This window comes from Medicago truncatula, chromosome 3, assembly GCF_003473485.1.
Source record: "Medicago truncatula cultivar Jemalong A17 chromosome 3, MtrunA17r5.0-ANR, whole genome shotgun sequence".
NCBI classification, from domain to species: domain Eukaryota; kingdom Viridiplantae; phylum Streptophyta; class Magnoliopsida; order Fabales; family Fabaceae; genus Medicago; species Medicago truncatula.
Genome location: NC_053044.1, coordinates 58,425,540 through 58,629,539, shown reverse-complemented (window position 1 = coordinate 58,629,539; position 204,000 = coordinate 58,425,540). Strand labels below are relative to the sequence as shown.

At 32.9% G+C, this 204,000-nt stretch overlaps 24 protein-coding genes, 4 long non-coding RNA genes, 2 other non-coding genes and 1 pseudogene across 60 annotated transcripts; 15 read left to right on the top strand and 16 right to left on the bottom strand.

The window, feature by feature from the left end:
• Positions 1 to 3,592: 3,592 nt before the first annotated feature.
• Positions 3,593 to 4,877, bottom strand: LOC11418227 (E3 ubiquitin-protein ligase BOI). 4 transcript variants are annotated; one of them, XM_039832221.1, is made up of 3 exons: positions 4,485 to 4,877; positions 4,279 to 4,383; positions 3,593 to 4,177 (listed from the first exon to the last, which is right to left on the bottom strand). In XM_039832221.1, the coding sequence occupies exons 2-3, from the start codon at positions 4,369 to 4,371 to the stop codon at positions 3,719 to 3,721; spliced, it is 552 nt and encodes a 183-aa protein (XP_039688155.1). In that variant the 5' UTR covers positions 4,372 to 4,383; positions 4,485 to 4,877; the 3' UTR covers positions 3,593 to 3,718. The 4 variants fall into 4 exon arrangements, with proteins under 4 accessions (XP_039688155.1, XP_039688154.1, XP_024635951.1 ...); XM_039832220.1 differs by having other exon boundaries at positions 4,504 to 4,877; XM_024780183.2 differs by having other exon boundaries at positions 4,547 to 4,877.
• A 10,054-nt stretch (positions 4,878 to 14,931) lies between these two features.
• LOC11421536 (serine/threonine-protein kinase BRI1-like 2) lies at positions 14,932 to 15,885 on the bottom strand. Its single transcript, XM_024779110.2, is given in 1 exon segment — positions 14,932 to 15,885. A coding segment is annotated over 1 exon segment (954 nt).
• A 5,739-nt stretch (positions 15,886 to 21,624) lies between these two features.
• On the top strand, positions 21,625 to 22,425 carry LOC11418456 (heavy metal-associated isoprenylated plant protein 26). Its single transcript, XM_003603995.4, has 2 exons — positions 21,625 to 21,789; positions 21,865 to 22,425. Exons 1-2 carry the CDS (start codon positions 21,712 to 21,714, stop codon positions 22,255 to 22,257), a joined length of 471 nt encoding a protein of 156 aa, XP_003604043.1. The 5' UTR covers positions 21,625 to 21,711; the 3' UTR covers positions 22,258 to 22,425.
• Positions 22,426 to 24,171: 1,746 nt separating this feature from the next.
• Positions 24,172 to 27,141, top strand: LOC11420445 (protein MCM10 homolog). 2 transcript variants are annotated; one of them, XM_024777806.2, is made up of 9 exons: positions 24,172 to 24,628; positions 24,719 to 24,956; positions 25,043 to 25,167; positions 25,675 to 25,708; positions 25,795 to 25,841; positions 25,940 to 26,086; positions 26,166 to 26,230; positions 26,327 to 26,399; positions 26,500 to 27,141. In XM_024777806.2, exons 1-9 carry the CDS (start codon positions 24,279 to 24,281, stop codon positions 26,660 to 26,662), a joined length of 1,242 nt encoding a protein of 413 aa, XP_024633574.1. In that variant the 5' UTR covers positions 24,172 to 24,278; the 3' UTR covers positions 26,663 to 27,141. The 2 variants fall into 2 exon arrangements, with proteins under 2 accessions (XP_024633574.1, XP_003604042.1); XM_003603994.4 differs by having other exon boundaries at positions 24,174 to 24,628; positions 25,943 to 26,086.
• A 5,647-nt stretch (positions 27,142 to 32,788) lies between these two features.
• Positions 32,789 to 35,955, top strand: LOC11434860 (probable serine/threonine-protein kinase PBL21). 12 transcript variants are annotated; one of them, XM_039832213.1, is made up of 9 exons: positions 32,789 to 33,106; positions 33,188 to 33,266; positions 33,359 to 33,453; positions 33,524 to 33,642; positions 33,812 to 34,219; positions 34,331 to 34,579; positions 34,773 to 34,942; positions 35,067 to 35,447; positions 35,534 to 35,955. In XM_039832213.1, exons 1-9 carry the CDS (start codon positions 32,973 to 32,975, stop codon positions 35,768 to 35,770), a joined length of 1,872 nt encoding a protein of 623 aa, XP_039688147.1. In that variant the 5' UTR covers positions 32,789 to 32,972; the 3' UTR covers positions 35,771 to 35,955. The 12 variants fall into 12 exon arrangements, with proteins under 12 accessions (XP_039688147.1, XP_039688148.1, XP_003604039.1 ...); XM_039832214.1 differs by having other exon boundaries at positions 32,789 to 33,111; positions 33,193 to 33,266; positions 33,824 to 34,219; XM_003603991.3 differs by having other exon boundaries at positions 32,789 to 33,111; positions 33,193 to 33,266.
• Positions 35,956 to 38,202: 2,247 nt separating this feature from the next.
• Positions 38,203 to 42,128, top strand: LOC11434372 (beta-galactosidase 13). The gene is made up of 12 exons (XM_003603990.4): positions 38,203 to 38,608; positions 38,719 to 38,814; positions 38,908 to 39,020; positions 39,104 to 39,407; positions 39,487 to 39,687; positions 39,763 to 39,966; positions 40,057 to 40,224; positions 40,327 to 40,505; positions 40,599 to 40,699; positions 40,794 to 40,903; positions 40,998 to 41,105; positions 41,188 to 42,128. The coding sequence occupies exons 1-12, from the start codon at positions 38,417 to 38,419 to the stop codon at positions 41,896 to 41,898; spliced, it is 2,487 nt and encodes an 828-aa protein (XP_003604038.2). The 5' UTR covers positions 38,203 to 38,416; the 3' UTR covers positions 41,899 to 42,128.
• A 996-nt stretch (positions 42,129 to 43,124) lies between these two features.
• LOC25490340 (myb-related protein Zm38-like) lies at positions 43,125 to 47,034 on the top strand. Its single transcript, XM_013606897.3, is given in 3 exon segments — positions 43,125 to 43,550; positions 43,553 to 43,733; positions 46,711 to 47,034. Coding segments are annotated over 3 exon segments (510 nt in total). The 5' UTR covers positions 43,125 to 43,486; the 3' UTR covers positions 46,976 to 47,034.
• A 2,095-nt stretch (positions 47,035 to 49,129) lies between these two features.
• Positions 49,130 to 51,765, bottom strand: LOC11417255 (endo-1,4-beta-xylanase 5). Of its 5 annotated transcripts, none has more exons than XM_013606895.3 (6): positions 51,666 to 51,765; positions 51,432 to 51,466; positions 51,157 to 51,304; positions 50,791 to 51,065; positions 49,869 to 50,654; positions 49,130 to 49,629 (listed from the first exon to the last, which is right to left on the bottom strand). In XM_013606895.3, exons 3-6 carry the CDS (start codon positions 51,212 to 51,214, stop codon positions 49,294 to 49,296), a joined length of 1,455 nt encoding a protein of 484 aa, XP_013462349.1. In that variant the 5' UTR covers positions 51,215 to 51,304; positions 51,432 to 51,466; positions 51,666 to 51,765; the 3' UTR covers positions 49,130 to 49,293. The 5 variants fall into 5 exon arrangements, with proteins under 5 accessions (XP_013462349.1, XP_039688146.1, XP_039688145.1 ...); XM_039832212.1 differs by having other exon boundaries at positions 51,680 to 51,748; XM_039832211.1 differs by having other exon boundaries at positions 51,429 to 51,466; positions 51,680 to 51,734.
• Positions 51,766 to 55,539: 3,774 nt separating this feature from the next.
• LOC11418225 (uncharacterized) lies at positions 55,540 to 58,114 on the bottom strand. Of its 2 annotated transcripts, none has more exons than XM_003603985.4 (5): positions 57,394 to 58,114; positions 56,627 to 57,024; positions 56,290 to 56,477; positions 55,879 to 55,939; positions 55,540 to 55,796 (listed from the first exon to the last, which is right to left on the bottom strand). In XM_003603985.4, the coding sequence occupies exons 1-5, from the start codon at positions 58,007 to 58,009 to the stop codon at positions 55,746 to 55,748; spliced, it is 1,314 nt and encodes a 437-aa protein (XP_003604033.1). In that variant the 5' UTR covers positions 58,010 to 58,114; the 3' UTR covers positions 55,540 to 55,745. The 2 variants fall into 2 exon arrangements, with proteins under 2 accessions (XP_003604033.1, XP_013462348.1); XM_013606894.3 differs by having other exon boundaries at positions 56,290 to 56,450.
• Positions 58,115 to 66,899: 8,785 nt separating this feature from the next.
• Positions 66,900 to 69,518, bottom strand: LOC11428118 (uncharacterized). The gene is made up of 3 exons (XM_003603983.3): positions 69,265 to 69,518; positions 67,689 to 68,082; positions 66,900 to 67,401 (listed from the first exon to the last, which is right to left on the bottom strand). The coding sequence occupies exons 1-3, from the start codon at positions 69,413 to 69,415 to the stop codon at positions 67,050 to 67,052; spliced, it is 897 nt and encodes a 298-aa protein (XP_003604031.1). The 5' UTR covers positions 69,416 to 69,518; the 3' UTR covers positions 66,900 to 67,049.
• On the top strand, positions 67,481 to 67,553 carry TRNAR-CCU (transfer RNA arginine (anticodon CCU)). The gene has a single exon. It is a non-coding gene; the product is annotated as a tRNA-Arg (tRNA).
• Positions 69,519 to 73,882: 4,364 nt separating the features above from the next.
• On the bottom strand, positions 73,883 to 74,669 carry LOC11422523 (peptidyl-prolyl cis-trans isomerase 1). The gene has a single exon (XM_003603982.4). It carries the CDS (start codon positions 74,593 to 74,595, stop codon positions 74,020 to 74,022), a length of 576 nt encoding a protein of 191 aa, XP_003604030.1. The 5' UTR covers positions 74,596 to 74,669; the 3' UTR covers positions 73,883 to 74,019.
• A 3,979-nt stretch (positions 74,670 to 78,648) lies between these two features.
• Positions 78,649 to 82,367, bottom strand: LOC11421535 (translocon-associated protein subunit alpha). The gene is made up of 8 exons (XM_003603981.3): positions 82,119 to 82,367; positions 81,215 to 81,379; positions 81,069 to 81,119; positions 80,877 to 80,965; positions 79,678 to 79,755; positions 79,368 to 79,571; positions 79,196 to 79,267; positions 78,649 to 78,990 (listed from the first exon to the last, which is right to left on the bottom strand). The coding sequence occupies exons 1-8, from the start codon at positions 82,186 to 82,188 to the stop codon at positions 78,943 to 78,945; spliced, it is 777 nt and encodes a 258-aa protein (XP_003604029.1). The 5' UTR covers positions 82,189 to 82,367; the 3' UTR covers positions 78,649 to 78,942.
• Positions 82,368 to 88,920: 6,553 nt separating this feature from the next.
• LOC11415347 (uncharacterized) lies at positions 88,921 to 89,896 on the top strand. Its single transcript, XR_003010229.2, has 2 exons — positions 88,921 to 89,268; positions 89,633 to 89,896. It is a non-coding gene; the product is annotated as an uncharacterized lncRNA (long non-coding RNA).
• An 8,636-nt stretch (positions 89,897 to 98,532) lies between these two features.
• Positions 98,533 to 102,528, top strand: LOC11411611 (probable alkaline/neutral invertase B). Of its 2 annotated transcripts, none has more exons than XM_003603978.4 (5): positions 98,533 to 98,624; positions 99,389 to 99,867; positions 100,063 to 100,494; positions 100,815 to 101,373; positions 101,796 to 102,528. In XM_003603978.4, the coding sequence occupies exons 2-5, from the start codon at positions 99,433 to 99,435 to the stop codon at positions 102,092 to 102,094; spliced, it is 1,725 nt and encodes a 574-aa protein (XP_003604026.1). In that variant the 5' UTR covers positions 98,533 to 98,624; positions 99,389 to 99,432; the 3' UTR covers positions 102,095 to 102,528. The 2 variants fall into 2 exon arrangements, with proteins under 2 accessions (XP_003604026.1, XP_024635541.1); XM_024779773.2 differs by lacking the exon at positions 98,533 to 98,624 and adding an exon at positions 98,650 to 98,768.
• Positions 102,529 to 103,711: 1,183 nt separating this feature from the next.
• Positions 103,712 to 107,836, bottom strand: LOC11418454 (5'-methylthioadenosine/S-adenosylhomocysteine nucleosidase). Its single transcript, XM_003603976.4, has 6 exons — positions 107,662 to 107,836; positions 107,515 to 107,578; positions 107,168 to 107,441; positions 105,699 to 105,773; positions 104,312 to 104,404; positions 103,712 to 104,118 (listed from the first exon to the last, which is right to left on the bottom strand). The coding sequence occupies exons 1-6, from the start codon at positions 107,741 to 107,743 to the stop codon at positions 103,921 to 103,923; spliced, it is 786 nt and encodes a 261-aa protein (XP_003604024.1). The 5' UTR covers positions 107,744 to 107,836; the 3' UTR covers positions 103,712 to 103,920.
• Positions 107,837 to 108,815: 979 nt separating this feature from the next.
• LOC11411610 (COBRA-like protein 1) lies at positions 108,816 to 111,422 on the bottom strand. The gene is made up of 6 exons (XM_003603975.3): positions 111,256 to 111,422; positions 111,073 to 111,152; positions 110,434 to 110,893; positions 109,788 to 109,950; positions 109,433 to 109,689; positions 108,816 to 109,298 (listed from the first exon to the last, which is right to left on the bottom strand). The coding sequence occupies exons 1-6, from the start codon at positions 111,335 to 111,337 to the stop codon at positions 109,000 to 109,002; spliced, it is 1,341 nt and encodes a 446-aa protein (XP_003604023.1). The 5' UTR covers positions 111,338 to 111,422; the 3' UTR covers positions 108,816 to 108,999.
• A 1,961-nt stretch (positions 111,423 to 113,383) lies between these two features.
• On the bottom strand, positions 113,384 to 117,985 carry LOC11421543 (uncharacterized). Of its 2 annotated transcripts, none has more exons than XM_003603974.4 (5): positions 117,624 to 117,982; positions 114,714 to 115,010; positions 114,335 to 114,547; positions 114,117 to 114,245; positions 113,384 to 113,747 (listed from the first exon to the last, which is right to left on the bottom strand). In XM_003603974.4, the coding sequence occupies exons 1-5, from the start codon at positions 117,861 to 117,863 to the stop codon at positions 113,538 to 113,540; spliced, it is 1,089 nt and encodes a 362-aa protein (XP_003604022.1). In that variant the 5' UTR covers positions 117,864 to 117,982; the 3' UTR covers positions 113,384 to 113,537. The 2 variants fall into 2 exon arrangements, with proteins under 2 accessions (XP_003604022.1, XP_013462346.1); XM_013606892.3 differs by lacking the exon at positions 113,384 to 113,747 and adding an exon at positions 113,791 to 113,961 and having other exon boundaries at positions 117,624 to 117,985.
• Positions 117,986 to 120,923: 2,938 nt separating this feature from the next.
• On the top strand, positions 120,924 to 121,005 carry TRNAS-UGA (transfer RNA serine (anticodon UGA)). Its single transcript has one exon. It is a non-coding gene; the product is annotated as a tRNA-Ser (tRNA).
• Positions 121,006 to 124,564: 3,559 nt separating this feature from the next.
• On the top strand, positions 124,565 to 124,879 carry LOC11413106 (auxin-responsive protein SAUR23). The gene has a single exon (XM_003603971.3). It carries the CDS (start codon positions 124,565 to 124,567, stop codon positions 124,877 to 124,879), a length of 315 nt encoding a protein of 104 aa, XP_003604019.1.
• A 2,864-nt stretch (positions 124,880 to 127,743) lies between these two features.
• On the bottom strand, positions 127,744 to 131,035 carry LOC11422795 (auxin-induced protein 15A). The gene is made up of 2 exons (XM_024779253.2): positions 129,673 to 131,035; positions 127,744 to 128,163 (listed from the first exon to the last, which is right to left on the bottom strand). The coding sequence occupies exons 1-2, from the start codon at positions 129,749 to 129,751 to the stop codon at positions 127,904 to 127,906; spliced, it is 339 nt and encodes a 112-aa protein (XP_024635021.1). The 5' UTR covers positions 129,752 to 131,035; the 3' UTR covers positions 127,744 to 127,903.
• A 609-nt stretch (positions 131,036 to 131,644) lies between these two features.
• LOC11428165 (auxin-responsive protein SAUR50) lies at positions 131,645 to 141,028 on the top strand. 5 transcript variants are annotated; one of them, XM_024778023.2, is made up of 4 exons: positions 131,645 to 131,772; positions 131,923 to 133,558; positions 134,998 to 135,079; positions 136,179 to 136,483. In XM_024778023.2, the coding sequence occupies exon 2, from the start codon at positions 132,085 to 132,087 to the stop codon at positions 133,294 to 133,296; it is 1,212 nt and encodes a 403-aa protein (XP_024633791.1). In that variant the 5' UTR covers positions 131,645 to 131,772; positions 131,923 to 132,084; the 3' UTR covers positions 133,297 to 133,558; positions 134,998 to 135,079; positions 136,179 to 136,483. The 5 variants fall into 5 exon arrangements, with proteins under 5 accessions (XP_024633791.1, XP_024633789.1, XP_024633793.1 ...); XM_024778021.2 differs by lacking the exon at positions 131,645 to 131,772 and adding an exon at positions 140,002 to 140,358 and having other exon boundaries at positions 131,821 to 133,558; positions 136,179 to 136,270; XM_024778025.2 differs by lacking the exon at positions 131,645 to 131,772 and having other exon boundaries at positions 131,821 to 132,295; positions 132,631 to 133,558; positions 136,179 to 136,484.
• Positions 141,029 to 144,667: 3,639 nt separating this feature from the next.
• LOC11428164 (probable ribosome-binding factor A, chloroplastic) lies at positions 144,668 to 146,945 on the top strand. Its single transcript, XM_003603967.4, has 3 exons — positions 144,668 to 145,095; positions 145,269 to 145,442; positions 146,534 to 146,945. The coding sequence occupies exons 1-3, from the start codon at positions 144,757 to 144,759 to the stop codon at positions 146,708 to 146,710; spliced, it is 690 nt and encodes a 229-aa protein (XP_003604015.1). The 5' UTR covers positions 144,668 to 144,756; the 3' UTR covers positions 146,711 to 146,945.
• Positions 146,946 to 151,498: 4,553 nt separating this feature from the next.
• Positions 151,499 to 153,167, top strand: LOC11417254 (amidophosphoribosyltransferase 1, chloroplastic-like; annotated as a pseudogene).
• A 1,893-nt stretch (positions 153,168 to 155,060) lies between these two features.
• LOC11418223 (tRNA-dihydrouridine(47) synthase [NAD(P)(+)]-like) lies at positions 155,061 to 159,999 on the bottom strand. Its single transcript, XM_003603965.4, has 10 exons — positions 159,727 to 159,999; positions 159,511 to 159,627; positions 159,188 to 159,421; positions 158,381 to 158,687; positions 158,009 to 158,265; positions 157,324 to 157,596; positions 156,822 to 157,103; positions 156,547 to 156,667; positions 155,940 to 156,109; positions 155,061 to 155,461 (listed from the first exon to the last, which is right to left on the bottom strand). The coding sequence occupies exons 1-10, from the start codon at positions 159,940 to 159,942 to the stop codon at positions 155,363 to 155,365; spliced, it is 2,076 nt and encodes a 691-aa protein (XP_003604013.1). The 5' UTR covers positions 159,943 to 159,999; the 3' UTR covers positions 155,061 to 155,362.
• A 1,650-nt stretch (positions 160,000 to 161,649) lies between these two features.
• LOC11413105 (30S ribosomal protein S31, mitochondrial) lies at positions 161,650 to 162,243 on the top strand. Its single transcript, XM_003603964.4, has one exon. The coding sequence runs from the start codon at positions 161,710 to 161,712 to the stop codon at positions 161,983 to 161,985; it is 276 nt and encodes a 91-aa protein (XP_003604012.1). The 5' UTR covers positions 161,650 to 161,709; the 3' UTR covers positions 161,986 to 162,243.
• A 3,562-nt stretch (positions 162,244 to 165,805) lies between these two features.
• Positions 165,806 to 170,201, bottom strand: LOC11415346 (NADH dehydrogenase [ubiquinone] 1 beta subcomplex subunit 9). Its single transcript, XM_003603962.4, has 5 exons — positions 169,988 to 170,201; positions 169,859 to 169,900; positions 169,681 to 169,762; positions 169,169 to 169,224; positions 165,806 to 166,095 (listed from the first exon to the last, which is right to left on the bottom strand). The coding sequence occupies exons 1-5, from the start codon at positions 170,117 to 170,119 to the stop codon at positions 166,054 to 166,056; spliced, it is 354 nt and encodes a 117-aa protein (XP_003604010.1). The 5' UTR covers positions 170,120 to 170,201; the 3' UTR covers positions 165,806 to 166,053.
• A 5,456-nt stretch (positions 170,202 to 175,657) lies between these two features.
• LOC120579762 (uncharacterized) lies at positions 175,658 to 176,703 on the bottom strand. Of its 2 annotated transcripts, XR_005645505.1 has the most exons (3): positions 176,607 to 176,703; positions 176,360 to 176,500; positions 175,658 to 175,901 (listed from the first exon to the last, which is right to left on the bottom strand). It is a non-coding gene; the product is annotated as an uncharacterized lncRNA (long non-coding RNA). The 2 variants fall into 2 exon arrangements; XR_005645504.1 differs by lacking the exon at positions 175,658 to 175,901 and having other exon boundaries at positions 176,238 to 176,500.
• A 4,460-nt stretch (positions 176,704 to 181,163) lies between these two features.
• On the top strand, positions 181,164 to 185,075 carry LOC112420431 (uncharacterized). 3 transcript variants are annotated; one of them, XR_005645383.1, is made up of 3 exons: positions 181,164 to 181,690; positions 182,839 to 183,004; positions 184,043 to 185,075. It is a non-coding gene; the product is annotated as an uncharacterized lncRNA (long non-coding RNA). The 3 variants fall into 3 exon arrangements; XR_003010500.2 differs by having other exon boundaries at positions 181,176 to 181,690; positions 182,873 to 183,004; XR_005645382.1 differs by having other exon boundaries at positions 181,424 to 181,690; positions 182,893 to 183,004.
• On the bottom strand, positions 183,804 to 185,151 carry LOC11418453 (uncharacterized). 2 transcript variants are annotated; one of them, XR_003010499.2, is made up of 3 exons: positions 185,077 to 185,151; positions 184,939 to 184,977; positions 183,804 to 184,838 (listed from the first exon to the last, which is right to left on the bottom strand). It is a non-coding gene; the product is annotated as an uncharacterized lncRNA (long non-coding RNA). The 2 variants fall into 2 exon arrangements; XR_005645381.1 differs by having other exon boundaries at positions 183,804 to 184,977.
• A 12,438-nt stretch (positions 185,152 to 197,589) lies between these two features.
• LOC11422526 (endoglucanase 24) lies at positions 197,590 to 201,873 on the bottom strand. The gene is made up of 4 exons (XM_003603959.4): positions 201,196 to 201,873; positions 200,261 to 200,560; positions 198,777 to 198,938; positions 197,590 to 198,550 (listed from the first exon to the last, which is right to left on the bottom strand). The coding sequence occupies exons 1-4, from the start codon at positions 201,598 to 201,600 to the stop codon at positions 197,954 to 197,956; spliced, it is 1,464 nt and encodes a 487-aa protein (XP_003604007.1). The 5' UTR covers positions 201,601 to 201,873; the 3' UTR covers positions 197,590 to 197,953.
• Positions 201,874 to 204,000: the final 2,127 nt, after the last annotated feature.

Sequence of the window (204,000 nt, the reverse complement as noted above, 5' to 3'; positions counted from 1 at the left end):
GCAAACCATTGCATGCTATTTTATATACAAAACACTCTTATTTTATATGCAAAACACTCTTATATATTTTACAAGTCCAAAAACTCTGTCAAAATACATGGTTTACAAACACTTGGAGAAATTCCTATAAACTTTCATATTTCTTAGAATTTCTTAAGTACCAGAAGTCATCTAAACTTTAAGTTAGTTTACCACTTTTTGAGTACAAAGTTTAAACAATCGAACTTTATTTGTAAACTCTGATTGTTGAAGTCACCTTGTGTGAGACAAGAAAATCTTAAACTTGTGTGTTAAGTAATTGTAATCTCGTGTGATTATAGTGGAAAATCACTTGATAGTGCAAGGGGACTAAACTAACCTTGAATTGTGGAATGAACCAGGGAATTTGCTTGTGTTGTCTCTCTATGATTATCTTACTTGCTCTATTTTATTAAACCCTTAAAAAAATTCAGAAAAATTCAACATAACCTGACCCTTTCTTGTGTTTTTCTCATCTTCAACACTTATATATACACAAATCGAAAACTTATAATTAATCATGGTTACTTGACTACCAAGTAAACCATATGATTTGCTAATCTCTAACTAACTCATCCTTATCAAACCAACTTCTATCTAGTAACAAATTACAAAATTGTACCAATCCAAAGTATGTACAACATAAATGGTATACACTAGCATTCTCTGTGATGATTCTCTATAATTGATCCTCTAGACCTCCAGAACCTCTGTACCTCTAGATTCTATGTACCTTCATAACTTTTGTACCTCTAAAATAAATTATTTCAAGTTCAAACAGATGAATCATTCGACGAAGTCAGAGTAGTCTTCTCAACGTTTGTCTAAGAAAGCCTATAAGTGTTCATAAAGGCAATCATATATTGTTGCCATGTAAATTTGGATTTCTTGCGCAACTGATAGGATATTTAGAATAAGGAGCACTAATGTGGCGACTCGGCTAGTTCTAAAAGTTATCACGACTCATCTTAATCTAAAAGGATCCATAAGGTATATTGGTAGGGGATAATATTGAGTATGTTAGGGTGCACTTATCTTATTATGAATATGCACAAGTCTATATTTGTATGCCTTATTATGAGAATCAATGAAAAATATAATGAATTTATTTCTCTCTTATCTCTAGTTTTTCTCTAATTTATGGAATGTGCTTCCTACTTAAATTGGATAGTATCAATATCAGCAACACTTGTTGTGCATCTTCTGCTACTGTTTGGTTTGGCAGTGGGAGAACACTTCTCGCCTAACAATAAAACATATTGCCATGATTTTGTTGAAGCAATGAATTGTAGCTTCGGTGAAATGTGTGGTAAGGTAATGTGGCAGTCCACAGTTGGCATGGAAATAAATAGAATCTTTGGATATCGGGTTGTTGTAGCATTACTTGCTTAAAAAACATCTCGTCAGAATTTCGTCATTCAAATGGAGAAGATGAATATCGTTTTGTATAAATTTATCCATCTGGAGAAAAGATTATATTTTCCACCATCTGGGTTGCTAAATTCAAACAAGTGTAATTTTTAACAAATCAATGGAACAAAAGTATCTCTCATATCTTGTACTATTGTTAATATCACAAGTGAAACAATTATATCGCGAGGAATCAAATTTAGAATCTAAAATGATGCGTAAAACTCATTAATAATTTGAGTCCAATGACTTATATTAATCATCACAAATAGGTGTAAGAGAAAATGCTCATCTTTACAAAAGGTTTAAGAGACGAAACCAAAGAATAAATTTGGTCCGTTAATTTACACTCGCGTAATTGCCTTTCAAAGCGGAACTAACAAATTGTAGCTTTTTTTTAAATGATTCATGTACATTTCTTGCGTTTCGTATACCATCTTGCGTTTCATTTACACTCTCCACCCTGTCACTTGATTATGTATTATTTTAAGGTTTAATTATTTGTCGATTCCTTAACTTATTTCTTTTATTAAATTTGGATCAATTTTGATAATTTTAATCCACTAAAAAAAGATACTGTTGAATTACGGAGATCTATCAGATTTTATAATGTATCACCAACACATAATTTATTTACTTTCTTCTTCTTCTCTCATAATTTTATTTATTTTTCGTAAAAAACTGTTTTTTTTTTCATTTCAAAAATTCATCTTCACTAAATTCATATCGTTGCTTCCCTTTCCCATACACAGTGGCTGCCTCTACCACACTAAATTCTGTACTATACGCTGAGATAACACAAACGACAACATTAGGACCGAATCATTGGACCTAAACATCTATACTCTCTGATTGACCCTTAATCTCAAAATTAATTTCTTAATCTCAATTTCTTAAATAAGAAAAGCGAGGCATAAACGCTTGCAATAATAATAATACAGATACAAAAAAACACTTGAATCAAATGGATAACCATCGAAACATGACAAAAAATACAGATACAAAAAAACACTTGAATCCATCATTCCATTCAAGGGATGATTACGAGAGATAGGAAACCGAATTCGGTTAGTTATTATCGTTTGATTAGTGGGTTTTGTAGGGAAGGGAATCTAGAAGAGGCGAAGGGGTTGTTTGCTGATATGAAGAAAAGGGAATTTAGGGTTGATTCGGCTTTGGAGATTGCATCTGGAAAGGTAGGGTTTTGAATATTACCACGATGAAGAAGGTTGTGAATGGAAGTTTTGGTGTTTTGAAGGTTGATGATGCTGACGAGCTTATTGAGGAAATCAAGGAGGTTAGTGATGAACTTTTGAAAGGAAAAAAAAATTATGAAGATGATGAAGGTTATATGAAGATGACAAAGATGGTGGTGTAGTGATTAAATAGTAGGTTTATTTTTTTTCCTGAATTTTATTGATGAAGGATGAATGTAGATGAAGATGAGGGAAGAAGAAGAAGAATAAAGTAAATAAATTAGGTGTTGGTAATACACTATAAATTCTGATAGACCTCCGTAATCCAATGGTCTCTTTTTTCGTGGATTAAAATTATCAAAATTGGACCAAATTAAATAAAAGAAATAAATTAAGGGACGTGTTTGAGAAAGTTAAAACTTATGGAACCAAATTGAATAAAAGAAATAAGTTAAGGGACCGGTAGATCAATTAAATCTTATTTTAATGAGTGTTGTAATTCTTTCTTCTTTGATAGAAGGTGTTGTACTTCTTTTGATAGGAGTTGTTTCATTCCCAAAGTCGTGGATTCAATTTTCATTGTCGGTGCAAAAAAGTTTTTGATGGATGATCTAATTTAAGTGCATCGTTTAACGTTTGCCGAACCTTGAGGCCTTCCTTGATCATGGCGAGTCACCGAAACGCGCTTGTTTGGTAGAGGAAGAGATTATTCGATACATCCAAACTTTGTTGGGCCATTCTATGTATATATAATTGAGATATCTTAGAAAATCAAAAGAATCGAACTATATATATAAAACTCAATTTCAACTCATAGTTCCAGGACTCAAAATTAAAGAGCTAAAACACAAATTAAAAATGATTTTTTTTTTAAATTAGTTTAAAAAACACTAATGCATTAACCAAAATTATTAACTAGCTAGTAAAATATAACTAGGCTGTCAAATAAATTAAAATACAATATAAAAAAAAAAAAAGGTTAAAATTGCTCATTCTCTATAGTAGCCGAAGTTGAAGAGAGAAACTCTCAATCAAGTTGAAATTGATCATTGTCCTTGTCATTAAGTAAGTAAATTTACTAGAACTACATGATCCTAGAGAAAGAGAGTCTCTATAGTAGATCTCTTTGGCATGAGGCACACAGGACATGCTTGGAGAGAAGGTTCACACGCTTTACACGAACAAAGATGCCTGCAAGGAAGGAACATAAAAGACGACATCCTTGAATGACAACATTTGCAAATCATGTTCAGCCCGGTAGTTTCTTGATCACAACATGACTCTACATCTTCTACTACCAATGCTCTAATTTCTTTGATAGATTCTAAGGCGTTATTGAGCGATAACACCATAGCTTCATTTTCATGTGCAGCTCTCCGCCATGATTGATTCTCTGTCTCTAGTCTTGTCAAAAATTGTTCCAACTCCATCCTTTTCTTCGTCGCTTGTGCAATTTGTTCATCCTTTTGTCTTAGTATATGAAACACATCATATTCTACCTTCTTCAATATTGTCCTTCGCTGCTCTTGCAACAATAGTCTCAATTTCTCGTTCTGTCACCATAAAAAACGACCAATTAATTATAGTAACATATAAAACATGATGATTACATATGTATATTAAAATTGAAAAGGGAAAACTAATAACTAATAACCTGTGATATTAAAAAGCGATCAACCTCGTCGCTCTGTTGATTGTTGTTATACTTAGTGTTGGCATAGACATGATCAGAATGAAGAGTTGGCATGTTTTGGTTCACCTGAAGGAAATGAGCATCAATTGACATATTCATTCAGATCCAAAATTCAATAATAACAACAAATTGAAAACCAAAACAAAACAAAGCGTTTCTCAACCCACATATATTATAACGTACAATAATAATAATAATAAAAGGAGTTTAATTAGTTTGAGGGTCTAACGGCGGGTCATGAGCAAGAATCAGAGAGTTTTGTTTGTTTGTGGCTGGCAATGACTTGAAAGAACATGATTTTGAATGAAGAAAAATAGGAGTAACTGAAATGGAAATATGATTTTGTTCCTAATTTATAGTGTAGTGTGAGCTTTAAAGAGGAGTGTGTGGAACGCGGTAAACACCAAACAATAAACCACTGCAGATTTTGTGACTCAAAAATCGGTCAGAGGCATTTGTTTGTTTGGTTATACTATGATGAATGAATGAATCAATTCAATGAATTTAGATTTCCAAGTGCATGATCTGTGTGTGATTCATATATAGTAAAAGAAAGAAAATAATCACTCAGATATTATTATTTTTATTTTCATTTTTCATTTTAAAAGGAAATTAATTCAAAGCGCCTCATCTCATGTCCAAAACTGAAGCATACGTACACGTAGTATAGTACCCTTCCTTTTGTTTTTCTAGGATTTCCATTCCACCGACATATTTTTTCATTCTTTTACTTACCTTACCTCGGAAGCTATCTATTCAAGATAGAGAATTGATGTTGACACATTTCATATGGCTGAGAAACACGAGTAAAATACTCTTTTGCCCCATCGGCAGTTAACTGCCGAAGAATTCAAAAACCGGTTGCAGTTAACTGCCTAGGACAACCTTGGTAGTTAACTGCCGAGGATCTTCTGCTACAAATCTGGCAGAAGCTCTCTCATCCATTATTCATCTTATCTTCAAAAATAATTTACCAAATCTCTCTCACAAATCTCTCTAAAAAACCCAACCAAATCCAACCAAATTTATCCAACAAAATCACAAGTAAGTAATTATAATGCTATTAACTTACATTTCACTTGTAATAAATGTTTTTATTTGTTAGTTTTTGAGTAGATTTATTATTTTTTAGTTTTTCAGTAGATTTACATGTTATAATTAATTTTTAGAGTAGATGTTAGTTAATTAACGTTGTTAAAATATTTGCATGATGTTTATGTTATAACTTAGAATTTTAGGGTTATTTATTATTTTGGTGTTTTATATTTATTTTTTTATTTTAGTTTTTAATTAGATTTACATGTTATAAATCATTTTTACATGTTATAAATCATTTTTAGATTCAACGGCCGGATGGATCGACGTTCATGCACAATTCAACGGTGGAGAACCTCATAGGTTGAAGGTTCGGTGCCTTAGTGTGACGTTAAAAGGTCTCAAGGATGAACTGACTGAATTCAACCAACCCAGAGACAGAAGGAGGGTGAAACACGTTCGGTATAAACGTCCAATGCTCGACGAGGTGAGAGTATCATTCACTTGGGTGGAATTAACGAACGACGAAAATGTGACGAGCATGTTTTGGGAGCACAACATGTTCCAGTGGATCGATATGCGGGTGACGTTGCTGAGATCAACTGAAGATATCATCAAAAGTTTGATTCCGCCAGAAGATCGTCATTAGGTACGGAATGAATGCACCTTTTAGCTACAACAATTGTCTTCCTTTGAATGGGGTAATACAAACTTGTCAAACGGCAGGTCTCTAATATTCGACCGGCATTCTCATTGTTCCTGTCAAAAGATTAAATTCTTGTTAGGCTGGTTTAAATGAAGGTATTGAAGTGTCAACGAATGGACCTCATTCTTTTGACATTTGAATACCGTCATTTAATCCCAACCTAACAAGAATTTAATCATTTGAATGGAACATTGGGAATGGCAGTCGAATATTGGAGTTCTGCTGCTTGGCAAGTTTGAATTTACCCCATTAAAAGGTAACACAATTGTTGTAGTTGGGAGGTACAAACATCCAACTGCAGCAATTGTCTTCCTCTGAATGGGGCAATTCAAACTTGTTAAACGGCAGGAATCCAGCATGTGATGTGCATATTGAACAATGATATTCAAGTGACAAGGAATGCATCTCATTCTTTTGACACTTGAATACCATCGTTGCAGATGCTCATCGGATGCAGGAGTCCTGCTGTTTAGCAAGTTTGAATTTTCCCCATTCAGTGGTAAGATAATTGTTGCAGTTGGAATGTACATTCCGGAATGTAATGTGATAACATATATTTTGTTTTGAATGGAACAATAATTATTTTATTTATTCACTTTTCGAATTTATTTATTCATTACGTAATTTTAATTAGTTTTTATTCGAATACGCAATTATTCAAAACGCGACTTTAATCGAAATTATTTCAATTGCGATCTTATTCTAAGTACCATAATCTCAAACAAAATGTAGGCGACATAAAAATAAAACATAAAAAAATCCAAAAGAATTAGGCATTAAAAACCATTACATTCATCTTCCTCGTCACACAAGTCAATCAGGTTGCCCACTACAGTCCCTGGGGCACCTTGTTTTGGTTGAGGACCGAAATAGCATGTCCTCCCGCTCCTCCTCAACCTCGAATGATTGTACATCGGCACTTCGAACCTTTCTTTTTTATGGAACCATCACAAACAATTTTGTGCCACGTCATAGGTGATTTTTCTTTGTTCTTCTCATCACCCTGAACATTACCTTGATTCTGAGACATATCTACATTAAAAAAATGGCGATCAAAACCTAACTAAACAACAATGCCATAAAATCGTAAAGTCAAAAACTAAACCTAAACCTAAATCTAAACTATCATCAAAACCTACACTTAAACCTAAACAATTCTAACAATTCTACAACGATTCATCAAAACCTAAACTTAACAATTCTAACCATTCTAACCTAAACTATCCTAACATATCATTAAATCATAAAATCAATAAAACCTATATAATCGAACCTATGTAATTGAAATTTAACAAAAAAAAAAAAAAACAAACAATTTGACCACAAAACAACAATGCAATAGGATTCAAAAAACTTACTTGTTTTTGTGATTAAAATTGGCTTGGAATGACTTCAAATTGCTCAAAATCGCACCAAGGAGAATAAAAAACGCAACAATGGAGTTATGGAAACTCCTATGTCTGTTTTAAATTATTTGGCAGTTAACTGCCGAGGGGACAAAAACGTAAATTACTCATATGCCTCAGCCTTATGCAATGTGTCAACATCAATTCTCTTCAAGTTATGCTAAGCCTATTACAAAATGTATATCTTACTCATGTTTAGTATTTAAATAAATCATCGCGGACCTATCCCTAACGGTACTTTTTCCGATTCTTTTTATAAAAACAAAAATATGCGATTAATCAATAAATATAGATGTACTTATTAACTACTATGTAAAAATAATCGGAGGAGGGAGTAGTTACTACTCTTTATTATGATATATTCTTATAAATCTAACATTATAGTTTTTTTTGAGTAAATTCACTATCAAGTTTGAATTACACTCACATCCTCTTTTATGTTAAAATATACATTTCTTTCATTTGAAAAGTAGTATTTTTTAAGGTTAAATATGTTTTTGGTCCATATAAATATGTCAATTATTCATTTTTAGTCTCTATAAAAAATTTCTTCAATTTTTAGTCCCAAAAAATTTTCATCTACACTTTTGGTCCCTCTTTTAAAGTAAACTCATATGTATAATTCATATATTTGACTAAAATTTTGCAGAAAAATTTATAATATTATAATAATCTCTCCATAAAAAAATAGAATTTTTTATCAAAGCATGAATTAAATATGAATTTTTATATTTTTGGTGGTTAAAAAGTCATATTTAATTTATATTTTGTTAAAAAATTCTTTTTTTTTTTGGAGAGATTTTTACAATATTCTACATATTTCAATAAAAAATACAAAATTTTACTTAAAAATACGGACCAAACGTAGTGATTGAAAATTTTATAGGGACTAAAAATTGAAGGAAAATTTTAGAGGGACCAAAACAAAAAGTTGGTATATTTCTAGGACCAAAAACAAATTTAACCCTATTTTTTAATATGAATTAATTATAAACTATTGTGTGTGTGTGTGTGTGTGTGAGTGATTATCTGAAAAGTTGTTCCTTTTGGAATTCGAAATACCTTGAAACTACTAACGTCGAAGAGATTACGAGGTTGAGTCACGAGCACGTCGCTATTTGATAATTACACCATCAAATATCATTCAGAACTGAAGGGACAAACAAATTGAGATGAATAAAAGAACAACTTCTTAACAATTTACTATTGTGCTAAAGAAAACTGTTCGAGAATTACACTTTCAAATACCACTCAAAATCGAAGGAAGGACAAATTGCGATGAATAAAATAACAACTTGTTAACACAACAAACCAAAGAGAGAAGAGATGAAAAAATGATTGATAACTCAAAAGCCTTTGTGTAATGAACCATGTGTGTTTTCTATTTATAGATCTAAACCTATGTGTGAGAAACTTTGAGAACAATTAATCCACATGTAGATCTAGTATTAAAATATCTCATATTGAGTACTAAAATATCTCATATTGAGTACCAAAATATTTTGGATGTACAAAAATATTTTAAATTTTATACTAAAGTATTTCAGATTGCGTTCCAAAATATTCCAGCAAAATTGGGGATTAAGAAAATACTCTCATATAATGTTTAAATTAATTATTTGATGTAACATTTTTGAATAGTGTGTGCGTGTAGAGAGAGAAGAATGGATCTATTGACTCTAAGAATAAGTATAAAGAGTTACTCCAAATTTTAACCATTAATTGTGATATTAATTGACGGTTGTGATTAATCACTACTAATGCCTAACATAAGGTTTTAATACCCCTTCTTCCTAAATAACAGCTACACAGCAATCTTGATTCTCAAATTAATGGCTTACTCTTTGGAATGTGTCGCTGTATGCCTCTACCTCAATAAAAAAACAATGAATGAATCACGAAGACTTGCGTAGCTAAATCAAGATGAAAACTATATATTTTATTTGCTGGAAATTGGAATTGTATATTCACTTGTATCTTAGATTTGACTTAAAAAATCATGCAATTAAATATGTTACCGATGTGGGACAAAATATAGTGTGTGTGTATGTGTGGTTAAAAGCCTAAGCTTGCACTAGTTTATCATTAGCTTTTTTTTCTTTTCTCTCTTTTCTTATTTTTTTAAGGATCTCTTTTCTTATAATTAGTATATATATAATTTTAGTATTAGAGGAGGCTTGTAATAAATTAAATAAGCTCATGAACCAACTGAGTCGAACTATATACAACTCAAGTTCAAACTTAATTTTTAACTTAAGTTCAGCTCATTTGTTTCAAGAATCAAATTCAACGAATTAATTGTCGAATCGAGTTCTGAATTATATTGTCGAATTAGTTCGGTTCATTGTCAGCCCTTGATGATTTACTTTTTATTTAATTTAACAACAAAAGATTAAAATTGCATTAGCCATTATTTAGATTGTTTTCACTAGTGTATTCATGTGGGCTGTTTAGGAAGAAGGAGTAATAAAACCTTATGCTAGGGATTAGTGGTGATTAATCACAACCATTAACTAGCATTAAAATCAATGACTTAGATTTGAAGTAACTCTTTGTACACACTCTTAAAGTCAATGAATCTCTCTCTATATATATATATAGAGAGAGAGAATGATGAGAATGTTTTTCAGCCTTTGGATTAAAATAGATGGCTGAGATTATAAGCCCATAAGTTAGACACACGCATCCTTTTTCACTCCCAATTCAATTTTCACACTTTCTTCTCTGGCATTCCACTCCCAAAATTCAACCACCAACACCAATAATGTTTATAACCAGATCTCTTATTTTCATTATGTTTGATTGTTATGTTTTTTAGTTTTAATTATTGAAAATCAAAATCTATTCTTTTCACATAACATCAGTTAATTTCTTCATCCACCATGAGATTAAAACAAGAAGGCAGAATCGAATAACAAGAGGATGTAAACCCCCTCTACCGTCGTGCCGTCGTTAATGGCCATTGTGCTCGGGTTAACAACCTTTATGGGCGGTGGTTGCCGGAGGAAGAGGTGGATTCGAGAGCGTCAGCGGTCGGCGGCTCCCGGAGGCAGTGATGGCTTCAACGGCGTTGGCGGTCGTCAGCTGCTGGAGGAAAAGGTGGATTTGACGGTGAAATAGGCAGGCGCGATGGAGAGGACACAAATGGCAAGGACTGTATTAAAATGAGATCTGGAAAAAAAAATGAATTACTGCAGAAGGAGAAGAAGATGGATTGAAGAAGGTGAACGGTTTGGATGAGATGTGGAGAGGCGCATGTGCCATCTAAAATAAAGTTTTTAATCTGAACCATCTATTTTAATCCAAAGGCTGAAAAACATTCTCATCATTCTCACATAAGATGGTCATTATATATATATATATATATATATATATATATATATATATATATATATATATATATATATAGAGAGAGAGAGAGAGAGAGAGAACATATCTAGTGAGAATGAGTTTGTTATGTGAGAATGGTTTATCAACCATTAGATTAAAAAGTAAAGACTGAGATTAAAAGTGACTAATGTGTAACCAAACTCACTCAATTCCTTGTACGCCTTTCATTCTGCGTGTTAACTTTTCTTCTTCCCCCTCAACATCGATGTTCTTCTCCGGCAACCTCAACCTTCACCGGCGCAAAGTCCGCCGCCGCAACCTTCCACCACCGGGCCGCCACCTTCCTACACCCATTCAAGGTCGGCAACCCATTCACGGTCATTCCAAAAAAGACTTTCTTCTTCCACGGTCGGTAACCGATACAGCAGTACATTTGATGCAAAGCCTTTGAATTCAATTATGTTTGTTTGTTTTGGATCTATATAAACACAATTTCCTTGGAAAAAAATGGAAATTGGGAATCACGTTGAGTTTTGAAATGGGTCAGTTATTAATGTTGAGATTTGAAAATCCAAGTCTTGCATTTAGAGGAAACTGGTTGCAGATACGGTGAAGAAGAAAGGTAAATGTGAGAGAAGAAATATGGTCATTTCATTTCCGATCCAATTTACTCACTATTTCTGAATTTGGTAAAAAACTTATTTTGCTTTTGAATTCCCCTCACTGTTTCTGGTTTATTGTAAATTGAACATTTCCTATAATCCAATTAATTTACGGAAAAAAAAAAAGAAGCATTATTTTTTATTTATCTTCAATTAAAATACTATGATTTTGATATGACTATGGTGATGAAGAGGGACGTGAACAATCTGGAAAGCAACAACAAAGGATTGAAATTAGAGAAGATGAGAAGTTGAATGGATTGAGGATAGCATGTGGAAAGACATATCTGTTAACTAAAATAAGTTTTTTAATCTAGACCATTTATTTTGATCTTGATGGCTAAGATTCATTCTCACATAAACAAGTCATTCTCATGTGATACATCCTCTAAATATATATATATATATATATATATTAATTTTAATTTTTATGAAAAGCGCGACTTAAATAGACATGCATGTGAAATAATATTTATACAAAGTGGTATGATTTTGACTCAGTCTGGGAGGAGAAGGAGTGGGGGGCTCCATAACCCTATAATCGCTGCACTATTATTGTCGACCCACAAATAAACTCACCCATCACCTTCATTGGCTGAATTCTATAAATAGGAGGATTCATGCCTCCACAACTAGGCAACTTCCTTCCTTCTCTAATTTCCATGTCGAGCTATAATCAAAATACTTTTGCTTATGAAGAAAAAATAGTAGAAAAAATAATAATTAAATAATTACTAATTTTCAAATGATCATAGCATGTGAACTTTATTGTGTGTGACCAAAAAAAAAGTGACTAAGGGCCTGTTTGGTTCAGTTTTGCTTTTTAGTTTTTTAAAACTGTTTTATAAATCTGTTTTTGAAAACTGGTTTTCAGAAGTAAATAAAAAAATTCTGTTTGATAGTTCTACTTTTAAAAACTATTTTTGAGAAGAAAAAATTAAAAAACTTGTTTGGTGGGTTTTTACAATAGTGAAGGAAAGGTTTCAAATATTTACAATAGTACCATTAATAAAAGGTCTTGCTTTTCCGTGTGTTTTTTAAAACAGAAAATCCAGAAGCAAAACATCTTTTAGATGTTTTCGTTTTCAGCTATTTAAAAACTGAATTCTGAAACAGTTTTTCAAAGCCGGTGACAAAAAAAATCCTTATCAAACAGATTTTTAATTTTATAATTTTTGAAAACTAAAATAGAGTTTTTAAAAAGCAAATCAAACAGGCCCTAAATGTTTGTGTCCACTCAATAATTTTATTTTTTTTGAGAATAATTATTCAATATAGAATTGACTTGTGCACATATAGGAGCTAGCTTACTGATTTATTTTTTGGAAGGAAGCTTACTGATGTTATTCATATTTCATTTGCCATTAATCATATAGACAACAAAATAGTAAAAACGCATTTTCTCTTCCTATTTAATTTTTATTTTGGATCAAACGATGGATCACTGTTCTAAGTTGAAACCACAATTCTTCAATAAATTATAAAAGTGAATTTTTCAAATTCACATACCACGAGAACATGTGGGGAAATTGATATATTTTTTTTTTTTTTACCAAAGCAAAGTTAACGATTATCATTAATCAACTAGTGATCAGTACAAGAAGGATAAGAATAAAAAATATGGTCACTAGCGCAAGAACAGGCCGCCGTAGCTAAGCTATGAGCAACCATGTTCGCTTGTCTCCTAACAAACTTCACCTCGAAGTTGGAATGTAAAGATGACTGAAAAATAATACTAGAAACAATAGCATAAAATTCCGAATCACCATGACCCGTAGACGATAGCGCTTGCACCAGAGTAGCTGAGTCGGACTTGAAGACAACCCGGTCCCATCTGTTTCCAACAACAAAGTGAATGGCATCGAGTAAGGCAACTGCCTCCCCCTCCAAAACTGTCATATTTATCAGCTGTCATTTCGTTTGAGCCCGAATGAATTGCCCACGGGAGTCTCTAACACAACACGCGAAAGATGTAATATATTGACGGTCATGAAACGTGGCATCCACATTGCACGTCAACCACATCTCACGCGGTTTCTCCCAAACTGAGTTGTTAGCTTGCACTTTATTCTGCATGTGTTGCACAATCGATGATGAGGGCTGTTTATGAACCTCCTGCCATGCATCTAGTGTTGTCCTCCCGATGCTTGTTGAAGTGTGATGAGTGTCATTCCAAATGACATCATTACGTGCAGCCCAAATTTGTCAAAGAAGTAAAGCCACCCGACCAGCAGTGTCTCGATTATCGGAACAACATATGTCAAAAACAAAATCTGCCAAACTACTTGCAGTGCCAACTCGTGATTGCAGCACAGTCGAAAGCCCTACCCGATACCAACTCTCACGTGCCACCATACAACCCACAAAAGCATGTCAATCATCCTCAACAACTGTATCACACCACGAACATAGCATCTCACATTGTACATGTCGTGATTGTAGTCGGAGACGCGTCGTATTGGGTATAACTAATGTAATGTGAGTTAAAAAAAAAAAAATTGACGCGTCGTATTATGCATTGTCCTTACCAACTGAGCTAAACTCACAGGGACATTATAGTAATACATCTGATATATGAATTACTTATTCATAAAATTTCTCACATGCTGTTTTTAATTTTATATATAAATAACTCGCATTGTTCTTTCTACACACCAGAATAAACTTTAAACAAAAGCATATGATACTCCCTCCGTTTTTAAATATAAGTAAAATTGACTTTATATTAATGATGTATGTGGTCCATATTATTAACAACATACATCATTAAATGAATGAATCTAAAAAGTCAATTTTACTTATATTTAAAAACGGAGGGAGAGAGTATGACTCTAACCGGCATATATCGACATGAATTTGATGGTAAGTGGAAACACTTTTTTGTTTTGGCATTGAAATTGTATAGATTAAGTTCTAGTACATAATTATGATAATTTTGAATTGGAGACATGGATGGGGCCAAGCTGAGACAGAGCTACACCGCAGGTCCGCACCCATATATTGGGCTCCATTGTTATTATTTTTAGAAATGATATTTGTATAATCATTTTAGACTTAAATAAGTAAAAGGTCCTTGTAAATTGGCGCATTTTTTGTTTTAATTCCTGTAAGTTTTTTGTTGCGAGACAAACCCTGTATTTATCAAACGTTTTGGATCTAGTCCCTGCCATCCAATTCTGTGAAAAAAACGATGAACTGGCTAACAGAGCAATATGTGGCACTTCGTGAGTTGACACTAGTTGATGACTGGGGTTGGTATAAGGACTAAAACCAAAAACGCAATTTAACATAGGGACTAATTTAAAAAAACGTAATCATCAATTTTTTAATTTTAAAAACCAGTTTTTCCTTCTTCTTCCTCTCTCTGTTCTTTCCTTCTTCTTCCTCTATTTGTTCTTTCTTTAATTGCTTGCGCCCAAAAACTCAAACCCCATTTCCTTCAACAATGTCTTCTCATTCCATTTCTCATTCATCATCAAATGAGTTGCCTATAAGTGCCAATTACTTCTTTCAGTTCTGCTTCATTTGTTCCTCCTTGAATCTCCAAAAGCAAATCAGCGTTAATTACTTCCATTTGTTTCCCTTCGCGCACCTTAATCTTAGCCCATCCAACCAAGTTTGTGTCACCAAAATCCTCCTTATCACCAGGCCTTTTCCCATTAAGAAGTTCCAACATTACAACACCAAATGAATAAACATCACCCTTTGCAGTGCACCTGAAACTTTGGTAATACTCTGGTGGAACATATCCAGGTGTTCCTACTAGTGTGCTTACACTGAGATGTGTATCAAGTGCACTTATTAGTCTTGCCATTCTGAAATCCAAGACTCTTGACTCCATTTCATTGTCAAGTAATACATTGCTTGACTTCATGTCTTTGTGTATGATGTGAGGGATGCAATTATGATGCAGAAAACAAAGTCCTTTAGCAAAACCTCTTGCAATCTTCTTCCTTTCTTCCCATGTTAAAATTCGTCGTTTACATGTCTTTATTCTTCTGTGGAGCATCTCTTCTAGGCTTTCATATTTCATGTATTCATAAACAAGTAGCCTCTCTTCTCCTACTTTGCAGTATCCCAATAAAGGGACAAGGTTTTTATGCTTGATTTTTTCTAAGGTTTCCATCTCAGCCATGAATTCTCTATCACCTTGGCAACTCAGTCGAATGAGCTTCTTTATCGCGACACATGTCCCGTCTTTGAGTGTGGCCTTAAACACTTCACCAAAACCACCACAACCAATGAGGCTTGCTGCTGAGAAGCCATTGGTTGCTTCAATCAACTGTGAGAATTTAAGCTTTCTTAATTACCTCTAAAATGTTGCAATATTAATGCTTAATGGCTCTTTCTCTTTATCAATTTTCCATGTTGTAGCAGCATGGCATGCGAATTGGAGATGAACATCCTCATAATTTTTCTGCAACCACATATTGGCAATCAAATTGACAAATGGAATGAGAAGACATTGTTCAATGAAATGGGTTTTTGGTGTTAGGGCACAAAGCTATGGAAGGGTGGGAATGGCATAAATGAAGAAGAGAGGAATAACATAGTGAGGAATAAGGTGGAAATAATATGTTTTAAAATTCAAATTTTGATGATTATATTTTTTATTTTCGTCCCGGTGTACATTTGCATTTTTGGTTTTAGTCCCTCTAATAACCAATTGCCAACTCATCATATGCGACGTATTAGTCCGTTAGCCAGCGAAGCGTTTTTTTTTACGGAAACGGACGGCAGGGACGAATGTCAAAGTGTTAAGTAAATACAGGGGTTGTTTCGCAACAAAAAAAAGATACATGGACTAAAACCAAAAATGCGCGAACTTACAAGGACCTTTTTCTTATTTAAGCCATCATTTTATGACAACTTTTTAACAATTTTATCTCTCATATTCAAATTCTACTTTTATTCTTTCTCTTTCTTTTTCTCTATGTATTATTTTGGACTAATAAAAAGAGAGAAAATGAAAGTTATCATCAAAGTTATCCCATATGGACAGTTGTACATATATCACAACTCTATTATTTTAGGAATGTTAGCAACATTGGCAAAAAAAAAAAAAATGCTAGCTGATACACACTTTTCAACGTATTCTTTTTTATTAATTAAAATTCATATAGATTCCATTAAATTATGTGAATCTCATATGAATTTTAATCAATTAAAAAGAATGTGTTGAAAAATAGGTCATAAAATTTGTGTTGCCAACATTTATCTTTTTTAAGGGCTGTTGGGTTCCATTTTTGAAGATGCGTGACACGACCTCATATTCATATGGGGTATGGCTCGAGGATACTCCATGAACATGATTTTTTTTTATGTAAACTATATATTCTATATGCATGTAATATTTATATGGATTATTTTTTTGAGCTAAGGAGAATTTAATGAATAACAAAATTCTGTTTAAAAAAATTTAACACTACTATTTATAACTACTACTATATGGCTAGTATTAAATATGAAAAAAGGACGTCCCTCAGTTGATAGGACAATGCATTATCATATGTAGGGGTTGGAGTTCGAACTCCGAACACCTCATTTATTCATCTTATAAGGTGAATTATAACCATTAGACTATTTAACAAAAAAAAATAAAAAAAGGACCGTGTTTTATCAAAATGAAAAAAGAATTTAATAAACCACAGTCATGTTTTTTCTTGTAAGGTAACCACCATCACGTTAAAAGGCCGTCATTCCTAGTACATCTAACATGGTCGTAGCTCACTCAAATGACTAGCATGTGAAAGCTATATCACCAGTTTAATTAACCCATATATTACGAGCAATTCAATTTTGGTGCCCTAAATTTCTCACTTGTTGAAATATGTGAAAAGGCGGTGAGTCTCATAGACAAAGATGTTGTGATAAGGTATGCAGCTTCGCAATAATAATAAAGTAGTGTTATTTGAACAATCAAATGAGACAATTTATGTGACAATTTTTTTTCCTCTCTTTTCATCGGTTAAAAACAATGGAGAGAGAAAAAGGAAGAGGGAGAATATGTGACAATTTTTTTTCCTCTCTTTTCATCGCTTGTAGGTACCACATTGTGAAATATTCTTGATAAGCTTTGTCGCGAGATTAAGCATTTCTCTTTAGAATAATGGTTCAAATTTACAATTCTCCACTTCTCAATATTTTGTGGGAGTCGCCGATAAACTATTTAGAACAAAAAAAATACAAGTATATTGTTACGGACAAAACTTAGGTAAAGTTCCATCTATATTGTTCTTACTGTTCTCCAATAATATCATAACACATGTATTGCATATTCCGCGTCACCCAAAATAAACTAAACGTGAGGATTTTACCGTTGCTGAAACATGAAATAGCCGAGACTTGCTGATAATCATGTTGCCACGTTGGTGAACGTTTGTAAAACACGTTTTGGATGGTGGTACAAAACTCAATCCTGACTGCCACGCACCATGGTTGTCGCTGGTGTTCTTAAACAAATGATGTCGTTAATATATATTTGGTGCACCCGCTATTGTTGAAGATCCACAAATTAGAAGTTAAAATCTGATTTATTATGCCCTGTTGTAGAAGTGATTGTAAGTTTTTTTAGGTATGAACTGATTGTAAGTTGTAACTTGATATTATGTAATTTTGTCCAATAAGCTATTATGAACAGTGATTCAAATTTTGTTACCGTGAATTAAATAAGCAATGAAGTATATATAGATTTTGATTTATGTGGGTATTGAGTATTTCCGTGAGTATTAAGCATTGGTTTGGGTGAATGGTATAATAGTTCATAGTTAGGGAGAATTATTCTAGTTAAGTCACTTCAAGAATTTATTCTAAAAATTGATTATAGTAATCAATTTCAAATTCCAATGATATTGATTATAATATTTTATTATATTGATTAAACTAATTTTAGTGGTAATTTTATGAATTATTCATTTTTAAAATTTATAGTAGAATAGAAAATATATAAAATAAAATAAAACAATGTTAAGTTTTAGTGCAGTCGCAACCGTAGGTAGAAGTCCATAATATTTTTAAAATGGTCTCCTTATAGTTACCTATGTTTTGTCCGTAGGTAAAAGTGGAAAACATGTGGTGGCAACCATTTGACAATGACAGACGAATTTAGCTGCAGAAATTTGCTTTATAATGATGGATTTTGGTTAGTGTGTCGAATAAACCATTTGGCAAGGAATCCACTTTATTCAACAGATCTAACCAATCAACCATTAAGTTGATTAATGAAATGGCAGTACCGCTGTTTTGTTTCCATTATCTTCAACATCCATAACCTGTTATGAACATCATAGTCATGCCACCGGATTTGAACCTGCCTTTTTTCTTTTTTACCATTTTTACATAGAAATTATCAAAACTCATAAAGCTTACAATTAGCAACTTAAATAAATCCATATTCCAATTTTAATTAGAATTAAAATCGATTGAATCACAATACAAGTTTCTTTTGCTTCTTCTTTACCTTGAAAAGTAATGTAATACACCATATCAACAGTACCACCAGCATGAGTACACTTGACAACTTTATGAAACACAAAAGTTGGAAGATCCGAAAATTATAATAAAAATTGAATCAACAAAGGCATGGTAGTGGGAGAGCATAATAACCATGATTCAAGTAAGGGTAATGATGTTTAGTTGTAATAAAGTTGAGCTTCTTCGGTTGTTGATGGTTGTAAGTGAACGCGTTGGAGGCATGGAGAAGAGTGGTGGAAAAGAGGGTGGGTGGTTAGATATGGTGTTGAGAGTCCATGATAAGAATGTGTTCATTGCTTAATCTAATGGTCAGATTTAACTTCCCCATGGTGGGAAACTATTCCCTTTTCTTATGTTAAATGCCACATTCCTTGTACCCACTATAACAGCCCGATTTTCGCAAGATTTATTTTTAATCGTTTTATTATGTGTTTATATGTGTGCTAGTGTGTGACCATTCATCATTGGATGCATATTCATGGGTTTTCGTGTTAGAGGGGAAATTTAGTCATTTTGGACTTAGGGGTATTTTGTGAGTAAGTGTAAATTAAAAATTTTGGTGAGGATTATTTTTAGTAGGGCTGGACAAGATTTGTGTAACCGGCCCAAACCAGCCGACCCAACAGGCCCGTAGACAAGCGGGTGGGTCCATTCGGGTGTACGGGTCATTCGGGTTGAAGAAAACGGTTATGGACAGGTTATATCGGTCGATCTCGGATGGGTTAAATCCACCCATCGAAACCCATAAGCAACCGACAAAATAGCTTTATTTATTATTTTCCTAGTGTTTGGCAGGTTAGGTAACATAAATAACATAAAAAAAAAATAGGTAACATAAATCCCTTTTTTATCTCATTTCTCAAGATCCCCTTCTCTCTCTAGAAACATCATCGCTTCCACTTCTATCTACCCAAATCATCTCTCTTCCTCTCTTCTTCTCTCATCCTCTCTTCTTAATCTTCCTCTTTTCTCTTGTACTTTGATCAGACTTCCTTCATCTTCATAGTTGCATAACCAACACATAAAGATACATGCAATTGATTTGTTATTCATTCATAGCTAACATCTCTGATCTTCTTTTGAAGCTCCAGATCTTGAAGCACTGATTTGTTTTCATAACTTCATCCCCATTGATTTATTATTTTGTTATGTAAATAGTTAATTGTTTTTTGTATCTAAGATTTGTATTGGTTTATTAAGGCTGTAATTGTGAAGTTATGAAAAAGTTGTTCTTTGCTAAGTTACTATCATAGTGATTAATTACTAAAATTTTACCGTTAAGTGACCGTTATTAGTGATTTACCGTTATGTGTGTAGAAACATTTTAGATTTAAGTTGGAATGGGTTAAATCCATTAAATTTTAGGGTTATGCACATTAAGGGGACATACTATATAAACCTTGTCTTAGAGGAAATTTCCTCACACCTTTATTACAAGATATTTTTGAGATAGCTAGAGAGAGAAAGTGGGAGAAAGAGGAAAAAAAGGTTAGAGAGAAGAGGAACTTGAAGATTCTTGTATGCATGCTTGTTGAATTTGAATTTTGTATGATGACGTAGCATTTGTTTCTTGAATAAATGCATTATTCGCATGTTTTATTGCTTTAATAGAAATAAGGTGTTACACCCACATGCTTTATTCCTTGTTTATTTCATGGTTGAGCATAGGGGGTAGGTCTAAAACTGTCATTTCTCTGCGTTTCTGGAGTTGAAAATAGGAGGTAGGACTAAAACTACAAAAAACATATAGTTTATGGACGGTTTTGTTTGATTTGAAAGAGGCGAGACCATTTTCGTGAGCTGGTCAAAATGCGGGGACTAAAAGTGTAATTAAGCCAAACAAAAAAGAGGTCACTTAAGGCTAAAGTGTATTTTCCCCCCTTAACTTTCAAAAACTTGCAATTTTGGCCCTCTAAGTACAAAAACTACAATTTTGGCCCCTCAAGAATTAACCCCTTTGCAATTTTGATCATTTTTGTCAATTTTGATCGGTTAATGTCTACATGGCACACCACATGTGTAATTATTGAATTAAAAAAATCATATAATTATTTTTTAAATTAAATTAAAAAATAAAATAAATCAGGAAATTCAGATGGCGTCAAGCATAAAATCCAAACATCAAAGTAGCACCATTTTTTTTTTTTGATTGGATTTGGAATGATATGATGAAAGAAGATGAAGATTATGATTTGAGTTTTATTTTTAATTTTTTTCTGATTTTTTTTTATTTAATTTAAAAAATAATTATATGCTTTTTTAATTTTTTAAATTTAATAATTACACACGTGGCGTACCGCATAGGCTTTGACTGATCAAAAGTGATAAAAAGGATCAAAATTGCAAAGGGGCTAAATCTTGAGAGGGAAAATTATAGTTTTTGTATTTAGGGTGTCAAAATTGCAAGTTTTGAAAGTTGGAAGTGGAAAAGTGAACTTAAAAAAAAAAAAAAAAAAGAGGTGATTTAAGAGGTGTATTGCAACATGTCAGAATTTTGTGTGAGTGTAAGAGGTGTATTGCCACGTAAGGGTGCCCATGTACTCAAAACTATACGCTCCACATTGGGAATGGGAGGGAGGTGCATCATCGAGGACTTTTGTAACAGTGAGCATCCATTAGAAATGAGACACGTGGGCGTTACGAATGAAGATTTGAAGGTGTAATTACTTAGCTAGCTGTGTTTGTTTATTTGCATATAAAAGTCGTGAAACCAAGCAATTAGTGGTAAGTAGCAAGTTCTAAATACTCACTCATTCACTTGGAGTAAGAAAGAGATAATAATATGGGTGCCATGGATCACATTTCTGAGCTATTTGACTGCTCCGGTGGAAGTTCGCACAAACACCGCAAACAATTACAGGTAAGTAATAATAGATCCATTCATATGTTATTATTATTAAAGTAGTAATAGAAATGAATAATATACTGTATACAGACGGTGGAAGTGAAAGTGAAGATGGACTGCGAAGGATGCGAGAGAAAAGTGAGAAGGTCGGTGGAAGGAATGAAAGGTGTGAACCAAGTTGATATTGATAGGAAAGCACACAAGGTCACTGTTCAGGGGTATGTTGAACCTAACAAAGTGGTGGCGCGTATAGCTCACCGCACTGGTAAGAGGGCTGAGATATGGCCATATGTTCCATACGACGTCGTTGCACACCCATATGCACAAGGTACGTACGACAAGAAAGCACCCTCCGGTTATGTCAGAAACAACTACGACAACAATCAGTATTCTGGATCCCATCTAGCGCGTGCTAGTTCCACCGAAGTTCGCTACACCACCGCTTTCAGCGACGAAAATCCCACCGCCTGTTCTGTCATGTGATGTCATGTCATATCTTGTTTGTTTTGTTTATTATTATTATTAGTTGGGTTGTGGTTGCTGCCAACTTCAATTTGTTCTATCTTTGTAAATTATTATGCCTTTTCGGAATTTATCTATGTTATGTTGTTGATTCGTAGTAGTAGGTTACTACCTTTTATTGCTTCACAATTTCATACTTCTACTCAATTTTTAAATGATTTTCCATTACAATCGCCTTATCGTCATTAATGGGAAGGAAGAAGACCAAATAATTTATTTTTAATTTTTTAATAATCAAATGATATTGATATAATGTGTAGTGTGTACTGGCCTTTTCGTAATTCTACTTATATATAATTGTGGCATGATAATTGCTAGCTGGAACTAGTTCGGTGGTGGTGTGTGAAAACAAAAGGTCAAGCATCCTTTTTCCTTTTTCTAATTACTAAAAGATGAACCATGTGCCACAAATATCTGTCTTCCGACCACACCGATGTGATGTATGGATTACCCGCATTATACCAGGATGCAGGATATTCATCGCCGATAAGTGTTGCATAACACTCTATTCATCACACTTTCTTAACACACTTTTATTTTTTATTGTTATTGTTATTGAATAAAACCAATATAGAGCTAATCAATTTACATGAGAATCATTTTTAAAATATGAAACTCTTAGATTCTTACATCACATCATTCAAACATCTTATGTATGGAATCAGTGAGTCTCTTGACTGCGAGAAGAGACTCAGAAAATAATAAAAATTAAGTTCTATTCTTAAAGAATTTGTTGAAGATTTACTCAGTCTCTTGATTTATCGGAAGATTTTGAAGTGAACTATTATGATGGAAATAATTTTTTTTTTTTTTTTTAAGAGTTTGGAAGAATTTTTTTTTATTTTTTTATCTTCTGTTTTGTAAGAGTTGGGCCATACGATTTTATATATAAACCCCCTATAAAAAATTGTTTGACCCCCATACGAACCTAGGCCCTAGGTCGTCACACCCCCGACTTATGCTCAGGGATGACCTTGGTTGTCCTCATTCATGGACTCCTTATATAGATTTTGTTTGGATAATAAATGAAAGAGAAATTAAAATTTGATTGTGTAACTTATTTATTGATTTCATTATGTTCACACAATTAATTGTTGTTACAACTTGGTCCCTCAACTAAACTCTCGTCATCAATTTAGTCATTTAAGTTTGTTTTGTAAAAAAAACATTAGTTTTGTCCTAGTACCAAATTTACCTTGTGATTTGTCATTTGTCTTCAAAATTAGGGTTTAGATCTAAGAGAAAGAAAATGAAAAAGAGGGAAAATAGTGTGGTAGATGTGCCTTACAATATGTCATTTGTCTTTCAAATTAGGGTTTAGAATACAAAGAAAGAAAAGGAAAGAGAGTGCGAAAATGAAAGGTTTGGTGGTGAATGGTCGAAGAGGATTAAGCGAAAAAACAAAATAAAGAAGGCAATTTTGCTTGTCCGATCCACAATCCAATAAAGATGTGCGGCTTCTAGTTAAGGTTGGAAATCGGGATGCCACTCTCACCAATTTTCACGCGCTCTTATTATATTTACAAAAAGATTATTATCATTAATTGTTGAAATGCATTTACATTGTTAGAGCACTAGAATTAAACTCTATATAAAATGAGTTAAAATCCTCTCTATTTATTAGTCTCTTCATTTGAAGAGATAAAGACACAAAGAAACTAAAAATAATTAATAGTGGTGAGATCCATTGTGTATTTTTGTTGCATCTATCTTTCACTCTCACCAAATAACATTGTTGATTTATTTTAATCAAATAAAGAGGATGTTAACTTACGTACAAATTTTTAAAAGATTAAAATGAATAGTTGAAATATTTATTATCTTATTATTATTATTATTATTATTATTACGGCTATGAATTGAATTTCCTCCCTCCAAAATATTTTGGAGCAATAGTTTTCCCTCCGTTGTTGTCCGTCGAAAATCAGGTTTAAAACCAAAACCCTAAACTAACCTAAGTCATTGTGTATCAAAGAAAAAGGATGTCGTCAAACCACGAACACGAAGATCTGGATCTCCTGCTTTCTCTTGACGACAGAGTTCCTGAAACCCCTCCCGCTTCTCCTTCTCCGCTTGATGTGGATGATGATGCTGTGTCTTACAAGCACAGGGAGAAACCTGATATGTCCGTCTTCAGAGACGCCGTTCAAGATTGTCTTCATTCCCAACCCTCTAACCCTAACCCTAACCCTAAATCCATTACCAAACCCCTCACCGACGATCCCCAACTTGACAAATTCTCTGGTCTTCGCATTACCAACCAATGTTTAACCCCTGCTGAGCTTAGGGAATCTGTTCAAGACATTCGTTTTGTTCGCTTACCCGTCATTAAGTAATTCTTCTTCTTCTTCTTCTTCTTCTTCTTCTTCTTTTCTACTTTTTCTTTTTAGATCTAAAATTCATACTGACTCTGCATATTCAGGAATTTGGTGAATGGAGATTCTTTCTCTGGAAGTTGGGTCACTGTTGGAGTGTTGACTGAGAAGGGGATTCAGAAAACAAGTTCAAATGGGAAGAGCTATTGCATATGGAAAATTGGTTCTTTAGATGAAAATACTATTTCTCTTTTCTTGTTTGGTAATGCTTATCAGAGGAACTGTCAAGAGAAGGAAGGAACCGTCTTTGCACTCTTCAATTCTACTGTCCGCAAGGATGCCAAGGTATTCATTATCATCTGCTTCCATTTTTTCAACCAAAGTTTACAATCGCCTCTGAAATCTCTTTTTTATTTGTATTGTTTTTGAAGGGTAATGGTTTTTCTTTGAGTATATACTCCCCTAATCAAATTATGAAGATGGGCACCTCTGTTGATTATGGAGTTTGCAAAGGGAAAAGAGCGGATGGGATGTCTTGTACACTGGCAATAAATAAGTAAGCAAATTAATCACATATCTTGTTATTTTCATTATTTAACTGTGGAATTGCAATAGCTTGGTCGCAATCTATGAATCAGAATTCACTTTGCATAATTCACATCTGTTAATCATGAGCACTATCAGCTCTAACATGCTTGCCATGCTGGGTTTCTCACTTTCTTGTTATGCCATTTTTACAGAGCACGCCATGTTTATTACTAGAAGTAAAACTGTCTGCCAATCTATAAGTCTTACATTGGTCTTTTTTTATACAAAACTTTGAAATGGAAAGCTCAATCTTGTTTTTAGGTGCCAGTTTAAGGGAATATACAAAGATTAATATTGTTTTATTACTTTTGTAAAGTTTCCTTTATTTCCCAGGATTGTTATTCTGTTTCTGTTTCTCCAGACTCCGATTAATACTTTTCCTTGTAAACCATGTTTCTTTTTCTTCTTACAATATGATAATATTTGTCAAACTCTGAATGATTCACTACATAACCATTAATCTTTGTTATTTCAGGCGTCAGGGGACTTATTGTAAATATCATAAATCAGTAAGTACCATTTAATTATTTCATATTTTCTATCAGTATTCTATTGTAGCAAGGATATCAATTCACCAACCTATAACTTATGGCAGAAATCATCAGAGAAATATTCCACAGTACGAACTGAACTCAAGGGAGGGTGAGTGTTTACCTATTTCAAGTTCTTATAAAAGTGCGCTCATTTTTTTTGATTTCGTATGACATGTGGATGTAACATATAAATGTGGTTCTTATTAGCAGGAACTTAAGAACAGCATTTCGGCCAAGAGATTATCTCAAGTCAGAAGGAATATACTTAGTTGACCCCCTTGCCGACAAAACAAACTTGAAAAAATCTAAGCCAGTGAAATTGTTATCTGTGGATGGTATCAGAAAGGCTTTGAGGTTTGTCAAGTTTGAGTTAATTGTTTTCTCCACTTGAGTTCTTTCTCCGCAAGTATTAATATTTTAATTTTGATACCAGTAATGCAGGAAAAGTAACAACAGCTTCACACTCGCAAGGGATTAGATTTCTTTCCGAGGTTGCAGGTGATCAGACTAACTGTTTATTTTAATGGCATTAACATGTGTGTTCGTGTATAATGTATTTGTAGCTGACTTTTAGCCCTTTACGGCTGTTTACAGGAAAATTTGATCCAAAAATGATGAAAAAAGAACCAAAGACTCCAAATGATCAAAGCAAATGCACAACGAAGAGGTGAGATGCTAAAGAGGATTTAGGTTAATAGTACTTACGTCTTATGCATGTGTCCATTAGAGGCTTAACACACCTGTTACATGTTATTTATTATCTTCAGGAAATCATCTTCTGTTAATATGGGGTACTCTTCTGTCATAAGAAACCAGCAGTTGGATGTAAAAAAAGCAAAGACAGAGAGGCAAGTTTTTGTTGATAAAGCCACAAAGAGTACAGGCAAGATGATTGAATTAGATCTTATTAGTTCGGATGAGGACTTCTGAAAATCATGTGTTGCTCTGCTCTATTTTGTTGTTGAGTGTCAAGAATGTGGTGTGAGAAGAAAATAAATACTACCGCTGGGTGGTGGTAAAAACTAAAATAGTGCACATTAGTGCCCATATAGTTTCGAAGGTTCACTTGAAAGATTAGTCTCTTGTGCAAATACGCCAAAGTCCTGCATAATAAAGAATTTATTTCTTAGTTATATTGGTAGTAGGGATACCAAATTTTACTAGGTTATCTACATTTTTATCAGTTGGGGGTAAACTAAATGAGTTTAGCTCATCTGAATTCAGAAACTCCCTTCAAAAGATAAGTTAAGTATTTGTCAATGAATATATCATTCAAGGGTTGGTGGTCAACAGCTTATTATTTGAAACAGTTGGATGTAATCTTTTTTCTTCAATTTGATAGCTGAGATGTGCTATTGATAACCTGTGATCCAAGTCATGTTAAATTGCACTTTCTTACTTGCTGTCCATCAATGTTCTTCCTTGTTGTTAATTTTCTTCACGGGCAGAGGCTCCAAGAAGTAGAACTGGGCTGGGTGGTCTGTCATAATATTCACCAATCACGACCAAAACATAGTTGATGTTGTGTGGAAATAATCTGAACATAATCGTGAAATCAGTGAATTTCTGAGCTTTTAATTGATTTGAACTGGAGAGTTTCATTTCAATGTATAATTACTGTTTTTTTTTTTTAATCTTGTTTCTGTATAATTACTGGTTGAATAAGTTGAAAACATTCCACATCAATTTTGTCAGCAGAATTAAAAACAAAATGTGACTAAAGATCCTATCAACTGTAAAAAGAACGAATCCAAAGAAAGTAATTAGTTGTCAACAAAATTACTGTTGGAGCATGCACCAAATCTGTATTTGATCTCACACTATATTATTGAATGAGATATACCTTACTGTTTACTAGCCCACTTGCTGTATTTATTCACTTGCACATAAAAAACTAACTACTTACAACTTGAATCACTATCAAAATACATGTCCACTTGATTTATATTATCTAAGTACATAACTCCCAGTTTCACTCAACAAATCGAATCAACCACTTGATTTAGATTGTAGGCGATCAACGTCAATTTCACCTCTCGATCTTTTAACAAAATGAATTTGTTTCTCAATATGTTCACTCATTTCATCTGCTACATTTATAGTTGATTTGTTATCAACCATGAGCTGCATTTGATCTTTACTCTTAATGTACATCTCATCTAAAAGTGTTTTAACTTTGAAGCCATGATGCTTGACAACATGACTCTAGCCTTTCCTAGGATGAAAACATATCCTGTTATGATTCTTTTAGCAGATTGGTCTCCACACCAAAGAGAATCTTAACGCCCTTTCACTTTTGCATGATTTCAATTCCTTGGAAACAATAAACCATGGTCAAGTGGTCCATTTATCTACCTCGTAATCTTCTTTGCTTTGATATTCAGTTTGACCCCAAAAGGAATATTTGTCTTGATATTCAGTTTTAGGTATCCTAGTGAGCCGACAATTTATTTGAAAAGATTTCTGATCATAATTTTTTTCAAGCATCAAGTTGATCTCTATATATGTTGGAGCTAGGTTATAGTCATGCATATCAAACCCCTTCAATAGGAGGTTAGTTTGTATTCTGGTGTTGATTTAGTTTTTCTCTTGTTTTACTGTGGGAGGGTTCCTTTTGTTTTGTTTTGACTTGGCTTGAGTATTTCTTGTACACATTATTTATATCTGTCTGGTTTTGTATCTATTTGTACTCTTTTGGGAGATTTCTCCTATTTGTACTCTGAGAAAGATGAATTTTCAAAATATTGAGAAATAAACCGGCACAATTTCCAATACATAATTTCTATTTTTTTCCTTGATGATGGATTGATCATCTGTATGCATACACCCATTAACAAATCTATAATTTTGAATGCCTTCACATAGACTCTATGTTCCACATTGCATTTGGTAAATCATACAGTAACAGAAATCTGTCAACCCCTTCATTCCAAGAAGATTGAGGGGTATGTTCAAATTCCTTCCACTTGAGACCGGTGGTTAATACTAATACCACCATTATGAGCTTCTTCTGCTTCGGCAGTGTCACAACACCAAGAGTGAAGTGATAACAGAAGCTGTCTCTGTACATAGAGTCCATCCCAACACCAAGAGCATCGAGACTTGAACGAATGATTTAGGTTTTTGAGGCTAGAAGCAGAGCACGAAAATGGTCAAGGTTCATGAACTGCGTCAAGATTCATTTAGGGTTTGCGAGACAATTTTAGCGCAACTGTGGTTGTGCGTCAACCTCGGCTTATGGGATACTGGTTGCTGGTAAGTGGTTACTAATTTCATTCTATTTCTTGTATTTTCAATTGCATGAAACCTCTGTGCAAACGACCATTATGCTATGCACCCATATCAAAAGGAATCAATCATTATTTCAAGGTGTTACCTACACATTATATAGTGTAAGAGCATTATTTCTAAATTCTCAACTCACTTTTAGTGGGCACTCAATACCAAATAGGATTTAACAACCCCAACAACTTTTGATTCTAACAGTAGAGTCCTTAAGAACTTAAAAAGCAGATTCTACAATTTACCTCTTAAGATTTAAGAGCCGATTTTATTGGTGGTATCCATGCCAGTGATCTCAAATGGTGCAATGACTTAAAACCAGTTCTTCCATATAAGAACATGCATTGGAGGCGCTCTTAATCACAATCTATCAGACTCTATTTGTGTCACTTTCTTGGCAAAATGAATTGTACCATTTAATGTTTTAAGTTGGGGGCGGTTACTTATTTATTGAACCCATTTCTAATTAGATATCTTTTCCTAAATTCTAAAATTGGATCTCTGAAGCCACTGGAGTAATAATAATAAATTAAGACTTGCCTTTTATGGCTTACGTAGAAATCGAGTTCAATCAACAGTTGGTAAATATAACATATCACTTGTGTTAATTGCTTTTTACACGGTCGTTTGAGAATCTGTTTCCTCCAACATGCAGAGCTAACCGGATGGTTCTCAAACTGAATGTCAAGATTAGTATCAGGGCATGTTAAACACATTTTTTGAGACCAACCTGTATTTAATGTTCATAAACATGGTTTCGACTTGTTTAATAGGTTAGTGGTCTGATTTTCTGTATTTTATGAAGGGTGGGGAACTGAGAAAACTTATTGATGCATCTTTAAAAGTTCCGCAGATGATAAAATATTTTGACCTAAGCAGTTCCCTGTTGAATACAGAATGTGAAGGCTGTTTCGATGCAGCTATCAGAGTAGTTCTTCAGTCCCCAAAGAGGAAGAAAAAGAAGAGAAAGGGACAAAATGCCTGTTCCATGGCAGTAGCCACTTCCTGGTGGTCTTCATCATACCATATAACCATTTTCAATCAGGTTGAGCACATTGAGGTTCCGTCATAAGCTTCAAGCTAATTTTTTAGCTGTATGGTCGTAATTTGTTGTGGTTGGTGTGCACACCTCTTGCACTTATACAGGCTTGTATTAACTATTAAAACCATTTCCTGCTGTGGACATGAATTTGTAAATGTGTTATTTTATTATCATCATGTGCTTGCATTTGTAGTTTGTTACATTAAGGTTCACTCATATATTTTTGTGACGCATGTTATAAAGATGTTTACAAGCAAATATCATGTGAATGAAACCAAATTTTGAAACGGTTAGTCAGCTGCAAATAGCTTTATGCCTGGCCTGCAGGTGGAATAAAAACATAGTAATTTACTTCATCCGTCACTTAAAAACTTAATTAGATGCTCAATGTTGGACATGTTTCTAAGTTACACGCTAAGTGAGGATCTCTTTCTTAGTTTTGGAGTGGTTATTAGCTGTTACAGCTTAAAAGGCTACAAAAACTTGGTCTCTTGCAGTGCTCATTGATTGATTAATTGATTTATGAGCTTGCTTTACTAGTTGTCATGAATTCTCCTGACCTGACAGTCATAGAAACTTGGGGTCTTGACTAGCTACAACAATGGGGCGGAGCGGGGCACGCAAAGCTTTCCTCGCATGTCTTCCTGTTTAGATTAACGAATATGAATGCAGGTAACGTGTGTATTCATAGATATTTTTGCATGTATTTAAGAATTAAATATAAAAAAGGAAAAACAATATCATACAATGATATATAATATTATGATCTCCCCTGTCATCTAATAGATATTCATTTACTATCCATTGTAAATAATCCACCAGTAAAGAATTGTTAGGTTTTTGTTTCTTTTATATATTCTCTTTCATATTTTCCCCTCGGAAAAGAAATTAGTATATAACTATCAGCAAAAGAAATACGCATTCAAAATTATTGGTGTGCTCAAGCACCTACCGGAGTACAGTGGTTAGAGGTAGCAGTTATTGCATGATACTATTACTATCAATATTTAAATAAACATGCATTAAACTCCCATTTTTATTTTATAATTGCGGAATGCATTAATATATATATGATCAACTTGGAAATGATAATTTGTGGATTATGGAATCTGTGATTCCATTTTGTACTAGTAAGTCCATCCATTATTGCAGAAAGAAGATGGCAAAACTCATTTAAGATTCTTTTAACTTAATTCCAAGAATGTAGTTGAGTAGGGCATAGCACCAATCTAATTTCACAGTTTATGCTTTATATAAACAAAGGCATGTGGGGACGAGATTACCACTTAAGATCGTGATACTTGAACTACTGCTTATTTTTATTCGTCTTACCTAATAATAATAATTGAATTATCGCTTTTGATTATGGAATAATGTATTTTTTGAGCTTGTGTCAATTTAAATTGTATTTACTTTTTTCCTTTTCAATAGCATAGCATAATAGATTGAGGGAAAATGGAAAGATGTCAAATAAAATAAAATTACTATTCAATTGTTTGAATTATTTTACAATAAAATAAAATAGAGGAAAAGACTTGGTCTTTCTCATTCTCATGATATACAAAATGAAAGGAAGAAAAAAAGTTTAGTATTAGACGGAATCAAATGCAATTCCTTTTTTTTTTTTTTTTTTTTACCATGAGTTAAGAATTGAACCCTTAACCAGATGCTTAAAGGACACAAGTCTTTTGCTATTAACTTGGATTAATCTATTGTTGGTCAATTGCTTATCAAATTCAACTTAAACAATATAATCTTTAATTCCACTTTATTTTATTAAAAAAAAAAAGATGAAATGGTTTTTGACTCAAAATTCATTGTTGGAAAGGTGTTAAATAAAATTGGAGGAAAGGAAAACGAAGAACAATCAAAGTTTGATTTTAAGACGCATAGAGAGGGCTGCTTCTAATATTATAGATGATTATTATGTCATGGTTCTCAGTCAGCAATAGTATGTTTTAAAATAAAAATGATGGCGCGACTTGAGAAATAAATAACAATATCTCTTCTCTTGAACCTACATTGTTTAAAGTTGTTGATTTGGATGCAACAACTTAGACTTTCGCCTTTTACTGCCCTGCCCTGCCCTGAAATGATATATGTTTGTTTCTACATGCTTTTTTTCTTTTCTTAAAAATAATATATTTGTGATAGAATGTATTTTTGGAGTAACGGACAAGGTAAAATTCAAACTAGTACAACAAAATATATGGTACCTAACGTGATAGTAACTTGATACGATACAACATAATATTAGTTGTTCCCATCTCGACCAAACATCAAAACGAACCATATGGTCGCATACATGATGATGAAAGCTGAAACATACAAAAGATTTTGAATGTGTTAAATTAAATAAACGAAATTTTGAAGATTTGAAAAAATTTCATTTATTGACATTTGGTCACACATTGACGCATTCGAGACATTATATTGATAGTTTTTTGGACATGAGTTTGATCTTGATGTCTTGTATGTGTGACTGTCAAGATATAACGGAAACACATTGTCTTACTTCAATCAAAGTTTGGGAATGTAATGTAACGTTGATTCTTCTTCCAAGTCGTTAATTTGGAAATAACTTATATTTTTTACCCTCAAACCATATGATTGCTTACCAAATTTAGGTTCATACTTCTCCCTGTCTTCTCTTGTTTGTCGTTTATTCCTTTTGCATTTTCCCCCCTTATAATATCATGACCGATTGACCATCCTATTCTTTTCTTTTTATTATCCCTTCTTGTCTTTGTCACCTTTTTTTACATATCCAATCCAATGGATCATACCATTTTCAACTGGATTCTTTTTTTATCATATCTCATAGTTAATTTATATAACAGACAGAAACAATATTCTTATGTCTCTCAACCATGGTAGTTCTGCTCTGAGATTGAAATATAGCAGAAAAAGACAATAATGACAGTGAAAGAGAGATGTGTTTTGGTGGGAATTAGAATTGATAGGCATGGCAGCAGACAGCTCCTCAACTGGGCTATAGCCAAAGTTGCTCAACCTCGTGATTATGTTATTGCAATCCATGTTGTTACCACTCCAGGTAACCAACCAACTTTAATCTACTACAATACATATTATCATATCTTATTTTTTTTCTGATTTTTTGAAAATATTTATATAGATCATGTTTCTGAAAGCAAGGCCTTGGTAGATGATTATTTAGAGGTTTATCAAGGGCTTTGCGATGCAAAAAAGGTATAAGCACACATTTATTATGCACCTAACTGTCCTTTTCTTATTCATTCATTACTAACATCAATTATTTATTTGGCCTCATTAAATTTCAGGTAAGTCTCTCGGGTCATATCTTGACAGGAACAACTTTTAGAAATATTCTCATCAGAGAAGCAAAAAACCGTGCTGCTATTGCTCTAGTGGTAGGGTATGTGGATTTAATTTACCTTCATTCTTTTCTTTTCTTCTCATTAATCTATAACATGTTTCATTTTCAGGGGTGGAGCTTCCACGGCTAAATATTGCGCCAAACGACTACCAGGCAGCACTAATGTTATCGGTATTCAGGGTGCAAGAATTGTGTTCCAAAGGTGCACAGATAATAAACAACTAATAGGTTTGGTTAATTTGGTAGTATATAATATTATATTATATTATATTGTATCACATTCATGCACGTGTGTCTTGTTTTTATATTATAGGGAACGTGTTTTAGTTTTCTTTTTGCTCTCAAAGAAAATCTACTATAGCAAATTTGTTTCCAACTATGAATATGATTATGCTAGGTGGCATTATAGAGGATCCTAGACCGAGTCTTATCAGCACGGTGGTCCAGTCTGCATCTGGCACAGACCACTCAGAGAATGAGGATGAGAAATCGAAAAGCCAAGAAGGTAACAGAAAATGGGAGGAAGAAACATTTAAAGGAGAAATGAAAGTGTCATCAAGATTATCAACATCACAGAAGCTTGGTTGGCCACTTCTCCGCAGGATGCATACAGAAATTTCAAGGGACATGTCTGTTGTACAATGGGTAATGAACTTACCGGATCGCTCAACACACAAATATAATAACAATCGACACAGTTCATCTCAAATTGAGGGCCAGAGCTATAAAAATGTTATTAGTTTCAGTAGCTGCAAGTGGTTTATCTTTGAGGTTCTCAACTCTTGCACTTGTCAATTCTCTTCAGGTCGGACTCATAACATCACTGCTGCTAATTAGTACTAGTTTACCATACATGAAGAAAGTTCTTATTTATGAATTCTCAATTTTACTGTTTTTAATTGTATTATTATTACAGAAAATGTGATTGGAATTGGAGGGAGCAATCGCGTGTACAGAGGAACCCTCCCCGATGGGAAGCCGGTGGCAATCAAAGTTATGCAGTCATCAAAAGAAGCTTTCAAAGATTTTGCACTTGAAGTTGAAATAATGTCCTCGTTGAACCACCCACGCATCGCTCCTCTGCTAGGGATTTGCATTAGAGATGAGACTTTGATATCTGTTTATGATTATTTCCCCCAAGGAACCTTAGACCAAAATCTACGCGGTTAGTCCTACTAATATTTCTTCTCTTTTCACTTATCATTGTAACTACTAGCCTGTACACACTAAATGCTTTTCTGATAAAAATGGAAGTTACAAAATTGAATGTAATTAATTAAAAATAGAATTAGTATATATACACTAGAAAGTGGATATGATATATTATTTACTGATGAAATTGGAAATAATGGATATAGGTAAGAACAAGGATGAATCTATGTTGACATGGGAAGACAGATTTAAGGTAGCTGTTGGGATTGGTGAAGCACTGAATTACCTGCACAAGCACAACCAAACCTCCAAGCCTATTATACATAGAGACGTCAAGTCTTCCAACATTCTTCTTTCTGAAGGGTTTGAGCCACATGTAATCATAACTTTGATACTATTAACTAGAATTGATAATTAATATCATTTTATGTTTGAAATTTTTGATTGTGATGTGACATGTACACATTCGTTATTATTTTCTTCATGCGTGCGAAATACAGTTATCTGATTTTGGACTTGCGATGTGGGGACCAACAACTTCATCTTTTGTGATACAAGACGATGTAGTTGGAACTTTTGGTTATCTTGCACCTGAATACTTCATGTATGGAAAGGTTAGTGACAAGATAGATGTTTATGCCTTTGGTGTGGTGCTACTTGAACTTATATCAGGAAGGGAACCAATTGACTCCGAAACTTGTGAAGGACACGAAATCAGTTTGGTCACATGGGCAAAACCAATTTTAGAGAGTGGGGATGTTAAAAGCTTATTGGATCCAAAGTTGCAAGGAAAATTTGATGTAGCACAAATGCACAGAATGGTTCTTGCAGCATCTCTGTGCATTACACGAGCTGCGCGACTTCGTCCTAATATGAATCAGGTGATAATACCAATGGCAATGACTCTCTCAAGTTATTAAAAATGCTCAGTTTCTGAGGTATATGATATAATTTCCATTATGTGCAGATACTGAAGATCTTAAACGGATGTGATGAGAAAGTCGAAAACATGTTTAAATCTGAGGAGAGTGATCATGATCATTCTGAAAATCTTGATGATGAAGTCTATCCAAATTCAAGTGCAGAATTGCACCTTAGCCTTGCATTACTTGATGTAGACAATGATACTGCATCATCGTATAGTAGTATCAGCATTAATGAATATTTGAAAGAACATTGGAGCCGATCATCTAGTTTCAATTAGCTTCTTCCAATTTTTTGATCCTATCGTTTGTAAATTCTACCCCTATTAGCTTCATATAGTTAAATAAAAAATCTACCCCTATAGTCCATTAAGAATGTTTGGAAGATTTAGAGAGACATTGTTTCCATTTGAAGTTTCTTTTCAATATTATATATACTAATAAAGGTTTTACCTTTTTTTGTGGAGTGGGATGAACCAATAACTCAAAGTGTGTGACTTGGAAAATTCATACAAATGGCCAGCATCAGCAATCTTTGCAGCCGATCTAAATCAATTATTGAGATCGTTTAAAACCGACTTAGTAAATGTGTAATTTAAATCATTTGATTTCAAATCAATGGATGAGATTGTTTAATTTGTATAAATATGTGTTATTATTATGGCAGAGAATCAAAATCCTAAAATTAAACAATTAAAATTTCGAGTTTTCGATTTGTCCAAGTCACAATTTTATCATGAACTCTGATGTCAAATTACTAGGCCAACACTTTTTTGTTTTAAAAATAAGTCTTAAAACAACCATATGCAAAATAAGATCGCCTTGTAAATTGATGGTTTGTTTATTAGGCGTGTAAAGTTATAATAAAGATCGATGTATTGAACTAAATTATGGTCGCTATATCAACATATAAGGAGAATTGTTGTTGACGCATAAGGCTGTGTCACACTAGTAATTTACCGAAATGCCCTTCGACAGTTAACTGTCGAATTATGGAACCGGATGCAGTTAACTATCGAGGAAAACTTCGGCAGTTAACTGCCGAGGAAACCTCAAATCTTTTTTTTTTTACAAAAACTATAAATTGTCATTAATAATATTTATTGATTTTGAATGTTTCAATGATTATTTTGATACGTTTCAAACAATTGCAGTATTATACTTATGCATATATAGCTTAATAAGAATAACATTTAAATCAGTGTAAAAATTAAATATTTGAATATTGTTTTGCACATTACTTAAATACAAATAATTATAAAAAATCGTTAAAATAATTGTGCACAACGATTTCTTTTTAAGGTATAATATGTTGTTATATTTTCTATATTAAAATGATTGTGCACAAAGATTTTTTTTTATTTAAGTAATTTGCAAAACAATATTCAAATGCTTAATTTTTACACTTATTGAAATATTTTTTGAGGATTTAAATGCTCTTTATTTTTTTGTCAAGATTTAAATGATATTCTTATTAATATATATATATATATATATATATAAAAGTATAATACTACAATTGTTTGAAACGTCTAAAATAATGATTGAAACATTCAAAATCAATAAATATTATTAATGACAATTTATGGTTTTTGTCAAAAAAAAAATACAGGTTTGAGGTTTCCTCGGCAGTTAACTGCCGAAGTTTTCAATTTTCCTCGGTAGTTTACTGCCGAAGTTTTCCTCGATAGTTAACTGCAGCCGATTCCATAATTCGACAGTTTTGATAAATTACTAGTGTGACACAACCAATGCATATGTGTGAACAGCAATTCTCACATATAATGGACCGTGCTTGTGGTGAAATTTTGAGTTGAAATTATCATATGTCAACGCTCTTTAATTTTTACTTTATTTATTATTTATGAAAGATGTATGCATGTCACCATCATAAAAAGAGTTAAACTAAAAGAATTAAACTTTGTGACACTGAAATATAATGAACTTGATAGCTAGCACAGTACATGTTCCTGGTGAGAGTGCTGATTTTGATCCATTTACTTTTACAAATACAATTACTGCTAAAAAAAAAAAAAAAAACTCTTCTGGATTTTTTTTGTGATTGTGTTCCTTTATTTTTCTTTATGCCGGTTTTTCGCAACAGTTTGAAACTCTTTGTTCAAATTCACTAATCAGTATTCAGTCCTCACAAGTTGAGTGCTTACAAAATTATTGTCACAATTTTTTTTATAATTACAAAATTCATTTAAAATAAATTAAAAATATTAGGATTCATTAGTCTTTTGTTGTGAATTGTTTTGGATATTTAAACTTTTTGGTAGACACTAATGTGTTAATCGTTCTAAGGGACTATATGTGAATTTGTTTTGAAATGACTAAAATAGCTTTTACATTTTGTTGGTACAATTAATTTTTTTAATTTTCTTCCATATGGTTTAATTGATTGAAGTAATTGAACAATTGTAATTCACTCAACCATGAGACAACTTTTCAAAAGATTGGATGTTCTAGTAAAAAATAATAAGTGATGTTGAAGGTCAAGTTCCTGCCATGAAGTTGTAGTCAAGGTAAGAGTATTGTATTGCCGAAATCTCACTAGGTAACTACTAGAAAATGCAATTGGATTAAATAATTGTAGCATATAGTTGGATGTTACGATGCATGTTTAATTTGATGTTAATGTTAAAGCCAAAAATAGTTAATGGGATAATTCAAATGATAGAAAGAAAAACAAAACACTCTCCACCAATAGTTTTCAATGGAAATCCGAGGTTTTCTCCAAGCCTCTATTCTATCTATGTTTGGGGTTCCTTTCACACCCATATAAGATTGTCCTCATTCAACGTTGTGAACCAGCTTCTGGGCACCTCCTCAAACTGAGAAGGTTGATCCAGGTGAAGGCTCGTTTATTCTGACCACCTCTCTCATCATATTGTTTGAGCCGTGTATGTTTGCGTCAAACAAACATGACTCCCACTCACAATCTCGCCTTCCTTTCCATATTATTAGTTCTCTTACCAGCCATTGTCGCAGCACATGATCATGGTCGTGTTGCAGGCATTAACAATGTTACTTATGATGGTAAATCACTCTTTGTCAATGGAAGACGCGAGCTCCTCTTCTCCGGTTCCATCCATTACACTCGCAGCACCCCTGATGTATAATTCATTCATGGTTTTTTATTTAATCACTACATCCATGATCATTACAATAATATAATAACAACAGATGATGGATTCATAAGATTGATTGATGTTGTACTTTTCAGGCGTGGCCAGACATTCTTGATAAGGCAAGACATGGAGGTTTGAACGTTATTCAAACTTACGTGTTTTGGAACGCTCATGAGCCAGAGCAAGGCAAGGTATATGATTAATTAAATGACAAAATTAATCTCTTGACTCAATGTATGGAACATTTGATTGTAAACTTAATTTGTTTATCAAACGTTATGCAGTTCAATTTTGAAGGCAACAATGATTTGGTGAAGTTCATTAGGCTTGTTCAATCAAAAGGAATGTACGTGACCCTCAGGGTTGGACCGTTCATCCAAGCCGAATGGAACCACGGGTATGTATGTGTGGGAGGCTTCTTCTAACCTAGTTTTATACATCACTATTCTTTCTAACCCTCTCAATACTTTCATAAATCAGAGGACTTCCATATTGGCTAAGAGAGGTTCCAGGGATCATATTCCGCTCTGACAATGAACCCTACAAGAAATACATGAAAGCATACGTGTCAAAAATTATCCAAATGATGAAAGATGAGAAGCTCTTTGCTCCCCAAGGAGGCCCCATCATCTTGGCACAAATTGAAAATGAGTACAACCATATTCAACTTGCTTATGAAGAGAAGGGAGATAGTTATGTTCAGTGGGCCGCAAATATGGCAGTGGCCTTGGACATCGGAGTTCCGTGGATCATGTGCAAGCAGAAGGATGCTCCCGATCCCGTCGTAAGTAATTAATTTTAGGCATAAAACAAAGTGAGGACAGTCATGATGTGATCATGAGTTTAATAATTTTATTTGGCAGATCAATGCATGCAATGGAAGACATTGTGGTGATACCTTCTCAGGACCAAACAAACCATACAAGCCTTCCCTATGGACTGAAAATTGGACCGCTCAGTACAGAGTATTTGGTGATCCAGTATCACAGAGATCTGCTGAAGATATTGCCTTCTCAGTTGCCCGATTCTTCTCCAAAAATGGAAATCTGGTCAACTACTATATGGTAATTGCTAATATTATGTACTAATGTAGCAAACTAACTCAATTGAATGTGAAATTAACTATGAATGAATTGCAGTACCATGGTGGAACAAACTTTGGAAGAACAACCTCTGCCTTTACAACAACCCGTTATTACGATGAGGCACCTCTTGATGAATACGGTATGGAGAGGCAGCCAAAATGGAGCCACCTTAGGGACGCCCACAAGGCTTTGCTCCTTTGCAGAAAGGCTATTCTCGGTGGTGTTCCCACTGTCCAAAAGCTCAACGACTACCACGAGGTACATATAATAATCATTGTTAAGCTATATATGCAACATGCGTGTATCTCTATCATGATAACTTTGAGAAATATATAATGCATCGTGCAGGTTAGAATCTTTGAGAAGCCTGGAACAAGCACATGTTCTGCTTTTATCACCAATAACCACACTAATCAAGCAGCCACAATTAGTTTCAGAGGTTCTAACTACTTTTTGCCAGCACATTCCATTAGCGTCCTCCCAGATTGCAAGACTGTCGTCTACAACACACAAAATGTAATGAACCAACTTGTTTATTATAAACTAATCTCATCTCATCTCATCATCAAGCTAGCTGGCAAATAATTAATTCATTTATTGATTATAATGAATGAACAGATTGTTTCACAACATAATAAAAGGAACTTCGTGAAGTCTGCTGTCGCAAACAACCTCAAATGGGAGCTGTTTCTTGAGGCAATTCCATCATCTAAGAAACTTGAATCAAATCAAAAAATTCCATTAGAGCTTTACACATTGCTTAAAGACACCACAGATTATGGATGGTACACCACCAGGTGAGGATTCATTCATTCAACCTTAATTAAATTTGAAATATGCAACTCATTCCCCACATCTATCATAAATTATTTATGGTTTTTCTAATGCAGCTTTGAGTTGGGTCCAGAAGACTTGCCAAAGAAGAGTGCAATTCTTCGTATTATGAGTCTTGGACACACACTATCCGCATTTGTTAATGGACAATACATTGGTAAGAACATAATTTCAATAATAAACGACAATGGTGAGTGATAGGAGAGGAAATGGCAAGAGTTTTATATGATTCTAACTTTGATTTGTAATAGGTACTGATCATGGTACCCATGAAGAAAAATCTTTTGAATTTGAGCAACCAGCTAACTTCAAGGTTGGAACCAACTACATTTCCATCTTGGCTACCACTGTTGGACTACCTGTAAGACTCTTCATGATCCAACCAAACATTAATCATGAGTGAGTGAGGACAAAACATACAACAACTAATGTTTTTTGTACACCAAACAATACAGGACAGTGGAGCTTATATGGAGCATAGGTACGCCGGACCCAAGTCCATATCCATCCTTGGTCTCAATAAAGGAAAACTTGAACTCACTAAGAACGGTTGGGGTCATCGGGTAATAATCAATTTATGCCATCCATTGTTACTATATATTCAAGTGAAGGCAATGAGAGACTATAATTCAATTTAATTTGCAGGTTGGTCTCAGAGGTGAGCAACTTAAAGTTTTCACCGAGGAAGGATCAAAGAAGGTTCAATGGGATCCAGTCACAGGAGAAACACGTGCACTCTCCTGGTTGAAGACAAGATTTGCCACACCAGAGGGAAGAGGTCCAGTTGCCATCAGGATGACTGGTATGGGAAAAGGAATGATTTGGGTGAACGGAAAAAGCATCGGTCGTCACTGGATGTCATTCCTCTCCCCTCTTGGACAACCTAGTCAAGAAGAGTACCACATCCCAAGAGATTACCTGAATGCAAAGGACAATTTGCTTGTTGTATTAGAAGAGGAGAAGGGAAGTCCAGAAAAAATAGAGATAATGATTGTTGACAGAGATACAATCTGCAGTTACATTACAGAGAACAGTCCTGCCAATGTCAATTCTTGGGGATCTAAGAACGGAGAATTTCGTTCTGTTGGCAAAAATTCTGGACCACAAGCTTCACTGAAATGTCCCAGCGGCAAAAAGATTGTTGCTGTCGAGTTTGCAAGCTTTGGTAATCCTAGTGGTTACTGTGGAGATTTTGCTCTTGGAAATTGTAACGGTGGTGCTGCTAAGGGTGTTGTTGAGAAGGCATGCTTGGGGAAAGAAGAATGTTTGGTTGAAGTGAACCGTGCAAACTTCAACGGTCAGGGCTGCGCAGGTTCAGTGAATACACTTGCTATCCAAGCTAAGTGTTCCTACTAGAGTGAGTGAGTTAGGTGGATTGATTTGGCCAACTATAGCCCAGAAGCTCAAAAATGTCATTGCAACAATTCAATGCTTGTATTATCTGTTTATCTACATCCAATTACATATATATCAAAAGATTGCAGTGATCCAATTCAAAATGATCTTGACAACTACATCATCTCAGTACATAGTATATATCAATAGTTCCATTCATAATTAGAAGGAAAAAGCGAAAATAAGGAGCATTAGCAGTTCCCACGACATTAAAATATTATCATTTAAGAAGCAAATGCATTTTATTGAAAACAAATGACTAATATAAACTAAAGCATGAGTTGTGCTAAAGAAAGATTAGAAGAATAATACAATAGAAATGTGGTGTAGAAAATCATAATGGACCGTGCTTGAATATTTAGGCAGACAAATGATTTAATTAAACACCTTATGCAAGCAAGATTTAGGAGTGGAGTGTAGTAGTACACAATTTGGCATATTATTCTGAAATGAAAGAAAATCAAGTGCATAAGAAGAAAAAAACTGGATTCGAATCACAATGTAAACACGGCAATCATAGATTGTCCCAGTTGTAACCTTTTTGTACTTAAAAAAAATACTATCCAAAATTCTGAATATTTGTTTGTAAGGACCATTAACTCATAAAATGGGATTATGTGAGTCACAAAACTGGTATATTGACTATTGTAATTGGCAACAGGTTGGTAGTTAACAGACAATCTGTCATAATTAGAATTAGAAATTAGGAAACAAAAGGAAAAGGTAGTAAGTATAACTGTGAGACAGGTTGATATAGATCTGTACGTATCTAAAGTTGGTGTTTGTCAATGACAAAACAATAATGTTACCAAACTCCATCAAATGATAGCCTTCATTATTCATCAACTTTTAACCAAATATTTTGGAAACGGTTCAGGACAAACCAAACTCGACCTCTATTGATTTTGATTTTGATTTCGATATCATTTCAAAACATTTAAAATTGATCATCTGAAACTAGACCAGGGAAAGGAATAAATAGACTGAGTTAGTATTTACAAAGTTCAAGTCTAGCTTGTTCAAAATATCAAGATCTAAGCATGAACACCTGCTACGTATGATAATTAAACTTATAAATAGACTAACTAACTAATTTCTAAATAGTGAAATGATAGGTGCTATTTTTACTACATCTAACACAATAACATTAGAAGGGTGTAAAAGCTTTAAGTGTAGCATGATTTGCTCCAAGAATGAGAAAGGTACCACTACCAGCCACATAAGTCTAACCTGCCTCACCAACTCACATCTAGAAGCAATGAGATTTGATTGTCACTTCCTTAATTCTCTCACTTCCTTTGGATCACAACTCAAATTAATCCTATGAAAAAATTCACAGCAGATAGAATAAATATTGCTATATAGTATTATTATGCTGCTGCACTAGAATATTAGCATCTATAGAGTCGTTATTAATTACGAACCAACCAACACCAATACCATATATAAATACAATACATACATCAATCGATGTTTTTTATATTCATTCACTCTGAATCAATGAAGCAAAGAAGTGAGTGATCATCAAATATAGATAGAATTGATCGATATGGGAAGGTCCCCTTGCTGTGAGAAAGGTCACATAAACAAAGGAGCATGGAGCAAAGAAGAAGATGAGCGGCTGCTCACGGTGAGGGATGCTGGCGCTCTCTCCCAAAAGCCGCTGGTCTTCTCCGTTGCGGTAAGAGTTGCCGTCTCCGGTGGATCAACTACCTACGCCCCGACCTCAAACGTGGAAATTTCACCCAACAAGAAGATCAACTCATCATAAAACTCCACACTCTCCTCGGTAACAAGTAAGCTACACTATCGTTCTTGAGTATTTTTAGACTTTACCCAATTTGATCTTTCGTAATTTCCTTGCAACTAGTCTTATATAAAAAAATTATATCCAAACTAGTCACTTAGATTTTTATATAGGGTCGCATTAATCCTTTGTTACTTTTAACTCATATTTAACTTATTAGTCGCCGCTCTCAGCTACCTCTGTCAATAGAAAAGAAAATGATTTTTTTTTTCTTCTGCCCTCCATATGAAAAAAAATTGATGGGACTGCCCCTTTTGAAAAATAATGATGCTAGTGCCCTTGTTCTACCTATCAATTGGCGGGCACTATCTTTTTTTATGTTTGATATTTGATTTGGTGAAATATGGTCATATATTTTTTTTATTTTATTTTATTTTTTTTTATTTTTGCTGTTGCTTTTGGCTAATAGCATTTTTCCTTTTTATTTTTTGATTTTTTTCTTTGTTTATATTTTTTATAATTTTTTTTAGGATTAATAGTGTTTTACCCTTGTAATATAGTTCACTTCCGGGTTTTTTCTGATGACGTGGCACACAGACTGTATAATTAATTTTGTTTTTTATTTTTTATGGGTACACGTGGCATTTGTGTCATCTTTAATTCCATTTTAAAGATTTTTTTTTATCAAATAATCTAGTGACTAAAGTTTCACCTTTTAAGATGAATAAGTGAGAATACAATGTCATATGATTTTGTACTGTACAAAAGCTTATTATAGTTAAAAAAATTGCTAGATCGGACGCTGTGACCGAGATTCAAACGTCAACTTCTCAACTTGTGTGAATTTTTAACAACTTTTGTCATTTTTGTTTATCAACCAAAAAATAAAAAAAATTACATAAAAAAACCAATAAAACAGAAAAAAAAAATACAATAAAAAGGTTGTTTGCCAAAAGCAACAGCAAACATAAAAAAAAATATAAAAATATGACCATGTTCGCCAAATCAAAGATCAAACATGAGAAAAAAATAAAAATAAAAACAGTGCTCGCCAAATGATAGGTAGAACAAGGGCACTAGCATCATTATTTTTCAACAAGGGGTAGTCCTATCAATTTTTTTCACATGGAGGGCAGAAGAAAAAAAAATTCAAAGAAAATCGCAAGCACAATTTTTTTGGATCAAATTAGTCACCACTCCTACTTTGATTTTTTGAATTTCAAATTGATCTAGTAAAAAGACCCAAATTAGTCCTCACTAATTTGGAACAAATCATAAGTTATATTCCCATTCATTTCTCCTTCACGAGACCTTAAGTTCTAAGTATAATCTATTTTAGTTGAGATAGTTAGATAGAGAAGGATGGGAGAGTGGAAGGAATTCATTCGGAGATGGAGAAGTATGTGTTAGGTAATATTTGGAAGGCCGGGGTTCCGTCTAAGGTAACCGTTTTTGTTTGGAAGGCTCTCTTAGACCGAATTCCAACTAGATTAAATTTAGAGATTCGCCATTGTTTACCTCCGGATATTGGAACAAATTGTGTTTGGTGTGGGGTGGGGGTCGAAACAACTTCTCATATTTTCCTTCATTGCGATCTGGTAAGGAATGTTTGGATGAAGTTAATGGAATGGCTAGATTTCAATTTTATAATGCCTCCAAATTTATTTATCCATTGGGAGTGTTGGAGTGGAGGAGCGTGGAACAATAGAATCCGAAAAGGTTTGAGGATGATTTGGCAAGCGGCGATTTGGGTTATGTGGAAAGCGCGGAACAATTGTATATTCAATAACGAAGTCACTAGGTGGGAAGAGGTTGTGGATGAGATTAAAGTAGTGTCTTGGAGGTGGCTGTTGGGTCGTTTCCAGGATCCGACTTGTCTATTTTATGAGTGGGAATGGGACCCCCGACAATGTTTGCTGCGTTGACAGGTTGTAGGTTACTGTTAGCAGGTCCGGTGCTGGTTTTTGGGTTGTCTGGACTGTTATTTTTTGTGTGCAGCGGCTGTGTTGCCTTGTGCAGGGTTCGGTTCTGCTACTGTTGGAAGGGAGTGCACTGCCTGGGGTATGTTTTTGCTGTCAGGTGCTGTTCTTGTGAGTTATGGAGGTTATGCCTTAGCTGTTTCAGTTGTGGGGTTGGTTTTTATTAGTAAGGGTGGCCTTGTGGTGTTGTCGCACGAGTATGCATGTGGTTTGTCATATGTATATGCCTGCGACATTACTCTTTTGTTCCATTTTGTGTAGGGGTGGTTTTTAAGGGGTTTTTGTTCGAGCCAAAGTTTGTGCGGCAACCGATTTCCCCTTGCTTGTTTTTTTTTTTCTTCCACCCGAGCTTAATAATATTTTGGTTAATAATATTTTGTCGATTCAAAAAAAAAAAAAGTTAGATAGAGCATATTTAACAACATCGAGAATTAGAGAAGAAGGCTACATGTTTACATGTCCTTTTGGATTTCACTACTTTAGAGCCTCATCATCTCTCAGCGGGTGAGCTTGTAACGGTTGCTCCTTTCAAAAGTTTTTTTTTTTTTTTGTTGAATAAGCTAAATTGGTCCATTTAAATTGACACCGAAGAGAATCGAACATGAAGCACACTCTCAAGTTCTAAACCAAAACCACCAGGTCAACGTAAGTGGGTTTCAAAAAATTCAAAATCAAAACAATCATTAAGTTAAATATAAGATTTTTTAAAGAAATCAATCATTTTTGTTTTGAAGTAAATCATATATAGGTTAGAATGGATAATGTGTCCGTCGTATAAAAATGTTAGATTATTTTGATATTATTTTTTGTATTAAATTAGGCTAAAAAAAAATTGTGAAGAATCAAATTGGATCTTTAATCTTATTTTTATATATGTAAAATTGACAAAGTAAAAATTATCATAAATTAAAGTGACACGAATGATAGTTTTAGAAATTTCTCAAAAAGATTTAAACTCTTAATATCAAATAAACTAACATCTCACAATTTCTTTCTTGTTAATTTAATTATTGTTACTATTTATTTATTTATTAATTACTATAATAGGTGGTCTATGATAGCCGGAAGATTGGCCGGAAGAACAGATAATGAGATAAAAAATTATTGGAATACACATTTAAGAAAGAAGCTTTTGAGCAGAGGAATTGACCCAGCAACTCACATGCCTCTCGACCAACCTAATTCTTCTGCTTCTGCCACCACAGCTCAAGTGGAAAGCTGCCCTAATTTGAATCTTGAACTAACCATTAGTCCTCCACATGATCACCCTCACCACCCATTCATTTGTAGCACAAGCACTGCTACTGCTTAACAGTGTTTTGTTTTGGATTACATAATTATTATAAGCATGGATTTTCAAAGATATTCATTGATTTTATTTTGTTTTCATTTTTAGAAGTCTCTTTATTTCTTTTTGCTACTTTATATATATAACTACTTACTTGTTTTCATCTACTTACTATCCTTAATGTAGAAAAGTTCATTCATTATATTTGTTTCTCTACAAGTTAATAGTCACGTGATAAAAATATCATTTTTACTATAACGATTGCTGGTAAAAAGTTATTTCTTGCTAGTATTTTTGGTTCCATCGTGTTTGCTTGTCTATTCTAATCTGTCAAAAATATTTGCGTGTTGAAGATATATAAGGAAATAAAAAAAAAAAACATTGGTTAAGTTAGTTTTAAGCACATGTTTCACACATGCAATGTAGCAAGTAGTTCACATACTTTCCTATAAAATGGGGGATTCTTTCTCCAAATTAAGGAGTTCATTTTCATTATGTTAACCAACTAATAGAGAATAGAAGTTTTGTTTTTTTTTGTTGTTAAGTAGTTTAATGGCTAGATTCACACACATTATCTCTGATAGTTATCAACTAAACTACATTTACGGACAGAGAATAAAAGTTATATTATTAGAGTTAGAAAATCACTCATATCATAGATTAAAAGATATCTTGGCGTGGTGATTGAGGCGCAAATATTAAAAAAAAAATCAAGTAGTTGTATGATTTCATATAACATAATTATACTTACCTTCGATGACACCCTTAATGTGTACACTCCTTTGTTTTCCAGAATTTATTTGAATAACTAAGTGGAAAAATAGTAGTCACGCGACCATATTTTTTTTTGAAAGAACGCCGCCACATTTTTTAACTTCTAAATAGTGAAATGTCTCTAATGGATCAATCACCGCTTGGAAAACATCATCTATATGCAAGGTCTGGGTTCGAATCTCGACCACCACAAAAAAACATAATCTCCTTCCAAATTATTATTATTCGCCATGTAAGAAGATCCACTCTCCTCCTCAGACACACCATTATCCATGATCACAAAACTTGAAGAAATTATAAAACCCTAGTTTTGGCAACAAGAAAAATAATAAGAAGGAATTGTGACGATTATCTATTATTAGGGTTTATCTAATAAATAAATAAATGAGAATAGCGAGCGAAAAGGCAAACCTGTTTATGGGGGATCTTCTGGTGCTGCTGCTTATGGTTGAAATTGAAATGAAAGAGATGATTTTTATTGTCAGAACATGCATAATTTTTATTGTTAGATTTAAGACTGTTTACACTAGGCTATTCAATGTTCAGTGCTTTGCTAAGGAATTTTGTTGATGCATGTGTTGGACTCACTCATGCAAGGGTTGAAGGAAAAGCCTTAATTATACTTTATGTTTGTATCCATTCCAATTAGTTTATTGTCTGTTCCATGATTTGATTTGATCTCCTGCTGCTACTGCCTACTGTTCTTCAATTAATTAAGGTCAAATACATCTAAAGGTCCTTTAAGTTTTTCGTTTTTCTCAAAATCGTCTTTTAAGTTTCAAAAGTCCCAAACAAGTCCTTTAAGTTTCAAAAGTCTCAAACAAGTCATTTTAGTTTTTGAATCGTTTCAAACGAGTCATTTTAAAGGATGATGGTGATGATTTAGATAATAGCAACAAAGAGCATTATCCACTATTTATCATGCCTAAAAAGATGACTAATTTTAAGTAGGTGTTAGGAGCCAGATTTGATATCAAAGATGAGTTCAAGGAAGCAATTAGCAACTATGCTATCTACAATATGACTTATTTGAAACAATTCAAAAATTAAAATGACTTGTTTGAGACTTTTGAAACTTAAAGGACGGCTTTGGGAAAAATGAAAAACTTAAAAGGACATTTAGATGCATTTGACCATTAATTAATTAGTATTTGTTTGTAGATCATATATTAATTATGTTATATATGTTTTATTTTGTTGGTTTGTAAATGTGCATTATTGACTTAATTGTATATTCCAAACTACACCATGTTCTGTTATGTTCGTTATACATGCTTTATTCTTCCTCCTGTTGCCTCAAATTGATTCTCATTCCCCTTGTTATATTAGTCATTAGAAACATTTCACATATAATCACTTTTAAAGACGTCATACAAATGATTAATTGTGATTGTACAAACAACATACAAAAAAATTAAACTCTTTGTTCATTTGAATGATTTACCTTTATTTAACTGCTCATGTAAATCCAATCAGAGTGGTTACAATTCTCCCTGAGAACTCGGACTGGTAGGGTTTACAAAGAAAGGTTCTAGTGAAGTTAAGGAGGTTCATAAATAAAAATTAAGTCACAGTGTCACAGGGACATGTTTAGTTTCTTCACCTCTACATAGAGAGAAAGTTGAATTTATAGTCTTGTTGCGATACTCGACCCTAATTCTATATTCTCCTAAGAATCCATAAAAGCTATGTGAACCATGCTCATCTGTGATACCTTGTACAGAACTAGTTTGCCACTCTTGAAGAAGTTTATCCACCACATCACCTGATGGTAAGTTGTTGAAATCATTGTCTGTGAGGCACATTTGGTAGCACCCATATGGATGAAGTGCTGTCCAAAGCATTATCCCATTCACTGAAGGGTGTGAGAATCCTTCCCTCAATACCTGTTCCAAATAAATTGCCTACAAATACAGAATGAAGGCAATCAGATTCATTTTAACAAAAAGATAATAACACATTTTGATGTTAGTCCTCTAGTATTGATTATATAAAAACGAAAAATGAATACTACAAACATTACAAGAAATATGTATAGCTGGAAGGCTTAAAAACAAATATATAATTGTGGTAAAAAAAACATATTAAAACATTTATTTATTCATTTTTGTAGAACTTGAATTCCTCTAGCTAGCTACCTCACCTGAGTATCATGATCAAGTGTGTTGCTTATATCAATCTCAGTAAGCCAAACGGGAAGATCTAGTGTTGCCAATTTGTCTAGGATAGCTCTTATAAGTGGAAGATTTGGTATTGTGAAGTGACCCTCGAGACCAATTCCATCCATAAAAACACCATATTGTCTTAGTTCTCTTATTCGCGAGATATAAGCGTCAACGCTAGAATTTACATCACTGCACGTTTCTACAACATTGAAGTCATTCATAAACAGAGTTGCTAGAGGATCTGATTCATGTGCTGCCTCAAAGAAATGAAATGTAGCATTGGGTCCAAGCCTTTGTTCGTAGAAATCAAAATGAAGCATTTCGTTACTGATATCCCAATGTATGAATTCTGTTTTGTATTGGTTCATGAGACTTTGAATTCGTGAATTCACAGCAGATCTTAACTGTGTACCTGTAAGGTTAAGAACCCATGCAGGATTGTATTTAGGGTCTTCCCAGAATATATTGTGCCCTCTAGCTATGATTTTGTTGGCTCTAACAAATTGCATCATTTGGTCTGAAATTGTGTAGTTGACGCTGCCTTCATGAGGCTCTGTGGCATACCATTTAAGCTCGTTTTCAAACACTGCAGCATTGAACCGTTTCAAAAACCAATTCTGATATGGTATGTTGCCAAGAATGGTCTTTGCTATCGCAGAGCCAATAGGAAAGTCTTTTGATATTTGCTCTACAAACACAGAAGCTCCTTGTAATTTCCTTCCATTAGGGTCTGATACATGAACGGTGACGGCACGCTTTCTTTTCTGTCAAATCAGAGAGACAAAACTATAATTAGATTCTTCTATATATCTTTTAATATATACCTATGAGACACCAAATTAAATTGTTTTTAATTTGAAGTGTGAGTGCTGAAGTGAAGATTAGCTTGGACTGACTCACAGTGTTGATGATATATTGTTGGTTGATTCTCCATTGGTGCTGAGTAAATGGCTGCAATGATTGACTTGCTATATCTATATCCACATCTTTTCCATCTGAGTTATGAAAGAAGATGGTAGATGAATTTGAAGGAGAATTGAGAAGAAATCCACCTTTGAGAAATGACCAACATCCACGTTTGGCCAAAACTGTCCCAATACAGTTATATGTCTCATTTTCTGTTTCTAGCTTTGCCTTTATCATAACTGAATCTGAATATTCAACCTTCACCCATACTGTAGTAGTAGTAGTAACTTTACTAACAAAAAACAAAAGGGTGCATGCGTAGAGTTTAATGGAAGAAGGAAGGAAGGAGCGTAAACGTACCAGAAAAAGAATAGATAGTGTCGTAAGTAAGATTATAGAGGACAAGTGAAGAAGGCATGTTGATGTTGGTGTTGTTAACAGCATTACCCTTGTCCTTGATATTGAAAACTCCTCCTCCGTAAAGTGGCTTCTCTGGATGCTCTTTGCACTGTCAAAAGTCTCAACTATGCATGTCAGTTCTATATATGACATTTGTCTGTCATATAGAAGAATACTACAAGTTATAAGTTACAAAACAACAACAACATGAATTGAATTGAATTGAATATTACCACCTGAGTGTAAGCAGTAAAGTCATATAGGGGTCCATCTGCAACAAAACAATCAATCAAATACTAGTAATTTTAAAATGAATGGGAAAGGAATAATTAATTAATTAAGAACCATAGAAAGAAGAAACCCCCATCATCAGTATCACTAGAAGTAGAAGAAGGAAGAAAAATATATGAATGGTAGTATGGAATGAAATAGGTTGCATCATCATCCTTGGGAATTTGAAAGGTACTTACTAGTTACTTACTACTACTACTGCCTGTGTTAAGTAGCATATGAAACAAAAATAGATGGGATTGGATTGGAGAAGGTGAGGTGATATCACAAGTGAACAGAACAGTTGAGGATGCCCGTGCTCTTCTTCACATGCTACAATATTGTGTAACCAAATCTCACGTGACTGTTATTAATAATAATAATAAAACAAAGGTTTGCAGTAAACTCTTTGTCTCCTCCACATCATACCCTCTTCAAAATATGTTAATTTAATTTAATTAATTCTAAAAACCATCTTTAATTCTTGCCCCATTGTTATCCAATAATAATAAGACACATTTATAAAATTTTCACATTAAAAGTCACAGTAAACTCAACTTAGTAATTGCAACGTTAACGTTAATCTCCCGTTAACCTTTTTCCTTCTCCCTCATCAACTGAACTCCTATTTTTCATGGTTGTTTGACTTTTTTTGTGTACGTAGAAATTCGACGCCAATCGTGTTTTATTTACATGAGAACGTGCTCCAAGATTTAAAATAGGTTTAAAAATTATGCAACAAATAAACTAGAAATTGAACAAAAAAACATTGTCAAGGAAGAACAAACATGGCGATGCCGTTAAATTGGAAGTTTTTTATGTAACAGGAGTCAAAGTGAATTAGTGACATGAAAGTAGATCCACCTGGCATTTTATAATTGGAAGTTTATAAGATTGCAATGCCACGACGGTTGTGGTGAAAAAGGATGGTTTGCATTTTATTTTTTTACAGCCCAACTTGTATGTATTATGTATTGGCTCACAGGGACAATCGCAGTTAGCATAATCTGCATAATTTTCTCGTTTCTAAAATTAATTTTTAATTCAATTAAAGAGATAAGACATGGCTGAATTCTATTGGATGACAATGTAAGCATTATAATTAAAATATTATTATATTATTTTGTCATTTTTTCTCTCATTTATTAATCAAATTCCAAGCAATTTTTGTGTAGACACAAAGATTTGAACTTTATTTGATCGCACAAACATATAAATAAAAAAGTAAAAAAAATTAATTAAATAGGTCATTTACGTTTTTTTAAGTTTTAAATTGGTCATTCAAGTTGTTAATTTAATGCATCTATTTAAAGTTTTTAAAAATTTTAAGTTTCAAATAGGTTCTTAAAAATGTAATAAGGACTTATTTGAAACTTAAAAAACTAATCTAATATTTTTGTCAAACTTAAATAACCAAAAAAAGTATTTAACCTACTTTTAATATATTTGTTATCTTAATTAACGTTCATGACATTTGTTGACATTTCTCTTTCTCTGTGAATCACTCACACGAGACAAAATAGGACTAAAGTAGGTCCTCAACTTATGGATTTGGATCAGATTGTAGCAGCTTTGCTTATGCTTGAAGCTTAAACCTTCCCATAATGGTATTTGATGATGGTGGATTGGAGAGTGGAAATGTCATCATCACCATCTCCTTAGTGATCAATGTAGCTTCCACTTCGAGGGACCATTGAATTGAATACCGGTCAAGCAATAGCGAAACCATGCGACTAGCACACACGTGCTCTACTTTTCGGGATCATATGATTAGAGAAATATTTGGTTCGGCACAAACCCAAATCAAAAGTATTTAAATACACTCAGGTGAACGATAAAATTTAAAAGAAAAATAATTTAATCATATTACTTAAATTATTTCTCTTTTAAATTTTATCAATCATGCGTGTGTACCTAAATAAATTTTATTTAGATTTATGTCCAACGAGACTGCTCGAATGAATATGGTATGATGCGGCTGACACCTTGGGTGTTTGTAAGTTTACTAGATTTAATTTTTGGGTATGTAGAAAAAGTGGCAAGTAGAACATGAAATTGTTCAGCCTAATAATATCAACCTTATTAGTTGAATTAAATTTCTATAAATAATATTTATACAACTATTTTTTAACAATTTTTGAATTATCTTCTCTCTCATACTCGCATGTTTTTTAATTCTCTTTTTTTCTTTTTCTCTCTGTTATTTTTGTCTAATTAAAATAGAAAAAAAGTGATTATCACAAAAGTTGTACAAAATTGATTGTATCAATATCACTCCTCTTAGATTTTATATATAAAGTGTACTAGATTTATTCCTACAATTGAATAACTATTCATGGAAATACATGAATGGAAGTTTTAATCTTATGTACTTTAAAAATAATAGGTTTGGTTGACATTTTTTTTTATAAAAAAGAAAAAGAAAAAAACTTGGGATCCAACTTAAAGACAGTTCATTTTATGGATTTAATTTCAATTTTCACTTATAGAAGATCCATTTAAAAACAGGACAAAATTCTGAATGATTTACCCATCAAAATTGACAGTAAATGAATCAAACTTAAGACCTTAATATGATTACATTTCAAGGCCTTTCACTAAAACAACTGAACAAACCAAAATGAACTAGTTGACTTATATATTATTCCCATAAATTATTTTAGGAAAGGGATCTATGGATATTTAAACTTTGGTTCCACTCTTTTCTGTAAGGATAAATGAACTTTTCCAAAATTCTTTTGCGTCCAACAATAAAATTTATAAACTTGTAGCAGATATATGAATGTATATTTTTGTTTAAAGGATATGAATGTATATTTTTAGGCAAATGTTAACTTGTGCCCTCAATAGCACATGTTAAGAAATTTATTATAGAAATATACATATTAAATCGTGCAATCAACTTCTTAAAAGTTAAATCATCATATTTTCCGATACAAAGTTACTCATTTACGGTTCCTTAACACATACCTTTAAGACGCAAGTTAAAATGACCCATACTTTTAATATCCTTTTATTTTCAGGATCTCAAGATTCTACAAGATAACTTCAAATAAACACACCCAATAATTATGATCACATAAACCAACATAAAATCGTCATTCTACTTATGATTAATACATTTATAGATTACTTCATTTATCTAGTAACGAGCATAATTATTGATCACTCCATTTATTTGGATACAACTTAAAATTCGTACTTATCTGAATTTTCTTTTCCTTACCGTAACAAAAATCACTTAAAAAAATAGTTTATTTGGATACAACAATATAAAATGAATTATTTGTTATAAAATTAGTTCAATCTTTTGATTCTTATTTTCTCCATCCTCTAAAAAAATAATATATTTTTTTTAGAAGCCACTCTTAGCATTTTCTCATTATGAAGTTATTTTTGAAAAAATTTCAGATTCTAATTTTTTTTTTTTTTTTTTTAAGTTGTAACAATTGGATGCACTACTCTTAAAATGATTTTTTTTCTTAAAAAAGTTATAATAAGGGGATCATAAACTACTAGGTACGTATTTTTTCTTCGTAATAATCTTAGTTTGTTTTCCCCTAATTTTCCTATTTTGTTGGCACTATAAACACCAACCCTCAACTATTTTTTGTTTTTATTAATTAACTTTTCTTAGATGTAATCATCTCCCACTCCTTAAAAAAAAAAAAAAAAAAACTAATCTTCTCCCTCTCTCTACTTAAGCAACGTCAAATAACAATTATATGTCATACTTCATCTTCCGATTAAATCATCTTAATTCAAATTAAAGTACGTCATATGTTTTGGGTTCGTAAATGGCTCAAGTTTACTAATTTACTGTATTTAATAGAATAACGAAAATATCTAATAAAGCTGCATGATTGCAGTCAGTACTAACTCTAATTTGTGCCGTCTTTCAACCTTTCAGGCACAAACATAATAAGTTAAAAACTGTAATGGCTCGCTGCTTTATCAAGAATAATGATATAAAAGTGCACCTAAAATAAGTTAGATACATCTTTGAGGGGAGCTAAAACTAGTTTGCTCAAGTTTTGATCCTTTAAAACAAAAGTTACTTGGAATACTCCTCCCTGCTAACACAATTGGACTTCCTTTCATGATTGTGAAGTAAAATTCTAGGGACATATACAAAATACACCTGAACATACCTTCCAAATTCAAAAAGTAATACTATCTCAATTTGAGTTCACCATTTGGACTATGTTAATAAATACAGGCCTTTTTGTTTGGCATGAACTAATCAGCAAAAAACAAAAAAAAATACATGCATAAATTTTTCATTGGCTTTCATACCGCTTCAAATTTCTCCACTTATCTTTTAAATCAACCTGATAAACAAAATTTAATTCACGTTAAAAGCATAAGCAGAAAAAAGAAAAGAAAAAACCAATACCTTTTAACTAGACTTACTTCAGTTCTTTCGTCAAATGCATAAGAACGAAGAATTGATTTCCAGTTTCCTTCTCCAATTCTAAAAAAAAGAAAGATAAATGAGAATATGAATTTGTAGTGAAAGTGAATTTAATTCTATTTATTATATTCTCAAATGAAGCAAAAATAGTTGGGATAAAATAATTTGAATGATAAAATGGTGAGATATGTGACTGTTGAGAGATGAAACATATTCTCTTATGCATAGAAACTAAAAATACCAGAATTTCACACACTATCAAGTATTAAAAAATGTATGACAAAGTAAAAGTAAAAGTAAAGTAAAACGCAAAAAGAGATGAGGAACTGACCAAAAACGAAAAAACATTGTATCAATGAAATACAGAACAAAATATAATAGTAACTTGATTGGTTAAAACAAGTACATACAGTTTAATTCCGGTCCTTAGATTATCCTCTTCCCATTGACTCCATTTTTTTTTCTTTCTCCTTTTCGTAATTTTTTTTGGTTCATACTCCTTCAATGGAGAAAGCTTCTTCGTCTCTGGACTGCGCAAACGAATTCTACTTGTGCCCCTTGATGTTCCTGCCTGCAATCCATCGATCGAATCATCCCACTACATAAAATAAGCAATAAAATCAAGGCATCGGAAGAACAAAAAATTACAAGCATGGTTGTTCATGAGATATTTTGTTGCAACAAACTAGTATTTTTAGAGTAAAAAGGAATCAACCAGAAATACAAAAAATTACAAAACACATTTACCTCATGAGTACGAGCAGAACTATTTGGGTTCATCAAGCTAGGATGATGGGAAGTTGCCTTCGTAAGATTTGCCTCATCATTGTTAATATTTAGGCAAGTTTGTGGGTTGGGTACATTTGCATCTTTACTCTGGTTTTCCATTTGTGGCTCCTGGTTCGTTTCTTCAATTGCCACATCAGACCTTACAATGTCTGTCATACAAATTGAATCGGGCACAGGATCGTTTGCAAATGTTTCGAACTCCACAGAATTGCATTTATTCTTTGGGGCCTCGTTAACAGGCAAAGGGTCAATTTTGCTAAAGCTGGTTGATGTAGCCATTTCCTCAACAACAACAATAGTAGTAGAAGCCTTGCCTTTAAGCCTTCCATTATCTTTGTCGACTTCCATGGGAGACTCTAATATGAGAAGAAGAAAAACAAAATTTGATTAAAAGTTGTAAAAAGCAAACAAGTATTTTTGATAACTGAGAAAGTGTGAATGGAGGATTCATGGAGGAATGAAAATCAATGATATAGATTTGTCAGTCCTAACCAATGATTCATGGAGACCCTATGCATTTTGCAATGAAATTCTATCCCAAAGTATATAAGGCTCTTACTCACTTAATTGCAATTATTTACTCTTAAAAAGTGAATTAACTACCTATGAAGCACAAGCACATATAAGAATAGAACACAACACCGATAATAATTAGAGAAAATGACAAGTATGAGATATAAAGCGGTAATAAATAACAAGAAAAAGTGGGGAAAAGAAGAAATAACCATTATGGGATTGATTTTGAGCAGGAGCAGCAACAGAGTGGAGAAAGGAAGGGCCAACAAGGTTATTCCGAGCATCCACCAAAAAGCGTTGAACCTCTTTAATGGCTTTCTTTCTGGTATTAGACAATGAAGCAAGTCTGAGCATGGTTTGTGAATCAACAAGGGAATCATTGATAAGCGTTTTCCAGAGTCTCCATTTTGGAGTTAACAAATAACTTCCCTCCTCCAATTTTTGAAACCTACGGTTCCATATTCTGTCAACTGCTGCTTGGAGGTAGTTAGATGTACCACCTGCTTCAAGGTACTTAACTGTACATTCCACAGCAATGTAGAAATAAGCAGATTTCATGGCATGGCTAATAGGGTTAGGGTTTGAAGGGTCATTGCAATCAATTAGAAGTAGTTTTTCTAATACCTCGAGAAGTTCAAGCATCCATTCATCTATAGATGCTTTCGACAACAACTCATCTTCAAGGAACTTCAGCATAATCATTCTCATGTTCCTATTATTGATTTCGGTAACTGAGTAGTTTACTTTAATCAGTTCCTTAATACACTCACTATCTATACTTGATTCTCCAAGAACGAATTCCAAACACCACCCTAACCTTTCCATTTTCAAATTCCTTTCTCTTCTCTTCTAACGCTGCTGCTGTATCGATTGGAATTTCGAGAGACTGCTTTTTTAAAGCTGCACGGTTTCAATTTTCAAATACAGAGATATTATTGTGTCAGATACATTTTTTTATAATTACATTTATTATAATTACACTTTAAATAACCTATTCGTTCATTCTTTCACCAAACAAATAAAATTAATATTGATTCAAAAACTAATAAGTGTGTGTTTGGTATGGCAGTGGCGAGAATTGATTTTGATAGAATTGAGTTTGAGAGAATTGATTTTAGTTAAAAGTGAGTTGAATGTGAATTGATTATGTTTAGATACACTAAATTGATTTTGAGTGTGTAATGGCCAAATTATCCTTTTAATTATATTTAAAACAAAATATCTAATTTTTGTTTTTGATAATTATTATTTCAACTTATGTCATAAATAAGTTTTTATTGGTTCACAAATTCATTTTAAAATAATATTTATTTATAAGAGTTATTTTGAAATTATTTTGATCAATTGAGGTATTATTTCTAATACAATACAAGAACAAAAGGGTTGCGTAAGCTCACCTAGACCAGTTTGAAGGAAAACGTTATTTTTTTTATCAAAAATAAAATCAGTTGGTCACTTAAATTAAGACTAAATAGTCAATTTCCCCTCTAAAATTGTAAGTTTCATCAATTATCCCCCTGAAATTAACAAAACTTCAATTACCCCCTGAAATTTCACAACGTTAGTCAATTTACCCCCTCCGTCAAATTTTTCTGTTAGTGAACATGACGTTTTGCAAATACCCCCCTGAAGTTTTGCACTTATGTGCAAAATACCCCCCAAACTTAAAAATTTATATTATTTTTTTCTTAAAAACAAACAATTAATAGTTAAATATTAAAACTAACTATTAATTTTGGAATTTGGGAAAACTACATGCATATATACATCAAAATAGGTTCCAAAATGGGAAAAAAATATGTATTTTTTAAAGTGACAATAATGGGATGATTGTGGATTAATATTGGGGGTTGTGTAGTTTAAATGGTTTGAGCAAATTGTTGAAGGAGTTGGAGGAGTTAAAAGACTAAGATGGTGAAGGAGAAAATATAAATTTAAATCTGATTATTAATTTTTTTATAAACCTCTAAAAATAATAATTTGTCTATTAGAAATAACCATTATTGTCACTTTAAAAATACACATTTTTCCCTATTTTGATGTATATATGTATGTAGTTTTTCCAAACTCCAAAATTAATAATTAGCTTCAATATTTAACTATTAATTGTTTGTTTTTAAGAAAAAAATAATATAAATTTTTAAGTTTGGGGGGCATTTTGCACATAAGTGCAAAACTTTAGGGGGGTATTTGCAAAACGTCATGTTCACTAACAGAAAAATTTGACGGAGGGAGTAGATTGACTAACGTTGTGAAATTTCAGGAGGGTAATTGAAGTTTTGTTAATTTCAGGGGGATAATTGATGAAACTTACAATTTCATGGGGGAAATTGACTATTTATTCCTTAAATTAATGGGTCGGGTTGTGTTGGAAAATATAATAGAGCCCAGTTAATGTTTCATCTCTAACCTAAAAACCAATTGAAAACGGCTGTGAAACATGAAACTGGATAGCTGCAGATGAAAGGGGCAAAGCTGGTAAATAAAGTTTAGTTGTTGCAGAATTGATTCCAGGAAATGCAGAAGCTTGGAATTGCAGCTTCTGCAAAACTCACGTTTAACTCAGAAACGTGGTTTGCCTGAATTGCTTTTTGTTTTGTCCAAACATCATTGCAAAGGGTAAAATCCCGTTTGGCAAATTAAACTCGGGTTTGGATGGCACAAACGCCATACCAAACACACACTAAGTTCATCTTTTTACTTTGTTGAGAGTGTTTTACCATGTGGCCTACGATATTTTAAAAAAATAAAAAAAATAAAAGAGTTGAAACACTTTAATTTTTTTTATAATTGGTTCAATCAAATATGCTCTTAGATTGTGTTTAGGTGGAGCTATCGAATTTTTGGGAGAAGCTAGAATTATATGTGATAGAAATCCTAGAAATGTTTTTTTTTTTAACATGATCTATTACATTCACTTTTTTATTAGATGAAATTTAAATAACTCTCATTGCTTTTTAAACGGTGTGATCCAAATGAATTCTATCCAACAAAAATGTAGATGTGAGATAGACTTTTAGAAATAAATATCTATAACACTCATCGTCACTTCACTTTTACATGTGTGAACTACATGAATTTTATATAATAAAAGAGTGGATATTATATAGACTTTTATTTTTAAAACGTTTCAATTCAACTCTATTTATTTGTATTTTATTTTTTGATGGAGTAACTAAATTATCCACTCTTAAAATTTAAGTGACCAACCTACAAATTTTGAAAATTTATTAGAGGTAGTTTGTAATTTAATGATAATTTCTTCAGACTAATTTGCAATTTTATGATAATTTATATGTATCAATTTGCAATTTTTGGAAATTTAAAAGGACCAATTAGCCGTTTTTTAAACATTGTTAATGATTAGTTTGCAATTATTTTTTTTAAAATAATAGGAAACAGCGAAATTGGCAAATTATAGGAAAAAAAAATTTGACAAAACTACGGAGGTCAAAGCAATATTGGTGTATAAGAACAACCGAGATATCAAAATTGTGCGAATTATCGGAAAATTAAACTTTTAATCATACCACAAAGTTATGGAAATTAGTGTTTAAACGAAGATTAAAAAAATTGTCTTGGGTTACTGTTAACAAATTTGATTATATATTTCTACTATAAGAATGAAAGTTGGAGAGATCATACCAGACTACAAGTTAAAATGTTTTAAAAAAATGAAGAAGAGATCATATAAAACCACAAGTTATATATAAAAGGTATTATTTCTACCTTAGGATGATTAAAAATTAATAAATTTACATGTTTAAATAATATATTATTCCAAAGATGAATTTTTCTGAAAAATTTAAATTAAATACTTCAATTTTTAACACATTAAATTCATAAATTTTTCAAAAAAAAATTTACATCCCATTAATCGATGAAGACTCTCGAAGGTATTAAAAATTAGAAATGATATTTGAACAACCATTTTTGACAACTTTTATGATAATTTTATCTCTCATACTCTCATTATCTTTTACTTTCTCTCTCTAGTGCTTTGGTTTTTGTGTCAATACTTCATTTCCTTTGTAAAATTTTAATTGTAACAAAAGTTGTCACATATATAAATGTTCAAATAACACAACTCTATAAACTAATCCAACTTTTCATGTACAATTTCCATCCAAAAAAGCATACATCATGTCATTCATGACAATTTTTCAATCAAAACAAAGATCAGTAAAGCCCTAGTTGGATGGGATGGATGGAAATGTTTGTCTATGTCAAAAGATAAAACAATTGTAAATAAAATTATAATTACTTGGTGATGAGCTAACAAACATTGAAAATTGCTTTTCTGACATTGAAAAGTTCCAATTGACACAGGTAAAATACCTAAATGCTCCCAGCGGCAGTTAACAACCGTTAGACCTTGCGTCAGCAGTTAATTGCCGTTGTAGTCCAACGATTGTTAACTGCCGCTACGTGTCTGAATCATTTTCTAGAACCTCATTTTTCAATTTCCAGTGTCTTTCCTAACCAAACCAAATCCTTTGGTATCTAAACAAATTCATCTAAGATTTTCATCCAATAACCAATTGAAAATTCATCTAAAATGTTCATCTAATAACCAATTGATACCTAAACATATTCATCCAATATTTAATAGGAAAATGGTAAAACTAAAACGCAAGAAATAATATAAAACGTACGTACGTAAATGACATAGAAATACGAAAATGTCATAATAATACATCATCATCATCATAGTCAGAAAATACATAAAAAAAAAGCCTAATAATAATCAGTCATGCTGCCTACCCTGCCTCTGCCCCCTGCGCCGCCTGGCAATCTGATAAGTAAGGGCAGGGCGACTAGTACTAGTTATCCGCATCACCTCCTAGACGATCTCCTCTTTAGTCCTCTCGGCTTGCCTGACCATAATATCGTCAGCAATATGCACCACATCTCGGATGATCATCAGTGTGTCAGCATCTCCCTGACATGCTCCTCCTCTATGATCTGATCCACATTCGCCGGCCTGGGAGGAGATCCTTCATCAGGTGGGAGAATACGAGGGTGGGAGAATTTGGCATACCAAGCCATGTAACCAGGCGCATGATATCATGGTCTCTCACACGCATCTCCTCAAGCAGTGAATAACCACGTCTGAGCGTCCATCAACACAGTGGTCAGCAATTGCCTAGGCACTTGAGGGACATCTGACGGATGTCTGGGAACGTCATGTACAAAGGATAACTGTCTCTTTACCCGCTCATGTAAATAACGATACACCCTCTCCTTCCCGCACATGAGCCATCCCGAGTAAGTGCACAGAAGCTGAAATGGGTGCATGTCTCTATGATCACCATAAGTAGAAAACCTGACGTCATCCACCTTTAAGCGATCAAGCATTAAGCGGTAATGGTGCACATCAGTATGCCCTCTGCTAGTAAGCCATCTCCCAGTGTAACGCCCACTTTCATTTAATTGTTTAATTAATTGAGTTTAGGCGATTATATTATATTTATATAATATATGCATGATTTTGGTATGTTTTGATGATTTGCGATGATTTAGATGATTTGATTGATAATGTGATAAGTTATGAGTTGAAGGTTTTGATAAGGATATGAGACTTATTTTATTGTTAAATAAAATAAAGATTTGAAAAATATATATAAAATATTTAGTTAAGGGTTGTTTTGAGATTTTAGAGAGTTTTGGGGGAGAAAGTGAGATAAGATAAGATATTAGGAAGAGATATAAATAGGGAAGACCTAATTGTTAGAAAAACCATTGTACGTGAAAACTTTTGGAAAAGGGAGAAAAAGCTTAAAAGGGAGAAGATCAAAGAGAGAGCTGCAATTTCTTCATAACTAGGTAAGGGTGAGACTAATAACTCAGTAATGTTAATTGATTGTAATTCTGATGATTAGTTAGCAAGCTTTAGGATTGAATTGGAGAAAACGAAAACTAGGTCAAATCCCTAGAATTGATGATCAAACGGTAGGAATTGGTTAAATTGATGTAGAAAGTGCTCCTAGACCTTAGATAATGTTTAGGACGAACTTTGGAATCAATGTTAGGCTTAGAATCATGTGAATCGCTGAGTTTTTGTGAAAATAGCAGGTATGGCCGTAGCGACATTCATCGCTCGCCACAACGAGCTATGAGTCTCGCCTCGCGAGTGATGAACATTCATCACTCGCCTCGCGAACCCTTTTCCCTCGCCTCGCGAGTTGCACAATGCAGCTCGCCACAGCGAGCAACCTTACTCGCCATAGCGAGCTAGGGCAGAGAGCATGTAAGATTTTGCAATTTCGACTTTTTAGTTGGACCTTGAGTGCCTTTGAGTGCCTGAACATACCTAGTAATGATTAGGAATGAATGTAGGACAAGATTGAACCTAGAACAACATTAGTTGGGAAGTTGGATTGTACTCGCCATGGCGAGTAGATACTCTCGCCTCGCGAGCACTTCCAGATTTGAGTGCTTTGAGTGTTTGTGCGATCTGTGTCGCACGTTTTGATCAAGAGTGAACCCCTAATTGGTAATGAAACCTAATGATGACGTGTAATGCAATCTGTAAGGCCGTTTAAGATATGTTGTTATTAATTGAGTATGAGTTAATGTATTATGCATTATGTAAGATATGAATGAATAATTATGATGCTAATGAATTGCAATTGATACATTGATATCATCCGTTATTGTGACTTGACTATGTTGCTGCTGTTATTTAACTAAGTGCATAATGTCTATATATGATGAATAAGATGACGTTTAGCTCCAAATTATTGGATGCATATTGATATGATGATTACGATGTTTTGTTGATAGAGTCCATGCATTAGCATTCATTGAGCTTAGTCCTCACCATGATAGGAGCTTTGTCCTCCGCACGATTATTAGGAGCTTTGTCCTCCGCACGTTTAAAGTATATTAATACTTATGATGACGATTGGTACCATATGCATATAAGGAGTCTAAGAGCATTGTCGCATTGTCGTGTCTAAGATGCTATGTTGTTGATGATGATTGAATATGTGATTACGTGATAATTGTTTATCAAATATACAAAGTTGTTTAAGATTGATATGATGTTAATTATGATTCAAATTACTTTGATTAATATTATTTTGTTATGAAATCTCACCCCTTCTGCTTGAAAATATTGCCCTTCGTATGGGTAACTTGCAGGTGATCGTGCTTAGTGTGCAGTTGCCGTCGTGAGTGGCCTTGCCTTCACTGTGTCGTCTAGGTCGCTCTGATACGTAACGGGATGGGGTTATATGTTATGCATGCTTCGTTCTATTACGTGAATAATATGCTATTTGTGATATTGAACTAACTCTTTGAGATTATATTGATGGGGCCTGCGTGCCAAAGCGTTTTATGGATTATAATATAATTTCCGCTGCAATGTTTAAGTTATTTGGTTAAATTGTTATTTAACTGTTTTGGATTATGTTAAATGTGATATCCCGTTGTTTATGATGTTTACTCTGATAAATGTTTAGAAATTTTTATGTTGGGAAAACGGGGTGTTACACCCAGCACATGGTCTCTCCAGCGTCCAGCTCTTGTTTTTCTTCCTTGGGTACAGACCTGGCAAATGCTCCAAAATCCATCCCTACAACACTTACGCTACATAATATAAATTAATTAAAACACTTACGCTACATTCTTTTAGATAATTAAAACATTTACGCTACATTATTTTAAAAAATTATAACATTTACGATACATTATTTTAAATAATGCATTTAAAGAATTCTAAATAATTTAAACACTTACATTATGATGGTTCACCCAAAGGGGGTTCGCCACGTGCCTCGCGTAGTCAGACAATAGCAACGTGGTCTCAGGTCCTCCAGGATAGGGAGGCTCTCCAACAGGATATGACGGTAACTGCGGAAGACGACGACGTCGTCGTTGAGTCTGAGGCTCAGGGTCTGCCTCCATATAATATGCCACAACATCCTCTGGCACCCCCTCATCATCTCCCACCTCCTCATCCTCTACCTCGTCCTGCGGCTGATAAAACATCCTATCCTCCTCCATCCGATCATATCCAGCAAAAGCTTCATCCGCATACCAAGCATAATCATGCGCTGGTGTTGGATCAACCACTTGGGAGGAGTAATCCACTTGCGCCTGTGAGCCCTCTCCGAGCGTTAGCGGTACTTGCTGCTTTACCTTTCCGCATCCTATCCTCTCTAATAACCCGTTGCTGCTCATCCGTATCCCTAGCCATATATGTACAAAACAAATTTAAAAAAACATAAATATGGTTCTAACCTAATCTAACTTATGCATTCATCAAACATAATCTAACTACATTATCCTAATCTAACTTATGCATTCAACAAATCTAATCTAACTACATTATCACATTATGGTTATTCTACATTATGGTTATCATTATGTCAAAATTATGGAGCATTATTCTAACCCTTACATTATCACAATTTAAACTTAAGCATATATGATAAATGAAATTTAATATAACACATTCATCAAACTTTATGTAACATACCACATTATGTCATTCATCAAACTTGCCAAAAAATTTATAAATCCAAGTCTATAATAATTACAGCATATATACATTATAAAATTGAACATATTTGAAAAAAAATTACACAAAAAAAGCAACATTTTCTCACTTAGGCATTTCATCAAACACCTTATGTGCGTTCTAAATTAGGAGCACAACTAGTGTTATTTGAACATCTAAAGGGCTACATTGTACCTACATTTACACTAAACAACAATTCCAGCATAAACAATACTTTAAAACATCTAAATCAAGTTTAATTTTCAATTTCCTAACCTAACCTAAAACTAACATTTGGCTCAAAATTATGAAAACTAACACCCTAAAGAAACTACATTGCATGTAAATAGGAAGGAAAGAACTTACTTGTGAATTAATTGATGAAATTTGGCGCAAATTCGTGAAGTACAAGTTTGGAGAAATTTGGAAGTTGAGAAATCTGGAAAATGGAAAAATGAGGGTTCTGTTCTTGTTTATTCGCAGAACGTAGTGGTTGTTAACAACCGTGGGCTTCCAGCGGCAGTTAACTGCCGGCGCTTTGAATAACGGTAGTTAACTATCGTTGGGGGTATTTATGTATTTTAATTGTGTCAATAGGAACTTTCCTTTTTCAAAAAAGCAATTTTCACAAACATTTCCTTTATATATATATATATATATATATATATATATATATATATATATATATATATATATATATATATATATATATATTAAAAAAAAAAAAGATTGCTATATAAATTTATCAAATCCTCGTAATATTTTTTATTCATGAAAAATTGACACTAAAAAAAAGAGCCAAAGAGGGAAGAAATGCATCAGTTCTTTTTATCTTCCTTTGTTATGCCATGGATTGATTTTTCGCATTTTACAATTCTTGTTATCTTTGCTTGCTTGCACCAATTTGTTTTCGGTAAAGTCAGAACGTCGAATTCCAGTTCTCGTTTTTTTTTCGTTGGCTAGTGCTATTTAGGTTTTTTTATTAATTTTTTGGGGACTAGTGCTGTATATTTATTTTTTGTTTGTGGTTCTAAATATATCCAGTTCGCTGATGCTAATTAAATTATTACTCCAGTCTTAAATAAAAATAAAGATGCTAATATAATAAAATAGATTAAAAAATTGAATTCAAATACTTTAAGTAATGATTTAATTGTGTATGATTATGAAAATGGGACTAACCATGTCTGAATTGTCTGGGGTGTTGCATATTCAAAACCATATATAGAATATATTTAAATTAACATTCTAGCATAGCATATATGTTTACAGTGCGTCAACATTTTTTCTGGATAAGATAGATAAAGTTGTTAAAAATAATAAATAATTTCCCGAACATACTAGGAAAAGGGTAAAATATTAATTGCAAGAAGTGAATTTGCAAGAAACATTTCCAGCACCAGAATTAGCTCTCATGAAGTGATAAGCAGTAACGAGGACATCCCTAGTTGAGCCCATCAAAGCATAATTCATGTGTGTGATTACACCAAGTGGATGGTAAGAGAATTGGATGCTGTTATATGAGTTAAGAAGTGCAGTGATCCCTTCTCTCAAAAGAGTCCTATAAGGATCTCCTCTCCCTTTCAGTCCATACCACAATGTCATGTCTGTTCCATATCTCCTTGCTGCAACCATTCCAAAAGCTACACCTACTTTTGTGTCTCTGTTCACACCCCTCCAATAGCATTCATATTCGGGCATTGTCCACTTCCTATCAACAACACAGTTTACAAAGTTGCATGTTTTTGAATGATGAATAAATTTCTGGTTATAATTATATTTCACAACAAGCGCTTGTAGCTCAGTGGATAGAGCGTCTGTTTCCTAAGCAGAAGGTCGTAGGTTCGACCCCTATCTGGCGCGTTTTATTTTTTTGCCTAATGTTATTATTTTCAATTGAAGAATATAGTAAACTTAAAACATTTATACCATTTCTTTTAGTAATTTTACAAAAATATCATTAATGGTAATATGAAAGGTTAACAGTAATAAACTTACTGTGATGGACATGCTGAAGCTTCTGGAAAAATCATTGGGGGTAGGTTGAAATGTGGAGGAGGAGAAGAAATGGGTGGTGGTGGGGATGGGTTGGAAGATGTTGAGCAGTATTGCATAGGTTGAGAAGGCTGAGCAAGGAGTGGATCCACAGCATACATCTCCATGTCAAACATCCTAAACATGAGTCTTGGATTTTGTGCAGGACCAGCACCTTCACCACAACTCATTGGTCCTCCTTGTCTATTATTACTTCCTGAGACATGTGCAGAACAACCACCTAAGTCTGGTGCTCCATCAAACCTCATTGTATAGCTTCCAAACCAATTTGTTGTTTCTTCTCTTGACATTGTTACTTGCCCATTGCTGTCACTACATGACAGAGTTACTTTTGCACCTGCATTAAATTTGGTCAATAAAATCTATGACATAGGTATGTATGACATTAATATATATATTGTGACCAAATTAATTGTATTTATTGAACATAACCAGCTGCCCAACTGTCCCAACTAGAGGCAATTAAAAATTTCAGCTAAGACAAAACAAAGGCCACCCTAACTAAAACAGTAGAGGGGGAAAATCTTGCACTTTTACCTTACAAGTCACAACATGCGAGCATGTGAAAAAGTATCAGTCTATCTCATTCTCATGATACACAACAACTATAAATTTTTTTCTTTTCCAGTAGTAAAGTTATTTATAGCATCTCCAACTATTGAACTTCTTTTTTGATAAAAAAATGTAAGAATATACCTATTAATACAAAACTGACTTTTGGTTCTTAAATATTTCTTGGGATCTTATATACAATTTAAGTAGACTAATTCAATCCATGTAAGTAACAATTAAAAACATACATTAACCATATTTTACACCAATGTCTATTTCAAATAAAAACTCATAATGGACTCACTTTTCATCATGTTTTCTTTCTCACTTATCAAATCAAGAAACCATAAACTAAATGGAACCATTAAATCAAAATGAACCGCATTGAAGAAAACAAAATTGTGAACTATCTTACGGCTCATTGGTGTAGTTTGATTTTTTATTTTTTTTTTATCGGTCATAATATTCAATTTGATTCAACTTCTAGTTTTTTTAGGGTCATGCTAAGGAGTTCAAAAATGAAATATTAAATAAATTTTGCATTGAAAATATAAATTATTAAATTTTTACAACATTGAATACTTCTATGTTTAGTTTTTTAAGGCACAAGTTAACATTTCTCTTCTTTTATATCAAGGTGGTTTTGGTTCAAAAACACAATTATTGCGATTGACCAAACTATGATAGAGGTTCGTTCAAATTGGTTCGGTTTTCCTTCCTGAGCCAAACCATAAATAGTCCTATCAATGCAGGAGAAAAACTAAAATGGTTATTATGTGTTCTTGGTCTCTAAAGACAAAGAAATGAAGATGCTCTTAGATGTATGTGTGGAACGTATAACTAAAATGAGTTGAATGACAGTACTCGTCACTAGAACACAAAATGCATGGAGTATATCATATGAGTATAGCAAGTTCAAACCATAAAACAAGGAAACAAAAATGATGTTGAAAGGGTTAGATCTCACCATTAACAGGATAATCGTAAAGAGATCTCTGCCCGTCTTTGCATTGATCACAAATGACAGTGCCAGTGAGCATAGTATCTGCCTTTGTTCCATCAATGGCCACTGAAAGAATTAAAAATATTGCAAACAAAAGTTTCTCCGGCAACTCCATGAATGTTACAAGTCCAGTTGGCAAATGCAAATGAGAAATGGGTACTGTGTGTGACAATAATGTGATGAATGACCACTTCAATAAATACTAGTTGAATGCAAAAGTGAGTTAAAAGAGCGAATGCGCCCCAAATAGATGCACACTCCTAACTCTCAACTGCCACTTTTAATGCTCTGCTCATAGTCATTTTTTCATGTAGGAATAAAATTAAAACATGAAATTCCCTCAAAAAAACAAATTAAAACATGAAATCAAATTCAGATTAATATTTAGTAAAAACCCTGTAATTTTATTAAGTTATCATCGTTATACATTGATGTATATTACCATTGATGATCATGTTGGTCCAATAACATCTCACTATGGGTCTCGGTCTAGGCGATCACCCTGTCTCTATATTATTTGTTCTGAAGGTCCCTCGACTTTATTAGACATCATGGAATTGAGAGTAGAAGTCTCATTCATGGTGCTAAAATTTGTAGAAGCATTGGAGATGATAATAACTTTCTCTTATATGTTCATCCAATATTTATGAAGTTAGGGCTCTTAGGCAAATAATACATATATTATCAATCGATAATATATGATTAATAATAGTAATTAATATTATTCTCTCAAAATAAAATAGTAATTAATATTATGTTCCCTCAAAAAAAATTATGTTAAAAAGTAAAATAACATTTATTTTGAGTTGATCTTTTGGTAAATGTAATTTATAAATTTTATCGTTTTGTATTGGATACCAACTTCATAGATTTATAGTTTAAAAAATATATATAATCAATTGATACTTTATTTTATTAGAAGTTCAATATAGTCTAAATTTAGTTATTTTAAAATTACAAGATACTTAAACAAAATTAAAACACTTTTTGTTTCAATGAACTACATGGACGGATCTATGTTATAAGTTAAGCGGTCAATAGTTGGAATTTTAACTATATGGTCCACACTTATCATAAATCATTTCTCTTTTGGTTGATATCTATTATCATTTGTATCTCAAATTCTTTCTTAATAATATGAATATGAGAAATGTTAACCGGTGTCCCCGGAATACTGGTTAAAGAATTATAAAAGAAAATATTTTTTTGGAAATTGTGTATTCTATGTTTTGAAATTTAAAAAGTCGATCTTTTCAATGCAAGTTATATATCTTTCATTTCTACTTTTAACTTCTTAATTAACCAATGCTCCCGGGACACCGGTTAACAAGATTATAAAAAATCGGATGGAAGATGACCGATTAAATAATTATTTAGTTACTCATATATGTAGAGAGATGTTTTTATTGATATATTTTTTTTTAAGGAATGTTTTTATTGATATTGAAAATGAAAAAATTCATTGTTTTCAGAATATAATGCTACAAATTTTTATATATGGTACCCCCATTATTTAAAATTGTTGGATCCGTCACGGACTCCATTCACAAAAAATTTGTCGTAGTTTCTTTTCAACAAATCAATTAAATCATAAATTCTACTTAAGGTTCGACCTAAACTAAGTAAAACTAATTACGAAAAACTAACAAGAACAACTAGTACTAGTAAAAGAAGAACAAAACACAAATCACAAACAATGAAATATGACTATAGGTTTACGCAGTTTGGTCAAGTGCATCCACTTCTACAACTATTTCGGTATTTTACTTGAATGAACTACTATTTACAATGTTACAACACCCAAAACATATACTACTATATAAATGTTACAACACCCAAAACACAAATCCATCCGTTTCTTTTTAAGTGTCACTTTTGGAGAAAATTTTTGTTTCAATTTAACTCCTTTCAAAGTTCAATGCAACATTAAATGTTGTTTTACCAATATTACCCTTAGTTATTTATTGTTGAAAGATAAATATATAAAATGAGATATTAAATGAATAAGGTTATTATAGTAAAAGTATGAAGTATTATATCAAAAATAGTAATATTTATTGATTGTATTGATTTGCGTAAAGTATAAAAAAAAAAATGACAATTAAAAAGGAACCGAGGTAGTAATAAGATTTAGATTAGAACAATATGAGCTTCACAATGTTTCGCTATCTCAACTTCCTCGCCGCTTACCCCTCTTTGATGCCTACTAACCATACTCAACAAAGTGTAAAAAAAAACTAAGAAAAACACTCAAACAAAACGGTTGAATTTGAATATGCTCAATGAAGTAATTGGGGTTGGCTCGCACCCCTACCATCTTCTTTCAAGAAAAACATTTTATAGTTTATTCTATTTTTAATGGTAATAATACACCAAGGGAAATGCTAATATGGTGACACATTATAATGCCGTACAATGCAATAGGAGCAAAAACATAATCTTCAAGCTGAAGAGATCAAAAATGTTGGTGACGTGGCCGCTAAAACTTGAGCGGTGGCAGTAGGTATTACTAATAGCCGTAAAGGTAGAGTTGAGAGAGAGAGCAATTCATTCATTAATGCTGGGAGAAACATTTTGAATTCTGTGAAGTGTGAATCCGGTTCGGATTTAAGAAGAAGCGTCCATTAATTTTAATTTATGCTGAAACATTTTCTGCTTTTCCAACTACACATCACATGTTGAGTTCCACACTACTTGTTGCGTCCTGCTAGCTAGCTAGAAAGATTTTTTGATGAGTTAGAGGTGATAAGCGGCAAGTAAGCCTATCAAAGTCCAAAGGCTATGATTTTAATTTCTTTTAATATAACCAAAACTATATTTATTTATTATTTTGGGTACAAATATAACCATACCTATATTCCTTTCAAAAATAACCATAACATAACTATATTTTTTGGTGCTAATGGATTTGTTTTTGTGCTGTATAAACCATACTAATAACTCATGGTCATGGAAGTAGTTTTACGTAGAGGTGTCAAATGGGCCGGCCCGGCCCAGCCCGGCCCGGGTCCGAGAGGCCCGACTATAGAAATGGGTCAGTCCGGCCCGGCTCGGGTGGGCTATGGCCAGCCCGGTCTGGCCCGTTTATGTTTTATTTTTAAAATTTATTCACTTTTTTTTATGTATTTTCTTATGTATTAGTTACTCACCATTATTTTTTTGCTAAAATATGATTGGATGGACATAAAAATATAAATAATTTTTACATTAACATTGAATAATAATTAAACTCTAGATTATTCTTTCAATTAAATCAAATTAATAATTTATAAACTTTAAAATTTTAAAACTGTAAGCTAAATTCATCCATATTTATTAAGTTTATTTATTTAAATATTTTTTTGTTAATAAATTTTAAATTAGTTGATAATTTTTTTTAAAAATATGTTGTTTTTTAACAAAAATAAAATGAAATATGGGTTAATGGGCCGACACAAAGTCCGATGGGCCAGCCCGGCCCAACTTTGTATGGCCCAAATGGGCTTGGGCCGAAAAAGCCCGAGTGCATTCTTTAATTAATTTTTTTAGGCCCGACCCGACTCAAAAATATGGGCCGGCCCATGAACCCGGCCCATTTTTGACAGCTCTAGTTTCACGGATAGTGAAAAAAGTTTTTCTGCATGGTGATGTTTGGAATGTATAATGATTTAAAAGACAATTTTGTCAAAGTTAGTTGGACAAAAATGACATGTAATAACTTTGCTCTCTTGCTTCAAAACAAATTTTGCTCTCCAAAATATTTGTTTGTTACTTTGCTCCAGATTGTCAGCTTGCGACAAACATAGTAAATTTGAAATACAATATGACCAATTTTGCATTTTTATATAAAAGGGAGAATGAAATACATTCTAATATGTGAGTATTATGAGGTTGATTGAAATAGTGCAATGCAATGGAGTAATATGAACATTTATACTAGTAATTGACAGTGTGTGATTCAATATATTTAAAGTCAGTGCAACATGAACAATTGTACGCAATATATAATTTGGAAACAAAAGGAATATCAGAATCTTTCAGAACAATCATTAGTCAGATTAGGAGCTCCTTAATTAACCAAATCAAAAAGATTGTTTACGTTAGAGATTTGAAATCTAAAGATGAAAAGATCGTAATGCTAAGATTGTGAGGTCGTGGACTATTCTTGTTTGTCTGAGCTTAACTCTTGTTTTTTTTTTCTTGCTCCCATAATTTTTTTTCTTCCTTTTTAAATTCACCACATATTGTAATTGTGTGATTTTAGTTGTTTTTTTTTCTTTCTAAATCCCTCCGGTGTTATTTAAAAGAAACAATCAACTTTTTAGATATATTGAATAATTTATGTATTTGGTCAAGAATTTAAAACAAATACATAAATTATTCAATGTATCTAAAAAGTCAATTGTTTCTGGTAAAAATGGTAGAAGGGAGTTAATATAATTTATAAGACTCATTTATTATAAAATTCTCTTTAGATTTCAAATGCATTAATTATTTCTTTGTCAATATACCCATATTTTTCTGGAATATGTATTAAATACTCATGAAAATATTTCTTAATTTTCTTTCATGAAGGACAAACTTGTAAAACAATAGCAATTAATTATCAACAAAATTAATACAGCAAACAACTTTATTAATTCCTTCCTTAAAAACTTTCTTAATACAGCAAATTAGGAAACGTACGTACGTACTACTAAAGCGAAAGTAATTAAAATCCATGAAACATGAATCATCATGCTATATATGTTGTTGGTTATTAAGATGATTATCATCAGAGAGTTGGCCGCAGTCAGCAATAACCACTGGCTTTGATGTTTTTCCCGAACCGGAACCAACTTTCTCAATCTCTTTCACCACCTCCATTCCTTCAACCACCTCACCAAAAACCACATGCTTCCCGTCAAGCCACTCCGTCTTTGCCGTGCATATAAAGAACTGCGATCCATTCGTACCGGGTCCTGCATTTGCCATCGAAAGAACACCTGGACCTGTGTGGGTTTTGATGAAATTCTCGTCGGCGAATTTGGACCCGTAGATGGACTCTCCACCTGTACCATTACCGGCGGTGAAGTCACCTCCTTGACACATGAAATCAGGTATGACACGGTGGAAGGTAGAGCCTTTGTAATGGAGAGGCTTGCCGCTGCTACCGAGTCCTTTCTCCCCGGTACAGAGTGCACGGAAGTTATCGGCGGTAAGAGGAGTGGTGTCGGCATAAAGTTCCATGACGATACGACCGACCGGTTCGTCTCCGACGGTCATGTCAAAGAAAACTTTGGGGTTGGGGTTGGGATTAGGGTTGGGGTTAGACATTTTGGTACGACCGGAGAACTGAAAGTTTCCTATAATTTGGGTTGTTGTGTTAGTGAGTAGGAGTTGTCAGCGGGTGGCTATAAATAAATAAATAGCTAGAGTTGAGAATTTGCACTACCATACCATGCATTATTGACTCCGGATCTGATTCCAAGCATATATACGATCACTCAATTGTTAAATGCCATTTCATTTACTTCAATTTGTTTAGCAAATCACTTTTTCATCTTTAAGATGTTACTCTTTCGTCACATAATAATATCAATATGGCAATGCATAGTTTTAATTATTAACAAAAAATATTAAAAATTGATATTAACAAGGAATATATGTAGATAATATCCACAATATATGCTATGCTCTTCGCACTGAGAAATTCTGCATAATATATTATTAATCATCGCTTTTTTGTCGATGCCAAATGTTAGATAAATATGCTCGCAAGTTGCAACAATTCACCACATTCCACCCAAAAATGTCATCATCTTTGAGAAGCAGGTGTCAAATACCATAAGAAAAGTACGGCCTACCATTTCTGCCAAAGGATCAATGAATATTTGCAACATTTTTTTAATAAACGAAACAAATAATCATTGAATTCACACACACAAGTGAGGGATTGAGGTTCGAAGCCCGCTCACAACGGTCAGTCTAGTGATTTCGACATTTTACTAATTGAGTTAGTATTTTTTTATGTTTTTTTTTTTAAATATAGTTGAGTTGTGAACATAACATTTTATTATTTTAATAAATAAATAAAATAAATCTACGAAGATTGAAGTACGCATGTTTGCCTAAGGATGAGGGACATATTGCCTACTAAATGAAGATTTGAGTTTGAAATTATATTAATTCAATCGATGAAAAAAGAAATAGGTTTGAGGGAGAACTATAAAATCATTGATGATCTAAAATAAATTTATGTTTAATTTACGAATTGTAGAAGTCTGTATTAGAACCCAATGTGCTATAATTTTTTACATATATTACTCAAATCACATTGTTGATGTCACTTTGTTATGATTAAATTATTTTCCATTTTGATATTTTAGTTTATTTAAATAAAGTAGAGTTCAGATGCATTGAGTTTTGTTTGCAAGTTGCACGTAGCTTTGGTACTTGGTAAATTGGTCTTAGGTGCTATCATCAATTCATCATGGTCATATGATTTGACCATCAAATTGTAGTTGGGGCATTGTGTTAATTTTTTGCAATGAGATAAGACAATTATCTCAAACCTAATTTTTTTTTTGTTGGTCAAGTCTCAAAGCTAAATTTTATATGTACTCTCTCCGACTTTTTTTTTATGTGTTCGAAATAAAATCTTTAGTCTTCCTATATATTATTCATAAGGCAATTGAATCTTCGAGTTAAATTTAAAGAATGAAGTAGATAGTACAAAAGTAAAACCATGAAGAACAAGTTGAGCTTAAAGTTTTTATTTCACTTCATTATGTAAGAAGTAGTGATATTTGTATAACAATTTTATTATAATTTTTGCAACAATATTTTTCTTTCCTCTTTTTTTGGGCAAAAATAGTAAAGAGAGTGAGAGAAAGAGGAAGTAAAAGCACAATAAAAATATAATGGTGAGGCCTAGATTACCCTCTCTTGTTTAGGGGTATTTATCCTTTTAAGATATCAACCAATCAAAATGTAATATACAAATGTAACATTAAATGTCAAATAAATGAGTCAATTTTTTCTATAAAAAAAAATCAATTTTAATCCTAAGGTAACATTTAATTTAATTATATATTTAGGTATTCAATCTTAATTAATTTACACTATGGGTCTTGCAACAATTAAAATTTCACATCAAATTCAACCCATCATATAACACTAAAGGTCCTTTATCTTATTTATTTATAACACATTAGTCCTTTATCTTTTTTTTTTTCCCATTTAGGTCCTCTATCTATTAAAATGTGTACAAGTTAATCCTTTTCTTCATTTTTCTATTAAAAAAACATGAAAATATTAATTTTATTAATAACTTTGTTTTATAAAATATTTTTTTATAAAAATAAATAAATTCATGAACCCTATGAACATTTCATCCTCATATTCATCATCTTCATCTTCTTACTTAAATCAAAAAAATTGTCCATCCAAATAAACCTTCAAATTCCTTAAATATTTTCACTTCCATCTTCTTCTAAACACAAAATTCAAAATACTCAAATTTTATAAACCCTAGGTTTGCAAAACCCATAAATCTGAATTTTGAATTTAAAGAAAGAAACCGAAAATTCAAAGTATCAGGTTTCTTGTTTTCTATGAAATTTGATTATAATGGTGTTTGATGTGAACTTGACGAGGATTGTGCATATGAGCTAGCTGTTTAGCTTTTTAGTTTCTTAACCTTTTTGGATTTTGGACTAGTGCTATACAATGGTATAAACAATTTCTTATTGTTGGAGGCCAACCTCGCCTTCACTACCATCAGAGATAGGAAAGCTATAGGGAAAGTGATGATTGTATTTGATGAGAAAATTACAAGATCTAAGCTGTGATGATCTTTACTAAAACTATGCTTGAGCACTCAAACATGAGAAGTTAAATATCCAAATTGTGAGATTTTTTCTTTAAATCCAAAATCTAAATTTATCGGTTTGGTAAAATTAGGGTTTATGAATTTTGGGGACTTTGAATTTTGTGTTTAGAAGAAGATGGAAGTGAAAATATTTAAGGAATTTGAAGGTTTATTTGGATGGACAATTTTTTTTGATTCAAGGAAGAGGATGAAGATGATGAATATGAGGGTGAAATGTTTATAGGGTTTATGAATTTATTTATTAAAAAATATTTTATATAATTAATATTTTCATGTTTTTTTAATAGAAAAATGAAGAAAAGGATTAACTTGTGCACATTTTAATAGATAAATGACCTAAATGGGACAAAAAAAAAAGATAAAGGACCAATGTGTTATAAATAAATAAGATAAATGACATTTAGTGTAATTTTTCCTAAAATAAATTGACTCATTTATTTGACATTTAATGTTACATTTTGTATTACATTATGATTGGTTGATATCTTTTAGGGGTAAATATCCTCTAAACAAGAGAGGATAATGTAGAAAAAATCAAATATATATATATATATATATAATAGAAAGTCGTCCAATGAAATTGATACTTTTATGTTTATGCATTTAAAATTTTTATCACTCCACTCCAATCAATTCTCTTACCTCCAACTAACTACCCAATCATCTTTACATCCACTAATATTAAGTATTATTAAAAGAATTTAACTAGTATACTCTACAATTATTTTTCACATACTAATGATGTGTTACCACATCAATTAATACAAAAACACAGAAGTTGATATATTCATCAGTTGACATAATAACACATCATTAAATGCGTGTGTAAAATAAACTATACACCCGTTAATTATTTTAATATTTTTAAGGAGAACATTAACCCTTAAAAATAGACTATAACTTAATTTATTGAAAACATGCTATAATTTGTCAGGTATTCACCATAGTTTTTCAAGGTTTATAATATTATTTTGGGATGCAGAAGTAGAATTGTAAATACAACATTATTATGTTTGTTTGAACTTTATTCTTAGAATTTTTATTTACACACGATTCTTTCACTAGCACTGACATGAGAATAAAACTCAACAATAAGATTTTATTTTTTTTATTCGTAGAATTGTCATTTAGACACGATTCTTTCACTATAAGATTTTTAATTTGAACAGATTTTAGAAACATTCCTAAAAAATGTTAATTCTTACCAAACTCAAGTAGGAATGTTATTCCCAAAAATCATATCATGTTCCTCTGATTATCATTCCAAATGTGGGTAAGCTATGGAATAGGAAAAAAATAAGCAAGGATCCATGGATCATCATGAATAAATGTGGGTAAAAAAGTTTACTACTTGACAAGGTCGGTTGTTAGACCATTTTACTTCAGCTATGGACTCCTTCCTCCGGACTAGATTTTTTGGGTTTATCTTTTCGAGGGATTAAAACGACGAGGAACGCATGCACTGAAGTGCACACTAACATAATGAGAGAGATTAATGGCGACAGGACTCCAAATTTAATCAAAATCCAGATAAAATTAACATAATCCGACAAAACTATGCGGTTCAAAGTTGTATGATATTACTAACTCGGATCCCTGTTAGTATTTTCTTGGATAAAGCTCAACTCAGTGCAAAGGAAAACAAAGCTACATTTAAGATACAACACAAAGACTGGTCTTTACGACCTAAATTTTTAACCTTCTTGCTAATTCTCTCTCCATATTCTATTACAGAATTCTGTACTCCGTGGAAGGGTCTTGTGTGGCTGAACTAGAGATGAATTATATGTCTACTTCTTCTTAGATTTGCTCGACGTAGACTGAGTATATGCAGTTCCCTGGTTATCAAAATACAAGGTTAGAAAAGCAGTATCGACAAATCAGTAATGTAAAGGTTACATCAAATATTAGATACACAAATTTCGGGGCAGAAGTATGAAAAGAAGAAAAAAGGTGGGAATCAAATCTCAAACTTCAGAAACAGGAACATCACATACAAATTAAGAAATAAGTGTCACAGACAATAAAAGTATTAGCACACACCTGAAGCCATTCGTCCATTGAGGCATCTGTAGTCTTAGTCCCAACTTCAACCTTGGAAGATCTTTTTGTTTTCTGAGCAAATATTTACATGCAAATAATCAAAAGAAATATGCAAATAATACTCACGTGGTAAATGGAGTTATTTATAAGAAAATAGAAAACATTGCATTACCTTAGAGAGGTTCTGTATTTGACCATTAATCCATAGCCCAAGTAGGATAAGAAGTGCAATTCCAAGAGTAAAAAGGAAAACAGATTCCATACTGAATAAAACACCAGGCTCGACAACTTCAATAGTGCCATTATAGAAAGTGTTTTGGTATGGATGTTGGTCTATCTCGTATACAATGGTGCCCACAAGATCAAATGGTCCAGGCTGCACAGCAAAAGAAAATGGTCAGGCGTGATAAATACAGAAGGGGTTTCTGAATGTTCCTCATGCAGACATTTGAAGCATCAGCTCTGGAAAAAGTAAGGAATACCTGCAAGAACTTGCTGACAGAAAATATATAAGGGAAAGTAGCCTGAACTGAAGATGGCACCGAGCCATTGTTGAAAACCTGCAAAATTATAACACAACACATTTATGTAATACATTTTTTTGAAGGAAACACAATTATGTAATACTATTTGCTAAAAGATTGTATGAACAATAACATAAAATCACAGAACCACAATCGACTAATTCATCCAAAAGATCTAGCAAAAGCAAGCAGAGCCAACATATTAACTATAAGTTTGACAGAGTTATTGGTTTAATGCATCACAAATCCCAAATGAACTTAGAGATCTATGTATGTACAAATGGTTGGGCATCATCGAATCTAACAAAATCACAGAGTACCATATAACATGGAATAGGGAATCTGAATGAAATAAGAGGGATGAAAAAAAACCAAGAGAATCATCTTCATACCCATTTTAACACACATATATAAGGATTATTAGATCTATGAGGTTCATGTACAAATGTGTTAAACATCCTGTGCCCATAGATGGTGAACAACAACTCAAGGAATTGGCCAACCCTGTTGCATTCACAGTTCCCCTGTTTCTTTAGTTTTTATTTTAAATTTTTTCAGCCCTTGATGATATTTTACTGTCACCGCTGGTGGATACTTTTTTGTCAATATTACTTTTTTTCCTACTACAACAGCAAAACCCTGTGCTCTGAAACCCAATCTTAAAAGAATATATTGTGCATATCTTTGTATAAATGTAAGAGTATGTTCATATGGAGGGTTCTGGAGAGCTAAGTTCATATTATGGTATATGTTTGAGATTTTTAAAAAATTGAAAGACTAATATGATTGATGATCATATAGCATTTCAATTGCACTTAATTCATTCTTAGAAACATTTTATAGTTTCCTTAATTTGATTAGAAAATAAGTCCTCCCCTCTCCTCCAAAATCTTCCATCCAAACATACGGTAAAGCAATTATCTTTGAGATTTTGAAAACCCATATATAGCAAATACTTTAGTACAGGTGTAACATGAATTATAACAATTACCACATATCATTTCAGAGATTAATATAGTATATTGATTATTACAGGTAACAAACATAAATAAAAGCATATAGTGTGTTTCAATCAAAGTTATCATAGTTGAAAACTGAAATGATCATTGATAATAAATAAATAGATTTAATTTGGAGATTCGGCAACCAATTTCTACCTGAACAGTAAGGTTTTGAACAAGAAGACGATGATCGTATGGAAGGTGAACACTAGCTTTAATTGCAACAACATTCAAACTGGATTGCCCTGAAATTGATCCATACAACAAAATTGAGTGTTAGAGGTTTTGTCACAAGACACAAATGAAAGGCATAGTAGCTGTATAATAGTGACAAGCATATTCAGTTACCATCATTTTTCAGACCGACAAGCAGCTCTGCCTCTTCACCGCCCTTTACCACTACATCAAATAAACAACAAAAAATTAACACAAGATTGTCGGGGGATAATAATTAATTATAAACCAAACCTTGTCTTATATAGAAAGATCTTTACATTTCGCAATATTCTTAGGGAACACAGCAATGGTATTAATGCCTGGGGCAGAAGGGAAGCTCCCGTCAGCAAAGTCTTGAGCATCATCAGTTTCATCACCAACAATGCCGATATCATTCACTTCACCAGCATTCTCCACAGCTTCATCTGACTGACACCTAGCAACTAGCAAAAAGAACAAGAAGCACATTTAGTAATGGACATTGGACATGCATATCCAAAAAAAAGCCAAAACACATTTATGGAGAACTAATTGTGATACAAAGTATCTGTTTGTGAGAAGTGTGTAATTTAATCGATATGAAGTAAAGGGACCCAAATTGGAAATCGGATGGTTCAGTTTACACACAAAACTAATCAACTACAAAGAATCTCATCCGTTGATTCCAGATCATACGGTTAAGACGAGTAATTTCATGACGCAGTGTCTAATCCAAATACTGGAAAAGGTGTGAGGGGTTTCTAGTTGACTTAAGAAATGGAAAAGTTTCTATTTTGAGCATTAAAGTTGTAGTAAGGTATCTGTACTGTTTCATTGATTTCCACATCAGTTAAGGATTGCACAGTTTATTCACATCTCATTCTCACACTAATCTCAACCAAAAAAAAAAACTAGTTTGAAATCCATGCATCATAACTAACTCATAAGCATTAACTGTAAATTGAAATCAATACAAACATAGCATTAAATTAAATTACACAATCAATCAAGTCACAGAATAAATAATTCACGATCCAAAAAAAAAAAAAAAAAGTCAACCCCTACCCAAAAAAAACAGAACAAAAATGAAAGGTGATAATCGTGGCAATTAAAATAGAGTATAAAGCAAAAAAAATAATGTATAATCTAAGAAAATGACAGTAGAGGAAGAAAGGGGGGGAAAGAGATCTAGACTAGACCGACCTTGAAGGAAAGGGGAAGCGATGAGGAAGAGAAGGAATGAGAAAGTCCAAAACTTGTTGATGAGTGCCATATGGGTCTAGCTAGGGTTTGATGTGTGCGTCGTCGATTAGGGTTATTGTAAATGGAAATTGAACGAGAATATAGATATTTCAAACCAGAAACAGAGAGACAGACAGACACAGGAAGCAACGTGTGACCCGGAATGAATTTTGTATGTAAAAAAAATCGTTCTTCTTTTTCTTGTCGTTTTCTTCAGGTTATACTCTACCAATGTCGTCGTTTTGATCAATCGAATTATTACTACTTGACTTCAATGTTACTATTGTTTAGTACTACTACTTACTGCTTCGATTTCAGGGGCAATTAGTAACTTCCTTTTGTTCTACTTATACCCAGTAATAGTAGTAGTAATTTCTATTCACTTCAAGGGTGTTCAAAACCGAATCAATTCAATAAAAAAATCGCAAATTGAAACCGTAAAAAATTGTATTTTATTCGAATGTATTTGAATCATTTTTTTACTCAACCGTATAGTTTGATTCGATTTGCGGTTTTTATCTTAACAACCGAACCAATTCAAACTAAACCGCAACATAAAAAAATATTAATTAAACATATTTACCTTGACTAATACTCAAATAAACTCAATAGAAAATTTTATAAAATGAAATATATTTTCTCATGTGTTTATTTGCTACTTGAACTTTTAAATAATGATAAAATCTTAGTTTTTTTTTGTATTTTGTACAAAATAAGATTACTTTTGTCCAGATTTTTAATTTGATCTATGTAGTTGCGAACATTGTTGGATAAAAATAAAATTGTAATGTTGGATAAATTTTAAAACATTGTTGAAAACATTAATGAAAATATGTTGTGTTTTAGATTTTTAACTTAATTTTAATGTCAGAAACAACAAATTGTATTGTCTCGACAAAACCACACTAACCGATCCAACCTAAACTGCATTGATTTGGTTCGGTTTGTATTTTCAAAGTCAACCGAACCAAACCAAACCAAACCGCATGCATTTTTATCTTACGGTGGAACATTAGCGCAAACCGCTCGGACATAAACAAATCAAAAAAGCCACAAAACCAACCACAAGCACCGCCAAGAACACCGGTTCAGCGCCACCCTCAAAACCACTATACCGACATACGTCGCAGAGGAGAAAACCTCCACCAATCCAGGAACGTGATCCACCACAACTGCACGACCCTTTGCAGACCTAGAGAACGTCGCCAACTAAACACCGACGACAAAGGGGAGGTTGGGAAAGCGCATAGAAGCTTGGACGACTAAGAAGAAGGAACAGTAACCAAAAACCAACACGAAAACAGCACAAGCCCCTCTCCACGAAAGAAAACAGAACAAAAACACAGACACAAACAAACGAACAACACAACAACGGAGACCAGCCCCACAGAAATCTGAAGGTACATGAATGACTGCTGTCGGAACACTAGTGTATAATGGAAAAAAAACTTGGAGTATACTAGTGAGTTTGTGGAGCCTTTGGAATGTAAACACAAGATGGAGAAACTAGTGTAAAGTGTGAATTGAAAATTTTATGTCCCACATCGGGTAGATCACACACTCTAGTAGAAATCCTCCTTATAAATTGAGAGCTCGGGAATAGTATTCTTCACTCCAAAACTGAGAATCGAATACTCTTCTCTGGTTTTCTCTCCTCTCTTCTCCCTCCCGCGGTTTGTGTTGACGAACCGTTCTTTCTTTCCTCCTTCTTTGGTTTATCGAGTGGTCTACATACCATATTAGAGTGGTTTTTCGAAACTTTTCGAAAACCATGTTGAGGTGTTATTCTCGAGCGATTTCTGGCAGTGCAGCCTTTAATCGTACAGTTGAAATCTGGGCTGTTTTATCCTGGAGACGGCGCGGTTGCTAGTCTACCTTACACAACTTAGGTAGTGCCGCGAAACGTCTTAAAGAAAACGACCTGGTCGTGACTCACCCGATAATTGTTTCAAAAGGCTCTGTCGTAATTTTCAAATTACAAAATCAACAACCGCCACCACCAACATGGAGCGTCTATGCACCAAACCCTTTTGAGTAACATCCAGAAAAGAAAGAGATCGCTCGAACCAAAACAACACGACACAAAACAGCCCATCGACGGCACTCCGGAAACACAAAACGAACGGCGCCGACCCACAAACAAACAACACAGAACAAAAACAACGAACAAAGCAGCCCACATCGATGCGAAGGTAGCGAAACAACAACCGGGAAATCAGCAGATCTCAACCGATATGAACCAGACCCAACACCGAGAAACCCGCGAACCACCACCAGGAGAAGCTAGAGGGAAGGCAGTGCGACGGCGGCGCCACCGACCTCCCAAACCAGCCACGACACACAAAACATAAAGCAACAAGCAGCTTACAACAGATCCGGTGCTGCGGAGAAAATCTCTCGACGCACCACCAGCTAGAAGAACAAAACGCGCGGCGACGTTAAACTTCCGGCAAGGTGGAACCGAACCTGCAGCACCAAAACGACACACAAGGGTTATGAGACATTAAGGTTAGAAGATTTCACAATTTTCCCCCCACTCCACTCTTCCCTTTCACGGTCTCACATCCTTCCACAACAAAAAACCCTCATCTCACAAAATCCTTCAAATTTCTTGATTAAATACCACATGTAAGTAGAATTAAGTTGAGTAATTCATTCTAAGTTTGAGGGACTGATATAGTGAAGATTCAAGGGAGTATTATGGAGAAAAGATTGAAGAAGAAATTAGGGTTTCAAAGAATTGGGAAAATTGAAGAAAGCTAGAGATTGAAGGAGAATCAATGAGAATGGAAATAGGATTAGCATCATCAGAGAAACTTAGAGGTGGGTTTCCCTTTCCCTCATCCCTCATGCATTGATTATGATTTTGATTATGAAAATTGGAAATTTTAGTTTATGTATGTAGGTCATAATGCATGCATATTAGTTCTAAGAAATTGATGTTGTTGCATGTTGAAAGTTGTAATTTTTTGGTATAAATCTGCAATCCCGTATTTTGACATCATGCTACTGTTTTGTTCATAACTTTCAATTTATACATCCTTTTTAAGTAATTCTGATTTTGTTGGAAAGTAGACTCGTTTCCCTTCATTTTACACTCAATTTTCATGGTAATTAACTAAAGGATGGTAGTTGAAATTGTGTTACAAAATGAGACAAAAGTTGCTGTCATATTTTGTATTTCGGTACCTTAATCTAATAAACTGAAATAATTGGATGACTATCATGAAAAATAAGACTCATATTTATAATCTACACATCCTAAGCTTTCTAAAAAGTGTTTATTTACTCAAATCCGACATCATTTGATATTTTAATTAAATTGTCGAATTTGAGGTCTGACTATTGAAAAATAAGATGTTTAGGACTGTTTGTGTAAAATCACATGCACACAAGTTGCTTGACGAGTTTAATGTCAAAGTATTATGTTATAATGATAATAGGTGCAAGATTAAATATAATTTCCCTATGTTAGTGATAAGTGAATAAGGTATGATGTATGGCCATTGTATCCTTATCATGTGATGATATAACTCAATTTACTCAACATTGATCTTAATGACTTGAGGAGGACTATGTATGTAGCAACTTTTGACTAAGAATTGAAGTAGTATATCAAATAGATCGACGCTAACTGAATGTGGAACAATAAGGTAAGTATTGAAATGCATAAGAAATAATTATGATTAAATGTTATTGTGGATTGAAGGGAATGATATGTTAAGATGGACTTTCTTGTTTGTTCAATGATATGGATACTTGTTAATATGATTAGAAAAATGATATAGATCGAAATGATGGAATTAAAGTGAATGAGATGTGAAGTTTGAATTCTAATTTGTTCATTAATCGTAATGTTCAATGAATGTTGATGTGAAATTTCTTTTAAGTTAGTGTCTTTACCATATACTTATTTAAATGATTGATAGATTTAAGTGAGAATGTTAGGGCCGCTTAGCTAAGCAATTCCTCCGTCTATTATATGACGGGACATGTAAGGAGGGTAAACGGGGCACCGTTTATAGGAGTAATATATCTCCGTCTTATCAATTAATGTTAAGGTAACTGACTTGTTAATGGTTGTTTCTTTTTTACAACCCCTAGAGGTTCACAAGTCAGATGTTGAGGTAACTGACTTGTTAGTGGTTGTTTCTTTTATTACAACCCCTAGAGGTTCACATCAACATTAATATTTCACTCAGATAATTAATATTTCATTCCACGTTGATTTCTATTTTTTCAGGTGCAAGTCATTTCAGTGCATCATAAAAGGCCGGATCTATTATATTTAAAAACAAGTAACATTCATGTATTAATAAATATTTTGTAAATATTTCTTGTAAATATAGGTATTCAAAGTCCTTTATCTAAAGTTTTATGTAAAATTCTAATTGAGATGAAAATGTTTTAAATTTTAATACTCAAATTAGGACGTTACACGAATAGTTAGTTTTGATATTGCAACAAAGTATTTGTTTGGATGGAGAAAAAACACCATTTCCCTAGATGCAGATAAATTTGTTTTTCTTGTAAATATAATGGGAGAGGGGCAAAAAGCTCCGTTATAATTTGTTTATTTTAAAGAGAAATGGTAAGGAGAGAAAAAAAATTATAATTTGATTTTTTTTTATACAATCATGTTTTTTTGTGGTGTCTGGGGTTTGAACCTCGAACCTTGCATATATTATGTATTGTCCTCATCAACTGAGCTAAGCTCACGGGGACATGCAATCATGTTTAAAATATTATAAGAATCTATTACACAAAATTATAATTGTTTAATAAAACATGAATTAAATACAAATTTTTATGTTTTTAGCCACTTAAAAATTCATATACAAAGCATATTTTACTTTTTTTAGGAGAGATTCTTATAATTTTCTAAACTCACTAAAAAATCTAAAGGATAGACAGACATGTAGACGGAAACTTTTAGGAATCAAAAGTCAGAAAAAAATTAAGGAGACTAAAATAAAAAGATGAAGTATCTGTAGTGATGTTTTTCCACTCTAAAATTTATAAATTAATTCGTTTTGTTTAGTATTATTTGTCTGCACTTGCTCAAAACTAACAATATTTCAACCTCAATCAAATAAATACATCGAACAAAGACAAAAAATCAAAATAAACATAGTCGTGCAAAGACGATAAAATCACAAAAAACAAACAAAAATAATATTGAAAATATGTGGAAGTCATTTATTTAACTAAAAAAGAAAGAAAAATAATTCGTATAGGTGATTTTATGTCAAAATTGATCATAAATTATCCATCTTGAGTAGATAAAAAAGAAAAGAAAAAGTGATAAAGGATAGGATCTAGTAAAAATAAAAGAGACTTGGTCAAAGTGGTGGCATTTAGCATGGAAATGGACAATAGTTTCCCACCATAGAAAAGTAAATTTTATCCATTAGATTAAGTAAAGAACATTGTCTTATGGTACACTCTCAACACTAGATTATCTTTTTTCCCTATCTTCCACCATCATCTCTCCTTCATTGTTCAATCTTCAACCAGAACAGAAAAACTCTCCTTCACATGTCTTCCATAAATCAAATTAAAACTAAACAACTCAAACAAACAGAATCAGATCTCAAAAAAGGAAATAAGTCTAGAAAATGGAAACGATTTTTTTTTCTTTTTCTGATGAACACATTTTACAAGAGATTTATTCAACTGTCCACAGTGATGCTAAGTTTGACGCTGAATATCTTTTCAACATTGCTGGAAACATCCATTGTTGATAATAGGCTTGAAAATGAAAATAGACTAGCTAATTATGCTGAAGAGTTTTTTATTTTGGAAACAACTACAATATTCATCATCACATAAAGCATATTTTTGAGAAATCCTTTCGAATCCATCACTTCAAAATTTCTCATAACAAATTGATTTTTTTAATATGAGATTCAAGTGAGAAGAATCAAATTAAACAAGAAGATGAGTTATGAGAAAAGGTGAGTGATAAAATAATAAATTGGGGTTTTGTTACAAGTGAGTGAGTGAAGATTAAGAAGATGATTTATTAAATTGGTATTTCATCTCTCAATTGACTAAGATGATGATTAAAGTTTAATAATTACTAATGGTGGTGGGTGAGTGGAGACCGTGTTTTCATTTTAAGGAAATTTTGATATTGTTGTTGCTGATGGGTTAATGGTGATGGAAGAGAGAGCGGTGGTGGAAGTTAAAGCGAAAAAAATTTAATGTTGAGAATCTATGATAAAACTATGTTCTTTACATGATCTAATAGTCAATATTTATTTTCCCATGGTGGGAAACTCTTTCCCTTTCCCATGCTAAACCCCACCGGTCAAAGTTGCTCTAAGCCTCTTGAGCATAGTCAGCGTAAAAATAAATTTCTTTTAACACACTCTTGATTGCTCCTCTTTTTTTCCGTTGGTACAAAGGATTGCTCCTCTTTATTAAATACCATACAGATATAAATATAGATATATACACATTAGAAATTTAGCATAATGTATTTTAGCCCAACATTGCACATAATATACTTGCTCATATAATTTGATTTCTTTCTTGTTCTTGATATAAGGAAACGTTGGACGTTTTGGAATTTAACAACAATACATGCGATGGTAAAAAAAACAAGAGTGCGAAAAGTGAAAAGCTTATATCTATTCTATGAAGAAAAATAACTTGATCCATACGAACTTGCGAAAATGCTGATCACACACAAAGAATATGCCAAAACCAAACTAATATGAGAAGTAACGAAGCTCATCTCATCTCATCAATTAAGCAACAAATATAATTTGCAGGAGGTGGGTGAGTAAAACAAATTAAAAAAGAAAAGAAACAGAATGGAGTCTAAGAGAAGGGGTACAGAATTGAAACAGGGATGGAAAGGAAAGAGCATGGCTTCTGTTTCTGCACCCCCATTCCACTTGTTCATGGTATTTGGCATCGTCATTAGCTTGTTATGTTTTTCTCAGTACAAAAACTTCAAGGCTCAGTTACACAACACTGCCATCAACTTTCAATTACTCATCTTCTTCTTCCCCTTCTTGCTTATGTTTTTCATTGGTTCATATTCTACCGGTGGAAAGCTCAACTTTCACACCCTCGGAGCATGACAAAATCACCTTACCCGGTCAACCATCTTAATCTTTGTTCTGGTTTCTATGTTAGAAGTCTTCATTTCATGGTTTGGACCGCATTAGAGATCAATCTATTTACTCAGCAAGAAAGATAGACATAAATATTTGTATATATGTTGATATTATTACTTTAAAATTTAAATGCACCTGAATTGGTTGAGAAACACAAATAAATATTTAAAACCCTCTTGCATTATTCTTTGTCCATTGTTATGAAGTAGTATCTCTTTAAGTTGTGGTTGTAATCTTCTTGCACTTTCTAAAGATGGAAAATCATCTTCACCTTTCTTGCGCATTAATCTATAAAATTTCCACTCAAGTAGTTCTAAATGAATACTTTTTTTTGGTATAAATCAGGTATCCTCCGCGCGCAACTGCGAAGACTAATCCCTCGAGCATTGTGAGACCCAAATGGGTAGCAAGCTCTCCCTAAGAATTTTAACGCTGCTGCATTTCCAAGGCTGGATTCGAACTCAGTTCTAAATGAATACTTGAATTAGTTTACTACAACACGGCACTACAAAAAGTGAGAATTAAGGTGCTGAATATTGTGATATCATACTTATTTCATTTATGCAAAATATTCATATCTAATAAAGACATTCAAAGTAATGATAAAAACGATATTCTTATCTTATTATGTTACAAACACTTAATTATATATTCCAAATATGATTCATTTTTTTTTTTTTCATTCAAAATTGTTCTACTCCGGATAATTTCAAATATGATTGATTATAAGATTAGAAAATCCAGTGAATAAAGCTCAGTTGATAGAATCATAAAATATGCAAAGTCGGTGTTCAAGTTTCAAATTCCCCGATGGTGGACGGCTTACTAATATAAAAAATAAATAAAAAAATTAGGAAGAAATAAAAAGTTTATGCATATTATGCCAACCCCTGCATCTCCTTTCCCATGCCCCCAACTACTTAATTAATCAAAGTAACTACGCACATGGGCCCTATACGTTTCACGATTAGCAATGAATCAAGTAGTAAAGTTTAAACTTGTGCAGATTTTTTATTATATGATTATTTTTATTTGAAGTTGCATTATGTGATAATTGTTTGTTAAGGAGTACAGCAGTCATATCATAAGCATCTATGGGCATGGTAAAGACCAATTGAATGGTCAAAGTTGACACTGGACCTCCTCCCATGTAAAACTCACAAGAGAGAATCCCAATCCAAACGTTTACTATGAGTGGACATAAATTAAGCAAACATGTAAGATCTTTTTTTTTGTTGTTACACAAACATGTAAGATCTAAGCACAAACTATTTTAAAAAATAAAGATGGTATGACATTTTACCGTTACATACCTATTTAAGGTCTGGTTTAACCCTTTTAAAAATTGAGAATTGTTGTTGGCACATGTCATAAGACTGAGAAACACTAGTAAAAGACGAAAATGCCCCCTCGACAGTTAACTACCGAAATAATGAACCGGTTGCAGTTAACTCCCGAAGTTCCTTCAGCAGTTAAATGCCGACGAAAAAAGAAAAAAAAAAAACCATCGGCACTTAAGACCATAGTTAACTCTGTCACTATGTTTGGTTTTGCATGCGGCATAATGCTGTTATTATATCATTCTATTACTATTTTCCTTCCAACACTCCAACAATATTGACTCTTCAAAAAACGAATTGAACAGAAGCTGAGAATAGGACCATAGTGACACAGTAACACCTACAATAATGTACACAATCCCATACGCCATAACTTAGTACTAGTATTACTAGCACCGCACAAGTTCCGAAGTGTGACTGCCCTTATTCAATGAAGGAGTTGTGGCCCTCTCTCTTTGTGTATGATTCAGAGGAACAATCAGCAGCTTTTGTTTTTGACAAACCAACAGTACTAATTGGTAATGAAGGAGTTTTGAGATCCTCGACACTTAAGTGCCGATGGTTTTTTTTTTTTTTTTTTTCTTTTTTCGTCGGCAGTTAACTGCCGAAGGAACTTCGGTAGTTAACCGCAACCGGTTCATTATTTCGGTAGTTAACTGCCGAGGGGGCATTTTTATCCTTTACTAGTGTTTATCAGCCTTATAACATGTGTCAACAACAATTCTCTTAAAAATTTGATGAAGTTTAAAAGCATGTTGAGAAGTAAAGTAGAGCCCACCAAATAGAAAAATAAATCAAAAGATATAGTGGTGGAACGACGCAAAAAAGTTTGGGGTGGCCGCCATCAAAATAAATTAAAATATATAAATTATATTGCATGCAACACATTTAACTTGTAATAAATCAAAAATCGATCATTCAAAATCTAAACAACATACTCCTTCCAGTCACATTTATAAGCAAAAAATAACTTTTTAGATTTATTAAATAATTAATGTATTTGGTCACATTTATAAACCAAATACATTAGTTATTCAATGAACCTAAAAAATTGTTTTTTGTTTATAAATGTGACCGGATATATAAAGTCGATCATTAAATATTTAAAGGACACTTTACGTTTTTCTGAATGACTTGAAATCATCAATAATTGACTAAGAACTAATACACATACTAATTTTCTTTTTAATATAAATTTAACAATATCTAACGAACAAGATGCCTTAAAAAAAAATCTAATGAACAAGAATGATCAGATTGGCAAAGGAAGCAAAAAAATTAAATGTACTGGACAAGAAAAGTGGATTTATTAAAATATCATTTATAATTTTGCAAATTTCAAGGTATTAAAAAAAGTTAATAGTGTTTTCCACTCCTGTAATATATGTCATTTCCGGTTTTCGCCCTTATAAAATTTTCGGTTTGATTTGCACCCTCGTAAAATTTTTATTTTTCGGAAAACACCCCTAATAGGCCATTTTCAGAATTTTTTTCAAGAAATTTTGGTTTTTGAATGGCCTATTAAGGGTGTTTTTTGGAAAATAAATTTTTTACGATGGTGCAAATCAAACAGAAAATTTTATAGGGGCGAAAACCATAAATGACATATATCACAGGGGTGAAAAACACTATTAATCCTAAAAAATATTTTAGATGGATTGGTCGTGGCTCCTCCCTTGCCACCCCATGGTTCCACAGTTGAAAGGATAGATGAACTCTATAATTGAATGAATGAGTTTTCAAATAAATTAAAATGAATGAAGGGTTAATAATGTTTTTCACCCTTGTAATATAGGCCATTTTCGGTTTTCGTCCTTATAAAATTTTCGGTTTGATTTATGTCCTTGTAAATTTTTTTTTTCCGGAATACCCCCCTCCTCCCTCCAACTCAGCAAATTAGCCTATGTGGCGTTGACATGGAATTCATTTTCATTTTTTCTTTTTTTTTTAAAAAAAAAATTGTGAAATTTTAATTTTAAAAAACTCAATTTTTGTTTTAATTGTTTTATTTTTTAAAATATTTGAAAATTAATTTTCAAAAATAAAAAAAAAATTCAGATTTTTTTCCAAATATTAATTTCAAAAATGATTTTATAAAAAAAAATTCAAATATTAAAAATATGATATTTTAGAATTTTTAAAATTTTAATTTCAAAAATGATTTTATAAAAATCTAGAATAAAATTTTCGAAAATAAAATCTGAATTTTTAAAAAAATCTGTATCCAGATTATTAAAAATAAAATATTTTCCATAAAAAAAAATATGACTTTTTTTTAAAAATTTCGAATTTGTTTCTTCTAATTTAAATTTTTTTTAATTTTGAAAATTAAACTCCAGAATCTTTAAAAAAAATTAATTTAAAAAAAACCGTATATTTTTTCTTATTTTTTTAATATTCGAATTTAAAATAAAACCGAAAAATTCAAAAAAAATCTTATCGTTTTTTCTGATTTTTTTAATATTTGAATTTTCGATTTTTTGGAAAAAAATATGAATATTTTTTTTTATTTTTGAAAATTAATTTTCAAATATTTTAAAAAATAAAATCTGATGTAGTAATTAAAAAAAAATTGAGTTTTTTAAAATTAAAATTAAAAAACGAAATTAAAATTTCACAATTTTTTTAAAAAAAAAACGAATTATACACGTGGCAAGTGAAAAAAAAAATTCCATGTCAGCGCCACATAGGCTGATTTGCTGAGTTGGAGGGAGGAGGGGGATATTCCGGAAATTTTTTTTTTTACAAGGACAAAAATCAAACCGAAAATTTTATAAGGGCGAAAACCATAAATTGCCTATATTACAGGGGTGAAAAACACTATTAACCCATGAATGAATGAGGAAAAGTTGATTACAATTAGTGTAAGATGTACTTTATAATTTATACAGTTATCATAACTAAACTAACAAAAAAAACTTAACTAATTTGGAACAATGATGATCAACTTCTAACTACATTTAGGTTAACTCTATAATTGAATGAATGAGTTTTCAAAAAAATAAAAATGAACGAATGAGGAAAAGTTGATTACAATTAGTGCAAGATGTACTTTATAGTTTATACAGTTATCATAACTAAACCAACAAAAAAAACTTAACTAATTTGGAACTAATACTGATCAACTTCTAACTACATTTAGGTTTTGTTTGGTAAAAATAGTGGATAATTAATAAATTAGTTGATAGCTGATAGTTGATGACTAATGACCTATAACCAGTGGTGTAGCCAGGACTTTAGGACAGGAGATGCAAGGTTTTTTTTTTCATAAAAAAATTAAGGGCTAGGGAATGAAGCTCTAGTATAAGGTAGAGAAGATCTTCGACCTCAAACAACATTTACATAAAAATTTACATTATCTCCTTTCAAAACATTGAGAGGGTTAAAAACTCAGAGTATTCCAATCTAAAACATGTCTTTTTACCACTACACAATTTCTAATGCAATATCTATTATATTTGCTTCTTTAACCAACGTCCCAGAGACACCGGTAAGCATTTTCGTAATTATTATTAGGGTAATGTTAACCGGTGCCCCCGGACACTAGTTAAGAAGCAAATATAGTATGTATTGCATTGGAAAGGGTTAGAAAGGGTTAAAATGGAATTTGAATAAAATAGTAAGGGTAAAAGTGGAAGAAAAAACAATATGCTATAAACTCAAACGCTACTTAAAATAGCGTCTGTAAAATAAGCTATAAACTTATAAAATAATCTTTAAGCTCCTGACAAGATGACATTTATCAAATGGAGTTTTTTTTTTACACATATAAACTTATAAGCTATCCGCTATTTTCCATAAGCTAATTTGTTGGCATTACCAACACCCTTAACAAACTCTAACTATATCTAGCAAAGCATATTTGACATAAGGTCTAAATACAACAGTAGACCTACGTTCTAAATAAAGATGAAATCCTACGGATAAAAAGCACTTGAGTACTTATCAATGTCTACACAATGTGTTTTATCTGCAAATTGCACAAAGTACTTTAACAAGATTTTGTAACAACACCTTCCAGTAAAAAAAAAAAACACATTTAAATAAGTTATAAATTAATTTATCACAAAATGAACTTACAAATCGTAGTCATATTTTATTTCTCTAAAAAAAAAATCATAGTCATATTTTATGTAGTCCAAACAAAATAGTCAAATATGTGGTGTATTGTTAGCAAACCAGCAAAACACCGGTGAAAGTTCTGTTTTATATCAAGTCCTTCGTTGCTAAGGCTAGCAGCATGTCCTCACAAACATAAACTTTTTTAGTATATTTTGATTTCTTCACAAAAACTATCTAAAAATTATAGTGTAACTGTGTAATTAGTAATCTAAAACAAGCATGTTTAACTAGTATTACTAACATATAATAACCAAAATTTGTCTAAAAAGCTGTTTTAGGTCATCATTGATTAAAAATATATTTGAATTCATCATTTATTCATTTTATAAAATATGATAAGTGCATATCTTACTTTTGATATGAGTGGTGCTAATGGTGTCAAAAAAGAGATATGAGTGGTGCTTTCATTATTGCTGAAGTGGGACATGGATCGTATCAGAAAAAACACAAAACTATTTTGAATACTATTCTACCAAATTTTGTTGTTGATGATTTTATTGACGGAAAGTAATTTTGTATGAGATATTATTTATCATCGTGCACCAAACAAAGACATATCTCATTTAAAATGACAATGCAGCAACGTTAAGTTGTTTGATAGAAAACTTTGTTATTGATTGTTAATTTGTCCTACCATATTTTGAAGGATTACTCTTTGTAGTCTCACACCACGGATATCCAATCCAGTTAAAAAAAAACATAAAAAATGAATACCCAAATTAAGTAAAGATCGTGATATTCGTATATAAGTAGGAGGATTGGGTTTAATATACAACACAAATTAAAGTATATGATGAGTTACATATATGACCACAGTAGGTCTTGTACGGACTGCAAGTTGGCTTCATGCTCACAGCAATAGAAGACGAGTAAAGAGACAATTATCCTCTTAAAATTGTAAGTTTCGTCAATTTATCTTATAAAATTAACAAAATTTCAATTACTTCTTGAAATTGAACATGACGTTTTACAAATACCTCCTGAATTTTTACACTTATTTGCAAAATACCCCCAAACTTAAAAATTTATATTATTTCATTTTGTTTTTATTGTGGTTGGATAAAAAACAGTGGGGTGAAGCATGATATCAAATGTTTATATCTTTTCATTTTTTTTTTCCACTCAATTTGTCTTTATCTATGCTTGGATCACATTTCATATTCTCAATAAATCATCTTTTCTTGCAATTCTCTTTTATTTTTGTTGATCACGTTTGAATATTCTTGGTGATTATTTTTGCAACCGCAATATAAAAGTTTTAGATGTATCCACAACGACATCACAACCATAATTGTAGCAACATTTAACCATATTTCTCGATAATATCAAGGTTTGCATCGTAATGGCAGTCACTACTGCAACCACAATTTAAAATTTCACATTCCTTTTTCAACTTTTTTTTATATGTTGGTGCAAATGTGTGAAATCATCTTACCCTAGGAAAAACTCCTTTGTACGTTCATTTTGTGATAGTAAAACTTTTTTAACCTCTATTTTATATAGTAAGACTAGAATTACAAAATTTCATGCATTTTGAAGAAGTGTATTTAAAAAGTTACCACTGATCCATGCCAGAAGAGCCGTGGTATTCCCAGGACCATCAACATATCTCAACAACATTTGATGTATGATGAGTAGTGAGTACCATAATTTGCCTTGTAATTAAAAATCCTGCCCTTATGAATTATGTACAAAAACTAATTCAGATATATGGCCATGATTATCTCAACTTTTCCTACTACGCCATCACACTCAGCAAAAGTGATGTAAAAACAATATTTTCAACATCGAAATGATAATTTGTAATTAAATCCACCAACAGACTAATGCTCAACCAGTTCAAATTAAATATGCATATAATTAAAGTTTTAAATAATACTATTTTGGATTTAATTTCACTTTTGGTCATCATGCTCACAACAATAGTTCCCTTTTTAAAAATCAAACTTTTAGCCAATTCAAACCTTTCTTTTGGCCATTCAATCTAGATTCTTGGCCTCCAAAAATGGTATATTATCTATTCATAATCAAAATTGAGATAAGTAATTACCACTTAAAATCGTAATCTCCATTTTGAGACAAAATTGTAATAAATGTGATATTTGAAAAGGAAAATGCTGATATAGCGAAAGCAAGTTCGTGCGTGAAATAGTTAATGGAAAACTATTTATGAAGTGATTAATATGTTTCCATGTCTTTTCTTTTTTGTAAAAAAAAGAAAAGACCTACACAAAGTGTTGTTTATGAAGTGACAAGGTTGTCGGCTGTAGGTTAATTCTAAACATCCGTACCTTCTTCTAGCAATGGATTGGGATCATTTTATCCTGAAACTAACGCTTGTGCAAATACTTGTGTGATTATGAGCTTGTTTTGTCAATGGAAAATGTTAGCGAGTGTTCTTATTGACTATTGAGAGAGGAAAACTTTGGGGGTCGAGAATATAAGAGAATACATAGAAATCTTTTACATTCTTTAAAAATGTTTTTTTTTTGAGAACGATAGCATGCTTATGATTAATATATTTTAAATTTTAAGAATATTATAACAAATAGATTAAATTTGAAAAATTCATTCCACACAAACCTTCCTCTCAAAAAAAAAAAAAAACCTCTTCCAATACATAGATAGAATTTTGTATTATGTAGAAAAGAAAAATGAACCCCTCAAATCTCTCCTTTTTCTAAAGTACTCTATTTCTTTATTTTTTTTAAATCCCTCCCCTCCAAACTCACAAACAAAATCTTAGAGAATGTACATTACGTTTTTCAATGTCTAAAATTTATTATTTTCAAAAAAAAAAAAAAAAAGATGAGAGGATTTTAGATCAACACGACTCATAATAAATAGATTGATAAACCAAACGAAACAAATCCAATTGATAAATAAGTAAAAAGAATGACATGCAGAAGCACAGGCTAAAGGAAAAAAAAAAGGAAATTACACTACAAGACTCGGGGTAGGTGCTCCCAAATGTTTTCAATTAAGGATTTGATTTTTTTTCTTGAATCGGTTGACAAGTCCTTAAACTGAAAAATAGTTTGGTGATACTCATACATAAATGAATCAGAAGAAACTCATTCTAAAAGTCCTTAACTATAAAAGATGATGCATTTATTCAACAACCCTAACAACTGTCTTCATGATTGACCTCGCGATAAAATCTTTATCTCGGTTAACAATCTCTCAAAACAATTTCATTCCAGCGATGTCTCAATATTCCAAGAGAATAACCCAGAGAAAATTATTTGAAAATGAAAAGTTAATTGAATATAGTTTTTTCGACTACTATTGTGAAAGTTGTATAGTATAATGAACTGCGGTGGTCAATTGGAAGATTTAAAAAGATGCATTGGAACTAACACGAGTTTATTTAATTAGTGTAGTAGTAAAATTGAGTTTTTAAATTCATTCATTTAATGATGTATATGATTAATAATATGGACCACTACATATATCATTAAATGAATGAATTTAAAAAATCAATTTTACTTGTATTTAAAAACATAGGGAGGATTTAGCAAGTGAGCATGAATGAATGTAATGTAATGTAACGTGGTACTTAATATTGTCAAAAAAAAAAAAGTGAAAAAAATAAAATATGTGAGTGAGTGAGGGTAGCACCAAAATATATCAGCCTCCGCACGTACAACACAAACACACACTAACTAACGTCATGCCAAATTGTATTTATCAAATAATATAGTGAAATTGCATGATTGAATAAAAACAAAAGATAAAAAGCCACACTCACTTTTATAGTACTACTGGTACTAGCAGTATTATTTTAATCACAATTCACGAGGAAACACACAGCTTCTTCACGTGCTTCGTTCTCTCTCTTTCTCTTTCTCTTTCCACACTTTTCTTGCTGCGAGGTTAGTTTATTTATTGATCAATTAATTAACTACTTCCTAAATTATTGCATAATAGAATAGAATACTATGATCTCATGATTTCATCCTTCGCATTTCCATCACGACGTTCATACATACGTTGCTGTGTCATGCTTTCTTGTTTCGGTTTAGTTACTTACTTGATTAATCTTCCTTCCATAATTAACATAATATAATGCTTTCATTATTTCACGTAAATCTTCATTTCAAATCATGCTTCATGATGCTGTTAATTCATTCACGTATTTTCAGGATCCATGCACATCTTTTTCTTTCCTTTAATTGCTTCCCAGATTTTTCTTTCTTTTCTTTAATCAACGTTTCTTCGTCAAATCAAACTCAGAAAAAACGTTTTCATATATAATTCTAGGGATTTTGAATTGGAAACTTCTGCTTCTTTTTGCTGTTCTTAATCATTTTGCGGAACCTGTATCTGTATGTATGTATGTATGTATGTATGTGCTTGAACAACTCAACATCATTTGAAATTTTGGATTTCTGTTTCCATGGAATTATTTGAGCTTATCTTCTCGCATATGCATTTGTGAGATCGTTTCACATGTTCAAGCACATGCATATATACGAAAACACTGCAACATTATTTTATCTTTTTTTATTTTTATTTTATATATATAGATTATCATGATAAACACTTATGCTATAAGCTGCAAATTAAGTTGTGTATCCTAGAAGGGTCATATTTGTAATTTTGTATATCATTTAACTGTAAGAAACCCTGTCTGCAGGATTTTGAGGACAACTACTGCAAGCGCTAAGATTTTGCTGGAAGATGTCTACCCCTCCAATAGATTGGGCTCATCACAATGGTAATGGAAATTTGAAAAGTCAAGACTCGCTATGTGCTGTCGCAGAATTTGAGGAATTTGATTTCTCTAAAGTATTAGATAAGCCAAGGACTTTGAACATAGAGAGACAAAGATCATGTGATGAAAGATCAATGAGTGAACTATCAATAGGCTTATCTCCGCGTCTATTGGCCTCAAAACTTGAAAACTTTCCTCGCCCTGGAGAACATCTTGATCATGCATTTTCTCCTGTGCACAAATCTGGTCTTAATACTCCAAGATCATTGTTATTGGACTCTCATTCAATATTGCCTGAAGCTTGGGAAGCTCTCAGGCGTTCCTTGGTACATTTTCGTGGTGAACCAGTTGGAACAATTGCTGCCTTGGACAATTCTGATGAAAATCTTAATTATGATCAGGTAACATGTCTTTGTTACCTTTTTTTCGTACAATTTCGTAAGTGTTTTTATTTTTTTAATGGATTTGTACTTAACTTTGGAGTCCCTAATATGGACCTTGTCATGCTGGATCAGTGGTTTTGATCCTTTTATATTTTTCCATCCATTTTGAGTTTCCTATGGAGGCCTAATATGGGGAATTATACTTGTGCCTAGGTTTTTGTTAGAGACTTTGTTCCAAGTGCTCTGGCTTTTTTGATGCATGGGGAACCAGACATTGTCAAGAATTTTCTCTTGAAGACTCTTCGTCTTCAATCCTGGGAAAAAAAGATTGATAGGTTTCATCTGGCAGAAGGAGTGATGCCTGCTAGTTTTAAGGTATTCCATGATCCGGTCAGAAACCGCGAAACCTTGATAGCAGATTTTGGTGAAAGTGCAATAGGCAGGGTTGCTCCTGTTGATTCTGGATTTTGGTGGATCATATTGCTTCGTGCATACACAAAATCTACAGGAGACTCTTCTTTAGCTGACCAGCCTGAATGTCAAAAGGGTATGCGTTTGATTCTGAGTTTATGCTTGTCAGAGGGGTTTGATACATTTCCGACTTTACTATGTGCTGATGGGTGCTGTATGATTGATCGTAGAATGGTGAGTTTGCTGAACTTTATTCATAATCTACTGCCTGGAAAATAAGCATTGATGATAGGATAAAATGATTTTTCTATGTTTTTCCCAACTTTGTAGATTTATATCACAACGACTTCAATCCTGTGTAAAAATCAAAACTCAAGCCATAATCTGTTTTTCTGCTAGTACTGAATCCAAAGTGAATGAGAATAACAATCTAGCAGAGTTATTCTAGATATGCTACTACTAGGCACGGACAGGGGATTTACTATGACTTTTATTCCTAGTGGTCAATCTATCCATTTCTTACTTCATTTTTTATTTATAATTTATGATTTCAGGGTGTTTATGGCTATCCAATTGAAATTCAAGCATTGTTCTTCATGGCTTTAAGATGTGCCATGCTATTGCTTAAGCCAGATGCTGAAGGGAAAGAGTTTATGGAACGAATTGCGAAACGCTTGCATGCCTTAAGCTATCATATGAGAAGCCACTTTTGGTTGGATTTGAAGCAACTTAATGATATATATCGATTCAAAACAGAAGAGTACTCACATACTGCTGTGAACAAGTTTAATGTCATTCCCGATTCTTTACCAGATTGGATTTTTGATTTCATGCCTCATCATGGCGGATACTTTATTGGGAATGTGAGTCCGGCTAGGATGGATTTCCGCTGGTTTTGCCTTGGTAATTGCATAGCAATTTTGTCCTGCTTGGCAACTCCTGAACAGTCAGTTGCAATTATGGATCTCATAGAATCACGGTGGGAAGAATTAATTGGGGAGATGCCTGTCAAAGTTTGTTATCCAGCCCTTGAAAATCATGAATGGAGGATCATAACAGGATGTGACCCAAAAAATACTAGATGGAGTTACCACAATGGGGGATCTTGGCCAGGTACTCTTATGCTACCATTCTGAATTTCGCAGAACAAATGTGTGCGTGTGTGTTTGTGTGTGTGTGTGTACGACTTTTGAGGGAAATCAAACTTCATTTCATCATTAAACAAATGCAGTGGAAACATAGGAATAATATAATAGATGTAGATAATTTGAGTGCATGTTTGCATTGACAATGAGTTTAACAAAATCACGATATAGCATAAACTATGCTATGTAGCTTCGATAAAACCACGTGTCATCGTGATTTAGTCAAACTCTATCATTTCAAACTAGGTTATGAAAGACTTTATTAGCCAGTCTTCAAACAAGGGCTATGCTAATGCCAGAAAAAAAAAGAGAGAATTTCTCTACTTTATATTTTCAACTCTTTTAGTATTTGCTTTTTTAATATGGTGATATCGGTTATGGTGGTTGCAGTTATGTTATGGTTTTTGTCTGCGGCGGCTATCAAGACTGGGCGACCCCAAATTGCAAAACGTGCCCTTCAAATTGCCGAGGCCAGACTGCTAAAAGACAACTGGCCGGAGTATTATGATGGAACACATGGTCGATACATTGGAAAGCAGGCTCGAAAATGCCAAACCTGGTCTATTGCTGGTTATTTGGTGGCTAGGATGATGCTTGATGATCCTTCACATTTAGGTATTATAGCACTTGAAGAAGACCGACAGCTAAAGGATCCTGTGCTCAAGAGATCAAATTCATGGACTTTGTGATTTTTTTTTGTCTCTCCTAATCAATTTTGACTTGGAATGATAAAAAGGAAGAGGTAAGAAATGGAGTGAGTGGAAGAAGGTGTGGTGGACAAACACCGTCATGAATCATTCTTTGTTTCATTCCACATGTCTAGTGTTTGTGTATTCCTTCAGTGGAATGCTCATAAGTATAGCAAGCATCTTTCAGGATTCTCAATGGAAAAGTTGTTTTATGCACAAGGTGAGACCATGGTTCGTTATCAGGAACAGCTTGCAGTTCTTGGTGGACTGGACAATATATGTTCTTAGATGCAAATGTTACAATTAGACTGACAATAGATTGTGTTTTCTTGATCTGGCATTAAACACATCACAAAATGTGAAGTTAAATGATAGTCATTCATTCCTCCATTTATCCTTTTTATATGAATGAAACGAGCGTATACTCATCCACACTTCTATTTTACCTTTTATTAGGATTTGATTTGATATAATTCACTAGCATCTATTTTTTCCGGTCCTTTCAATATATATACTTTAGTTGAAAATTATTTACCTCTACAAAATCCTTAAAACTAAAAAATGCTTATAACAAACCATTATTGTCGTTGATGTATATTTGATCCAAATATTATTTCTTATAAAGAAATGTTAGCGAGTGCGCACTTTTAATATATTTAAATGATAATTTTTTTATGAAAATATATGTAATCAATGCATTGAAAATCGAAATATTTGATTTTTTTATAAAATAATTTTTTCTCTTGAAATCCTTAAAAATGGCCCAGGAGTCTAAGTTTTTTAAGTCAATACCATTTCTTATATTTAAGTCAAGTTTTTTTTTTAATCTCAGTATCCGAGGAGTCTAATCTCATCATACACTTGCAGGACTCCATATAAAGCCAGACCTACAAAGCTATGATGCAAAAAAGTCTTAGATTATTTTATCTTCAAATATTCATTATTTAGTAAAGAAACAAAGAAGTACTTAAAATATTCATTATACGTAAATTCCGTATGTACGCATCACAAACACATTTTTAATTTTTTTTAACTCTTCAAATATTGATTGAGCTAATTTAGCTTTAAAAAAAAATCAAACAGAAACTTCCATTTGGGTATTTTTTTACAGTGAAAATCCATTTAAAATTAATTAAAATAACAATATTGTATTACTTAGATATTTCATGTATGATTTAAAATGAATGAATTAATATTTCAATTCGAGATAAAAATTATTGCTAATAGAAAGAAAAAAAAAATACAAGTGTGAGTGCTTAAAGGTTCCTTAAATATTTTACCACTGGAGCAATTGAAGCAAAAACGAGTGATGAGTTGTTTAATTATGATGTGACGTAGTAGGGACCACACAATCAGAGTTATGGACCCAAAACGGATTCTCTATAATATTCGCATTGGAGATGCTCTTAGTACTACCAAGTATCATCAATTGTCCCTGGAATATCCAATAACTGTCATCTTGCATGTCAAGCTGGGAATGAAAATGTGAAAAACAAGCAGGTTATTAGTGGTAGCGAAGATGTTTGGTTGTTTAGCATTTCTTTCATGTTTTTAAGTGACTTGTGTTGCTCTTACTTATATTTGAGAATGATCCCTCATTTGCAGGAGTAGACGTGATTGGCGATATAAATTAAGAGGATGTCATTATACATGTTTGCAATGAATGACGCATACAATATCGGCCACAAGAGAGTGGTGTGGTCGGAGCTTTAATATCCTTCTCAGTTTACCATTTTTGCTTAAATCTCACATATTTCCAATCAATTGGTAGTGTACAATTGTAGAGCGTTGCATATAAAAAAAATTGGAAAGACGAAATTAGGTAGTCAAAGTTCAGATATGCACTTTCCATCGATAAAATTAATGACCTGTTCGACAGCCAGATCAAGTGCAGAAGTTACAGCAGCCAAATTTTGTAGGAATTCTTCAGCAGTTGGTTTGTCACCGTCAATAATATCAGTCACAGCTTTTACAAAAATTGCAGGAACTTTAAGAAGGTCAGCAACATAAGCAACAGCTGCTCCCTGTGGAATATTTAACAAAGGATAGAGAAATACGAACAACTGTCAGTTACTTAGGTCTCTGTAATTTAGAATGTGATTTATTTGATAGAACAATGTATCATATGTCAATATGCAGATTCATCATGTCATCCCCAATAAATCAACCAAATGTTCCAACTTCTAAGCTCTAGAAAACAAACCATGTATTGCATACCTCCATATCTTTGACAGTTGCATCATTTGCCGTGATTGATGATTCATCCTGCGGTGTCATATCTAAAGAGTCACCAGTAGACAATTTAGCCACCTGGAATACGTGCAAATATGGTTGAAGGTTCAGTTTTGCTTGAATAAAGTAGTTAAGAAAAGGATTGGATTTCATAAAGCAAACCAAAATACATCTTGATTTGTTTGACCATATGTTTCTATTCAGAATGAAGCATTGACACAAACACGGTACTGAACACGACACTAATATATTGACAATGACACCGGTAATAATTTGATAAAATAAAAGCAACTTAAATTTGAAAGTAACTACATGTGCCGGTGTTGTGTTGGTGTCTAACACACTGACACATATCGGACACCAGACACCTTTAATCTAATGCGTCTGTGCTACATTAATGATCCATATCCTGCGTGTAAATTTGGTTTCAGTTTAAACTATCCCAATAAGGTATTGGTCTACCTTAAAAAGAACACAAATCAAAGTAACAAGTTTTTTATATTAGTGAACAAATCAAAATAATAAGTAATCTCAAGGAGAGGCAAATGTACTATTGACCTGTCAAAAATAACAGCCAACCCCTGGTGGCACCATTTATTTTCCTACATGTTAATAAAATAGAGTTTCTTTTTCTCCACTCATTTATGATATATATCGTAAGTGTGCATGGCTAACTGATAGTGGAATGGGTGAACAAAACACTTAACACTCCATTCTAATAGCTGAATTTGTTCATGTCAGGCTGAGAATTTAAAAAACTACGCTCTACGTACAGTGTATTGACATTATTATATGATTGCTTCAAGTTTGATCCCCTAGTTCATTATGCATATATAATAAGATGTCAGTAAGAATAATTATTCGCAAATGAAAAAAATATCCTAATCAAAGCCAACACAATCATAAACAATAGGGATATAATTGACGTGCTCAAAGGCACAAATTTCAAAGAGTGCATCAGCAGTCCTTCAATCCAGTTCTTCTGGGTAAACAATGGTATCCAATTTGGATGACAAAACATGCGATGTCAAGGAATTTTGGCTGAGAATCTGAACTTCAAATAAGACTATCGATAATAGAGTTTTCTTTATATATGTGTGTTCATGTGAAGGTAAGCCTGTGTAACAATTGGAGGTTACATCACATGTTTGCGGGTATCAACCTTTCACAAATGCAAATGTAAGACTGTCTACAATAAACCTACAATGGATCTAACCCTTCCCTAGACCATGCTATCACAGGAGCTATACATTACCAGGTTGCCGCTAGACACACAATACTCAAGCAATGGTGTTGTCAGCAGAGCAAGAAATAATATATTTTGGAATATCTATTAATTTTAAATAAACACAATTTAACATATAGTACTCACCTTTAGATTAAGTTCCTTTACAAGGTTTGGTGTTTCAAAAGCTTTACGTGAACCAACTCCATACAGATCAAAAACCTGCAAAAGACAACAATTATATTGATGTTAATGGCAAAATGTCTACCGCACAACATTGCAAGCACCAAGCAGATTTTGGCATGCACGTAACTCCTTCCCCCAACCCAGAAAACGAAAGAAATGTAGCTGTGGTAGGGTAGGCACTAAGAAACATTTAGGGGCCAACCTTCATATTTCTAAACATTACATTAGGAGAGTCTGTAGTTTTGGCAGGTGCATGACATGCAGTCTTGTAAAAAAATTCAACTCAATATTTATTTAGCATTCATTTTGCCAGTAAAAACAGTTAGAGCTATCAAACTAAACCATAATTACAAAGCTATCAAGCTAAAAAATTTAAAATCTGTTAAATTAAACCATAATACAAATGCAAGTTTAAAAGGAAACAAAAAGAAGATGGCATTTAAATCCTTCAAAACGCAACTTGACATACTTTTAGTATAAAGTAACACATGACATAAAAGGTCAACCACTTTAGTCTTCCTTTTCTTATTTCACTCACATTAAATGCAGCAAATAAAGCAAGATATGTACATTCTTTAAAAAAAATCATTGCAAAACATTTAATAATTATTTCTTACAAGGTAGACAAGACCGCAATTTGACTAGTAGAAACGCATGAGACTACGATCTTGAGTACCATCTGCGTGCTTGAGTAGATCCAGAATCAGAAATTGGTGGGAGCGTCCGGGATTGCAGCGAAAACACATGAAAGCGGTGGAATTGTGCATTCCTGCCGATTCCGATCGTCTTCTTAAAAATTCTGGATTTGTGGGTCGGGTTCGCAACCCGGTTTCGTAAGAATGTAATAAAAGCTTTAAAAAAACCCAAAAAACACTTTTTTTTTGCTGTCACGTGAAACACTTCTTTTCTTACCTATTATACCAAATAATTATTAATTAATAATTATATTGGAAACCTTCCCAATGAAGTGATACACCCAGATTCATAGCACTCCACTCCCTCTCTCAAGTCAATTTAAATACTGTTTTTTTTCTATTCATTGTTGTGCAACCTTTTCCTTCTCACCCGATACAACAACCCTTGACTGTTGTGGAGGTTTTTAGTTGTTTTTAAGTGTGATTTGCTACAGCTGAGTTTTTTTTTTTTTTTTTAAGTAATTTGAGTGTGAATTGAAGTATTTTTTTCAGTAAATTATGTTGTTTTCTATGCATATGTAGGAACCTATATACAATATATATGAATTTGGTAGGATCTAACGATCCCCAATCAGGTATGGGATCTCGACTCTAACTACCTTGATTTCTTAGATAAGAGAGTGCTATTACTGGAAGGAAAAAGTATAGAAAGAAAAAAAACCAAAAGCAGACAAAGGATCCTTCCACAAAATATATGTAATGTGATTCCATTAAGCTCAGCACAGTTTGACTTACAGGAATGGGTATTCTTCTGTCATGAAAAGCACAGTCTGATGCAATGAAAATGTCACCGACACTAGCTCCCCTGGCCTTGAAGCCACCAGCAGTGCCAGCATTAATGATCAAATCAGGTTTGAAAGATTGAATAGCAGCATATGTAACAAGAGCAGAGGATATGGTGCCAACACTATCAACCCCAGAAGAAGGATCTTTACCAGGCCAAATCAAGTTCAAATTGAGACCTTTGAATTTCCCATGATAACGTACCCAAGGAACACCTTCTGGAAAACTGGAATCATCAATTTAATTAGGAAAAAGTTAAGTAAAACCCTAATAAATTAAAATAAAATAATAAGACTAACGGAGAATTAGGATCTTCGATGAGCTCAAATTTATTGACAACAGGTTGTGCCTCCGTCTGCATAGCTGATAAATGATATTATTAATCAAATCAAATCAAATGATTAAAAATCATGAAGAAGAAGAAGAATAGTATTAGCAGTTAGTACCAATGACTATGACGATGTTGGAAATGGGTTTTTCGTCGGTGGTTGAAGCTAAAGGAGCATCTGATTGTTGCACAGCAGCCATTGCAGTCCTACTTCCTTTCGTTTCTTGCTGATTCTTTCCCTTTCCCTTTCTTTTCTATTCTCTTTTTAGTACCCAAATCGAATATTGGTTCATGTTCCACAAATTAACAACCCCCTCTACTTTTTACTACTATTTTTTATAATTTTTTTTTTTTGGTTTTATGCGGTAACTTTGGTAAAAGTAATAATATTTTAACATTAGATTAGATCAAATTAAATTATTCAACAAGTAAGTTTTGCTTATGAAATTGGAAAACAAAGTAACTAAGTTTAAAATTTTCTACAAAGAAGTTCGATCTAGAATAACAATTAGACTTTCACAACATACAATTCGAATTCTAATTGAAAAAATGATCACATTTAAAAAGAAAACATATTGGTTTTTAAAAAAAAAAAAGGAAAACAAAAAATAATTGTTGATAAATGTAATTAAATTATAAATAATTAAATATATTATATAATAGTGATATGTCTGCTGACGAACGATCCAAGAATGTGTTTACGGTGCTCCAGTGCGACGAATGTTAAGTCTTCATAGAGAGGAGAAATGTGTTTGCAGGTAAGCTACGTTAGCACTCCAAGCTCAAGTCAGTAACTGAAAGTGGTGGTTATGTGCAGAAAATAGTAAAAGTGAAATGTACATTGAAATCACTCTTATATAGGCGCAGAAAGCGCTAACAGCCCCCACGAAGTGCAACGCCTTCATAGGAGGTTGCTGGTGATTACACAGACGAAAGTGATGGAGTTAGGGCGTACTCCTATGCGGTGATCTACACATGACTTCGCGTGCTCCTCCATCGTGTTTTGCCTTGTCTGCCTTGGCCCTTGACTTAATGGGCCTTGCTTTATTGGGCTTTTAACCGGTCAAGAACAAATAGTATATTGACAGTCGAGTGAGTATAACTCGTTTTGTAAGGACAATGCATTAAAATATGTTGGGACTGAGATTCGAATCACAAATTCTCCACTTATTTACCTTAAAGATGAAATTCTAGTCACTAGACTATCATAAAAAAAAATTCTTTATTTTTGGTTCCAACATGGCGATTTATTTAGTCTTTAAGGGAAAAAATTGAGTACCTGGATTTGGATTCCTAGTACAAGGAGAGGGGGAACTCTTCCCTTACAATAATAACAATAATAAAACACAATGTTATGGACCCTTAAAAATTGAGGAATTAAGATATACTAGAAACTAAGTACACGTAGTCACTAGTGAGTGTTGAAAATCAAAAGCAAAGGAGTAGTACAGTATTACTACAGCAGTACTAATTGGACAAGCAACAAATAAATTAATGAAAGAGTAAAAACATGGGAAGTTGGTCTTAAACTGGAGCTACCATTTGGTAACATAGGGAATGTGTCAGGTAAAGGCATGTCACAGTTTTCACCGTTGAAATATATTCTTCTTGGAAATGTCCATCCGTTTTGCAATGTGAAGGAATTCTCATCTTTTTCCAATAGTATCTCTGTTGTCACAGAACCAACTCGGTCCTTATCAGAATGCAATAATTCATTGTTGTAGTAATCTATCCCCCAGAAAAGAGCTACTCCATCTGCCTCAAATTAAATAATCTCTTAATCACTATATATAAAATACTACCAGTACTATTTTATCAATCAATTTATTCAATATTTTAAACAGACTACATACATCAAAAATATCATTGAATGGAATGTAAGAAATTACCTTGGATCCCAAGAGTCGAAAGTTTAGTGCTATTGAAGCTGTAAGTTGTTGCCTTTTGGTTAAAACCAGGATGTTGAACGAGCACGTTCCAGTTAGAGTAGTTTCTATTGAAGTTGTAGTTAGAAATTGTAAGCTTGATCCTCCATTGATTCATATAATTGTTCTTGAAATGCCAATGGACTCGAATTGGACACATGTGGTCAGTACATTCAATTATATTTTTCTCATCATTTGACCCTCCCAGAGGATCACCTGGCCTGGTTACTTAATATTTAGCAGTAAGCACACAACAGTAGACATATTAATGACATTAATGAAAAAACACGAATGTTCGAGCAAATGAAATAACATGCACCTTATGCAAGACAGTGAATTTTTATTTGCTTCCCTGCATCCACCACAAGTGCAATTACGGCATGGTGTGATGATAGGATTGTAAAATGTTGAGAACGAAACACAGCATACTGGTGACTTGTTTGCTAAGAAACTTGAGTACGTACATGTTGACTTCCAAGTTCCTGGAATGCAAAATTTATATATACTAGTATTCAGAATCTGTGTGACACAGTGAGAAAATCAATGAAAAAATATAGATTAGATATGATTTACGATTTGTTGTGTTCAGTTATTGAGCACCAATGATGTTTGAAGGGAAATCACAATATTTTCTATTAACTGTGTTCAGTTATTAGGCACACATCAATGTTTTCTATTAACTGTGTTAATTACCACTTTTATATAAACATTGTTATGACTCACTATATCTGATTAACGGCAGACAGCAGTACTATATGACACGATAGAAAAATCACGAATATCAAGAAATCATTCGTGTCAGATTTCAAAACAAGGGAGAAATTTTTCAATATGCATTTGACAGAAAACATGGGTCAATGGGCAGTAATATTATTTCGCGAAACTTCGTGATGGAACCATTTCATGACATCAAACAATGCCCTTTGTTTAATTATTTTTAAGAGAATTTGAGTTGGGTAACTTACTGAGAACTGGAACTTGTCTCTGTCCACCAAAATCTAAGGACACTGAGGGATCAGAAGTCAGAAATGAGCTACAAGTGTAACCAGGACCTGGGGCCATGAATGTAACATTATTAGGAGCTTGTCCAAGTGAATTTTCTTTTTCCTCCAAGTTTCTTACTTCAAGTTCAAATGAAGACAATGAATTGAAAGAATCAACAGCTCGGGCAGAGAGGCGGCCACCACGACAGCAATGGTCTGACCTGTTTTGTGACACATCTGGAGATATATCAACTATGATTGGATCTTTTTTGCATGAATGTGGCATCTGAGAACCACTATAAGATGAGCAATCACCCCTATCAGTTGCAATTGCACCACTCATTGACCATATCACCTCCTTATTAGCCCATGTCCATCCTAGTTTCCACCCTGGTTTGTCTACATGCCGATATTGATGATGGTTTTCAAGAGTCACCCTTGCCTGTGGAATTGGAAACACTCAATTATATTGCATATGTAAATGAATCAAAATAATAATAATAATAATCCTATTCAGACAATTTCAAGTTCTTGAAGAATTTATTCTAGCCTGAAGTAAGAATTGAATCAATTTTAGAATAAATTCATACAAAGACGTGTGAGATTTTACTTGGTACTGACCAGATATCCATTTTCCATACGTTGGTAAATGTCAAATGTTACAGAAATGTTCCCATTTGGATCCAAAGGGTCATAGCAATCTGCATACAAGTGTGAAATGAGCAAAAAAAAAAAATTAAAAGTCAAATTAGCAAGAACAGAATAGAATAGAAGTGGCAGAAGAAGGAGAAGTGCATGCAGCACCTGATAAAGTGCAGAGAGTAGTAATTAACAAAATCAACTTAAGTACAGCAGAAAGATATACACGGTGAACAGTTAGCATCATTTTTTCCCTACAAAGAATATGAGACAGAATAGAAGTTTGTGTGTCAAGTCAAATAATATCGAGAAGCCCGTTATCCACTGATTGTTAGGAGTGTTATTATAGTACTAATACTCGGATCAAACAAAGGGGTCATTGGAAATATCACCATCTTATCATTACAGGACAAATTCCCGTATTAGATTGATTCCACTCTATCAATGGATATGTGATAGTTAATTAATGATACTCTTACGGCCTTAAATAATGACACATATTGATATTATTACTACTTCTGTCTCTCTAGTAGGATAAGGTATGAGTCCTTATCGGAAAATGAGTTTATATATGGTGATTTAGTTTCAAAGATGTTGAATTAGGTTTAACCTAAATTTTAATAAAAAGTTTAATGTAATAGATTAGAAAGTTCCTTAAAATAGATCGGAAGGTGTAGATATATCATTCTTATCGTGATGTCCAATTTTGTGTTGGATGCTTTAGCTAATATGAGATGTGTGAATTGCACTTCTTTGATTTATTATGAATATTGTCTTGGTCAAGTCAAGTTAGTATGTATCTTTAATCTAGTCTACCCTGTTTTCAACTGCTTCGTGTAGTTTCTATTTTTTGGACTTTAATCCAAAAAAATTGCAAACAAATATTCGGATACTCTGTCTAGGCCCCCTACATTACTTAAGCTGGGAAAAAAAAAAGTGCATTCGAAAGTAGAATCCAATAGATTTAGATTTGAGTGGGAAAAAAAGCTAAACGGAAGATACATTCCGATAAATGGGAGCTTTTCCCAGCAATGTGGAGGCCTATAGAGCAGTACTCACAAATATCAACAACCCTCGAGAAATTTTGACTGTTGGACTTGTAATTATTATTTTTTTCTGCTTTTCACTTGGCTAACACTACTAAGAATTGTTTTTTATTTACCACAATACTTTGAATTTTTTTTTGAGGAAATGACAAATACTACTAAAATTTACACACACAATTATGAGAATCAAGATGAATCTCTTCTACATATCAATATCTTCATTGTCACTTGAGTTAAGTTTTTTTTCTTTTAAGAAGTCAAGTTAATCAATCTAAATTAGTATGAAGGATAATAAAATTTAAGACTTTAAGAATACTTCAAAGTCCCAAATCAATATCACCAAAACAATGTCACTTGAGCTAAGCCTTACAACTATTTACCTCGAGGAAAATATCCAAAGGTTTGATTTATATATTGAAAGAGGTCGCTATTATAACCGGTAGTATCTTAAAGAATCGGTCTCCGCAGTTGCACATAAAAATTACTTAAGCAATTATGTGATTTTGTGGACACGACAACAATAAGCTTGTTAACAGAAACGGTTCAACAAAGGAGGCCGGTTCAACCTTGTGATATTCACGTGCGCTCTCGTTCTTTAATCTTTATGTGTGTGGTGTGGTCCCTTCTTTGTCAACGTCAGCATGACATGATAGAGTTCTTTTCCAGTCCATATATGCATTTGTTTTTGCTTTCAAAAATCATAAAATAATAAGGGAATTCCAACATTTTTTTTTTTTTAAGGAGAATTCCAACATTATAAGTATGAGTATACTTGAAATTTAATAAAGGGTAAATGCTCGTATATTGTATAAAAATTATTTTTTAGATTCGTCTAAAAAATAATGTATTTAATCTGTAATATAGATTAGATAAATTATTTATTGAATAAATAAAATATAAAAAGTGACATTTCTCATAAAATAGAGAAGTAGTATCAATTTACATGAGAATTATCTATCATGCTTCAATTGAACAATGAGATTAGATATTGGTTGAGAGGGAAAGTTGTGGAGATTACGAAGGGCATATGTTCCCTAGTTTGTGCCCAAACCATATCCATGTCCTAGATTTATACGAAGGATTCCAACTGTTCCCGTCACAGAAAACATATGGCGACTTTATTTCTAAGGCAGGACAGCTCGAGAATGAACAGCAGTGCATGACCAAAGCAATGGTATAGTATATTTATGGAAAAATTTAATTAAGTCTTCATTCGTATTTTAAAATGACAATTAGCACGAGGCAAATAAATATATGAAATGTGACACTTAACATGAGACGGGAGAAATATGATGCAGGTAACAATTTGCATAGGTAATTAAAAATAAATATTGTACTTGGTTTTTGACCAGCCATGTCGTTAATCGGTTATGCATACCCTGTTTCACTATAACAAGAATATTAAGATGGGTTCAAAAGTGTAGAAGATGCGCTTAAAGGCTCATGTAAAACTGAATTTGAAGAAACAGCAATGGGACTTCCTTCTAACTGCAACATGATACTCCCCAGTATTTCAATTAAAATTTTCTTGAATTCTTCTTCTTTAATCATCATCTTCTTGTCATCTCCATTATTCATCGTCTTAAAGGCTTCACTAATAACCTTATCCATCTGTAAAATCAAACACGCCGATAATTATAGTTATTTTTTATTTATTTACTAGTAATATACATTCATTCATTCAATGCAAGTATAGCCGTCACTACAAGACAAAAGGGATTTTGGGACGGAATATTTTGTCACAATGCAGTTGAAGATCTCGAAATTAGCGACAAATCATTTCAGTTGCAATATTTGTTCTGACGAAATATGTTCATCTGCGCCACTACAAGACAGAGTTTGGGACAAAATTTAATCAGACATTGTGATGGAATCCTTTGAATCCGTCCCAAAATGGAGACAAATTGATATAAATTTCCGTCGCAAACATTATATATGGATGAATATATTGACTAATATGCATTGGCAACAATAACATACCTCTTCAATTGCACCAACTGGAGGTAAACCAGCAGATGGAGACACCACATCTAGTGTCACCTGCAAATAATCCTTTGATATTTTTCCGTTTCGATCTTTTGGCAGATTCCCTAAAGTCGTGTTCAACGTCTGCATACAAGACAGTAGGTAAAACCACAAATAAAATATATCAAAGTGAATTAAGAGCTCAGTGGCAATGGCAGGAAGGAAAATAAAACCTTTTCTAATTCAAACTTGTTGGATAAGAGTCTCTTGACACCACTTCCATCAAAAGTGTTTTCACTGTGAGCTACAATGACAGGCTTCTCTTTAAGGCAATTAACCACACTCAATGCCACTTTCTTGAATTCTTCCAAAAATGTCTCTTGATCACTAACAGGCCTATTCAAAGCTTGAGACAACAGTGCCGGATCCACAATGTTGTTAAAAACCTAAGTGGATATAGTGACAAGAGGTTATATATACTTGCATTAATTAAATTGAAAACAAGATTGACATTTATTTTAATTTAGTTTAAAAGTTTTAAGTACTTAAACAAATAGAACACAACATTTTTCAATACAAGGACAAGAATATTGTTGCATTACAGTCTATTACCCAAGAATCTGATGTAGGAGGAATTCCTCGATCAACATTGAGTCTTCCAAAAGCTTCAATAACAAGTTCGCGAAGTGATGTACTAGAGTTTTGAATCTGAGAGAATATGGATGTCATTTCTGTATAATAACTTGGACCATTAACAAACTCAAGAAGATCTTCCCCGTCCATGCGGAGTATAACAATTGGGTCTCGCTTCAATCCAGCAGCCATGCCTAATAGAATGTCTGAGAGAACCTCTTTGAACTCACTCTTGCTCACTTTTTCTTGCTTTCCATGAGTGAATTCATTCAACACCTATACAACAAGTCCATCAAATTTTTATTGTTGTTCCAGTTCCATCAATTATCAGGCCGGGCATATTCATGTGCAGAAATTTTAATAGGACATGCATAAATTATTGAAGGAAATTGACGACGTCTATTGAATTTGAAAATACAATGGCAATCAAAGTCTTCTAATTCACAAAAATACAAATAATCTTAAGGAAAACAATATACGGAGAGCTCATATTTTTATTTGGTAAATCAGATTTGAAAACTTAAAACTCAAAATTTGAGTTGTCTAGTTTTGATCGAATGGTCTTGACTTACAGATTGTATGATTGCATAGCTTCATGATGACAGGAAATTTAAGTCCATTCATCAAATATCTGATCACATCATTGATATATAATCATATTGCCTCTATTTTTTTTCTCCCTGTTTCAAGGTGTCTTTTATGATTGTGTTCCCATATTTACCATATTTGGTTAGGTAAGACACATTTGCTTTATCCCAAAGGATTCCATTTAAAGATCAATTTTGCCTTTCCACACAAGCACTAACTTCAGATAGCAGTAAAGCACTAGCAATTAGGGTCTCTATAGTTCATCATTAACTATGATAGCATACCAACTTTTTATCACTCTAGTAATGAAGCATGCTTCAAGTTCAAAGACTAAGTGGTATGAATCATCAATGGTATAGAACATACTAGATGTTAAACTAAAACATATATATCACCCATGTGAAAAAATCGGATGTCCCGCTGCCGACTTGAGGATTAGTATCATAGAGGATTCAAATGGTTTAAGCCGTAATTATACCTTGGAGCGCTTAATGGATGTCAAAGATCGTAGTTACACTCGGCAACATATATAGCCTCTTCATTAGCATGAATTTGTAAACTTGTTTTTGAATGTGATGGAGAAGCAAGTAAAAGATAGTATTGCATTGAAGACTAGAGGAAATGCATTTGTTATTCAACTCAAAATGGGGAAACTTATTTTGCCTGTCACACTTGCAGCATAAACTGTTACCTGAAACATTCTTCTTCTCATACTTTACGCTACAATATCTAGGCAAAACATTATAGGGGCATTTGAATGAGCTTTTTGGATTGTTTTTCTTCATAACAGACACTTGTCTAAGTATTTAGAAGAATGTAAGAAATAACTTGAAATAAATTTATAGACTCTTTTAGGTTATCCTTATTAAACTCCCCTAGATATCTCCTGGAAACAATTAAAAACTTACCACATCCATTTTAACATACCTATTCAGACGCAATAACTAATAAAAGCTGAGCACTTACGACATAAGTTCTCATATGATAAACAAGTACTGAATAAACAATTAATTAAGTTGTTTATCCAAACGTCTTCCTAGTCTTAATTTTTAGAAATTGATAACGTCTATTGAATTTGAAAATATAATGGCAATCAAAGTCTTCTAATTCACAGAAATATAACTAACTTAGGGAAAACAATATAGGGATAGCCTATATTATTTATACGGCAAATCTGATTTGAAAATTAAACTCACTTTGAATTAGTAGTTTTGATCGAATGATTGCAGATTGTATGATTCCATATGTTCATGATGACAGGAAACTGGGGTCCGTTTATCAATTATCTGAGCAAATCATTGATATATAATCATACTGCCTCTATTTTTGTCTTTCTGTGGCTAAGGTACCTTTTATGCTTGTTTTCCGTCTTTACCATATTTGGTAAGGCAAGGGAATTTCTTTTTCCCAAAGGATGCCATTTAAAGACCACCTTTGCCTTTTCACACAAGCACTAACTTCAGATATCAGTTAGCACTAGTAATTTGGGTCCCTAGAGTTCATCATTAACTATGATAGCTGACCAACTTTATAAGTTTATATCACTCTAAACTATAAACTTTCAAGTTTTTTAATTGTAATGAAGTATGCTTCAAGTTCAAAGATTAAACGGCATGAAACATCAATGGTTTAGCATGTACTAGATGTCGAACTTAAACATGTATATTACCAATATGGGAGACAGCCTAATGAAAAAATTGAATGTTCTGCTGCAGACTCAAGGATTAGTCTCATAGCGGCCAAAAGGGTCTAAGCCGTGGGAAACTGGGAATACCTTGGAGTGTTTAATTGAGGTCAATAATCATAATTACAGTGGCCTAGAAGAAGAAAAAAAAAGATATGTGTCACCAGATTCTGGCTGAAAGGAGATTGGCAGAAAAATGGCAATAAAAAGCAAAATTGAGCAGGGTAAGTAATTGCAACCAAAAAGCATATTCCCACCGGACCGACCATGTTATCATGGATAATTAGGATAGGACAGTTCTGGGGCCAGCTTCTATAAAGTATCACATTAAAAAGTAATTTTAAAATTCATGTTATCACTTACATAAAAAGAAAGGGGCTAGCTTGACCAGGCCAAAGCTCAGAGGAATTTCTTTCATAATAAGAGAAGTGATACCAATACTACAATGATAATATAATATTGTTATGAAAATAATTAAAATAAGAGAATTGATAATACTACTACCAAAACAAAAGTGAAGAGCAAGATACACATTACATGAGTCATTTTGTTGCACACATACTAACACACACATTAATTAGACATTACATAATAATAAAAAGAGAAAGGTTAATTACCTGATAGTAGATGTGATCAGAGTCAGGAGTAGTGCCCTGAGCAGGCAAACCAAGAGCAGCACCGATGTCAGCAACAGCGGGCTCAAGCTCCTTCAAGGAGAGCTTACCATCTCTGTCCTTATCCAGCTCATGAAATTTGTGGTCCACAAACTTGTTGAATCCTTGCTCGTTTCCAACCAATTCCATAATGTTGGAGCCATCAAGAACCTCTCCTCCTCCGTTTCTCTTCTGGTTCTCCATCTACTTGTGGTATCAACTATGCACAGATTATTTGAGGGTATCAACTCAACAATATTAGTATTATGGTGTTAAGTGTGTCCCCACATGTGGTTCCCAAAAGAAAGTCATACTATATAAATGTCAATTATATCATTCAAGCGTCAAACCAAAAGGGCAACACAACATGTGCTCCAAGTCCTATTTCTTTTAGCTGATGTCAACTTTCTGTTCCTTTACTACTCATTTTTAACCACATTCATTATATTTAATAATTTACCTTTTTTTTTTTTTTTTTTATATCTCTCATTGTTTTACTTAGTATAGATCATCTCAGTAAAAATAAGGGTTAATTACACTTTTGGCCACCTATATTTTAAAAAGTTGTGATTTTGGTCCCCTAACTAATTAAAATACAAAACAGCTTCTTGTGTATTGGATCTTTGGCAGTAAGCCCCCTAACTAATTAAAATACAAAACAGCCCCCTATGTATTGGATCTTTGGCAGTTTTAGCCCCCTAGACCAATTTTGACTCGGTCAACGCTGACGTGGCACTTCAAAGCCGCCACGTGTGCATTGTTTAATTAAAAATAAATAAAAAAAACCACATATAAATTAAAGAATTAAATAAATGAAAAAAACAACAAATAATTAAAAAAATAAAAAAGAAAGAAAAAAAGGAAGGAAATTGTGTTCTAAAATCTAATTCTCCCTCTTCTTCCTCTCATCTCTCTCTAAAACACCGATTCTCTCCCTCCAAAATCCTTTGTTCCAAAATCTTGAAGCTTTATCACCACCATGGATTTGCTCCGATTGAATCTCTCTCGTATTCGAATTGTAACCAGAAACACGAGGAAGTAAAGTGACATTCTAATTTTTCAAACACATGTAAACTAGTTGTAGCATTCATGAACAGAGTTGATGAGGAAATATAAATAGAAACTATCATTATACTTTTAATAATGTAAACAGTATGTGATTGTTCTGATTTTTTTGGGAGATCATCAAATTGATAATACAGGGAGTTCTTATTCATGCATTCAAGGTAACATGTAGGAGTTATTGTGTCTCGGATGAGGAGTTTTAAAACACTTTTTAACTGATTCAAAAATAGATATTCATACTATTAAAGATTATTCAGATATTCTTGCATTATTCATGCTGACACTGATAATATTGCATTTATAACTGCAAATTAACAAATAACTGAGCAGTTTATAATAAATAAACAGATAGGAAACGACATAGTAAGAGAGGAAAAAAGAATTTATATGATAAATATATCAGGCTATTGGATTGTTAGGGAACAATGGAGGTGTAATTCTTATTCAAGTTATGTATAAGCAACATGCAACTAATATAGCTGCCTTGTTTTGTGCCCTTTATATATGTCAAAGTGCATTTGATATGCTCCTTTTTCTTTTGATAAAAACTAAATTTTCGTTTCGTTCAATAGAACATTATTTCATTATCGTGTTTGCATTGAGATACTCATCATTTTTCCACTTTTTTCATGCTTCTGTCAATGGAGCAGGTTCTTGAATCAGTGTTTTAGAGAGATGAGAGGAAGAAGAACTAGAATCAGATTTTGGAACACAATTTCCTTCATTTTTATCTTTCATTTTTATTTTTTTTGATTATTTGTTGTTTTTTTTCATTTATTTAATTCTTTAATTTATATGTGGCTTTTTTATTTATTTTTAATTAAAACAATGCACACGTGGCGGCTTTGAAGTGTCACGTCAGCGTTGACCGAGTCAAAATTGGTTTAGGGGGCCAAAACTGCCAAAGATCTAATACATGGGGGATTGTTTTGTATTTTAATTAGTTAGGGGGCCAAAATTACCAAAGATCCAATACATAAAGGCTGTTTTGTATTTTAATTAGTTAGAGATCTAAAATCACAATTTCTTAAAACATATGGGGCCAAAAGTGCAATGAAGCTTTACAAAAGTGCAATGAAGCTTAAAAATAAATATATGACTATATTTTAAACAATGTCATGGGCCAATGGACCATACTATGCTTAGAAGAAAACGTTCATCAAAGATGTGTTTGTCAAGTTTATCGTAAGTGTAATAACATTGATTGTCCATTATTTCGAAGAATATTAGTGAATACTTTTTGACCATAAATAAAAGCCTTATTCCAAGCAAATCCTACAGAATCCATAGCCTAAATACAACTCTACCAAACTACTACCATTGGCTTCTGTCTCATGTTTCACCATGTAATGACCAACATTAACTTGAATTAAGTCATACTACTACATAGTACCACCAATTTATTAAAATTGAAACATTAATAATGATGATACGTATAAAGACCAGCCAGCCAACCAACCGTATTGACACCAAAATATGAGTGAGAGTGACTCGATCTCTGGATTACTCTTGTCCAAAGTTTTAAAGCACTCATAACCAAATGTTAACATATTTATTTAAGGCTTAAATATGAAAATAGTCCCTCCAAATATCTGACATTTTGGTTTTATTCTCTGTAAAAATATTTTTTTGGTTTTAGTCTCTGCAAATATAAAAAATTTGATTTTGGTCCTTGGTATATTGTTTTAATCATTGTAAAATTGATTCATATTGGATTTAGTCCTTGTAATATATAGAATATTTGATTTTAGTCCCTCAAAATGAGGACTAAAATGAATATTATAGAGACCAATTTCAATATGAAATGATTTTACAAGGATTAAAACAAAATATCAAGGACCAAAACCAAATATTCTATATTTGCACGGACTAAAATAAAAAAAAAATATTTTTATAGAGACTAAAACCAAAACGTCAGATATTTACAGGGATCATTTTCATATTTAAGCCTTTATTTAATTTATAATATTGACGTTTTGACTTACCAGAGGGATTTAGAAACAAATGAACCCATCATTTAAAAGCCGGCAGCATGTACCAAAAAACAAAACAAAAATCGTTTGTGGAATTTTCCATGAAACAGTGAAGTCACAGGAAAAAACAAAATATAGGAACGCCTCCTCTCACCAAACGGTGCCAAAACTCAAAAAGATAATTTTAGTATTCAAATATTTGTTTGCTCTCGAAATTAACAACAGAGTCGATATGTCCGAGTGGTTAAGGAGACAGACTTGAAATCTGTTGGGCTTCGCCCGCGCAGGTTCGAACCCTGCTGTCGACGAGCCTTTTTCTTTCTATTTTTCTATTCGCACATCATATTCACACCTGTTGGTGTGAGTCTATTTAAAATCATATTTACTTACCCTATAGATTCCTTTTCTTTTCTTTCAAATGTGATTACCCTAAAGATTTTATTTATCACTAGCAAAAAGATCCGTATTTTTGTGCTAATAAAATTTTGATTTTGATTAATATAGAGATGAGATGTTTGTGAAATTATAACAAATTCAATAAATTATGTTTTTTTTTTTATGACACAAACAATATAATAAATATATTATAATTTTTTATTTTTTTAATGACGTCAACAATATAACATTACGAGTGTTGAAATAAAATATTTAAATATTTCTATTGAAGATTTTAGATTTAAATAAGACATCACTAAAAATTATAATTTATAGTTTAATTAGGGTATTTTTAAGATTTGTTCTTTATTCAATTCAAAGATATGATTTAAAAATATACTTGGCAAGAATTTTTTTCATATCAAAATCAAATTACTATATCTCTTACAATTTTTGCAAGTACAAAAAGGTACATATCAATTTCAATTTCGCGTATTCTGACACCAGTTATACTTACTCTATTCTGTGATGCAAGTACAATGGTACATATCCATTCCAATTTCTGTTGCAGAAAATTATATTCGGTACTTGTGCTTGTGTGAGTCAGGAGGATGTGATTCTTGGTTTTTCAAACAGAATTGAGGATTGAGGATACATGAATGAAGTAACCACAAAACTAACACTGGCAATGGCATATGATAATATATAGAGATCAAACTCCAGTGCTGGTTAGTTATTTATGTAACTTTCTTGCATTGCATTCTGCCACATTATAATAATCCATTTAGACAAATCCCTAATTGGGGATCTCACCATTTTGAAATTTGGTACTTGTTAGGTATCAAAGATTTCACTTAAGCATTTCAATCTTAAGTGAGTCCCATTTTTTTAATATTAAAATATTGAAATATAAAGATATAGAACTATTGGTAAATGATTAACAAATCTCATTTAAGATATTTGTATAAGATGTCTCGTTGGAGGTATGAAATGTTTATTAAATTCTATTATTAAAAAAGTATAAATAAGTTATATGTACATGTGTCGCCCCCTTTCTTCTTCTTCTTGTCAGAGGGGTGATTTAGGGTTAATTTCAACCCAAAAATCACCCCTCCGATTTGTTTTTCCTTCTACCTTAATTAAATAAGTGATTTCACATATTTTCTGTTTTCTTTCATTTGTTTTTGTGATTCCGTCGTCTCTGAACGACTTTGTTTGTTTTGATTTCCTGTCTTTGTGCGGTGTGTTTTTGATTTCCCATCTTAGTGCGGTGTTTATTTGATTTAGATCAATGACAATGACTTTGGTACCTTGCCTTTTTATGCTATTAACATGGATGATGGGAGTTTGTTTACAGATTCATCCTTTTTGTTTTTAGCGAATTTGGATTTGTATTGTATCGATGTACTCTATCAATTTGAATGAATGAATATCGTTTATTTTTGTGAAAAAAAAAAAGAAGTTATATGCACATGTGTAACCTATTTAAATATCAAAAAATAAAGGGTTAATGGTGCTTTACCCCCTGTAATATAGGTCATTTTTTGTTTTCCCCTGTAAAATATTTTTCTTGATTTACCTCCTGTAAATTTTTATTTTTTTAGAATACCCCCCTAACAGGTCATAAAAAAAACGAAATTAGGGAGTATTTCAAAAAAAAATAAAAAATTTACAGGGGGTAAATCAAAAAAAATAATTACAGGAGAAAAACAAAAAATGACCTATATTATAGGGGGGTAAAGCACCGTTAACCTAAAAATAAATGTGTGGATGCTCTTATATAAGTAAAGATCATATCCATTTATCAAAATAAATAAAGTATATGATTTGAAGAGAGATAAACCCAAAAAATAGATAATGAATTTTACCATTATTAATTATTTGATAGTATTTTTTTCATAAAAGAAAATCCAATCTTTATCTCTTCAACCAGAACAAACTAAGAGAAGAGAGATCCTTACTCCTTTTATATTTACCGCCACTTTTTCACATAATAACTGCCACCCACGCCTTTGTTCTGAGCTCTGACAATATATATGCCTACTGCACCATGCAGATGATGCGATTTCCGATGAAGATTCTGAATTTAGAGAACAAATTTTAAATAATAATCTTTCACTCCAAAATTATTGAATTTCAATGTTATTTTAATTTATCAGATTGAAAGGTTTGATTCAAACTTCTGCAGGTAACTAGGTACTTCAAACGTGGCCAATTGGGCATATTAAATATTTATCTGATAACATTTATGTGAAAATACATACTAAACCATATAAACTAATTGGAATTTGATACTTTGCAATTAAATTTTGACACTTGCAAAGTTGTAAGTTTTACTTGACAAATTGTATTGTAGATTGGATATTGGCTACATGATTTTGAAGGAAATATGTGTTGATGATAATTGTGTGATAAATCCTTTAAAAAAAAAAAAAAAATTGTGTGATAAATATGATTTGGCTACAAAATCCTGCAAGTTTCAACATCAAAAAGATACAATAAAGTTTGAGACAGACGGACAAGAATACGTTGACCTTAGAGATTTATCCGCATTATTGCACAAACCTCCTTGGACGTAATAACTAACAAAACTGCATTAACATGAATGATAACCAAGAGAGAGTAGATGGAGGCGACAGTTTGTATGCTTTGGAAGTATCTTTCGTAGTGACCTAGAGCAAAAGGTTGCGGCATTAATTTATCGTATGTGCAGTGAAGCATTTGATCTAATTACTTTGAGCGTGCGATGACATGAGTCTCCTCATTGTAGCTTATTTTCAAGCTCATATCACAAATTAATATACAAAGATTATGTGAGTGAGACTTGTAACTTTGGAAATATAGAAAAAACACTAAAAACACAAGAAGAAGAAGAAGAGCCTTAGTAGTTAGTACCACCTAGTCCACGTGCGTGAGTTATCATCTAAACCAATAATGTCAATTAACTTGCTAATAGAGGCAGAAAGAGAGGAGGGGCATATGTATATGCATGGATGTGTGATTATTAATTGCTGATGCATTTAGCATTGCTATGTTTTTTAACCTTATTGCATCATCTATAAAGCCCCATAACATGCAAACGTGTGATTGTGATGATCCTTTTCGTTTTCAGTGTACGTACGGCCCTCTGTTTTCTACAGAGTGATCAGTTATGGGCAGGGGTGGATTCAAGTTTGAAATTCAGCTGCAGCCATGTGATTTTTATAAAGTGGGCCCAGTGTTTTTGTGGCACCATATATATGCCCAATGTAATTAATTAATTGGACTCACTTATTAATATTGTATGATATGATCTTCTGCTGGAAATGTATGGCTTCCCACTCTCAATCATTAGTAACACAACACAACTAGTACTATTATATAATATAAATAAATACTATAACAACGCCAAATTAAGCATTCAGTTCCAATATTATTGTTACACAGATCTCATATATATTCACATTCTTTCTGTCTTGAATTCAAATCAATCAAGAATTGATCATATTAATTATGGGTGTTCGTCTTCCATTTATGGTTCTTCATGCAAACAAGATATTCAAGTCGTCGTCGTCGTCATCACATCATCTCCATAGTAGAAATCATTCCAATGTTCCAAAGGGCCATGTAGCAGTCTATGTTGGAGAGGCTCAAAAGAAGCGTTTTGTGGTTCCAATATCTTACTTAAACCACCCTTCATTTCTTGATTTGTTAAATCGAGCTGAGGAAGAGTTTGGTTTCAATCATCCAATGGGTGGTCTCACTATTCCATGCAAAGAAGAGGCTTTTATTAATCTTACCTCTCAACTGCACGCCTGCCTCTCTTGAATACATGCATGCATACTCCATTTTTGACAAATACTCATTAATTAATTAGTGTATTTCATTGTACACATTTTGATATTAATATATTGTCACCTCCATATGTATGTGTCTATAATCAACTTCCAAATTTAATTAGTTCCCTATTATTTTGAAGCTAGATAATGAAAAGCTATTCCATTAGTATTTAACCAGATTATGTATTCCAAAGCTATTAGTTTTGGTGGTACTGGAATAAAAAAATGTTATACAAAACTGCAAAATTGCAAAATTGTTTATTCCTTGCAAAATTGCAAAACTGTTTGTACCCACGTGTTTTATTCCTTGTTTATTTCATGGTTGAACATAGAGGGTAGGTCTAAAATTGTTCGGGAATCAATTTTGATTCAAACTATCCAAACAACATCAACTAATTCTACGAACATATTTCCAAATTTTTTTGCAATTTTTTTTTCTTCCCTTCCTTACTCTCTCTCTCTCTCGTTCAGTTCAGGTATGTTCGTTCTTCTTCTTCATTCGATTGTTCATTTTCTCCCATCAAATCAAAGTATTACATGAAATTCAAATTCATGAATTGCTTTGAAAGTACATGTTTGAACCCACATGTAGCAGAAATGTTTGAACCCACAGGTAGCAGAAATGTTTTGCTTTGAAAATTGATATTTTTTCCTTTAATTTCAAAAGTTTCGACCCACACTTATTCGTTTTAAATAAGTGCAGTCTTTTGAAGAATGTCTAGCAACAACTGCTTTGACATGATTATTGGGACGACTATATCTCAAAATTATTTTTTCAGCATAAAATAATTAGCTACTAGAACTTTGATTCATGAAATTGTGTTAAACTAGCCTGCCCGTTACTCAACTATTGGTTTTTTGCTAAAAAAAAAAATGAGTTACTGCTTTTAAGTGTAAGACTGTTTAAAAATTCTCCATTTAAAATTGATTAACGGACACAAGTTTGGATGAATTTCTTGCATTAAGGAATTGAGATGGTTATTTGACTTATGTTATGTTTATGTATGTTTAGGTTTGAATTTTAGCTAACATGCACTTTTATGCACCAAAGTTGTCTCAACTAGTCAATCGTACTGTCTAATGCTATTGTTCATATGACTTTTTTGCAATATGAATTTAATCATAGGCCATTCAAGCAGGAAGTTGTATGTAAAAATACATCTTCTTTGCAGCTAATTGTAAGACCACCCATTGGATGACAGTAACTGAATTAAAGGCTCTTTCAAGATTGATACTGTGAAAATTGTTTTTTTTTTTATTTTTTATTTTATTTTATTTCAAAACCCGATGTTTTTTCTAACTCAAGTGTCAAAACCAAGCTACCATATAGTTGATCAAAGTTCTCCATTTAAAATTGATTAAGAGACATAAGTAGGCAAGATGTTATGGGATTCACAGCCTTTTGGATCATGAGAGCTTTTGAAATTCATGTTTAACTGTTATTTTATTTGTATTATGGTTGGACATAGAACCGCCAATGAAAGACTTTCATAACTTGGTTAATAAGTTGCAAACCTGAAATCTATAATTAGATGGGTTTGGCTTCTGTTTTATGCGCCTACTCTGTCCAGTAATTGAACTAAGCCCCTGAAACATGTGAGCTGCAATTTCCTTGTCCTGATTTGGTTATTGTAGATATATATACAAAATTATTGCTATGCATATTTTCATTTCAGTATTGTGTCTGTTATAATGGTTCACCAATCCATATAGCTTTGAATTGAATTTTCTGATTGGGAAAATGTCAAATAATAGAATGCCAAACTATGTTTGCATAATATTGGTTGCCCTTGCCTTAAGAAAAGAATGAACATTGGCCATCCACTGGACATAAGTTGCAGGACAGGTTAATGCTTGTTTTTTCTGTTAACTGTCCTCAGAATATAACCTCAAAGAAAGGTCCCTAAGCCATAGCCTGGTACTTGGTTTCAGCTGATGATCCAGCAAAACTATGTGAATTATCTATTGCTTTTCCTCAATGTAAATCCAGTCAAATACAGTTGCAATCACCAACCCCGTGCCAATTTGAGGTGTATTATATATCCCTTAGTTATGGGGATGCATATCATAAATTCTTTTTTCAACAATAATTCAACTAGCCTCAGAACTCAATTGGTTTTTATTCTGATTTACACTTTATTGTAAATAAACTCTTTCCATCATTCATCATTGCTGCTTAGTTTCTTTTTTCCCAGGAATCACCAGTTTAGTCAAGCTCCTTTAGTTTAAGATTTATAATTCTTTTTCAAAAAAAATAATTGAGCCAAGCTTCCAAGATAGAAATATATCAATTGGAGATATATAATGCTTTTTCAAAAAATAAAATAAACCGGAAAAACGACAAGGAACGGACTTTGAAATTTGGTTCCACAATTATGCTAAATCCACCAAATGTCTTAATGATTGCATCTCACGCGGGTTAATTGCTCTGCCTATGAATTGAAGAAGTAGTTTATGGAATAATTTGTTTGATAATGATAACTATTCACCAATATGTTTAAAATTTTCGCCTTCGACTTCAACACAAGTAAACAATCACTGAAAATTGATAAACGCAACATAACCTTTCTAATCAAGCTTGGAAAAGTTGTGGCCAAGCTATTGCTATAAATCATAAGTCAAAGCTGCTAGAAAAATAGTTTGTGGTTAAAGTATGCAAGAAGTTTGTGATATAGATGCCTTCTGTCATCTAATAAACCAAGGGAAACAATGTATATATTGCTTTATATTTTTGTCAAAAAAATATTTTGCTTTATAATTTCTTTTTCTTTCCAAAGAATCAGCAGTTTTGTTATTCATAAACAGAAGCATGTAGATGCTCATTGACATGTTGAATATATCGTCATTTTGATTAGAAAAAATAACAACAAATGATTTGTTTGTGAATTTGTCATTCAGATAGACAATTCTAACCCTTCCCAAAGGTAGGGATAAGAAAAAAATTACAATTCCATGACCGACTATTGTACAAAATGTCCTAGCTAATCTATGTCAATCTCTTTCAGTGTAAGATTTATAGTTCATTGAAGCGAGAAGTAATATGAAAGAAAACATCTTCTGTGCAAGGAATTGTGAGGCCACCCATTGGATGATCGTATCCAAATTCTTCCTCCGCCCGACTCAACAAGTCTTGAAATGATGGTTGGTTCAAGTAAGACATAGGGATCACAAACCGCTTCATTTTCTCTCCAACATACACTGCAAGACACCCTTTTGGCACATTCACAGATTTTGATGATGTTTGGCTACCCGTAAATGAAGTCCTTCTAATAGCTGCAGGTAAACGGAAACCATTTCAAATGTTTTGAATAACAAGCTGAATTTATCAGATTTAAGAAAAAGGTATCTAAATTTGTTTGCCTGAGTAATTTGTGAAGTTGTGAAAGAGGACAATGTATTTATAGTTTTCAAGAGTTTATTGAAATTCATTTGCTTGAGAAATGACTGTTAAATTGATGGGGCCAATGAGACAAGAGATGACATGGTGTTGTCTTAGATGCCTCTATCAAGAATCAATAAGTTCAATAAGAGTGCAAACCATATCCACTCAAAATCAAATGAGATATGGTCATGTTAAACTCAATGCTTGTACCATGCCTACTCATTATTTTTCAGACATGGCACATGTTTTCTTCATATTGATAAAACAACTTTATGTTGGTGAATGACCACCTGAAGAATTAAGTGTAAAATATCAATCATACATGCACTAACACCCTATTTGTGAGTTGTGCATATTTATTGTTCTTGACTTGGTTCTTGAAGGGATTAGTCGGCTATGGTTCACAAGAGATCACATGAAACTGTCTAGAGGTCTTTCTTTAAGATTGAATGATTGCTTAAGATTTGAGAGAGTAAACCAACATGAAAACCATTCAGAAAACCATAGTGGTATGCACAGATAAGAAAACCTACTAATTTTTAAACCATTGCAATGGCATTAGTCTTATGTTTCAGACATGCTTTGAACATCTCAAATTTTCTTCATACATAGACGATTGTTACTTGCTTGTACCGTATTAAATCATAGTTTTCAGATTTCATAGGCAAAGATGAGAAAGCTTTCGATAGCATGATCTTATCAAATAACATTGGCATAATACATCTTAATTTAGGGATCATAACAATTAATTTTGAAAGGTTTCGTATTCTGGCGTTTTCAGAATGGTTTTTCTAATTTTTAAACTCTATAAGTTTGCTCTATAAACTAATTTAGCAGACAGAGACAACAGTGTCTGTGGTCAATTGTAAGGGACATCAAGTTTTATTTTGGTCGTTATTCAAGATTGGCATCTGTCTGCTAAATTTGCGGTAAGGTGTCAACCACTCATCTCTGTGATAGAAACCTAATTGGTTAGATCCAAATTTCCTACCAAATACCTTATGATTATGAATATTTTCAGTGCAAAACTTAATAACATTTGTTCTAAACTAATCAGGATGCAAGTCCAATTTTAACCCAAACAAAGAAATAAATGCAAGAAGCACAAGTTTTTGTTAACAAAAATCTCTAAAGCTAAGAAATTTGTTAGTACCATATATCTATATGCTTGAACCTTAAAAAACAAAAAGAAGAAGCTATATGCTTGAGTTAACAAACGAAAACTCTAGACAAAATTGCATATAATGTTGGCGAATCCGTATTTTTTCCATTCTATAGGACTAGTGTGTCTATCCAATATGAAGTTGCAACAGCTTCCAAGTAGATTTCATGGTTTATTGATGGAATTACAAACAATAATAGCTACTAGTTGTCCTATCGAAACAAGGACAAAATAATACCTGTTATGTTTAGAGCTTGTCTGAAACATTTCTCTTTCACAAGCCTAATCCTCAGTGAGAACCTCCAAAACAAAGCCATGTGATCATTAGTGAGTAATGTCTCCTACTAAACCCCATTGAATAACTCATCCACCATACAATTGGTTTTCAAAGTCTATATATATACTCATCATCGAGTTTAGAAGCAACAAAAATCATTCATACCTTGAAGCATCAGAATTCAAGCTCATTTCTGTTTTCTACCACTTCTTTGAGATCATTCTGTTGTGAAGAAATAAAACAAGAATGGGTTTCCGCTTACCTGGTATTAGAAGATCATCATTTAGTGCAAGTCAATCATCTATCAAACAAGTATATTGCTGTTTATGTTGGAGAGAAAATGAAGAGGTTCCTGATTCCAGTATCATTTTTGAATGAGCCTTTATTTCAAGAATTGCTTAGCCAAGCAGAAGAGGAGTTTGGTTACTGTCATCCATGGGTGGTCTTACATACAACTTCTCGCTTGAACGGCCAATAATTAATTAATTAGTGATAACATATAGCACAATAGGATTGACTAGTTGAGACAACATTCGTACATCAGGAATTTCTTTGTCCATTTTGATCTTTCCTCTTAAGTGGAAATCTGAAATGAGAACCTAACTTCAATGAAACTATATTCTTTTGAATTTATCTGTTGTTTTTTGCGTCGTCTTAGATGACCGTGTGATGAATCAAACGTCCTATGTTATTTCCCTAAAACAAATAAAAGAAATCAAATCTGTAACTGCTAAACAAAAATCTCAAACGCTTGCTTCAAAAAAAGTCGAAAAACGCTGAGTGATGGTCATCAAGAAGCTTAACAATTATAGTGGAGGTGATGATGGTGGTGGCGCCGGTCATCACTGATCCTAATCATGGCGACTCTGTATTCATTCCAGTACTGTGTTCAACGGAAATCATTGTCGAAGGTTCATTGCGGTTGTGTTATAATCGGTGCCCTTTATCTGCCTCCGATCTGCGACATGATGCCACCGTAGAAGTCTTGTCTGAACTGCAGAGGACTGCCGCTGGTTTTGTTATTGTTTACTTCATGTCAATATCAGTGAAATAATTTTTAGATGACTCACTTCCATCCCTTTTGCATTTGGTCAATCTTATGCAGTAGGAATAAATGTCAGGAGATTCTCCAATTGTCCAATAGCATGAGCTCGTTATCTTCGTTATGTATTAGGTGATTTGGTTTTCTGTGTGCAAAATTTGAGACTCTATAATGTATTGGTTCCTATTAGCAGAGGCTAGGACAAAGATTTGGTTCCTTGTGTGCAGAATTTGTCCCTGGTTAATTTGCTTTGTGGATCATCCAATCAGGAGAAAATTTTATGACAAGAATGGAGCTTTGTGGTGAAAAATTGATGCAATTTGTTTCTATGATCTTAATAGGAGTAAGAGTGTATAATAGTAAAGATTTTTTATTATGTTTGGCCCTGTAACGTATCTTCGCAACTATTGTAATTTGTATATTGTAAACAAAGCATTTACCTATTTGTAGAAATACTACAGAAAATCAATTATAAAGTTAGTGAATTTTGTTTGAGCTGTGATTGTCCTCTTCCACAATTGATTATGTTTTTGAACTGCATGATCATCTAATGGAGTTGTCTTTCTTTCTTTTGTTGAAATAGTCCTTTCTAACTCCAAAGACAGTTTTTTTTTACCACACTCATTTACACTATTAAACTCCATGCCAAAACTAGGTACTGTAGTGGTTGTCATTGCTAGAAAAAGCCTATCTATTTTCAACACAAAAACAGAGCAAGTCACCAACATAGCTTATTTGAAAATTACAATACACACACATATAATATATTATGTGCCTGTACACCCTATAGGTTTAATCAATTTCAAGAATCACTGTTTTTCGACCCAAAAAAAAAAAAATATATTATATAAATATAGATCAATAGTCTTATTAAAGATTACAATTTCTCAAATTCAAGAATGTGTTTTGGAGATATTCCAAAAATGTGTAGATTGGGGAAATTGGCAGACCCAGAAAATCGTAGCTGTGTTTTGGAGAAATAATATGGGACGTTTGATTCATCATGCGGTAAAGATGAGGTGACACAAGTTTTAGTTTGAAACCATATAATTAGGCATTTACATTTACATGTCAAGACTCAAACACTAATACATGCACTTTCACACCTTGATAGATATCATTTTTCATACATGTCTAACTTAATAATTCAATATTTACACCAATGTCAGGTAACCAATAATCTCTCATCCATCAAGAAACTCCATGCTCACCTACTCACTAAAGGCACTCTCTTCATTCTCCATGATCTTCACACCCAACTCATTTCCACATACACTTCATTCTTTCCAAGCAACAATCTTCAAACACTTACCAATAGTTTCTTCAAATGCATGAATTCCACCAACCCATTACATTTCAATGTCATCATATCTCATTTCTGTCGTAAAGGTTTCCCCTTTCTTGCTCTCACCACCTTTTCCTTTATGCACACCAATCACGTTCCTTTGGATACATACGCTTTGTGTAGCACTTTGACCGCTTCATCTAAATTCAAAGACGTCAATTTTGGGAAACAGATACATGCCCACGTTGAAAAATCAGGTTGGTCTTCTAGTGTCTTTGTGGGTAGTGCTCTCATTGATTTTTACTCTAAATTGTTGAATGTTAAAGATGCAGCTCTTGTGTTTGATGAAATTCCTGACAGGAATACTGTTTGTGCCAATGCACTTTTATCTGGTTATTGTGAGTTTGGGTTATGGGTTAAGGCATTTGAACTAATTAGGAAGATGCCTTTATTGAAATTGAAATATGATCACTTTACATTATCAGCTGCTTTACGTGCGTGCACCGGGTTATCTTCTGTTGAAATGGGTAGACAACTGCATAGTTATTTGCTACGTACTATGGCTGATATAGAGAGTGATGTGTTTCTGCAGAGCACGTTGATTGAGATGTATGGCAAGTGTGGAATGGTAGAGAAGGCTCAGCTCGTTTTCAAGTTGGATGGAATGGATATCAGAAAAGAAAGAAGTAGAGACGTTGTATTTTGGACTTCGATGCTCGGTGTGTATGGTAAAAATGGGCATTATAAGGAAGTAATTGATTTGTACAGTGAAATGTTGCGGGAAGGAATCAAACCTGATGGAATTTCATTTCTGACAATAATCTCAGCTTGTGGTCACACTGGACAAGTAGATGCTGGTGTGAAGTATTTTGAATCTATGACTAATGATTTCAAGTTGGATCCTGGTCCAGAGCATTATAGCTGCTTGGTTGATTTACTTTGTAGGGCTGGAGAATTAAACAAGGCATGGGAATTACTTAATGAGACATGTCATCATAAGGGAATTGGGAATTGCAGTGTCTCAATGTGGGGAGCGCTACTCAGTGCCTGTGTGGACAGTGGGAATATTGAGCTGGGAAAATTGGCAGCTCAGAGGGCTCTTGAGTTAGATCCTCAAAATGCTGGAATCTGTGTTATGCTATCAAATGTATATGCCCGGCTTGGTATGTGGGATGAGATTGGACGTTTGAGAGTATTGATCAATCAAAGAGGGTTAAGAAAAGATGTTGGATGCAGTTGGGTTCAGGTGACAAGTTGAATGAGTAGGAAATGGTTTGAAGTGGTGTTGTGGCCTTTAAAATATTCCTAATATGTCTCTACTGCTAATCCTAAATACGCCTACCATTACAACTTAAAAGTCTGAACAAACGAGGACTGGTCAACTAGTCAACTAGCTTGAGGTTAAAAAATGATATTTGGTTAGATTTTAGAATGGATTTCGTACTGAAGCGGCGTAGCATATTCTTCGTCGGAGAATGCTAAATATTACAAAATTACAAGCATTAATTTTAGTATAAAAAGTATGTAACTAACTTTTTATCCACTTCTCTCTTATGTTGTTGCCGGGATATGTATTGTTAGTTGTTGCTCATCATTTGACTGAATTAAAGGTCAATTACTTGTACAACATTGCAGTTTTGTTTTCCTGGTTTTAGTTGTTAAGTAGACCAAGATAAACTTCAACCTATTTCAAATGCAAATTTTTTACTCATGTTACTTGCTCGACCTGCTAAAATCCCTTAGGGTATGTTTGGTTCAGGGTAAATGGAGGGAAGTGGGGGAGATATTTTTAATTATGTGTTTGGTTCAATTTTTAGAAGGGGAGAAGATAGGAGGGGAGCAAAATTCTTCCTAGACTCACGTTTTGCTTTCCCCCAAATTGGGGGGATTTGGAGGGGAGGGGAGGTTTGCTCTTTGAAACTTTCATAATGCTGCTCCTCCTTTCTATTGCCTGATGCTTCTTCTTTTTCATTGCACTGATTTATTGTGTCTGCTTCACGTTCTTGTATTCACTTTATTGCCTTCTTATTATTCCAGTATCGTCATTACTTTGCCACTCTCATTTTATGTTTTTTTTTGTACGGTTCCTTTATGCTGTGTTTTTATGTATTCTTTTTTCTTGGTGGATAGACGAAATGGCAATACTCATTGGAAACACACACAAGTCGAGGAGCAGGGTTTCTTCGAACCCCTGTCACGACGTTCGGCCTAGCAATTTTGGCATTTTTGCCTGTTGAGCTGGGAATTATGGACTGTTATGTATTCTATATTTTCTTTTATTTTGTTTTTGTTCTTTTGTCATATATTTTTCCCCTCCCCTTGTGAACCAAACATATTTACAATTAAAGTCCCTTCCTTCCCCTCTTTTGAACCGAACATCTATGTAATCAAAATTCATTCCCTCCCTTCCCCTTCGTTGAGCCAAACAAGCCCTTCGGTTCTATCTCCTTGTTTGAGAATGAATTGTTTCATCAAAAGATTTCTTCTTTGATTACGACATTGTTTCATATATCAGATAACTGATCAAACTTTGATATAGCTATGCATCAATTTTAGCATAATTTATATTGTATGTTTTCCCTAAACATAGAATTCACTCATGCTTTAATAGTTTGGTACATGTCAATTGATAAGCTAAGCCAGATTTTAGTTTTGTTTTTGCTATAAAACAACATTGTGTTTGCTTTTGCACCACTTTCACTATTTAAGATAAACGTCTTTGTAGAGATGTCCCTCTGTATCAGCCTATCAGGATGTTTTCAATGTGCATTGCAGTTACTTAATGAAGAATTCAATTCTAGCATCTATGGATATACTTCTATTCCCTAATTGTCTTGTCTATACCTACTTTAATGCATCTAATCTATTCATGCATTTCTCTAGCTAAAATGCTTACCATCTCAACCTTCACAATTGCATCCTTATCTCCTGATAATAAATAATCCATTGTTTATTGTAGTTCAATCTTGTATGTGGAGGGAACCCCATGACCAAAGTCTTCATTGATCCCATGACTGGTCTTGTCGCTGTTCGTCGGCATGGTAACTGTTCAACCCGTGCTATTTTTATTTTTAAATAGTTTAAACACAAATGTTAATTTGATTGGCACTAAATACTGATTTCTTGTCTTTTTTTTTTTTTTTTTTGTATATGGAAAGCATATCCTTTCTTCTTTTTAACAATGCCTTTGCACTCTCTTTTACTTCTGTCCAATATGCTAGTTAGAACTTATTAACATTATAGTTGGTAGATCATGAAACGCAGTATTAGTAATAGGACTGTTGAACAAGAATGCTTCTGTTGTTTTTGTTTAGGTTCTTCTGTCAAGCAGACCCTTGTTATCTCCATCAATTTTGGCACATAATGATTAGAATGCATTATGGTCTAGGAATAATTCCAAATGCTTCTTGTGGTTTATTTTATTTTATTTGCACTAGTGAGTGGGAACTCAATCTCCCACCCTATGGCTACACACAAGTTTTTCATTTATTATTATCTATGTTACGTCTGTTGTCTCACGCAGGCCCCCTCCCCACCCATGCACAACCCAATTGTATGCTATATTACATACTGGAGATTTAATATTGATAAGGAAAGGAAAATAGATTACAGAATTCTTCTGTCTAAAGAGCGTTACAATAAAAGTGTGTTTGAAGCCCAAAAGCATTATCGATCTGATGATTTGTTTTGCATGAAGATTGTATTGTCTGACAATTGTGCTCTTGCTTAGTGTATGGCTGTATGGTACTTTTTGTCTATGTCTCTGAACAATTTTTTTTAACTGATTCCATTTCCCCATTGCCTTGGGTATTTTGTTAAACATATAAAAAATAAATGGCACTCTATTTTTTTGTTTTAACTTATATACTTTCAAGTACGGTAACAAATGCCCAAAAGCAGTAACGTTTTCATAGAATGATGTTGGTGTCGACTTTGTTATTTATGGCAAATCTGGATCTCTATATGTGAAGTAATATATTCATATAAACGATAACCCGCCAGTCCATTGTATGGTGGACAATATGCTAAATAAGTCTGGGCAACTTGTGATCATTCATTCATAAATTGTGTATGATATATATGTTGAAAAGTGTATTGTGCTGCTATATGCTGAAAAATTATAATCGTTTTTGTTCACAGGATATTCAACAAGTCAAGCTTGTTTATAATCAGAAACTGAGAACATCACAGCCTCCATAGGATACAACTATGCAGGTCATAATATATCTAAGGTGCAGTTGATTTTGGTCATGTATGCTATTCTTAATTGCTTGTTGTGTGAAAATTATATGGCATTTATAATCAAGTGAAAGAACTTAGCTGGGAATATGCAATTAGGAATTTGGGATGTTAAAATTTGTTTCCAACAATGCGTAAATAATCAAGATTTTTTACTCTAGCACTATAATCACTAAAGCAAGAGCAGTTATATAGAAGGGATATGCAACATTGTAAATTTGTTTTACACCGACAATTAATAAGAACTCAATGTTTTTCCACTACATCTACTGATCTGATATTTCGTTGGTTGAATGTAGGTGTAAAACAAATTTACACACAATTCATGTCCTTTAAACTCTTAAATAAAACAATGTGTATTTGTTGACTAACATGTACAATATACACGGGTGAATTAGTTAAGGGATTAATATTATGTCGATGACATTTAATTAATATATTCTTTAGATCAATATTAATGAGGATCTTTTGAAATGGACCCATCCATCCTTTGATGAGCCACTTAAGTCAGTAGTTGTAACACTTCAAAGTAGAATTGTGCGACATTCCTTGCTGGCTTTCTGATAGGCCTTTTTGTGCTATATATGGATATAAACTGTCTCAACTCTATATTCTCAAGTTTAGTCCCAAAAAAAAAAAAAAAAAAAGTATATTCTCAATCTCAAGCCGGTGTTTATTTATGTGGTGTCCATTTCACAACATTGCCTTTCAAATTGACCCGTATGTGTGTGGACGTCATTTCAGAACTGTATATTATATATAACGAGATAATGATTCACTTCCCCACACACTATTTCTCTGACCTGTTTTCTCAGATAATAAATATATATAAAATACTTACCAAAAAATTTCCCAACAATATTTTTTGTGTGGTATATCATGCACCGCATTAGGTGATATCCCACATTGTAGACAGATATCATCCTTGGATATAGGACAAAGTCACAAAAGTTGAGGTAATTCTTTATTTTATATCAAGGAACAAATGTAATTCGGGAGAATTAATGGAGTATTATATACTTTTTCAATGAATGAAAGCTAACAGAAGAAATAAACAGTCTTCCAATTTGGGAATTGAAAACTAGCAGCAACCTTAAGGAAACGTATCAAAATCCCTAAGCAACAAATTAGAATGTCGTAATTATTTAATTGTAACAAGTTAATATATCTGATCTGAAGAATATTTTAGAAACCACACAAAATTACTAATATCAATTAAAATTTCAAACAACAGAAGACTAATCTAGCTGGATAGAGTAGAGGTTAGCATCTTCATGTGAAGAGAGGATATCATGATATCACAGGGCCCTTTATCTTACAATGTGTTGTCTTGATGAGATGATTTGTGGGGAGAGATAACATGGACTTTCATGTGCCAAGTGAAAGGTTAAGTCACAATCAACTTTAAAGATTATCCCTTGGGTTGAAAAACAGAAAAATTTGTTGGCCTTTTCCATCTCTTCCACCAAGCAATCTCATTCGCAGAACATGAAGAGTCTATGCAAGGAAGGTGACATCCACTTAACTAGTTCCCCATATAGAAATAGAGAAATATTACGTCAACACAACTATACCTGCACAAATGAAAACTACTGTTAATGTATAATCCTTACATTACATGTGAAATTGAATTTAAATATGCAGAAAATATTTTGATATAGATGTCAGTTTAACCATGCAATTAATAATGTCATTGAAGGTTGATTCAATTAGTAAGTATCCAATATCCAACAAAAACATGTGTGTGTCCACCCTAATCTTGATGATTCCAGATCCAAATGATTTTCACATAAAAAAAAATGATGGGATGAAATATTAGGAAAGAATATATATAAATGCAAAGAATTGTTCAACTCTGATTATGCCAAAGCAACAATGAGAATAATAAATTAGCGTAGTTGAATCACAGAATTAGAAAAGCTATGAGAGGTTTAAGTAATATGCGTAGAAGTTACACAGATTCAAATATCATTGTCTCCATTATACACAAAAAAATTATCACGGCATTAATTTAGCTTGGGTGTTAGGATTCATTAGTAGTACTGTAGTGTATTGTTTGGCATTAAGAAAAACACACATAAAGACGGATCACAAAAAATTCAGGACATGGCCGTATACGGATATTTAATTAATTTTGAAAGATAATTTTATGTGGCTTGGAAACATGGTAAAAAGAAGCAAGACGAAGGCAAGGTAAGACCAATATAGTGGTATACACATGAGATGTAGATGTTTGTCCGATTACAATTTTTGTATTAATTAGGCAGGACCACATGGGGAAGCCCTGCAATTTTAAGACACTAGCCAACACTACATGCAGGTTGAGAAATTCAGAAGCAAGAAATACTAGCTACTTTTATTAACAAATTTGTTATCACATAATAACTATTTTATTTGATCATTTCATACGGATTAAGAAAATATGATAGTAAAAGAAATAAAGAGAATGGTGATTAAATGCAAAGTCGAAAATTATAACTTAGTATCGATGCATTGACATATAGTATCAATTGGATGGTACAATTGAACAGGGGAGTATAGTACCTTGTGCATATCCCTATATTTTGTATTTTCGCTGGAACAATTAATATGGATGTCTTTGCAAGAAAAGAAGCAGCCAGCCAACCAAGCACGTTGAATATGATTCATATTCAAAACTCACTTGATTAATCAATCCACGTTTAAATAATAATCAAAATAAAGATAGACATCATGCACCTTAGTACTTAAGTAGGCAAACACTATAAATAATAGTCAAATACTTGTTTGGTTTGATGTATTAGATTAAATTAGTTATAGAAATATCATGGTGAGTTCTACACGATGCAGACATAAAATAAATGATACTAAGAAAGTGGGACATGCATGGATTATTTTTTGCACATAAGAAGGTTGTAGCCACAAGCCAGCAGGCCAGGTAGGGGATACAAAAAAAGACTAAAGCTGTGTTTGTTGTAGCGGTGGAATTGAAGAAAACGCCGTTTGTATAGAAGCTGCAATATATAAAGTTCAACTTTTGCTTTAAAATTTGCATTGAAAAATGTGTTTCAACGTGATTTTTAAATGCAATCTGTGTACCAAACACATACTAAGTATGTTTATATGAGGGTTGTTGTGGTAGTTATTAATTTGCTTCAATAATTTGGTGGAGTGGAGGGTGTTTGAAAGATGAAAGAATTTTTTAACGTAATGAAAGGAGGAGCTAGCGGTAATTAAGGACACATGGGTTTCTGCAAAGTTGATTGATTTTGTATGGTTTGAATTTGATTTCACGTGTCATTCATCAGTAGTTCACAGTTTTACAAACCCAAAAATCACACAAAAGCCAAAACATTACCAACTTGTACCGATTGCGATTAGTAAGTGTTTGTTAGTAGGTCCGTCCGTGAATTCATGGATAGATTTATTTATTTAGTGCTACTGTAGAGTGGGGAAACCTCTTCAAATTTAAAATGAATGAACCATCAATTTTATTTAACCTTTGAATTATTAACCAGACATTAATTTAATCTTTAAACTATAAAAATATTTCAATGGTATCTAAATTATATGAAATTCATCAATTTAGTTATTCGTATTGAGATATTTGAGGACTAAGTTGATGAAATTTCATATATTTTAAGGACTAAATTTAAGAGAGATTATAGTTTAGAGATTAAATTAATGGTTCGTTTAATTTGGAATTTCTCAAGTTATTTACTGTGTTTACCCCGCTCTTGTTTAGGTCGCAATTAAAAATGGAGTCCATGTTATTGGTGCCATAGAGAGGACCAACATAGAAGAGAGATGCCAGTGAGCTTGGTTCCCACCACCAACATGTCCTTAGTCCTTACACACACACAACCCAAAACACCCGTGGGCTCTCCTTTGCAATTTCTTGTCCCCACAATCCACATGAACAACTGAAACCCTCTTTCCCTCTCTCTCTCTTCATTGCTTCTTCATAAATAAATACCAACCGTCACACCCATTATAACTTCCACCATCCTCAGTCCTCACCACTATAATAGTACTAGGTCTCTAATTGTTCACTAAGTTAGTTAGTTATATCCATTTCAAACCCCTCTCTCTCTCTCTCTCTGAAAATGGCCATTAGATCAAAATCAAGCAAGCTTGCTCAGAACACAGTGCTTAAGCAAATCCTAAGGAGATGTTCAAGCTTAGGTAAGAAAAATGAGTATGATCAAGATGAAGATGATCATGGTCTTCCTCTTGATGTCCCAAAAGGTCATTTTGCTGTTTATGTTGGTGAAAACAGAAGCAGATATATTGTACCAATCTCATTCTTAACTCACCCTCAATTTCAGTCACTCCTTCGACAAGCTGAAGAAGAATTTGGCTTTGATCACGACATGGGACTCACCATTCCTTGTCAAGAAGTTGTTTTTCGATCCCTAACTTCGATTATGCTCAGATCATGAACACAAAAAAAAGAGTGAGTTTGTTTCATTAATTAGCTCTACTTGAAGAAAAGGTGATCAAGATGAAGCTGCATCTAGCTTTTGCTTCTCTTTTTTTAACACCATTCTTCATTGTGGTCATTGAATTAGTTCCTCATCAATTCACAATGTAGTGTTTTTTTTTTTCTTTTTTCTTATCTTAATTTGAATTAGCCCTTTAATATTTGGGGTGTTCTTTTATTTTTATTTTGGTCAATTATGTGACTATAACCAGGAGCATTTTTTGGGGTAAAATTTGTATAAAGAGTTTCAGATTTATTTAATTTCCTCAAGGCGTTTCGTAATATGAAATCTGCATGTTTTTAGTTATTGGCAGTTCTCTTTAGTCTTTCCACACACCCCACCTGCCATGTGAAATTAAGATTTTGTGCAGGGACAGAAACTGGCAATGCGAGATTATTTAGTCCATTCATAGTAAAGCCAAGTATATGATGCAAATTAATATAAATAAAATTCATAATAATAAAAGTAAAGGGAACAGAACATGCATGAGTTGTCTGACAAACGTGCTGTACTTATATGTGTACGGATCATCTCTGTGCAATGGTTTTTAAATTGAAGAATACCCCACAAACATCAATCCTAAGAGTACTATATTAAGGAATAATAATAGGTTTTGTAAGAGTTGCAAAATAAGTAGTATCAGAGTTGATCTTGATAAGAAATTTTGATATAAACATAAATAAAAATGACTTAAGCACATACAAATACATAAGACAGATTTAAAGGTAAAAGTAAAAAAAATGATATGATTAATTTTTTTTTTTTTAATTCTCTCCATTTATGTTGTGTGCCCAAATATTTTTTATTTGGGTTTGTGTTTAGCTAAGAATTGCTCCACATTTGATATATTGTCTATGTGTCTTTAAATATTTGTGATCAAGCAAGTATTTTTCGATTGATATATCGTGTATTATAGAGTGTTTGCTTGTAAATTTTGTTTAGGTTGGGTTCCTTTTTACCGTGGAAACAGATGCTAATAATAGTAGCTTTGACTAGTTTTTTTTTTTTTTCTTCAACGAAGTCGATCATTTTTTTAATAGAGTACATCTTACATGTTTATGTAGCCAATTATGTTGAGTCGGTATGCATCCGGACACACTCTCCACAACATATGGCGATCTTTTTGTTGTCCACATACACCAAATTCTATTCCATTTTCCCTCAATTTTGAAGATTCCCATTAGGCATAACAACCTTCGTAAGTAGATAGATTGTATCTGAATTTAACCGAATAACATTCGTTTCGATAATCCTATATCAATTTATCCTCTTGCATTTAATGTAAAGAGATACAGCTGAAATAGTTTTCGCTACCTCATCTCTGAATAATTCATGGACTTTATCAACATCCAATCTTTTCTTCCCATCTCACATCAACTGATTGACAAACATATTGGTTGTGTGGGGAGTGCATCTACTTTCCTTGGTTCCCCTGAAGCCACAAATCTGACATGATTCTGTCACTTATAATTAATATAATAGAAGTGGTAAATACTCACGATATATGATATATATATATATATATATATATATATATATATATATGGTATGAAGAATCGATTTAATCATCGCTTCATTTCATGCTTTAGATAATGAGATCCTCTCCATGAAAGAAAAAAATGGTCCAACTTGGACCCATATAGCTGATGGTGCAAATTAAATGCACCCTTGAATCTATATGAACAAAACAACTTGCATAGGAACTAGTAACTTTGAAAGGGACTGCATATTGCGTTGTTAAGAAGGACAAACTGAGAAACAAAGGCTGCCTCTAGTTTGATTGTCCTATTAGTTTCAGCCGCAAAAGCTTCTATTTCATGCACAACTCTTCCTATAACTACCTACATTTCCTTAGCCCCAAAAAAGTATCTTTTGCTTCTATAGACTTATTAATTCATATCTCTATAATTTTAACTCTGTTGATAGATACATTGCATAATATATACAAGTTGTTCGAACTCTGGACACCTCACTTATTTCACTTTAAATAAATTTTTAATCATTACGCTACTTGACAAAAACAATTACTAATTCATCATTGCAAGTTTGCAACAGCTAAATTAGAACAAAAACCATAATGGGAACAGAAAATGAATTCATTAGATAAAAAATTACACAGGAATTAAAGCAAGTAGCAGCCCATCGTTGCAAGTTTGCAAAAATCAGAACAAGAATCATAATCTAGAACACAAAATGAACATTATATAGAAAAATACACGAGAGTTAAAGCAAGTAGTGGGGGCGGATTTATGACTATTTTATTTTTTTGGTACAGAAATTATGACTAATTTTAACCAAGTTGTTTGGGCTCCAGTGACAATGAGCTCTTTTCAAGGACGTATTCAGGGAATACTGGGTTTGATTCCTATAGGGAACAACGTTTGGCCAGTGCACATGCCTCTACGCACGAGCCGGATTAATCGCTCACCTTTGGTGGGTCGGAAACCGGTGCAAAAGCAAAAAAAAAAAATGAATAGTTTTAAAGATCGTGTATTATTTCATCTAAAATAACCATTTTAATAATTTTATTTGAAGAAAAAAAAATGAGATATCAACTTTCTATAATATTTCATTCTTATAGGCATCTTTCATATGTAAAAAAATTAATTTGGGAAATATTTGGTCTAGCTATAGCCACACCAAACTTTATGTAGATCCTTCCATGATAAGTGAACAACAACTTACGTCGCTAACCCTTTTTAAATGGCAAAATCGTTCCTCTTGAAGACTACATTCATTTTTTTTTTTGAAGGAAAAGACTACATTCATAGACCTAAAGATTAAATAGTTAGTTTATAAAATTAATGATATTTTATGATCTTATAAACAACTTGTTATGAAAAAAAAGTCACTTGAAACATACAATGTTTGTGAAAAAAAAAAAACATGAACTAAAATTGATAACAACATAATTTAGAGAGACCTAAGTTTGAAGGAATTTTTTAGTGGGACTAAAAATTAATGTTAGTATATTTAGAGTGACAAAAAAACATATTTAACCCTTACTTAAAAGTATACTCTAAATTTTTTAAAATTGCTTTGATAAAATTTAGATTTTATTATTGTTATTTTTTATTTTTTTAAATAGACGAAATGGCAAAGTCTTTATAAACTTACACATATAAGTGGAGGTATCGGGGTTCGAATCCCGATCATGGCATTCAGCCTAACAACTTTGGCATTTTTATCAATTGAGCTGGGACTTATGGATTGTTATTATTATTTTTTTAGGAAAATTATTGTTGTTGTTATAAAATTACTACTTTAACTATAAGCATATTCTAATTCTTATATGTTTATCGTTTTTATTTTTTTGGCTTCCCACAAGTTCACTATAACGAAGTTGGTCCTAATCTAAGCATTACTTAATATTAAATATGAACGTATCTTTCAACCGAGAATGAGATCTCGACTCTTGATGTTCTATTAGATCAAACTCATATTTGTTTATTCATTTTCTTTTGATTTTTTAAATAAATATTTTATTTCATCTTTATAGTGATATAAATAAAAGTAATATCATATTACAAAATGATTTATATTTTTATGAGTTAAAGATAATACATGATTGGCATGGTCGCACAGATCACTTAGTAGACTTATTTATTATAATTTAGGCTTGATTCATAATTTTGGGTCTAGTTCTTTTTCCTTTTTCTATGAATCGTGATCTGCCATTGTCCACTAAATTCGTTGAGATGTTTGGTTGTTCTCAAGGCCATTGTAATAATGATCTGGACCATCTAAATGTGATAAATGAGGATAATTAACCAATTGGTAGGTGCTAAAAACAAGCTTGTTAAGGAATAGTAATGCTTTATTTTGGGCCTGAGACGTTACGATTTGGGTCTAGAGAAGGGCCCAACAATGTAGGCTGGCTGCGGTGCCGCTAGCTGCTGCATATATGACGCGACGAAAGGGAGAAAAAAGAATACTGGAATAGGAATAGGAATTGGATAGAGTAGAGGGATATCTTAGAATTTCAAAATTATTATTAAATCAATTATATTAGAGCAATGAGCACGACGCAATTGCTTAACACCGTGGCTGGACTGATACCATCGGTCACACCTTGTTGGCGATGTAATAATCACCGCACAGCAGCAACTGCAACTGTAACTATATTTCAGACTCAGAGACTCACAGGAAATGCTTCAAGAATAACGATAAAGTGTATGGCTAATCCAAGGAGAGTCAAAATGGTTGCCAAACAAATTAGGAGAGAACTTTCTGATATGCTCATCACCGATAACGTCTTGCAATTTGCCGTTCTTCCAGAAGCTTCCTTAGGTGCTGATTTATATCTCTCTTCCGTAACCACTATTACCGACGTTGAAATCACCGCTGATTTACAGGTTCGTTCATACATACTCTCTTCTTTTTTCCTATTTACCGCTGATTTATTATTATCATATTAAATTCATAGACCTGAATTTAATTGCCACATTGCCTTTTCATTTTTCTCATCTAATCTTATTAATTTTGTTTCATAACATAACTGTGATGATGTATGTAATACTGCGTCTAGGTGGCTAGGGTTTATGTATCTGTTTTTGGAGATGAAAGAGGGAAGGAAGTGGCCATGGCTGGGTTGAAATCAAAAGCCAAATATGTTCGCGGTGAGTTAGGGAGGCGTATGAAGTTGCGGTTAACTCCTGAGATACGCTTTTTGGAGGATGAATCTTTTGAGAGAGGAAGCAGGGTAAGAATTACTATATTTACCGTTCTTCTATGTTTTGCAATTGTAAGTTTGTGCTGTTCTGTTTCCACTTTGGCCCTTTCCTGACCAACCATCTCTCAGCCTTCTACTACTAAATTACTAATTGCTAATAACAAACGTCCTTTTGCTTTGCCACATGTCATCAATTCCTTTATTTAATTAACATGCTACACTCTCTCCTAGTAGTATAATAATGCACTTGATCCCAGCACAAATTTTCACTCAAGTTGTTTCTGTGCTGGCTTACTTGTTTTCCCTCAGTTTGTATTCAAAGAGAAACCTGAATACAATGCCTTGTATTTTTCTCTATACATTAGTTCATCACTACGCATAGGGTATATCTTCTATCTACTATATATATGTTTGAACTTCCGGTTTCCCCACAATTATCAGATGGTTCTTACTAGACCCTTGTTTGCTACATGGGTTAATGTTACTGGTTATTCTCGATAAGTGATACATAAGAATAAGATGGCAAATAGACTTTCATTGCCTCTGGTACGAACAATTTCTTGTGCTATTCAAACAATGCTTTTGAGGGGAGAGGGTGGGTTCTTTGGTAGCTTTTCAGCCTTATTTTTGTTTTCCTGATGATGAAATTGTAGGTTTCACATTACTTTGGTCTGATTTTGTTATTAATTTGTGATCAAATGTGATTGCATGACCGCTGAAATCTTTTTTTTATCTTGTTTTTCGCATATTCATTAATTTTAACAATTTTTATATAATATTAGATAAATGTGATTGCGTTCTTGTGAGCTTAGCTCAGTTGGTACGGATAATGCATAATATATGCATGGTCTGGGGTTCAAATCCCGGCCACCACCAAAAAGATAAATGTGAGTGCATATTCATTAATTTTATCAGACTTTTATAACAAGTTTTATATAATAAATGTTATTATTTAATGAATTCAAATATATGCTACTAATCAGCATGTTTCTGTAGCCAGTGCTCACTTATGCACGCCATTCTTTTATATATTTCAGCAGCTTCTTGGTCAACTTTTTAGTTTTTATTGATGTGTTGTGAGATGTTATTGATATGGTGCTTCCACCCATTCAAACTTCCAGGTCATTGCAATATTAGATAAAATTAAGAATGAGAAGAGTGAAACAAGCAAAAACATGGAGCAGTTGGATTCATCAGTGAACGGAGATGACACTGAGCAGTTGAATTCATCGTCAGATGAAGACGATGCTGATTGGGAAGATGAAGACCCTGAAGAAGGTATCATTTATGTGGAATAGCTGTTGGTAGGGATGTTTTGATGAACTTGTGTCAAAAAGCACCTTTAGATAATCCCAAGTTCAGTTTTGTCTATATGAATGGTTAGTATCAAGCTTTCTATTAGGTTTGTATTCCAAAAAGAATTATAATGTGTATTTATCTTAAAATTTAGTTTGTTCAGCTTTAGAATTCATGAAAAGATTTTCAGAGCAGTGTATTTATTAAATTAATTAATTACATAACACTTTTTTCCAATGTGTATATGAAAAGATGTGGCCCGTGTTAGTTAGTTAAGTGACAATTATCTTAACATGAAGCTTTAAAAGGTATAGGACTTTATCTAACTAAGGTAGTCAGATTTTTTCTAACTAAGGTAGACAATGTTAGGGCTTTATCTGCAAATATTGCGTAACCACGTAACCCAAGATGAGAATATAGGAGACAATACATTTCTTTTCTTGCTTTAGTTGATCTCTGTAAAATGTAAATATAATTCACTATCTCGAACAAATTACAACATGAACATGATGCACTCATCTCAACTTGGTATTTTTATGTTGCTTCTTCTTTTTTAGTCAAAAAAAAAAAATATGTTGCTTCTTCTTTTATACGGAGTTCGATTCATTGAGTGGTATGTACTGTGGTATGCGGTAGTAAATTTAAGTTACTCAAATCTCAGGTTGCATTTCTTCCTACGTTTACCTACAGTCATATAAGCTATCACAGTAGAGGATAAGTAGATGTGATTTATGAGCATTTGATACCAGATCCTGCAAAAATGTTACATTAAACAACTTGGAAATCTAAAGTCTAGCTTCGATTGAAAATTAGAGCTATAGTTTTAATATTAGAAATCTGGAGTTAGTTCAACTTGGATCAAAAATAAATTTCACAGGCTTTTACTTCAGTGGCATGTGGGTCAAAAACAAATATAACAAATAGTATATAAAAAATATCAGGAAAAAATCTATTTTTTTCATTAAAAAAAATACTTGTGTCATTAAAAAAAATATCATTTTTTTTTTCCAGTTTTCACATCAGACAATATCCATGCAGTTTTGAGTGACAAATGGATTGAGGGGATTAATTACTATATATGTACGTAGTGTCTAGTTGAGGGAAAATAAAGAGAAAGACTTAAGTTTTGTAAAATATAGAAGTCTGTCTCTCCTCTCTTCATTCAAATAAGCACATCTTTAAAAAAAATTGAGAGGCAAACAATAGTGAGTTTATGTTTGTTTTAGCTCACCAATCAAACTATCTGCATGGGACAAATATCTTCACTTATATCAAATAATATGTTAATAATTAAATTGCCAATGTTTATATTTATATACTGTTTGTATACTCACGGTTTGTTTTGTATGAAACTTCTAAAAATCTATGCACTTTTGTAGTTTTTCGTTTTGTACTTTTGTATCATCATCATTATTTATTTATTTATTAATCATCATTATATTCAAGAAAAATAGGGAAGTATCAGCCAGGGGAGGGGATGAGCAATTGACCAAGTCTATCCTATATCATCCACTACCCATTTCTCTTGGCCACCGATCATCCGAAACTACTACTCATATCATCAAGTACTTAGTATATAAAAAGGGCATGTTGATATTACACCATATATAAAGACATATACAATACATTTAATATAAGTGTTGATTTGACTGGAACATAATGCATAAGTAATAAAGAAATAGAAATCCGTAGCCAAAATATCCTTTTTTATTTAATTCTTACTATTATAACGAAAGATTAATTCACAAACACATATAAGGAATCTCTTATCTTTCCAAAAAAGAAAAAAGGAATCTCTTATAACACCCATCTAACCTAGGCCTCATCACATTTTTATCTACTGTTCTTAGTTTAACACAAATATTTTAGTTCTTTTTTTTTTTTTTTGGTACAAACAAATATTTTAGTTCTAAACGCCTAGATTATCAAATCAAAATAATTAATTCCCTAAAAAAATAGAATAACTAATCAGTAGCATTAATTTAGTTTCATTTGATTAAATATAATTTTGTTTGACTTAAATTCATTTTTGATTCATCTATTTTTATGTTTTGATCCTCCTATTTTTAAAACCAATTTTTTGGTTTCAATTTAATTTTTTCTGAAATTTGAATCCTCCTCTAATTTGTTAAGATGTAACACATTTATGTCACATCATAGAAAATGATCCAAAAATAAAATGAGACCAAAATTAAAAAAAATAATATATATATATATATAAATTGAATGACCGAAAAATGATTTTTAAATTAAGGGGATCAAAATTTCATTTATAAATAAATAAGGGAACTAAAAAGTGCATTTAAGGCTTTTTATGCAGCTAGGTTTTGATTGCATACTTTAAGACAAACTTGTCGTTAACCTATTTGAGTTGGTCTAGTGGTGTTAGCTTGGGACCTTAGAGTGTGCTCCTCCTTAAAGTAAGTTCGATTCTTCCAATATCAATTTGGGTGCACTAATTTAGTTTTTTTTTTTTAAAAAAGACAAACTTGTCGTGAATTATTTTCTTACTTAGTTGACGGAATATGATTAATTCTCTTTTTGTACTAAAGGTGTGCAAATTATGAAAGGAATAGGAAGTTGGTCAATTCTATTTTCAAATAAATTCCAAGCCAATGGGTTAGATATACTTGAAACGTGGCTTGAAAATATGAGTGGAAAAAAGGAATAATGTTCAAAGAATCCAATCCAATCAAAAGGGACAGCTCCTTTCAAGTTTTCAATTTAAACCTCAAAGAAAACTTGAGAATTCGGATACAAAGTCAGCGGTCAGTTTCATCTACAAAGCGAGATTCCCACCCAATACTGGTGTTTCTCATGTTAGGAGGAATTTGGATTCCATGATATCTCATAATCTTACATTTACGTATAGAATTCAAGCTTTTATTCTCGATCCAACGGTCATCAATATCAATATGATCATTGTGTGAGAATGCGCGCGATTTGAACAACTCTAGGTGATACAAATCCTATTAAGAGGGTGTGGGTAGTTGTAGTAGATTTTCATATTGTTGTATTAAATTCTTAATCCCATGCACAAGACTACCTCCATCTTCTTTTTCAACATTGTTTCTTTTATATTTAGGTTGATAAATTGATGAGAAATTTTATTTGGTTGGAATGTCAATGTCAATAAGTTAGTGACTGTTGTTTGACATAGAGTTTGCTTACGTTTGTTTACCATATCATATCTACTACAGCTAACTGGGTAAAGGCTACGGTACATGACCTTCATAAGTCTCCTATCGTAGGAGACCTGATTTTTTTTTTTTTTTTTTGCTTTGAAAAATGGATGTCAACCATTGAATTTACTTTGAAGCTTTTGAATGGCTGAGATTTGCAATAAATGACCCACTAGGATTGTATTTTTTTAACATATATATTGATTTATAAAAATACAATTGATTTTGGATTCAAATTTAAGAAATGGTGTTTTTGTCATTGTTGGAAAAATTGGAAAAATTCACAGCAAGCTCGTTCCATGTTTATTCCCTCCAAGTGAAAACTCAAGGGTAGAATGGATATGATAAAAATAACAAATTTTCTCTAACTTGCCACAATTTCCTCTCACAAACACGAAAGAAGCTGAAGCAAAAATATTTTCAGATATGTGTAACTATACTGTCTATTGCAATACCACTTGCTTTGACTGCCGGTTCACTTTTTATGATTGGATAAGGAAGAGCAAACATTGTAGGCAAGGAAGAGCAAATAATGGAGTGTATGGTGTTCTTCAATCCAAACAGTGGAGCAAAAATGGCTGTAATGGTGTTCAAGGAAGAGAGCAACGAAGCAATAAACCAAATCTAGATGAAAAAATAATTTTTATTTAAGATGAAATACCAACATTGCCCTTGCAGTTAAATGAATAACTTAAATAGAATTTAACTTAAACACATGTTATTTTAACAAAAAAAAAAAACTCTCTTTTTATACGCTCTCCTACGGTAGGAGACCTATTCACCTCTCCTACCCTAAATGGCGCCTACTAACTGGTATGGTCTTAAAGGTAGTAGTTTATTATTGTTGATAGTTTAAAATGGTAGGTTATTGGTGGTAACTTCGTACACTTTTAGATTGACCATTGATTTTGTTGAGTCTGTGGTTAATTTCTTAAATATTTTTGAGATTTTTTATGGTAATTTGACTTCTATTGAAATTGCTTATTGGTGCCATGATGTCCATTGAAATTGCTTATTCTAGAGAAAGACATAGATTTTTGTTGAAATGTGACTCTTAGTTGGTTGTTTCGGCTTTCAGATATACTCACATTGTTCATCGGCAATTGAGAAATCGTTAGCTCTATTGTTTAAATACTATTAATGATTCTCTCTTCTTCTTTTTTTGACAAAAACAAAACGATATTCATTCGTTCAACCTGATAGAATACATCAGATACAATAACATGATCAATCAACATTGTTAAAAACGTAAATGTTAAATTTACGAACAAACTCACCACTCCCAAGTTAAGAGTATACAACGACAAAATGTTTATAAATAATAGGCTTAAATGTGTAATCGATCCCTGCACTTTGACAAGATTTTGGTGTTGGTCCTTACACTTTTTTTTATTTGACTTTAGTCCTTACACTTTGTAAAAAAATTGCATTTAGTCCCTACCATTAGTCAACGGTTGAAAAAAAGAAAGGAAGGATAACATAGTGCCACGTGTCATGTAATTATTGGGTGTTTGCATAATTCATTAATTTGGTTACCTATATTCTTGTATTTTTAATTATAAAAAATGTTATAAATTAATAATAATATTAATTTTCGTCAAAAACAATTATTATTTAAGTCTGGAAAAATGTTCTCCAGCGCTCCTTCTTCTTCCATTCCAGTACAAATTGGTTGTTTTTTGTCTTCTTCTTTCCGAAGTTTTCAACGACACAAAACTCCGTCAATTACCTGGAAACTTAGCCATTGGTCACATCCGTTATTCAACTGCAGGCCAATCCATGCTCAAAAACGTTCAACCTTTTGTTGCAGGTTACCGTTTTGGTTCCGTTGGTGTTGCTCATAATGGTAACTTCGTCAATTACCGTTCCTTGAGAAATGAACTTGAAGAATCTGGTTCAATTTTCAACACTACTTCTGATACTGAAGTTTTGCTTCATCTTATTGCAACTTCAAATCATAGACCTTTTTATAGCGAGAATTGTTGAAGCGTGTGAAAAAGTTAAAGGTGCTTATTCAATTGTGTTTGTTACTGAAGATAAACTTTTTGTTGTCAGAGATCCTTTTGGTTTTCGACCTCTGGTTATGGGAAGAAGAAGTAATAGTTCTGTTGTTTTTGCTTCGGAAACATGTGCACTTGATTTGATTGAAGCTACTTATGAAAGAGAGGTTTATCCTGGTGAGATTGTGGTTGTGGATAAAAGTGGTGTTCAATCTCATTGTCTTGTTTCTCGTCCAGAACCAAAACAATGTATTTTTGAACATATTTATTTTTTATTGCCCAATTTTGTTGTTTTTGGGAAATCTGTTTATGAATCAAGAAGATGGTTTGGTGAAATATTGGCTACTAAAGAGTCCTGTTGATTGTGATGTTGTTATAGTTGTTCCTGATTTTGGTGTTGTTGCTGCACTTGGTTATGCTGCAAAAGCTGGTGTTCCTTTTCAACAGGGTTTGATTAGGCCACACTATGTTGGTAGAACTTTCATTGAGCCATCACAGAAGATTAGAGATTTTGGTGTGAAGTTGAAGCTTTCGCCGGTTCGTGTTGTTCTTGAAGAGAAAAGGGTTGTGGTTGTTGATGATTCAATTGTGAGAGGAACAACATCATCTAAAATTGCGAGGTTGTTAAAAGAAGCTGATGCTAAAGAAGTTCACATGAGGATTGCATGTCCACCAATTATTGGTTCTTGTTATTATGGTGTGGATACACCTAGCTCTGAAGAGTTGATATCTAATAGGATGAGTGTGGCTGGGATTAAGGAATTTATTCGTTGTGATTCCCTTGCTTTTCTACCTATGGATAGTTTGAAGAAGTTGTTGGGTGATGATTCTTCTAATTTCTGTTATGCTTGTTTCACTGGGAATTATCCTGTTGAACCTACTGAACTTAAATCTAAGAAGAGGATTGATGGTGTGATTCTGTGGATGGTGGATTGAATGAATCAGTTCAAGCTAGCCCAAATCAGAAAGAGATGAAGATTGTTGGAGTCTGATCACAATTGTTCTGTGTGTGATTTTGTAGTATATAGGCACCACATTATACAAGGTATAACTTAATAGTGGACACTGGGCACATAAATGTCTAGAGAAACTATCATCTGACTACAATATTTTATTTCAGCTAATTCAGAAATTTGGATTCTGGAGCTGGCCAATTCTTAATACCTATTTGTTGGTCGTATCTTAGGATCTGATATTTGGAATTTTTTTATTTGGCAAGTTAGATAAATCTTATATAAGATTAGGGGGATTTATTTTATATTGTTTTTGGAATTTCAGGTTTTGCTTTATTACTATTATTATGAAAAGGTTTTGCTTAAATACCGTTTCTTTTTTCAATATACAACTATATATATATGTATATATATGTATATATATATATATATATATATATGGGGAAAATTCTATGGTACATCTAATATATTTGAGTGTACCGGTACACTCACTTTTTATGAGAACATATTAAGTGAGAGCACTAGTTATTATGAGAGATGAGAGGAATAAATATAGACCTTTGGATTAAAATGAAAGGTGTAGATTAAAAGGTCCACGTGCTACTCTTTTTATTTGAATGCGCCTCCTACTCTTCTTCTTCCTTTGTTCTTTGCTTCTCTCTCTCTCTGACGCAAACCTGATCTAATTTTGCCTGCTCCCTAATTCATTTGTTTGAAAGCCAAAAATTATGTCGTGAAACAAAGAAGAAAAAAACCAAAAGATTGAAAATCATTTTGTAAATTGGATTCACGTTCCATTTCTTCAATCTCCCTCAGCTGAAATGTATTCTGCTCATCACATCAGATTCACTATCGGTTGCATGTTAGACAAATCAAATTGATTTCGGTGACTCAGTTTTGAATTCTTATAGAGAAATTTCAGTTTCCATTGCTTACGATAGGCAAAATAAGAAAACCAATTTGAATTTTCAATTTTATGAAATTTCACTTTCCATTGTTTTGTGGTTGTTGTTCGACCTTTGGCTGGTAATGTTTTTTTTTCTTTCTTCCCTTACACACTAACGAAGAACAATTGTGAAGAAAGCAACAAATCCTAAATTTTCAAATTGAGATTTAACGATCGTGAATGGGGTTGTTGGTTCATGGAGAATCCAAGAGAAACTTACAAATCTTTAATTCAATGATTTGTGTTTTTACTCAATCGATTTCTTTTACACCTAAATCTTTCATTATATTTCAATTCCTTGTAAAAGGTGATTCTTATTTTAATTAAAAATTAGATTTGATGCATCAAAATTGCTTGCCCAAGATCTGGAAAAATCACATTTGAAAGAAAAAAGAAACTCCAACAGGCAGATGAGAAGGCGAGAGAAGAAAGCAAAGTTGGAAATGAAGGGAATAAAACAAATTATAGGCTGCAGTTTTAAAAATGAAGCAACACAATAAAGACGGATTCAAGGGTTGTGATTTAATCCTCTCACCCTCTCATTTAAAAGGTCCTCTCATTTTTTTTTTAAGGAAAAAGATCCTCTCATTTGAAATGTCTTTTATATATATATATGTCAAACTCTTAAGGGTACAGAAGATATAACATTAATTTTGTTTTTCTTTCTCCTCGTACTTTTGAGTGTTTTCCTAGTGGCAAAAGACAATTGCACGTTCTTCCTTTGAAGGTTATATAATAATATAAAAAATAAATTTGACCTGTTATCAATTTCACTGTTTAATAGTGTTAAGTTATCATAATAACTATCTACCAAAAAAAAAAGTTATCATAATAACTACGAATTTTCGAGTAATTATGATAACTGCTTCTTCAAAAAAATTGAGCACTGCCAGTATTAACCAAACGAGACCAACAGATTGGTTTTTTATTGCAAAGCACAGCTATTGACTATTTTATATACTCTTGCAATATAAAAACACAGAAAGCCCCTTGACCACATTCATGTACACGAGTACCATGTGATTTCTTACCAAGTGCCTCAGAGTAAGAATGTGGCTAATCCTTTAACGGTAAATATTATGTTGACCCAAAATTAACTTGCTTTGACGAACGTGACATGACACATGAGGCACACTACTCACTCACCACCCCAGTTCCAGCCCATATCCTCCCAAACCCACCATCTCAGGCAACTAAAGTTTCATTCCAACAGACGAAAACGTTGAAAAAACTCAGCGCCGTAAATAAATACAGCAATCAGAAAATTCAAATTGACCAGAGAATGCAAAAGTCGGCATGACTCTAAAAATATTTATTATTGGTTACATTTCAAATGTTGATGTTTATTAAATAAATGTTTTGTTTCCTAAAGTAGACAAGTGAAAGGTTTAAAAGGCAAGGTCAACTATGAAAAACCCTTCCAATTAACGAAACAAAGCGACAAGACAGTTACAGATGTCTCCTGAGCATTTTCCAACTAACCGGGCGGCAGGCAAGGCAGGCAAGACAATGAATTAGCAGTTGATTGAGAAGAAAAATATTCATGAGAATCAGCACTGAACAAATTCCGGAATTAACCATTTTCAGCTCTATCGTAAGCATTTGATTTATGCTTTGGTGCAAAAGTAAAGCCATCTGGAACTTTCCCAAGTAACATCTCTGATAATCGCACCTGTGTATAATAAAAAGAATTGTTTAACAGTATGGGACCAGGATATTATAATATTAGATTATAATGAAAATGTATATAAATAATTATGAAGTGTTAATAGTCTCTTCATCATTCACATTTCCAACCAACTACATCCTGTTGAACAAAACTATTTTCTGCTGTCTTTGAATAGAGGGTTTTGCATGAAAAGAGAAGAAAGGGTAAAATCTTCATTTTTTTAATGAAAAGTGAAATCTTTATTTCGATTAAGAGAGGGTAAAATCTTCATTTTATACAAGGTTTATAAAATAAATATAATGAATAAGTGTCAGGACAATAACTTTCAGAAATTAGAATAACTTTCATGATAATTTTAAATAATCTATCATTTTATTTAAAAAATAATAATAGATCATATAATATTTACTTGAAAGAGAAACTCAAAAACACACCGTTTAAATATGCTCAAGAAAACTGGAAACAAAGGGGAATTTCATACCCAGTCAGCTGCAGAGTCAGAGGCCATCAGTGTCTCAAGGTCATCCCGCCCGTGGTAAGATGGTGGACGCCAATTTATTCGTTGTGGAACCACATCCAAAAGACCAACAGGTATGTACCTACAAGTGTAGCTAAGCCATTCCAACAAGAACCGCCTGGTAGTCTCCACCCCTAAAACACAGCATATAATATATGAATTACACAACAGTAAAAAAATAAGATAGAAAATAAGTTGTTTCATGTTGTTTTTTCTAGCAAATGGTTATAGACTACATGTAAAAGATTGAAGGTATATTTTCTTGTGAGCAAACTCAGCTCTCTTACAAGATACTCCCACAAATTATATGCTCTTAGTCCAAGAGCCCCCTTATACACTCATCAATGTTTCGTATTCTTTGGAAAAGGAGAAAAAGATATGAACCAAATTTGTTGCATCTACATAAGGACCGTTCATTCTTGGCATAAGATAGGTACAATTAACAACTGTTTAGTGTTTGTTTTGAGGTAACTACAGTAGCTATTTTTTCTAATAATTTAACGACAGCAAGAGTTAAAATATTAAATTATGAATATAATAAAGCTACTCCATCAGCACCAATAAAACATACCTTTTGTATCTGAACCCCAATGTTGAAGACCAAAATGCACAAAATCTTTGAAAATATTTAATCGCTCGCCAGAACTGATGTCCCAATGTCGCTGTTCCTTTATCTCTGTAAATATCCAGGGCTGCACACAGCAGTCATAAGTTTAGACGATTCAAAAATAAATAAATATCTACGCCATGCAACAATATTGCTTCTGATGAAGACAACTAGCATTAGATATAATACTCAACAACAAACTCCATAAAATGAGATTGAGCCAAGGTGATAATACTAACTTTAATAAGTGCGCCACGGGCAATCAAGCATGTGGCAAGTTCAGGGCATTCAGTTTTGTGGTTGTTCCAGTCTACAAATGAAAAAACATCTCCATTCCCCACTACTTGCAAATTATTAGGAGCTTTCCTGGTACACTGATATACGTAATCCCAGTCAGCAGGCTTGCTATAGCGTTGTTGCCGTGACCTGCCATGTATTGTCACTGCACTAGCTCCCCAAGAGCTAAAATTTGCTATCAGAGAGTCGATACGATTCCTCCCTTCAAAATACGCTGTCCGTACCTAGTGCAATAGATAATTGGGTCATACATATCTTAAGCAACCATATTACGGAAATTCAAAAGCATAACAAGGTTTTTTTTTCCTGGAAAACGTAAAAGGACTTAGTCTAGCATGAAGAAAGTTCAAAGCTCCAGAATATATTAGGAAGCTATCAAGATGCTGAAAGGAATCCGATACAAATTTCATTGTGTCCTATTGTTGCATTTAGCATAGAAAATACCTTTATAGTTACTGGAATATCGACTGTGCCTGAAGCTACTTCTACAACATTTTGCATGCGCATTGGTTTTGTAAGAAGAGCTGATCCCGCACCCTTATTCACAACAATGTCAATAGGGCAACCCATGTTTATATCAATGAAATCTACTGTACATTCCTTTTCTATTAGTTCAACAGCTCGCCCTACAGTATCTGGATGTGCCCCGCAGATTTGTACACCAAATAAATCTTCAGATGAATGGCGTCTCAGCAATGCCCATTCTGAAGCTTGACCCTATTACAAAAGCAAAATCACGACAATTGAAATGTCAAATAGATTGTTCAAATGTGGAGAGAAAATGCAAAAGAAAAGATAAGGTTAGAGTTGTGCAGAACAAAACAAAGAGGATGGGAGAAGGAAAAATATCAAGTTCCATTCTTGACAATAAATCATCGCTCCACAACAGAGTTTTGAAAAAGTTCATTACTAAATTATTGGTTCCTACATTAAGGTTTCAACGTTCAAACCTATGGAGGATATCTATCTCTCTCTTGATAAATTCATTTTAGGGGAAAAAAGACAAATACCAAACTATGTGGGAATTGCCTGAAATTGGTATCAAAATATACTGATGTTTATTAGATCATCCCTATATACATTATACTCAGGATTATAAAGAGAACTAAAAGAAAATTCATATAGGTACCTCCAAAAGATTTGTGCACATTGCCATTTCACCACATGTTATATCAGCTCCTAATACTTTGCAAACTCTCCGGAAAGGGAGATTTCCAACAGTGGTCAAGGGTGCAAGATACAACTTCTCCCTGAAATCAATAAGCTTCTTTTCACGTGAGTGTGACTTCAAGCTTAGATCAGTTTCTGGGGTTATAACTTCAGTTCCTGCCTCTGGTTCAGATCTTATGCAGCATCCGTCCACAATTTGGTCATCGACACTCACAACTGTTTCAGCAATATGAAGCTAAGTTCAACTAGAATTGAATGCAAAGGAATATTAAACATTGAAAAAATATTAACCATAGATTATAATCACTAAAGTAAAAGATGATTTTATGACCTTCATTTTCCGTCTCCTCATCTTCACAATTTTCTGCGGTTTTTCTTTTCTTTTGGGGACAAGGTATATCAGGTTCAAGTTCTCTTTTAATGCCATCATCATCTTTTATAACTTCTACAAAGCGTTCTAACTTAGAATCTGAGTCAGCAGGAACCTCACAAGAGCCGTCATCATCAGACTGATGGTGTTTGTCACCATCGTCTTTGTTTTCCAACTCAGATGTAACCGCACAAGAACCATTGTCATCAGACTGAACACATTTATCACCACCATCTTTGTTTTTGACGGCATTCCCTTTTGACTTATTCTGAATAATGATTGATTCAAATGTGGAAATTAAAACTGAGTTCTTAAAGGAACTGACATATACATCAAAACCATGTTAAAATTAAAAACACACACACAATCGATGAACAATGATAGTAAAGGAACACTGACAAAGGCGTTTTAAATTTGTATCTCAGTACAGTGATAATAAATTAAGAAAGAAAAACCAGTAGCATATTGATGAATAATTACAAGCGCATTGGCATCTTTCTAGTGTACTACTAGGTAGGCAGCAAAATTGCTAGAAATACAAACATTTACGTTATGTAGCACCGACACATGATGACACTTCACATCAAAGGCATGTCCGGTGTCCGAAACGCTGACACGACACTGGCATGTGTAGTTACATTCATATAATTCATTTTCTTAAATTATTACCACTCTCGACGTGTCTGTGTTTCATAGCAATTATAACATTCGGTGAGGAAAATGAGAGGCATAACATGAACAACGGAAAAAAAAAAATAAGTAACATACCAAGAGACCAAGACTTTTGAGTTTGGCATCAGTTTTGGGGAAAGTCATCTTATTTTTCCATAAAAGCTTTTGAACATCTTTGCTAAAACCATTAACTTCACACCTTACCTTCAATCCATTAGAAGATAAAGGCTTACCCTCTTGATGTGTATTTAAAAATCTACACGATAACCCATAAGGGCAAGCCCCTTCAGATTTCAAAAAAGGGCATTCACCCTCCAAATCAGCCAATTTCTGCACTCATCCAAAACAAAAACCCTTGTTAATTAAAAAAAAACAATTGAGACTGCAGTAATAAGTAAGTAATAACATGACCAACCTACCTGTTCCTTGAATGCTTGAATATCATGGCTGAAACGACAGTTTACTTGATAAGGACAGGAATTAACATCACCGGACTTGGCAAGGTTTGGACAAAGGTTTTTTGTTGATTTTTTATCCTGAAGAATACAGAGTGAAACGTCATGTTTTGTGGAATTCATGAAAACAAACACTTATGACATTGTTCAAAATAAGTTGTCTAATATAGCTTATTAAACCTGAAGACGTTCACGTTTGAGTTGGCGTTTAGATTTCTTCTCCTTGGCGAGAACGGGGGGTTTGTCGTTTGGAGCAGAGGAAGTAGTTGTTCGATCGGGAGGAGGACGAAGGAAGTCCTTCTTAACAGGAGCTATGCATCTGGCGATCAGTTGTTCGGTGGTTTGATGAATCACTAACGTACTTCCTTGCCGAGAATCATCCTCGCCACCCTCCATTTTCGCTCTCAAAATGAAATCAGCAGACACTTTGGGAACCAAGCAAGAGTAGGGTTTTAAGCTTTTAATCCTTTTTTTATTTTATTTTTTATTATATAATTTTAAAATGACAAAATTTCTTTTATAATTAATCTTTTACCTAAGTGCTACCCGATTTGACCATAATTTTTGGATAATTCTTCACATTCAGGTGGATATAATATGATGCAGATGATATTTGAAAAGGACTCATGGCCTCAAATGTTCAGAAAATTTATTGGCTTAAATATGTATTTGATCCTTGTAATTAGGGGTTTTTAAAAATTGGTCCATGTAATCGTTAATCATGGCAATTTACCTCTGCATTGTTTAATCATTTAAAATTTCGTCCCTCTCCCCATTTAATCACTACCACGCCACATGAAATTCCAATTTTACCCCTGAGTTTTCAATTCTTTCTTTAATATTTTGTCCTCTTCTTAAGGGCAAAATTGAAATTTCATGTTTGACAGTGATTGCCACGTCATCAAATTAGTGACGTGGCAGTGATTAAGTTGGTCAAAGGACTAAATTTTAAATGATTAATGATTGCAAGGATTAGCGAATACAGAGACCAATTTTTAGACGACCCCTAATTATAAGGATCAAATACATATTTAAACCAAATTTATTTAGTGTTCTATAAATGAGTTTGTGTTTTACAATGTTGATCATTCAATTATTATTATTGTGATGATTACAATTTGATGGAAGATTATTATGTATACAAAGTTTGAATCATGAGATTCACAACTCTCCATCTTATATTTTGAAGAGAAATAATGTTTTCAACAAGAAAATGTTAGTTAATGGTTTTGTGCAATTAAATGGAGATGATTGCATTATCAATCATAAGACTTTGGTGGATTGTGATGGTGGTTTTTGTATGGATTTTTAGTGAATTTAAATACTTGCACAACTACAATGTATTTTGCATTAGATTATTTTATTGAAGGAGAATTACATAAAACACTCATATCCATGCCACCTACATTGATGATATGAGTAGATCCCAGACAATATATAAATATTATTTCACATTATTCAATTATTTAAATCACTACAACAACAATTAAATTTTTCCAATTATTTAAATTACTAAACTACATTTTCTAAATATTCATATCACTTTTATCTCAAAAAAAAAATTCATATCACTTATCCAAACTTTAAATTGGATCCCACCTAATCACGTGATATTGATTGATACACCTCAAATTTATAGTTTAAAATCATATTATAATTTTATATTATTTTTTACATAAAAAAAAGTAGGAAAAAACGGTGATAATGCATAACCACAACACTTATCGAACAAAGTGAAATAATGGTAATATGGACACAATGTCATAAATATTTGCAAAGATATTCTAAAAAGCAACCATATTTATGCTCTAATGTACTTGATAAACAATAGCATTTCTTTGATAGAAACATATATATTCCATCTAAATTTCATTAACAATTTAAAAAAAAAAAAAAATCAATTCATCAACATTTCTACCTTCACCAGCAATAATTTTACAAAATCACATATTCTCTACGTGTTTTGAAATATCTTAATCAAGCAATTACGAGTTCCAACTTCTACAATTTCTCCCGTGTCTGAAAGTAGTAAAAATAGGGCGTATAGTTAAAAGACGAGGAGTTGTATATTTATCTAATAATGGGCCTAGCCCATATAATTTTTGCCATTGTATAGTGCGCGTGAACCAAAGCGAGAGGAGTAAGCAAACAGCAAAGAAGAGTATGGCGAGTGGTGGCGCTAGTGTGATGAAGCGGTGCACCGTAGCTGCACGGTGGTTGATAAGAGGAGCGTCGACGGAGACGCCGTGTGCTTCTTCTGCCGGCGTAACAGGTCCGATAGTGTGCGGACGCGGTGATAAAAAGACAAAGAAAGGGAAGAGATTCAAGGGATCGTATGGGAAATCTCGTCCGAAGAGAGAACAGATGATAGAACGAATCAAAGATAAGGTTGAAGTTCCCAGGTCTACTCCTTGGCCTCTTCCTTTCAAGCTCATTTGATTTCATTCCATTTGCCTCCAATTGTACTATTCCAATTTTTAGGGTTTTGTCTATCCATGCATGTACTTTCAATGCCATTTTCTAGTTCAATTGAAATTTTAATTTTGATACGTTACTGCTAAGCTGAGTACCGCTACCTGTTTACTTTACTCCAGTTCTTTTTAATTTGATCAGTTTATTTATAATAATATTTTGTAATGAATTACTCGTCAATTGTATTTTTTGTTTTACTGTATAAACCTGAAATTCTACCTTGAATCCTTGATTAATTCCCTTATCCGTAAAAATAAAAATTGTGAGGGCAAGCTATCAAATGCTGCCTGCCACACACGCATGGGTGTTTTGTGGTAAAATGTGATTCACGCTTTTGTTCGACCTTATGATAGATTGGAAAACAACATTCATATTGTGTTGTTGAATTGAAGGTTCAGATTGGTACCCCAACCTTTGAGTCTTCAATTTAGCTTATACCAAATAAATGAGTTTTTCAACTCTTACAACTGATCAAATCAGATTTGGATGTAATAATTGGCCATAAAGCATTAACGAATCAACCCACTCTATTAGTTTTAGCATCTCTCTCACCCACTCTCTATCTTTCAAGTATCATGCGAAACACACATGTATAATTGAGAGAAGTAAAATATTGACCATTAGATCTAATCACGAACAGTCGAGATTAAGGGGAGGTCTTTGCAGGTGCAGGTTTTCATAGTAGAGGCAGAGATCCAGCAGGCTTGATAACTCAGGTGTAAATAGTTAGCAAGAGCATGAATATTGTGATCATATTCAGACACTATTACATTTACTTTTTAATGTATTGATATATCCCTGTGCGTTGGCAATTCATTTGAAAGATTATTATTAAAGAACTCGAACAGTGAAAAAGATGCTACAATCAACATTGTATTATAGGTTTTCTAGCGAAAGAGTTATGACAAATGCTGGTGATTGTCGTCAGGGCATTGCTTAACAAGCCAAGATTAAACAAGTTTTTATAAGTCTTGTTTTAGTTACATTGAGAAGAGATATACTTAACTTATCATCGGCAAATTATCTTGTTGGGAAACTTAAAACAATGACCTTAGAACATTTGTTAGTAAGACTCGAGTATTATTTTAGATGTCATTAATTGTTTGCATTAAAATTTAATAGCAACAGCCTTATTTTTCTGTAAAAGTCAATATAACAGAACAATTGTGGTGCATTAGTTGCATTAAGCATAATCCTTGGTGCTTTTGAAGGCAAATTTTCACTAATGACTTGTAGAATTAACATATAATTGTGCAGAATTATTAAAAGAAATAAATAATCTGTGTTAAGAAGGTGAAAAAGTATAGAGCATAAATGTGTATATGCTACTGCTTCAACACATAATTAAAACAGTGAAGGCCTGTTTGCAGGTTTGTAGTATTTTCAGGTTAAACTAGACACAAGAATCAACTTTCACTTTCAGGTTGATACGCTGATGAAGATTTAGATCAGTTTCAGCTGGGTATTGTATCTCATCTGACAACCCAAGAAACAAGTCTGCAATTATGGGTAGCCCTATAGCCAGAAGCAAGAAACCAACAAGCATAATCAATACTCCGACATGTGAAATCCATTGGCCATATAGTTGGTGTTGCGGCTCAGTTGCAGCTTGATATCCACTGCGGATGGTCCATAACAGCAAGGCCATAGCAATTAGAGCTCCAATTATGCGCAATGATGCTGAACGGGAGCTGGGAATGGTGCTGTTTGACAGCATCGTCATCTAGATTACTTCAACATGCAAGTGTAGTAAGAATCCTATTGGGACTTAAAACACCCAACGACGACGGACTGTGTTTGCAATATAATAAGAATTTGATTCAAATTAAATTAGGAACCTATCTATTTGCAGCTAAAAAATATAAAGACTTGTACACCCAACAAAGACGGACTCTTCTAGATACTAAATATGCAAACGACACTTTTACTCCCTAGGATACATCTTGAACTCACTTTCAGCTTAGAACAAAACTGGATCTGCCTTGTATGTTTTTGGTTATTATATTTGTATTTGGAGATATTTGGACTAACCTCGCTGAAACTAGCGTTTAGTGTTTACACTAACACCTTTATTGTTTATAAAACTATGCCAACATTTGGTTAATTTCTTAAACAATATAGATACTAGTACTAGTTTAATATGACATGGATATCATAGGAAATGGGGGAAGAAGTCCTTTTCTGCAGCGTATTTCGCATGTTTAACCAAACTATCAATTCAGAAAACTCGGAGCATGGACAAATTCAAATTGCATTAGGTGACTGTTTCAAAACATGTTTAATTGTACAAGATACTTTTCTGCCTCAAACAATTTTTTTCTACCATTTGACCAATACGTGATCTAATTGTTAGAGTTATTGATACAATTTTGAAAACAAACTTGTGCATAATGAAGTCTATAACTCATACACGGTAGAATTAACCTATAAAAAGGATCTCGAACTAGAAAATTATTTTTGTTGGAGATGTTTGATAAATTGGATGCAACAAGGGTGAGATAATAATAGTAATAGAGTCTTGTTAACTAGTGCCTCTGGGGCACTAGTTAAGGAAATAAAAAAGGAAATATTTGCATTGAAAACATTAATTTTTATACTTTTAAAACTTTGACTACACAAATTCCAAGATACTTGTATTGTATTATATTTGGTTTTCTTAACTAGTGCACCGGTGCACTAGTTAACATTTTCCATAGTAATATACATGAACATTCGGACGAAATAGTGATATAAATAATGTTATCAATGCATTCTTCTTAACCGGTTAAAATTCATATGATACCACAAAATTTATAAGGGCCCCACCTGGTTAGCTGATATCCATATGAAAAATAATAACCAATAAAAAGAAAAAAAGTGATCCAAAGTGTATGTTAAACAATGTGTTCTTATCGCTCTTCGCTTTTCTTGTCCAAAATATTCACTGCTACAAATTAATTAACTACGTTAGCAACACTCCTGAAATCGAATTGCTAAAAATTAGAAGGAAAAAACATTTGGTGCAAAACTCTGAAAGCAAGCAATCAACACTCATATTATGGGCAAATAACCGATAAAAAGTTTATGGTAAATCAACACTAAGTCACTCACTCGATCCGGTGGTGATGACCGATAGTAATATAGATTGGGTCAACAAGTCTTAAGACAAGATACATTTTAAAATTTTAATACAACTAAATTTCATAATTACTAAATTCAGCACCTAAACAAAATTAAAATACTTGCATTTCTACACAGTGGAGGCTTAAACTACCTCAACAACCAAATCACAATTTTATTTGAACATGACGGGTATTAAACATGAATCAATCATTCGAATCAAACTACTTCTAGATTTGATCAAATTGGTTCAAATTCCACCCAAACTAAAAAAATCCAAACCAAACGGTTGAGATCAAACTTTTTATAATTACCAAAGGTTTCCAAAAAATAAAAAACTAAACACCTGCTTTGAATATTCAAATTGGAAGTTTAGTTTTCATAAGATCTGGTTTAAATATTCAAACCAGATGTTTTATTTTTGAATAGGTGAGTAAAAATACAAGTGACGAGTATAAGGTGAAACTTTCTTGTCTTTACTGTTTATATACGCTCTGGAGCCAGAATTTTATTCACATATCTGATATCTCAATTTTCATGTATTACTTATCGCTGCGCACCCCAAATCTCGTAGGTAGTAAAGCAACTCTCATCAGCTATCGTAAATCGATGGCGTTGTAGTGTAGCTCAATAGTTACCATATGGTTGCAGGAAATTTAAGAGATCGTGATCAAGAATTTACAGACAATTTATGGAGTAAGTTTGGTTTATTAAAAACTCCCAACATGCACTAACAAGTACCAATGAAAGGCTTAACACATAAAAGGTTACAAGAACCAACTGGTTCAGAAGCGATTAAATATTTTCGACATCATAACTGTTCAATTTTTATCACATACCAGTAAAAGGTGATTTAATCCACAATCTAGTAATAATACAGAACAATTTGATTGCAAATCTTTATTAATTGCAAGAGGCAAAAGAAAATCAAAGGTTTCAGTTATTGTCTTCACGGCCATAATCATAAATTATCTCAATCTGCACCCAGAACATAATAAACAAATTCAGTCAGAAAGAAGCACATTCCAGAGCAACGTATATTTTAAAACAAATATAAGGGTTCATAACAAACAGAAAAATAAAATTAAAAAAATGAGGAGCATGATAGAAGCCGGCATACAACAAGGACAAACATGATCAAAACCGGCCTGCAACAAGGACAACGGCCTTACTCACAAATGGAGGATGGAACTCCTATTCTTTTCTATGTCCATCAGTTGTTATCATATTTTATGAATATATCCTATCTGATCAATAATGGAAAACAGCAAATGACCTTATTATTGATCTATGCAAGACCTTGACATTCGTTCGGTATACAAGGGGTGGTGGTGAATGGTTTCATAAGGAGGACCCTGGAGAGTGTGATAAAAGCCTAGCAGTAGGAACTTGTCACACAAATGAAGTAAATTTCTAAAAGGGTGATAAAGTGTTATGGTGGATCAATACTTGAAAATCATTTAAAACTACAAAGACGATTGATGTCGCTCCTCTTAAGTAAAAGGCTTGTGATATTACTTGTCCTCACAAATGAAATGATGATCCAATCATGTCTGTTCGGCAAAAAACAAGAAAAATAAATATTAGAGCTCAAGACTCAACCTATGTTTTCTTTTGTTTTTGTCGAATCAACACCCGATCAGTCACTATCTCAGTCATAAGGACATGGAGGACACTGAACTTCTACTAAAAGGTGGTGACGTTAGTCGTCGTCAAATTTTTGAAAGATTTTCAAGCAGGTCCACCATATACCACATGAGATGCTTCCCCCACCCTATTAACTGCCTTGTGATATTCAGAAGAAAATACATAAAGAAGAAATACTCCAAGCCAAGGTCAAATCCTGTGGGCCAAGATTATAAGCTTAAAATGAACTGGAAACACACACCCTCTGAACTACAATGTATAACAAATTTGTTCTCTCATTCTTGCCAACAAACTTTCCTCTCATTTGTAATCTACAATATAATCCCTACCCTCACCAGGCCCCTTAACCATAACAAGGAACGCATCAATACCATCCACATGAAAAGCTGCAATTTCCTCAAGTTAGAAGGGTGAAAACTGATCACAGAAGCTTGTCTTCCTCTTCCTAGCTGCCTACTAGATATTAGCAGCCAGTTATCAATAGGTTTATTTGTTGACTGCTGGCCCTCTAGACTAGTTGGTAATGTTACGGGATCAGGTATTTTAATAGCTGGAGTTTACCTCCCTTGCCAAGTCCTGGTATTTGTAAAACCTGCTGCATGACAGTAGGGTGGTGCTTATTACCCATGTGAATTTCCTTGAGCATGACAATACAGGCCTCTTGACTGAGGCTCTTGGACTTCGTGATGCAATCTGTTTTGGTTTCCCCCCAAGGTCCCCAGGACGGTAAAAGTACCCAAATTCAACAGCACTAACATCCACCCCTTGAGTTTGGCTTCCATCATTCCTCTCCAGACCATTCCTTTGCTTGTTTAAATGTCAGCCAAAATCCGTGAGTCAACCCAATTCACCAGTGGATTGAATTAATGCCTCACATTTTCCAATGTTATTTTGAATTTGAACCAACTCATTAAACAGTAGGCCAAAGCGAGTTATGCAGGGTTGATACAGATGGCCTCACTTTCTCCCTTTTTTTAATCTTAAAAATCATTTTTTATAAAATAAAAAATACAAAGCATGATGGGTCACACTAGGTTGGTTCATTCAGACACCTCTAGATTGTAATGCATTTTTTAATGCAAAGCCTGATGATAAGCTCTCTCTAAATATGTTGTGTCTTTCCCAATATGACTCGCATGCATAGGATTCCACTTTTGCTCAACGGGTTTAAATCAACTTGGTTCACCATTCCTATTCAAGGAGTAGTAGGGGCATGGGTCAACAACTCGGCATGTTTGTGTTGCTGTTGGAATGCCTCTCACACCTCAGCATGCAGGTCTGAGAAGGACTTAGTGATCCCGCAACAATTGCTATCAAGGGGCTTAGTTTGGCCGAATGAACATTCAACTGACTGACCTAATGCACTAGAGAATCAATTCGTTGTGAAGCCGGTCGGGTTTACACACTAAACTCTCCCTCTCCTAAGCTCTCGACAAAATTAGAGCTGAATGCACGTTCAGTGCAATGAGGCCAACTGTCCCCACAATTTATTTTATTTTTTAATTTGAGCATACTTAATGTGTCATCTTTATAAGACCATTTTTCTGAATTGTGATGTGTCATGTGAAATCCCGTGTATTATTGAGAAGAAAATATTGAAAGTAAGAACAAATAGGTAAACTCCATGGGCCCTGGCTATAAGTTGAAACTGAAATGGAAACACATGACGCCTTCTCTCCTTCTGAACAACCCTCTATAACAAATTGGTTCTCTGTTTCCCTCCAGCAAACTTCCCCACCCACTTTTTATTTACAAGGTAGTCTCTCCCTTATCAGATCCCTTCTTATAACTACAATCTCATCAATTTCATAGCCTTCTTCGTTTTCATTGTTAGATGATTATGACACCTTGAGACCTTAGTTTTACTGTTTCAAACATAACATTGTTTGTTCAAAAATTAATAATATTGATTTATTATCCTCTAATTGGGATCATTAGAGAGAGAAAATTAAGGGGATCATTATTCTAACTTCTAATACGCATGTTTAATGTATAATTTCAAAGGGGAATGGAGCACACTTATTCCTGGCTATATGGAAATTAGGTTAGTCACTTAACTAAACAATCACAGAAAAGTTTGGTGCATTTCTAAAGAGACTTTAAAGTACACAAGAAAAGCAAATATTTCGACCATTTTATGTGATACTCTCACATGATAGGGTCATTGGATGAGATATATCATCACAATAGTCTTGGCAAGGGAAAAACGTGGTAACATATGCAGGTGTTAGCGTCTTGCAGAGGACATTGTGTATATCTCTCTTATCCAAAGAACTTGTCCTAAACTCCACAAACACAAACACACACATATACATGTCTATGTATGAATATGATATAAGTATGAACTAAGTGGGCCAAATAAAAAGGAAAAAAATAAAGAAAGCATATAACCATAATGACTTACCCCTTGAGGTGGAGCTGGGTTGCGAGTAAACTTGGAACCACCAGGAGCCCATGGAACTATAATACAGCAGAAATAAGAACAAGCCAGTATTAGAACTGGATTAAATAACAAAGCAGGAAAGAGATGGTGTAACGAGTAAAATTTTACTAAGATTGTAAAGCAAAGGAGAAAAATCAACCCTCAAGACTAGAAAAATATAAAAAAATAAAATAAAAAAAAATTAAAAAAAAAAAGGCCAATACATAGTCAGTGTGCCTATGCCACAAAGGAAGGCAGATTGTAGCCGAGGTAAATGAAATGCTTCAAACTAATAGCTCTGTTTGTAAGTTATATACTAGTGAACATTTGATATAATCTTATTATGACAGTCCCCTCAACTCCTATAGCACTAAGTAAAATAATATTCAGATGATTTGCAACCATGTGTCATTACTTATCATTCCTGCTATACTAGGGATAATGAAAATCAAATTAATACCAAACACTAAGTATATGATTTGTTGTTGTTTTACCTATATAAGGATCGGGATGGCGCCACTTATTGTAGCTAGCTTCAGCATCCGCTATCAACCTATCAATCGTATCAAGATCTTCCTGTAAATTATTACAATCACAAAATTAAATTAGGGTGAGTGAAAGTGTAATTGCAAGATGCGATGATGATGATCTGAAATTGGGAAAACAACGAACCACGTGTTTGTTTTGCTCGAACCTATCGCGGAGGTTTGAAGCCTGAAAATGGAAGGAATGAGAGAAAATGTTATGAATTGAATGAAATTGGGTGAAATGAAAGAACGAGAAAGGGAGGAAAGGGAATACGTCGTCGTAGAAGAGGTGACGATGTACAGCCCAGTTGAGAGTGTCTTTAAGAGCACGGCGATACAGAATCCGAACCTTCTCCCTCTGCGCCGCGCGCCGAGCAACGTAAGCTACCGTCGATGTTAAGCTCATTTCTCTTTTCTCAATCTCTTCCCTTTTTTCCTTTTTCACTTTTCATTACAATTACAACAACCAGAGAGAGAACCACGGCGTCGTATCATCGTTGGGCTTTTGGGCTACTTTTACTTATCCAGGCCCGATTCATTGCTTTTTAATCCTTCCCTATTTACTCGAAATTTTACGTTGTAACCCTACATCTATACTTATCCCAACCAAGTACATCTTATCTTTATATATTAAAGTTAACCCGCAAGCCCTAATTTTAACTTAAACCCTATTGCATAATTTTACTGTTTTAATCCTAATGCTCACACCTAATCTCCTATTTTCATGAACAACCCTAATGCTCTCACCTAATCTTCTTATCTTCGTATATATTAAAGTTAACCCGTAAGCCCTAATTTTAACCTAAACCCTATTGCATAATTTAACTGTTTTAACCCTAATGCTCACACCTAATCTCCTATTTTCATGAACAACCCTAATGCTCACACCTAATCTCCTATTTTCATGAACAAAGCAAATCAGCATCGCTTTATTTCTCCCATTTCTTCAAAACAAATCGCCCTATTTCTTCACTAAAACAAATCGCCCTATTGGAATAAAAGGATTTTGAAAGATTATAGCAATATTTTTTTTGTTAATATTACACTTTTCATCCAAATTAGAACTGAACTCTCTTTGTTAAATATCTACCATAAAATGCACCTGAATTTTGCAATCTATATAAACAGGTGGAAGAAACATTTCAACAAACAGTTAAAGCGTATCATTTACGGTAAAGGCCAAATATTCGATAAAAGGAAAATTATTTAAATAAAACATTTTACATGTTGAGGTTTAGAATGAGCTATTTTTAGGTACATAATATAACATTAACATATAATTTTTACAAAAGAATGAAGTAACATTCTGTCAAAAAAAAAAAAAAAGATGAAGTAACATACCAATAATATAACATTGACATATAATTTTAACAAAAGAGTGAAGTAACACACGATTGATAAAAATAAAAATTAATATTTTTAAGGTGAATAAGTGTGGTGTCTGAGGTTCGAATTCAAACATCTGCATATATTTGGAACCACATATTTCATTCTCTTTGATATGCATTGAGATTTGTTTTTGTCTACTACATCTACAATGTATATGACCCGTGCGGTAGCACGGGTGGAAAGTTAGTTATCCTTATTATCTAATCCTAAACTACAATGCACACAACAATTGCAAAACCCTAATCCTTGGCTTTGAGCGGGAAAATTGTGATTTAACCACATTTAATGGCATTTTTGAATTTCAAATCATGTACCCTTTTGAAATGTGTGCATATGTGCCTAATTAATGCAGATTTTGAAATTCAAATATCCCACCACTTGCAATTGTGCTCGCTTCTTTCCAAGGCATGCAGTTACCCACTTCTCAATGCAAAGGCATATGAACCAAACAAACCTATTTCCTTGCATTTTGCTCTTTCTCCCTCTCTCTCACTCCCCTCTCACACCCATTTTTCTCTAATCAGAAAAAGTCAGCGATTTTCAGTCCCTCTTCTCTTCTCTCTCACTCAAGTTTTCTCTCTAAAAAAAAAGCCTCTTCTCTTCTCCCACGTTATTTTTTTCTTCATTTTCTGACATTCTTCTTCAATTCTCCATCTCTCTCTCTCATTGTTTCTCGCGTAGCTCTTCGTGTCTTAGTTTGGGTGTTCTCTTCATCGCCGGTCAACCTCACCAAGGCAATAAGCATCTTCAAGTTTTATTGAAAGAGAATGCTTCTATGCAATAAAATTTTCAAGACCTTCGATCCCTCGGTATGCGTTTTCAGTTTCGTTACGTTTTGATTGATTTTGATTTCACGATTTGGGTTTTGGTATCACCGGTGTTGTTTTGATTGATTTTTCCGATTTGATAGGAAAGGAGCTTGAAGAAGGTGGAGTTCTCAGTGAATCGGCACTGTCGCGGAAGGTTTTTCTTTTCATCAACAATCTTCTCTCTCATTCGCTGCTTTTCTCCTCTCTCATTAACTTTTTGTATTAAACTACCTATACATGTTGTGATAAGCTTTAAAGAATTTAATCCAAAGTTTGTTCTTGCTATGAAATTTTCCATTGAAAAACTGCCACTCATGTTTATCTGTATCCTATTATTCCTACTCCATGAGTATCTTGACATCATGAGCCATGAGCCACTATCATCACGATAATGGGTGTGAATAACTAATATGAAATATAGTTTCATTAGATGTAAATTTGCATAACAAGTATTGTCAATGTTATGATAAAATAGTGTGCAAATAAATAAACTTTACATAAATTGATGAAGATTGTCTTTTGAGAAAATAGTGATATTTTTGGTATACTTTGTCGAGGTGGTTTCTGTTTTTTGTGGTGTGTTCTTGAGGGGCAGCAGGCTGTGTAGTGCATCTTTGTTGGCTGCGTGAGGCTGCTGCTATTTTAGATAGCAGGTTTTTGGTTCTGTCACTAGGAACCGTTGTGATGTTGGTGTTTTAGGGGCTGCAGCTCTTTTGTTTTGTGCCTAGCCTTTTTCTTTTGTTTGCTTTCCGTAATCAAGGGGAAGACGTATGTGTTTGGTTTGTGTTTTATAGGATCCTGACGTTGTTTATAGCTCACTGGTGTCCTTTTTAATGCAAATAAATAAATAAACTTTACATAAATTGATAAAGATTATCCTTTGAGAAAATAGTGATAGTTTTGGTGGACTTTGTCGAGGTGGTTTATGTTTTTTGTGGTGTGCTCTCGAGGGACAGCAGGCTGTGTGGTGCCTCTGTGTTGGCTGCGTGAGGGTGCTCTACATGTATAATGTTTTTCATATTCGAATTATTTCAAATTGCAAGTAATTTAAATTGAGTTTTAAGGTAGTTTTCTTTGACTGCAAATATAAGGGGCTTATTTCACAAGGTTATACTTAGATGTGTATATTCACTATTGAAGCTTATTTTGAGTTTCCGTGATGACTTACTTTATCGAAATCACGGTGTGCCGCCGCGATTTATAAAAAGTTATAGGGTGCAACTTTTACAATAACTAAAAATTAACTAATGATTTGCCTGAAGTTTCTAATTCTTTTTACTGGTCCGATTACAGTCCCTCTCTGATGATTTTCCACAACTATCAGATTTGATTGAATCAACTAAGGTTAATTATTTTGTCCATAATTTTTGCAAGATAACTCTTCAGTTTACTGGTTTAGGTCAAAATTAATTTATTTTGTGTATAGAACAATAGTTATGCAGACCACCCATTTCAATAGGATAATGTCAAAATTAATTTATGCAGACTATCCATTTCAATAATCAATAATGTTTGTTTGGGTTTGTTTGTATAATAGCAGGTTTTTTAAGATTTGTTTTGTGTATAATGTGTCATTTCACTCCACGTAGCTAATCTTAGTGCTTGTTAATGAATAGAAAGTGGCTCATAAAATAATTTAAGGGTTGGATTGTTCTATATTATTTTTGCTCATCTCTCTTAGTGTTTGAAATTAGTTCAAAGAGTGGTCTAAAAATTCTGCTAACATATGAGGATGACGCTTGCATTGATAGTTTTCAAAAAAAAAAAAAAAACGCATTGTATACACATAAATTCCTTGAAATATAATTGTATACACAACGTACACTACATACGAGGTCAACTTTACGTCGCAATATCCAAGGTGACCTCAAGGAATGGGTTGAAGATTTTAATGACTGATGATAATATTAACGGCATGAATAGCACTTCAAATGTAGTTATAAGGAGATTTTATGCAATCTACCGATTTAAGGTCCTTTTTTAATGTATTTTTTTTAGAAACAATATATTTTGTACCGCAAGCATATTTAATTTCAATATATTTGCATGTTTTGTTTCCAATCGAGATGACCCGTGCGATCGCACGGGTGGTCTAGTTTGAAAGTTAAAACACCAATTTTTTTTTCTTCAATAGTTGTCGGTTCACCCTACAGTGAAAACCTACTAGGAAACACATTCTAAGTTTTTAGGGTGGTGCAAAGAATCAAATCGGACTTTCATGTCCAGAATTTCATCATTTCGTCTTGTTAAGATCTTCATCATGTTCAAAATCGTCGTCTTTTTTGTGCCAGTGAATTTTGCAGATTTGTAGTAATTGGTTTAAATACAACGTTTTGCCGATCTTGAAAACTTCAAATACAATGTATCATATTTGATTGCAAAAAATACATTCAAAGATTTCCGTCTAGGAAATCCTGAAAACTTGATCATTCTTTTTTGAAATTTTTGAAATTATTTGTTATGTTTTGAATGAATTTTATTTTGTTTTGTAACGATTGGTTATTTACTCGAGTAAGCTTTACATCTGACGTATGAAATTACTAATGGCATGCAAAGGACTTGGCTAAATATTTAGAGCCTTTTTTTAGTGGTAACTTGGCTCAATATTTTGCTTTTACTAATTTGATTTTGCTTGTAATGATCTTCGTGTAATTTGATTTTGTCTTCTTTTTTCGAAGAACTAGCTAGAAATGAATTCAAGAGATTTTCAGAAATTTAAATATGAATTACTAATTCATTACTTTGCTTTCTTAATTCTTCCTTTTTCTAAATGGGTACCTTGAATATCACGTGGGTGAACTCATGCCGGACGAAAATGTTAAAAGAGAGGGTGAATATTATTTTTTTTTGGAAGAAGTTAAACAGCAAAAAGGGTAAAATTGAAATTTTTTGTTAATTTGTAGGGGTGAAAGTGGGGTTGACAAAAAAATTGAATTGTTGAACTGAACCAAACCAAAAAAAAAATCATTACTAACAATTCTGAAACTGAACCAAAATAGTTCGATTCGGTTCAAAATAGTTTGGTTTAAAATAATTCGATTATGTTTTATAACTTCTTAGTTCTAACATTCGATTTGGCTTGGTTTTTTTTTTTTTTTTTTTTTTATAGTTTTTCAACGGTGCCAATAATAACAATTCGAAACATTTGGTTTGAAACAGTTTGATTCAAAATACAAATTGTTCGGTTTAGTTCTGTTATTTTAAATTTAGCAAATAGTTCAATTCTGTTCGGTTGAATTTTCAACCGAACCTGTCCACCCCTAGGTGAAGGTGTAGATGTAGGGGTATAGATAATATTTCCTCATTTACTCTTATGCACCTTGAAATGACGTAAATGACTTATTAGCACAAAAAAAAAAATTTGAAAAAAAAGTCATACAGTAATTGTTAAGTATCGTAGGATGACGTATAAGCGCAATTTTTTTATTCCTAGAGAACCATTGCATGTAATTTTCTACTTGTCGTGCTTGTGTTTCTCATTTCTTGCATGAAGTCATCTTCAAAAATGTAGTTTAGGTTAATGGACAAGCAGTGATTTAATGTTATTGAGTAGGCTCAACATACTAAGTGACTTCACTTTGACATATTAACATATTACTTCGTTATGACTTAACATTATATTTCATATGTTTATTTAATTTTAGCATGTCAAAGTGAAAGGCGACACACACATTCCATTTAGTGTGATTTTGGGGTATGAATGACAGTCTTAATATACGTAGAAATATAATTAGCAATATTATAAATTTTATATCACTCGGCAATCTTACGATGAATTCATAACCGAAATAAATAATTAGTCAACATAATCAAGAATTGACATTGTTTATGGATAAACTGTATAATTCTATAGTGACGATGTTGCTTTCATAATCTCTTATGAGTGAATGAATGCGACAATAATTTTAGGTTTAAATATGTCTTTCGTCCCTGCAAATATAGGTCATTTGAATTTTCGTTCTTGAAGTTACTAATCCTTCCAATCTGCCCCTGCAAATATTAATCATTTGATTTTTGGTCCTAATTAGATTTTTTTGCTGAGGTCGGTTGTCATTAGCGACGTGGTGCCCATGTGGCAAGTGATGATTGAACGAGGTGATTTGCTTAAATAGGTCTTTCATCCCTGCAAATATAGGTCATTTGAATTTTCGTCCCTGAAGTTACTAATCAGATATAATTAGGACCAAAGGTTAAATGATTAATATTTGCAGGGGCAGATTGGAAGGATTAGTAACTTCAGGAATGAAAATTCAAATGACCTATATTTGCAGGGACGAAAGACCTATTTAAACCATAATTTTATTATATGATAAGATACTTTTGTGATTGTCAAAGAAATTGAACTTAATTGTTCCTCTTACATGCACACACATTTCTTATCAATGCACACACATTGTGAGAGGAATTATTAAAGTGTTAACATTATGACATACAAATAAAATTATAACCTTTAAAGTAACACATAATTATCTTTCAACTTAATTGTTCCTCTTACATGCACACACATTTCTCATCAATGCACTTTCGTGTTAAAGGACGATGACATGCTTTGTATTTACAATCAATGATAGTTTGACAATTGAATGGATCTGCATGGCAAATAAAAATAAAGAATTGTTACTAAAAGTTGATCAACTAGCGCGTGCGCGCGTTTGATATAAAAGAAAATTTGAGAATGGTAAAGAAATGACATACTAAATGGTCTTCTGCCAGCACTGGTTACAGAAAACAAAGAAATAGAGATTATCAAAACATAAATAAATTTTAAAATTTGAGCCATATTTTTCAACATTTGCACATAATCAATTGAAAGTTGTTTGATCACTTTATAGGTAAAATTCTATAGTTTGTTAATTGAAATAAATTGATCATAGAACTTAAGAGTTGCAACATGCCTATCATAAAATTATAATATTTGTTAGTTAACATCTCACGTGAAATATTTGGTGAAGATCAATGATCATTATTTTTTATTATGATTTTATTATATTTTTTTTATTTGTCTTTTAGCCTTTCATTATAGACTGGGGAAAAACCCAAACAAGAAAAACAGTGACGAATTATTAAATGCATTAGGAATAGATGTAATGTATAGAATACGCGAAACCGTATTTTTGAAGTAAAATCACTTTTAGTTGAAATTAGCAAATGACATTTTACGAGGATCACTGAGTATTAAAGTGAAAGTTAATCTATCAATAGTCACTTCAGCCTGGGATATGTTGGATTTAAGAACGAATTTACTTATAGTAGATCGGGGCAACTGTACCCACTCCCCACTACTTCCTCTTGTGATATTTGTTAAGCTTTTGACATTTTAAGTAGTTTGGGAGCGCTGGAATCAAAAGAAGATTGGGCTTTAAACCAAGCATTGATGTGCTAAATGGATCAATGAGAAGGATTAAGGAGTTGACCGTAAATAACATGCTTGTGTAGAAAGAAAGGAACTAGGTTACATGACCTATATAAAGAAAGCTAGCAGGCTTGGATATACAGGATTCACGTTTTGTGATTCATGATTTGGAAAAGAAAAGGAGCCGCACGCATCACGAGAGAGAGAAGTGGATGGAAGCATAAGGTTTTGGCACATGGTGGAGATAAGCACGTAGAGGAATCATCACAAGAGTGCATGAATCTTCTCCGGTTTATTTTCTTTACTACGCTGTTTATTCCTTTTATCATGTCTAGCTAATTCTCTTGATTAGGTCTGAGATGAATTTGATGTAATCCTAATTGAAACATGTTGTTGTGAAACTCTATTTGTTGTGAATGACAATCTAGTTTTTATTCAATTCAATTGTTCTTAATGCTTTTTATATCTGATCAAATATAAACATGATTTAGTGAGAATGAATGACTACTGACCATAGCTTTCTACTTAGACAGAATTGAATTGTTCTAATAAACATGATTAGTCTAGGAATGGATAATCGTTTGTTAGTGATATTAGGTTAACGTGCATAAAACCTTCAAAGATTACTAAACCACCTAAGGAATTAGGGGATGTAGTTTGAGAAGAGGATTCTAACTCAAGGGATTGATTAGGACTATTTTGTTAACTATCGTGGAACTAGAGAATCATTCATAAGAATGAATAGGTGCAGTATACCAATTAGGGGAACATCGATGATTCGAAAGACCTAGTCTCATCTCTCCATGTATTTTCCAAACATATCTTTATTTTCTGATATTTACTTTATTGCTAAATTGAAATTAACATAGTTCTTGTGGATACGAACTTATTTTATTACTTCGATGCATTTTTAGTACACTTGCTAAAATATCCAACAAGTTTCTGGCGCCGCTGCCGGGGACTGTTGAGTTATTTCAATTTGGTAATTTATATGAGTTATTCTTTTTCTTCTCATTGTACTGTGATACTAAAAAGTTTATGCAAGTTTTGTAGCTATGATAGACAGGTTATACCTCCATGACACATAAGATATTTGTATGTTGCAGTATGAAAAATATATGCTATCTTTGAAGATAAAATATTTGGACAATAAAATCTCGAGATTAAATGAGAGATGTGGTCGTTATGAGGTGGATCAACCAGGTAGTAATTGTGAAGAGAAGAAAGAGGTGATCAACATCGATTACAATACTCAACTTCAAAATATTTTAGATGATTTCTTAGTGTCAAATCAAATTTCATTTGAGAAGTTCGATGTTCAGTGTGGTGATCTTGTTGAAAGCACATGAGTCTCAAAGGAAGTTAGTTCAGATGGAGACTGAGTGTCACAAGGTTGTGGTGGAAGAAAATCGCAAGGTGAGGAGTGTTGATATTTTCTCGAAGTCTGGATCAACGGGGGTTAAGGAAATAACTCGTGTGCAAATGGATGCACGTCATTCTCTAAGGTGGGAGAGCATAAATTCCAAAAGATCAACAGTGACTGCATGGGAATATCTGATTTTTTATGCCAAATTCATGAAATTTCTACCAAACAAGAGGAAGAAGAAGGATGATATATTCTTTCTATCATATTTGCCACCCTAATAGTGGTTGAAACGTCAAGCTCAATGACGTAAAAGAAAGCACTTGGTGGGAGGCAACCCATCCTTTTTATTATGTCTTCATTTTCAATATTTTATTTCTATTGTTGAGTCAAACAATTTGTCTTTAATTTTCATTTTGGATTAACTCAGTTGTATCTCCCTGTTATGTGATTGAATCTGAACTTGTTTATTATTGATGAATTTGCTTGTTTGTTGACTTTTTCCAGTTTAGTAACAAATACGTGTTCAAGTGGTATTCCAAAAGTTCAAAAGGAGGAGTGACTTGTGATTTCAAAGGTGAAGTGTACGACAGTTAAAGATAGGTAGTCACAACTCCCAGATATCATAACTGTAAGGTTCATGACCAAATTTTATTTTTCCAATTTACTTATAAAGAGTGTTCCATGTATTTACATTTCTAGAACTTGCAATTTTTCTCTAATGTCGATTGATCTTTGTCATTAGCACACGGAGGCAAAAGTGCTTGGTCCTGTGAGCCTTTTTGAAGCCTACCCTATTATTATTTTAAATATTATCCTTTTTTAGCCAATTTGAGCCGGTAGGTTTAGATCTTTTTGTTCGATGACAAACTACATTACAAGCTTAGAGACTTTTAGGATTTATCCCTTTTTGTTTTTCCGAGTTAGGCATTGTAGAATGTTGCTAAATATTAAGTTTGGGGTTGCTATTGAAATTTGCAACCAATTAAGTTTGGGGTGGGGTACTAGAGAACAAAGAAAGAAAAAAAAAACATTCTCATGAAAACAATATGCCAAAATGGTGTATTCAAAAAAAAAAAAAAGAGAATAGAATAGAATGAAAAAGGGACATGACATTGAAAAACCGAGTAACTTCAAACTCGATTGTCCCAATTGTTATAAATAATCTCTAGTACCCTTGCAAGAATTGTTGTTCCAAAAGGTGAATTAATGATGGATTGAATTTTGTGCTTAACTTCCGTAGGAATGCCTAACTCAAATTTTGTGTAGCCTACTTATCGAAATATTATCCCACCTTCACCTAAGCCCCGTTATAACCCTTTAAGACCTCAAAGTGTGCATTGACATTGATTTTGATTGACGTTTAGAAACTTTTCAAGCGTATGGTAATATGTAGATTGCATATCGACTGTAAGAAAAATAGAAGATTTTGAAGAAAGCAAAATCGTGTCACGATTTGAAGCACATGATGAGGTTCATTCGACATTGGTTAAAACGTGTCACGATGACTATTTCGTGACACGATTTTAGGAACCCTGATTTGAAAGTATTTTTTTTTTTGGTAGTGTGAATTAATCAAAAGGAAAATAGACCATAGGAAGTAGTTTGGGGGCGCTGGAATCAAAAGAAGATTGGGCTTTAAACCAAGCATTGATGTGCTAAATGGATCAATGAGAAGGATTAAGGAGTTGACCGTAAATAACATGCTTGTGTAGAAAGAAAGGAACTAGGTTACAACAATGACCTATATAAAGAAAGCTAGCAGGCATCACTCTTGGATATACAGGATTCACGTTTTGTGATTCACGATTTGGAAAAGAAAAGGAGCCGCACGCATCACGAGAGAGAGAATTGGATGGAAGCAAAAGGTTTTGGCACATGGTGGAGATAAGCATGTAGAGGAATCAACATCACAAGAGTGCATGAATCTTCTCCGGTTTATTTTCTTTACTATGTTGTTTATTCCTTTTATCATGTCTAGCTAATTCTGTTGATTAGGTCTGAGATGGAATGACTACTGACCATAGCTTTCTACTTAGACAGAATTGAACTGTTCTAATAAAGGAATGGATAATCGTTTGTCAGTGATATTAGGTTAACGTGCATAAAAGCTTCAAAGATTACTAGACCACCTAAGGAATCAGGGGATGTAGTTTGAGAAGAGGGTTCTAACTCAAGGGATTGATTAGGACTATTTTGTTAACTATCGTGGAACTAGAGAATCATTCATAAGAATGAATAGGTGCAGTATACCAATTAGGGGAACATCGATGATTCGAAAGACCTAGTCTCATCTCTCCGTATATTTTCCAAACATATCTTTATTTTCTGATATTTACTTTGAAATTAACACTGTCCTCGTGGATACGAACTTATTTTATTACTTCGATGCGTCTCTTGTTAAAATATCCATCAAAGAGGATGGCTGTGTTTGTACCGTTCGCGTTTTAGTTTTGTTAATTTAACTAGTGTCATGCCTGTGTGTCGCACGGGTGGAAAACGATTGACATTTGACTACATATCGTACACATTATACATGACACATGATCACAAATTAATATACGTGCATTATAGCCTACGACAGGCCACATACCGAACGATGTGCACACCACACAACCACAAAACGTAGAATATTAAAACTTCAAAAATTTCTACTGAATATTCTTGCATCAATTCTCGTATTTCAAACGCGCATTCCAACGTCCTAGAACATATTCATTTTTATAGGTTAAATAAATGTTTGATCCCTAAAAAATATAGTCAATTTCGTTTTTTGTCCAAGTAAGGATTAATTTGGCAAAATATTCAAGCTTTCTCATCAATACAGTCAGACGATGACAAATGTGAAACGATGGAATGAGTTATATATCTATTTCAACAACCGAAATTCTATCTTTCTACCTAAACAATATCACGAAATGACCATTTCAGAGAGATGGGTTGTCTCTTTCATGATATTTCCAAGTAACTCCGACCCCGTTTCGTCAGTCTAGCACCGTATCATTGTTCATCTCCTTATTCTCTACAAAACTCATAGAAGAACAGTACCAGCTGAGCAGAAAGGTAAATCCAAAACTGTTTTTAGTTTTCTTTCTCTAGTTTGGTTGGTCCGAATGTCTCTGTTTTAGTTTGTTTGTGTGTATAAACTTAAGTCCCCAAATCTCTTTTTATTTAATTATTTTTTATGAAATGTATTTATGTTATTAGGGTAAAATTTTTATCCAACAAATTGTCTTCTGATGGATTTTGAGAACCCACCATTACTCTTTCGATAGCCAAGCACTTTCTTTTTTTGTTGCATAGGAGCATAATTACTTTTCATGTAGTTATACTTGAATTAGAAAGGGCTTTAGAGTTTGGATTTGTGAACAATAATAAACCAGAAAGAGAATTTGCAATTTGTGTGAACTATATAATTTTTTTTATAAGAAATCCTTTTGTTGTGATAATTGAAACATCTAATGAGTTTTGGCTATTCATTTATAAATTTAAAGATTCATTTAAAATTCAAAATTAGTTATATTATTCTTAAATGCAGCTAAACTGATATTTTGTTGAAGAAAGGTTTATTCTTGTTAGACTGATTGCGTGAAAAAAGCAATGTCCCAATTTTTCTTTGAGACCTTGATCTCCTTTCCTTTCCTTTCAAATTTAAACTAAAATCTTGTATTTGTTTGTTGCTTAACCTGATCTGGTAACTCATTTATGTATAAATCTCAAATTTCCAATTTCTATTTTGGTAATACTTTATTTGGGTTTCACCCACATGAAACAATATTTTATTTTCACTCACACTCCACTACACATTGAACTATGAAGAGTTAGTAAGTTTAATTCACATTCTACTGCACATCCAAAATAAACAAAAATGGTCTAAAAACCTTATGATTAATCAAGTTTTTTTTAATAAATTACTGAAACAAAAATGAGTAAGATGGCAACATCGTATTTTAGACACACATTTAGTTACATTGATAAAATTATAATTTTTGGAGACATCTTATTGCTGATAGGAAAATGCGTGGATGTTTCATCATTTAGGGGTTGGTTATGTGATGTTTCATGATATGTCAGTATGGTGAACTGGTTTACTATTTATCTGGTTTTTGTTTTCATTGTCTGTTTTATTTCATGTTAGTTTCTTTGAAAATGCCTCTGGACTTTGTTTTTTTTTCCTGTTTTCCTATCAGTTTCCTTTTTATTTTATATAGTTTGAATGTCTGAAGAAGCTTTGATTGGGCACAGGACTGCTTGGATGTTGGCAGATGAGTTCATGAAGTACATCCAATGAAATTGGAGGTGGAGATGTTCTTCTTGCAGGCATTGGCAAGGCAAGGAGGATGCAAGTTCCAAATGTGAATATGCAGCATTATGTTGGTACTAATCTCACTCATTTGGCTTATTCGAACACAAATCTAAAAAATCCCCTTTTTGTGGTATGTTTGATTGTTTTGTTTCAAATTTTACCTTCCCCAATTTAGATCTCAACATCAAATGAATCATTTTTATTTGATGTCCAAACTTCATTTTATGTAAGTAAAAAAAATCACTTAGAAGCATATGCTTATTTTATTTTATTTTTTTAGTTTTCAATCACCATGAATGAGGAAGTGCATTATTTGTAGAAAAAGCCTTCCTGACATAAACCTTACTAAAATAATACCTTCCCTATATAAACCCTTCATCACCATTTGCATCACTATTCTTCATTTATAATCACTATTCTATACATATGCACTATTCTTCATTGATAATCACTATTCTCTAAATTTTTGCATAATCACTATTCTACATATCTTTCACTAAAAGTAACCATTTATCATTTCAAAACTTTTAGGCTTAGAAATAGTATACTCATTTTTGCATTAATATGTGCATCTTAGTTGTACATGATCTAAGTTGTGCATTAATAGTATACTCCCTATACCAGTCATAGGGTTCTTTCTTTGGGAGGTTATCTATTTTTTTTTCCCTTAAATGCTGTAATTTTTTTTTTTTTTTTTGGTAATGGCAAGCCTGCTATCCTTTTTTGTTTTTACCTTTGTAAGGATCTTTTTTGCTTGGCTTGTGCTTTAGGTGTTTCTAGCTTTGTATGATAACTAAGTTGCAACCAAATAAACTAAAGTGCATGAGAAATCAACTTTGTATTTATTATTTGTTAGTTTTGAATGCTAAATTTAGAGGCTCAAAAAGTATTACTTATAATTGGTACCCAAGCACTTAAAATATAGAGCAAATTGATTAGTGTAAAAAAGTATCAAGTGCCTTAGGTAAGTTTCAAGTACGATGGTGAAGTCTAAATGCAAAAATTTGAAGATACTCAGAAAAATATAGAAATATACATATTAGTGTAAGTAAATATGAAAATTATATCTTATGGCCGATACTACTTTCTTAATCTACACAAATCTGCAGGTGATTATGTTCATGTTGACATGCTTGCTTGGCTCTATCCAAACACTTTGAGATACTGTGGGATGAAGGAGCTGTCAAAGTGTGTGATGAGGACTTGTTAACTAACTTGCTTGCTTGCTGTTGTTCAAATACTCATTATCACTGTAAGTAAGAATAAATGAAAACAATTGTGTACAACTTGTTCTAATGAATCTCTTGTTTATATAAACAAAGTGTTGGCCTTAGTTCTTTCTCATTCAATCACTTTATTATTCAACTCTAAGCTGTTATCGATTTGGAGAAAGTTTAATATTTTTAGCTTGCAACTGGTTTTTGTCACAATCAATGTAGAAAATATGGTAGACTCTTAGGCGAGATTTGGTTAGGTGGGGGGAGGAAACTTGTAGAAAAAAAGAGAAATGAGAAAACTATCATGAACAGAGTTAACAGTATATGTCCAAGAAAAAGGAGTTAAGAGCTATACCTTAAACTTGTCTTTGCTTTTGATATTAAGGGCTTTCAACTGAAAAAAAATTAAGAGCATAATAGAAATTTAATGAGCACCATGAAAAGATGTATCCCTCAAATTTGATGAATGCCTATGAATATGTGAAAATCATTAAAATGAAGATGTTAAATATGCAGTTGGCAGTAGTAAACAATCTCACCATGAGTTTTGTGAACTAAAATTCAATTTTTCTTCCCCCCACCAACTTCGTGAAATATTCTAATTTTTGTGTTCTTTTGACTTGCCTTCATGCTGCTTGTTACTGGCGTGGTTCCTCCTTCATGAATTCCTTGAGTTGGCTGTGGAAACCTATGGATGGGAGACAAAGAAGAGGCAAAAGGTTGCATAATGGAGAATGACACAAAGATGTTCATTTACTTGTACTTGTACTGTAAAGAATAATGCATACCAATTTATACTGTTGGTTGTAACACATATAATATACAACCTGCATCATCAATTGTAGAGTATGTAAATGTAAATTTATCTAACATCATGAAAATGCATAATACAGGACAACAAGAAGTAAAATGAAGCATAGATTTACTTGGCTTGCAAAATATATGAAAGATTTTAGCATGACAGAGATGAGTGAATGTGATGGCAAGGCAAGGCAATGCTCTTTAAATACTACTTAAAGACAAAGGGCCTTGGAGAGCAAGAAAGGGCCTTGGAGCGTGAGAGAGAGAGAAAGAGCCTTGGGGAGAAAGAATATGTCCAGTCCAGCTGGAAAGCACATGTGCACATCCACATTTTTAGGCTTTATTGTTTTTTTTTGTAATGTCTACATTAAGACTATGTGCAATGGGGTGTTGAATCCAACCTTCAACATGTTGAATCCATTGCAAGAGGGGTGTTGAAAATGGGGGAAAAATGATGTGGAGGTGAGAGTAGATGAATATATTAAACATGTTGAATTCTGACGCGGGGGGACACGTGGCGCGTTGCTGCTGGCTGAAGCAGGCGCGTGTGGTACACCCGCCGACAGGGCGTGTGGGCCTAAGATGGAACCGGAGAGAGAAAATTAAATGGATAAAGTGAGGACACGTGTCTGATTTCGATTGGCTGCTTGGATTTTTATCATCTTAATATTTTAGACTCAATTATTTCATTGCAAATAATTTTATTTTATTTTTTTTACTAAAATTCGTGATTTTTTTCTCTATAAATAGAGACTTGGATCATTTGATTTGGACACAGAAAAAAAACCAAGTTTTTCACTCTCTTAATATTATTATTATCTTTCTATTAGCTTTTCTTTTAAAGTTTTAGTCTTTATTTAGTGAAATGGATCCCACTAACAATCAATTCAACACCCCAAATTTAAGTTAAGAAAATATAAATAAATTATTTAAATAAATTTTGTTTTTACAAAAAAAATAAAAAATTCTTAAGTGTTTCTTCATTTTAATTTAATTATAATCGATAATTGTAATTTTGTGTAATTATAAAAATAAAAATATAAAATTAAATAAGAATAAGAAATAAAAGGTGGTGGGGTAGAATGTTGAATGAAAAAACCATTGGAGAGGTAAAAATTGAATGAGTGTTGAATTAAGAGAGAGAAAATGAAGTGAAGTGTTGAAAATTGAAAAAATGGGTGTTGAGGGTTGTTGAATTTATTTTACCATTGTAAATAGTCTAAGACATAATTCTGACAATACAATTGTATAGACTTCAAATGCAGACGAACAGGATAAATTGACCAAAAATGGCTATTATCTTTGTAAGATTTATTGATATGTTTTTTTTTTTTTTTTCTAATAAGGAGTGCCACGTGGCACCACCTTATTGGGCGAATGGCACATGTTATTCCCGCCATAAAGGCACTGAAGTGCCTCCCGATAAAATAGGGATAAACGAGAAATACCGTTTGGACTATCTTAAAATAGACATAATAAATCGTTTCAAAGCTTACAAACTGCTTAAACTTATACTACTAAATAGTACATTTTAAATATATCTTTCAAGTTTGTAACGTTCAATTGTAGCTCTTATTATGCTTTTATAGGCACTAAATGCAGGGAATAAAAAAAAATATTTTATGTATAAATTAATGAAAATACATACCATCTCTCAAAGAAACAAAAACCGGGATTAGACAATATCTTTTTCAGCATGGTTATAAAACCATTGGTTTATTTTGTCTTCATTCTTATCGATTGTTTTGCCCTAAAGAAGGGAAATGGAAGATACATTGATTTTCTCAAGTTTGGGGAGCATTATATGTTGGGTTTTTTTTTTTTTTTTTTTTTTATAGAGTATAATTTTATTAATTGTGTTTTTTTTAGTAAATAATTTTATCAATTGTTGGATATTACACAAAGAATACCATACAGAGATTGGATATTTTATCTGGTAAGAAACTCTTGGAAATCTTCAAACCACAACACCATCACAGCTTTAAATATTGTCAAAGAAAATTCCATTACTTTTAATAATGAAGTTTTTGGCAATATTTTTAAAAGAAAGAAACAAGTGGAGAGCAGGCTTAAAGGGATTCAAAACTATCTTGAAAGAGTGGATTCCCTAAGACACACTCTTCTGGAAAATGAACTTCAACAAGAATACAACCATATTCTTTTCCAAGAAGAGATGATTTGGTATCAAAAATCCAGAGAAATGTGGGTTAAATTTGGAGATAAAAATAGCTCTTTCTTTCACACACAAACCATCATCCGAAGAAAGAAAAATAAAATCCACAGCCTTCAGCTACCTAATGGTTTATGGACTACAGATTGTGACATCCTCCAAAATGAAGCCCACAAATATTTCAAGGATTTTTTTACTAAAAACCAACCTCATCACAACCACATCTATAACATTGGTACCCACCCCACAATCGATGAGCTAGGCACTATCTCCCTAACTAAGCCCGTAATCAAAAGTGAAGTCCTATCTGCCCTTAACACCATGAAACCTTACAAAGCTCCTGGCCCAGATGGTTTCCAATGCATATTTTTCAAACAATATTGGCACATTATTGGAGATGATATCTTCCATATGGTGCAATCTGCTTTCCAAACAGGTGCTTTTGACCCTAGAATATCTGACACCCTCATTGCCCTCATTCCCAAAACCGACCCCCCCCCCACTACTTTTAAGGAATTTAGACCCATCAGCCTGTGCAACATTGTGTACAAACTCATCACCAAAGTCTTGGTTCACCGCCTCCAGCCCATTCTAAATGCTATTATTGGCCCCTATCAAAGTAGTTTTCTACCTGGTAGGGGCACCACTGACAATTCAATTGTTTTGCAGGAAGTAGTTCATTACATGAGGAGATCAAAAAAGAAGAAAGGGCTTGTGGCCTTTAAGTTGGATCTAGAAAAAGCTTTCGATAATGTCAAATGGAAATTTCTTCAAAACTGTCTACATGATTTTGGTTTCCCTGACATTACAATCAAACTCATTATGCATTGTGTCTCTTCATCCACCTTCTCTGTTCTTTGGAATGGCAACAAGCTTCCTCAACTTAAGTCTACTCATAGTCTTCGCCAAGGTGATCCGCTCTCACCATACCTCTTCATCTTATGTATGGAAAAGCTCTCAATTGCCATCAATAATGCAGTCACTCAGAGGAGGTGGGATCCAATCCGTATCAACAACAATGGTCCGTATTTATCTCATCTTCTTTTCGCAGATGACGTCCTCCTTTTCACCAAGGCTAAAGGCTCCCAATTTCAACTTGTTGCTAACTTGTTCGAAGAATTCAGCAAGGCTTCCGGATTAAAAATTAATCTGTCTAAATCAAGAGCTTTTTACTCATCAGGCACTCTGCAGGCTAAGATTCACAAGCTCACCACTATTTCCGGAATCCGGAGCACTACCTCTCTTGATAAATATCTAGGCTTCCCTATTCTTAAGGGGCGGCCTAAGAGAAGTGATTTTTTGTTTATCATTGATAAATGCAAAATAGACTGGCATCTTGGAAAGGTAAACTTCTCAACAAAGCAGGTCGACTGACTCTTGCTTCCTCGGTATTGTAACGCCCTCTCTAATTATTTGATTATTTTAAATGAGTTTAGAATATACTTATATGATTTGTGTGATTTATATGATTTATTTTGATAAATGATATTTTGTTATGATATATGTTATATATTTATTAATATAATATATATGTTATTTGATTTAGAAATATATATATATATATATATATATATATATATATATATATGTTATTTGATTTAGAAATATAATATATGTTATTTGGTTCAGAAATATATATGATTCGTTATAGAAATATATATATGATTTGTTATAGAAATAAATGTTATTTATCATAGAAATATGTATGATTTGTTGTAGAAATATATGTCATTTGCTATGGAGATATAAATGATTTGTTATGGAAATATATATGTTATAGAGATATATTTGTTATTTATTACTGTTATAGAAATATTTTATATATATGTATATATTAGAATAGAATATTAATATTTGGATTTAAGAGAAAAATAAGTAGGTTAAAGATTTATATAAATAGGAGAGACCTAGTTTAGAAAAACATAACGTACGTACGACTGCTTTTGGAGAAAAGGGAGAAAAGCCAAGATAAGAGGGAGAGACCTAGAGGGGCTGCGATTTCCTGATTATAAGGTAAGGGTGAGACTAACTTTGCAATTCTATTAAGTATGTGAATCAATGGTTAAGTTTAACATGAATTAGGATGAGTTTAAGAAGAATCGAAAATTAGGTCAAATTGATAGAATTGATGATTAAACGGTGGAAACTTGTTAAAAAGATGTAGAAACTGTCCTTAGACCTTAGATAATGATTTAGATGAATTATGGAATTGAAATTAGGCTTAGAACCTTGTTAGATGATGATTTTCGTGTAGAAAGTGCATCATGTCCGAGCCTAGATTCATCGCTCGCCACGGCGAGCTATGATCCTCGCCTCGCGAGTGATGATCTTCATCGCTCGCCACGCGAGCCTTCCCCTTCGCCTCGCGAGTGTTTTGGTATTGCTCGCCATTGCGAGCAACCTTACTCGCCATAGCGAGCTCAGGCAGAGAGCATGTCATATTTTGTGTTTCGACCTTTTTAGTTGGACCTTGGATGCCTTAGAGTGCCTGAACATACCTAGTATTGATTAGGATTGAATGTAGGATCAGATTGAACCCAGAACAACACTAGTTTGGAAGATGAGTGGTACTCGCCTCGCGAGCACATCCAGAATTGAGTGCTTTTGAGGAATTTGAGACCTGAGTCGTTTGAATGGATTAGGAATGGAACTTTAGATACTAATGAGACCTATCTAAGATGTTAACTGTTATTTGTGAAGCTATATTGAAATGCTAAGTGTTTATAATGTGATTTATTGATTGATTGCATTACTTGAATTATTATTGAATGATTAGGAAGTTGTTGAAAATGAATTGATATTAAGCTGTTGATATGATCTGATTATACTGCTATTGTTATTTAACTAAGTTACATGAGTTGTTGTTGATTATCATTTGATATTGTTATATCCTGAGATGTTTATGTGTCGCCTATGTTGCTGTTGTTGGTTATGTGAAATATTTATATGCCTTATGTGGAAGATGTTTGATGTTTAAGTTGTTGATGCTTCACATTAATATTGTTATGTTGTGAATTGCAATTGATATATTGATATCTCTCTATTGTTGTGTGATTTGACTGTGCTACTGCTGTTATTTAACTAAGTGCATGATGTCTATATATATATATTATGAAATGATGACGTTTAGCTCCAAATTATTGGATGCATGATGATATGTTGATTACGATGATTACGGTGTTTTGTTGTTAAGAGTCCATGCATAGCATTTCATTGAGCTTTGTCCTCACCACGATTAGGAGCTTTGTCCTCCGCACGTTTTAGGAGCTTTGTCCTCCGCACGATAAAAGTATATTAATACTTATGATGACGATTGGTACCACATGCATATAAGTGTCTAAGTTGCATTGTCGCATATGTCGAGTCAAGGTCGTTGTTGATGAATTATCATCCATGAGTTGTTAAGTTGTCGATGAATTATCATCCATGAGTTTGTCGAGTTGTATTCTACCCATGTGTTGTTAAAGAAGTACCTACGAAGATTGTACGATGTGAATTATATGATGTTGACTAAAATATTGCTATGTTGTTTAACATGTTGATTATGATATTGTTATGTTGCTACGTTGTTTAAGATAATAATTATGATATTGTTAAGTTGTTATGATGTTGTGTATAATTGTTACTATTAAGTGATGAATATGTTGTTCTATATATGATTAATATTATTAAATGAATATTATGTTATGTTATTGATGATGATCGAATGTTGTGATTACTTGGTAATTGTTTATCAAAGATGCTATGATGTTTAAGATGATATTGTTTAAGATGTTTATGTTGAAGATTTATGATGTTGATTTTGGTGTTAGTATGTGTTGATTATATTTTCATAAGATGATGAATACGTTGTTGTTATATTAATACAAGAAGATGAATATGTTGTTGTTATATTATTATATTATGAAGAGATGATGTATATATAATTATTATTATTATTAAGTGAATATCATGCTATGTTGTTGTTATATTATTATATTATGACGAGATGATGTATATATAATTATTATTATTATTAAGTGAATATCATGCTATGTTGTTGTTATATTATTATATTATGACGAGATGATGTATATATAATTATTATTATTATTAAGTGAATATCATGCTATGTTGTTATATTATTATATTATGACGAGATGATGTATATATTATTATTATTATTATTATTAAGTGAATATCATGTTACGTTGTTGTTATATTATAAGAAGATGTTTATGTTATGATGTAGATAATTATTACTATTAATAAGAGATGATTATATTGTGTTGTTTTAAAGTTATTAGTGATGATGATTACATGATGATATCTATGAGTTGTTAAGTGTACTTGATGATGTTTATGTTAAATTGATAAGTTGTCTTTTATTAATGAATTGATAATGAGATGTTTGATGAATAATTATTATTATGAATTAATGATGTTGTTATGTTGTATATGAATTAGGATTAAGATGTTGTTATGCTATATATGAACTATGACTATGATGTGATGATCTATGTTTGTTACGATTTGGTTAATATGTGTTAAATGATAATTAGAAGTTGGTTGAGTTATTAAGAATTATTACATGAAGAATTATTATTACTAATAGATGAAGTTATTTGTGTTGTTAAATATAATTATTGAATTATATGCTTGATATTATTGTTTTGTGAAATCTCACCCCTTCTGCTTGAAAATGTTGCTCTTCGTATGAGTAACTTGCAGGTATTAATGATTAGTAGGAGTGGTGGCTCAAGTGTCTTTAGGTGCTCTGATACGTAACGGGATGAGAATTTGTTATTGCTTTCTATTCCTTACGTATTGTTTCTGAAGAGTTATGACTATGTTTTTAGAATGGATTTTTATGACATAATTGTAAAGAGGCTTTAGTGTCAAAGACTGTTTTGATTATTGAATAATTTCCGCTGCGAAGTATTAAAGACTTTTTAGTTATTGAATTTTAAAGGATAAATAGTTATTTATACAGTTTATGATTTTAAGAAAAGAATGTGACATTCCGTTTAGGTGAATTACTCTGATTAAATAAATGAAATTTTCATGTTGGGAAAACGGGGTGTTACAGGTATTGTCTTCCATTCCAACTTATTATATGCAGATTAATTGGCTCCCACAAAATATTTGCGACAACATTGATCAAACCACTCGCAATTTTATTTGGAAAGGAAATAATAACAGAGGTGTTCATCTTATGAATTGGAAAAAAGTTGCTACACCGAAACAATTTGGGGGTCTAGGCATCAGAGCAGCAAGGGAAACAAACACCAGCCTTCTTGGTAAACTAGTTTGGAATTTAGTGCAGAATAATGACAAACTGTGGGTGAATCTCCTATCCAGCCACTATGCTAGTGGACAAGATTTTCTCTTTAAGGCTTCAATTCATCGAAATAGCTCACCAACCTGGTCTTCTATAATCCGAGCACAAAATGTCTTAAAAAACGGATACTCTTGGAGAGCGGGTTCAGGTAATTCTTTCTTTTGGTACAACAACTGGAGTTCTCATGGCATTCTTGGTTTGCAGTTCCCTTTTGTAGACATTCACGACATTCACCTATCTGTTCATGATATTATCACCAATGAGGGTCACCACACTAATCATCTCTACACCACTCTCCCTTCAGACTTAGAAGATGCCATAAACAACACCCGGTTAAATTTTAACTCATCAATAGAGGATGCTTTTATCTGGCCTCATAACAAGAATGATATTTACTCAACAAAAAATGGTTATGGTTGGTTAATCTCTCATAATGCTGCTGTTAACCATCATAACGTCGCTTGGAACTGGATTTGGAGACTGAAAGCACCGGAAAAATTCAAATTCTTTGTCTGGCTAGCTTGTCATGACGCTGACCCCACCTTAAACTTGTTGAACCACAGGAATATGGTAAACTCGCCCATGTGTTCTAGATTCGGTGAGCAGATTGAGTCTTTCTTCCACTGTATGCAGGACTATCATTTTTTGAAGGCTATATTGAAAAAAATTGGTTTTTCTTCTCATCACTTCTTCGCATCCAACTCGGTTTATGATTGGCTAAAGGAGGATGCTTGTTCCCAGCGGTCTTCTCTTTTTCTAACAGGTTTATGGTGGATTTGGAGACACCGCAATCTTATGTGTCTTAATAATGAACAACTATCTCTAACCCGGCTGTGCTGCAATATTTATAGCTTGGCGGAAACCATCAGTTCCAACTCCCTACATACCTCAGTTGTCCCTCCATCTGATAGATTCACGCGATGGAATAACAATAACCATCACTGCACAATCTTGAACGTCGACGGAAGTTGCAACGGTGACCCCCTGCGCACAGGTTTCGGTGGAGTCTTCCGTGATCACACAAGCGGATTCATGTCTGCATTTTTCAGGGTTTATAGGCCACTCTCAGGACATCCTTTATGCAGAACTTTCAGCACTCCATGAAGGACTGGTTTTAGCAGTCAACCGGAACTATGATGAATTGGCCTGCTACTCGGATTCCCTTCTCACAGTTAATCTCATTAAGGAAGATTTAAATCATTACCATGTCTACGCTGTGCTTATTCAAAACATCAAAGATATCCTCAGCTCAAGAAGTTTCACTCTACAGCATTCTCTCAGAGAAGGTAACAAGTGTGCAGATTTCTTAGCAAAGATTGGAGCCTCAAAAAATGAAGAATTGGAGATTCACTCTTCCCCTCCGGAGGGCCTCCTCCCTCTGCTGCAGGAGGATGCAGTAGGAACCCTTTGCTTAAGGCGTTAGCCTAGATACTTCTGTTTTTTTTCCTTCTGTTTTATCTTGTATTTTTTTCTACTTTGTTCACCATTGTAACCAAAAAAAAAAGTATTATGAATATTTATTATAATAAATAGGTATTTTTTTTAATAAAAAAAGTTCAAACTCCAAGGTTCATCATAGTCAGGATAGATCTCATGACTCAAATAACATTTAGAGACGTACTTATATCATCCATAAAAAAAGAGATGCTCACATAGGTAGTGAAGTTGAATCCACAACCTTGTAAGTGATTCAATTCCTTACGAATCGAGCCGATTTTTACTGCCTAATAAAAAGAACACATTAAAATGGATATTTTAATATAGAGGTAATAAAATTTTTAAAAGTTAAATTTAAATATTTTTCTCCAATGCATTTTATATTATTATAGTCTCCACCTTTTATTAAAGCGGATGTTTTTCATCCCAATGAACTTAATTCGGTTGGTAGAGATATTATATACTATATACACGGATCGTGATTCGAACAACAAATTTTTCACTTATTTATCTTAAAATGATGAATTTCTAGCAATTAGAGAACTCGAAAAAAAAAAAACAGATGCTTTTGGATTTAAAACATTTGTTTTTATAAGTGGTAAGACCAATAATTGATAACAGTTTTAAGGACTAAAATAAAATAAATGCACGTCTTGTATTTTTTTTAGAACTTACAGAATTTGTTTATATTGACATTGGTACATGTAATATTCATTTTTTTTTATGTGACATAAATAGAAATGAATCGTGTTTGGTGACAAAATTCATATTATTTTTTTTGGTTTAAATACACTTTTAATACTATTATTTTGTAAAACCTACTTGGATTGTCTAGAAGTCCTAACTCAACTGGCAAATGTCAAAATTGCAAGGCCGGACGTCGTGACCCGGGTTCGAACCCGGGACCTCACAGTTGTGTGTGAGTTTATTTTCAGTGGATTACCACTTCATCCAAAAAAAAAAAAAAAAAAAAAAAAAAACCTACTTGGATTGAATTTGGTGTTGGCTTGTGATGCACTTCTCAAGGTCTCGCGTCTCCCTCTATCAATTTGGTGGGCTAACTTAACTTCTTAACCAAAAAAAAAGAAAAAAAGAAATCCCTTGTTTAAAAAGAAACTGATGTTTTGGTTGAAAATGAAGTTTTGGTCCCTATTTAAAAATCAATTTTTTAGTTTCCTATCTTTAAAATTTTTCTTCATCATCTCTATTATCATCTTTATCTATAAACTTTATAAAAATCAATAAACTTGTTAAAATGTCTTTCATCTTATAAAAGATGGTCTGAACATATATGTATAAGTGGGTCAATCTCAACTTACAAGTCGGTTTATGAGATTGTATTGTTGATAGTTAAATCAAAGAGGATAATTAAAATTACGAGGATGAACATGATTAGGTCAGGGATAGTGGTGTTGAGAGCACTAGCGTTTGGTTATTTGAGTATTCGAATTGGTTTCAATGAACCCATCTCTTTCCCTAAACGTGGTTCATAAAAAAATCGCTTTTTTCTTTTGCCTATGTTTTGAGAATTAAAAGTTAAATTCACTTTTTTGAATTAACTGTTTTTATTTTATCTGCTTAGATGACACCAGCATTTGCTTTATAGTTTGTGTGATGATATCATGGTTATCAAACCCAACTTTGATTTTCCTCTTTGGTTTCATTAGCAGAGAACAAAACACAACTTTTTAAGTACGTCCCTGCATTTTTTCAGAGCCTCACGTCCCTTTTCCAAAGCTCCTAAACAAATTAAGCAAACTGATATGGATAATTTTTCTAGCTTTTATAAATTTAGGGTATATTGAGAATCGAGGATTTTGTTTTTTTTTTCCTTTCTCTAGGATTTTGGTTTTTGAATACGATGATGTTTTAAATCTTTTGAATACGATTTGGATTTATTTGAGTGTATTGATTTTATGAAGTTAATTTTAAAATTTCCAGTTTATTGATAAAGATGATGAAGACTATGAATACAATGAAGAAAATGAAATGTTTATTATTTAAAAAATAGTATATAGTATTATTAAACAAAGTAGTAATGAAGACGATGATGTTTTAAATCTTTTGAACACGATTTGGATTTGTTTGAGCGTATTGATTTTATGAAGTTAATTTTAAAATTTTCAGGTTTATTGGTAAGATGATGAAGACTATGAATACAATGATGAAAATGAAATGTTTATTATTTAAAAAATAGTATATAATATTATTAAACAAATTAGTAATGATATGTAGAATATTGTTTACTTAGACACTACCATGACATTAGTTATAAGATCACATAAACAACAACAATAAAACAATAAAAGCTTGTTTGTTTCTGTTGTAAAGCTACAAATTGTAGCTTTTATATTTTTAAGGCAAATATACATTGGAACACAAGAATTTTAACCCCATCACTTTTCCAAACACCCACCAAGTCTTATTCTATTAAAGTGAAGTCGGTTATAAGAGTGCATCAACAAAATTTACAAAATGGAGAGGGGGATCAAAACTCATTAATAATTTAGATTGGGGAATCTGATTTTTAAAATAGAAGGATCAAAACTTATATATATATATATATATATATAGTTTTATGGAAATTGGTACTTTTAATGAAAGAGTTACAGCGAAAACTTCACGATAGCTACTCCATGTATCATAAAAAAACAAACTGTCCCATTGGTTAAGTGTTGTTTTGCGATCCGCTCGAGACACATTTTATCGGGACATATAACGACACTCTTCTTTTAAATATGGGAAATGTTAACTTAAGATAAGGATTTAAAAGTGGAATTAAAAAGTAAATGTTGCATTGAAAAGATAAACTTTTGTGTTTTTAAGATTATGAATGCACAATTTCCAAGATCAAATTATTATATCTAGTTTCTTATCTTGCGCCTTTAGGACACATGTTAACATTTCCTTTTAAATATAAGGAGCAAAATTGTATTTAAGTTTATTTTTAAAGACTCAAAACTCATGAGTGCTAGCCTGCAGGGCCACAGCCATTAAGTTGATTTAGCGAATTACCTAATTAGGCCCCATTGGTGTCCCTGTGAAGCATCAGTTATCTATCGTTTATTAAAGCCACATAAAGTTACAAATCAATGAGATTGAGATCGACATGCGGTGCGAAGGCAAACCTATTAGTTAGTACAACTAGAAATACGGATCAATACGGTGCCTGAGGTCATGAGACCAATTAATATAGACTGCTGTTGATGTGGTAGCTGAAATACTCATCAATCACTCTCCAACTACACCATACATTGTAGGCTTACTTTGGTTTCTTAACTTATTTTTGGATTTTAATTTGGTCCCCTAATTTTAAACTGTCTCAATTTAATCTTCTAAGTATACCTCCATTTACCCCAAATGGTCCTTTCTGTTATGGTACATGTTTTTGAAATGAATTTTTCTGTTTAATCGATAATAGTACTTTCAAAAAGTATTACTTTTTTTTGCGCATATGGGTCAAACACTAGAAATTCCCTCAAGAGCATAAGGCTCAACTCAACACTGAAAAATACTTTCAATAGCAGTGAGGAAGTATGCATATGCATATACCAACTTTAGGTTGGTCTGATTAGAACTTTAGTTTAAATCTCAAGTCTTAGTTAATGTTTATTTATTTGAGTATTAACCATTTGTAAGGGGAGACTCCACTAAGGTTGATCAATCAAACTAATATAAGAACTTCACACCAATAAGTTAAAAAGAAGTTAGTATAACGCACAATCAAAACAAAAAGCTTCGTGGCTAACTTGAAGACAATTAACAAACAACCACAATGACACACTCACTCTATTCTTGTTAAATTCAAGAAAGAAAAAAACATTACAGTAGTGCATAAGTTCTCGTTTTTCACCCTTTAATGGAAAAGTCACATATTTTGTGACACTTCAAATTCTGTAGTATTCCTATGTATCCACCCAACAGACACAAGCAAGTCTCTTCCTTCTTGATTTTCTTAAGATGAGAGACACATTAACCTTTCCTGTATATAAACCTTTTACTATCTACAAAAGAAGATACTTAGATCTGTATAATAATCATATCCTTGTAATTAATCTGTTAAGGATTAATGGGATTAATTAGCAACAAAATATGCTAAAACCCCAACAAATGGCGCATTAATATATGTAGTTGGCTCAGATTTTCTATAATCAGCCCTGTCATCCACATAAACATCATCTTCTCCAGGTCCTCCCACAATAGCTCCTACAAGAACATTTGGGTTAGGATTTGTTGAATTGAAGTATATTGAACCTTCCTTGCAAGCAATCTGTTGAGGATGGTCCTTAATAGAAGGTAGAGATGAGCCACGGTGATGAATACGTTGTGGATAGTTGTTACCATAACCAACCATGTAAGATAAACCCAAGGGGTTATCACCTAAAATGTAATCAACTTGTCTCTTGGCGCGCTCCCGAAGTGTTTGTGCACTAACATAAACATTGCCACAATTGATGGTTTGTGACGTGCGGGATAAGTATTTGGCGTAGACTAACTCAAGGAAAGCAATTGAAGTTGCATGTTGTAAGTTGCTTCCACCTGGTCTGTATATGAGTCCACCAGGAGTGTACTCGATGTGTGAACTTGATGTTTCAGGTAGTAATGTGCACAGGAAGCTCTCTGCCGAGGTCTTGTAAGATTCAAGAGATTCAACATTTCCATCTAGGACTTCCTATAACAACAATTCATTTACTATTGATCAGCATTTACATTAAAACAATGTCAAATATATACATTTGTGCGATTTCAACTTATTAATTTAATTCCTCTCTCGTTGACAAAAGAGAAGAGCCCGTTTAGCTCAGTTGGTAGAGCGAAAGACTTATGTTTTTTTAGTAAAAAGGCAAGAGTTGAACTGATTTATTTTTAATAAAAGTTGAATTGAATAGAGATGGAACCTTGGAGACAAGAACGTTGAGGCCAGCATGCTTGTTGTCCCAACCGAACTCATTGATGTTGTCTTCAGCACCAAGTGTTTTACCATTGCTTTGAATGTAGTTTAGGTAATTTTCATCCTGAGTAGCCCTCCTTAACCATGCGGCACCCCATAACAATTCGTCCTGTACAATGTATCCAAACCAATTAATAGTGTAACAAATAACAATTAACATGTCAAAATCTAAGTTACTATTATTCCACGAATTGCCATCAGACAAATATTACTCATGGTAATAATCAATTGTCTTTGTCTGATGTAACTGGTGAGTATTGTTCACAGATTTCATTAAAACAATTTCCTATATAATTCGATGTTGATTGAAGCATAATCATATTTCAGCGCAAAAAATTCTCGAGATGCAATTAATCTAACACTTCCATTATGTGTCGGGATCACGTGAATGAATTAGTGAATTACTTTAATTAATTCAGTCACTTAAACAAATTGTCAGTTAGAGACAGAGTTGTCATCGATCGTCATTTTATATCATCTATACACTTCAATGCGACAAAACACAAAATAAGCTAAATGTTCACAAGTCGATTCTCACAAGTTAAACTTGTAGGAAGATACTGTATAATAAATGGAATAGTGCATGCTTGGATTCTCAATATGTTTGAAAAATCACAGTAATTTTGACAAAAACTATATAGCTTATGTAAAACGGTGCATCGTGACTTCATCCATTACACCGACATGTCCTAACTCCTAAAGAGAGGAGGCAAAAAAATTCCAACCCCACGGCTTATATTTTTCAAATCTTATTTTATTTCTTAAATAACTTGTTTTATTCTCATTTATTTCTACTTTTTGTTTTCTTGCTAAAAAAAGAGAGTCTAAATACATAATTAGAAATAAAATCAAAAGAGCAGTGTTATTTGAACAACCAATTTGGTGACAATTTATTTGACAATCATATTTTACAAAGAAAAAAGTGATATTGACACGGAAACCATAGCAATAAAGAGATAAATAAAAAGTAATGTGAATATAAGAGAGAAAGTTGTTGCAAAAGTTATCACTAAATGGATGTTCAAATATAATTTTTCAAACCAAAAAGTATTTATTATTTAAAATTGAGTGTAAAAGTGGATGTCGGAGAATAACTTCCCATGCCATATGAATACATACATACCTGAAAGAGGTATATAAACCAACAAACTAACACTATAATTTAATTTTGCCACAATAGTTTGCTTCGGTTTTTGACTATCTTTTGCTTATTAATTTGTTGATCAACCAAGATTAAAGTCTTGCTTGGCTACTATTTAAAGTAATTAGTTAGAGTCTTTGATCACGTGAAGGCATTGCAATATATACAATCATTTTCAATATCTTCTAAATAGAAAATTCAAAACGATAACATCGGATACCTATAAAAAAGGAAAATTGCAATACATAGTAGTAGTTGAAAAAGAAGAATCAAATATACTACTTACTAACCTGGTATCCATCAAAATCACAATAATAAGGACAGACACCATCCTTAACATCAGCATTGTCACTGTATGCGCCCCTGTAACTATCTGCATATTGAAATGCCTTAACAGCATTTCTTAGTAATGTCTCTGAATAACCGGGATCCGATGACCGGAATGCCATCGAAGAAGCAGCAAGTGCGGCTGCAGTTTCACCGGCGACATCGGAAGCTGGGTTAGGTGCATCAACAGCATACACTTTCCTGTTTGTGTCCATGTCTTCTGGCCTCTCCCAACAGTTGTGGTCTGAGATTGGGTCACCCACCTAATAGTACAATGTTTTTAATTAGTCATTTTTTGATATCTATCTAATATTTTGAAGATTAAACAAAAGTGAAAAGAATTCTCATTTTAAAAATTGGATGGAAGATGAGTAACACTGCCATGTTTGGCGCGTGGGTGACGTACTAGTATACTACACAGTTAAGGAAATGGTAAAGTAACGAAATGGAGTATTGCATTTATTTAGAAGACAGTTGCAATGCCGATGAAATTCACGGACTTTGAGGATACGAAGTGGTCCACATAATCACACGGAAATTTTTGTGTTCAAAATGCACTTTTATTTTACATAAACCTTTGTAGTGAAGTGATGACAAAAATAAAGGGAAATGTCAAAATCATCATTTTTTCTTAAAGTAACGACTAAACATGGTAAGTAGTAGCGACTAAAATTACTAGTACCTATTTTCATTAAAAAAAAAAAAAAGCGGATTGTAAATGTAAATAAACCGGCACAGTTATCTAGGAAGAACGCACGATGATTTTCCATTTCAATAAATTGATTTATGAATGAATACCGTAAATAAATTATGCAACCAAAAAAATAAATTAAGGAAGAGGTGAAAAGTCCGTGACCGTGAGTGAGTGAACCCAACGATTGAGTAAAATGAAAAATACCTGAACAAAAATGCGGTTAGACTGAGAAACAGTCTTAAGCAAATAATCAGTACTCCAACGAATTGCGACCAAAGCGTTTCTGAGTTCATTAGGAGGCATGTTTTCACCAAACTCAATCACACTCCATGACAACATTGTCGTCGTAAACGCCATCGGAAACCCAAACTTGATGTTATCACCGGCGTCGTAGTAACCGCCAGTAAGATCAGTGTTGTAAGTCCACCCATCACTCAAACCTGAATTCGCACGCCACTTCTGTCTCTGGTCCTCTGGTAAAAACCCCGATCGTTGTCCCTCAAAGAACATTATTGCCTTTGATAATGCCTCTGCATAATCATGTGCGTTCACACTTCTTTCTCCAATTGCCAGTAGTAGAACAAACAACAACAATTTGGCCAATGCCATTTTAGAAGTGATGAATGAAATTAATGGGTTGTGGGTAAAGTGGGTGTTGTGTTATTATTTATAAATGAGGAGAACTAACGCAGTGTAGTGCGTTAGAGATAGAGATGGTGTCACGGGATGATACTTGAAAGCGAAGTTTATTTAAGAGAAAAACACAGTAACGAATTAAAAAAAAAAGTAAAGAAAGGATGGGATTTGGAGGGAAGTAGGAGTGAGTGAGTGGTAAAAGCGCCGACAGATAAACGAGGAGGGAGAGGAGAGGAGAGAGTGTGTCAGTGAAGATCACATGCGAACAATACTATGCATATGTGAGTGAGTGAGTGTATACCACAATCCTTGACCATGAGAGAACCAAAAAGGGTAAGGTGTGGGGTGTGACAAACTTTTATTTCTCGTGGGTCCCATTTTAATGCAACTTTTTTTTGGTTTTTCAAATATTTTCTTGTTGTATGTGAAAAATACATTTTCTTATTTTAATTTCATAAATTCATGGTATGTATCAAAATGGTCTAAGTAGATAATTGAATCCTTAAAAACAAAAAAAGAGTAGGTAATAGAAATGGAGTATGTCATAAGTTTTTGTTTTGTTTTGTTCGATAGCTTTTTACTTTCCGAGATTAGAGTTGTCAAAAATGGACCGATCCATTCGCCCATGCATGAATTTAGCATAAAGTTTTAAAATTTTAAAGTTTATAAATTACTAATTTGACTTAATTGAAGGAAAAATCTATAGTTTAACTATTATTGAACGTTAATGTAAAAATTATTTACATTTTTATGTTCAACCAATCATATTTTAGCAAAAAAATAGTGGTGAGTAACTAATACATAAAAAATAAAACTAAAACGGGTCGGGTCGAGCTCTATAATTTGCAGTCCAATTATAAATGGGCTGGACCAGGCCAGCCCATTTGACACTGCTATCCGAGACGAATAGTATAATTAATTTTATTTTTTAAATTGATTCTAATTAAAAGTGACATACTGAATATTTTTGTTCTTTAATTGATTTTCACATTAACTTCTTCAAAAATTCTCAAAGCATTAAAATAATATTTTACTTTCAACTCATTTTTAGCTAAATCAATTAACTTAAAAACAATTATCGTAGACTTAACTCAGTTGGTATAGACAATACATAATATATCTAAGATTCAGGATTTCGGACCACAAAAAAAATATTAACTTGAAAACAATTTTTTCACCATAGTACTAAAAACACATCATTCTACTGTAGTTTTTTTTCTTCTTAACTCACCAAAAGTAAGATCGTTTATCTTTAGTAGGCAACCCAAAATATTTCACAGCTTAGGCCCTTTGGACTTTTATATGACTAATATTTCTTGAGTCGAGGGAGGAAAATCACTCTTTTATACATGGTTTTAGGGTTTCATAATGGAAAATTCTATAAATCAAATTTGTTTTTTTATAGACGAAATAACAATAATTATTGATAACTCAAACACATATATAGTGGAACTGAAATTTGAAGTCAGATCAAAACGTTCATCCTACCAATAAAACTTAATTTTTACAAGGGAAGAATTATTATGCACTTTAAGATCTAACAATTAGTTAAGTGAAATTTGCGTCATGATGCACTCTATTTTTTTTTTGTTGGTGAAGTAGAAGTAGTCTAGTGACACGATTCACACACATTATGTATGGAGAAGTGAGAAATCCGGGGTTCGAACCCCGGTCTCTACACAAATTATCCCTAATAGCTACCAATTGAGCTACACTTACGGAACATGATGATCTCGGTTTAAAACTATAATAAGATTGAGACTCTATTTAAAGAGAGGAAACACACAAAAAATGTTTGACAAAATTACACAATTAGTCCCTTAACTTTATTTTAAGTAACACTTTCGTCCTTTATCTTTTTTTTTATCACGATTTAGTCCTTTATGTTATCAAATAACAACATAGTTATCATTTTTCATGAAAAAAATAATCAAAAACTCCAAAAAAATAATCATCAAACTCATAGGTAAACGTAAATCTTCATCATACAAGCATAGAAAATCAAATTTCTTTGAAAAAAATCTCATAAAAAATGATTAGATATTGTTATTTTATAACATAAAGGACTAAATCGTGACAAAAAAAGATAAAGGACGAAAGTGTTACCTAAAATAAAGTTAAAGACTAATTGTGCTATTTTGCCTTTAAGTTTTTATTTATTCCTTGAAATTGTTTTTCGCTTTGCTACGTCTTTCTCTAAATGGAGTCATATTTTTTATTTATTTTTTAAATAATGGTTATTAATTGAAGATTCCAAACTGTGGAAGTGGTTCACTTTAAAATTAGGTAGTTGTGTAACTAGCTTCAGATTCTTCGTGGGGATAGTGGGACTTAGTTGTAATTAAAAAGTGGGAAGTTTTGAAGTGGTTAATC

What these genes read in the sequence shown, in the direction of transcription:
- LOC11428118 (XM_003603983.3), bottom strand. Translation starts at nt 69,415, where the DNA reads ATGGAGTTGCCGGAGAAACTTTTGTTTGCAATATTTTTAATTCTTTCA. An exon ending in TTACGATTATCCTGTTAATG is followed by an intron (nt 68,083 to 69,264) that starts GTGAGATCTAAC and finishes AATTTAATGCAG; the next exon opens with GTGCAAAAGTAACTCTGTCA. An exon ending in GCTTCAGCATGTCCATCACA is followed by an intron (nt 67,402 to 67,688) that starts GTAAGTTTATTA and finishes TGTTGTTGATAG; the next exon opens with GAAGTGGACAATGCCCGAAT.
- LOC11413105 (XM_003603964.4), top strand. Translation starts at nt 161,710, where the DNA reads ATGGCGAGTGGTGGCGCTAGTGTGATGAAGCGGTGCACCGTAGCTGCA.
- LOC11411611 (XM_003603978.4), top strand. Translation starts at nt 99,433, where the DNA reads ATGTCTACCCCTCCAATAGATTGGGCTCATCACAATGGTAATGGAAAT. An exon ending in AAAATCTTAATTATGATCAG is followed by an intron (nt 99,868 to 100,062) that starts GTAACATGTCTT and finishes ACTTGTGCCTAG; the next exon opens with GTTTTTGTTAGAGACTTTGT. An exon ending in GTATGATTGATCGTAGAATG is followed by an intron (nt 100,495 to 100,814) that starts GTGAGTTTGCTG and finishes TTATGATTTCAG; the next exon opens with GGTGTTTATGGCTATCCAAT.
- LOC11422523 (XM_003603982.4), bottom strand. Translation starts at nt 74,595, where the DNA reads ATGTCTAACCCCAACCCTAATCCCAACCCCAACCCCAAAGTTTTCTTT.
- LOC11421535 (XM_003603981.3), bottom strand. Translation starts at nt 82,188, where the DNA reads ATGGCACTCATCAACAAGTTTTGGACTTTCTCATTCCTTCTCTTCCTC. An exon ending in CCCTAAGAATATTGCGAAAT is followed by an intron (nt 81,120 to 81,214) that starts GTAAAGATCTTT and finishes TATTTGATGTAG; the next exon opens with TGGTAAAGGGCGGTGAAGAG. An exon ending in AAATACAGAACCTCTCTAAG is followed by an intron (nt 79,268 to 79,367) that starts GTAATGCAATGT and finishes ATATTTGCTCAG; the next exon opens with AAAACAAAAAGATCTTCCAA.
- LOC11418227 (XM_003604003.3), bottom strand. Translation starts at nt 4,416, where the DNA reads ATGAATATGTCAATTGATGCTCATTTCCTTCAGGTGAACCAAAACATG. An exon ending in ATCGCTTTTTAATATCACAG is followed by an intron (nt 4,178 to 4,278) that starts GTTATTAGTTAT and finishes TTATGGTGACAG; the next exon opens with AACGAGAAATTGAGACTATT.
- LOC11418225 (XM_003603985.4), bottom strand. Translation starts at nt 58,009, where the DNA reads ATGGAAAGGTTAGGGTGGTGTTTGGAATTCGTTCTTGGAGAATCAAGT. An exon ending in TCAAAATCAATCCCATAATG is followed by an intron (nt 57,025 to 57,393) that starts GTTATTTCTTCT and finishes TTCTCATATTAG; the next exon opens with AGTCTCCCATGGAAGTCGAC. An exon ending in CATTTGACGAAAGAACTGAA is followed by an intron (nt 55,797 to 55,878) that starts GTAAGTCTAGTT and finishes TTTGTTTATCAG; the next exon opens with GTTGATTTAAAAGATAAGTG.
- LOC11422795 (XM_024779253.2), bottom strand. Translation starts at nt 129,751, where the DNA reads ATGGCTTTGTTTTGGAGGTTCTCACTGAGGATTAGGCTTGTGAAAGAG. An exon ending in ACAAGCTCTAAACATAACAG is followed by an intron (nt 128,164 to 129,672) that starts GTATTATTTTGT and finishes GTTTACCTGCAG; the next exon opens with CTATTAGAAGGACTTCATTT.
- LOC11411610 (XM_003603975.3), bottom strand. Translation starts at nt 111,337, where the DNA reads ATGATGCTAACTGTTCACCGTGTATATCTTTCTGCTGTACTTAAGTTG. An exon ending in TACTCTCTGCACTTTATCAG is followed by an intron (nt 111,153 to 111,255) that starts GTGCTGCATGCA and finishes ACTTGTATGCAG; the next exon opens with ATTGCTATGACCCTTTGGAT. An exon ending in TTCGACTCTTGGGATCCAAG is followed by an intron (nt 109,299 to 109,432) that starts GTAATTTCTTAC and finishes AATTTGAGGCAG; the next exon opens with ATGGAGTAGCTCTTTTCTGG.
- LOC11428165 (XM_024778021.2), top strand. Translation starts at nt 131,884, where the DNA reads ATGTCTAACTTAATAATTCAATATTTACACCAATGTCAGGTAACCAAT.
- LOC11415346 (XM_003603962.4), bottom strand. Translation starts at nt 170,119, where the DNA reads ATGAGCTTAACATCGACGGTAGCTTACGTTGCTCGGCGCGCGGCGCAG. An exon ending in GTCACCTCTTCTACGACGAC is followed by an intron (nt 169,901 to 169,987) that starts GTATTCCCTTTC and finishes TTCCATTTTCAG; the next exon opens with GCTTCAAACCTCCGCGATAG. An exon ending in CCATCCCGATCCTTATATAG is followed by an intron (nt 169,225 to 169,680) that starts GTAAAACAACAA and finishes GCTGTATTATAG; the next exon opens with TTCCATGGGCTCCTGGTGGT.
- LOC11418223 (XM_003603965.4), bottom strand. Translation starts at nt 159,942, where the DNA reads ATGGAGGGTGGCGAGGATGATTCTCGGCAAGGAAGTACGTTAGTGATT. An exon ending in TCAAACGTGAACGTCTTCAG is followed by an intron (nt 159,628 to 159,726) that starts GTTTAATAAGCT and finishes TGTATTCTTCAG; the next exon opens with GATAAAAAATCAACAAAAAA. An exon ending in ATATTCCAGTAACTATAAAG is followed by an intron (nt 157,104 to 157,323) that starts GTATTTTCTATG and finishes CTATTGCACTAG; the next exon opens with GTACGGACAGCGTATTTTGA.
- LOC11422526 (XM_003603959.4), bottom strand. Translation starts at nt 201,600, where the DNA reads ATGGCATTGGCCAAATTGTTGTTGTTTGTTCTACTACTGGCAATTGGA. An exon ending in CTAACCGCATTTTTGTTCAG is followed by an intron (nt 200,561 to 201,195) that starts GTATTTTTCATT and finishes TTGTACTATTAG; the next exon opens with GTGGGTGACCCAATCTCAGA. An exon ending in GTGATTTTGATGGATACCAG is followed by an intron (nt 198,939 to 200,260) that starts GTTAGTAAGTAG and finishes TACATTGTACAG; the next exon opens with GACGAATTGTTATGGGGTGC.
- LOC11434860 (XM_039832213.1), top strand. Translation starts at nt 32,973, where the DNA reads ATGACAGTGAAAGAGAGATGTGTTTTGGTGGGAATTAGAATTGATAGG. An exon ending in AGATAATAAACAACTAATAG is followed by an intron (nt 33,643 to 33,811) that starts GTTTGGTTAATT and finishes TGATTATGCTAG; the next exon opens with GTGGCATTATAGAGGATCCT. An exon ending in CTTAGACCAAAATCTACGCG is followed by an intron (nt 34,580 to 34,772) that starts GTTAGTCCTACT and finishes TAATGGATATAG; the next exon opens with GTAAGAACAAGGATGAATCT.
- LOC11428164 (XM_003603967.4), top strand. Translation starts at nt 144,757, where the DNA reads ATGAGCACGACGCAATTGCTTAACACCGTGGCTGGACTGATACCATCG. An exon ending in AAATCACCGCTGATTTACAG is followed by an intron (nt 145,096 to 145,268) that starts GTTCGTTCATAC and finishes TACTGCGTCTAG; the next exon opens with GTGGCTAGGGTTTATGTATC. An exon ending in CTTTTGAGAGAGGAAGCAGG is followed by an intron (nt 145,443 to 146,533) that starts GTAAGAATTACT and finishes TCAAACTTCCAG; the next exon opens with GTCATTGCAATATTAGATAA.
- LOC11420445 (XM_024777806.2), top strand. Translation starts at nt 24,279, where the DNA reads ATGTCGTCAAACCACGAACACGAAGATCTGGATCTCCTGCTTTCTCTT. An exon ending in TGTACACTGGCAATAAATAA is followed by an intron (nt 25,168 to 25,674) that starts GTAAGCAAATTA and finishes TTGTTATTTCAG; the next exon opens with GCGTCAGGGGACTTATTGTA. An exon ending in ATTTCTTTCCGAGGTTGCAG is followed by an intron (nt 26,231 to 26,326) that starts GTGATCAGACTA and finishes GGCTGTTTACAG; the next exon opens with GAAAATTTGATCCAAAAATG.
- LOC11418456 (XM_003603995.4), top strand. Translation starts at nt 21,712, where the DNA reads ATGGGTGCCATGGATCACATTTCTGAGCTATTTGACTGCTCCGGTGGA. An exon ending in AACACCGCAAACAATTACAG is followed by an intron (nt 21,790 to 21,864) that starts GTAAGTAATAAT and finishes TACTGTATACAG; the next exon opens with ACGGTGGAAGTGAAAGTGAA.
- LOC11434372 (XM_003603990.4), top strand. Translation starts at nt 38,417, where the DNA reads ATGACTCCCACTCACAATCTCGCCTTCCTTTCCATATTATTAGTTCTC. An exon ending in AGCTCAACGACTACCACGAG is followed by an intron (nt 39,967 to 40,056) that starts GTACATATAATA and finishes TGCATCGTGCAG; the next exon opens with GTTAGAATCTTTGAGAAGCC. An exon ending in TGTTAATGGACAATACATTG is followed by an intron (nt 40,700 to 40,793) that starts GTAAGAACATAA and finishes GATTTGTAATAG; the next exon opens with GTACTGATCATGGTACCCAT.
- LOC11418454 (XM_003603976.4), bottom strand. Translation starts at nt 107,743, where the DNA reads ATGGCTGCTGTGCAACAATCAGATGCTCCTTTAGCTTCAACCACCGAC. An exon ending in CAACATCGTCATAGTCATTG is followed by an intron (nt 107,579 to 107,661) that starts GTACTAACTGCT and finishes ATCATTTATCAG; the next exon opens with CTATGCAGACGGAGGCACAA. An exon ending in ATCGAAGATCCTAATTCTCC is followed by an intron (nt 107,442 to 107,514) that starts GTTAGTCTTATT and finishes TGATGATTCCAG; the next exon opens with TTTTCCAGAAGGTGTTCCTT.
- LOC11413106 (XM_003603971.3), top strand. Translation starts at nt 124,565, where the DNA reads ATGGGTGTTCGTCTTCCATTTATGGTTCTTCATGCAAACAAGATATTC.
- LOC11421543 (XM_003603974.4), bottom strand. Translation starts at nt 117,863, where the DNA reads ATGGAGAACCAGAAGAGAAACGGAGGAGGAGAGGTTCTTGATGGCTCC. An exon ending in CTCCTACATCAGATTCTTGG is followed by an intron (nt 114,548 to 114,713) that starts GTAATAGACTGT and finishes ATATCCACTTAG; the next exon opens with GTTTTTAACAACATTGTGGA. An exon ending in CAGTTGGTGCAATTGAAGAG is followed by an intron (nt 113,748 to 114,116) that starts GTATGTTATTGT and finishes TTGATTTTACAG; the next exon opens with ATGGATAAGGTTATTAGTGA.
- LOC11417255 (XM_024779391.2), bottom strand. Translation starts at nt 51,640, where the DNA reads ATGATGATGCAACCTATTTCATTCCATACTACCATTCATATATTTTTC. An exon ending in AACAATATATCATCAACACT is followed by an intron (nt 50,655 to 50,790) that starts GTGAGTCAGTCC and finishes CTGATTTGACAG; the next exon opens with AAAAGAAAGCGTGCCGTCAC. An exon ending in CACTTGATCATGATACTCAG is followed by an intron (nt 49,630 to 49,868) that starts GTGAGGTAGCTA and finishes CTGTATTTGTAG; the next exon opens with GCAATTTATTTGGAACAGGT.